Source organism: Cibotium barometz, chromosome 36 (assembly GCF_041138505.1).
Source record: "Cibotium barometz isolate CiBa-2024 chromosome 36, ASM4113850v1, whole genome shotgun sequence".
NCBI lineage: Eukaryota > Viridiplantae > Streptophyta > Polypodiopsida > Cyatheales > Cibotiaceae > Cibotium > Cibotium barometz.
The window spans coordinates 29472282-29760639 of record NC_141081.1 but is presented as its reverse complement, the minus strand read 5'-3'; the positions used below and the strand labels follow the sequence as shown (position 1 = coordinate 29760639).

General features: G+C 42.2%; 4 protein-coding genes and 1 long non-coding RNA gene across 22 annotated transcripts in view; 2 read left to right on the top strand and 3 right to left on the bottom strand.

Moving 5' to 3' along the window:
• The window catches only part of LOC147617759 (amino-acid permease BAT1 homolog), a 7073-nt gene extending 4767 nt beyond the window's left edge, over nucleotides 1–2306 (bottom strand). The window contains exons 1-2 of the mRNA XM_086775571.1: nucleotides 1995–2306; nucleotides 1712–1894 (exon numbers count right to left, since the gene is read on the bottom strand). Of these exons, the coding sequence (XP_086631697.1) occupies nucleotides 1712–1894; nucleotides 1995–2084 (273 nt within the window). The 5' untranslated portion in view covers nucleotides 2085–2306. The remainder of the gene's footprint in view (nucleotides 1–1711; nucleotides 1895–1994) is intronic.
• A 42404-nt stretch (nucleotides 2307–44710) lies between these two features.
• On the top strand, nucleotides 44711–49118 carry LOC147617758 (uncharacterized). The gene is made up of 2 exons (XR_015262249.1): nucleotides 44711–44887; nucleotides 46667–49118. It is a non-coding gene; the product is annotated as an uncharacterized LOC147617758 (long non-coding RNA).
• LOC147617757 (BTB/POZ domain-containing protein At1g30440-like) lies at nucleotides 46838–50128 on the bottom strand. Its single transcript, XM_086776009.1, has 4 exons — nucleotides 49780–50128; nucleotides 49205–49274; nucleotides 47806–49023; nucleotides 46838–47709 (listed from the first exon to the last, which is right to left on the bottom strand). Exons 1-4 carry the CDS (start codon nucleotides 49968–49970, stop codon nucleotides 47140–47142), a joined length of 2049 nt encoding a protein of 682 aa, XP_086632135.1. The 5' UTR covers nucleotides 49971–50128; the 3' UTR covers nucleotides 46838–47139.
• Nucleotides 50129–126978: 76850 nt separating this feature from the next.
• Nucleotides 126979–257683, top strand: LOC147617756 (uncharacterized). Of its 18 annotated transcripts, none has more exons than XM_086776002.1 (11): nucleotides 126979–127936; nucleotides 130757–131494; nucleotides 131815–131910; nucleotides 131996–132076; nucleotides 132161–132395; nucleotides 152683–152837; nucleotides 152960–153244; nucleotides 153336–153590; nucleotides 198285–198732; nucleotides 209152–209204; nucleotides 257246–257683. In XM_086776002.1, exons 1-8 carry the CDS (start codon nucleotides 127613–127615, stop codon nucleotides 153384–153386), a joined length of 1965 nt encoding a protein of 654 aa, XP_086632128.1. In that variant the 5' UTR covers nucleotides 126979–127612; the 3' UTR covers nucleotides 153387–153590; nucleotides 198285–198732; nucleotides 209152–209204; nucleotides 257246–257683. The 18 variants fall into 18 exon arrangements, with proteins under 18 accessions (XP_086632128.1, XP_086632125.1, XP_086632115.1 ...); XM_086775999.1 differs by having other exon boundaries at nucleotides 126985–127936; nucleotides 130760–131494; nucleotides 152677–152837; XM_086775989.1 differs by having other exon boundaries at nucleotides 126985–127936; nucleotides 152677–152837.
• A 30575-nt stretch (nucleotides 257684–288258) lies between these two features.
• Nucleotides 288259–288358, bottom strand: part of LOC147617755 (calcium-transporting ATPase 2, endoplasmic reticulum-type-like) — a 6323-nt gene continuing 6223 nt past the window's right edge. The window contains exon 8 of the mRNA XM_086775986.1: nucleotides 288259–288358. This exon is cut by the window's right edge and continues 1019 nt beyond it. The gene's annotated coding sequence lies outside the window, so the exon portion shown is untranslated.

The window sequence follows — 288358 nt, the reverse complement described above, 5'->3', positions numbered from 1 at the left end:
TCTCTCTTGGTCAAAAACTCAACTTTACTTCACACTATTAAGGTATGGTAGAGCTCTCATTGAATGTGTGATTTAGCTATGGTGTCTTCCTTTCTTGCTGATTGTCTCCCGAAGCTAGCATCAAGAATTCAAGTGCTTAAAGAGTGTGCCAAAGAAAGGATATGGTCATCTTATATCTACTTTGCAAAATTTGCCAGATCCTAAGTTAGATGGTGTGGAAGCAACCTTACTTGAAGATAATTCTACACAAGGAACAAGTGCTCCACCAATAGGAGCCTTACTTGAAGAGAATTCTACACAAGGAACAACTTCTCCACCAGTAGGAATCTCAACAAAAAGAACTACATTGACATTAAGTCAAAGAACAAAAAATCTTGTGGGTTTTGTGGCAAAGGAAGCACATAACATTCAAGGAGATATTAGAAAACCTAGGAAAAATCATTGAGGTAGCTTTATAATGAAGCATTGTATAAGGCTAACAAGGAAGTAGTCATCAAGTGGTGTAAGGCCTTGCAAGAGGTAGTACAAAAAATGAGAACTAGAGAAGAAGAGCTCCACCAATGTGTGTTGTAGCTCACCGTAGGCATGTAGCGTATAGCATCAAATGAGTCAACACATGGATGTAGGTCAAGGCTTTCCATGAGCCACTTGGTGGAAAATTAATTTGTGAATAACCTTCTACTTTTAGCCAACCAATTTTTTGTGCACCTACTACTTAGATCAGTACATAACTTTTTGAAATTTTGTTAGGGATTCGATTCATTTCTTTTTTGTCAAACTAATCTAATGTAAGCACAACCTTTAATATATTTTCTTTTCTTTAAAAAAAGTTTCAATGGTGCATATCATGATCCTCTAGAAGTTCCTTGTGAGTGTTCACCTAAGACATTGCACATTTTCTCGAGAAGATGATCCATTAGGTGAATCTACTTTACTTGGAATCACATGCGTAGCTATTAGCTTGAATGGATAATGCACACAAAAGGAGTTGAATAATGATCTTATATTGGATAATGCACACAAAAGGAGTTGAATAATGATCTTATATTGGACCCCTTGTTGACAATAACTAGCTATCTTAAACGTAAATCTTTGTTGTTTTGCAAATGGTAATTTTGTGGAATGTTTTTTTGGCCTTGCCATGGTAGCCTTTGTGTGTTGAGTATGATTCTGTCCTTGATAGTTAAAGAGGACGTTTGAACCACTAGTTCTAACTCTACATAAGAGGTTCTACTTTTGGAAGACTCTTTTCTTTCTCTTTTCTCTTGTAGGCCCATATTCTTGTTTTCCTCTTTTTCCTTGTAGGCCCATATTCATTTCTTTCTTTTTTTCCTTGTAGGCCCATATTTGTGAGAGAGAACACCTCTCTCTCACTCACTCACCCTCTCTCTCTCTGTCACACACACCCCCCCCAAAAGCTACACCAAGCACACACACACACACACCCACCCACCCCCCAAAAGCTGTTTTAGCTTGGCCATACTCTGGAATGAATCTCTCTCTCTCTCTCTCTCTTTATATATATATATATATATACCAATTTTGCTACTTTTTGCCTGCATGGCGGATTGAAGTGAACTCAGTTATCCTTAAGGCCAACTGTGTTGTGATAATTTCAAGCAAGGACGGACGGATTGCTAGCCTCCAGTCTTAATCCTTGCACTAAGTTACCTGATGAAGTGGTTTTAGCAGTAAAGATTGTAAGGCTTACCGGGAAAGAGGAGCAAATCTCAGCGAGTGCAAGGGCCACGAACCAGGTGAAGAAAGAAACGATGAGCCAGCCCCAAACGACACCCACGGGACCTCCGAAGGAGAGGCTGAAGCCGTAGAGTGGTATGATTCCCGTAAAGAGGGTGACTGTCGAGAATGCTATGCCCAAGGCCTTCGCCATGGTCTGTCCACGAAGATCCCCCCACAAAGATTCAGATTCCAATTCCCACAAAGATTCAGATTCCAATTCCCTAAAAGATTCAGATTCAGTAGGGCAAGCTCACCATTGTCCTGCGCAGCTCCTGCTTGTAGCCCAGCTCATTGAGCCTCCTCTCCCCACTGTCCATAGCTGGGTTGCCCTCAAGCTCAGCCATTTTCCTCCCTGCGGTGCACAACAGTGTGGCATGCGAGCGAGCGAGAGAGAGAGAGAGAGAGAGCGAAAGAGAGAGAGAGAGAGATACGGCAACTTACGAAGCTATCACGCCCCGTCTTGACATACGAAACACAAATTGCTTTCAGTAAATACAATAGCATATATACCTTGAGAAGTGGTGCACAAAAACCATAGAACCTCCTCCTATACCATGCCTATAACCATTATTGTAGTCCAAGGGCGTGTAGCTTGGTGCCAAGAGGGGGTCAAGCACCCGGGTTCAAATCCCAACTGCCCACACCCCTTAGACGCCAATAAGTCTATATACACCTCTCTCTTTAGGAGAATGATTGTAGTATGTCTCTTTAGGAGAATGATTGTAGTATATCTCTTTAGGAGAATGACTGTGGCATGTCAGCTTTTCCACCTCCACCTCCACCTCCACCTCTCCCTCCCTCGCCCCCTCCTCCTCCAAACCCTCATTGTCTAGGTCACATGTGCTTATGATAACCTGGAAGCAAAGCCTTTTATGTATTCCCTCTTTCTTAAAATAAACAAGAGACAAAAGCTTGTGGGCTCTAGGGTCTGAGTTGTAATACCCTCGGCATGTGGATGTGCAGATCTTGCTTTTAAATCCCGACACTAGTGTAGTATTGTAATAATGATTAAACAGTAAAAAAGAAAGAGAACATATTAAACTCGAACCCCTTCTAAAGAGCACATTTATAAAACCTTCAACTTTTTGGGAAAATGCACCTACAAATAAGCTTCATGTTTTTCAAGTGTCCTTCAACTTTTTGGGAAAATGCACCTACAAATAAGCTTCATGTTTTTCAAGCGTCCTTTCACTTTTGGAAGTTCTATGGCTAGAAAATGAGCATTTTCAAACTTTGAAAATGGCCTCATTGTTTAAGGAAAAAAATGTGTTCAAGGATGTGCTTGATATCTACACATATTTTTTTAAAAGCTTTTTCTACGCAATTTTAACTATCTTTAAGATACAATATCAAGAATCTTATTTTAGCACATATAATGCTTTAATAAAACTTGCAACATAAATTGTAATTTAAATTATCACCCTTATTATGTTAGGAACTTTAATGAATTGTAATTTAAATTATCACCCTTCTCATATTAGGAACTTTAATAAAATTATCACCCATATCATATTAGGAACTTTAATGAACATGAATTGTTTTTTTGTGGGAATGCATATCATAATTATGTTCATATGAACATCATGCATAATAACTAATATAAAGCGAGAGATCCCTTAGAGTCTAGCATAGAAGGGATGTATGTATAAGCTCAAAAGGCAACATCATCTTCTTCAAAACTCAAACCAAAGACACCTTAATAAAAAAAACCAAGCTATAAATAAGAGGGTTAAAGATGTGGAAAGGGATGTAGAACATAATAGAAATGAACTTTGTGTATCTTGGAGTGGTCAAGAAGGGCTAAAGTGATGCATCCTTTTGATAATTAGTTTTTGATGTAAAACCCTACAACTCACATATGTACAAATATCCTACATTAGCTATTAGGTAAGGGCAAGTCCCTTAGTATGTCCTTGTCATGCACCAAAGTTGAAAAGAGTATAATAAGGACTCACATATACCATTAAATGCTTTTGCACTTAATTCAAGTACATTCCCATGCTCCATAATCCTAGAGCAACAGTAAGGGGTGATGCACTTGTATAGGCTTAGAGATTAGGGAACCACTCTACCTCTACTCCAAATACTTCCATGGAGGACTTCATCCGTCAATCAAGCTTAAGCCGTCAAGCTTGAGCTATACTCCAAGAGCTCCACTCCTCCTTAAGAAGCGGGTTCTATTGCTTCTCTTCCATGAGAAATTCTCACCACCACGTTGGATGACAGGTCCTCATCCATCCTCTCACACTCCCTAGTCACCTCACACACTCATGAACACAATCCTTTTGGTGAAATGAATTTTCAATGTTCATGGTTTCTCTAGAGGGAAGGGAAAGGTTGGTTAGTAAGTGAGAAAACTAGTGATAGATGAGAAAAAGTTGTCATTCGCTAGCCAACCCCCAAATCAGTTATAGTGAAGTTTGTGGATTCTTAGGATTAACAAGATGGTGCTACATTTTGTTAAGGATTATACTAAACTAGCTACCCCGCTTACAAAAATCATTAAAAATGAATTTCCTTAAGTTGACTATAGAGCACCACTAGAGTAACCACTTTGCATGAGAATGTCTTTGACATTAAGTTTAGACCAAGGAAAATGTTAACCACTTTTTGCACACCATATCTTAGCACTGCCTATCCTCTCCTAATGATGGTGCACACACACATGTATATGCATATCACTTTGGTACACAATATCCTATATTGTTTGACATGAATATTTGGATAACATTGAACTCATTGTATATCTTTTTGTGGACTCACCTATGCTTGTCATGTGGCACTTGTGCATATGGGATGGCCCGACATTTTACTACTCATGAAGAGTATGGGTGAGGGACATCTCACCTTTACTTGTCATGTGGCACTTGTGCATATAGGATGGCCTTACATTTTACTATTTATGAAGAGTATGGGTGAGGGAGATCTCAATCCCCTTCTAGCCCAAGTTGTGGACTCCATCCTTGTATTACTTCTTAGATTAGTGAGTTTAGTGAGTTTATCTCCTCCTTGTTCTCTTAGGAGTTGAGCTTAGGATATGGTGTGTTTGGGCACGGCTTGCTCACTCTTGAGCACTCCCCATGTGTGAGAGGCTTGTGGCTGAGAGCTTTTGTGTAGTTTTTCCATCTTCTTATTGTCATGTGCTTGTCATTTTCTTGAACATAGGTGTATGAGTGAGAGGTGAGTATGGAGTGAGAGTGTGTAGTGTTGGTGTGATGTTTTGAGTTGCTTTCCTCTTCCTTTTAGTTACGAACATTCCCTTCTTGTTACCCTCTTCGTCTTGCTTCTCATTTCCCTTAGATTAGCTTATTTATTATTTATTCATCTAGACTACAAATGGAGATTAGCACATTCTTTCATTCTTTATTCTTTGATTTGAGGGCTTGGATGAAAGATAAGCTCTTTAGTGCCTCCCCCATGGGTATTTTATCCACCTATAAATGCCCAAATTAGAGAGCACTAGTGGCACAATGGTTTTGTTACCGAGACGAGTTCACAAGGAGGTGTCTTTGTCAAAGATGGAATTATCATCAGCATCCTTTCTTAGGTACGTCAACAATGTAAAAACATTTGGGAACAAGCATTCATTGTGAGTTATGATTCTTTATTGCACTTCTTAATGTCATTTTATATAAATTCTTAAGGATTGCAAAGGAGGCAAGGGAAACTCTTATTATAAGAATAAGTTGCTTAGCTTAGAAAACGCACCATATTCCAAGAAAGGGGGCATAACAAGCTAAGGGTTGCTTGTAGAGCCATTGTATTTTATTTTTTTTAACATTAAAGAGGCAAATCAAACTGCAAGCTGCACACAGCAAGCAAGGCAACACAGTCAATGGTGGTGGTTGAGAGATAGAGCTCAATGGAGAAAAGAAGTGTGAAGACATGGCCACATGTTAAAACTAAGCTAGTAAGACAGGTAACACAACATGTCATGGTTGTGCAACAAAAGAAGGGAAAGTGCAATTTGAAGAGCTAGATGATGTCGTGGAGGAGTAGCATAGCACTATAAGGGCAAAGTGAGAAGAGGCATGACACTTTAACGAAAATTGTGGTGGCCATCATGCCATGCAAAGGAGAGAGGACACAATGCAACAACATGGAGTAAATCAAGGCATAAATACACGTAAAAGTTGGAGCGGTGTGTACCTGAAAAATTTCTTTTTTAAGAGTTTTGAAAATTTTACTTTTTTGGTTTTTGGTATTTTTATGCTCTCTTTTAAAAAAAAATAAAAAAAAGGGAGGGGTTTTGAATATATACAAAAAGTTAGCAAGGATTAGTAAAAAGGGACAAGTTAGTTACAAAAGGTTAGAGTGAAAAGGAGGAAGGGAGGTTATAATAAAAATAAAAATGGTGTTTTTGTTTTTGTGGAAAATAAAAAGAAATACAAGGGGACTCCATGAACTTCCTCACATAATGGTTAGTGACAGAGACTCCAAATTCACCTCTAGATTTTGGAATGCTCTATTTGAGTCCATAGGAACTCATTTAGACATGAACTCTACCTACCACCCTGAGATAGATGGATAGATTAAAAGATTGAATCAAGTAATTAAGGATATGATGCCTATAATGCTTACTTTCATAGAAGCCTAGGTATGTCACCATTTAAGGCATTACATAGACAAGAATGTATTAAACCACTATCTTTATCCAATTCATTAATTAAAGTTGAGACTACCAAACAGATGTTTGATGAGATGGAAATTCAGATGGAGATTAGAACCTAAAAGTGGATCAACACCGTCAGAAAAGCTATGTTGATTTAAAGAGGTCTATCACAGCCTTTAAGGATGGTGTTCCTTAGAGTGCAACCCAAAAGGAGTTTTCTAGCCCTAGGTAAATTTTGAAAGCTATGCTAATTTAAAGAGAACTATCATAACCTTTCAAGATGGTGTTCTTTAGAGTCCAACCCAAAAGGAGTTCGCTAGCCTTGGTAAATTTTGAAAGCCAGCTTTTCAAGGAAAATAATCAATCTTTTTAGGATTGTACTTATGATGAGAAAGAAAAGATAGACTTCCTTCTAAACAACAACTTTAATTTCATAATCCTACTCATATCCTAGATTATTCTATGACATAATCACTTCGTTATTAAAAAATACCTATTTATCAAGAGAGAAATCATTTCTTTAGATAAGTGGAAGGAAAATAAATGGATGGTTCAAAATACTCCATGATCATTCCAAGGTTTCTAACATACTAGACTACCTAACTACATATTAGTAATTTAGTATAATAGCTTAAAAGCAATAATCTAAATTAGAATAACAATTAATTCTTAAAAAAATTAGTCCCTACAAAACAAGATTAAGAGGCATGAATTTTCTAACTCTGCTTGTAGCCACTTGTTGGTGAGGATTAAAAGAATTACCGACTTGCGAGGCTAATATAGATATCTTCACTAAGGATTGAAGATCATTGATTTGTGAAGATGGTAGTGTCATTTAGAGAGGTTTGTAATTTGCAGGAAAATTCTAGGTGATGGGTTACACCATTGACCAAGCTTTTGCCCACCATGGCCCCCCCATCCAGAGATGTACTTGAAAGTTGTTGATGGTGAGGCTTTGGTGCAAATGTTCTCCAGTGCATGAGTATGGATATGTTGACCAGGCTTTCGCCCACCATGCCCCCTCCCCCATCTAGAGATGTACCTGGAAGTTGTCGATGGTGAGGCTTTGGTGCAAATGTTCTCCAGTGCATGAGTATGGATATGTACTCATGGAGCAGCTGCTACATTAATTTAGCCAAAAGAATAGTAAGCTATAAACTTAACAAATATATAATGGCTATTGAAGATCTTTTGGAAGAAGGAGAAATGTGTGAGATGGATTAATCCGTGATATGGCTTAAATCGTTAAAGTGCAGGTTCTTAAACCGTGAGACTATTAATTCGTGAGAGACCTGAACTCGTGAGATTGTAGATTTTTTGGCCATGAAGGGTTATTCCGTGAAATGGCCTAAACCCATGAAAGGTAATCCCGTGGAATGGCCTAAACCGATGAAAGGTAATCCCGTGAAATGGCCTAAACCTGTGAAAGGTAATCCCGTGAAATGGTGTCTCCGTGAAAGTGCAGGTTTTTAGGCCGTGAAGATTAATCCCGTGAAACAGTGTAAACCCGTGAAGTTACAGGTTTGGACCCTGTGAAGTTGCAAGTTTTGACCCTGTGAAGTTGCAGGTTTTAACCTTGCAAAGTTGCAGGTTTTGACCCGTGAGATTGCAAGGTTTGACCATGTTAGTTTTTTATTCAAAATGTTTCTATGGGTTAGGTAGGGCATGACGTGCGTGCAACAGGTTCTTGTGCACTCATGCTTCACATCCAAAGGGGTGTCAAGAGCATTGTTATTTTGTCCTTGATGTGCTCATCATAAGTCTCCGTTGAGGCGTGGGTATTGATTCTTAAATTTGTTGCTCAAATGTTGTCAAGGCGGTAGATAAGACTGTTGGTTGGTTGCTTGAACACACAAGCTCTTGTGTAGGTGCTGAATGCACGAGAGTGGTTAAGTGACTTGCTTGTTGGTGTTGCTTGGGCCTCCATTCTTGTCAAACTTTAGGTGAAGTTGTTGGGGTTGAAGTCGGTGGTGAGGCTTTCTTCACGTTGTTCGATTTTGGCAACCATATAATGGGATTGCCATCATAGTATCCTTGTTGTTGAAGCACATGCATAGGCACCTATCTTTGATTAACCTTATAAATTGGTGGTTGATGCATTTGGTGCTGAGGTTTTCTTCATTGTGCAAGCTTAGGGGATTTGTGATGCGCTTGGAAATCCAAGATTTGGTATTATCTTGGTAGTACCCTTGTGCTTGTAGTAATCTTTTTAGTACCCACACTTGTTGACTTGGTGGAGTTCTTTGAGGAACTCGTATATAGGCTTTTGTGGATGGTGTTGTGGAGTACTTTTCTTTTTCCTTGGCCTCTAAGTGCTGCGTTGAGGAAGAGGCTTTGACTCTCGAAGAATCCGAATTTGATTGGCACCTTCGTAGTAGTCTTGGGCTACAAGTAGCTGCTTTTTCACCCACATTTTGATACCATTAAGGTACCTTGATTTTGGTTGTCTTGGTGGAGTTTTCTTTTGGGTTGACGTGGAAGGTTTGTGCCCGGCTTGACTTTGGTTGGTGCTGAGGCTACAGGTTTGAGACTCATGGGTATTATTGAGATGATGATGAGGCTAGATTCTCTTGTGGAGTGGCTATCGATGATGAGGCTTTCGAGCATGCGGTTGTCTCCTTTGGTGGGGTTTGCCGATGAAGAGGCATAGGCTATGTGTCTTTTCCTTTGAGTTCCTTGTTTGAGGTAGATGGTTATGCTATGGGAACTTCTTCAGGAATAGCTTTTAATTACGAGGTATTGGCATCTAACTTCATTAGTGAGGATGGGATTAAAGGAGTAGATGCTCTAACAGAGTCAGTCGTCGTTGACGCAGATGGTAGGTCATTGTGTAGAGGGGCTTTCGTGGAAGAGGTTTGTAGCTTTTTGCGTTCAGCATCATAAAAATCCATTAAAGTTGGATCCTCTTCCTTGCAATATGTTATTGTCATGTATGGTATGTTGATTTAGGTGCTTCGAACCACATGACAAGTCATGTGAGTGGTTTAAGGAAATGAAGAGTCTTGAAAGACCAGGCTTTGTTAAAACACGGAATGACATTGCTCATTCCATTGCCCATGTTGTTGGAGATGTGTCATTGTCTATGCTGGATGGTAAAGTGAAGTACCTTGAAGATATACTTCATGTTCCGAACATTACAAAGAATCTAGTTTCTGTTGGCCAGATGATTGAGTAAGACTTTAAAGATAAGTGCAGGTTGGTTGTAAAAGGCAATAGAGTGGGAAGAATGTTTACATTGAATGTAAATATGCTTGAAGTGAGTGCTGCAATGTTTACAAATTATTCAGGAGTTGTCAAATACATACATTTGGCATAAGAGAATTGGGCATGTCAATGTGCAAAGAATGAAGTCTATGCAAATTGTGATAGGGCTGCCTAAGTTTAGTCTATGCAGACTAAACAAATTGTGATAGGGTTGCCTAAGTTTAAAGTTGAAGATATGCAAAAAGTTTGTAAAGTATGTCAATTAGGAAAGCAAACAAAACATGTATTTCCACATGACAGAAATGTGAGCACGAATGTACTAGATGTTGTGCATTCAAATGTATGGGGTCCTGTGAAGACTATGTCTATGGGTGGTTGTAGGTACTACATAACATTTATTGATGTGGCCACATGAGGAAAGTGTGGGTGTACTTCATGAAGGAGAAGAGTAAAGTGTTCACTCATTTTTAAAATTTCAGAGTTATAGTGGCTAAAAAATAGACAGGAAAGCATGTGAAGTGCCTAAGGTCAGATGGAGGGGGAGAATACTTCTCCAAACAACGAGTTCTCTGAATTCTTACGAAAGAATGGCATTCAGAGACAATTTACATGTAGATACACTCCACAACAAAATGGAGTTGCTAAGCAGAAAAATAGGCACATTGTAGAGATAGCACGAGCATTGATGGCATAGCTATTGGGCTGAGACTGTGTCTACATCAGTTTATATCATGAACAGGATTCCTACTGCAGCCATACATGATGTAACGCAAAAGAGGTTTACTAGCAAGAAACCTAATTTGTCTCATTTGAAAGTTTTTGGATGTATTCCATATGTGCATATGCCAGATGAGTTATGTACCAAGCTGGATCCAAAAGAAAAAATATGTGTGTTTATTGGGTATTCCCTTGAGCAAAAGGGATATAGATGTTATAATCCTGCTACACACGTGAATTGAGGGTAAGCAGGGATGTTGTATTTGATGAGATGAGTAGCTGGTATATGCTACTGAAAAAGATGTTGTTGGGGCTGATGTAAGTGGAAATGTGGTTGCACAGAATGCAAGTCAGCAAATAACAGTCATTGAGTGGACCAAGAGAGTCCCCATCCAGCGGTTTTGTTGATCGACCATGGAGTGGTAGGCTGCATCATAATACCAGTCCTGAAAATGTAGTTGGTACATCATATAAAGGCAAAGAGAAAGTGGTTGAGCCCCTTGGTATGCCTGATATTTTTGCAGGGCATTCTCTTGTTGATGGAGATTTTAGTGGCTCGGAGATGAGTCTTGATGGAGGAGCTTGGGATTCCAACAATGAGGACACCTGGTGTGAAGAAGGCTATGGAAGCCATGAATGCAAAGTTAGGAAATATGGAAGAGTCAAAAATCCTATGTAGAGGTTGACTTATGATGGTTATGTGGCACATCACTATGCTTATATGAAAAAAGTTGTGTAGGTTGTAGAACCCACATGTTTTGATGAGGCTATTGGAAATGCGTGTTAGGAGAAAGCTATAGATGAGGAGATGGATGCATTGTATAGAAATGAGACTTGGGATTTGGTGCCATTGCCTGAAGGCAAGAAAGCTACTAGTTGTAAGTGGGTGTATAAGGTGAAACATAACAGTGATGGTAGCATAAGTTTTACAATCAAATGGAATGGTAAAAAAATGCGTTCTTGCAAGAAGAGGTGTATATGGATCAGCCACCACGTTTTGAGGATACATGTCACTTAGAGTATGTGTGTAAGCTTCGTAAGGCCTTGTCTGAAGCAAGCTCTGCGAGCATGGCATAACAAGATTGATGAGTATGTTGTCACTATTGGTTTTCATATGGCAGATGTAGATCACTCTTTATATGTGCGTAAGAGTGATAAGGGCATTGTGATCATCACCATATATGTGGATGATCTTATTGTTGAGGGTGACAACTTGCATGAGATTGAGCATGTAAAAAGTATTCTCAAAAGGAAGTTTAAGATGAAGGATTTGGGAGATCTGTGCTACATTTTGAGAATTGAGGTCATTCGCACACTTGAGAGTATTTGGCTGTCACAGAGACAATATGTATTGGACATGTTGTCCAAGTATGGGATGGCTAATTATAAGCCAATCTTGGTGACATTAGATCAAAATGGCAAGCTTAGTGTGCGGATGCAGGTTATATGTTGGAGGATCCCACTATGTACAGGAAGATTGTGGGAAGTTTGATCTATGTCATGATTAGCAAGCCAAATTTGAGCTACACTGTTGGCTTAGAGATCCAGTTTATGCAGGTTCCATGCAAACCACATCTTGATAGTGTGCGATGCACACTTCGGTATTTGAGAGCCACTGTTGATTATGCATTGTTTTATGCAGCAGGTGTACCATTGGAGCTATATAGGTACATAGATGTAGATTGGGCAGGTAGCATCTCAAACAGGAGATCTACCAATGGATTTATATTTTCATTGGGGAGTGCTGCTGTGACATGGAGCAGCAAGAAGCAGCCCACAGTTGCCTTGTTGAGCACAGAGGAAGAGTACAGAGGAGCTGCGGTGGCAACATGTGAGGTAGCTTGGTTACGCAAGCTATACTTGCTAATTTGGGGTTGCATATGGAGAGAAAGGTTATCATATATTGTGACAATCTTAGTAGTATACAATTGGCCCAGGAACCTAGTTTTTTATGTGCGAACGAAACACATTGAGGTAAATTACCACTTCATTAGGGAGAGAGTATTGGCATGCAACATTGACTTGGCCTACATTAGCACACATAATCAAGTTGCTGACATCCTCACAAAGGCCTTAGGAGCTGAGAAGCTCCACATATTTTGAGATATGCTTGGAGTTCATGAGCTGGAGTTGAGCTTGAGGGGGAGTGTTGAGATGTCAAGCTCAACATGAGTTGACACTCATGAGGCGCCTGCATGACTGTTCGACATTTATATCACTGGCGAGTTTGGTAGCTGGCACCAACATATCTTCACCAGAGATTCTACAGCTGGACAACATCGACTAGTCCACATCTACCCATCCTCTTAGCGTGTTCACAATATGGACCACTTGTATATACTCTATTATGTGTGTTAGTCATTTCATCTTCATTGTAGACCTCTTTTATTGTATGAAGAAGAAGAAGAATTTTCAGCCTCTCACCTTGTGTGCTATCTTCTAGGGTTTGTGTGATTGTGTGTGTGTGCTTGCACAAGAGCTCAAGCTCTCTTCTCCCTTGTATGTTTTCATGCTAGTGCCCTTCGATGTCTCCAACCGCTGTCACCGTCGGTGCCCTCTGACCGCTCCGACTGCCAGTGCCCTCCGACCGCTCCAACCACCAGTGCCCTCTGACGACTCTAACCGCTTCAACCGCTAGTGCCCTCTGATGGCTCCGACTCATTGTTGGTGCCCTCCAACACCTCCGACCACCCCGACTGCAGTCATCGCCTGGTGCCCTTTGCTTGCCATCACCGTCGGTGCCCTTTGACATCTCTAACCGTGTCGGTGCCCTCCGACATCTCTGACGTGCATGGCCAACTCCGACAGAACTCATGGAGGCAACACCCCTCTCCCTTTCCCAAGGCATGGAGAGATACTCTTCGAGATCCTGAGCACCATCTTCCTTTCCCCTCTCCCTTTTCCAAGGCAGGGAGAGATCCTCTTCAAGATCCTCTTGAGCACCACCCAAGAAGGAGGACACCCAAGGAGGATGCAAGAGACTAGGGTTGGCCACCCAAAGCATGGAGTGACAACATGGGTGTGGGTCACCATCCTAACAACTCATATGGGAGAAGTTTACCATGAAAACTTGGGCATGAGCACCAAGAAGACATGAATGTCTAGAGTGAATATGATAAAAAAGGGTACAATGTCCATGAGCCCTATGCCTAATATAGGCCAAGGCCCCCAAAAGTACACATGTAAATGTCCCTATAGACATGAATGTCTATAGAGTGAATATGATAAAAAAAAGGGTACAATGTCCATGAGCCCTATGCCTAATATAGACACATATTCACTCTATAGACATGAATGTCTATAGAGTGAATATGATAAAAAAGGGTACAATGTCCATGAGCCCTATGCCTAATATAGGCCAAGGCCCCCAAAAGTACACATGTAAATGTCCCTAAGCCCAAGTGCCTAGGCCCCATCCCTCATGTGCATGTGCAACCAAACCTGCTTCATTACAAACCATCCCCTCCTACAATGATTTTGTCCTCGAAATCAAAGGGTGGTCATGCCCAAAGAAAAGACATATACAAGTGGCTATGTACAAAAGCCAAAAATCACATCCATGAGACTGAATGTTGATGTAGCGGAAGACCCATACATGAATCGTAATGACCCTCTGGGTCAAATGGAAAGGATAGAAGGCTCCCATCGACGATGAGGCTATCTATGCAACCTCCTAGATCAAAAGTAAATCCGAGGCATGCAAAATCAAAGGCAATGGTCCCATGATAATCTGGTGCAAGTGGAGAGGATAAGGAACCACTATCGATGACGAAGCTGGTTAAGTATCCTTCAGGATCAAAGGGATATGTATGGTATACACCCCGAACCATTGAAGGTGAAATGGTAGTAGCTCCTAGATCAAAAGGAAAGCTCGACTCCAAAGAGATAGTAGCTCCAGGGTTGAAAGGAAAACTCATAAGTCGATCCTCACAACCACACTGTGAATCTAGCATGAAAGGTATCCGCGTTTTGAAGAAGTCAAATCTCCTGGCCAGAATGTCAAGTGGTCTTGGCATAAAAGAATCATCGTGTAGGCCAAGACTAGAATATGTCATAGATGCATCTGAATGTTGAGCCACATATCCAAAAACTATGCTCCTCAAATGGCAAAGAATGCATCCAAAGGAAAATGTCCTGGCTCCCAAGAACATAGGCTCGTGTCGACATCCGTACTAGGAGCCAAAAGAACATATCTCAAGATCGGCCTCATGTAGAGCCAGATGTGAACTCATGCCACTATTGGCTAAGCAACTCACCCCGATTGTCTTGTGACTGCCTTCTCTAGCTAGTGTACACACTGCCACCTCTAGACCACACTAAGCCACATGTTTATAGCTTCCACCTCCTGAGACCCTCTCTTGTGTTGCACCAACTGGCCATGCCTCATCGTCTTGTGTCGTGTTCCTTGGGTCGCCTCAGCACAGCACTGCTAGGTGCTCATTAGCCACCCTACATAGCACTGCCTTCCTTTGCTTGGTCAAGCTGTTAAATACTATCAAGAGTCGTAAGGTAACCAAAACAACACAAGTCGTAAGGTCAAACTGCTCTGATACTACCAAAGTACGAGCGAAGGGAGAAGTTGTTGATAGAAGCAATGGTGGAAAGCTTGACCACAGAGAGGAGGTCAGGTTGGCATTGGAAGCTCTCACATAAGTGAGGTGAAAGAATAGCATTAACAAAAGTAAAAGGTCCCCCCAATACAAAGACAAAAGGGGTCCAACAAACAAAGTGCCAAGTGTCCCTATAAATAAGGGAGTTGCCACTAAGGTTATAAACCATTCAATGAAGTGTTAATAAATGCCTAGTGTCCTAGCAAAATAACTCCTAACACTTACATACAATTCCACTACTGATGTGAATATCTCTACATGAGCTTTATACTTGCATTTGATTTTCTAGCTTTGTTGGGTTGGGTTGAGCTACATATTTGTAAGGATGGCACACAATAATGAGATCCCATTTCTAGGTGATGGACTGAACTAACTATGTGGCATAAGATGAATACTATGCTTATGCTCGAGAACCTATGCGGATAGCTGAAGGTATATATCCATTAGCTGCACAGGGATCAACAAGACAAAACTAGAATCAAAGAGCTAGCTTAGCTCAAATATTCATTAACTTGAATATATTAGATGCCATGCTTGGGCATATTAGCACTTGCAAGATTGGAATCATAGAGCTAGCGTAGCTCAAATATCCATTAACTTAAATGTATTGGATGCCATGATTGGGCATATTAGCACTTGCAATATTACCTAAAGATGCTTGGGATATTCTCAAGAGCATATTTCAAGAGCAAAGAACATGGTGAGGGGGATCCACCAAAAGACGAAGCTACCATCGGTGTGACCATATGATTACTTGTTATTGAAGTTAAAGACAATATGGTGTAGGGGATTCACCAAAAGACAAATCTTAATCTCATTGAGAAGCTATTGATGAGACCATACATGATTACTTGTTGAAGGTAAAAGCAAAACATAAGCTAGATGTGATGGGCACCACGGTTAGAGATGAAGAAACGGTCCATTGGTACTTAGAGGTCTCAAATGCGATACATACAAACAATTTGCCACATCTATTTCTATTTGGGAGAGGTTTCCAAGCTTTCATGATCTTGTGAGTCTCTTCGTACAAGAGGAGGAAAGAAATCAGCCCAATACCTCAAGCAAGCAAGAACATACTCTTGCAATGGGTACAAGTAAAGGTAGAGGTTGATATTCATGGTTCCCATGTATGCAGAGGAGATTATATAACAAGCATGGCATTCAACGGCTTACCAACATGCCATTACGAATGCCATTGGGTTAAGTACAAGAGATGATCAATGCATTCTTAGTAGTACCTACTACAGGGATGAGCAATGCATTCTTAGTACCAGTGATTACAAAGAATTTGGCATATGTGGGACAAATTGTTAAGCAAGGATATGAAGTGAAATTGAATCTTGAAGGGTGTTTTATACAAGACAGCATGGGAAACTCATTGCCAAATGAAAGAAGGATGATGGTAGAAGGGATGCAGATTCAACTAAGCACTTGGCATGTATACATGAATCAACCGTCCTCAGTCATAAGAAATATAAGACAATCACGGGAAATTGCCAAATGGAAGAAGGATGGTAGAATGGATGCAGCTCCAACTAACCACGGGAAACTTGTGGATGACTCCGTCAGCCCTTGCTCTAGGGAACTTGCGAACTACCGACATAAACACTAGGGTTGGGGGAAAGGGAGCATGGATCCTCTCAGGGAAGTATACCCCCCAAGGATGAGTCGACCTCACTGGCTAGACATGTAAGACCTATGCTCTACACTATCTACCATGCTCTCCAACCACCACCTAGCACCGCAGTATCCCTATAGGCCTCTCACTCACACCACACTCACCACCACTAACCACTCACTCACCTTACTCACACAACAAGGTAGGCCACACACCACAAGAGTGTAACACTGTATACCAAATGCCAAAAACAATGATACAAGTGAGACTATGCTCCAAGAGAAAATGTACTACAAAGAGAGAATGTGCTACACCAGAGAATGTCTACACTATGGAGAGAGAGTGCTCCCCTTAGCTCCTCCTTGGGTGCCCGCCTTCTCAAAGTCCCAACCCTCATCATGTAGTGTAGAGGGAAGATCTTTCGGGAAAAAGGAGACGGTGCTCAAAGAGGATCTCGCCCTGCCTTGGGAAAGGGGACAAGGGTGTTGCCTCCATGAGTACCATCGGAGTTGGCCATGCACGTCGTAAGTGGCACTGGTAGTCGGAGGACCCAATGGGTCGGAGATACACAAGTGGTTCTCTAGCAAGCTAGACTCTGGGAAAAACATCTAGCAGCAGGCAAGCTCCCAGGCATACCTCATACAATGATCTTTCTAGGAAAACCTTCTACAGAGGGGCACAAATAATAAAAACGATTCAACTAGGCTCTAGGCAACTTCATCCAACAAGCTAGCTGTGGAAAAAATGATCAAATTGAGAGCTCTTGGTGGGCAGTTCATCTAGCAAGCCATTATGGATAGGAAACCAAGTCCTCTACACTCCACCAAGAGCCTCCCACCATCACTCTCCGACCGTTTCGATCGTCGTCACCATCGATGCCCTTCGACCGACGTCACCGCCAGTTCCCTCTGACAACTTTGACTGCTGTCGATACCTTCTGATGGCTCTGACTGCTATCACACCGGTGCCCTTCGACATCTCCGATCGTCGTCACCTCCGGTGCCCTCTGACATCTTCAACGTGCATGGCCAACTCCGAAGGCACTCATGGAGGCAACACCCCTCTCCCTTTCCCAAGGGAGGGTGAGATCCTCTTGAGAACCATCCCCCTTTTCCCGACTGAAGATCTTCCCTCTATACTACATGATGAGAGTTGGGACTTCGAGGAGGAGGAAACCCAAGGAGGAGATAAGGGGAGCACTCTCTCGGCAATGGAGGACACTCTGTCTTGTATCACCTTCACTTTAGCACATTCGGTGGAGAGCACATTCTTTGGTGTATGACATTCTCTGTGTTGGATCACAGTCTCTCTTGTATCATTCTTGTCTACAGTTTGGTATACAGTGTTGTGCTCTTTTGGTGTTTTGTCTATCTCTCTGTGTGAGCGAGGTGTGTGAGTAGTCAGTGGTGGTGGGTGTGGTGTGAGTGCGAGGCTTGTAGGGATACTATGGTGTTAGGTGGTGGTCAGAGAGCACGGTGGATAGTGTAGAGAATAGGTCTTACATGTCTAGCCAGTGAGGTTGACTCATCCTTGGTGTGGCGGGCATACTTCCTTGAGAGGATCCACACTCCCTTTTCCCTAACCCTAGTATTTGTGCCGGTAGTCCTCGCTCGAGTTCCCTAGCGAGGACTAATAGAGTCATCTACAGCCTAGACAAAATTTGGTGATCATGGTGGGACTCTCCCCAAAAGCTCTCCTAGAGCTCAAGGATAGTCTTTAAAAAAAATTCTTTTTGGTGATTTCTATTCGTGTGAGAGGAGTGTTGTGCATGCCCCCGAAGACTAGAGCTTGTGAAGGTGATTCACCCCATCATTCTCCTCTTCGAACTAGTCGTCTCGTAGGGTTCTTCCTCGTTCCCTTACTCTTCCCTCAGCATCTTCCTCTTCTAACCCATTGGCTCTACTGTCCTTAACTGCATGCAAGTTAAACTTCTAAGCTTCAAAGGTACCATCACTAAAGATGTGGAAGACCATGTGTGGTGGTTCCTCACTAGTGTGACTCAAGAGGTCTCAACCGAGACGATGCACGCTTGGTCTTGTTCCCAACAACGTTGGAAGAAAGTGCCAACTAGTGGTACAATCAATTTCTTGTCAACCATTTCTTGGATTAGGCCACCCTCAGGCTATAGTTCTTGGCTACCTTTCAGCATGGGAACTACTTTGACCTCATTACTCAAGAGCTCAACCAACTCTCCATGAAGGTGGGGGAGTCAGTGGCCCAACTTGTCATAAGAGCTAAAGTTTTGGTCGCTCAGCTACCCCAAGATCCTAGAAACTACATGCTGCAACAGTCGAGCACTCCCTACTCAAACGCTGATGAAGATGAGAGAGACCTTTCCACCCCAAGGCACCCTGCAACACTTCCAAGATAGAGCTACATAAGTAGAGAATGCTTGTCTCATGGCGGAGCATAGTACCTCCTACTCCCCAATTATCCCTGGCATGTCTTCGGCTCCTCTAGCTATTCCTCGAGCCCCGACGGTAGCTTCTACATTGGCTTCCATGGATGAGCTATCCAAGCTCAAGAAGGAGCTTGAAGATTTCAAAAGGTCACAATGTAGAGGACGCGGTGGTCATGGCAGTGCTCAAGAAGGAGATCAAGCAGCTCGAGATCAAAGATCCCAAGACGAGTCCATGGTTCCCAATATGTAGCTCGCAAGGCCATCTTCCAAATGGTTTTCCCACCAAGAAATATTGCTCATTTTTCTCAAAGACGGGCCATGAGGATAAGGAGTGTTACTACCTTAAGGGGCTTCACCTTATGTAACAACAACTTAAGCAAGGTGCCACCCCACTTAATCCCTTCGCCCCAAAGACTACATGGTGACCCCAACCAGTAGTGCTTCAACTTTGCCCATGCCCCTAACCACCAACCAAACCCAACACCCTTCTTGAACCCTCAATCAGCTAGAGTAGCTACCCCCCAATCCCAAGCTTATATTAACCCTCTCACCACTAGCCCCTCATACTCAGCTGCCCCCACATACCCTTCCCTCCCCCATGGCTACTTTTGTACAAACCCCTCTACCACCCTAGGCTGCATCATCTTAGCAAGGAGCTCAAGTAGCCACGGTAGCATACATCAATACCCCTCATCCCGGAGCAACCCTAACATACAACCACCTACCTATGCAAATCCCATATCAAGAGCAGACACTCTCCCAACCTATTAGTTGTACCTCTCGCCTGTGTCGGTCCCCCAAACACCCCAAGTCTATCAAAACCCACACCCGGTGGTCTATGCGGCAGCTCCTCCAGTACCTCCGGCCACTCTAACAACGTGTATGGGGCCAAGCCTACCCAAAGGTTCACCAATCGTCGTCCTCCCAAAAACAACCCCACTTGACCCCTCATATGCTACCGTTGTGGGGGGAGCGACTACATGCAAGCTCAATGCACTCAATGCACTGTACCAGAGGGCTCGCCCCATGCCTCCATTTCTCAAAGAGCTGAGACCACTACACCCGGGATTGTCCCTAGAACCCCACTGGTTAACATGGTGGAAGCAGTGGTGCCATCTCCCAAGGCTGACACCCCAATAGTGGCAATGGTGCCACCTCCCCCTACTGGCACTCCAATAGTGGCGGCGATCATCCGGTCCCAAGGATCCCCAAAGACACCTACTCCTCCTCTTAATGGTGCAGTTTACCCATCTATTGTGGAACACGCTTATAAGGAGGCCATGGAGGAATTCATTCAAACGAAGCTATTGTGGATGGTGGTTCTAGTGTTAACATTATGCTTGAAGCTACTAGGCAAGTCTTGGGTCTCCGAATCACCAAGCCAGTTCCCTTTGCCATCCGAGTGGCACACAAGCGAAGAGCTCTCAGAAGACACAGTAGTTCAGGATTTTACATAATCCTTGCTCACTCTGGCCTCTTCCTTTGCACTAGTATCCCAACATGAAGCAATAGAGGTCATAAGTCTAGGGGAACCAGAGTTTTCTTGACAACCTAGAAAGGTCTCTCAATAGGAGTCATCTGAGATGCCTATAACCCCTCCTAGATGCACTCGCAACAAGGAGCGACGGGCAGAGCACCTCAAGACTAGGGAGGAAGCCTTGCCAATAGAACAGATACCCGTTGGCTGGATGGAGGAACGCATTGGTGACTTCCCTTTGGACATCACCCTAGCCCATGACCCCTTATCTCTCCATCAAGCCACACTCGGCACCACTCCTCTTCTATCCACCACCACTTACCACGAGGAGGTGAGAGAACTGAACCTGGGCACATCAGAGGAGCCACACCCTATCTTGGTGGCAGCTTAGGTCTAGGAGGACCCTTCCACTCTTTAGAGAATCACCAACTTTTTCAAAGAGCACCAAGATATGTTTGCATGGACTTACAAGGATCTCCCAGGGATAGAACCAACCATTTGCACTCACAGAATTCCACTAAAAGAAGCTAGTTGGCCCCAGGAAGGGCATCTACTGCATGAACCCAAAATATTTTGAAGTGGCGAAGAAAGAGCTACACAATATGGAAGAGGCAAGAATCATTGTTCCCATTGAGCACTTTGAGTGGTTGTCACCTATAGTGGTGATTCCAAAAAAGAAGAAGATCAGCAAGATCAAGATCTGTGGACTTCAAACCCCTCAATCAGTGCGCAATAAAGGATGGGTTTCCCTTGCCCTTCATAGAGGGGGTTTTGGAAGATGTGGCCAGCCAAGGGTGGTGGTTTGAGCGCCTCACCTCACTCTGCTATTCGTGAAGTGCTAGGTATATCGAGTCTTCGTCCCTCTAAAAAAAAACCCTCCTCTGAGTAATTTTTTCCATTAAACGTTAAAAAAATAAAAAAAACAAAAACAAAAACAAAAAACGTTTCTTCCCCTCACGGACACTTCCCCCCTCATCTCCCTCTCTCTCTCTGTCTCTCCCCCTCTTGCACAACTTGATCTTACTCCCCACCTCCTCTCACCGACCTCCCCCCTCTTACCGTTTTAACCCAAAAAAAATCCCCTCTCCTAGTTTTCTTTTTTCCATTACAAAGCAAAAAAAAAAACTCCCCCTCTACATATTTTCTTCTTTTACAAACAACCCAAAAAAAAACAAGGAAAAAAAGAAAACCCGCAAGACTTCTCTCTCATCGACCACCCCCTCACTCCCTCACCCCACTGACCCCCCCCTCACCTCACACCCCCTCTCTTCACTCCCCACCGACCACTCCCTCGTCTCTCTCCCTCTCCCTCTCCCTCTCCCCACCGACCACCCCCTATCACCTGCCCGCCCCTCACCCGTAGCCCCCCTCTCCCTCGTCTCTCTCTCTCTCTCCCTCTCCCCCACCGACCACCCCCTATCCACCCCTCACCTGTAGCCCCGGGTGCAACCCTCAAGAGGAGTCATCGGAGGTGCCTCTCAAAAAAAAAATCTCACCCACCCCCCTCACCCACCAAACCCTCACCCTCTCTCTCTCTCTTCCCCCTCACCTCACTGATATGACCACTCATCCTCCCCCTCACTCTCTCTTGCAACCCCCCCACCCCCCCACTCGTGTGCCCCCCCATAGACCAACCCCCCCTCACCCCACCCTTCTCTCCCTCACCTCACCTCGCCAACGAACCCCCTCTCACTCCTCCCTCAGTGTCCACACACCCGCACCCTCCCTCATTAACTCACCTCACCGCCCTTGCATCCCCTTGCTCACTCACCCGACCCCACCTCCCGTAGCTCTCTCTCCCTCCCTCACCTCACTAAACCTCACCCCCCTATCTATTGCTCACCATCACCCCTCTAGACATCAGCGCCTCTCTCTCTCTCTCTCTCTCTCTCTCTCTCTCTCTCTCTCTCTCTCTCTCTCTCTCTCTCTCTCTCTCTCTCTCTCTCTCTCTCTCTCTCTCTCTCTCGTGCGGTCAACTGCCTCCGTGTGCACCCCCCCGCCAACTCACCAGCCCACCCCTCTCTTGCCGACCTCATGTCCCAGCCCCCCCTCTCACCCATCGCCCCCCTCTCGCCAACCCCCCAGCCCAATCCCACCTCCCAGCCCCCCCCCTCGCGGCTCTCACCCAACTCCACCTCTCACCTGACCCCCCTGTGAAACAACCCCGCCCCCCCCCCCCCGCCCCCCCCCCCCCCCCCCCCCCGCCTCGCCCTTCTTGGCTCTCACCCACCACCCCCTCCAAAAAACCCAAAAATAATAATAATAGTATTTAAAAAAAACAAACCAAAAGGTTTCTCTACCCCCACAATTCCCCTCTCATCGACACCACCCCCCTTGCGTTACCCCCCATCGAACCCCTTGCTTCACTCCCCATTCACCTCACCGACCATACCTCTCCCCTCTCACCTCACCGACCACACCCCCCAACCTCCTCTCCATTCACCTCACCGACCATACCTCTCCCCTCTCACCTCACCGACCACACCCCCATCCTCCTCTCTCTCTCACACCTACCCACCACAATGGCCACCATCTTCGTGCCCTCCTCGAGCCCTACACCTAGTTGTGTGGGAGGTCACCCAACTCATTCCGAAAGGCCGAGTGGGCCCACTTTACTTTGCTGAGTGGCTCACATAGCATTCCCCTTCTCTCGGGCACACCACCCCACCCCCCTCACCGACCACATCCCACCCTCTCTCACTCGCGCCACCCCCCCTCCCCCCTCTCCTCTCCACCATGTAGCTTCCCATGGCCAACCTGATGTGATATCGTTGCTTTTGGAGAACGGGACTCTAGTGGAGGCCTTGAATCATCACCAATAGACACCATTCATTTTTTCTTGAAAGCATGGAAGAGTAGCTTACGTTGAGATTTCGGTGGAATGGGGAGATAATGTCTTCATATTTTATGCATCCTGTGGGAGGAGTTGCATGCACTACACTACATTGGAAGCAGCCTCTAATTTGGGAGCATGCCTTGCATTTTTCAGCCCGAGGTAGGTTAACTCAATGTCTAACAGAGCTTCTAGGATGGGGTGCAGAGAAACATGTGCAGCTCTTCTCAACCCTTTGACTGCCGAGCCCTTAGTATGGCCATCTCCGTGGCAGTTCATGAGCACTCTTACACTAAAGCAAAAGTTCTGTTGGAGGCTTCCTTGGAACATGCTAATGATGCTTGGGAGAAGCATATCTTTTTTGTTAATGAGAAGCGGATCTTTTATGTACTAGCCATGGCCAGGTTTCATTTTGTATCTTTATATGCCTGGACTTCGTGCCGGAAGTTTTGCCTAGATAAAGTGGCCAGTGATTATTGTTTAGATTGGTTTTGTGCTTTTGTTGGCATTAGTGTAACGTTCCTGCGGGATTCTTTGCCCAGGGCATGACAGTGGTAATACAGGTAGTGATGGATTGCTAGATGAAGTGCCTAGGAGCTCTAAAAAATGGCTTGCTGATGAAGTTGCCCCCACCAGGAGCTCTCAGTTCGATCATTTTTTCCACAATTAGCTTGCTGGATGAAGTTGCTTAGGAGCCTAGTTGAATCATTTTTATTGTTTGTGTGTCTCTCCAGACAGTTTGCCTTTTGTCTAAGCTGTAGATGACTCTGCCAGTCCTCGCTCTGGAACTTGAGGACTACCGACACAAACACTAGGGTTGGGAAAATAGGAGTGTGGATCCATGCTTCCTTTTCCCCAACCCTAGTGTTTGTGTGGGTAGTCCTCGAGTTCCCTATCGAGGACCGACCAAGTCATCTACAGCCATTTCTCTGTATTACCTCTCTTTATTACCATTGTAGTTGCTTGCATCTAGCAAGCTATTGCTACCTGTATTACCATTGTCATCCCCCGGGCAAAGCATCTGGCAGGAAGGTCACCCCTACACTAAAAAAAGCACAAAACCAATCTAAACAATAATCACTAGCCACTTCGTCCAAGCAAAACTTCCAGCCAGGCATACAAAGATACAAAATGAGACGTGGCCATGGCCAGTACATGCCCGTAGGCAAACAGAAAACAAAATACAGAAGATCGAATCAGCCATCTCATGAGTTATATGGGACGAGGCCTTGGTCCCAAGCCCTACAGGATCGGTGGTGGATGTGGGATGTGGGCGGCCAACAAAACGATGCCGCTCGATAAGACATTGGAACTCCGCAAGGTAGTCCTCTGCAGATGAAGCCTGCTAGCGAAGATCGGCTAATTCAAGCTCATGCTACTAAAACGGAGCTCGTAAGAGTGTGCATCTTGCAAGGTGGTGAGCTCTATCTCATGCTCCAGACAAAGTGCCTACATCTCAGACTCATGTTGCCGCTGGGTCTCTACCAAAAGGGTGTGCTCTTGCTCCCGAATGGCTGCCATGGCATCCTCATCGAGGATGGGAGATAAATACAGCTCAAACAAGCTCTTGGAGTTCAACGTCCTATTGTGCGATGGTCTCTTGCATCTGCTTGAAGGGCCTCCTTTGCCCTGGTTGTAGCCTCTTGAGCGGCGCTCTCTGCTAGATAGATCGACCGATGCAAGTTTTGGTTGGCTCATTGAAGGCACCCAAGACGCGCTATAGTGGATGAGACCCATGGTAGTGATCCATCGAGAGGCCTCCATCAACATGTCGGCCATGAGATGGCACTCTGAAGGGATCCTCGTCACTCAGGTCGGAACTATTTGAGGGAGGCTTGGAAAGAGACCAACATGGGGGGTGGGGTGGAGAACATGGTGGAGGTGACGCTCGACCAAACAGGTGGTGCTATTGAGAGAGAAGGTGGCAGAGGGGATGATGAGGGTGGTAGAGGCTGGAGTAAGTAACTCATGTGTATGGCTATAGGAGAGGGGCGAAGTCGAAGACGAGGTGGTGTGATGCAGGGAGTAGGCTCCGAAAAAATAGGTGAGGTGGGGCGACCTGAGGGGTGGACGACTAGAATCTCTGACCCAAAAGAGATTCCATGTTCACTCTGAAAGGTGAGGGAGATGGGGGCGGCAAGGATACCGATGACGATGAGGGGGTGACCAAGGAAATGTGGTGTGATGTCACTCCCTGCTGGGAAGAAGGGATCCAGGGAAGGAGAATGGGAGGCTAGAATGCCATGGAGGTAGTCGATGGTGAAGCTGTCGATGATGAGGGTGGCAGTGGTATGGACGTCGATGCGGGGGATGGCCAGGAAATGGTCGCCTCGCCGATGGGGGAGAGGTCGATGTGATGAGGGCAAAGATGGCAGCTCCCTAAGGATGCAGGCCGAGTGCGAGGTTAAGAGGGGGAACCAGGGTCCGGTGAGGGATGGCACTTAGGATGAGCCCATGGAGTGAGTGTAAAAATACCATGCAATGTATGTGAATAGTGGACCAGCAAAACATAAGGCTAGTGTGCGTGTAGAAGTGAGACGAGCAACTGTGGAGCGGAGGACAATGGAGATGAATGCAACCTCTAGTAAAAGGGATGAGTGGCGTGCAAAGAGAGGAATGCATCAAATAGGGGAAGGTGAAGTACTCCTAGCTGGGGATGAGGGGCAAGTCGGGTGAGGAGATAGAAAATGAAAGCATGTGGGGGGTGAAGCAAGTCGGTAGACACCAAGGTGCTGGCATCCCCAGGGAGATGATGGGGGATGTAGGGTTATGAGGGGATTTCACCGAGGAATCATGCCAGGGACTGACCCTTGGAGGTTAAGGAGCCAGTCATTCTCCAGAATCCCGGAATACCCCATCCTGTCTACAGGCTTGGGAATGTTGGGAAAATGAAAGATCTCAGGTATGTAGGCGGTGGTGAGGGTGGGGATGTGCTTGGTGCCTAGGTCCACTAAGAAGGAGAGACATAAGTCCTTGAACACCGTTGGTGAAGTCTAAGGAATCAAAATGAGCCAATCCTACTAGGGCAAGCTCCTCTGATGATAAAACATGAGATAACAAAGGAGCCAGAGGGTGGCAAGGAAATGATACCTCAACTAGTGGTGGCAATGGCGACTATCGAGGAGGAAGCGGTGTGCAAGACGCAATGACGATGATGATGGAGGCCACACAAGAGAGGTGGGAACAAGTGGGATCCGAGAGGTTGAGGTGACGGTCAGTGGTGGACCGGAAAGGAGCGACACTCTGAGAGAGAGGGGGTGTGCAGGGTGGGGTGATGCGAGAGGGGGTGATGGGATGTGCAGGGGAGAGAAGAGGAAGGAGGGGGTCGCGCTAGGGAGAGGGAGAGAGAGGGAGGGAGGGAGGGAGAGAGGGGGGTTTGCACCCGAGAGGGAGAGGGAGGGGGTGCGTAAGGTGGGGTAACGGTGAGAAGGAGAGGGTGGGGTTGGGAGTCAGGTGACAGGGTGACAAGATGGGGTCGGGTGAGAGGGGGAGTCGGGTGTGGGATACATACGAGGTGACAGTGAGCAAGAGAGAGAGAGATAAGGGGGGGTGTATGGTCGGTGAGGTGAGAGAGGGGTGAGGTGAGGGAGAGAGGGGGGTGAGGTGAGGTGAGGGAGAGAGGGGTGAGGTGAGGGAGAGAGGGGGGTGAGGTGAGGTGAGGGAGAGAGGGGTGAGGTGAGGGAGAGAGGGGGTTGTCGGTGAGGGGGAGAGAGAGAGAGAGAGAGAGAGTTTTTTGGCTTTTTTTGGGAAAACAATACGAGGAGGGGGCCCTTGTTTTTGTAATGGAAAAATACTAGACGAGGGTTTTTTTGTATTTGTAAAAAATAAAATAAATGAAATACTAAGAGGGATTTTTTTTCTTTTGATGTTGGAAAAAATACTAAGGGGGATTTTTTTTGTTTAATTGGTGAGAAGGGGGTTTATCGGTGAGAGGGGGGTGGGGGGGGAGAGAGAGAAAGAGAGATGAGGAGGGTTGGTGTAGTGTGAGAGAGAGAGAGGGGCTATGGGCGGTGCGCGAGAGAGCAAGAAGGGGGGGTCGGCGAGAAAGAGAAAACAAAATGGGTGGGGGTGTCGGTGAGGGGTGAGAGAGAAACGTTTTTCTAATGAAGATACAAATGGATATCACAAGACAACTTATACGAGGGATGGATAAAATATTAGCAACATGGAGTTGTCACTATTATTGGAACACATGCATCCCCTAATTCAATGTCAAAGGTAAATTTAACTCCATATTAATTTTAATTGCATGATTGTGCTTCTTAACATAATTTTACATAAATTGTTAAGTTGTCCCATTCTCTTGTAGATTTAAGAGGGTGGTATGTGCTTCTAAAATTAATGGTATAGTACAAGGTGCAGAGTCTAGTATCCTAGATTTGAAGAGACAATGCGCTTTTGAGTTCTTCCATGGTAGTTGTTTCTTGGGCAAGCTTTGGATGAGTCAAAGCGGTGTTACATGTTTAAAATGTCAACCCACAAGGCTCGCATCAAGTTTAGAGTTAGTGAGCCATATGCGGAGACGGTGATTTAAAAAGAGCTTGGGTTTGTCACATCAGGTGTGTGCCGGGATGGACAACAATGGCTGCACATATATATGATCCAAGGTACAGTATGGTCTTATAAAAGTCCTAAAAATTGTGAACTTCTTTACAACTGTTATATGATGGCACGTAGCTTGCAAGAGCTTAAAACAATTGCTTCTTGTGAAATGAAAGAAGAAGACACATTGGCACAAGTTCTATTCTGGGAGATGATGGTGCACAAAGGCTTTCCGAAACCATATTTTTATGGCTTTATGGCCAATAAGGTGAGAGCTAATTAGAGGGCAGTAATAAGGACAGTCTATAACAATGGACCAGAGAATATATTGGAAGGTCATGAGTAGTCGTGTCTTTTTCATTGGGAACAAAGCTTGAACATCCATAGAATTCAGTATGTAGTTAGGAATTTTCAAGAAGAGCACAAGCAACTTTGTCGTCGTCTCAGTAGCATTGTACATTGAGTGAAGAAGAGGTAATTTTGAAGTAAAGACACATTAGATCAGAGGAAGCACCTTGTAGGGGTAAGTATTACTTTTTGGGTTTTAAAAGCACAGAACTTGCACATTGGATTCTCAGTTATTAAGTTAATCTTTTGTTATGTGTTGTGGTTGGAGCTCACACTTTGTATTCTCATAAGTTAACTTAATCTCTTGTTATAGGATGTGGACAATGCCACCTTATCACATATGCCAACCACCAATGTAGCTGAAACAAAACATGCAAGTTGGTTGGCAGGAGAGAGTTTAAAGGGAACCATAAATTTATATAATGCTATTGTTTCAGATCTCACTAATGCCCTCTTGCAATCCACAAAGAAGCATGTGTTTATGCAAGACAAATACGATGGAGCAGGCCCTCCAATAACAAAATTAATGGAGAAGGCTAGATCATCAAAAAACTCCAACCCGTCAAACCACTGGAAGTAGATTGGTGGGGGGAAGTAATGACTGGCACACTAATGTGCAACCAAACTAGTGGTTGGCACACCAATGCATATGCAACCAAACTATATTGGTGATAACATAACAGTTACTTGGCATCGAAAACCCATAAATATAAACCTTGAGAATGACAACTCATCACATCATTTAGAGTATATCACAGAAAACCAGCCACACAAGAAACAGGGAAGGAGGTTAAACTTTCTAGCTGTTATTCCTACAGCTACACAAGGTGGTCAGCACAATGCAGAGGGATTTGCATCAATTGAAGATGAGGTGCATCAATTGAAGATGAGGTGCAGGAAATTGTAAAGAATGACATACACATTAGGAATTTTTTGAGGTCATTTTTGGGCCTTGTAAGGAAGTTTGACCGGAATATTCCCTCCAAAAAGGGGGCACCGGATAAAATTTTTGCAAACGAACTCCAAATTTGTCGGACCTCACATATTTAGATTCTACTCTTCAAAAGCTATCCATTGATATATAACACGATAGGGTTCGGAGAAGGGACAAGATAGATACCTAGAAGATTCCTTTTTGCCTGGGGAAGATTCACGTTACGTGTTTCCCAGGCAAAAAGGAATCTTCTAGGTATCTATCTTGTCCCTTCTCCGAACCCTATCGTGTTATATATCAATGGATAGCTTTTGAAGAGTAGAATCTAAATATGTGACGTCCGACAAATTTGGAGTTCGTTTGCAAAAATTTTATCCGATGCCCCTTTTGGAGGGAATATTCCGGTCAAACTTCCTTTCAAGGCCAAAAAATGACCTCAAAAAATTCCTAATGCTCTAAATAGCAAGGTCACCTACCAAGGATAGTTAGGTGGCTAAGATGAGTATAAGAAGGGTATCAAGAATTGTGGGTGAGCTGTTCCAACTCCATCTTTCTATGGGATGAGAGAGTGGTCAAGGGGCCAAAAGCATCAGTTCATATGGTTTTGCAACAATAGCATGGATCACATATGGAGAGTATGTAATACTATCTGCTCAATCACCTACTGCTAGACCCCTAACTGTATGGCCACTTCGACGAGGTATAAACCTTACTGTGGGGATGAGATCGAGCATTGGAGGCTAGAGGATTTGTGTTGCAAAAGGGATTATACTAAGAAGCAAATGATGCAGCCCATCGGTCAACAAAGTATAGAAGTGGCATATCGGATATAGAGGCTAGAGGATTTGTATTGCAAAAGGGTTTACTCCAAGAAGTAAATGATGCAGTCCATTGATCAAAGTATAGAAGTGGCATATCGGATATGGTGGCTAAGAGAATAGATTCAGCAATTTCAAATATATCTACTGTCTTCAAACATTTGGTCATTAAGGCTGAACAGATGAAAGTGTTTATAATTGAGACCAAGGAATCACTACTGTGTAGTGAAAAATACAGAGTGACTGTGGGAAAGAATCCATTGTGCACATGTTTAAATTTTTAAATCAGAGTAGCTGGTAGACCATATTGTGCTTTGCAAACCTTTATTTTGTATATTTGTGTATTTTTGGGTTAGATGCGAACCATGATATGTGTATACATTAACACACTCTAAAAAAGGAGGACCTCATGAAAATGTTCATCAATAGGCAAACAATCTGAAAAGGACCTCTAAGTTGATGACAATGTACTATTGTTTTAAAAATGTCCTTGCTTTTGCTAGTATAAAATGTCCTTGAGATCATGGTTCTATCAACTAACTATGAAAGTCTATATACTTTTCATTTTTTTAATGTCTTAGTAGGGACAATCGATATGGTTATATGTCAATGGTTGGAATATCTTCAAGTATTATTTTAAGTTTTTTTTAAATGTTAATGTTAACATCTTCAATTTATATCTTACCAATTGTTGGAATAGCTTTTCTTAAATATAGCATTTATCCATGCAATTACTTTTCCTACACAAAGCACTTATCCATGCAATTACTTTTCTAACTTTAGGAAATATTCATGCAAATCACTCTTTGCTTTTAGCATGTTCTATCTATATATTTGAGCCCCTAGCTCTTACTATCTAACCCACACTCTCATATCTCATTGCCTCCCTCTCTCCCTCACTATCATTATCTCCCTCCCTATTTATCCTTCTTTCCTTCTCTCTGTCTCACCAACATTCTCTACCTCACCTACCCTAATTCTCACCCCTCACCTTCTCCCTCATTCTCTGTCTTTCTCAAACTCATCATGTCTTCATCAAATGCCCCCCAACTCTACTCTCAAGTATACCCTTGAAACTATTTGTAAGGATTTATGCAAGAATTTAGGTGGAGATATGCAAGAGCATCTCAAAATTACAATAGAGACCACCATCGGCATTTGGCGGAGTTACAACTACATTGGTGAAGAAAAGGAGGAGACCCTCCGAGAGGAGTTGAATAATAGAGTAGCCCATAAAAGCACTTAGGTGTAGGAACCCCTATGTATTTATGTCATGTTGTCTTTAGGAAATAGTATCTAAGGATGTAGCCATTAAAAGTACTTAGTTGTAGGAACCCTTACGTAGTTACATAAGGGTGTCATGTTGTCTTTAGTAAACAATATGTAAGGCTGATATAATAACCTTTTTGGAATAAAATCTCCTTTTAACTATAATTATGATTGTTATTTGCCTTGTCAATTTTACATTGTTTGTTGTTTTTAGGAAATATTATGTGATTTGGATGTAATATCTTTCATGGAATAAAGTTATCTTTTGCCCACAATTGTCTATAATATTAACCTTTACAATTTTACATTGTTCATTTTTTATGAAACAGTATGTAAGGCTGCAATAATATCTTTCCAAGATAAAAATGACATAATGTCACATGCAAAAGAGATAAGAGAGAGAAATTAAGACAAGGAGAAAGAGAGAGGGAGGATGGGAGAGGGAGAGGGAGTGAAAGAGGAGGGTGGAAGAGTGAGAGCGAGAGGGAAAGGAAGGAGAGAAAGAGGGAAGATGGTGGTAGAGGGAGAAAATAATGTCAAGAGATAAGGAGAGAGAGAGTGAAGGAGAGCGAGGGAGTGAAAGAGGAGGATGTGAGAGTGAGAGAGAAAGGAAGGAGACAAAGAGGAAAGAGGGTGGGAGAGGGAGAAAAAAATGTCGAGAGATAAGGAAAGAGAGTGAAGGAGAGAAAGTGAGAGGGAGGGTGGGACAAGTGTTATGGCACACCCTAACCCTCCTTGAAACACATCCAAAAAGACATTACCTGGTGAACCGCAACTATTATGAGGATCTTTCCAATGGCCAAGCTTATAACCCTTGAGGTCTCCAAGCTCTACAACTCCTTGAGAAGAAATTCCACCGCCACGCCTCCCACGAGCGTTCACACCGCCGTGTTGCACTACGGGTACTCGTCCCTCCTCTCACCTCACTTCACTCACACACACTCACTAGCATGCATTAGGGAGAGAGATTAGCAGGAGAAAGACTCAATATTGCACAATGGGAGAGTATGTTGTATTATGAGAAAAATTCACTTATATACATGGCCATAAGTGTTCACACTCACTTAAACTCTGGTCAGCTGGGCACTTTAGGATCATAAGAGGCCTAATGCTATTACAATGACTACTCTCATAATATATACATGAAGCACATCACTTAGGACTTCATCCCTACCACACGCTCTTGAAGCGGGACTCGTCCCATAAATACTCCGTCACACCATTACGGGCACTCGTCCAAGTTGTAGCTTTGGACACCATTGCTTCATATCTTGAATGTATGACCCTTTGGTGTATCTATCATGACTCCTTGATGTAAGATAATGGCGGTAGATCTTGTTAACCCTAGAATTAAGTTAACATTCCCCCTTCCTGATGGTGATTGTAAGATCCTTGACCCCACCGCACAACGAATTCAGGGGTGCTAGCAGCAGAAGTAGCACTTCTTGCACAGGGCAAGGTCCCACACTCGGGGCCTCGCCCACGGATATCCGGACAAGAGACTAATCCATCGGTTCTTCCAAAACCAAACCCAAAAAAACTTCCCTTGCCCGGAAAGCATGGGCGATTCCTCCAGGATAACTTTTCTCTAACGTAGTCAAAAGCCTTAACTAATAGAACTGATCTGACCAAACCCGTAAGTCCCATAGTCAGATCAGGGAAAAGATTATACTTGGATCATAGAGACCAACGCTTTTTTCCTCATCGAGAGGCACAGCCGTTGATTCTTTTTCATAGAACAATTTTTGTCCGGGATTTACTTCATCTATCGTACTATACAGAAATTGAGTCTCGATTTAGGGATCCATCAGTCCAGCCTAACCCCATCTAGTCCCACCGCCTAGCCAACCGCCCAACCACTGTAGTGATGGAATCCAATTAGGAATTTTGGTTAGGTTTTGTCTCGGGTACTAGGGAAACGAGTTCCCAGGCCCCTAGTCGGATATTCATGCAAACATAAAACTAGTCACACCACTTACACACCCAATATGAACTTGCCTTTTTCATAGATTCAACAATCTTTAAAACAATCATTTAATGAAACCATAGTGATACTGATCATAATCCTCTAATTATCCAATTGAATCCTAAATTTCCAATTCCTTCCTTCATTGGTGTACCTATGGCATCATTGGCAACCAGAATGCTCACCCACCTGTTTACTCAGGGGCCTTTTCAATAGTTCCTACCTCATAGTACCCGGCAATATAATCACATAAAAATATCCAGATGGAATCTCCGTTGAAGATCAGCAAGATCAACCAACAGATCCATATAAAAGAGCCATGGACTCATCCGTTGTTGAGGACCAGCAAGGTCAATCAACCAGATCCATGCCCGAATTCAGAAAACAACTCTTACTCATTGTTCTAATATCTTCTTCGACGTACTCGTGGGTATCTTCAGCGACCCAGAGCCCAAGCACCATATGGTCAGCACCCTCTAGGATCCTTCGCAGGTCACCTAGCGCTTCACTCATAGGCCGCTTCCTTGGTCCCTTATCCAGTCCCTCATCCACTGTACCGGAAGCTCACCATTTAATCAAACCGAGGCTGGTCAAGACCTCGGCCGACCTTGCTACACGCGAGACGTTCTCCGATGACTCTCCGTCAAATCAGTTGAAACTTTAACAGATAGGTCTCCACAACCTCATTCGCAAGACGGTCAAAATGCTTCCCCAGCATTCTTGACATAAAACAGTCATTTAAAAATAGATTTCACAAACAATTACAGTTCCAACAATATTTCTATCTTTTCTCATTACTCCGCATCCTTTCACATTAGACCCCATCTTTTTTTCATCTTACCACAATTTTATTTTCATCATCGATCCCTATCACATCACATCATTCCTACATCAAATCGCGTCCAATCGCATCATCCACACATCAATCCATATCATCCACATGTCAATCCACATCATTCAAACATCCATGCACATCAATCCACATTATCCACATCAAATCACATCCAATCGCATCATCCACACGTCAATCCACATTATCCATACATCCATCCACATCAATCCACATCATTCAAACATCCATGCACATCAATCCACATTATCCACACATCAATCCACCTCATCCATACATTCATCCACATCAATCCACATCATTCACTTTCTTGACGGATGGGAACCCTTCATGCTTTGGGTTCATGGAATTGTTTGGGACCCGTTGTAAGATCCCTACCCTGTAGTTTAACTGAAAGACAGGTAGCGGAATAACGACTATATAGGGTAGAGCGACTTACTCGGAGCCTACTCGGGGCCTCACCCACGAATGTCCGTGCAAGGGACTAGTCCGGCGGCTCTTCCAAAACCGAACCCGTAAAAACTTTCCTTGCCAAGAAAGCATAAGCAATTCCTCCAGGAGAATCTTCTATCAAAAATTTATCTAACAGGGTCAAGAGCCTTAACTATCCTTTGTATTCTGACCAAACCCGCGGGTCACATGGCCGAATCAAAGGAGGAACTTGCACTTGGTTCATAGAGATCATCGCTTTTTTCCCCTCAAGTGAGGCACATCCGTTGATTCTTTCCCATAGAACAAGAATTATCTTGTGACTTACTTCAACTATCGTAACTTGAACATAACTGTTTATTGTAGGAATCCACCGATCCAGCCTAACCCCAACCGGCCCATGGGTTAGCCAACCACCCAACCACTGTATTGGTGGGATCCCTTTTTATAAAAATCTGGTTGTGTTTTGTCCCGGGTACCAGGGAAAAGAGTTCCCAAGCCCCCTAGCCGCCCGGCACTCATGCAAAAATATTTAATAGACACACCACTTACGCACCCAATATGAAATTGCCTCTTCTCATATTCAACTATTTTCAAGACAGAATTGCAATAAAACCACAGTGTTTTCATCATAATCCTCAGTATTCCAGTTCCATTGTTTTCTAATCAAGTGTCATCCGGACTCTCCGTTGAAGACCAGCTAGTCAACCAAACGAGATCCAATTTCATAATTTCCAGTTTACTTAAATAAATTTCTCGCAAAACCATGAAGATCTCCCTTGACATACACATGGGTATCCTCGAAAACCGCGAGACTGAGCATCTCCTGGTCATAACCCTCTAGGATCCTCCTTAGGTGTCCTAGCACTTCACTCAGGGACCACTCGTCGGCCCTCGGCCATTGTATTGGGAGCGCACCATTTTTAACTGTACCGAGGGGCTAGTCAAGACCTTGGTAGGCTTTGCGGCCCATGAGAGACGTCCGATGACTCCCCACCGTTGTTGCAACGTAAACTCTCCTTAGATTAAACAATAAACCAAATGCTTCCTCCAGCATTCTGGCGTAAGATAATCCTTTACAAAAAACAGAGTTTCTATGCAAGTACGATTTTTCCATTGAGTTTGTTTTCCATCTCACGAAAAGCCATTTCACGAGAAAACATCTCTAGTATTGGTTCTACAAGACCCTTCATTCAATACCCGGACTTCCTTAATGAAAATCACGAATCTCGTATCTCAATGATCCATCCATCAATTTCAATTTAAAACGAATTTCTAACTTATCTCTAGACGATTTCAGGGTCTTAGGGAAAACTCTAAATTAGGCGGTTATTCCTTCTTTGTACTGACGATGAAATAGGAATGGTCACAAATCTTTGACTTAATTTACGATTCAAAAGATAGGCAGGCATCTTACTATCCCACCTTTCTTACGTGGTCATGGTCTAGCACCAAAATGCTTGAATTTATTCCTAGATTTATTCCCTATAGATATTTCTCCATTTATCTCCTAAATTAACTACGATTTCTAATCGTATGGATATACATCCAATAATATGAAAATTCATTTCACTTTGGATATAAAAGAACTTTCTACTCAAGAATAATGGAATTTAAACAAGGATATCTCTTTTTTCTAAATTATCCGTCAATAAATATGCGGGCATCATTTTATTAAAATATTTACATGGAAATATTCTTAAATATTCTCTCTTCCATTTGAACCTAGGCACCAACATGCCATAATTATCTACATAGAAATATGATGAAACATTCTCTTTTTGATACTAAAATTAACTATGCATATTCCTATTTAAAGATATGATAAAAATTCTTCTTTTGATAAACAAAAATATTCATGTATATACATACCATGAATATACACATTTAAACAAATCCCATCCTTAGATACTCTAAATCCCAAGTATTTGACATGGTCAGCAGAGAAAGTACACTTGCTTTTTTTTGCAAAGAGTTGGTGTTTCCTTAGGATCTCCAGGACTTTACGCACATGACCTTCATGATCTGCTACATTCTTGGAGTATATCAGAATGTCATCGAAGAAGACAAGAACAAATTCATCCAAGTATTCTTTGAAAATATCCTGAATGAGGTGATTAAACATGGCTGGGGCATTTGTTATCCGAATGGCATGACTGTAAATTCATAATGCCCATAGCGAGTATTGAAGGCTGTCTTTGGGATATCTTGATCCTTGATTCTCATCTGGTAATATCTGGATTTGAGATCTATCTTTGTGAACATTTGGGTTCCACTTAACCGATCCAAAAGTTCATCAATCCTAGGAATATGATACTTATTTTTTATTGTCAACTAGTTTAATCCTCTGTAATCAATACAAAGTCTTTACATTCCATCTTTCCTTTTCTAAAAGAGAACAAGCGCACCCCAAGGTGAAACACTGGGTCTTACAAATCCTTGCTCTAACAACTACCTTAACTGCTCCTTAAGTTCTATGGATTCTGGGATTGGCATCTTATATGCATGCTAGGCTATCAGCAACTGAGCTTTGGGGGTCAGCTATATCACATAATCTACTTCACGAGTCGAAGGTATCTCAGTCAGCTCTTCTGGGAATACATCAGCATTCTCACTTAATCGCTCTAGCTTCTTAGCCTTGGATTTTCTGACTACTAGATTCATTTTAACGATATAGATGGCTTGCTTCTTTCTGAGTCCCTTCAGCAACTTAGAAGCTTTGACTAACTGCAAAACTGGGGATCCAAAAATTCCAATTCCTTGAACTTGATTCCCGTGAAGGTCAAGGAAAGAGATGGTTCTCTTGTGACAGTGAATGTCAGCCTAATTCTTATGGAGCCAATCCATCCCAAGGATTTCGTCATAAATTCCCAAAGGTAAGACTCTGAACTAGCAGTCTGTTACATTCCCATCTAGACTAAATTGAATATAGTCTAACGATTCTACCCTTGATGTTCAATGGTGGCATAAATCTATCCTCTTTCTTCCTCCACTACATCAGCTATTGTGGCGGCTTTGGCTACTGCTGTCTGAGGTGGAACTCTCTTTCTCTGGCTTCCCCAATTATGGGAGGGGGATCTGAGACTACTCTACATTGAGGCTGCAGAATGAGCTGGCATTCTTCTAGGGTTGCCTTGATTTTGGCGAGAGGGACCTTGATTAGATTGATACAAAGGGGTTGGTCTCGACACTCTAGGACATTGGCTTCCCTGGCCCATTGACATAGAAGGAGTTGGGCAGTCCTTGAGCTGGTGCCCAAAACCTTGATAGCAAAAACATATGTTCTCACTTCTAAGCTTTTCCTTCTGCATCCTGGAAAGAGCCAAAGTTCCAAAAAATGTGTTCCGAGGAAAAGGTCTACCTTCCATTCTGAAACTTCCCGTATTCTGGGTTTGATTAAGACCTTGCTGTCACTTAGGAGGCGAAAAGTTGAAAGTAATTCTTGGGGTTTGGAATCTTTTGAAAGACGAGGGTGCTTTGGCGGGACCTTGGCAACAAAGGCCTTGGCAAAATCCTTCGCCATCCGCACTGCTTCTTCAGCCATAGAAACTGGCTTAGCATTCTTCACTAAGGTATCCAAAGGTTTGTTCATTCCCGGAATGAACCTGCCATTAGTTCTTCTTCATCCAACGGTGGCGAGTATTTGAGGAGGAGAGCGAATGCCTGTCTGGTGATATTCCTCCGTAGTTCGGCTTCCTTGGGTTAGCTCCAAGAACTCGTTCATCTTTGTTTCCAAGAAGCCTGGAGGACAAAATCTCTTTTTGAAGTAGGCCTTGAGATCATCCCCCACGTCTGGGTGTTCCGATCCAAGCGGTTTTTGTCTCGCAGTGGTTCCTCCATGCTACTCTGGCTGTCTCTCTACGATCTTCACCTGGCAAGAGCCACCTTACTTTTTTCATTGTAACCTGTGACATTGAAGTACTCCTCCATAGCTTCGATCCACTTTTCTGCGGCCTCACCTAAGTGTTCCCCTTCGCCCTTGAAGGGACCTGGATGAGGTCTATGTAGAGCTCTATGAACGTCAGGGTCAAGCTCATCCTCATCCGTGTGAGGATCTGGTTGTCTACCATGATGCGCACGTCTCATGATTCTGCCAAAACGATACATCGTTAAATTTTCTATTTGACTTCGTTCCGAGATTCTAAGACTTAAGAAGTTCAAAAATAATTCCTTCAAATAAGGAAATCGTTCTACTATAGATCCATGATATACGTCCAAAGAAAACAGAACTTATTCCTTTAAACTCAATATCTGGTGCTCACAATCACTTAGACAACTGGAATTGTTACAAAACATTCTTTATTTACATAAGGTTTGTAATATATACATAGAGCAACATGGCTCCAAAAAGTCAAGGCCTCTAATGCATACGCATGAAGTAGTGGACATGCCGCGATACATGTGTGCCCTCACTGCCATCGGTGCTATAATCCCACTCCTCATGATAAAACGGCTGAGAAGCTTGAAAATATGCCGTGACCCTAAAATCTCCAAGTGTGGGGTGATAAAGTATAACACCATGAACCATCCCTAGCCTCAACAAAACCATAGCTAAAGAGACGTTCTGTCTCAGCGTCTGGCACTGATTGCAACATGCGTAGATATATCGCCCTGAGAACCACATATGATGTCGTCTCTCCACTGGGTCCAAAAAATACAGCTCTCATGGAAATGATTAGTGAGACTCGCCCTGCTCGATCGAGTCTTGGCAAAGGAGAGGATATGCTCAAAAGCAAAGGCAGTCATATCCTAATTTTGGGTAAGGTCGGGGATACCAGATAAGTACGGGGCATCCATCTATACAATACAATTTATCAACTATGTCTTCAACAATGAAGCTTAATTTGAATGCAAATACAAGATATGAATGCACCTTTCTAAGATTTAATTATAAATTCCTGACAAAATTCATCTTCGATTCTTAAGCTTTCAACAAAGCTCTGATACTCGCTGTAAGACCCCTACCGTGTAGTTTAACTGAAAGATAGATAGTGGAATCATGACTATACAGGATAGAGCAACTTACTCGGGGCCTCACCCACGAATGTTCGAGCAAGGGACTAGTCCGGCGGCTCTTCCAAAACCGAACCCAAAAAATCTTTCCTCGCCCAAAAAGCATAGGCGATTCCTCCAAGAAAATCTTCTATCGAAAATTTATCTAACGGGGTCAAGAGCCTTAACTATCCTTTGTATTCCGACCGAACTCGCGGGTCACATGGCCGAATCAAAGGAGGAACTTGCACTTGGTTCATAGTAGAGATCATCGCTTTTTTCCCCTCAAGTGAGGCACAGCCGTTGATTCTTTCCCATAGAACAAGAATTATCTTGTGACTTACTTCAACTATCGTAACTTGAACATAACTGAACTTTATTGTAGGAATCCATCGATCCACCCTAACCCCAACTGGCCCATGTAGTAGCCAACCACCCAGCCACTGTATTGGTGGAATCCCTTTTTATAAAAATTTGGTTGTGTTTTGTCCCGGGTACCAGGGAAAGAGTTCCCACGTCTCCTAGCTGATACTCATGCAAAAATATTAAATAGACACACCTCTTACGCACCCAATATGAAATTGCCTTTTCTCATATTCAACTATTTTCAAGATAGAATTGCAATAAAACCACAATGTTTTTATCATAATCCTAATTATTCCAGTTCCATTGTTTTCCAATCAAGTGTCATCTGGACTCTCTGTTAAAGACTGGCTAGTCAACCAACGAGATCCAATTTTATAGTTTCCAGTTTACTTAAATAAATATCTCGCCAATCCATGAAGATCTCCCTGGACATATGCATGGGTATCCTCGAAAACCGTGAGCCCGAGCATCTCCTAGTCAAAACCCTCTGGGATCCTCCTTAGGTGTCCTAGCACTTCACTCACGGACTGCCCCGTCGGCCCTCGTCCATCGTACCGAGAGCGCACCATTTTTAACTGTACCGAGGCTGGTCTCACAAGACCTTGACATGTTTTGTCGAGAGACGTCCTTTAATGACTCCCCGTCGCTATTGCAACGTAAGCTCTCCTTATATTAAACAATAAACCAAATGCTTCCTCCATCATTCTGGTGTAAGACAATCCTTTACAAAAAACAGAGTTTCTATGCAAGTAGGATTTTTCCATTGAGTTTGTTTTCCATCTCACGAAAAGCCATTTCACGAGAAAACATCTCTAGCATTGATTCTACAAGACCCTTCATTCAATACCCAGACTTCCTTAATGGAAATCACAAATCTCGTATCTCAATGATCCATCCATCAATTTCAATTTAAAACGAGTTTCTAACTTATCTCTAGACGATTTCAGGTCTTAGGGAAAACTTCTCTAAATCAGGCGGTTATCCCTTCTTCGTACCGAAGAAATGGGAAATGGTCACAAATCTTTGACTTAATTTAGGATTCAAAAGATAGGCAGGCATATTACTGTCTCACCTTTCTTACGTGGTCATGGTCTAGCACCAAAATGCTTGAATTTATTCCTATATGTATTCCCTATAGATATTTCTCCATTTATCTCCTAAATTAACTACGATTTCTAATCGTATGGATATACATCCAATAATATGAAAATTCATTCTACTTTGGATATAAAAGAACTATAAATAATTCTACTCAAGAATAATTGAATTTAAACAAGGATATCTCTTTTTTATAAATTATCCGTCAATAAATATGCAGGCATCATTTTATTAAAATATTCACATGGAAATATTCTTAAATATTCTCTCTTCCATTTGAACCTAGGCGTCAACATGCCATAATTATCTACATAGAAATATGATGAAGCATTCTCTTTTTGATACTAAAATTAATTATGCATATTCCAATTTAAAGATATGATAAAAATTCTTCTTTTGATAAACAAAAATATTCATGTATCATTTTTAGGGTGATGCATGTCATTTTCTATATAAGCCTGTCTAGTCTCTTGCTAAATGGAGCCTTAGTTGGAAATTTTCCTCTTAATAGATCAATTAGGCAGAGGCTCTCTATTGTTGCTGTGATCGCTTACTCTCTCATATTGGCTCTAGAGTTGGCTATTAAGGAGGGCTAGAGGGTTGGTTACAAAATGGAAGGGGACAAGCAACTTATCATCCATACCACCAATGTCTTAATGTCCCATCTCTATAGGCTGAGGATGAGAATGTGAGGAGGATTATGGCCATAATTCAATGTTTTGTTAATGTTTATTGATCAAGATGTAATTTGACAAAGTCCAAATGCCAAGTGGTAAACAAGGGCTATGTGCTATGAGTTATGTGTTTAGACATCTGGGATACCCAATGAGGGTTGGTACATTTAACAATTAACTGTTTTATCTGGTATAACACAATATGAGTATAAAGACTGAAAAAATGGAGCAGTCTTCCTTCCTTTCCATGCTAATTAACTACATTCTTCTCTCTTATATACACTTTTTATGTCCCATGGTTGACATCAAGATCTAGAACAACACAATGTGAGTATAGATATTAAAAAATGGAGCAATGTCTCATTTCCATGCCAAGGTCTCAACGATTAACTACATTCTTCTCTCTTATGTGCACCTTTTATGTCCCATGATTGACATCAAGAGGCACTTACTAAAGTTCTTGATACTAATTAAAGCTTTCTTATGGAGAAATAAAGCTCCTCAAAATCCACCTTAGTTGTTGCATAGAAAATAATGTGTGCTTCAAAGAGTTAGTGAGAGGAGGTAGTGTAATTTTGGACATTCGAATGCATGCTAAAGCTAGAGTGACCTCTTAATTTGAAAAATTTGCTATGCAAGAACAAACTCGGTCTTAGTGAGGTGATAGGACTCTCTCAAGTGGTCTTCCAAAAGAATCTGGAAGGGCATGTCTTTGCCCATCTCAAATGTAAAGGTCCACCATTTTAAGAGTGTTTTCTATCTAGTAGATTATTATGGCTCCCAAAGAATCACAAGGGACTCAATGATGAGTTTGCATTTGTTGGACTTTGTTGTTCGATCGTGGCTTTTTTAGACCCTAAGGGCATCTTCAAAATTTGTGGGATGGATCTCTCTTAGGCTGGAGAGAAGAACATCAAATAAAGGTTTTGTTAATGTGGCTAAAGCTAATAGGAGGCTGGTCAACTAGGTGATGGATAGAGTCTAGGAATTATTAATTAACCAACACTCAGGATTGATACCTAATTGAGAGGCTAACAATGGATAGGAGGGACCCCTCTCATCAAACATCAAAAAAGATGAGAAAAATGGGGATTATCTAAATAGGATCTAGAAGGTCATATGGTCTAATGAAGTTTGGGCAAGTAGATGAAAAGCCATGTGGGATGCCCCACTCCCTCAAAAAGTTTTTTTTTCTTGTGGAGAGATCCCTTCCTTTAAGGTTCAAGACGCTTCAACAAAATATGGTCTAATGAAGTTTGGGCAAGTAGATGAAAAGCCATGTGGGATGCTCCACTCCCTCAAAAAGTTATTTTTTCTTGTGGAGAGAGTGCTTATGGGATCCCTTCCTTTAAGCTTCAAGACGCTTCAACAAAATATGGCTTCGGGGAGATGCCCAGCATGTGGGGCTAAGGTTGAGGAACCATGGCATTCCTTTTGGAGATGTCCTGCTATTAGATGCTGCATGTGAACATAAATAAGAGATGGGTGCTAGGTATGTTGGGTTATTGGGGGTAAATTATGGTTTTATGGCTTTTGGGTAAATTACTTGGGCTTGCTGAGGAGTGCAACATCTTCTTTGGGATGATAAGATACACTTGTAGAAGCTATGAAACACGAGGAACACACTGCTATATGGGGAATCCGAAGGTTAAGAAATGGAGACCAATTAGTTGAGGTTTTATATAAAGCTAACCTACATTTTTATATACATATATATGGGTGGAGCTTAATTGGATGCTCAATTGGATATGATATCCTACTGGGTAAACCCTCAAATATTTGAAGTAGATAGAGTGTGTGCATACATATGTCTAATGTTATTGCTATATTGTATAAGGTAGAGGCATCAACTTGAATGGGATACATGTACTCATGTGGTTCAACCACCCCAAAGGACAAATGGGGGTGTTAGTAAGATATTTTGCAAGGCAACCAAGGCGATTTTTCATAGACTCCAGATGGGTGTGGCATTTCATCATCGGAGCTACCTGTGCCCATCTAGGGGTTGATGCTACATGGGAATACTAGGTTGAGTGTGTGCAACTATGACCGCTAATGAGGCTATATCTCTTTTTTACGATTGGGCTTTCTACTTAATTGTAAATGATATGTTGTGAGGGCCCTTTAACTGTGTATGTAACTCAGTTCAACAGTGCTTAGCTATTGCTTCTATCTACTAAAGGCTTGGGTTTATTTCTCAACTGATGTAATACTATGTATATGGTAGCTAAGATCAACGAGGTAAGAGTGTAATGTTAGGGTGTTGGGATCTCAAGCTATGGGGTGGGATGACTTTGAAAGAGTCTAATTTAAGGGTGCTAGATTTTATGGTGGATCTCAAGCTACGGGGTGGGATGACTTTGTAAGATTACTTGCACATTTTGCCTTCATGGGTTGACAGTATAATATACACAAAATTATTTTCCTACACTCACATATGCACATACACACACATGTATACACACACATATGTATATACATACACATTATATGTGTGCGTGTGTGTGTTATGTATACATGTGCATACATATACACACATACATACATACATACACATATACATACATGGAGACATACATATACACACATACATGTACATACATATATATACACACATACATATGTACATACACGTGTGTGTGTGTGTGTGTGTGTGTGTGTGTGAGAGAGAGAGAGAGAGAGAGAGAGAATGGTTTAAACTTTAGGGTAGAGAGGGTGTGCCAAAACTCTTTGTGCTTTAAGTTGACTTTATGTGGGGATTCTGGAAATTGAAAGACCAATCATGAAACAAATATGATGAGGTGGAGAGTGTGTGTCAATGTACTCGCACAGCTGGGATGCTTTGGGGTACACGATTTTAATAGTTCGATTTGCTATTTTGATAAGTTGATCCTAAAATTAGGGTCGCTGCATTGAGATGAAGACAACTCCACTGGTCCAAAAAAAAAAAACAAGCACTTTAGTGTGTTGTTACTGGCTAGAATTATGAAAAAAGGGGTGAGATTTTTCATTGCTCTGATGTGAAGGATTCATTTATTATATAGCTTGGATATTAGAGTGAACTAAAACCGGGCAGATTGAGGAGCTGTCCTTGGGTTAAAATAAATTTATTTATTTATTTATAAAATGTTGTGTGTGTTACCCTAGGTTGAAGCGTTGGAATATGTGGGTTATATATATATAAATAATTAGGGCAAAAGCTTCGCTCTTCTTCACACACGGCAAAAGTCACGGGTGGCTCTGCAGGCACCAGCTAGGCAGGCTACCTCTCTCGAGAAAAGGAAGAGGAGGATGTCCGGCTTCTTGTAGATTCTGCCAGATTTATCAAACTTCAAAAGTGTGCGCTGCGAATGGGGAAGCGTGTGTGATTTCCGACACTCCTTGCACAGGTAACCTTCTGGCTTCTGCCTTTTCTTTTTTTGACTGTCTCCATCTCCATGCCCTCGCTCTTGACTCTTGAGCCCCCATCCTCTTTTCTTTTTCTTTTTATCAATCCATTTCAGTTTCTCTGTCAACTGAATTGATAGCGACACAACAACACCCCCCCCTCCCCCCATATATGTATGTATGTATGTATGTATACATTATACACATATACATATATACATATATATGTATGTATGTATATACATACATACAGACATATGTGTGTGCGCGTGCACGCGTGCATGTGTACATACATGTATATACATATACATATATGTATATGTATGCATACATACATACATATATATGTATGTATGTATGTATATACATACATACAGACAGACATGTGTGTGTGTGTGTGTGTGCGCGTGCATGTGTACATACATGTATATACATATACATATATGTATATGTATGCATACATACATGTATGTACACATATATACATGTATGCATACATGCATACATACATATATATACGTATACATATAGCATTCGCATGTTCCTAAGTGCACTTGCACTTCAAATCTCCCTTTATAAAACTGAAAAGCGCAATGCACAAAAAGGAAAAAATAGAAGGCATTCAATGCTAGTGGCAGGGCTGATTTTTGCCCTGCACTCCACACATTTTTCCTGTTTTATGCATATCTTCTAGCCGGCTCTTCAAATTTGCGCTGATAAAAGATGGTCTGAATGGTCAAAACCACCAGTCAAAGCTTCCCTTCATTTCTTCACAATTAATCATCATTATATAGATCTTTCTTAAGTTTATTTTATTAAAATTTTCATTTTTCCATTTCCCTCCAAAAAATGAAGGGATCTTACCAGTAGAAATGCACTTTGACATGGCCATAATTAATTGGTTAAACAAGGAGTTTAAGATGATATGAAACTGGGATTTCCATGCTTTGTCATTTTTCCATGCCTCATCAATACTACACACATTTGTGCCTCACAAAGTATACTAGTGGACATGCCTATGCAATGCATGAGCTATACATAACCAACTTCTAAATTTTATTAACATATAAAAAGTTAATTAAAAAACAGCCACAAACCAAAACAACCTTCCAATCTCCACAAGCTTTCAAGCTGATGGTGATCAATCCATCTTCAAGAAAGACAGCAAGGATCAAATATCTAGTCACACTTTTATTATGTATACAATGACCTATACTTATCTCGGAGCTCCAAATATTTAACTTTTTTTCCTATAAAATTCAAAGATATGCCTTATTTTGGGAATTTGAAACATAATTATTGTTTTTCAACTACCTTGAGACTCTCCAAAAGCAAATGGAGTTGCTCTTACACAAATAATCACAAGACTTTGGGCTAAGTTGGGAACCTGGAGGGATACATGATGTCGCCAACTTGAGCTAGAATTATGCGCCTCCTTGGTGCTTCAAAAGTACTATTTTTCTGTCAACATAGCTGATGCTCACACAATGTTCACATCATCACAGTCATGCACACACACTTGGCAAGTCCAGTTGTAGCTATTAATGTTTTTTCATGCAAGCAGTACATAATCAATTTGGCATGAATAATTCAGGTGGCTACAATCATTCAAAACCTTAGCTTGTTTTTTTATTGTGAAACACTTGATGGTGTCACTTAATAAGTGCCATCAATTGCATATTTAAACCCATGTTGCAATAACGATGATATTGTGCCAACTTTCATTGCTTCCTTCGTAAGAGTCAAAATTCTTTTCATCGACGTTTTCATCTTGTATGCAGATACTGATCATGGTCGTGTTTACAAGGACCAAATGCACATTGCTACATTTGATCAAACGCATGACTTGGCATGAAGGTGCTTTTTGCAAAATAAAGTCTGGTTGTTAAACGTACCTGTAACATCTTGTGATACAACAAAAGTAATGGAGTTACTACAAGTGGTCTCTTGTCCTACCAATGTTTTGATCTGTCAGTACCTAAGTTGGAACAAAAAACACGGCCTAAAGCCGCTTTCGAATAAGCTATGTCATCTTACACATGAACACAAGTGACAAAAGTCCAGTGTAAGAATACATTGCCTGTCATGTCAGAAGGCTTTGAGAAGCCACAACAAACCTATTTTCTGCACTAATGGTGAAAATTATGTTGTACAATCTACATTATGTGTTCACAAAAAGCCTACTACTTCAGTTGAACCCAATCTAATGAATTTTTTTGAAATCTATTGACCTGATAAAAGATGATAAATATGGCTAGGAAAGAGAAAAGCCTCTATCATGCCTTGACCCCCTTGAATGAGCCGGGGATTGAGGTACTCCGCCTGATCGTGTGTGGTTCTGCACCACATTGCCTTTGGCCCTACATAGCTGGGATCTAAGTTTGCCTCCCACAACACTCGAGACCATTCGCCAGTGTCCCCGGACTTTACCAAGCTTCTTGATCTCATCCCGCATGCCAGAGCACTCCCTCTCAAGGTCCCTTACCCGGAGCCGCATGTTGTCCATGTCCACCTTGAGTGTCTGATTCTCGTGCACTGCATGGGTCCAGCCATCTCCTCCCCTTATGACTCCTGACGATGCCCCACCAGGCCCGTCGATTGTTGTCGATTGATTCCGTAGAGGACGGGAGCTGTCAGACATCATGAAACAGTTTGCTATGGCAGTGCGAAGCTGTAACTGCTCAAAAAACAGGACTTGCACGACAATGCGCAGAGGTAGGCGCTCATTTTGCGCAGCATGAGTACAGGCTTCAAGTGAAAGCTTCTGACAGTCCATAGTCCGGCATAGTTGCTCCCTTTCATCTTCCTTAAGCCATGGATGTGCCTTTTCAAAATAAAAAAGAAGAAAAATCAGGTTGCCAATAAAATTAATATTGACAAGATGACAAGAGTAAACAGAGTAACATTGAAGGACACAAACCTTCAAATAGATATCAATTGCTCTGTAGACGCCATCATCAGATATTCTAGAGTACTCTGGAAGGACTTCAGCTAGAGACAAGAATTTCACTGGCTTCAAATTGACATCTGGGGCAACTTCTGCAAGATAGCCATCCAACAACCTTGCTACCATCATCATGGGCGTCAAAGAGGGTGGGCTCATCAAAGGCCCATCATAAACAGAGCTCGGGGAAGAGACCACTCCACCACCAGACTGATCCAGCAAGAGGAAATGCTCGAGAATTCGCTGGATGCAATCCGTGTCATAGAGCGTCTCCAGGTTGTAAGATAAGTTTGGCAGTAGCAAGTCTTCCAAGCTGGCTTGTTCAAGCTGTGAACCCAGTCTTCTCTCCAGACTGCTCTTGCAGTCGAGGCTCGCATTTAATATCATCGCACTACGAAGTAAACCAGAAAGAAACTTGGTTGAGACCACACCTTTTTGCGTAGGCAGAAGGCTTTCGATGGTCTCCAAGATGACTTTCTGATCACTCTCTGATGAAACTAGGCCCATGTGACTGCTCTCTGACCTTGGACCTTGATGCCTGTTGTTGAGAGCCGGAAGGTGCTTCTTTGCAAAATGCATGAGCGCCCCAGCAATGCTCTCAGGTTTCATGCCCCGAGCTTCCATGGCTATGATCACTCTCCTATACAGAGGAAGGCTCAACACAGCAACATCTTCGTACCACCAATCTGAACGTGATTTCTTTGGCCTTGCACCGGTGCTGATTCCATTCCAGAGCAAGCTACCCCCTGGGCTTTGCATGGAGCTATGGAGCATGGGCCATCCTACCAAGTTGGGATCAGTGCACGCCATCATTGCTATGGCATCCAAACATAAAGCAACTATGCCAAGGTCCTCTGCTTGGGAAAGCATGGCTTCGCAGCTATGTAAGGCACGTGTGCATTCCTTCCAGTTGCGGAGTACGACCTGGTTCAGAAACCCTTCTGTCCTTGCCATCAGGTTCCCTTCTCCAAGATCCTCATTCATTTCGAGATACTCGGCCGCACACCTTAAGGGAACCACATTAGATGCTGTGAGCTCGAGTCTGAACCCATAACAAAACTTTGCAGCAAGCTCGAATGCATTGGTGCCACCGGGTATGTGAGGCAATTGCAGACGAAGCTTTTCATCATCTTTCTGGGTGGAGACCTCATCCAAAAGCTTGGCAAGCTTTCCACTTCTGGCAACCAGAGGGAACTGTAACAGTAGGCGCATGATGAGAGGCACGTCATGGGCATGCCATTGAATTTTTCAAGTTTCTGAATCTATTTATTAAAAAAACCATTATTTTGTTGAAAGTAGCTGTAGAAAACTTTTTTTTCCTTATTTTCCTAAATGTATGACAACAAAATTTTGTTGGGAAAAAAGAAAAGATGACCTTGTGGAGGTGGAAAGACATCTCCTGCACCTCAATTATGATATCACTAGGAAGGCCAGATGTGCAGAACCTGTAAGAGGAAGAAGATAAAATTATGTACAACAAGAAGTATAAATTTCTTGAGCACTGGGATACAATTAAGGAATTTTGGGATGCTGTACCTAAACCCAATTCAAAAAATGCATATGTATATTACTCTGGAAAATTCAATTATATTGGACAAGTTTTGTTAAAGCTTGGAAAAAAATACTTGCAGACTAATAGTATACAATTGGCCATAAAATGTAAATTCATGGAAATTATCTGGTATCTCTGTGGTGTGGAGCAAGCTAGGGTCAAAATGTAGATATTGGGATGGAGATTTCATCAACAGGGGTGCCAAAATACATGGCTTCAGGGGAAAAAAAAACTTATAAAATTAGGCAAAATTTTAAGCTTTGCGAGCACGGGCAGGCAATTATTAAACTGTCCAGGAATTTCTGTTGAGAGAAGGGGGTGAGATAAGGCAAAATTAGGGGAACACCAGATCTAATTTAGAACAGAAGATAGCACAGAGGGTTGGAGCAGACAGAGACCATGCTTGCCCTTGGCGAAGGAAGGCGTCGGGCTTGGAGCCCAGCTTGAGGCAGGCGGCCATGGCGGATGGGCGATCCCCCTCTTCTGTATTGTGGGCGATGGCTGAAAGCATTAAAGAAGAAGGAGGAGGAGGTGAAGATGAAGAGCGCGTGTGGGTCTGGTGAGGACGACCTCCACCATCAATAACCATCAAAGCTCCAAGTGTTCAGGGGGTTTGGGGACGAGAACATGCCCTGGCAATGCACAACATGTCCTAGCTGCTGCACCACCATCGAGGAGATAGCCTGTGCTTTTGTGTCAGACTGTATACACACAAAGCTTAAAAGATGCCAATGCTCAGCGATTGATTCATTGAACTTTTGAAGCCTTGCATAATAGTGGCCGACGGTGTGGGCCGTCTGTTGAATTTGGCTATGAAGTCAGCGGTGTCATTAAGGCATGTGTGCACTGTGAATTGTGTGTGTGTGTGTGTGAGAGAGAGAGAACAAAAAAGAGAGAAAGGGAGCGATAAGAGAGAGAGAGAGAGAGAGAGAGAGAGAGAGAAAAGGGCAGCCCGCGGGTGCGTGGCTAAGTTGGTAGGACAGTTGGGTTCCATTGTGAGGACCCACGTTCCATGCCATCAAGCTCCACAACGGGGGTGTGTGTTGTGAGCTGATGGATTATCCACCTTCCCGCTAATAGAAAGAGAGAAGGGCATGTTTTAAAGAGAGTGCATTATGACCTAGCGGTGTTTACACCTCATAGCGTATACCTGCACTTACACCTGAGACCAATGTCTACATGGGCATGTGTGCATGCGTGTACATGCTTGTGTACACATGTGCATTGTGTATGTGAGTGATTGAGAGAGAGAGAGAGAGAGAGTTTCTAGATTCGGCCTCCTTTACACACCTCTATGTGCACACATACACACCACAAATGTACGTGCATGTGTGGGTGAAACCCTCACTTGCTAGTAAAGAAGGAAAAGTTTTCTAGTCAATACCAAATTCGCATCTGAAGGGTATGTGTGTAGATGTATGTATGTGTGCATGTGTGTGCCATGAACGTATGTGCACACACAGAACAGAGCAACGTGCACGTGTGGTGTGCATGTGTAAGCCTTATAGCACAAAACCCACACAAGATTAAGCTACAAACATTGTTTGGTATGTTGGCAAAACACCACATATGTCATGATGCTAACAAAGAATTAGCCTAATCTCCCATTAGGGTTGAAATGAGGTGAACACAAGCATTGGTAGTAAGTGATCTTGTACAAAGGTTGTAGACTCTATGGACTCTATAACACGGCAGCAATGATAGTGTGCCCTTATTGTCCCATGAGAGAGAGAGAGAGAGAGAATGCATCACAACAATAGCTCATTTAAGGAGATGGGAATTCAAAAATGTTTCCTTAGACTTTTTACTAAGATGCAAGAGGGAAAACCAAAACAAATTACAATTTTTTTGCTCTTTATGTCTACTACCAAGAAGTAAAAAGCAATTATGTTAAGCGATCAATGTTTTTCTAATGAGACTAAGTGTAAATCTTGTAGTGTGAACTCAAATGATTCAACAAAAATTTAATGACACTGTGTAAATCTTGTAGTATGAACACAAATGATTCAATGAGAAAAGTTTAGACGTGCATATGAAAAGTTAGGTGACCCAAAAATACACTAAGTGTTGCAACACTTGTGTTGAAAATCCACCAATTTTCAAGAGGAAGCCCATTCATAATATATTGCCTCTAAAAAAAGTGAAACTTGAACTTTTTACATGTGGTCCACTTGGAAGGCCCCTCTTATGTCGCCAAAAGTAGGAAGCACTATGGGTGACCTCAATCAACCACCTATACTTATTTAGAAAGCTAACGTGGAAGGACCCCAAGAGCTTTTGAGGACAAGCCTCCTTACCCTTGAGTACCAAAGTCGTAGGGCAACAAAAGAAACAACTTAAACTATCAAACATTCAAATATCTCCATGTTCTGTTACCCCTAGGTCTAGTTTGCTTGTGCTAGTTAAGTGTAAGCACATTGTATTATGGTCACATCCCCTTGTACAATCCAATGTGTTATAACCTCTTTTTGTTTGTTCTCCACTCACTTCTTGTACCCACATCCCTTTAAAAAATTCATCATAATATCCCTCTCTTTATTGTAAGCTTTCAAGTATGCTTTTGTTGTACCCTTTTGACTATATGAATAAGGAGATGTATCTTTGTTTGCTATCTCTATCATCCATGTTGTTCCATTTTTCATAGCATTGTACATTAGCACAAGGATATATGGTATGATATGTGGTTTGACTATGATTCATGATGTGACATGTGTACACTCAACTGAGCAAATTTTTTGTTGAAAATTGTGCTCTTGGCTAGCTTTTATAGCAATTGATGCTGTAAGTACTTTCCTTCTTGAGGCTTGTGATTACTAGTGTATTGGGATATCGTTCTTTATTGTGGCCTATAGTAAGCACATGCATTTTTTCTTTGTTTAAGGGAATGCTTTCTAATGGCATTGTAAAACACATTACTTAGACATCTGCCTTGCCCTAGGAAAAGAAGCAAATTTATTCCAACTCCTTCAAAGTTGAAGCCAGTTATGAGGTTTCACTTCAATCAAGACATTTAAATCAGTGTCTTTATGGAGATGAAAGACTTTGAATTTCAAGTAAACAACTCAAAAATAGAAGATTGTCTCTTGTAATAGTGAGTTATGCATCTTGTACGACTTGGTGTCAAACTTGGCGTAATCATCTTACATTTTATGAAACATTTGTTTTGCCGTTGAAGTGTGTGTTTAGTCTTTATTGACCATCTTTTTCTACTTAATATTTGTATTAATTAGTTCACAAGTGCAACATCCATGGAAGTAGATCGTTATCTCGTACACTAAAAAGTTGCACCTCCTAATCACATACTTTACTAAAAACAAAATCTTCATGTAATTACATGTTTTGAGCTTCTATACAAAAGTAAAGAACATCTTTTCTTCTCCAATTTTCTATGCATTTCGTGAATCCCATGTCAAAATCTTGATTTGATAATACTACCCTCACAAATGGCACATTTTCCAAGAGCATGAATGGCATATCATAATCACACATATAACCACTTTTTTTTAGCAAGGTCATTCACTAAGCAGCTTTCATGCAAAGATCACATTTGTACACTTTTTTTTATCCAAATCACTAAGAAAATCTCAAGAATTTTGCATATTAAAGCAAATAAATCAAACATCTAATACACTTAAAAAAGGTTTTCCTATGAAATTGAAGCCACATTGTAGGGAAAGGGGATTCAAGAGGAAAAAGGTATATGTCAGTAAGCATTTGATATATTTTTTGAAAGAATATCTCAAGAATTTTGCATATTAAAGCAAATATCTCTAAATCTCTAAGAACATCTTTGTAAGGAAAGGGGATTCAAGAGGACAAAGGTATATGTCAGTAAGCATTTGATATATTTTTTAAAAGCACCCTCTAGGAAAAGCTTTTTTTGAAAGCATAATCTATCAAAAGCGTTCTTTAATATTTCCTTTTTCAAAACACTATCAAAAGTGTTTAATAGATCTCTTTGAAACAACCTTTATATATGTATGAAGAGTTGTGAAAAAGTTAAATTGGAAGAGTTGGTAAAGCTATTGCTAATTTGATGATTCATGATGACGTGAAATAAACACTACTTGGAAGTAGAGAATATCGTATCAACTAAAGGGTATCCATTAACATAGCTAAATTGAAGCGTGTAAACTAACAACAACTTTGATATAGGTGAAGGAAATAACTCAAATACATTCTAAGCTTATAACATTTACAATACCTAACTTCCAAGAGAGGTTTTTATTGCATAATTGTTAGTGCATATTTAAATGCATATTTAAATTGTGTAGCCTTTATTGAATAAAAGTTTTATTATCATGGCCTTGTAGAAGCTTTTCTTGGTTTAGTGCATGTATTGTCTTTCCCATATGTCAAACATAAATTCTTGTGAAACATTTAATTTTCTTGGTTTAGTGGGTGTGTTGTCTTTCCCATATGTCAAACATAAATTCTTGTGAAATATTTAATTTTCTTTGTAAATTTTTGTATTTTGTTATTTTTGTTTCAAGGTCCATGTACACATTAAACCTGATTTGATTTTCCTCAAAGCAAAAAAGGAGAAACCAAGTTGACATAAATCCACAGGATGAATCGTACATCTAAAGAATTTTTTACATACAAGTATAGGAGAAAATAAAGAACCAGCTAGACCAATCAAGAGATCAAGATGACAATAAAAGCTTTGAGGCTAAAAGTTCCAACTTTAGACAAGGTTAAAAAGTTTAATTTGTAAGTATGAAGAGTTGAAATGTGTTTCACCTCATTGCCAAATCCCCACAAAAGTAGATGGATTATCAACCCCTATGTAGCATTTGTTAGCGTGAGGATCATATAGCTAGTTAGTCAAGTAATTCAATACATTGGAAACTATCTCAAGGCATCACTAATTGGAAAAATTCATGTTTGAGCATTCTACATAAAATCCAAAGAAACATCCAACAATCATTTAAATTTAACAAATCCAAATGTTCACTTGAAATTTCATCAAGACCTCATACCTTATCTTTGTGTGGCCACCAACAAAAGGACTCAACATTATTATCAACTTAGACATCCACATGATGTTCATCAACATCAACTACTAAGGTCAAAAGAGCTCCTAAAATTGTTAAAAAGCTTTGATGTGACCCAAATTACATTATTATGGTACTACACTATGTAATGCTTAATGCAAGCTTTGATGTGACCCAAACTACATTATTATGGAACTCTATTTTGTCATTTAATCCATTTACACATCATTCATGGAATACCTTCTTCTCAATAAAGATTAAGAGTTACTCACATGCACTTGCACACATGTGAGCACAGGCACACACATGCATGGATGCACACACAAACTATGGTATCAAAGTTCTTAAAGACCCTTATTTGGAAGAAATATAATTAAAACAAAGTGACGTACACTACCCATGGGATAGGACAACACACACACATACACACATGCAAAAAATATATATATATATATTTCTAGCCATGTATACACACATTTGCTAAGGGTACATCTCACGTACATATAACACCCCACACAAAATCCCCTCTCTTCCCTTTCATTCTCTCTTATTTACACATAAGCACACAAATAACCCTTTATAAACTCCATAGGAAGGAATCTTTACTAACCATAAGAGTGGTTAGATTTACCTTGAACCAAGACGGTTAACCTTGATGTAAGTTAAACTAAGGTATTTTTATCCAAAGCATAAAGACACTCGTGTAACTGTATGCTAACCTCTTAAATGATGTAACTACACATGAGTTCTTGGTATAGCAATAACGATAGCACATAGGAGGTCAACTTGATACACGTATTCTCATGCTATAGAAGATGGAGAAGGCTTGTTTTCATCACATTGATATTCACTCACACAATCTCACTACCTACAACTTGACTCTCATAACACTTCTGCAGTCTATAGAGCACAATGCATTTTAATTAATCAAGCATGGTGCATGTATTCATAACATTTAAGCAAGTTTATTAAAGCTTATCATTTAAGCAAGTTGTGTTGTGATGTTAATGCTTAAACTCAATTCACAGTACTAATATACATAATCAGCCTCAAATTTTTTGCATTAGATGAAAATTGGTTTATAGTTTTACACAGTACTAATATTAATGCTTAAACACTTGATTCACGATACTAATATGCATAGTTAGCTTCAAAGTTTTCACATTAGATGGAAATAAGTTTGTAGTACCCATCTTTTAATTTCATTACATTTTGTGTATCCAATGAGGCTACCATTGGTTCCCATGTACTATGCTTAATCGCATGCTTCAGTATATTTTGTGTATGCAATGAGGCTACCATTGGTTCCCATGTACTATGCTTAATCGCATGCTTAATATAATTAAACTATAAACTCATAGTCTTCATTTTGTAAATTGTTTATACATGTTTAAACATTGAGTTATAACACACTTAATTGTATGCTATATATGCTTCAAAATTGATGTTTATTACAAATTGAGCAATATGGAAGTAATATTTAAAAAGGGCGGGGTGAGTTGCATAATCAAGTATAATAACACTTAATTGTATGCTATATATGCTTCAAAATTGATGTTTATTACTAATTGAGAAATATTTATAGAAGGATGGGGTGAGTTGAATAATCAAGAACAATAACACACACACACACACACACGCACGCACGCACACGCACATGCACACGCACGCACACATGCACGTAATACACATACATGTGCGAGCTAGCGTAATTCCATTTTTTTTAAATGCATGATTAGATCACCTTGATGCTTCACTGAGAGGTTAATGTGCACACCTATTGTAGGTACTCTACCGTGTGAGAAATCACAATTAATGTAAATCATTTTTTTAAAGAAAAAGTAAGAAACTATTGCAAATTAAATGTGTAATATTACCTATTATGTAGAAACATTTTGAAAACCTGCAACTTCACAAGGTCAAAACTTGCAACTTCACAGGGTCCAAACCTATAACTTCACGGGTTTACACTGTTTCACGGGATTAACCTTTCACGGCTTAAAAACCTGCACTTTCACGGAGACACCATTTCACGGGATTACCTTTCACGGGTTAAAAACCTGCACTTTCACGGAGACACCATTTCACGGGATTACCTTTCACGGGTTTAGGCCATTTCACGGAATAACCCTTCATGGCCAAAAAATCTACAATCTCACAAGTTCAGGTCTCTCACGAATTAATAGTCTCACGGTTTAAGAACCTGCACTTTAACAATTTAAGCCATATTACAGATTAAGCCATCTCACACATTAACACCTTCCAAAAGATCTTCAATAGCCCTTATATATTTGTTAAGCTTATAGCCTTCAAAAGATTCCCTTAAAAGGCATTATTTTTGAAGTAAAACTCTTTACTCATCCTTAAAAAGGAGCTATTTTTTAAGTAAAACTTAAAAACCCTTTACTTATGATGAGTAAAGGTTTCTTGAAGTGTTCATAAAGTTGGCGCTTTGAAAAAAATGAAAACAACAATAATAAAAAATTTGGCCCATAATTTGGGGTGCTAGTACTAGTATTTGCCCCACAATTTGGATACTTGTACCGTATTAAAAAAATGCAAAATGTAATATTTTGTAATTTTAACTAAAATTTGATGATAAGAATAATTAGTCAATTATGGCAGTGTACAAAAAATATATAATTGTTAGAGAAAATGGTCTATAAATACAAATCAAGGCAAAAAAAAAATGACATTATCACCATTAATTTGGCGTCATTAACTTATATCCCTAGATGGTCTAGCCACTAGATGAAGCATATTTCTCTAAGCTCTTTGTGATAGACTAGCAAGAAAAGAGGAGTGCATAGAAGTCTATTTAAACTATAGAAATGAATCTAGTTTAAGGAAAAATGACATTATCACCCCATTAATTTGACATCATTAGCTTATATCCCTAGATGGTATAGACTCTAGATGAAGCATCTTTCTCTAAGCTCTTTGTGATAGAGTAGCAAGAAAAGAGGAGTGCAAAGAAGTCTATTTGAACTATAGAACTTAATCTTATTTAAGGAAAAATATTTAAAGGTTTCTTCTCTTAGCTTTTAAAACTACACATGAGAAAGATAACAAGTTTTAGTTGAGTTTGTGGTATAGAAATCAAAATTTGCAAATAAATATTTTATTTTGGTGCATTTAAAGCTTAAATAAGAATGAGGTCTTGTGTTGGAAAAAGTGATAAGCCAAAACTTAGGATAAAATAACATATAATTGATGTCCCCTAATAAAGCTGATAAACCCTTTAATGTACCTTGTTATGACATGGTAGCTACACTTATGATGAAAGACCACTGATTGTCACTTACACTTGATGAAAATCATCAAGCCAAAGTTCCAACTTGGAAAGGTTTTGAAATCTCGTCACATATTTAGATGAAATTAAAGCTACCTTTGAACCTTCACTTGCTATAGTGCAACAAATTACATCTTTAAGCCTAATTTAGTCTCTTTACTTAATATTTCACATTGAGTGAGAGAGAAATCTCATCACATATTGAGATAAAATTAGCTACCTTTTAAACCTTCATTTGTCATAGTGCAAAAAAGATTAAATCTTTAAGCCTAAATTAGTCTCTTTACTTGATATTACATCTTTAAGCCTAAATTAATCTCTTTACTTGATATTTCACATTGAGTGAGAAAGAAAGCGAAGTAATAGACCAATTTGACATTTCCTAAGACACTAAATAAGAAATAATAAAAGGTAAAGTACTCTTTAATTTTGGTGTGAATATAGTTTTAAGTGTATTAACTCAATGTAAGTGGCTAACTCGATATTTTGCACATCGAGTTAGTCATTTCAAGTGTTTCCTAATCGTGCATGGAAATATAAAGAAGTTTTTAAAGCAATTTAAAGTGCTTCCTAAATGTGCATGAAAACGTAAAGAAATTTATCAATAAATCAAAGTTTAAAGAAAAGTTGTTAACCCGATGCAAAACATCAAGTTGAACATTTCCAAGTGTTCAAAATGAAAACAAGTGCTTCCATCGAGTTGAACGTTTCCAAGTGCTTCCATCAAAATGAAAACAAAATACACTATATAATTTTGGTGTGAAGGTACTTTATTTGGATCAAAGTTTAAAGTCAAGTGGCTGACTTGCATCAAGTTGGCCGTTACCCATGCATGAAAAAGAATAAAAACAAAAAACACATACAATATTGATGTGGATGTACTTATATTAAATCAAAGTTTAAAGTAAATTCGTCAACTTTCAAGATGCTTTGCATTAAAATGACAGTTTCAAGTGCTCTCTCCAAATGTGCATGAAAAAATAAAGTAATTCATAATTTTGGTGTGAATGTACTCTAATTGAATAAAAGTTTAAAGTGACTTGGTTGACTCGATGTTTTGCATAAAGTTTAAAGTGAAGTGGTCAACTCAATGTTTTACATAAAGTTGGTCAAGTGCTTCAAAAATAAGATTCAAGCTTAGGGTTGAAAACTCCAAAAAAAACTATCGCTATTTTTGGTGTTCTTAGCGTTAAACTTGATGCAAAGTCTAAAATCTTTGCTTTTTGGCTTAGGAATTTTAGTTTTTTGCCTTGGGCATTTTTTGTATACCTCTAGAGATCCATGCATATCTCTGGAGATCCATGCGTTTTGATATTGCTGCTCATGTTGTTGAATACTATTTTTTAACTTCATCACAATTTTGTTAGTGATTAATGATGTTCCATATTTTAGTGTTGAAATTCTTTTTTAAAACTTTATCACAATACAAGAAAAATAATATATTCATGTCTTAATGCTTATTCATGAAAATTTGGTGTCTTTTCTCTATAACAAAGCTTCACTATTAGTTTGACATAAGTGAAATATTTATTATATATTGGCCTAGCTTTTATTCAAAACAAATTGTTTTTCTTATTAATAAAAAAAAATGAACTATGCTTCTAAGATTCATTTCCTCTTGCCTTTGCCAATCATGTGAACATTTTAGAAGTTTAATTGGTTTCTTTAACAATTTAAATTGAAAGTTTTCCAAATTTTATTGTTTTTTCTTCAAAATTATAAAATTCATGATACCTTTAAAAACATTGAAACTAAATATCTATTCCATCCTTTTGCTCATATTACTTAGTTTTTTTTAACTAGTTCTTAATATATTAAGTCTTTTTTAGGTCCACCATAACCATGTGGAGATTGCTTACAGCAGCACATAGTTATGGGTGCACTTAAGAAAGAGACGCATAGTCTTGAAACATTGATATAGTATGTAAACTACAACTAACAACAAAAGATATAACCTATAATATAAACTTACAATCTATAACTAATATGCGTATACTCTAAATAAATTTGTCGATACATGAAGGCAAAAAATTAAGGATGAGATAATAACATCCTTAAAGTCTTGAAACATTGATAGAGTATGTAAACTACAACCAACAAAAAAAGACATAACCTATAATATAAACTTATAATCTATAACTAATATGCATATACTCTGAACACTTTGTTGATAGATGAAAGAGAAAAATTAAGATGAGATAAGAGTATCCTATATCATGAGAGATGCATGTGAATTGTGTCATTAATCTGCCTAATGATGAGCAAGAAGTTAAACGCAAAACTATTAGAAATGATTACAATTTTAACCAAAAGCAACATATCCCATGCCTCCACTTTACTTCAATACTGGAGATCTAGAGAAAGATTCTCATTTTAGTAAGCAATGTGAAGAAGAATCAGGGACTCAAAATGCAAGCAAATGAAAATAATATATAAGAATAAGTTTCGCACCCTTTCACAGTTGTTAATTAATGTTTAAGAGTGTTAAATTTTTTTGTTCAGCTTACAATTTTATTTGTTGACTCTTTAGCAACATAAGATTTATGCCTTGGTTCTTCCATGCACACAATGTGCCTATTAGAATGGCCCTAGACATTAATATGTCTATTGGAATGGCCCTATGGCCATGTCGTACCTCCTTGTGCCAACTATTGGTGCATGGTAGAATGGTCCTGTCATGCCTTTTGAAGGCCATGTTTCTCCTTCAACTTAGATGCCTCTATAGTGGATACCTTGGTTGTCCCCCTTGTGCAATCTTCACCTAGCAAGAGGGTAAGAGTTGAGGAGATATAGATGGAAGAGGGGGATGTAGACTGTGAGAAGAGGCCCTTTATGAGCACTTTTGATGACTAGTGAAACACCTTCACTACACTCACTTTTTGGACACTATGTTTATGGAACACCTTCACTACACTCACTTTTTGGACACTATGTTTATGGACATATACTATTTTTCTTGTCTATTTGTTTACTTTATGATGATTGGTAATGGTATTGGAGGCTACACATTTTATATGTCATTTTATTACTTGAAGTTTGGCTTGTAATTTAGAGTCTCTATAGAATGGTATAGCGAATGAGCACTCATTTCATTGTCACATTCATGTTTTGATGTAGCTACTTGCCAATCTATACAAAGAACATGGCTAAAGAAATGTCCACAAACAAAAGAGAGAATGCATTGAAGGGAGAGCGGCATCAAAGAGGTACCTTTTTAAATGATGAGTGTAAAGAGGAGTAGATGTGATTACTATTGCTTATTAACCATAAGTTATGAAACTTTGAAAACAAACGATTTTGTTTATATACTGTCTATCAATTTGTGGTTCAATTATTAGTAATAAATGTTAGTTTAAATTTTTTGGGGGGATCTTGAATATTTGTAATCAATACATGCATGGTAGAGCAAGCTATGAATATGACATAATGTAGTTAAAAATAAGTAATTATACTAATTCTTGAGGAGGCATGACTTTGAGGACATTAAAATAATTCAAATACCATTGAAGTGGATAAAGAAGAATATATAAAGTTGATCAATAGGTATTGTTCGATCTTTCAATTGATATTCTAATGGGTTTTGCTCGGTTTTGTTGAGATATCAAGCTCAACTAGTGCTACAGCAAGCATTGATGACCCGCCTGGGTGATAGCTTCCGCATCTACACCACTTTCATGGTTGGTGAGATTATGGATGATATGCAGCCAGTGGAATGACAGGTTGTGTGACAGCCATTTTGGATTACTAGAGACTGGCATAGTTATAGCACCAGCTCATTTAGTCAGGTTCACATTATGGACCGACCCTTGTATGTTGTAGTAGTTGAGTACTAACCCATATAGTGTGTACTCTTATCTTTATGTTATGTTGGTTGAGTAGAGGAGAAGACGATAGAAGAAAATTCAGCTATCCATCTCTCTTGTGTCTTGCTCTCTCTTGTGTGTATGTGTTTGCTTGCTAGGGTTTGAAGCTCTCCCTCTCCCCACATTCTCTTTATGGTATCAGAGCCTAGTTCATGTGAGAGCTAAGGAGACAAGCAAGAGGCAAGAACAAGTAAGGAAAGAAGCGGTACTACACGGGTAAGAGCACCATCATCTCTTTTCCCTTCTTGGTTTAGGTACAACATCCCCTCAGTAGCGCTAGGAGTGGAGCTACAGGGCAGGTATATTGACCTATTGGACGGGATTTTTTGTGACAGATTTACAGTTCAGGCATGTTGCGGGCCCCGTTTCGTCACCACAAGGTATTTTTAGCAATTTTCTGGAAGTTCTAGTAGAGAACTGTTTCTGCTAGAAATCTGGTTATTGCAATGTAACACTGCATTTTGGAAGTGCAGACAGGGTTCACACATGTATTGTTGATATTGGGTGTATGTACATGTACTCTGGTCACAATTGGTGACACACAGGCTGTGCTAAAGTACTGCTTTGCTGCAACAGTTACAGGAGATACTGATGTACTACAGGTTGCATACAGAAGTTGTCTGTTTGCAAGTTATTTGATTGCTGTAGGAAAATATGTCTGATGGAATTAATCAGATTGTTAGTGAGAAGCTGGATAAGAATAACTTCCATGCCTACAAGTTCAGAATGACCAATTTCCTAATGGTGGGTAAAGGATTTTGGGATTATGTAGAAGGAGACAATGAGGAGCCTCCAGATTTGTCTAATGAGAATGCCAATCCTACAAATATAAAGGCATTCAAGGATTGGAATCAGTGCACAAGAAAAGTCATGTACTGGCTTTCAATTAGTGTCACACAGACACTATGATAGGACACATACAAGATGCAAACACTCCAGCAGTTGCATGGTAGAATATGGTTTAGATGTTCCACACTAACACAAAGGCAAGGAAGTTATAGTTAAAGCAAGAGTTGTATACTATGGAAATGAAAAGCATTAATGAATATGCCTTAAAGATCAAGGGAATTATTGAATCCCTTGGGTCTATCAATGTATCAGTAGAGGATGATGATTTGGTGTGTCTGTCTGAATGGACTTGGCAAAGAGTACAAGCCATTCAAGACCTCCGTTCAGTTAGGGATAATATTCCCAACTTTCGAGACTTGATATCTATACTGATCATAGAAGAAAAGGCTTTAGGTGAGGATTCTTCTTCACAAACCAAGAACACATCGGAACATGCCTTCTACTCTAATTTAGGTAGAGGCAAAGATAGAGGCCATGGTCGAGGCCAAGGTGGTGGCCGACAAGGAAATCAGAATTCTTGACAACAATAGTCCAATGATTCACAGCAACAATCATACACAAGTGGAAGAGGCCAGTCTAGAGGCAGGGGGAGCCAAAGAGGCCAAGGTAGTTGGCAAAGAAATCAAAATGCAAATAGCATAGAGTGCTATTACTGTGGCAAACCAGGACACATGGCAAAGGACTACTACAAAAAGCAAAATGATTCACAGCAACAATCATACACAGGTGGAAGAGGCCAGTCTAGAGGCAGGGGGAGCCAAAGAGGCCAAGGTGGTTGGCAAAGAAATCAAAATGCAAATAGCATAGAGTGCTATTACTGTGGCAAACTAGGACACATGGCAAAGGATTACTACAAAAAGCAAAATGACATTAAAAGTGGAAAGTTGCAGCAAAGCAACTATGCATCATCTAGCAAACATGGAGGTGATGAGAAGTGAGCAGCTGTTTGTGGCGCAGCACATGCTTAGTTCCATAATAGGGGATGTGTCAGGATCTCAAGATATATGGCATATGGATTTTGGCGCCTCTAACCACATTGATAAAAAACAGGTAGAGGGAGAGGAGACACACACACAGGAGCAAACCCTAATGTATTGTGCAAACCCTAACCATAGAGCCATCTCCCTTCTCACACAATGCATAAAGCCATAATCCATAATCTACAACACATTACATGTGTTATGTCCACACACTGCTAACCCTAGCTAATGTCCACACACTGACCAGCTGGACATGATCATTTATCTCACACATGTTACTACCTAACATGCCAGCACATAGTGCAACTGGCACAAGCTGACATCAAACTTGAATCTCAACAGCCCCTCTCAAGCTCATGATGTACTGCCATAGATGAAGATGTAGATGAGCTTGGGCTATCAAAGCTCTCAACACTCCCCCTCAAGCTCATCCCATGTACTCCCAACATAGTACTGAAGTACTCAAACTTCTCCGTGCTAAGTGGCTTTGTAAAGATGTTGGCCACCTGCTCTTCAGTCTTCACATACTACGAATCCATTGTACCATCCAGCACTTTCTCTCTGACAAAATGATAGTGAACCTCTATGTGTTTGGTCCATGCATAAAAACTAGATTCTTGGCCAACTGTATGCTGCTCATGTTGTCACAAATGAATGACAACCTTGCCATCAATAGGCTCACCCAAATCAGCCAAGAGACTCTTTAACCATACTCCTTCACATGTAGCAATGGTTGCACCCCTGTATTCAGCCTCTATAGTACTAGATAAAGTAATAGTAGGTTGCTTCTTGCTGCTCTAACTCACCACTGCACTTCCAAATGTAAAGGCATAACCACTAGTAGACCTCCTGTCATATGAGCTACCTACCCAATCTGCGTCTGTGTAGCCGTGTACATCCAAGCCTTTACCATGCTCATAAAGAAGATGCGTCTCACTGCTCCAAAGGTGTACTCATTGGCTTACACCCTATCATCCCATATTTTGCCAACATATCCAATGCATATTGGCATTGCACTAACCATGTCCCTGCATAGTCTTTGATCACTTCAATCCAAAGAAAATATCTCAATTCACCCGTCTTTCATATCAAACTGCCCACTCAATGCCTTCTTGACATGCATAACATCTATAGCATGATCTCCTGTGACAATCAAGTCATCCACATAGATGATAAGTAAGACAATCCTATGATCTGTTTTCTTCACATAGAGTGAAGAATCTGCTGAAGAAACCTAAAATCCGAGGGAGATAAGATATCGACTTATTTTATCACTCCAAGCACAAGGTGCTTACTTCAAACCATATAATGCTTTCTTTCATCTGCATACATGAGTGGGGTAACTCGGGTGTACATATCCTTCTGGCTGTGCTATATAAACTTCCTCTTGTAAATCACCATATAATGCTTTCTTTCAAACCATATAATGCTTTCTTTCATCTGTATACATGAGTGGGGTAATTCGGGTGTACATATCCTTCTGGCTGTGCCATATAAACTTCCCCTTGTAAATCACCATTTAGAAATGCATTTTTCACATCCATTTGATGCATTTCCCAACCATTTGCTGCAGCCATAGCAATGACTGCTCTCACTATTCCCATCTTTGCAACTGGACTAAATGTTTCATCATAGTCCAAGCCTTGGGTTTGTGCATAACCCTTAGCTACCAACCGCGCTTTATGGCGCTCAATGGAACCATCTGATTTGCATTTCACCTTATAAACCCATTTGCAACCAATGACATTTTTGCCTTATGGTAAGGCAACCAAATCCCAAGTGTCATTTTGAACCAATGCGTCCATCTCAACATCCATTGCCTTCTCCCATACATGCTTCCCAATAGCTTTTGTATAGCATGTAGGTTCCACATGCTTCACCAAAGAGGTCATATATGCGTAATGCATAGCAAAGTCACAATATGTCAACCTGTCAACTGGATACCTGACCCTTTGGGACCTCCACAATGCATGCGAATTACTCTGAACACCTATCACTCTAGCATGTGGAGGCACATATCTATCCTGCCTTGCACCTAGTGTGCGTAAAACTGGTATGCCACCAGAGCATGGTCAAACAAGATCGGGGAGTATCTTGTTACCATTGGATTTCAGATATCTAATGTAAATTTTTCACTATATGTGAAAAAGACAGATAGAGGGATCATGCTATTAGTCATCTATGTGGATGACTTGATTATCACACTGGTGATAGTGATGCAGACATACATGATGTCAGCATGCTTTTGAAGCAGAAGTTTAAGATGAAGGATTTGGGTGAGCTACGGTATTTCTTGGGCATAGAGGTGGTGAGATCACCTCATGGCATTTTGCTATTGCAGAGGCAGTATGGCTTGGACATGTCTAAGTATGGTATGATAGGTTGTAAGCCTATTTCAATGCCATTGGAGTAGAACACAAAGCTTTCCGCAGATACAGGTGAGCTTTTGGAGGACCCCAGTACATACAGGCGCATAGTGGGTAGTTTGATCTACATGACCATTATTACGAGGCCAGACTTGAGCTATGTTGTTGGACTTGTGAGTCAGTTTATGTAGGCCCCTAGGAAGCCACACTTGGATGCGGCTAGACAAATGAGGTTGACTTTTCTATGAGGTTGGTACAGAGATATAGTTGCATGGATACACAAATGCTGATTAGGCTGGTAGTATTGCAGACATGAGATCTACCAGTGTTTTTATGTTCTCATTTGGGAGTGCCGCTGTGAGTTGGAGCAGTAAGCCAACAGTTGCCTTGTTGAGTATAGAGGCAGAGTACAAGGGTGCTATTATGGCAACTTGTGAGGTAGCTTAGTTTCAGAAGCTACTTGTGGTGACATGGGAGAGCCCATGGATAGGGTAGTTGTCATATATTATGACAACATAAGCAGCATACAGTTGGCTAGTAACCTAGTATATCATGCTAGAATGAAGCACATTGAGGTGCATTATCACTTTGTGAGGGAGAAGGTTCTAGCAAGAGATGTAGATCTGGTATATGTCACCCACAGAGGATCAGGTGGCTGACATCTTCACAAAGGCATTGGGCACAAAGAAGCTCCATAGGTTTAGGAGCTTACTTGGAGCGCAATGTGTGGAGTTGAGCTCGAGGGGGAGTGTTGAGATATCAAGCTCAACTAGTGCTACTACGGGGCGGACATTGATGACCCTGGGTGATAGCTTTCGCATCTACACCACTGGCATGGTTGGTGAGATTATGGGTGATATACGGCCAGTGGGATAACAGGCTGTGTGACAGCCATTTTGGATTACTAGAGACTGGCATAGTTATAGCGCCAGTTCTAGCTAAAAGATCCTCTGTCTGAGATTGAATATCTTTTTGCTCAGTCCAATTTACTCTATAAGGAGTTGTACAAGGGGACATCCTACTAGAATAAGATAAATTTCATGATCCTTGGGTCCAAAACCAAGTAGTCCATGAGGTAGGTCATTCAAGAAACAAATTGAAAATTGTTGTGAAAGAAAAGATTGATGAGAGAGCTCATTGGGATTAGGTTTTAAAGCTATAAGCTTATTAACCAAGACTAAATAAGGTTTTTTCCTCTTCCTCAAAGACCTCTTAGCTTGTGTATGGTTAAGAGGAGTACTCTCTCCTTTGATCATATGTTAAGACATAGGTGTTTTCCTCAAAGGCCGCTTAGCTTGTGTATGGCTAAGTAGAGTACTCTTTCCTTTGATCAATCCCTCAAGACATAGTTGTTTTCCTTCATGAACAATATACAATGAGTGAGAATCATAATCAATTTGAGGATTCAATTGGTGTATCCATGGCATGCCCAAAATCACATCAACTCCTTGTAATGGTGCTACCAAAAAGTTTCTCTTTTCTTCATAAGATGCAATACACAAGCAAAGACCTTGTACTTCCTTAATGGAGTTATACTCTATGTTAGCGAAAGTATATTTAACTTTATATTGTGATGGTGTGACATTCAAATTAAGTGCTCTTACTAACTTTTCAGAAATGAAATCATGTGTTGCCATCATTCATGAAGTACAAGCACTTCTGTTCCTTTTACTTTACCATGCATCTTCAAAAGCATATGAGATTTCAATTTACCTTCTGAGTTAGAAAAATTATCCTCAAAGTTTCCCTTTTGCTCATGAAGATAGTCATCATCCCCGAATTCTTCATTTTGGATCATGTTCACCTTGGCGATGGAAGACTTGTTCTTCTCCAAGACATTGGGAGTAATATTCCCTCTCTGATTAGACCTATAGCAACAACGAACAAGTCTAGCTTTAGCACCATCTTTGTTGGTCAAAGTTAAGGCTTGATTTTGCTTATTGCCATCTTGATTTTTGTTATTGATGTTAGGAACTTTAGCTTAATTTTGCTTATTGCCATCCTGATTTTTGTTATTTATGTTAGGAACTTTATTGAAGCAAGATTGCATCCTTGAGACCTATTAAATATTTTAAAAAAGAGCCATTCCTTTGATAGTCAAAAGTATGAGCGTCATAAGATCTAGACTCTTTAGAAGTTCCATTATTCTTCTCACAACTTAAATCTAAGGAAATAGTAGAAGTCAGAGAGTGGGGATGGAACATGTTCACTTTGGCTCGAAGGAGGGTAGTCTTGAGTCCCGCTCTATAAACTTCCTTTTTTAATTCTTTTGAGAAACCTTTTCTATGGCTTGCAACAATTGGATAAGGCTTTGCCAAAATTTATCTAAATACATATGAATTGTCTCCTTTTCAAATTGTCAAAAAGATTATCGCATTGCTGCATGGGTGGTAAGAAATTCTTTTTAATGAGATTTTGAAATGACTTCCAAGTTTTGGGTCTATGATGGCCCTTCTTAGTAGCATTCCACCATAATGTAGCATTATCAATTAAATGATTACATGCACATTTGACTTTCTCTCTTTCTCAGAAAAATTCTCTCCTAAGAAATAATCATTAGGTTTGCTCAGCTAAGACAGCATAGTGCGTGCATCCTTTTTCCCATCAAAATTTTGAAATTGGAAAGCTTTTTGGTTAATACAAGATTCCTTTCTAGAAGTTTGAGCTTTAAGGGTAGCCGCTATGGTTCTCCGAATTTGATCATCCTAAAATACTATGGAATCTTCACTTCTACTCCTCTTTCTATGGTTTAATCAATTTTCTATTTTTTTCTCTTCTCCCTTTCTATGGCTATTTGGGTTTGAAGTGTGAGGATTTGTTCTTAAATAGAAGGAGGTTGAGTATTTGTAGTAGCCATGATGAAAAATATGTAGATAGATCTTAAAGAAAAAGTGTAAATAGTATATGCAAATAGATGGAATTTAAAATTGCTCAACTGATGGTAATACTTATCCCTTTCCCCCACAATTTGTAGAAAGTCATCAGCTTGTTCAAGTGTGTGGCAAGAAGAATAATTTGCAAGCAACCAAAAGAGTTCATCGAGTTGTATCAAATTGGGTATGAACTCACCATGAGGAACTTGAGATATTATACCTTCAAAGTCTTTGAAAAGCTGAGGTTAGTTGGCTCATATTTTTTTGAAATTTGTGGCCCTAATTTTTGAAAATTTTATTTCTTGTTGACAGCCCATAAGGTGCTCTTGTTTTTCCTCCTTTTTAAAGATGTCAAAGGATTATAATATAGCTTTGAATGGTAATACAACTTTAGGGTCAAAGGTTTATAGAGCGTATAATATAGCTTTTGAATGGTAGTAAAGCTTTAGGGCAAAGCATTTATAACCTTAGAGTCTAGCCTTAGGCTAGGCTTAGCTTAGCTAAGATAATCTTTGGCAAAATCGTGGCATGGAAAAGCACAGCACAGACTTTAGCACAAGGAAGAAAATAAAGAAAGAAGCGCTCGCCATCTTAATTCAGAAGGGAGAATTTTCTTTACATAAGCTTGGTTTTTGAAAGTGGGATTAGGGGTTTCAAGACATGAGAAATACATCTATAGCTTCTGGTCTGAAGGAGATGCAACCAAATGAAAAGTGGTTTTCTAGCATAAGGGATGGAATTTCCATGATAGAGGTGGTTTTGTCCAAAAGGTGGCATTATTTCCTTGCCCTTGATCAAAGATTCAATCTTGTGGTGTAGATAATTCACTAAAACCATCCATGATTTGTCCAAAGGTCTTCATATGCTTGCCTTTCATACCCTTTAGATTTTTTTGTGAGCTTCTTTCAAGTACTTGTACCCATGCTCGGATACCACTATCAAGATCTTTGTACAACTTAAAGAATTAATATCTCACAATAAACACATTAATAGAACCAAACCTTAGACTTAAAACAAATCAACAAGATCAAGCATAGCATAAAAATAGAAATCAAAGTAGGCATCACCATCAACAAGTGTTGGGTTGAATATCCCCCTCTATGTAAGTGGCTCCTCCTTCCTTATTACGAGAGTATTTTAATAATATATTTGCAAAAATAGCCTAAGGAGCCATTAATAGTGTACCTTTGCCAAAAGTTCGCTTGTTTACAAAAATAGATGGAATAACCACAAACGTTAGTACAACTAGCAAAATAATGTGTGAACCCAAAAATAATGGCTAGATCATATGTACAATTCTAGCACATGTATAAAAGCTGGATCATATGTACAATGCTAGCACATGTATACAAAATATTGGGGAAAATGCCATAGACCAAAATAATCAAAATTGTAGTATGAACCACTCAAAATTAATGCTCAATAAATAGAACCATGCGACACATGCATATACCAAAAATGTCGGGAGACTTATTCAACTGTGCATAGATCGTCATCCACAAGGGACACACTTTGACCATGCACTAGCATCGATAGGAGGCACACTATAACCATGCAAATACTCGCCTCTTATACACCTACTCACAATAAACAATAATATTAGTTGCATCACATGTAAATAATCATGCGACAACAAGTCAGTACCAATCATGCATATACTATCCATGCAGAATATGTGGATATCACCCACATGTGAAGTCACCCACGTACCATAGGTAGTACAATGGTGTCACAAGTATCCCCAATCACCATAGAGGTGTGTAGCTAGCATGATTACCCCCATGGTGGAGCTGAGCCATCAAAAAGCCAAAGAGCTCTTGATTCTCAAGAGCTCTAAAGGACTTGAAGGCTCCAATGGCTGTGGTGCCTCGAGTGACTTAGGTCCTAGCCTCCCCTATCATCTCACTATAGGTTTGTACCATGCCTCCCACCAACCCCAAAGTGCCCCCCCCCCCCCTCTGTAAGATTCCTCCTCAGCCTAAATAATGAATAAGCCTTTACTTCATTACTTTGTAATCATTCCTTGTTTCTGAATACAAGAAAATATTATTTTTCCTTGTTTTGCTTAGTGAGAAAAATTTCTAGAGAGTGGTAAATCAATATTAAGATATTTTTGGATATAGAAATTCTAAAAATATCAAAAATATGTTTCCTTGAAATAAAAAATTAAAATAAATTTTCCAAGGTGCAATTAGAATTAATTAAAAATGATTTATGCTTTCAAAATTATTAAAAAATTATCAGTAATAGCAGCGGAGCTATGGTAAAATTTTTGAAAAATTAACACATAAATCATTTTCATACATAATATGAAAAGAGGACTTCCTACCATATTCTAGGATTAATCATCTTAGATTAATTGAATAATTCTCATCATAACCATGAAAAAATTAATTTTATGTTTATACATAAATAGTTAATTAAGAAAAAAGAAAATTTCTAGTAATTCATTTTTATGATAAAAGAGAAATTCCCATGACAAAAGAAATCCATGTATTCTAACGAGAAAAGAGAAAAATTTAGAATACCAAAATAATGGATCTTTTATTTAAAAATTAAAGAAGAAATTTAGTTAAATTTATCTTTTTGCATAGATAAATTTAAAGGATGAAAGATAATTGGAATTAAACCATTTAAATGAGAAAAATATAATTTCTAGTGTAAATAAATTAATGGAGATTTTTATTTAATTTTTAAGAGAAAATTTAGTTAAATTTATCTTTTTGCATAGATAAATTTAAATGATGAAAGAGGAATTCCCACCATAATTGGAATTCAACCATTTAAATGAGAAAAATGGAATTTCTAGTGTAAAGAAATTAATGGAGATTTTTATTTAATTTTTAAGATAAAATTTAGTTAAATTTATCTTTTTGCATAGATAAATTTAAATGATGAAAGAGGAATTCTCACCATATTTGGAATTCAATCATTTGAATGAGAAAAGTGGAATTTCTAGCTTAATTGAATTAATGGATATTTTTATGTAATTTTTAAGAAGAATTTTAGATAGATTTAATATGGTAAAGAGGAATTCCCATGATAATTGGATTGCACTCATTAAATGAGAAAAAGAGGGATTTTAAGTTTATTCAATAAAATAGGTATTGGTATTTAGTTAAAAGAAGAATTTTTATGATATTTAAGAAAAGATGGATTTAAATTAAATCTTAGTGGCAAAAGATAAATTTCCACCATAATTCTACCTAATGAATTAAGGTCAAGAAATTATGTGGCATAAGGAATATCTTTGGATATTTTAATTGAAAAAATCACTAAATTGATATTTACCCAAAACTAGATGTTTATCTGAAGGGAATCCTTGTTAGAACTAGACTGAATGAATTTGGTTAGACTACGAGAGGGATGGACAGTAAACCTACTTGTCCATCTCTCGATCTGAATCAAGCAAAAAAACTTCATGACCAATTCCAGTTCCTAAATACAAAGAATAGACTACCGAAACTAAACTAGTTTTTTCCTTTGACCGAACTCACCAAGAATCTAGTTGGACAAACAAACAAAATGATGGGTAGATTACTCTCATGAGAGATCAAGGATCCTCATTATGAAACTAGGAATTATGGAAAAAAGGATTTTTGGAACCAATCTCAAACTGAAATTTACTTGCAATAGAACCTCTGTTTTTCATTTAAAGGACTGTTTTATGCCAGAATGCTGGAGGAAGCATTTGGCATGTGTTTTACTAAGAGGAGGATCGTTAGAATAGCTAGCGGCGAGTCGTCAAGGGACGTCCCTCATCGCGGCAAAGCTTGCCGAGGTCTTGACCAGCCTCGGTACGGTCAAAATGGTGTGCTTCTAGTATGATGGGCGAGGACCGACCAAGTGGTCCCTGAGTGAAGTGCTAAGACACCTAAGGAGGATCCTAGAGGGTTCTAACCAGGCGATGCACGGGCTCGCCGTTGCTAGGACACCCATGCGTACGTCGAGGAAGATTTCAGATGGACTAAAAGGAAAGATTTTTGGGAACCAAATTTTGATATTGGATCTTGTTGTTGGTTGGCCAGCTGGTCTTCAACGGAGAGTCTAGAGGATACATTTTGTAATACAATGGACTCGAAATTTTAGAAAATGATGATCATAAATATTATGATTTCTATTGAAGGATTATTTTAAAGCTATTCGAATCGGATATAAATGGCAATTTCATATTGGTGGGTGTGTACGTGGTATGCCTACCTTAAAACTCTTTTCCTCGATGCCCAGGCAAAAACACAACCAAATCTTTATAAATGAATCCCACCAATACAGTGGTCAGGTGGTTGGCTAACCCATGGGCCGAATAGGCTGGATCAGAGGATTCTTGAAAAACAACTAGATACGATTAGTTACGTTAATTAAATTAAATCCTGAGAAGACCTTGTTCTGTGGGAGGGTAAATGGAAAAAAAAGCGGTGATTCCATGGACCAAGTGCAAGTCTCTTCTTGATCTGACCATGTGACTTCAGGTTTGGTCAGATCAGTTTAACTAGTTAAGACTTTGACTCGTTAGAGTAATTTCCGCATTAGAAGATTTTCCCATGGCAGAATCGCCCGTGCCTTCCGGACGAGGGGAGTCTTCTGGGCCCTATTTCGGAGGAACCGCCCGGGCTAGCCTCTCGTTTGGACGACCGCGGGCGAGGCCCCGAGTGTGGATCCCCACCCCACGCGGGAGGCCGATGCCGCTTCCGCCTACTGGAGCCCCGGAGGGGGGATCTCACACCCTCTTTCCCCTACTCCCACTTGACTAAAGCTCTTAGTATTTTAAAAAAAAGGGAGGGGGAGACTTCTTCTTTCTTTTTATGTATTTCCCTTCTTTTATGGAACCATTACTTAAAAATAAAAACCTCCAAAAAAATCCTTGTGAAAAAAAAATCCCCAAAAATCTTGAAAATAAGTTTTTCTTCCCCTCTTACCCAATCCAAGTCCTCCATACTCCGCCCTTGTCTCTCTTGAAATATACAAGTGAATAGGGTGTGTGCGGGAACAAGCCCTTAGCAAGAGGCTGTAAAAGAGAATCTGTAAATTTGAGAGAAGCTGTGAAAAGGTGAGAAGTATCTACTGGGAGAGAATAAAGGGTAGCATAAGGAGATTTAGGAGGTGTGGAGATATTCTGAGAAGAGGTGAAGAGAATCAAGCAAAAGAGGTAGAGAGAATCAAGCAAAAGAGGTGGAGTGAATCAAGGAGAGATCAGTGGGATTAGATGCTTGGATGTAAACTCTATAAATTGAGGCATTGGCCTAATGAGAATTTGCTGGTTTTTTATTATCCATGCCTACATTAAGCTATCAGTTAATTGCTCACTAATCACATCTTAATTATCATCTAATCTTTTTTTTTAATGATGTTGATTCTAGCATTTGATCCACCATAGCTCATCACATTGTTGCAAATTTAACATGGTATCAGAGCTAGCCTAGAATCCATCAAGCTATGAGCCCATTATCTTGCTAATCACAGCTAATTAGGATTAGTAGATAATTAAGTTTTTACTTCTTTTTCAAAGAGCTCTCTGCACCCCAGCTAGTGGAGGAGCTCTCTCTCCCTTCATACATAAAATTGGCCCAAACCACTTTGGCCACATATAGCCACAAGCCTTGTGCTTTAGCCCATTCAAACAAATCATCAAACCGCCGAGCGCTCTGCAGAGCTGATTTTTGCTAATTTGCTAACGGCTTTTTTGAGTGTTTCAGCTTGGAGGAATCTGACCACCATAGAAACAAGTAGTGAGGAATCCATGGAAGAAGGGCTAAGATTCTTTGGCCTTGGAGAGGAAGAAAAACCCTCTTCTCCTTCAAGATCTAGCAGAATCTTTGATATGGCCAAGGGATTTTTTGGTCTCCAGCACGGCATGGAAGATGAAGCGCAATCTACATACGGGCCTGTCAACAAGCGTAGGACACGGTCTAAGACCGGATTTACCAACCCAGCTTTCTGGCCCCAGGAATGCTCACACAGTGAGAGGATTAGTGGGACGACCCCCAAGGTTAGAAGGGATAAGGAAAGCACCACCAGGATAGGTCAAGTCTTCTTCCCCACATTGGAGGAAATGGAAACGGACTTGAAGAGGATTGAGGCAGAGTGACAATTGCAGCTATTGAGCTTAAGAAAACAAGAGCTCAATACACGAAGAACAAGGGTAGAACAGCTCGAGAAATGGAGGATTTGAATCCATTTCGACCACGTGGCAAACAACCAGAGACATCTAGAAATGTCATTGATAGCATAGTGTGGATGGGAATAATAGAAGGAGTGATAGCAACTCTAGAACCCATCAATGAGGAACCAAGGGCTGACAAAATCCTTCAAACACAAGAAGAGGAGGACAATCTACCTAGGGCACCTGCATGAGGTCAGGATCATCTCTATTTAAGAGAGGATATACAAGAAATGATCAATATCCCACATTCTTGTAGAGCATGGAACTCCTGATTGAACAAAGGGGGGCTGAGACGGTTGATTAATGCCCAGGCAATAAGGAATTACCCGGACCCAACCATAGACCCGAATTGAATAGAAGAACCTATCTAGGAAGAGGACGTGGTCTAGGTAGGGGGTAGCTCCTCGAAGGCTAATTGTGAATCCCAATGCAGATCTAAACACAGTCATAAGGGCGGATCTGCTAAATATGGCTACAAAAATAGGCCGAGGTATGGTTAGGGAGTTGGGCACTACCCTAGAATCCAGACCATCCTAGATGAAGCCACATATTATTTCAAAGCTTGTGCAAAAATTCTCAGGAGATGGGGATCCGATCCAACATGTAGAGGTCTTTGAGTCTACCTAACGAGACATGTGGGCCAGTGTGCAGTAGTGTAACCATGATACAAGCTTTTTCCTTGACCCTAGAAGGGAAGGATCACTAATGGTATCAAACACTAAAACCTAAGGATAAAGTCAAATTCACTCGACTTAAAAATGTGTTTATACTAAGCTTTGCTCAAAGTGGTGATAGATGGAGTCAGCTCCACAATATCAAGCACAAGGAAAATGGGTCCATGCGGGATTATGTTTCTTGGCTCAAGCACTTAAATTCAAGATACAAGTTGAGGGAAAGGCTAACTAATGATGAGTTAGCCTTGCTTCCGGAGAGGAGTTCGAGATCATAAGATGCATGATTATCTAGTGTTAGCCCAACCGGCTACTCTAGATACTTGTTGTAAGCTAGTAATTGAATATGAGGACAATATGCTTGAGTTGCTGCAACTAGAAGATGCTAAGGTAGCTTCAGTATAGTGGAAACATCGTGAGTCTCCAATCACCAGGATACAAGAACCAAGAGCAAGCAAGTTGGGAATATGACAGTGCAAGAACTCAGTAATGCCATCTTGGAGAAATTAAAAGTCAAGGATGGGAGAGAAGCATCAGGGAATGTGCATCTCTACCCCCGGAGAGAATTGATTTGGTGCTCAATTTGCAGACAAAATCACACAAGCACCAAACGCCCTCACTTAAGGACCAAGGCAATTACTCTATTGTGCTCACTGTCAGAGATTGGGAAACCATGACACTGCCGTGTGCAGATATCCAAGGGTCCAACCCTTAGCACAACTGCCAACACCTAGAGTGCTGCTAGCCTTGCCAGCACCACCAATGCAAACCAATGTGACTGCAGGGTAGCCAAATACCTACCTACTACCAACAAGAGGGATGTTCCAAATGCAAGACATGTCGTCTTTGCCGCCACACCTGTTCTATCCCCACAGCCACCACATGCCAAAATCAACTAGGTGTTGATTGAGGAGCCCTTGGATGAGGTAAAAGTCATGCATGAGGTAGAATTCAATAATGGCTACTACAAGGAGCCCACGAAGATCACACCATAGTATTATGTCTTACAGAATAGCACGTGAGTACCATTGTTTCAAACCACGATACAATGGAAAGGAAAAGACATAAACTCAACTATGAGAAGGGGACCCATACAATGTTTTCATTGTAATGGACCTCATCGAGTAGCAGTTTGTCCTCTTAAGAATGTGGCTAATGCTGGCCAAGCTCAGCCAATCGCAGCTTAGACCAATGTAATGCCTACACTTTCATGTTTGAAGTCTGGGGTCCATCATTTGATCAAAGACTACCCATATCATGCTAGCAGTTCCGTTTCTACTTCTAACCATGTCATTATCATCATGACTATAAGTGTGTAGCATGGGAATATCATGTCACTAAATTTCCTGACATCATGAATGTAAGCAAAACAAGTGAACAAAGGGAAGAACCTAGGTGGTGTTACAACCTAGGTGGTGTTACAACCTCTAAGACTAGGAGAAGGAGAAGAGTGAAAAAAAGTGGGCAAGGGAGATACCATGGTCATAATTCAAGATGATGTTGATCACATTTTGGATTAATAAATATGCTCCTCCATTTGAGGACATTAATAAGTGTCATGCAAAGGCACTATAAAAGTTGTATATTATGAGATATTGGCCACCCAAGGCCTTAGTTAAGTAATTTTTAGGCGCCCAAATGTAAATAAGGGCCAATTGTATATAAGGCATTTTCTCATAAAATGAATGGACACAATCCCCCTTTGTGCTATGAGAGTTCTTACTTTTGTCTTGAGAGAGAGATTGAGAGAGAAAATTCTATCACATGTGCATTCTCTATACTTGTATGTTGTATGCTTGTATGGAGAAGTGAGAGAGAGTGTTTGCCTTGTGTGGTGGTGTGAGTGACTCTACGGTGGACAGTGTGGAGGTGGAGCTTGGAGGATTGGAGCTTAAGTGAAAGCTGGGAGACCTCAAGGGACACAAGCTCGAAGCATTGGTAAGTTCCCTACGAGAGTTGTGTTCTATTACTCTATCCAAAGGGAAATGCATCGAGTTCCTTCTTGGAGGTGTGGTAGCCCATAACATTTTTGGAGGTGTGGTAGCCCATAACATTTTTGGTGCCGATGCTAGGAAACACCTTTGTTTCTTCCATCCTCTTTGAGTTTCACCTCCCATTACATAAGTTTCATCATTGCCTTTGCATTTTGGTAGTGCATTGTGTATTGAATGAATAGATAAGATTTAAGTGGAAGTGAAAAGTTGTGACAAATTGGTTGTTTTTTTTGTGTGGTTGTGTAGTGGAGTGGCCTTGGAAGAAGAAAGCTCCACTGTTTTTTCCTATCAATTTTGATGTTTGTATCACCAGAATCATGAACGTGAACGAGCAGGGTGATATTCTATTTTTCTTTCCTTGTAAAATCTATAAAAATTACAAAAATAAGGAGCCATTGGTTGTGTCTTGAACTCGTATTACATTCCTTATGCGTGGCATAATCATTTTGGAAGCATCTCGATAGGTATTTTTCACCCAAACTCATCTTTGTCGATGTAGGAATTCTCCATGTGAAATTGTAGGAGAGCAATTCATGACATGAACTACTCTCTACAATCTCACGGTGTGAAATACTCCCAAAATCATCATCGCAATTAGCATCGCAATTCACAAGATTACCTTGCTAAAAATAGGTAGCCTTATCCTAACACCTCTGACACCACGGGTAACATTAAATACTTCACGACGTGAATGATTTATATTTCACGGCGTGAACTGATTCAGAGCATTTCACGATGTGAACCAATTTTATTTCACGACGTGAACCGATTTTCTTTCATGACGTGAACCAATTCAGGCCAATTAGTGAGCACTCAATTGAGTGTCTTAAAGAATCTGACCACCGTTAAGACTTGTAGTGAAGAATCCATGGAAGAAGGACTGCGATACTTTCGGTTTGGGAAAGAGGACAAACCACCCTCCCCTACCAGATCCAGTGGTATCATTGATATAGCCCAGGGATTTTTTGGTCTCCAAACTAGTAACAAAGGATGAAGAGGTGCAATCCACGGGCATGGGTCCAGCTAACCAGCGCTCGCTGGACTTGGTCCAAGGCAAGAATTACCAATCCAACCTTCAAATTCTAGGTTGTCAAACACTGGCACACCCCCAAATGAGAAGAGACGTGGAAAGCGTAGCCAGGATATGTCAAGAATTCTTCCCAACCTTAGAGGAAGTAGAATTAGATCTGAAAAAGATTGAAGTAGAACACAGCTACTACGAGAATTGAGCTTAAGGAAACAAGAGCTCGATACTCGAAGGGCTAGGTCGGAACAAAAGGAGATGGGAAGTGTGAACTTATTTCAATCACGTAGCATGGGCAAGAGTGAGGGAGAAATTCCAAACTTAGAGCCCATTAATGAAGAGCCAAGAGCAGAGGAAGGGTTTGTAACCCTAGATGAAGGGGATAATCTACCAAGAGAAACAGGTGAAGTGGAAGACCACTTGTACACCAAGAAGGACATCGAGTAGATGATCAATCATCCCACGTTCTTACAAGACATGGAGATCTTAATTCTACAAAGGCGTACGAAGGTGACTAATGATGAGCCAATCTAGAATGAAGTGGCCGAACCATCTTATAGACCGAAAATGCCTAGAAGAGACAATGTTGGAAGAGGAAGAGATCTAGGTAGGGGGACAGTGGCTCCTCAAAGATCAAGGGTGGATCCAACCATAGATCATAATGCGGCCACCACAAGGATGGATTTGTTAAATATAGCTATGGAAATGGGCCAAGGAATGGTCAAGGAACTAGGCACTGCTCTAGGATCCAGACCATCCCAAATGAAGCCACACATCATTTCAAAGCTCATACAGAAATTCTCTAGGGATGGGAATCCGATTCAACATGTTGGTGATGTAACCATGATTCATACCTTCTCACTGACCCTAGAAGGAAAAGCACATCAATGGTTCCAAACCCTCAAGCCAGAAGATAAGATTAATTTGACGCGGCTCAAGAATGTGTTTGTGCCAAGCTTTGCCCCAGAAGTGGCGATAGATGGAGTCCTATGGCATAGCTGTACAACATCAAACAAAAAGAAATGGAGTCGATGATGCGAGGCTATGTGTCTCGACTAAAGCACTTGAATTCAAGGTGTAAACTACATGGGAGGCTAACTGATTGATCAGTTAGCTATTGCCTTGCTTTTGGAGAGGAGTCCGCGACCACAAGATGCATGATTATCTAGTATTAGCCCGCCGACCGGCTACTCTAGATGCATGTTGTAAGCTGGAAATTGAATATGAAGATAATATGCTAGAATCGCCACAACCAGAAGATGTAAAAACATCTTCGGTAGCAATGACTTTGCGAGTTTCAAGTTACCAAGAGATTGGAATTCGGAGCAAGCAAGTCGGGAACATGACTGTGGATGAACTTAGTAATGCAATACTTGAAAATTTGATGATAAAAGATGGAAGAGAAACATCTGGGCATAGGCACACCCATCTTTACCCTCGTAGAGAATTGGTGTGGTGGTCTATGTGCAGATTGAATCACACTACCACTGAATGACCACAGTTAAGAGCACGGCCATTACTCTATTGTGTGCATTGTGTAAAATTAGGGAATCATGACACCTCCATGTGCAGATATCCAAGGTTCCAAACCATGGCATAGTTGCCGACACCTAGAGCCCCACTAGCCTTACTATCACCACCTGTGCAAATCACTGTAGTTGCAGGACAACCAAACCCTTCCTCTTTACCTAGGGGGATGTTTCACATACAAGGGACACTTCACCTCTGCCGCTACCTATTCTACCACCATAACCACCACAAGCTAAAATCAATCAAGCATTGATCGAAGAGCCATGAGAGGATATGGATATGGTGCATGAAGTAGAAATCGGGTGAGTACTATGAGGAAGCTGCGGAGATTGCACCCAAAATTTTATGTCTTACAGAATAACATGCCAGTACCTGTGTTTTAAATCATAGTACACTGTAAGGGTAAGGACATAAATGCAAATATGAGGAGAGGACCACTACAATGTTTTGGTTGTGGTGGACCTCATCGAAACACTGAATGTCCAAACAAGAATGTGGTTCATACGCATCAACCTCAACAATTGACTGGACCACCCAATGACATGCCAGTACTTACTTGTACTAAATGTGGGATTGATTATTTAATCAAAGATTGTCCATACCGCGCAAGTGGTTCGACTTCCACCATCTGGACCATAAGTGTGCAACCTAGAAACATCACGCCACTCAATGTCCTGACGTGCGAGCCCAAGCCCAATTAGGGGAACAAAGGGAAGAACCCAGCAGATGCAACCACTTCTAGAACTGGCAAGAGAAGGAGGGTGAAAAAAGTGGGTAAGGGTGACACCAGAGTCATGATTCAAGATGGATCTGAAGAAGATACGATCAACACCGGATCCACTCAATCAAGAGAAGAGAGGGATCAAACGCTCAAACTAAATGAGCCTGACCAAGAAATTCAAGGGGAAAGACCATTAACTCCTAAAGGAGTTGGTGAATACCCAAATGATGAAGAGGAGATAAGGAAGCTTGAAGAAGCTAGGGCCCTAGTAGAAGAGTGTCAACAACTTCACGAAGCCAAAGCAAGAGAAGGAGGGTGAAAAAAGTGGGTAAGGGTGACACCAGAGTCATGATTCAAGATGGATCTGAAGAAGATACGATCAACACCGGATCCACTCAATCAAGAGAAGAGAGGGATCAAACGCTCAAACTAAATGAGCCTGACCAAGAAATTCAAGGGGAAAGACCATTAACTCCTAAAGGAGTTGGTGAATACCCAAATGATGCAGAGGAGATAAGGAAGCTTGAAGAAGCCAGGGCCCTAGTAGAAGAGTGTCAACAACTTCACGAAGCCAAAGTTACAGGCTAACCGGGTTAAGGATACAACGTATCATCCAAGAAACAAACCAACAAGGGAAAGGGAATTGGATATTACCTACTCCAATTCCAGAAGAGTCAGAAGAGGGATCTCAAGGAAACATGATGTCAAGAATGTTTGAGAAAGATGTGCAAGATGATCCCATCCATTCATTGGATACGAGACGCACACATGGAAGGAACTCTCAATTTCCAGAGAACCCAGAGACATAGGCAGTCTCACAAGTGTACTATCCACTTTTATGCAAATTCCATTGGGGCAACTCCTACTTTGTTCACCAACATTGTGGGCAGACATAAAAGAATGGGTAGAGGGCAGACTTAACAGACACTACAGAGGATGTTCAGTCACCTCTAGTAGAAAGAAGCTTAAAATACACAAGGGAAAGAACAACCAGAGTCATCAAAATACCAATTAATCAATTGGGACATTATTACAAAAGTGACAACACTAATGCTATGATCCCAATTCATTATAATGGATACCATGCACTGGCTATCCTGGATGGTGGGGTGGGTAGCATCATCACAAAATGATGTTGGAAAAATTGGGAAAAACCCGATCCGAAAAGAGCAGATCTCATTGTTAAAATGGCAAACGGAACATCTTCAAGGCCTATTAGGCTTTTAGAGAATGTGCGACTCAAACTCTTTATGTTTCACTACCATCATACATTTGTAGTAATGGACTTTCTGCACCAACAAGACTCATATGACATAATATTGGGGAGACTCTTCATGAGGGAATCCAAATTGGTGCACGATTGGACATTAGACCATGTTGTGTATGTTTGCAGGGATTCACAAATTCTAAAGATAGATCTGAGAACATGGAAAGCACACCCCATGAAAGGGAAATTGTTTGGTAATGATTCGGTCACAACCGACTGAACCACATCCATACAAATATGCCCACCCCCATGGTGGAAATTTCCAAAGAGGAAGAGGAAACGGAAATGTATGCATCACTTACTCCTCTGAATTTTAGTGAAAACTAGATGTATGTGCTAGCCACCATAAATGTGATGCAACCCCGAAGAACCCAATATGTGAAATCTGGGATTATTCCCACTACCTTTGTCTGTATGGTTTGGCAAACCATTGATGAGGAATCAGAGGAGGAAGTTTCTAGCATAGAACGGGCTGGATCATGAGGTCGTACCAATGCCCAATGCCTTAGAAGATGGCAAAAGCAGAAATGATATATCGCTCGACAAAATGCCCTGCTAACGAAGAAAACCCATGGATGCCCGGTGGGCTGAGATACCTCGAAGCTACAAAGGTACACAACAAGTTTTCTAAGGATTGTGTGATGAGGAATTGAGTAAGATATCCCTTGAAGGGAAACGTAGGGAGGAAGTCTTCCTTCGAGAACTGAAAATGCCTAAGCTTACAAAAGCTGGGCACCGAAAACGAAACAAATCTTTGGCAAAAGCTGAGCAAGAGGCTAGGAAAGTTATGGCTAAAATAAAAAGTAAGAATGAGGACCAAACCTGCTTTTAGTACCAAACCATTTCAAAACCTACACAATTGACGAACGAAACGTGGCCCGCCGAGACTGATGGCAAAAAGAGTTAAGGAAGATGGGTTGTCCACATCATACGATGGCCTAGTTGAAGTCAACCTAGCTGAAGTCAAGGAAATTGATATCACAGAACCAAGGGAGGAAACCAAACCTGTTTATATCACTAAGGACTTGACTCCAACTAAAGAAAATGAGCTTGTTTCTCTCCTTAAAGAGTTTACAAATTGTTTTGCCTCGAACTACAAAGAGATGAAGGGTGTACCACACCTGAAGTGGTAAAACATATGATCCCAATCATAGACGGATCAAGACCAACTAGGCAAAAACCATACCCGATGAATCCTAAATATGCGGCAATTGTAAAGGATGAAATTGATAAACTCATTGCTGCGGATTTCATCTACAAGATAGAACATACGGATTGGTTGTCACCAATAGTGCCAAAGAAGAATCAAAAACTTAGGGTATGTGTCGATCTCAAAAAGGTCAACGTACCTACTAGGAAGGACCATTACATATTGCCTTATACAGAACACATTTTGGGAGAGTAGCTAGTGAAGAAGCTTATAGCTTCTTAGACGGATTTTCAGGCTACAACCAAGTGTCTATAGCGCCTGAACATAGCATAAGAGAGCCTTCATTACAATGTGGGGGACGTTTGCTTACAAATTCATGCCTTTTGGTCTCACCAATGTCCCAACAACATTCCAACGAATGTGCACAGCCTTCAAAGATTACTTGCAAAAGTGGTTGGAGGTATTCTTTGATGATCTATGTGCACACTCTCAATTGGACAGACCATCTAACTTGCTTGAGAAAGGTGTTTGAGCGATGTAGATTGTATCGTATATCCTCAAACCCTTTAAAATGTCAATTTTGGGTCAAACATGGTGTGATATTGGGACACGTTATCTCTAAGAATGATATATCCACACTGATGATAGTAAGGTTAGGTTGATCTTGGAATTGCCCCCACCCACTAATTACAAAGGTGTGCAAAGATTTATGAAACACGTTGGCTATTACTGCCACTTCATAATATTTTATGCTAAAATTGCCAGACCATTATATAAGCTACTCATTGTCTTTGAATGGACTGAAGAATGCCAAAAAGCATATGATAGATTGAAGCAAGCGGCACTCGCCAGTGCGCCAATTCTAAGATCACCTAATTGAAACCTTATATTTCATTTGCACATCGATGCATCAAAATTTGCTATTGGATGTGTATTGGCACAGCCTAGTGAGTTCAAATGGGACTACCCAGTCTGCTTCGCTAGTCACCAATTGAATGATGTAGAGGTGAATTATACCACCACAGAACGAGAAGGGTTGGCCATGTTTTATGCAGTCAAGGAGTATCGACATTACCTATTGGCCAACAAATTTGTATTCTTTGTGAACTATCAGGCTTTATTATACTTGGTGAACAAGCCTCGCACCACGGGAAGAATCACACATTGGTTGTTATTACTATTGGAATTTGACTTCACGGGGGTTACTGTGAGAAAGGGAACACAGCATGTGTTGGGTGATCACATGTCGAGGATTCCAAATGGGGAACCGGTAGTAGGTGTTGATGATGACCTCCCTGATGCTTGTTTGTTCAAATAACTGGACATGGTGCCCGAATGGAGCGAAGAAATATCAAATTATCTAGCTTATGGTTTTTCGCAAGAGCAACCCTTGAACAAAGATAAAATGGTGCCCGAATGGAGCGAAGAAATATCAAATTATCTAGCTTATGGTTTTTCGCAAGAGCAACCCTTGCTTGTATATGGAGGAGTGAGAGAGAGTGATTGCCTTGTGTGGTGATGTGAGTGACTCTACGGTGACAGCGTGGGGGTGGAACTTGGAGGATTGGAGCTTAAGTGAGCTTGGAGACCTCAAGGGACACAAGCTCGAAGCATTGGTAAGCACCCTACAACAGTTGTGTTCTATTACTCTTTCCAAAGGTGAATGCATTGAGTTCCTTCTTGGAGGTGTGGTAGCCCATAACAGATGGATCCGAGATACCATTGACACTGCATCCACCCAATCAAAGGAAGAAGGTGATCAAGTGCCGAAACAAGATGGGCATGCCCAAGAAACTGCAAGAGAGAGACTAGCAACCCCTAAAGGGATTAAAGAATATCCAAATGCTGAAGAAGAAATAAGGAAGCTTGAAGAAGCTAAGGCACTGGTTGAGGAGTGTCAATACAATCATAAAGCCAAGTTAAGGAGTTTTCTAAGAATTGGGGTAAGGAGTTGAGTAAGATAACCATGAAAGGAAAACGAGAGAAAAAGGCTATGCCACGAGAGCTAGAAATGCCTAAACTCACTAAGGCAAGATGTAGAAAACAAAATAAGGCTCTAGCTGAAGCTGAGTGCGAGGTAAAGAAGGCGATGACCCAAATGAAAGATGACCAGCTCTCAGTGCCAGACCAGCTCTCAGTTTCAAACCATTTCAAAACATACACCATGGATGAACGAAAGGTGGTCCAATTGATGGCTAAAAGAGTAAAGGAAGATGGCCAATCCACATCTTACGAGATGGTCCAGTTGAAGTTAAGAAGGTTGATATTGCAGAGCCAAGGGTGCAGAGCCAAGGGGGAGGACACCAAACCTGTCTACATTGCTAAAGACTTAACTACGTTGCTGAACAAGAAGAGCTCATTGCTCTCTTAAAAGAATTCAAGGACTGTTTTGCTTGGAAATACACGGAAACAAAGGGTGTACCTCCCGAGGTGGTTCAACACACTATCCTAATCATGAAAGGATTGATACTAAGAACAAACCGTATCAAAAGAATCTGAAATATACGGCAATTGTAAAGAAGAAAATTGATAAACTCATGACTATGGATTTCATCTATAAAATTGAGCGCACATATTGTTTTTGCCAAAGAAAAATGAAAAATTAAGTGTTTGTGTTGATCTTAAAAAGGTCAATGCAGCCACGAGGAAAGACCACTATATAGAACATGTATTAGAATAATGGGTAGTAGGTGAAGAAGCCTACAGCTTCTTACATAGGTTTTCAAGCTATAATCAGGTGTCCATAGTACCAAAATACCAGCACAAGATGGCTTTCAATATGAAGTGGGGGACATATGCTTATAAGGTTATATCTTTTAGTCTCACCAATGCCCTAGCAACTTTCCAATGACTGATATGCATAGCCTTCAAGGACTACTTACAAAAGTGGCTGGAGGTATTCGTTTTAACAATTTGTGTGTACACTCACACTTGATTGAGCACTTGGCTTTCTTGAGGAAGATACTTGAAAGATGTCAATTATATCGTATATCCTTAAACCCTTTAAAGTGTCAATTTTGGGTCAAGCACGGTGTAATCTTAGGGCACATTGTGTCTAAAAATGGTATTTCCACTTATGAGAGAAAGGTAAATTTTATCTTGGATTTGCCCCCACTAACCAACTACAAAGGTGTACAATAGTTTATGGACCACACTGGGTATTATCGACGCTTCATCACATTCTATGCTAAAATTACTAGGCCATTGTATAGAGTACTCATTGTCTTTGAATGGACTAAGGAATGCCAAGAGGCTTATGATAAGATGAAGAATGCACTGGCTAGTGCACCAATCCTGAGGCCACCCAACTAGGATCTTGTATTCCACATGCACATCAAAGCATCAAACTTCGCTATAGGATGTGTATTGGCACAACCTAGGGAATTCAAATTGGATTACCTAGTTTGCTTTGCCAATCTCATCAATTGAATGATGCAGAGATAAACTACACCACCACTTGAGCATGAAGGGTTGGCCATGGTTTATGCTGTAAAGAAATACAGACATTACCTACTAGCCCACAACAAATTTATATTCTTTGTGGACCATCAAGCCCTATTATATCTGGTGAACAAGCCTTGCACCATAGGAAGAATCATACAATGGTTGCTTCTACTCCTTAAATTCAACTTTACGCGGTGAGAAAAGGAACACAACATGTTTTGGTGGACCATATGTCTAGGATTCCTAATGGAGAACCGACAAGGCATTGACGATGACCTTCCAGATGCTTCTCTATTCAAACTTGACATGGTGCCTAAGTGGAGTGAGAAAATATCTGACTATCTAGCTCATGGGTTCCCATAAGATTGACCCTTGAACAAAGAGCTGGCCACACCTTATCAATTGATTATTGGAGGATTATATAAGCTAGGCAAGGACGATATCCTCAAGAGATGTGTGTGAGAAGATGATTTTTTCACGATCTTAGAAGAAGCACATGCAAGAATAGCCACAAGACATTTTGCAGGAGAAGTTATAGCTCGCAAGGTGTTTCAAGGCGGGACTATGGTGTCCTACGTTATTCGGGGATGCCATAGAATTTGTAAAGAGATGTGAGGAATGTTAACGATTTGCTATTCCACAACAAAAGGACATGATGCCACTCACCCCTGTGATTGTGAGACAACCCTTTAAGAAATGGGTATTGATTATATTGGACCCATTAGTCCAGCAGCGCATCCATCACAATCCCATTATGTGATTGTGGCTACAGATTATTTCACTAAGTGGATAGAGGTGAGAGCCTCTAAAAGAGTTGATGCTTGGACTATGGCCAAGTTCTTATATGAACAGATCATTTCCAGATTTGGTTGCTCACTTGAATTAGTCAGTGTGACCAGGGTTCACATTATATTAATAAGGTGATAGAACAATTACTTATTACAGGATTCCTTATAGTCCATCGCAAATCATCACCTTATTATCCACAAGCAAATGGCCAAGAAGAGAGAACAAACAAGATTTTATGTGCTATCTTGACTAAAACCTTGGAAGCCAGTCACATGGATTAGGAACACAAGCTGACTGCAGCACTATGGGCCTATCGCACATCATATAAGGTAGCGACGGGAACACGAGCTGAATGTAGTACTATGGGCCTATCGCACATCATATAAGGTAGCGATGGGATACACTCCCTTTCATCTAACTTATGGAATTGATGTAGTAATACCTATGGAATTTTTAGTTCCAAGCTTTCAAATTGCCGCACAAGAAAGGCTCACTGCTGCAAATGCGTTAGCCGAGAGGTTGGTTGACTTGGAGAAACTCCATGAAACCTTGGTGATTTCCTCACATGGGCTTATGGTCAAAAAACTAGAGAGAAAGCACTAGTTTGACCATAATCTGAAATACAAAGAACTAAAAATGGGAGATCTCATCCTCATGTATGGTGTGGGAAACACCAAGAAAAAGAAACTAAAATACAGAGGGTTAGGGTGTTTTAGAGTGTCCGAAATCACCCCTTAAGGGTTAGTTCGAATTGAAACTATTGAAGGAGCAAAAATGGAAGGGTATATCAACGGTAGAAAACTCAAGAAATATTATGGACCCCTGACCTGGAAAATGCTCACACAAGAGTATCTCCCAAAACAAAACAAAAAAAGAGCTAGTCAAGGAAAAGATCAAATAAGCTCAAGTGGAATCCAAGGCAAGGGAAGCCAAAGCAAATCAAAGACTCCAAGGGAGAATGCTACACGATGTAAACATGGCTTCACTCACCTTGCTTGACAAGGATGACTTGGATATTGAACGTGCATGAATCAATGTAAAAGCCTCTATAAAGGAGAATCACATGACAAACATCGCATTAATCAATACGGGGTCAAGTCATAACTTGATTTTCTATGAGACATAGGTAGACTTAAACAAACCCCCCCTAGAGGCAACTAATACACAGTTTCGTAGAGTGTGCATCCGTCTATTACACATACAATAGGACTTTTGAATATAAACATCTCAATCAAAAATAATCCCTTGGTCAGGAAGGTGTTTGTTATGCCTATAGGAACCATGGAAGAGGAAATGCTTCTTGGTGACAATCCTGGATTTGCACTAGCAACTACCACATCCAATGGGCAAAACGAGAAGTATAACTCAATGATGGCAAGGACACAATCACCATGCCATTATGGAGTCCATTGAATAAGGGAAAATAGGCAGTGGCATAAGACATGGAGTCTTCAATGCCACAAAAAACAAAAGACTTAACAAAACAAGCATCCACATCGAAAGATCATCCCTCTTCAGAGAACCAAAGAAAAGGCAACTAAAGTACCACCACGCAAAAATAGTGGGTTCCCAAAGCCCAACTTAAAGCACAAGGATAGTATGAGACAAACAAAGCCTCATGGGTAACAAATCAAAAAAGCCATGCTACAACCAAGAGACAAGGAAATCCAGACAAGGACAGGAAGCTGTATTCCAAGCAAGCCCGCACACAACTCAGCATTCAACAATGGTGGGTCCGAAAAGACTTACTAGCGGCACATGGCTATTATCAAGGAAATAAAATAGTATGGGTACCAAAAACAAATCCAAAACCCAATTTTGCATGTACTTCCATAAGAACAGAAGAGTGCCATAAGCACAGACAGGACCAAGTCCCAGCTAAATCAAGTGCTAAGGAAGAACCAAAGTTGATTTGGAAAAAGAAATAACGTCAACCAAGTAATCAAGGGAGAGCAACACCGCCAATGTCATCCACCCAGGATGAAAAGCTAAACCAGGCTATGGAACAAGGTAAGAGAGACGTGCACTCACATACACAGGAATCAAAACAGGTTCACCTAGATTTAGTGGATGTACTCCTCCACTAGATGGAGCGAAAAATCAAAAGTTCTCACTCAAAACTTAAGCAATTACAACACCACATGCCCACAAGCTCCAAAGTACAACATTGGTTCCCGCGTGGCACTAAAAGGAAGGAGGATGATGAGGGTACCCAGCTCCAACAACTGGGTACAAGGTAAAGGGGTGTGCTTTTCATGCCGTGAAACATGTTCATTCATTTCATATGTACACTTCTACTCCTCAGAATGCATAAGATATAGCCTTGGAGTGTTTGAGCATATAGAAAACAATAGGATATCAATATTTGCATGCATAAGTTGTTTCACGTCGTGAAACGGGTTCGGACTAGTTCACATCGTGAAACGCTCAGGACTGTTTCATGCCATGAAACACTTCAAAATAGTTCACGTCATGAGCCGACTCATGCCAGTTCACACTGTGAAACAGTAAAAAAACCTCCACAAATCATGGGTGGACACATGGCATACCCGATTAAGATGGTCGTTGGGGGCTGACGGCTAGATCATAAATACATCTTTTTCCCCTTTTTGTCATTTTTCATCGACCGGCTTCCTTTATTTCTTGGCATCATCATGTGCATCATCTTCCAAAGTGTGTTCTCGTCATCAATGTTCTTCCTCACTTGATTTCTTGTGACCATCGATTCTCAAGTAGGAGCTCTTCACACACTTTCGATGGTTTCATTCATTTTCATTACATCATCTCTATGCTTATGCACACATTGCATGCATCTATGCCATTTCTTGTTTTCATCCTGTCTTCCCATCATCACTCAAGTGACATAACCACCAAATCTCATCATAAATGCATATGGGAATGGCCCGTGAAATAGCAATCTGCTATTTCACGGAGTCAACTAAAAGTCTCGGGTGTGAGAGAATACACTAATTGCTAATATTTGCTTACACCATAGGCTACCCATCAACACTTATTAAACACTGATAATTGTAACAACACAACCTTCTATTTCACGAATTAACACCTGCTATTTCATGAATTAATACCTACTACTTCACAGGTTAAGCCTTTCATAGCTTAAGCCCTTCACGAGTTAAGCCTTTCATGGCTTAAACCCTCACATTTTTACACTTCACGTGTTAACACTTCACAAACTAACCTTTCACGTGCTAACCCTTCATAGGTTGACACCTCATGGATTAACCTTTCATGTACAACTACTTCACGCTCAGCCAATTCACGCCCTGCTACTTCATGGATTAGGACTAATTCCTGACAAAAACTAATTCACAAACATCCCTTGTTGATTCATTGCTCACCACACTAACACTCTTCCCATCATACACCCATGCATACATATCACTAACACACACATACAAAAAAAGGAGGACTGCGAGCTCCTACCAGTCACACCAATCTAAGGTGTGTAATCCATATCTCCTAACCATCTCCTACCTCTTGGTATATCCACCACAAGATGGAGTATTACCTCAAGTCACACCAATCCAAGGTGTGTAATCCATATCTCCTAACCAAAGTACTTAGTCATGCAACAAATCTTCCCATTCCTCAAGGCACTCAAGAGGCAGGGGTACCTCAAACTGAAGGATCCATGGAGCCCTCTACATTCATTTTAGAAGAGTTGCAGTAGGGACAGGTGATCCTAAAGGAAATGAAGGAGCTAATTCAAGAGCTGAAAGGTGGTAATAAATCAAAGAAAGGTAAAAAGATGCGAGGCAACCTCCAACAATTAGAATCCAAAATGCAGCGTATGGAAGAAGAGGTAGCATAGGACATCGCATCTTTTCAATAGGTTATGGAGCAAAAGGAAGCAAAAGATAAATAGAATATTAGCTTGACAACAAGAGTAGTTCCAGAGTCAACACAGCAAACACCACCTTCCATCCCTACTCATATGGTATTCACAAACCTTTCACCACTCTACGACTCCATAATCTTAGATCAGCCCACCTCCGTGGAGATTGGTGCAACATAGGCTCTAGCAACACAACGAGTGCCACAAACGGATGAGGGTGAAAGGAATGAAGAGGCCACCTTTAGCACACCCAGAAGCTTAAGAAGCTCAAGAAGCCGAGAAGAGGAAGAGAACTAATGAGATCCCAAGTCCTAGTAAGCGATGGCAAATGGAAGCTCAAGGCATAATAGAAGAAGGAACCTTCTTGCATAATCTCAATGCTAATCGATTCCTCGAAGAAGAGACCATGGAAGGCCTCAATACACTTCTAGGGCACCAAACAGAAGGCTCAACCTCCATAAGTGTAGATTTTTGGATCCAAGAGCAAAGGGTATGGAGAAGTCACTTGCTTACCACTCACACATATGCTTCATGCCAAGAATGTTGCACAATGGAAACATGTCCAAGAGTCCACTGACCAATTGAAAGCGCTTAAGGAGAAAATAGTAGCAGGCAGATGCCACACATAGAGAAGTGATCCTAAAGAGTTTAAAGGGATCCGAAGAACAAGAAGCAAGGCTCCAGACCTTAGAAGGCAATAACAGACTCATCCACATAGTCCATACCACCAAAGAGAATGAGGAGCTCAAGGCAAGATTAGAACAAGCCAAGGTATAGCTCTGCAAAAGGAAGTGGCATATACCAAGGAGAAAGAAGCGCAATATACACAACATCTAGAGGAAGCACATGCCACATTCTAGGCAAAGGAAGATAGATATACAAGGCAGATCAACACACTCACTTCTACTGAAGCCATGGCTAAAGCAAAAGAGACAATGGTAAACCTTCAAAGAGAAAGAGAGCAAATGAACAAAGCACATGCTAAGAAACTGAAAGCCCTCAATGAGGTGATCACTGCAAAGTCCCTCGAAATAGATCAAATGCTGGTTAGCCATCAACAGGTGCTTGAGCATGTACGCCAGCAATTGACTCTACAAGCCAAAGCTTCAGAGGAGCAGCAAAGGAAAATTGAAGAGGCTAATGTCCAAGCCATAGCTTCCAAGATTGTAATGGAGGAAGCTGTAAGAAGATATGCAAAGCTAGCTGCTACTTGAGATGATGTGCGAGAACCAGCCATCTCCACACTACTCACCACCAAGGACTCGAGAATACAGGATCTTGAACGCCAGCTTTCCCTCTAACAAAGAACTCAAACAATCGATCAACCAAATGAATTACGCCAACTCATCGAATGCGGAGATAGGTTTGTTTTGCCAGTAACTCCTCGGGCCCCTCCTCATACTCTAACATTATTTTTATCTACACTAACCCTCTCTTTTCTTCAATATGAAATTAACTTAACTAAAGACCTCAGTTTAGGAGACCTAACCCTAATTCATCAAAACACAAAAAGGGATGCAGAACCAACCATAATAATGGGAATCCTATGGAGGGATATAGTTCTAAGTAACCTAGCTGGCTGATATTTTCTTTTTTCCCTTACATCCCATAGTGCTAAGCCTTCGTAGTTGGTGTCGGGTGCTGCAATAGTCAAACATCCTAGATGACAGTGTTGATAAACTCAACCAGTTTCTACCAGATGATATCCTAATGGCACGAAGCTACCAATGGGTTATTAGCCATGGCTGGACTAAAGTATATAATACCCATAAGCATCTCAACCTCTCAAAATCCACACTATATCATCCTTTTGGTATTATAAAACTTTATCAAAATATCCATAAGCATTTGGAGGCTATGCTCACTAACGTGATTTATAATTTTGATAAAGAGCATATAGAATATCCTAATATAACCACCAATGATATAATTGATCTCCAAGAATTTATGAAAACTAACAAGCCCAATCTCCTGCCCCCAAGTTCCAGAGAGGGTCAAGAAGAAACACCAAGAACCTCCTCATCTTTTACTTATCCACTAGTATTCTCTTCCATTGCCAGTAAGTTATTAAATCCCTTTCCTAATGTATCTCCAGCTAACAAAACTGAGGCCGATTGTATCTTCTCTCACTTCTCTTCTATCCCCATTAATTTTCCCACTAACACTCTCGCCCCCCGAGGAGATGCCGGAACCGACATTATCTCCACCAAGGCCAATCGATGAGGTACGTGACCATTCCCCTCAGGATGATATCCACGCTTTTATTGATGCAAATATTCTCGAGTCTTTGTCAGCTTCTGTAGAGTACGAGGGCTTTGTCACGCAGGCAACCTACTCTTGAAACCAAAACTCATGTTCAAGGTGTTGATGCAAATCACACCATTTGAGCCTACCAGAAGTATCCTATTGGATGCATACTCGAACATGGAGTCATGGAGGCAGCCTTATGTTCCATAACCTCTCCGAGCCCCAATGCCAGAATTAGAAGATCTTTTACCACTGGGAGGAGAGGGGACCTTGTGGGAGAATGTGGCATGTCACACCAAGCTAGCCAATCCGCACTTGGCTAATCTATTGGAGGTAAGAATTGTCACATTCATGATCAGCTATCTTTTTCGTAGATGGCGCAAATGACACCCAGTGTATACAAGGGGAGGCTATACAAAAATCCAAATAGATGATACCACCCTCGCCTAGCGGATTCTGGCATACAACCGAAATGGTGCAAGGAGTATCTAACGGTCCCATAATATAGTTATCAGTACCAGTGCTCCTTGCCAACACAATGAGTGGATCCCTTATTCATGCCACTCAAAAGGCGTGTTACTCCACTCCAATTCCATGAGGCAAAGAAAGAGATTCTCATGTCTGTTATAACTTCCCTCACTTCTCGACATCCACATTCCAAGATATAACAAGTCAACGAATAGCAATTGCTCACATGGATACGAGCATGGCGTAGAATTCCAAATCCAGATATAGTAGCTGCCATGAGATTCATGAAGTTGATCGTAGTTCTCATCAACTAAAAGAAAGTCATGACGGATTTGAGGGGGAGCAGCTTTTCTTTGACATGAACAAAGGCCCAATTGAAAGAGGCATGATGCTTTACTATCATCACCCAAAGTGTCTTCCGGGTTACATGCATGTCATGTTCAAAGACATGGTCGACACCGAATTTTGAATGTCCCACTCATCATTCCGAAGAACCCTTAAAAAGCTTCAATCTCGTCAAAACTTCTATAGACATGAGTTCGGCAACCAAGTCTTTCAACCTAGGTAAAGATTCTGAGGACAGAACCTACATCAGGTAGGGGGGATGTTAATCCCATTTTGGATTAACAAAGATGCTCCTCCAATTGAGGACATTAATAAGTGTTATGTAAAGGCACTATAAACATTTTACATTTTGAGATACTAGCCACCCAAGGCCTTAGTTATTAAGTTTTGGGCACCCAAGTGTGAATAAGGGCCAGTTGTATAAAAGGAAAATTCTCATAATGAAAAGACACAATCTCCCTTTGTGCTATGAGATATCTTGCTTTGTCTTGTGAGAGAGAGAGAGAGAGAGAGAGAGAGAGAGAGAGAGGGAGAGAGACAAAGATAGAGAGAGTACTCTAGTGCATGTTCATCTTCTATGCATGTGTGTATCGAAGAGTGAGAGGTAGATTTCCTTACATTGTGGTGAGAGCAACTCTGCGGTGGTGACAGCGTGGAGGTGGAGATTAGAGGAGTGGAGCTTCCAAAAGCGAGCTTGGGGAGCCTCAAGGGACATGAGCTCAAAGCATTGGTAAGTACCCAACGATAGTTGTTGTCTATTTCTTCTTCCGATTGTGATTGGGTAGAGTTCTTCTCTCTTGGGAGGTGCGGTAGCCCATAACAACAGTGCATCAAATCACCTAGGTTCTTCCTACCAAAGAAGTGTTGGTTCAAGTTGCTCTAACAAGCACTCAATTTAGTGTTGCAACTTGGAGATAAAAAAAAAACCAATTTAATTTTTTTGTGAAGTCCGGTTCATGATGGCGTGAACCGATAAGGGTTCATGGCGTGAGACCCTTCATTCACGCGACCCAAAAAAATCGAATTTAACTTTTCTGTGAAGTCCAGTTCACGTTTTGAATCGATAAGGATTCACGGCGTGAGATCTTTCGTTCATGCGACTAAAAAAAATCAAAATTTATAAAATCCGTGAAGTATGCTTCATGGTGTGAACTGCGCCCTGCTAGTTCACGATATGAAAGGGAGTCTGTCGGTCCCAAAAAAAAACTCTGGAAAACACCCTTGTTTGGAGGCATGTATCTCCTAAATCGTATATCTGATGAAGATGCTCTAGGACTCAGCAAAAAGCTGACATCGAGCTCTTCAACTTTGGATGGCCATCCAAAGTCAATATCAAAATCATCTTGGCCTCCAACCAGTAGCCTCAAAATTTGATCCGAAAATCGAGGTAAAAAACAACCCAAAAACCACGAAAATTTATAAAAACAGTGCGAAAACAACGACGAGCCATATTCGTGCTACTTTTTGAGAGTCTAAATGACAAAACCATGGATGACTCAAGGAAACAACATTGTAGTACTGCAAAAATACTATAACTCTCTCTCTCATACAGAGTTTTTCAAAATTCCTTTTGGAACACCCTCAAAAACGTGCTGCGAAATAAGAAAAAAATTTCCAAAATTTTTTTTAATCTTGAGACAGTGATGGAAAATAGGTTTTAGGACCTCCTCTTCCATCTAGGAAGTTACTAGCATATGCTTTTTTTGAAAAATTATATCTAAGAGATCGTTTACGTGCGTATAGCGCCTAAGCTAATTAGGACGAACGGACACCCGTTTGACCCAATGAAGAGAACGCCACGCCTCTTGAGGCTATAATGGGTTGTGAGAGAATATAAAAAGTAAAAAAATAAAAATAAAAACTGTGTTTGCTCATTAAGGAGCATTTACGCAATCAGACATGGCAACAATAGAGGGTTTGCTGTGGGGATCACATGGATTGAACCCAATGGCTGACATCTTTGAGCCATTGAGATCTATGCTGCAAATGCACCTCCCAATACCATTAGCTATACCTATAACAAGCACATCATCGGGTTTTACACCCCCTGTCACTTCGATCCCGCTGGGCTTTGGTCCCTTACCTAACATTCCCACAAATCCTATAGGTACCAATCCTTTCCTGGATGCCCACACCTTGGACATACTGACTAGTCTAGGAAGGGGGGTAGCCCAAGGACTCAGTGAGTCTCTCCCAACAAGAGCACTCACATATACGGCCTCAATGACTCATATAGAAATGGGACCGTACAAAATTACAAAATTATGGGCAAATACGATGAAATAACAGACTCTCTTCAATTCATTCAAATGTTTGAATAGAGATGTGAAGCCTTTGGAAATCCCAACTGTCCCACCAAGGTACATGCGTTGAACCTATGCTTAGAGGGAAAATCTAGTTGATGGTTCATCACATTGATGCCGGTGATCAAGACCAACTTCAAAACCTTGAAATCAACCTTTATACATGGCTTTTCCAGACAAGGTGATCGGTGGAGTGCAGCAACAAAACTATATTCAATTGATTGTCAACCAAATGAATCCATTAGAGACTTTATCCTTCGAATAAAACTCTTGGACTCACAATGTGAGTCATGGAAAAAAATTAAAAGATATTCAATTAAAGAGATGTTTCATGATGGGCTTAAATAATAACAGCTTACACAATTTGATCATTGTATCCAATTCGAAAACATTCGATCAATGTTGCAACGAAGCAATACGTTTAGATGATAACATGCTAGAAGATGATCATGCTACGAGGTGTTCCTCATCTAAACCAACTGAAGCAATGGCAAAAGAACGATCGGTCTTAGACTTAACATTCCCTGAATTCTATGCAGCCTTACTTAAAACCTTTCAAAGAGATGATGAACTCCTTCAAAACTAGACATCCTTAATGCCTCTACAAGTGAGGAATGAAATGCCTTGTGTTGAGTACAATCATTTACGACCATCCCAATCCCTGTTGTGCATATAAGGCACCTGTTTTTCTATACTGCATATATTGTAAAACCTTTGTCCATGATACTAAAAAGTGTCCCACTTAATCCACAATTGACTCAAAACCTCCATCTCCTGTGCACCAAACCGAAATAGTCCAAAGGGTAGAAACTGCTCAAGATGCAATTAATCGAACACTTCAGTGTTTCTATTGTCGTGGACCTCACAAGGTGGCAGACTGCACAATTTGGAATACTTCCATGCCCATAGTCACTGGCACCTTTCGACCCATGTGTGAACAATGTGGCATTGATCACATGTTCTAAGATTGCCTAAGACAAGTTACTTCAATGCAACTTGTCTCACAAAATACAACTCTTAACATCTAGAAAGACAAGAAGGGACAACAAACTATCGAAACCAACGTTGAATTAAAAGATAGGAAAAAGGAGCTTGTAGAGAACATAAACCCAAAAGAGCCAAAAGCTATACAATGATACAGAAGTATCCACCTCAAAGGCCACCACATAAACCACAAAACCCATATGTGTGACACATTGTACAAAAGCTCAAAAGAAAATTCGATCTCATCGCATGGGCAAACATAATGAAAAACTGACAATCCAAAAAAAGTTAGAAAATGAAACAAGTTCTAGTACATCACTAAGTGAGGATGAAACAAGTTTTGACACTTCACTCAGTGCACCACATAGACCAATCAAGAAACTAGAACCCACCCAACCATCCAAAATTGATAATAATGATCACATGACATATGCAGAATACAAAAAGTAAGCTCAAGAGAGCATGCTTAGCTTAGTTGAGTGTCTTACAAGATCACCGGTTGTGATTGAGCCTCATAATGCCAATTTTAAAAAAGCAACCAAAATATAAAGCCTAGAGGAATACCACTTCCCCTTTCAAGAGGAAGACATACTCTCTACAGAAGAGTTATTTGAGATAGATTACACGAACTATACACTTGAGAAATCACGTAAGGAATTTCATAATTCCTTACAAGATTAAAACAGTCTCTCAAAACCTCATTTGGAGGAATGCTCTTCTCTCATGATGGAGCCAACATAATATCAGCACTCGTACCTTTAAGGGCTCAACATGGGTTATACCAAGACATAAAGAACTCCATAGACAGGGCTATGAGGATTCACAAGCTTCCAAACAGACCTCATTTAGAATTGTTAGAGAGCCAAGTGTGCTAATGTATACATTCGGTACTCTTGAAAAAGGTGAGAGCCAAAATGAGGATAAAAGTGAATGGGAATATGAAACAGAAACAGGATCTGAAGCTGAAACAAAAACTGAAACATCCATGGTTCCTTTGAAAGACTCTATCATGGTATGGCTAGATTTCCCTACAGGCAATGATGTTAAGTGCAAATGCACATTAGTTAGTCCTTGAGCTAGTCATAACATCATGACAATAGACACTTGGGTGTCATTGGGACAGCACTAAACTCATCCCTATAAGCAATAGTCTTGCAAGAGGAGCCAATGGACAAAACATTGAAGTTCTAGTTTACTTTAGCTACACTACTCAAATAATCGGTGGAGATATGGAATTTACATTCCATGTTACCCTAGATTCCCTTGAGTATGATGTCGTCCTTGGTGGAACTTGGATAAATGAATCGTTGTATTCAATATATGAATCCATGCAAACAATCACCTTGAACACTCTTGCATGCATTGTACAATTGCTATTACAGGAGGAAGAGCCTTGGAGGAGCTGGAACTTCCAACATATCTTACTGAAAAGATCCCTAGGATTCTGGTTGGATTGAAAATTTCAAATAAAATCACCATAGCTCAAGCACAGCTTAATCCAACACGAGAACACAATCTCATGACCCTCGAGATATGGGATTTGTTAAGTCAACTAGCACTCAAACGGCTAATCCTAAAAGAAATCCCTTTACACAAGACTTGAACATGCCATGTTTGGGGTACTTTGAACATACAATGAACATACAATGTATATTGAAACTAACCCCCTTACTTGCAAGTTTTTTGTGGTTGAGTATGTGTTAGATGTAGATTTTATCTTGGGACATAAATGAACTATTGCTGCCCAAGCACCACTATGCTTTGCTAGTGATTATCATGATGGCAACAACAAAAAGTTGACAATACCATACTGCAAGGAAGAGGATCCAACTTTAATGGATTTCTATGATGCTGAACGTAAAAAGTTACAAGCCTCTTTCACAAAAGCCCCTCTACACAATGACCTATCATCTCTGTGCCAACCACCAACTCCGTTAGAGCATCTACTCCTTTAACCCCATCCTCACCTATGAAGTTTGATGCCAATACCTCGCACAATCAACAGCTACTCTCCTGAAGAAGTTTCGAGAGCTCAACCATCTATCTCTAACAAGGAACTCAAAGGAAATGCCCCAGAGCCTATGCATCTTCATCGACAAACCTCACCAAAGGAGACAACCGCATGCTCAAAGGCCTTGTCATCATCGCAGCCACTCCACAAGAGGCTTTAACCTCATCATCATCCATAATGCCCATGAGTCTCAAATTTGCAGCCTCAGCGCCAACAACCAATGTGAAGAAAAGCCCAAAACCTTCCACATCGACTAAAAAGAAAACTCCATCAAGACCACCAAGATCAAGGTATCTTAATAGTATCAAGATGTGGGTGGCAAAGAAGCTACTTGTAGCTCAAGGCTACTATGAAGGTGTTATATGCACATTATGTGTGCATATACTAGGAGGCTATCCCACATTAGGCTTGTGAGCATGGGAGCATGGGAACAAGCTCTAGTGGAGCATGGGTTATGACTAACCTTAAGGGTTAAGGTTAGGGTCAGGCATCCAAGGGTCACACATGGGAGATGGAGAGTCAAGAGTCACTTGAGGGCCCTCCTATATAATAGGGGCATGGGGCACACTCAAGGGAGGCTTAGGCTATGGTCTCTTGATGTTATCTTGAGGCTAAGGCTATGTTATCTTGAGGCTAGGTTATGATATGATGTTCTCTTCTTGTATAGAGCATTATATCTACTCACCTACCATTTCACACTTGCTACATGCTACTGGATTGGAGTTATATCTCTTGATGGTATGGGACATCAAGGTAAAGGTATGATGTACTTTATTATAATTCATGTGTGCATCCCTTGGGCTCGGGGGTGGTCGGGTGGATGAGTTTATGCCTGATTTATGCATGTTTATGCATAACAATTATCTAGAGAGATCTTAGGGTTTTAAGAGTGGTATCAGAGCAATCTCTAGTTAATTGTTGTTTTTTTCTTTCTTATTGTAATTTTTAGCATTTTTGAAGTAAATTTTAATATTTACTAAATAAAAATGTTATTTTGTTGATTTGTGTTGATGATTTGCACATGGATCGTCAATATGGTGATTGGAATGTGCATTTCTTCTTTTCAATGGGTGAATCGATGTTGCGAGGGAATTCTGTGAGTTTAATGCTATTTTTTTCTTTTTTTGTGGTTTAAAATAAGTATTAATGGAAATTTTACCAAAATATCACATATTTTATTATCAATATTTTTGGTAGAATGGATTCCCTGAATTTTTATAATTTTTAGGAATTTTTTTCTAATTTTTTAAAAAAATTTAGAGCATTTTTATGATTAAAAATGCATTTTTATGTATTTTTGTGGGTTTTCTGCAGATATTCTATCGATTTTCTGCCAATTTTTTGCTTAAAAGCAGTGTGGGGCAGTCAATTGACGCATGGAATGCTCTCTTGTGTGTGCGTGGGATCCTCTTCTCCTCTCAAATTTGAATTTTTATTCTATTTCTGTCTCAACACCTTTTAATAGGCATGATTTGATTAAATATTAATCATATTATGATTAATAAAAGTTTAATTAAATCTTAATCCTCCTTCTCTCTGTAATCAAAGAAGGAGGGGGTGGAGAGAGAAGGTTAGATGGAAAGAGAAGAGACTCTCTCCCTCTTTTGGAAATCGCAACATGAGGGGGAAGGGGAGGGAGGGCACTGCAGGCGCTCCCCTCCATAATTCGATTCTTTAAAGGTTTTTTAAAAAAACCTTAATTATAAAAGCTTTTTTTTTAAGCTTACAAAAAGCTTTATTTTATTTTATTTTTTGAAAAGCTTTAAAATATATTACAAACGAGTTTTTTATTTTCAAAAAAGCTTGAAAAAGGGATAAGAGATTTGGAAAAATTTTCTTCTCTGAGACATTTTATTTTCCCTCTAGAAATTTATTTTTTTCTTGGAATCTCTTGGCTTTCCGCATTCCTAGGAAACCTTTTAGCTTTCCGAATTTTTCCAGAAAATCTTTTGACCTTTCAGATTCTGAAAACTTTTGACCTTTCACATTCTGATTTTTTTTGTCTTTTCATTTTCCCAAAACTGTTGGCTTTCTGTATTTCCGGAAAACCATTGGAATTCTGAAATTTTTTTATCGTTCGTATTCTTATGTATTCGGGGTAAAATAATTTTTTTAAAAATTTCTAAAAATTAGTGAAAAATTAGACAAGTTATTTAAAATTTCTGAAAAATGTAGGATTGGTGTTTGGCATGTGGTGTGTCCATTCGGGCACCCGTGACCATTCAAATTCCTTTAAAATATATTTTTTGACCTAAAAATTTAGAAAATCCATTAAAATTATAAATTTTCATTGGATTTGAGAATTATTGGGCGGAATTGGAAATTTCGTGAACAATGGGATTCTGAGGAGAAATTAGGAATATTCTAAAAAATATTTTTAAAAATCTTAGAAATTATTTTTAGAAATCCTAGAAATTGGTATTTTTAAAATGTCAATGGTATTTTGGTAAATCTAATTGCTAAAATTTTTTTGGAAAAATATAGGTTTGGAATGCCATAAGATAGATTTGGTGGAATTCAAAATTATTGTATTTTGAGGCCCTATTAAATTAGAAAAAAAATCATGATAATTCTTTTTCTCAAGAATTGAATATTTTCGAGGGTTATTTAATATTGAAGTATGTTTTCTCGTGCACAGACATTAGATAGATGCAGGTTATTTGCATATTATTAATACAATTATATCTCGTATTAGTAGATATTTCTGTTTAGATTAATTTTGAACGATATTTTCATGATTTTTTACCTTTGTTTTAACATTTTTTTGGACATGTTCCTTACGTTTTTCAATGATGGCTATAATCTGTGTTCAAAGTGTGTCTCACCTTTGATACTTTTCTATGATAATTTATTATACACTTGTTTAAGTGTGGTCTATGCTTAATTTCCTAAGCCTAAGACAAATTCTAGTGCGTTTATTCGGTAGTTATCATTAGAAAGGCGCCAATAATTCAAAATTCTTTTCTAATGATGTACTTGGAAAGAGTTATTCCTTGATGTAGTCTCAGGTATATAGAGACAGGTTTTAGTATGTGATAGTCTGGGATAAGGCCATCTTATTTCTTTATACATGATTTTATTCATATTTCCTAGACAGCATACTAGGGAGTTTCAAATTGATAAGGTATGTATGGGTGGTATCATGGTGGTATGGGTCACTAGCGATCCCTCACATATATTATCTTATGGAATAATTTGGGCTCAGGATTGTTACTTTGCTAACATCACTTAGCATGTTGACCTCAACATTCAAAGATAATCTCATTTTTTGAATTCATTTAAAGTTATTGTGTGGGCATTCTCTAGATAAACTTCTTTTATCTATAGCCTGCATATATTGATGAGTGTAATCTCGTCGGCGTTTTCACTTGTTGAAATCTCTTTCTTTAGAGTTCAACGAGTTTATCTTATTGTGTTCGGATTAAGAAAATTTAGATTTTTCCTTTGTTGGCATTTATTTCTCTAGTTCCGTACTTTAGGTGATTTATACAGTCAATGTGATGGTTTACGGATGGACATATGTGACTCATTTATTTCTTTAGTTCCGTACTTTAGGTGATTTATACAGTCAATGTGATGGTTTACGGATGGACATATGTGACTCATCGAGACATTGATGACTCTCTATGTTGATATGGGTAACTCGGGACACCGATAATTCCATGAGCAGATGTGGGGTACATCGGGTCGCCGATGGGATACCTAGTTCCTGCTGTTATAATGCCATGTTTTTCTACTTTATTTCGAATGGTTTACAACGAGGAAACTACTTTGAGTATGAATTCCTGTGATTATCCGAGCATATGAATCAGATTGTAGAGGACATGCTTCGTGCATATGTCTCTAGAAAAGCATCAAATTGGAAAAAATATATTCCAATGATGAAATTTACCTATAACAGTTTTAAGCATATGGTTATTGGTTTTAGTCCGTTCATGCTTATGTATGGGTATCAACCCAGGTCACCTATTGATATCGGTCTTAAGGAAATCGAGCTTGATGCATCGAGGGATTTTTTGCGTGATATGCAGGAAATGCTGACCAAAGCTCAGGATTCTATCATGAGTGCTCAAGATAGGGCACGGTTTTATGCTAATAGGGGACACTCATCTCGGTCTTTTGAACCAGGAACATTGGTTTATTTTAATGTTTCTAAAGATTCTCAGACTTTGTCAATAGAAGAATGATCGAATTTATCTTCTAGATATTGTGGTCCATTTCGAGTTATACATCGGATTGGCACAGTTGCATATGAACTAAGACTACCTCCAATTGTTAGAGTTCATCCAGTCTTTCATATTGATAGGTTGAAAGGGAAAAAGGCAGGTGAGGATAACCCAGTTACTCCTCAAGAACTCGTTGAAGTCGAAGATTTGTCCTATGTTCCACATAAACCTAATAAGGTACTTGAATTCAGGGAAAGGAAACTAAGACTACCTCCAATTGTTAGAGTTCATCCAGTCTTTCATATTGATAGGTTGAAAGGGAAAAAGGGAGGTGAAATAACCCAGTTACTCCTCAAGAACTCGTTGAAGTCGAAGATTTGTCCTATGTTCCACATAAACCTAATAAGGTACTTGAATTCAGGGAAAGGAAACTTTGTAGTTGACTAATCTCTAAGGTTTAAATTAGGTGGAAAGATAGGGAAATAAAGGATTCGACTTGGAAGTCGGTTGATATAGTGCAGTTCTCCTTCCTTTCATTGCAAGAGTGCAATGTTTTGAGAGAGGGTAAGTATGTTATATGCACATTATGTGTGCATATACTAGAAGGCTAACCCAGATTAGGCTTGTGAGCATGGGAGCATGGGAACAAGCTCTAGTGGAGCATGGGTTATGACTAACCTTTATGGTTAAGGTTAGGGTCAGGCATCCAAGGGTCACACATGGGAGATGGAGAGTCAAGAGTCACTTGAGGGCCTTCCTATATAATAGGGACATGGGGCACACTCACAAGGGAGGCTTAGGCTATGCTCTCTTGATGTTATCTTGAGGCTAAGGCTATGTTATCTTGAGGCTAGGTTATGATATAATGTTCTCTTGTATAGAGGATTATATCTACTCACCTACCATTTCACACTATAGCTACATGCTACTGGATTGGAGTTATACCTCTTGATGGTATGGGACATCAAGGTAAAGGTATTATGTACTTTATTATAATTCATGTGTGTATCCCTTGGGCTCGAGTGAATGAGTTTATGCCTGATTTATGCATGTTTATGCATAACAATTATCTAGAGAGATCTTAGGGTTTTAACAGAAGGTGCCAATCAAATTTGGGTGCCTTGATGACAGTCAAAGCCTCTTCCTCAACGCAGTACTCAGAGGCCAAAGAAAAAGAAAAGTACTCCCTCCACAACACCGTCCACCAAAGCTTATGTGAGTTCCTCAAAGAACTCCACCAAGTCAACAAGTGTGGGTACCAAAAAGATTACTACAAGCACAAGGGTACTACCAAAATACCAAAGCTTGGATCCCCAAGCACATCACAAAGTCTCCTAAGCATGAACAAAGAAGGAAGCCTCAGCACCAAGCACATCAGTCCCAGTTTATAATGTTCATCAAAGATGGTTACCTATGTATGTGCTTCAACAACAAGGATACTATGATGATAGCCCCATCATATGGTTGCCAAAATCAAACAATGTGAAGAAAGCCTCACCACTGATTTCAATCCTCCCAATAGCTTCACCTAAAGTTTGACAAGAATGGAGGCCCAAGCAACAACAAGCAAATCACTCAACCACTCTCATAGATTCAACACCTACACAAGAGCTTGTGTGTTCAAGCAAACAACCAGCAGTCCTACCTACTGCCTCGACAACATTTGAGTAACAAATTCAAGAATCAATACCCATGTCTGCCAACGGAGACTTATGAGTACATCAAGGATAAAATAACAAAGCTCTTTTCACACCCCTCTGGATGTGAAAAATAAGTGCACAAGCAAGTCATACCCTAGCTGACCCATAAAATTAATCAAAATAAAAAATCATCGAGGTCAAAACTTGCAACTTCACGAAATTACCCTTCATGGAATTCTATTTCATGGCCTACACTTTCACGGAAACACCATTTCACGAGATTAACTTTCATAGGTTTAGGCCATTTCACAGAATATTCCTTCATGGCCAAAAAAACCTACAATCTCACGGGATTAGGCCATTTCATGCAATATCCCTTCACGGCAAAAAAAAAAAAACTACAATCTCACAAGTTCAGGTTTCTCACGAATTACAGTCTCACAGCTTAAGAACATTCACTTCCATAATTTAAGCCACATCACGGATTAAGGCATCTCATGCATTAACACTTTCCCAACGATCTTCAATAGCCATTATATATTTGTTAAGCGTATTGCTTACTATTCTTTTTGGCTAAATTAATGTAGCAGCTGCTCCATGAGTACATATCCATACTCATGTAGCAGCTGCTCCATGAGTACATATCCATACTCATGTATAGGAGAACATTTGCACCAAAGCCTCATCATCAACTTCCAAGTACATCTCTGGATAGGGGGGCCATGGTGGGCGAAAGCCTGGTCAATGATACAACCCATCACCTAGAATTTTCCTTCACATTCCAAAACTCTCCAAACGACACTACCATCTTCACAAATCAATGATCTTCAATCCTTAGTGAAGATATCTATATTAGCCTCGCAAGTCGACGTAATTCTTTCAATCCTCACCAACAAGTGGCTACTTCAACACAGAGCAGTTCAATTCTTGTACTCCATGTATATCTGCTTCATAAGAAAACTTAAATATATTTAAAAAAATAAGAGTAAATATGACTCAATTCTTGTACTCCATGTATATCTGCTTCATAAGAAAACTTAAATATATTTAAAAAAAATAAAAAGCACATGGACAGAAGAAAGCAGAAACAGGTCCTACTACTCGATAATATTTTACAAGAATCCTACCACACAAAGGGACATCATCGAAGGCTAATTTCATCAAATGATGAATCTCGCTTCAATGAATCAAATGAGAAATTGAGAATCACCATCTCATTCTGATGATTAAGCCTACATCCTTCCGGATCCTTCCCTCTCTTCTCTCCCATTATTAGCATCTCCACTAACACAAATCACATATAACATTACTTATGATTGCCAAAAACAAAGTGAGCAAAAAGCCCAAAAAAAACATGCTCAGACAAATATGCAATCATTCAAAAAGAAAACCCCACCCCCCAGCCCATTAGAAATTCCCAATAAACCACTAACCTCTTCATTCACTAACTAGCTTTTCTTATTTATTTCGGAGGAAGAAAGACCATGGAGCGTCAAACAACATCAAAGCCATCGACAAAGTTTGTCCATTTTTTCCACACAAAGGTCTTCAACGTAATCATGAGGACGTGATCGCCATCAGGAAGGGGAGGATGTTAACCCAATTCTAGGGTTAATAAAATCTACCACCATTATCTTACATCAAGGAGTCACGATAGATACACCAAAGGGTCATACATTCAAGATATGAAGCAATAGTGTCCAAAGCTATAACTTGGGTGGGTGCCCGTAATGGTGTGACGAAGTATTTATGGTGATTTCTACTTCAAGAGTGTGTGGTAGTAAGATAGGATGAAGTCCTAAGTGATATACTTCATAGATATATTATGAGAGTAGTCATTGTAATAGCATTAGACCTCTTATGAGCCTAAAGTGCCTAGTCGACCACAATTTAAGTGAGTGTGAACACTTATGGCCATGTATATAAGTGAATTTCTCTCATAATACAACATACTCTCCCATTGTGCAATTGAGTCTTGCTCTTGCTAATCTCTCTCCCTAATGCATGCTAGTGAGTGTGTGTGAGTGAAGTGAGGTGAGAGGAGGGACGAGTAGTCGTAGTAGTGAAACGTGGCGGTGTGACAACGCTTGCGGGTGGGAGGCACGGTGGAATTGTTTCTCAAGGAGTTGTAGAGCTTGGAGACCTCAAGGGTTACGAGCTCGGCCATTGGAAAGATCTTCACGACAGTTGCGGTTCACCAGGTAATCTCTTTTTGGATGTGCTTCAAGGAGGGTTAGGGTGAGCCTTAACAGAGAAGGAAACTAGACTCTGAAAACATCCAAGGTGCAAGATCCTTCTTTGACTATATGGAGATGCCCGCGAATGTAGGTACTTTCCTCGCGAAGAGAGCATGGAAGGATTGGATGTGCTACTTACAGCACCAATTTCATGACTCAGATGGCTCAGCCTCAACAAGTTTGAATATATGGTCACCGAAACAAAGGGTATGGTGCTATCACTTGTTGACCACTCATATGCTGCATGAAGAAACATAAAGTTGTGGAAGTAGATCCAAGACACAACTGACCAAGTACAATCTCTCAAAGATCAATTAGTTGTCAAACTCTAACTTTGTTTTTATCTACACTAACCCTCTCTCTTCTTTAGTATGAAATAAATCTAACAGAAGACCTGAGCTTAGGAGATCTCACTCTCATACATCAAAATATGGAAAGGGACGTAGACCCAACACTGGTAAAATGAGGATATAAAGAGGTGATATCATTCTTACTAACCCAGCTAACATATTCTTTTTTAAGTTACACCCCATAGTGCTCAACCTCCGTAGTTGGTGTTGGGTGTTACAACAATCTTCTAAATCTTTTTGAATCAGCATTGTATCATCCCCTAGGTATCACAAAACTCTATAAAAAGATACATAAACATCGGAGGCCATGCTTACTAATGTTAATTATCATTTTGATCATGAACATATTACATATCCCACCATAGCCCTGAAAGAAATCCCCGACCTTAATGACTTTATGAAGACTGTGAAACCCCCAGCCTCCACCCAATTCAGGGGAAGGTCAGGAAGATACCCTAGGATCCTCAACATCCGTAACATACCCCATGGTGGTTACTTCTCTTTTGAGTAAACTCATAAATCTCTTTCCTAGTGTCTCTCCTACTAACAAAACTGAGGTAGACTGTATATTCTCACGTTACTCTTTTACCCCCCACTAACCCTCTCGACCCCGAGGAGTTGCTGCAGCAACTAATCTATCTCCACCACGGCAGCTCAATCAGGTACGTTATCTACCTCCTCATGATGATTTACAAGATTTTACTAATGAAAATGTCATTGAATATTTATCAGCTGTAGAATATGAGGGCCTCATCTGAGCAGGAAATCCCCTTCTAAAGCCTAATTTGATGTTCAAAGTGCTGATGCAGATTACACTCTTTGAGCTAACAAGAAGAATCTTTCCAGAGGCCTACTCAACCATGTACTCTAGGCGACAACCATATGTGTCATATCCTCTACGAGCCCCAATGCTCGACTTGGTGGAGCTGCTACCAATGGGAGGCAAAGGCACTTTGTGGGACATGTGGCAAGGCACGCCAAACTGGCAAACCCCACACTTGGCCGACCTACTAAAAATCCACATCGTAACATTTATGATCAGTTATTATTTCTACAGGTGGTGCAAGCAGCATCTAGTACATACATGAGGCGGATACACAGCAATAGTTATAGATGATACCAACCCCTACCTAGTGGACTTTGGAATATATCCTGATTGGCAAAAGGAGTATCTCACAGTGCTAGAGTACAGCTTATAGTACCAATGCTCCCCACCAAAACAAAGAGTAGACCCTCTATATATGCCAATCAAAGACAGCTCACTCCTTTACAATTCCACGAGGCCAAGCAACTGGATTCCCACGTTTGCTATAACTTCCCTCAATTCTCACCATGAACATTTCAGGATATTACTAGTCAAAGAAATCAGATGATGACGTGGATATGCGAGCATGGCGCATAATAGCAAATCCCAACATAGTGGCTGCCGTCAAATTTTTAAAGTTGATCATAGTTCTTATCAATCAACCAAAGGAAAGGTATGATGGATATGAGGTAAAGCACTTATGCTTCGACATAAATAGAGGCCCGAATGAACGGGGAATAATGCTTTATTATCATCACCTCAAGTGTCTACTAGGATACATGCATGTCACATTCGAAGACATGGTAGACACTAGGTTCTGGACATCACACTGAGCATTCCGAAGAACCCTCAAAAATCTTCAATCATGCCGCAACTTCTACCGACACATGAATTTGGCGACCAAGTCTTTCAACCTAGGTAAAGGTTCTGAGAGGACACAACCTACATGATGTAGGGAAGGTGTTAATCCCATTTTGGATTAACAAAGATGCTCCCCCATTTGAGGACATTAATAAGTGTTATGTAAAGGCACTATAAAGGTTAAACATTATGAGATGCTGACCAGCCAAGGCTTTAGGTAGTAAGTTTTGAATAAGAGCCAATTGTATATAAGACATTTTCTCATAATGGAAACACACAATTTCCCTTTGTGCTATGAGAGCTCTTGCTTTGTCTTGTGTGTATGTGAGAGAGAGTGTGTGTACCCTAGTGCATGTTCCTCTTCTATACATGTGTGTGGGAGCGTGAGAGGAATATTGCCTTGTATTGTGGTGTGAGTGACTCCATGGTGACAGCATGGAGGTGGAGATTGGAGGAGTGGAGCTTCTAAAAGTAAAGCTTGGAGAGCCTCAAGGGACGTGAGCTCAAATCATTGGTAAGTTCTCGACGATAGTTGTTATCTATTGCTTCTTCCGACTATGGATGTGTGGAGTTCCCTCTTGGGAGATGCTATAGCCCATAACACCAAGCTCTCCAACCTCACCAGGTGCCACCATCATTGGTGCTTGTCGAGCTCTCTGACCTCACTACTAGCACCATTACCAGTGCTTAATGAGCTCTCCAAGCTCACTGGCCCACTGCCCTTGTCGGTGCTCTCCAAGCTCACTGACTTACCACCTTTGCATGCTCTCCGACTTCATCGACCACTACCATCACTCATCCTCTCTAAGCTCTTTGATCACCCATCATCATTGGTTCTCTCCGAGATCTTTGACCAGCCCCTCCCATCCTCCCCATTGACCTCACTCACCCCCACTAACCACCCCCTCTCACTCTCCCCACTAACCAACACCCATGGCAACGAGATGGTCAATAAAGTCACAGAGCAATGCGATGAAAGTGGCATGACCAATGAGCTCCGAGATCTCCAACGATGGTGGTGGGGCTGCGATTAGGTTAGAGAGCACAAAGAGCACCAATAATGGCTGGTGAGGTCGGAGAGCACCGACACTGATAGTGGTCGGTTGAGGGTGAGGATGAGGGGGTTTAGTCGGTGGGGAGGATGGGAGGGGGTGGTTGGTGTGGGGGTGAGAGCGGAAGAATAAATTCTTTTTTTTGAGATTTTTTTCCTCGATGAAGATCACGGAGGGTGTTGGTCGGTGGGGAGGATGCGAGGGGGTGGTCGAAGAGCTCGGAGAGCACTGGGGGCAATGATAACAGGGTGATTAGTGAGATCGGAGGTGATGGTGGTAGAGTCGGCAAAGGCGACGGTCGATGAGGTCAGACAACATCGATGATGGTGGCAACGGTGAGGTCAAAGAGCTCGAGAAGCACTAGCACTGGCAATGTCCTGAGCTCAAAGTGTTTGGAGGAGAACTGATGATGACGGTGTTGCCGGAGAGCACTGGTGGGGGCGATGGCGTCTAGTGAGATCGGAGAGCACCGGTGATAGCGGGCAAGCAACAGTCGATGAAGGCAGCCGGTGAGGTCAGTGATGGTGGCAGCTGGTGAGGTTAGAGAGCTCAGAGAGCATTAGCGATGGTGATGGCCTATGAGCATTAGCGATGGTGATGGCCTTGGAAAGCACCGACAATGATGGCAAACTAGTGAGGATAAGTGGTTGGTGGGGAGGATGGTAGGGGGTGGTGAGTGATGACAGTGGTGCTAGTGAGGGTGAGTGGTTAGTGGGGGGGGGTTGGTCAGTGATGATGGTGGGCCGGTGAGGTGATTGGTGGTCAGTGGGGAGGAAGGTAGTGGGTCAATGGGGGGTGACAGGCGGAGAGCATTTTTTTTTTAGTTTTTTTTTCCTAGTGTGGAGAGGCTCAGAGGGTGTTGATCAATGGGGAGCGTGAGAGGCGGTGGGAGGATGGGAGGGGGTGGTCGGTAAGAGGCTAGGAGGAGGTTGGACGGTGGGGGGGATAATACTTTGTTTTTTTGAGTTTTTTATTTTTTTAGGGTAGAGGCTCTAAGACACCCTCCGAGCTTCTCCATTGAGAAAAAAAATCTTCTCCTTCCCCACCAACCACCCTAGGACTCTACATAAACTGACTGACTAGTCCCACTATACATAACATAAATTGGATCTAGTAATAGTCAAGTAAATCAAGCTCCCTATCATGTTCTTGTACATGGTAATATCATCAAGCTCATCACTAAGATCAACCCATAGCTTTATGTTCTGTTGTAATGGTGTCGCCCCACAGGTTTGCATCCAGTCATGCCATACTTTGCCAAAATGTCCAAGGCATATCGCCTTTGCACCAACCAAATACCATGTAATGACTTAAGATAACCTCAATGCCAATAAAGAATCTCAGCTCTCCCAAATCTTTCATGTCAAATTGGCTACTTAATGCTATATTCACATTAACAGTATCATTCCCAAAATCACTTGTGATGACTATCAAGTTATCCATATAAATGGCACTCACCACCATACCATGATCTGTCTTCTTCACATATAGTGAAGAGTTTGAATTTGCCACATGAAATCCAATGCTCTATAGATACTTTCTAATCTTGTCAGTCCATGCTCGTGGTGCTTGCTTCAATTTGCATACATATGTGGGAAAGTTTGGGTGTATATAACACTTAATAAACACTTCCTCTTTGCAACTCTCGATTCAAGAATGCATTCTTAACATCCATTTGATGCAATTTCCAACCTTTAGACGCATCCAATATCTTATTGTAGCCATTTTAGCCACTGGGCTAAATGTCATGTGTCTATGCATAACCTTTAGCGACTAGCCTTGCCTTATACCTTTCCCACGGATCCATCTAACTTGCATTTGACTTTGTAAACCCATTTACATCCAATCACATTCTTTCTTTTTGGTAACTCAACCAAAGACCATGTATCATTATGTGCCAAAGCATCCATCTCCTCGTCCATAGCTCTATCTCATGCTTCTTTTCCAATAGCCTCATCAAAACAAGAAGGCTCCACATACTTAACGATAGATGTCATATATATATAATGCATAGTATGCCCAATGTATATGAACCTCTATACTGGATATCTTACTCTTTGTGACCTCCTCAATGCTGAGTCACTATGAGCTCCTTGAGCTCTAGCATGTGGGTAGTACATACCTGTCATTCCTTGCACCTGGAGCTCTTACCAGTGGGATTCCCAACTTATTATTAAGACTCTCTAAACTTGTTGAGTCATGACATGCATTCCTAATACCAATGCCTTCAACTTTCTTTTTACCCTTATCTAATGCATTCCTCTCAGTGCTCACCTCATGTCTTAATCTTCCTAACCATGGACTCACATTGTCACTACTAGATGTCACATGTGGGACATACAAGGTATACTCACTACCACCATCTTTCCTCAAACATTTGATCCAATGACCATATTGTTTTTTCACAAGTGCTTTGAATTCTTTGAACTTACCCACCAATACTTCACTCTTCTCTTTCAAGAAGTAAATCCATGTCATCCTGCTTAAATCATCAATACATATAATGTAGTACCTACTCCCATTTATTGATTGGGTTTGAGTGGGACCCCAAATGTCATTATGCACAATCTCACGTGGTCTTCTACTCATCTCACTATCCGTGGAAAATGGCAACCTTTCTTGTTTCCCAAATTGATATGCGTCACAAACATGTGTGCTCCCATCACATTTGAATCTTGGTAGACTATCAACAATGCCCTTTGTTTACATAGATTTCAGCTTTGTATGTTCACATGTCCAATCCTTTTATGCCAAATATCAATGCCTGGCACTATCCCATGATTATGACAAAAACATGGTTGACTTCAATTATGGTATACTTACATCTAGCTTGAAAACTCTCCCTTCTTTTTGACCTTTAGCAATCAATTTGCAACCATGCTTAAAGTCCTCAACAAAGCATCCATGTTCATTAAATCTTACATGTAATCCTTGTTCTACCATTTATCCAACAGACGCCAACTCTTTCATTGAATCTCACCAGTAATCCTTGTTCTACCATTTGTCTAACAGATGCCAAACTCTTCCATTGAATCTCACATGTAATCCTTGTTCTACCATTTGTCAAACTCTTTGTAAATAGATGGCACATACAATACCTTAAACATGGTTTTCACTTTGCCATCATGCATCCTCAATAGTACACTACCGACATGTGTAATAGGATGCTGTGTATCATTACCTGTAGCAACATAACCATGAGTTTGTGTAGGCATCATGTCATCAAATCACTCTCCATTGGCATGTCATGTGGTTTGATGCACCTGAATCCATATACCATGTTTCATCACTCTCTTTACATGACATCATAGTACCCATCACATGCTTCATAGCAAACAAATGATATGTATGTCCCTCATTGCTAGATGATGCATAGTTACCATTTTACACTCTACCAACCACCAATACCGATCCACCGGATAGCAGAGGCCACGAAGATCATTTTGCTTTTTGTAGCAATCTCTAGCCATATGACCAATTTTACCACAATAATGACAATGCCATGTATATTCTGCTATTGTGGTTGCCAACAACCCTTACCACGAGATCCAGATCTCCCTGAGGGTAGAAATCTCTACCACCGCGTGCACCAAATGATGGTTATGAATCCTATTATTGTTGTGGTGGCCTATCATGCCAACCACGCATGTCCTCTCGAACTAGATCTCCCCCTACCTCTAGCACCTCTATGAGTGTAAAATGCTTGGTCCCTTGCATGCCGACTGGTACTAGATGAAGTATCTAAAGTAAGTTTCCTTTCCTCCACAGTAAGCAAAGAGACCATCTCATCAAAATCTTGGGGATCACCACCTCTAACCCTGATAGAGGTTTCAAATGCCTTACAGTCTTTGCCCAAACCATTCAATGTAATGGCAACCAAATCATCATCTTCCATATGGACACCAATAGATGCAAGTGCATCTGCACATCCCTTAATCTCCTACACATTATCATTGATGTTCATGTTGTTTTGAGTCACACAATGTATCTTTTACTTTAACTATATCTTCTTTAACTATATCTTTTACTTTAACTATATCTTCTTTGGTTGAGTAGTTGTATCATACAACTTCACCAACGTATTCCACGTAACCTTGGGGTTATGTGTATCCTAAATATGGCATAATATCCCATCGATCACACAAATCAAGAAATAATGCAACACCTTTAATGCCTTCTCTGTCCAGATCCTATGTGTTGTACGTTGAGTTGGAGTTCCATTGCTAAACACTTGGCCCCGTCTCTTGACCTATCATCAAATTCTAAAGCCCTCTGCCTTTTAGAAAGTTTGTCATGCAATACTTCCAAATTCGGAAGTTGTTTTTATCAAGCTTTTCACCAACAATCTTATATGGACCATCACTTATCTTGATGTGCACAATGTGCAATGAGTATACCAACCTTTCAACTCAAACACTCATACATACATGTGCTTGATCACCAATGTTGTCCACACATTCTATAATTTTTATGGTGATGGAAACTGGGACTCAAAACCACTATTTGCATAAGCTTAAAATCACTTAGCGTTGCTCAAAAATTATGAGAAAAAAATTCCAAAAAAATCCTCCACTTTCCATAGCACTCCAATGTGCTCACACAAGCTCAATCTTGATGCTTTATAATGCTTTGTTCACATACCTTTACCACTCAATACAAATAGTCCACTCTACCTTGCAATGTTGCACTTTACCAAGCTTCTCAATGAACAAAACTCTAGGAAATCATCCAACCATGTGTATACCATGTGCATTTACATCAATACATACTCCACGTACCATACATTCAACTCCCGAGGTCACCATTTGCCAAATACATCCCAAAAATAGCTGTTTGTTTTGGTCAAAAACCTGTAAATAGTGTATTAGTGAGCTTAATCCGCTTCTAAATCTTTCGTTTGTTGTCGGAGTTGAAGTTGCAACATTCATTAGCTCTGTATGAGTTTTCTCTTACTCCATATACAATAAATTGCACCAAATTTGACAAATGGAGTTTGTAATTAAGTGATGAGGTGGCTCTGTTTTGCTAATTACTATTTATATCCTTGTTCATTAATCTAGCTCGTTTTGCATCAATGCCACCAAATGAGTGCTCATAGACTTCAATCAAGAGTGTATACTTGCTCGGGGGTCAATTGCTAAGATGTTTATGCCTTGTATGCTTCCATTTGAGCTTGTTTATGAATCTATAGCCCTCTAGGAAAGTTTTGGCTGATTTCTAGGCTGCCTGTAGCTATACTACATACTCAAGAGAGCTCACACATCAAAACCCTACTGTTCATTTACATTTGAATATGCCTCTTCCACTTGCTAATGCATTCCTAATTTACATGGATCCAAGGGGAATCATCAAATGAATCCCTCAAGAAATATATTATTTCACTAACTTCATTCAATGAATTATGCTAAATCCAAAGCACAATTATAATTGGTAATATGAATGTACCAACACACATCCATGTACTAATCATTATTGTAGGTGCATCTCACACCATCACACACTTGAAGAAAGTGATTAAATGGATGATGCATCACACACAAATATAATGAAGTTAATAACAAAAGTGTTTCTCTATTTGAGCCCAGGGACGACTCTAGCCACCCTCTCCGACCCAGCTCAAAAAACAAAAACACACAAATGTAACAAAGAAACATGTGATGCGAAAAAAGATATCCTTTAATCCCCCTCATAAGAGCAAAGGATGTATTTTACTTTTGGGTATTTTAAAGAAATTTTCAATGAGGAATGATTAAATACTTAAATCAATCTAAAGAAATAAGTTTGTAAGCTTTGAAAAATAAATTTAAAGGCCTATGAATCTCAATTGGATTATATGGAAATCTTTGGGTGGTTCATGTCCATGTAGGGACACATGTAATAAGGGGACTATTAATTAACCCAAACTTCATGTTGGAATCATAAGTGTTCAGGAAACATTTTTGAGTGAACTTGATGTGAATCCTTGTCACCATGGGTTGAAGAGGAAAATGCAATTATGAATAAGCATTTTCTTCATAATTATGGCCATCCAAATAGCACTATTTTTTTAAATATTGGAGGCGTTATTTTTCAAGTTGAGCAAGCTTGAGGATAAAGCAAGCCCTGTCTTTTCCTAAACCATATGCTAGATAGCAGATCCAGGTCAACTCAAGGTTCTAGATGTTTGGCGGCTCCATACATGTGCATACAAAGTATACATATGACATAAATCAATACTTTGAAGTTTGTATGGTTGTTACATGTGGCTAAAGTTTGTAAGCTTCAAGTAAAGCCTCAACGCAACCACCATGGAGCTCAACGCTACAACACCCAAAATGACCCTAGGTAGCGATTGTGCATAAGCCACATATAGCCGCCTAGGATCATGCAACAACATCATCTTTACATCCACAAAGCAAAATATTCAATCACGCCTTTCAATTTTATATAGAGCCAATGAACATTTTATGCAGCACTTTAATCAACTCCAAACAACCACATCAAATGGCACAAATTAACAATAAAGCAAATCGATTACATCGATTACATGCACACACTTCCTCCATTTGTGTGTGTGTGTGCGCGCGCGCGTTCATGTGTGTGTGTGTGTAATCGATGTAATCTTCAAGTAAAGCCTCAACGCAACCACCATGGAGCTCAACGCTACAACACCCAAAATGACCCTAGGTAGCGATTGTGCATAAGCCACATATAGCCGCTTAGGATCATGCAACAACATCATCTTTACATCCACAAAGCAAAATATTCAATCACGCCTTTCAATTTTATATAGAGCTAATGAACATTTTATGCAACACTTTAATCAACTCCAAACAACCACATCAAATGGCACAAATTAACAATAAGGCAAATCAATTACATCGATTACATGCACACACTTCCTCCATTTATGTGTGTGTGTGTGCGTGCATGTGTGTGTGTGTGTAATCGATGTAATGTGTATGTGTGTGTGTGTGTAATCGATGCAATGTGTATGTGTGTGTGTGTGTGTATGTAATCGATTACACACACACACACACACGCACACTTACTCCATTTGTGCTCATATGACAACTATAATGGCACAAATTGTATGATAGCCTGCTTTACTGGGGTTCTTTACTTTTGTAACTCTTTCACATTGGACCTATGGGTTGTTGCGACTCTGTCGCGTCTCTCTACACGAATGTTCATCATAACCCTACAAGGGATAGTGGTGGGCAGTTATGTTTTTGTGGCACCTACTACCGATGGGTTGTTGCGTCTCTGTATATGATTGTTCATCATAATCTTACAAGGGATGGTGGTGGGCAGTAACATTCTTGCGGCACCTACTGCTATGATGAAGATGGAAGACTCCTCCGCTCTACCTCAGTCGTGACCCATATATTAGAATGGAGGTGGGTTCTTTAACTCACTTAGCATGTCCGCCTTCTTATTGAGCATTACACGATGTCTCTCACCCTTGCCTCTATAGGGGGTCCTTTTGCCCAAGAACACAAATACTTAAGAAAAACACTATTTTTTCATACCTGAATAAGCTAGGATTTTGCAAGTAATTAAACTAATATATGGAACTATATTATCTGTTTTAGCTCTGAATAAAGCTTTGTTTTAATAGTTCTGTATGGTAAGTATTTGAGAAAAATGAAAGAGTGTTGCTTTGAACCATGAACACACGTGGTTATGAACATGGGTTCATTCTGGCCATGATGATCACTTGTTTAGACTACATCTTCTCATACTAAAGATACGCTACAGATGGTTATGAGTTGTCTAGTCCATGGCACACAACAGATTTACAACTATCCTCTGAAACTTTGCTGATACAGTACGACACCTTACCCTCCTCAACTTGAATCGGCTGATTCTCTAAAATGTCTTCTTAGGTAAGATATGACTCTAAAGAACCTTGATCTTCAACCCTATCTCCTTAGCTGACCTTCTCTAACAACCTTTGACCTAATTTGACCCCAACTGACTCTCAGCTGACCACTACTTTATTGTAATCTCATTCAGCTAATTGCTGCTGACCACTACTTTATTGTAATCTGATTCAGCTAATTGCTGCTGACCTCTGTCAGATTCTTGGTCTCCAGACCCTCTGATTTTCCTCTAGAACCAGCAATCTTCAATTCTCAAATCTCTAGCTCTAGGACCCTAGTGAATATGTCAATTGTCCTCTACTGACTCTTATTCTGACTCAACTGATTCCGTTGACTTAGTCGATTCTTCAGAACTCCTTACCTCTGTGTCCTTTGATACTCACATAGACCTTCAAAGACTTTAGCTCTTACAAAGATTGAACACTACAGTCTCTTACCTCACTTTAGCTGACCTTCGGCTATGATTATTACCTGAGTCCTATTTGGTTCAGCTGATTGATCTGACTCAGATCTTTCCACTTATGTATCCTCTAAGGCTTAAAAACCTTCCAAAACCTTAAATCTCACAAAGATTTAGCATTATAACCCCTAAACCGACATCGGCTATCTTCCAGGTGACTCTGTTAGATATCCTTCGGCCCACAAACTGTTTGATTGACTTAGACTGACTGCCGATTGTCAAACTAGACCCAAAATAGCTTCCTCTCAACCCAAAAAGACTGACTCTATTCTTCAGCATTGTTGAGAAGTGTAGTGCCATAAAGCACATGTAGAGGCAGGGAGTGAGTAGGTGAGGATGAAGCCATATGGCAAAAGTGGATTATCCCACATGCATGGATCAAGCAACTACCCATATAAAAGGGGTCATTTTCAAGCAATGGAAGTATGAAGCACTTGCATACATCTCAAGCATGTTTAAGAGTAGAAGTCTTAATCTTGTAACCTAATTATGCTTGAGTCTAATGCATACACTCATCATCATTATGAGTGCACTTAGGCACCATCCATCCTAGATTAACTTTATCATGTGTCGTTAGATTTAGTGAGTCATTAGATTAATCCTAATCATTATAACTGTGTATAGGATATACCATGAATTTTATCATGGTATCAGAGCCATCCCCTTCACTCCATGAGCCTCTCTAGCTTCTCATTGCATTAATTCGAGCTTATATTAGCCTAACCATATCATTAACCTCACTAATCCTAATTTTATCCACTCTTTCCACTTGTGGCTAAAATTTGCCAAGCTAATTTCTCCTTATTCTCTTGGCCATTCATCAAACCCTTTTAGCCATGCCTCAAGCATTGTGAGGCGACCTCACAGCTTGAAGGAATCAGTGTATTTTGCTTGCAGCAGCAGCCTTTCATTCACAATTTAGCACCGACTGGTCTTTTTCTCCTTTCTCCATGTATGCTTGGAATTGACCCAATCCCTCTTAGGTGAAGTTTGGCAATGGTATGAGCTGCCCATAGTTCAAATTTGGTGCCATTTCATCCACTGTGTGAGTCACAGCAAGCAAAACACAGTCAAGTGCTTTAGGTCAAATCTAGGAAGTTTGGGTGCATTTAAGCTAAAACCCTTGCTTGGGCCACTCAATCTACAAGGGCAAGAGGTGTATGTAAAAAGCCCCATGTAATTTGGATTACCCAAGCCCTCCAAGTCTTCAGCTCTACTAATCATTGTATTAAGTACTAATCACCATAATTAACAAGAAATTAGTAGTAATTGGGTAAAATTGGGGATACAATTGAGCAATTAGGGTTGCATTTAGTGTGTTTACACATAAAAATCACTAATTTTACATTAGGGATATCCTCATGAAGCTTTAGAAGCAAAAAATAGAATTTGGAAGCACACGCAATACTTGCATTTCATCCCGTTAAAAGCATTCACATTTGCCAAATTGTACGATAATAGACACTGCCAATTGAAGCATCATAAGCTCGTTGGTAAGACCTTCTCATTATGGCAACATAAACAAGCATCACTTTGCACGTAGGGAAGTTCAATGGGGAAGGGTTCCACACCTTGGCTACATAGATGAAGTATCTTCTAATGCATAAGAAATTGTGAAAAATCACTAAGGAAGGATGAACCAAGTTAAGCATGGGTTGAAAAAGATAAACAAGCATTGTCACTCATTGGTTTACACCTCAGCACTAGTCTTATGCATCACATTGACTCTAAGGAACACACAAAAGATGCATGGGATATATTGAATCTCATGTTTGGAGCTAAGGCAAAGAACTTGGAAATTCACTTAAAATTTGAGTTCTATGGTCTAGAAATGAACTTCAATGAATCTTTGGCTCAGTTTGTCAGTAAAATGAAAAGCATCATGACCTAGTTAGATGGCATAGATGCTAAGATTGGAGATAAAGATGCGGTTCCGCGATAATCCTAAAAAGCATGCCAAAGGAATACAATGCACTTGTCACAACATTGAAGAATCTACCAGAGCCAACATTTGATGGATGTGTCTCCTCCCTTTTGGAGAAGGAGAGAGAATTAAAAGGAAGCATTGTTTAACATAAGCAATTTGAAGTGTCACAATTGTGGCAGGAAAAGGGCACTTTCAAAATGAATGCAGGTTCAAAGACAAAGCTAAAGTGTAACTACAGCAACAAGTTCAGGCACAAAGAAGAAGATTGCAGATTCAAGAAAAGCAAAGGCAACTTTATGGAGACTACTTTGACCACCAAGTACGAAGAGACCCATAGAGATCAACTCTTCTAAAGAGCAAGGAGGCAAACATCACCACTACCCTAGCCATATGTTGTACACCATATGAGTAGACGCCCATCTTATCATTTCATCTTGTTTGTTGTGTGTATCTGCTCGACCACTTGAGAGTAGCCAATTGAGCACCCAGGGGGGTAATGATTATTGTAACTCATACCCGACCACTTGAGAGTAACTAGTTGAACACCTAGGGGGGGTAATAATTGTTGTAACTCACATCCGACCACCTTGAGTAGCCCAAAGATATGGCACCAAGGGGAGGTGTTGAGAAGTGTGGTGTCATAGAGAACATGTAAGGTAGGGAGTGAGTAGGTGAGGATGAAGCCATATGGCAAAAGTGGATTATCCCACGTGCATGGATCAAGCAAAGATGTACTCTACCCATATAAAACGGGCCATTTTCAAGCAATGGAAGTATGAAGCACTTGCACACATCTCAAGACTCTTTATGAGTACAAGTCTTAATCTTGTAACCTAATTGTGTTAGAGGCTAATTCATACACTTAGGCACCATCCACCTTAGATTAACTTTAGCATATATCGTTAGTGAGTCATTAGATTAATCATAATCCTTGTAGCTGTGTGTAGCATGACACCCTCAAGTGACGTGTTCTGGCACTCACCTAACACTCTCGAACACTGATGACTCTCAGCTGGATGATGTTATTTGACTCAAACTGACTCAACATACTTCAGATCTTCACTCACAAGTGTTATTACAAGCTTATTGATATTATTACAGTCTTACTGAGATAATTACAGTCTTATTGTGTTTCAAATAGTAACATCTTATTAAAACCTAAGAGGTTTTTTAGCTCTTGGGGTGCTGCTCCTAGATATTGTATGCAAGTTTTCTGGTTACATAGTAATGAATACTTTGCTAGCTTGGCTCACTTGGTCTACTCATACTGAGGGGAAGTACACTCCCCTTTCACCTATTCAATTTGGTTCTATTCGGGTCCTCCTTCTATGTTTGTAGAGCAGGATTTCAAGATTGATAGACACAGAGGTTGGTTTATAAAAAATTCATAAGATTTGTAAGATATTAATGAACTTGCTAAATGGAGGTTCTTTCAACATAAATTCAATGGTGATTGTTGGATAAACACACAACAACTGGATGTATCAGTACATGCGATATTAAGTTCTACTTGGACCTACATGATTTAGCTTGGTTAGGCTTTTTTGTTTTTAATTTGCGAAGATAGGGTGACATTTATAACATGGGGATGGGTTCACTAACACTTGTAAAACGCACTTAGGCTAACAAATTGTTTTGTCTGTTTGTATGGAAGCCTATACACAAGGTTTGCCTTAGGGAAAACATGGCCTATCAGTCATGATCCCTTTTGTGCCAGTAGGTAACTACTCCCTCACTGTCTTTATGCACTTGGTGCTGACAGGTGTTAAGGTTGGGAGTACTACCTTCTAGCCGGGGTTATGACTCACAATCCTTATGCTTTTAGCCGACTGGTTGAAGGAAGTCATAACTACCTCGTTACCTTTCTCATACCTAACTATTGACTATATTAATTGTAAAATTTACCCTTATTTCATGGGGTTGAGGTCCTGAACGAACACCTCCCGTTTCAAGGGCATGTCAACATGTTCTAGCCTATTTTAAAGATAGAAACTTGTAGGTAGATTCTCTCCTCGACCAACCCAAAAACCTTCCGTTAGGTTCTCTCCTACGAATCCTATCATTTAATGATTGGGTTAAGCTACTGGCTACTGTAGACAAAAACAAAGAAGATGGAAATTCACCATTGCAGCACTAATTAATTGCTTGGCTGACATTGCCAAAAGACTCTAATTGGAGTGTAATGTCCATCAAGACATAGCCCAAATTCTTCCATTTATACTTATGGAAAGAATAAAGGGCATTCCACGTAACTGGCTAGATAAGGAATCCAATTAGATGACACATGACATCCTAATAGAATTATCCAAGATTACAGATAAATTTATGATTGTTGGGCTAGACAAAGCACCCAACAATGTGTCACTTATATGCAAACAACTGGCATATAGGGTGGCTTTGGCAAGACTTAAATTTAATCATTCTTTAATTGTCACTCTGATGAGGCACTAGGCCCATACTCATGGGGCCTATTGCCTCATTTTGAGTATGGTGCCTGGGTTGGGGTGGGGGCGCACACACACACACACACTTACTCCATTTGTGCTCATATGACACATGTAATGGCACAAATTGTATGATGGCCTACTTTACTAGGGTTCTTTACTTCAGCAACTCTTTCACTTTGGACCTATGGGTTGCGACTCTTCCATGCCTCTATACACAGTGTTCATCATAACCCTACAAGGGATGGTGGTGGCGGGCAGTTACGTTTTTGTGCCACCTGTTGCCTATGGGTTGTTGCGACTCTATTGGTTGTTGTGACTCTACCGTGCCTCTATACACGATTGATCATGATAATCTTACAAGGGATGGTGGTGGGTAGTAACGTTCTTACAGCACCTGCTCTGTTAGATGAAGATGGAAGACTCCTTTGCTCTGCCTCAGTCATGACCCATATATTAGAATGGAGGTGGGTTCTTTAACCCACTTTGCTTGTTTGCCTTCTTATTGAGCATTACACTATGTTTCTCACCCTTACCTCTACAAGGGTTCTTCTGCCCAGGTACACAAGTACATAGTTTTTTCATATATGAATAAGATGGGATTTTGGAAGTAATTAAACTAATCTATGAAACTATATTATGTGTTTTAGCTTTAAATATTTCTAGATCAAAGTTTTGTTTTAATTGTTCTTCATGGTAAGTATTTGAGAAAAATGAAAGAGAGTTGCTTTGAACTATGAATACACATTGTTATGAACATGGGTTCATTCTAGCCATGATCATCACTTTGTTTAGATTACATGGTTATGAGTTGCCCAGCCTCGGGCACACAACAAATTTACAACTCTCCTCTAAATCTCTGCTAATACAGTGCGACACCTTATCCTCCTCAACTTGAATCAGCTGATCCTCTAAAATGTCTTCTTAGGTCAAATATGACTATGAACAACCCTGATCGTCAACCCTATCTCCTCATCTGACCTTCTCTGACAAATGTTGACCTAAACTAACCCTGAGCTGACTCTCAGCTGACCACTACCTGACTGTCATCTAATTCAGCTGACCACTACCTGACTGTGATCTAATTCAGCTGACCACTACCTGACTGTAATCTAATTCAGCTGAACAGTTTGCTGACCTTTATTAGATTCTTGTCCTCTAGACCCTCAAATTTTCCTCCAGAACCAGCAATCTTCAATCCTCAAATCTCTTGCTCTAGGACATACTAAATATGTCGGTTATCCTCTATTGCCTCTTATTTGACTCAGGTCTTGACTCAGGTCTGACTAAACTGATTCAGTTGACTCAGCTGATTCAAATCTCCTTACCTTTCTGTCCTTTGACACTCATAGACCTTCAAACACTTCAGATCCTACAAAGATTAAACACTACAGTCTCTTACCTCACTTTAGCTGATCTTCAGCTATGATGACTCCCTGAGTTATGTCTAGTTCAGCTGATTGATATGACTCAGATCTTTTCACTTATGTATTCTCTAAGGCTTAAAAACCTTCCAAAGCCTTAAATCTCACAAAGATTCAATGTTATAATCCCTAACTTGACATTAGCTATCTTCCAGTTGACTCTGTTAGATATCCTTTAGCCCACAAATTGTTTGACTGACTTAGACCGCCGACTTCTGACTATCAAACTAGATATCCTTTAGACCACAAATTGTTTGACTGACTTAGATCGACTTCTGACTGTCAAACTAGACCCAAAATAGCTTCCTCTCGACCCAAAAAGATTGACTCTATTCTTCCACACCCTTAGCTAACGGGTTCCTCTCAACCCAAAATAGCTTCCTCTCAACCCAAAAAGATTGACTCTATTCTTCCACACCCTTAGCTAACGGGTTCTATCTGACCTTGTCGGACACTTATAACTCTCAGCTGATGCTATCTGACTCAAACCTGACTCAACATACTTCAGATCTTCAATCAAAAGTGTTTTTATAGTCTTACTGAGATTATTACAGTCTTACTGAGTTTTGAGAGTCTGTTTCAAATAGTAACATCTTATTGAAACCTACAAGATTTAGCTATAAGGGTCCTGCTACTTAGAAATTGTAGGTTTGCTAGTCACATAGCAATGAATACTTTTCTATCTTCGGCTCACTTGGTCTACTCTTATTGAGGGGAAGTACACTCCTCTTTCACATATTTGATCTAGTTCTGTTCAGGTCCTTCTATGTTTGTAGTAGGATTTCAAGATTGATAGAGACACAGGCTGGCTCATAAAAAATTCATAAGATTTGTAAGATATTAATGAGCTTGCTAAATGGAGGTTCTTTCAACATAAATTTAATGGTGACTGTTGGATAAACACATAACAACTGGATGTATCAGTCAGTACATGCGATGTTAAATGCTACTTGGACTTACATAATTTAGCTTGGTTAGGCTTTTTTGTTTTTAACTTACAGAGATAGGGTGACATCTATAACATGTGGATAGGTCCACTAACACTTGTAATACGCATTCATAAACTACACCTCTTAAATCTACTACACTCCTAACTCTCAACAAACTACACCTCCTAAATTTACTACACTCCTAACTCTCAACAAACTGTCAAATGAATAGCTTGGTTTATAAGCTCTAATTTCCTACAACTACAATCACGGCACTAATTAATGGATATGCTAAGGTTCAAATCCAATGTTTGAACCTTAGCCTCACTCCCTCTCCATGTTATGTGGCACGAGAAGCCGAGAGAGAGAGAGAGAGAGAGAGAGAGAGAGAGAGAGAGAGAGAGAGAGAGAGAGAGAGAGAGAGAGAGAGAGAGAGAGAGAGAGAGAGAGAGAGAGAGAGAGAGAGAGCCTGCTCTCTTGAGGATATGCCGCGTGTAAGAAAAAAAAAAAGAGCCCACTAAAGGAGAGAGAGGTGGTGAAGCCATGAAACCTTAGGAAAATTCCCACCGCCTTTCGAAAGCATCGCAAGTTTTTTTTTCTTTCAAAAATTAATCAAGCATCCACTTCAAAGGTTGGAGCCCTTGTCACTAATTAATTAATAGCGAAAAGAAATTTGGGACCCATATTCACAAACTACACCCCTTAAATTTACTACACTCCTAACTCTCAACAAATTGTCAAATTAACAACTTGGTTTATAAGCTCTAATTTCCTAGTAAGGAAACAAGCTTTGATATAAATGAAACATCTTGTATGTCCGCTGCCAAGATCCTTACACGCATAAATGTACCCATGAAGCTCGTCCAAGCGTATTCAACCATAAGCTCCAAACTGAATATAATAATAAGCCACCCCCTAGCTAGAGACCATTCAAACCATGGCTTAACCCACACCCACGAGGCATGTGTGTCCCATGCCATGCACCCCTAGTCCTCATGACTAGTGTGGCTAGCCATTGGACCAAACCAGTAGCCAGATCTTTGGGATGCCCCTCTCCCAATTTCAGAGTACTTGAGATCTTTGGGATGCCCCTCTCCCAATTTCAGAGTCCAAGTACGGAAGTTTTTCATAAATGAGCCACAAAGCCAACTATATAGCTCATAATCCAGTTTACAATTCCATCAAGACTAATGTGCAATGCTTTTAATGCATGATGTGCATCCACGAAAAGCATGGTTTAAACATGGCTTAAGAAAGTGAATAATTATTCGACCTGCATCTCATCAAGGGGCGTAACTCTTGACCCTAAGGTCAAAACGAGAGCAGGCTTTGATGATAAGTCGTGACTCTCCTTCTCTTGCTCGTTTCTGTTCCTGTTTAGGCATCCTGTCATTTTCCAGAGCTTTGCCTGAATCATCAGACAAATTACAGCAGCGGAAGGAATCCAACGCCGTAGCCTGTCCACAGGCCAAGCTCGCTACATTCCAACAAGCTTCCCGTTTGTGCAGATCGCATATGCGAGCTTTCTTGGTTTTCTACTGACGCCATCACCATTTTTTTCATCTGCTGGTGTATTCCAACTGACTGCCATCGCTAGGGTTTTTCTGCTGCGTCTGCTGCCCTGATCGCCATAGCTAGGGCTTTTAACGCGTCTTCTTTCGACCAGAAGGATGCCGTGCGTTCTCTCCCGTCTGCAAACCAGCTGTGCACAGCCAGAAGAAGTGCGCCTGCATTTCGCTTCTCCAGATCGCGCTTCTCGTCTACGCAGCAGAGCGAAAAGCTCAAGATTTCTCTGCATCGATTTTTTCTTGATAAGTTTCATTTGATCTTATTTCATTACATCGAAACGTTTTTCTTTCATCTTTAGTCTCTCCACATCAAGTGGAGATGCCGGCTTCTACAGGATGGGGTAAGCCCGAGGATCTGGTGGAGAATTTGAGCTCACTGGATACCACAGCTAGGTTAAAAGCTCTTCGCGACGTGAAGAATCAGATTATTGGCAATAAAACCAAGAAGCTTTCTTACATAAAGCTAGGAGCGGTACCCCGCGTGGTGGAGATTCTGGCCAGTGACACGGAAACGCCTTTGTTGGTGCAGTCTGCTGCAGCAGTAGGTAGTTTCGCATGTGGAAACGAAGCAGGTGTCAAAGCAGTGCTCGACAGCGGAGTCCTCCCCCACCTTCTTAAAATGCTCTCCTTTGGGGATAACAAGGTAAGGTATACTAACGTAAACTTTTTAATGTTCCAGACTATCAATTTTATGAATGTTGAAGAATCACAGTAAATGTTTGAAGAATCAATTTTATGAATGTTGAAGAATCACAGTAAATGTTTGAATAAAAGAACACACACACACACACACACACACACACACTTTTTTATGCATACATGCGTACATTCATTCATTCTCAGATATATACATGTACATATGTATGATTCAGACAAAAGAATTAAGCTTTTACGTAGATTGAAAAAACACATAGCATACGAAAAGTGTTGCATTTTATGCATTAGCAATTGAATTGCCACAGAGTCAGCTCTCTTTGGCATTGAAGGCAGAGAGACATGCTTCACTGGCAAGAAGCCATTTGTTCTGTTGTTACTTTTGCCTCTAGGTTTGGGTAAAGATTCCCCTTTATTAGCCTTGGTGTGTGGAGTGTGGAGCGTGCTTGTTCTCCCTGATTTGAGGGTTGAAACTGGCTGACTCCAAACAGGAAGTTGTCGAGGGTCTTTATCTTTAAAAATCTCTGATGTTTGATCTCTTAAGATGTAAACTTTGAAGTGTATAGACCTGGATGTAGGGGCATTGGCCATGGATAGTCACTTGCTTTTGCTTCTCTTAAAATTGCCCTAGCTCAAGGATTACAGTGATTTTGATGCTTCTCAATTGTTGCAAGAATATCTCTCTCTCAAGACAGCCAGACCCTGTGTTCTTGACGAGATGACCATTTGCATCCTAGCTCAGCCTTGGTAGTGCTATTGTTTACATCTAGCTTGTTTCTCTGTTTTTTCTGGCTCTTTGGGACAAGATGACTCCTTAGGGGGTAGCCTCATAGCTCGGGGTGCTTTGGACGGAGCTATGGTTGGGTGGTGAGCTGCTGGCACCATATCTAGGCTGGTTTGTGTGTGTTTGTCTTGCAGGATCTGCTCGAGAGATAAGTGTGCTTTTGTTGTGTGAGCCGCCAGCACCATATCTAGGTTGGTTTGTGTGTTCGCTGTTTGTCTTGTAGGAGCTGCTCAGGCGATAAGGGTAGGCCTCAGTCTCCTTGTGCTTTGGGACCCCTTCTCTTGCATCAACTCTAATAACGTCTAATGGTAACAACAGAAAGACAGACATGCCAGATACCTTGTCCCCTTGGAATCAACTGTATTTTGAACACTTGCTAAAGCTTAGAGTCCCTGTGAAGTTAGGGAATAAACCAGCACAGACTTCTGTGCTGATGATATATGTAGATATCATAACTTGCAGTCTATGCTATACATGATGGTTTTGATTATCTATGATTTTGTGAGTTGAAGTTAACGAGGCATGGGGTTTTCTTCCAATGGCCCTGGACATGGGTGTGGTGAGGCAAGTCAGGCAAAAGAAAAGCTTAGTTGTGCGATTTCACAAAAATAAAATGGGTGGAGTCTGCTCCAGAATTTGCCAAGGACACTGCAGGGAGCAAAAACAAGATATTATCTCTTCACCCGCTTGGCTTGTGCTTTATGTGCCATCCAAGGTGTACACTTCAGTTTTCATCCAACGTGGATGATTGTTGGCAACAGCTGTGGGAATAAGCCAATGGAAAATGCTGCAAGTAGGCTCCAATGAGTTTGAGTGTGAGAATATGTGAAAATGAAGCGGAAGCAAATGGAGATCACACAAGAGGGAGTAGACAGCTAAGAGAAATCCAACACTTGAGCTAAGAACTGAAAAGTATTGAATCTCTCTTGGCTGTCTACTCTCTCTTGTGTGATCTCTTTTTACTTCCGCTTCATATTCATATATTCTCACATGGTATCGGAGCTTGGTCGGCTCTCGTTGTTGCTTGGCTTTGGGCATTGCATCCAGGGGGTGTTGGAATGGATTCTTGCCCTCCGCTTCTCACGCTGCCATGTGGCAGTCTTTTATCCCACATAGTGGGTTCGGGTCAACTTAACCCCTCTGTATAGGGCAAAATGCCCCCTGGTCTTCCCTAATCCACCACCTTTATTGGCGGTCTCATGGGATGTTGGGGTGGGGGGGACCATGGAAGACCAAGGGGCATTTTGCCCTATATAGAGGGGTTAAGTTGACCCCAACCCACTATGTGGGATGAGAAGTAGAGGGCAAGAATCCATTCTAACATTGAGATGGTGAGATGTCGACCTCCCACTGAAATTGCACTTTCTTTAATATAAGATCTGGTGTAAGCAGACACGTGGATCTTTTTTGTGGCACGGTAGCTTTTTGTGTGTTTCTCAACAAGCAACTTTTTTTTTTTCGTGTCAAAAGTTTTGTCAGTATGGCAATCATAGGCTTTGTGAAATCAAGGTAGCAGTTTTTCCTTAACATGTGTAATCAGTGACTAGCTGGCCTTGCCAATTTGTTGTCAGCTAGACACTGTTGTGTGCAACATCATTTTAGTAAATCTATTCGCATGAGTCTGCATCAACTCCCTTAAAAGTCCATTATGAAAATATAGGCAGAGTGATTAGTGTTGTTTGGGTTTTTTGGCATTTTGTCACCTTACAGGCTACAAACAGTCTGCTGGGTTTACCTAACTTGGAAACTAAACAGTCAGTAAGTCCTTGGAAGTGAAGGAAAAAATAAAATGAAAGCAGGACTATGGAAAATTTTGACCTCTTTAGTCTTCTGATGAAGAATGGTGGATTTTTGTGTTGTTCCAACAAATTTATGTATAACTGTTCTGTTAGTTTGTATCCATTCAGGCATAACTCTTTTTGTTTTGACACCTGCACGCATCTACGAGTTTTACGGACAGTCAGAACCCGTTTCCATTCATTAAGTTTGCCCTAAAATCTCTAATGCAAGTTCGTCTGTCTGCAGCAGGTAGTTGAGGCCTGTGCTCGCACCTTAAAGATGATCTTTCAGTCAACTCTTGCTCCAAGGAATGATATGTTGGTGGGGCAAAGGATGGAGCTACTGTTAGCTCTTCTTAATAGTGGAAATGAAAATGTAGCAGAAGTTGCAGCCCATGTCCTTGCAAGGTGTTGTGAAACCCCAGAACATCAGCAGACGATTGTTGAGGCGGGTGGTATGCAGAGTTTGGTAAGCCTTCTCTGTGGATCTATAAAGAGGAGAGAAGCTGCTCTTGATGGGCTTGCTGCTCTAGTAAAGAACAATTCCCAAATTTCACTGAGGCTTGTTGCTATGGATCAAGGAAGAGCGTTGGCCTCAATCATCAAATTTGTCAAAGATAAGGCACCAAAAACACGGTTTCTTGCATGTATGTGCCTGGCAAATGTCAGCAGATCGTGCCCTTCCTGCTATCCACAAGAGTGGGAAATTCGGGCAAGCATGCTGGCTGTTGTCGTGAAACTGCTTGAAGAGTCGGGGCAAGTAGGAGAAGATTCTCCCACCGTGCTATCTGACATCGTTGCTAACAATGAGGAACTTCAAAGGGCGGCTTACAAATTTGATGCTATTGTAAAGCTTTGTGCTTTGTTGCAAAAAGGCTCTCTTCCAACAAAGCAGCTGGAGGGTGTACTAATGGCACTTGCAGAGCTCTGCTCACGGTTGGAAGATAGCCGGAGACAACTGCTAGATCAGGAATCTGGGAAGAATGTATGCTACCTTTGGCCATCTTACGGTGCTTTCCACTTTCTAACAATGCTCTTCATGAACAATGATCAAGAAGTCTAATCCTTCATTTGAATTCAGTTTATTAAAGCAAACTTAAGATGTATTTTTCTACCTAATTCTGCAAGAAGTTCAGTCAATTAATGGGCAGATATTTGCTCTTCTTTATGGTAGTGTTAAAGAGCATGGCTTCACAATATTAGACTATCATAGTTATCGGTGACAAGTTTTCTGCTGGGAACGCATGGCAGGAAGGTAATTATACTGGGGCGGGTAACCCAATTATTGCTTTGTTCTTTCAACAGGCACAAGCTGCAATCGTATCTGCTTTGTCCCATCCATCTGAGGATGTGAGAGTTGCAGCATGTACCTGTATTAAGAGTATATCCAGATCTGTAAAGGTTAGGGCTGTCTTATTTTCAATCTTAGTGTGTGCAGTTGGCACCCTTTTTGTCGTCCTTTTACTGATTTGATTTTTGAAAACAGAACCTTCGAACAGGCTTATCTGATGAGCGGCTTGTGTTTCCTCTTTTCAAGCTGCTGGATGACCCTTATCCTGTGGTTCAGGTCAGTTTCCAAGTTCTTTCAGCACACATACCATTTCACTGTTTTGACTTTCAAAGTGACTGGTTTATATATGACGTAATTCAGGTTGCGGCTTTAAGTGCAGCCAGTAATGTTGTACTTGACTTTACCCCTCATAAATCAGTATTTTTTCAATGTGGAGGTGTAAGTCAGCTTATTCAGCTGGTCCGCTCAATGGATCCAATGCTACGGTTGAATGCAGTTTGGGCATTGAGAAATCTTCTCTATTTAGCAGACATGTCAGTAAAGGAAAAAGTAATGGCAGAGTTGACTGTGTCTACACTGACCAGTTTGATTCATGGTAAGTTATTTGTTTTGCTACCAAACTTGCACGATTCTCTGACTATGTGCACATCATACATCTGTACAGAAGATGGAATTAAACATGGAACTAAATGAAATGTGCTTGAGCAATAGAGTGAGACATAACATTATTAAGAGTCATTATGCACAAAAGTGAAAGAACACAGACGTAAACTCAAACATTTGACATGAAATGGGTAATGAAGCAAAACGTCAACCCTGATCTCGGTGATACTAAAAGACTTCACCTCCCCAATTCTACTCGAGGCATCCGACACTCTATTTAGGCTACCCTTCTGATACTTTATTTCCATATCAAAATCTTGCATAAACTCAGCCTACCATGCCTTCCTCCCTCTAAACTCAAAGCACAAGAAATTTGGTTCCATAAAGATAATGTTGCCAAGTTTTCAAAGAGTGTATAACCGCATACAGCTCTTTCTCCTAAGTGTGTCATGTGACATGGGTATCGTCAAGCTTCTTCCTTTCAAATGCTATAGGTCAGCCATCTTGGAACAATGCCGCGTCTATCATGAAATTACTAGCATCCATCACAACCACAAATGGTGTTAGGATTTGGTAAGGCCAATTAAGGTGCTTCCTTCACCTTAAGCTTGAGAGCTCGAAAAGCCTTATCAAGCTTCATCTCCGATTGTACTTTAACAATCGTTCGATCCATGACTTCAATTGCTCAATTCTGTTGCAGTTCGATCGCTTGACACTAAAAAACCCATCATGGCACTTGAGAAATTATGCCTTTGGAGTATGACTAGTCGACGAATTGTCTTCTTTTCAACAACAAATGGTTACCACTTAGATTATTGTGGACTTTGGCGAGACCATAGTGTTTCTACAACTCTCTAAGAGGACTATGTGAGACCAACAGTCATTTTGGTCGGTGTTGGCAATAGGTTCAAGCAGGGAGCTCCATAATTTAGAAAGACTCATGAGTCATGCTATCCGTGAGTGTGGTAGGTGGTTGGTTCCTTATCCGGAATGGATTGTTATTCCGGAATGAGAAGGTTTGTGTACTGGATAACATTGAGATTAGGAAAAGGATCTTGTATGAATGTAATCTAGAATGGATTGTTATTCCGGAATGAGAAGGTTTGTGTACCTGAAAACGTTGAGATTAGGAAAAGGAAATTGAATGAATGTCACGACGCTTTTACAACGGGTCATCCAATGTTACAACGAATCTATAATTTAGTAAAACAGACATGTTAGTGGCCTAAAATGAAGGTGTATGTTCATGACTATGTGGTTAAGTGTCGTCGATGTCAAGTGAATAAAAGGTTGAATGTGTCACAAAATTCCTTACAGCTTCTATTTTTCTACTGTTCATGTGTGGCATGTGGAGCCTGACATGACATACATGTATGGTTAGTGTAGCCTGACATGGTGTGTCTGTGTGGCATATGGAGCCTGACATGACAGTACATGTATGGCTGGTGTAGCCTGACATGATAGTACATGTGTGGCTTGTGGGCCTGACATGGTATACATGTATGGCTCATGGAGCGTGATAGGATGAAATTCTCTGGGACTAGTTATCTTGGAGGTCTTTTGTATTTATGTTTTGGGACGGTTCCGGAAGGATCATGAGCCCTGGATATTTTATCGGATACAATTGAGCAGATGGGTGTTTCTTCCGGTCTAGCTGCACTCATGTGTGTGCATGACTTTGATTTTATCTTTGAATGACTTGTATTGTTTGTCTGGACAATGCTTGAGATTTCTGTCTGCGTTGTCCATTTTTTCAAAGAGTGAGGCTGAACATAAAGAGCATCTTGTCATCGTTTTTAAAGAGTTAATGAAACATAAACTTTTCATCAATGGGGAGGAGTGAATTCTTCTTGTCAGAAATTCACTATTTAGGGCATATTGTCTCCTTGTTTGGGCTGATATAAATCATGGTATTGCTGTCACATCTTATTCGATTAGAGATGGGTTTTTGATGATGCAAAATCGTATTTATGTAGTGTGTGAATTACACCAAAAGGTTATGGAAGAGTGTCATGCTCCGCCATATGTTGGTCATGGTGGTATTCTGGCTACTAGACAGGCCAGCTCTACGCAGGGATATTGAAGCTTATGTGCGAGAGTGCATAGTGTGTCAGAAAGTCAAGTTTGACAGATACAAGCCTCTTGGTTTGCTTCAACCCTTACCCATTCCACAGGAACCATGGGAAAGCATTGATATGGATTTCATTATGGATTTACCAAAATCGGCACATGGAAATGATGCTATATGGACTATTATGGATCGTTTTAGTAAACAGGCACACTTTATTCCTGTGAGGAAAACAATCAAGCCAAAGCACATGGCAAAGTTGTTCTTAGCTCAGATTTTAAAACATCATGGCATGCCCAAGTCTATTGTGGGAGATAGAGATCCTCGGACTACCAGTTTATTTTGGCGGGCATTGTTTGATAATATGGACACAAAGCTGAGTTTTTCATCAGCTGATCATCCTCAAATTGATGGTCAGAGTGAAAGTGCAAATTCAGTTGTGCTTGAGTTGCTCAATTGTTATGTATCTGAGCAGAAGTCAGATTGGGAAAAGTATTTGCCATTGGTTGAGTTTGCATACAATAACATAGTGCATTCTTCATCTAATAAGGCTCCATTTGAGATAGTCTATGGCAGGGTGGTGCTTCCACCTATCTTACGAACAAAAGATGAAATCTTTTGTATCCGATGAGTATGTTCGTGATTTGGATATTGCATTTGCACAGGTTCGGACAGCCATAGAAAGATCTCAAGCTAAGTAGAAAAAGGCAACTGACAAACATAGGCGAGAGGTGGTTTTCGAGGAAGGTGATTGGGTATTACTTAAGTTTGAGAAAGCACGTTCTCGGAAGCGGCCAGGTAAAGAAGGCTGGTTTCCTAAGCTTTCAAACAGGTATTACGGGCCATTCCAAATCTTGCAGAAAATAAATGAAATGGCATATAGATTGGTATTGCATGATCACTGGAAAATACCCAATGCCTTTCATGCCAGTTTGCTGAGGCCTTATGTGGGATCACCTCCTATGGAACCAGTTTTGGAAGATCCACCAGAAGTCGATGAACTTGAGGAGGTATTGCGACCGGAGCAGATAGTTTTTCATAAAGAGCGCAAGCATGCATGTGGCAAGCTAGTGTATAGGTATCTTGTGAAGTTTAAAAACTATTCGGCTATGGATGCAAAATGGATCGAGGATTATTTTATGGATTGTCCGGAGCTTCTGAAGGCCTACTTGAAAGCTTTTCAGTTGCGGTCAACTGCTGAGAAGCCGGGGGGAATGTCACAAAATTCCTTACAGCTTCTATTTTTCTATTGTTCATGTGTGGCATGTGGAGCTTGACATGACATACATGTGTGGCTGGTGTAGCTTGACATGGTGTGTGTGTCACATATGGAGCCTGACATGATAGTACATGTATGGCTGGTGTAGCTTGACATGATAGTACATGTGTGGCTTGTGGGGCCTAACATGGTGTACATGTATGGCTCATGGAGCCTGACATGATGAAATTCTCTGGGACTAGCTATCTTGGAGATCTTTTGTATTTATGTTCTGGGAAGGTTCCGGAAGGATCACGAGCCCTGGACATTTTATCGAATACAACTGAGCAGATGGGTGTTTCTTCCAGTCTAGCTGCACTCGTGTGTGCATGACTTTGATTTTATCTTTGAATGACTTGTATTGTTTGCTTGGACAATGCTTGAGATTTTTGCCTGCGTTGTCCATGGGGCCGGGGAAGCTTGGGCACCCTGTGGACGTGTATGTGCACACCTATTTGGGATTGACACGTGCTCTACATGTGTTTTGCAGGTGGTAAGTATCCCCAAAAACTCAATTCACAGCTTTATGAGTTCACATGCTAATAATTATTGGTGCAGGTTCAGACTCACTTATAAGTGATCGGACAACTTATAAGTGAGTACACATTGAGCAGGACTTATTTAATACACCTGGTGGCCAAAAACTGGGCACTGGACATTATTTGGGCCTCTTTCAAGTAGGCAGCCCCTTTTGGACCAGAAAAGCACAGGTGTGGGCTATTTTCAACAGGAAAGCCCTATTATGGGAGAAAACTCCAGTTCTGGGGAGGCACCTGCTTTTTCTGATGCATGGGAGCTGGTCGATTGCTTCTACAGGATGTTTACAGCCTTCTATCGTGACAAAAACCTAACAGGTGCATGGGAGGTGCTGGCCGACCCCTTCTGCATGTTCTCCACTGGGGGCCGGCTGATTTACCGCTTGAAGAGAGGCTGGACAATTTTCCTTCTGACCGGGGGCTTGTAGGCTTGTGTATAGCTGCTGGTCGATTTCTTCTGAGGCTACTGAGGGTTGGTTGAGTGGTAAAAATAGCCTTTGAGGACTGGTCGACTTGCTCTATGAGCCAGGCAGGAAGAAGAAAACGATGTTGAGTTGTCCCGGGCTGATGTGGGAGTGCTATGGGCTGTCCATAGTTGTCTTGCATGTGCTTGATGCCGGGAATGCTCACTTGTGCTGAGAATTATCAGCAAATTCAGTTTAGACCAATGAACACCTTGTCCTCCCTAGTCCATCCTATCCCCCTGCTTATCACTGCGGAACCCTTTTCTTTTAAGGCCTGACCTCCTCTTCTCACTACCCTCGGCCCTGCTCGAACCACCACACGCACTACAACGCTTGATGTCATCAAATATCTGTGCATACTCAATTGCCTCTGCTAAGTCTTTAGGCTGTAAGGGCTCTACGTACTCAAGGTAATCATCTTTGAGGCCTCTTTTAAAGCCTCGCAATGTCTGGAATTCATCGATCCCCTTTAGCTTGAGTACTATCTCCCTATAGTCTGAGATGTACTGAGTCAGGGATTTGTTCTCCATCGAGCACTTGTCTCATAACTCCCAGCTTCTCTCCACCTCATTAACAGGCAAAAACTCTTTTCGAAACATCGTTTCAAACTCTGTCCAAGTGGCAGGACGAGTTGTTAAACTCCTCCACCACTTGTACGCTTTGCCAGTTAATGAGAGGCTAGCCTCTACGGGCTGCACCCAGCTAGGCTGTTGTCGCAATGCATACAAGTCTGACCACGTCACTAGAAACATGTTGACCGAGTCCTTGTTTCTCTCCTTCTCCTTGCCACCAATAACTAGGCGGCTTCAAGTCTTTCAATAACGACGAAGCTGCCTCTACGGACGGCCCCGCAGGCACATCGGCCTGTACTCCTGCAACCACTGGCGAGGCTACGCTCACCCGTGCCACAGGAGCTCGTCTATTTTTTGTCTTCTTGTTTTCATATTGTATTGGAAGAAACAGGTGCAGCTAGTGGTGAACCCTGGGCACCTGCAAAGTTGGATTGGAAGCAGACTCCTTTTTGGTAATCTAACCATAAGGGGGGGGAGTGGTCAGCCCATCTTCTGGCCCCTAGTGTGGTGTACTGTGCAGATTTGTCATCTTGTTTTATCTGGCATGCTTATGTGTATTTTCAGATTTCACGATTGATAAGATTTTTCCGTGTACAGTTGCCCTTTCGTTTACAGAATGCCTTAGGGCCAGAGGTATGTTACATTTTCTTGAGATCCTAGGAGGTAAATGGGAGCGTATTTCCACTGGACTTAATTGTAGGTTTGCCATGGACTAGCAGAGGGCATGATCTTATCTAGGTGGTGTAGATACTAGACAGATTGATGAAGATGACACGATTTTTACATACAAAAGTGACAGTGAAGGCAACTAGATTGGCACAACAATTTGTTGAGCAACTTTTGAGGTTGTATGGACTGCCTTTTGATATAGTCAGTGATAAGTTTTATGGACATTTCTACGAGCTAGTTTACCAAAGATTGGAGACTATGTTGAGTATGAGTTCCTCCAATCATCCTCAGTTTGATGGGAGCAAGCAGAGAGAGTGAATCAGGTTTTGGAGGATATGCTTTGTACATACATCTCCCAGAGACCATTAGATTGGGAGAAGGACATCCCGATGGTCGAGTTTGCCTATAATAATGCTAAGCATGCGCCTACTGGTTACAGTCTGTTTATGCTGATGTATGGATACCAACCTAGATCTCTAGTAACAGTTGGACTTGAGGGTATTTAGATTGATGCAGCTAGAGATTTCTTAGCAGATAGGGAGGAAATGCTAGTCAGCGTAACATGCCGAAGCTTTGGGGTCGAATCCGTAACTTCAATGCTCAGAATTCAGCAAGCTTTCATGACGAATATATACTCCCAAAAGCACTCAGTCGGCCAGTAGAAAAGTTCTCCATGACTTGCTGAATCAGCATTTAATGCTTATATTTTCAACGTTTCACATTGTGGGCTGCTGCCCTCCGTTCGCTTCTGTCCAGCCACCAATTTGCGGCTGTGTATACCTGCGCATGGGCTGTTTGGCTGCTAGGCAGCCTGTGTGGGCTGTCCCACACCTGGCCGACAGCTCCTGTAGGGCTTGGGGCCAGTCGGCTGGCTGTCTAGTGGCCATAGGGCTGGCCGACAGCCCCTTCCAGCCCAAGTCATGGTGCCGGGGACCTCCTGGCCCCTTGGGGGTGGTTCTACACCTCCCCCATGCCCACACTAAGAGGTTGGTCTAGTCTTGGGGTAGCCCTATGGGCTGGCCCCATCTCTACATGCAAAACCTACATGCCTACACAGAGGTCTAGCATCCGGTTGCAAACCAGATACATAGAACATTTGACATCATTCCAGAGGGAGACTCACAGCGCGGACTAGCATTGCTTGATGTGCAGGACAATGCTTAGTTGACCTTCGACGCATAGAGTGGAACCTTGGCTGACTCGTCCCGGACTAGGCTCACATGGGACTAGTTTCCACTCTAGGTCCTGCACCTTCTTGTTCAGATATGTCTACATGGCATTCAAGTGTGGGATGCATGTGACATCCCCTTTTGCTTGACCTGACGGAAGCTGCATAGCCTCCAAATAGTTCGTCAATAAAGCCGGATAGTCATCGAAGAACTCTTTGTCAAGCCATACCGCTTCGTGGGTCCCTTGGTCCTGAAACTTTGTGAGGAACTGTCTTGTAACATGCCTACTATGCGGAAGCGTGCTTAATGATGATTAACGCAAAGCAATAAAGGCTAACGCTAATCACATGCTCATGACATAGAGAAGTAGACAGAAGGAGAAGAGAGAGACTCTTTACCTAACCTTCGTCCCCCCCCCCCCCCCCCCCCCCCCCCCCAACCAACTCCTAACAAGGATAAGAGAAAATATGAAGCCTTTTATAAGTGAAGGTGATACAAATATGTAAAGGCAAGAACACACCCATGGATTATTTCGCTCAGATTTCGGGGGACCCCCGGGCAGAGAAACAATGACTCACAGATAAACACAAAAAGGGATTTTTTTTGGACATTTAATGACTTCCTTGAGGGTTTGTTGATGAAGACTGGTCTCTTTCAGTGGTGTTTCTATGCTACTGCTCCTTGGGCCCCAAGCTTGATGAAGATGAAGAAGGAAACAACTGAGACTTTGAAAGTGCCAGCAACGGTTGGGATGGCTCTGCATAATCCATCAGCAGGTCGTGTAGGTGTAGGAGCAATCAGGCCTTACACATGTAGGAGTGTGCTAAGCTCTGCAGAGGCAAAGGGGCGATGTCAAAACAGTGTAAGAGGCGCCATAGACGAGGCCAAGAAGATGTAGGCAGCATAGTCACATGGGATGAGAAACGGAGATGGGGAACGGGGACAGAAGAGACTGAGAATGGCCATTCCTGATGCTGCCATCCCCAACATTCCCGAGTCTAAAAATGCCCATTCCTTGTGACTATGGTAGGCAGAGCCTTGACAGTCGGGCAGCTGGGAAGAGCCGTTGCTGGGCAGCATTAAGAGGCACAGAGGTAGCTGGCAGGCATTGAACAAGCTCCCCCAAGAAACACTGACAAATAGCACTGGCTGTTGGCAGCGAAGTTCACAGAGCCAGTTGAATGGCTGAGAGGCGGGGGGGGGCTTCCGCTACGATGGCATACAGGGCTGAGATAACAACGGTGTTGCGATGTGCACTAGTATGACCACATGAGTTGGACGGAGCAGGCCAAATGGAGGCGACCGCTGGGCGGTAACAAACGGGTGGAACAATGGCAGTGAGGCGGGCTTAGCATGCGTACATGAACTGGTGGAGCTGTTGTGGCAGGCCAGGAGCTAGGTGACCACTGAAGGCCGAGGAGTGGTGGCGAGGTAGTGGAGCAGCGGCGGTGAAGCACTCGGCACTAGTGCTGTCAGGAAAATGGGCGGCTGTGGGTGCGCCCAGCACTAACTAGACTACAAGTGGACGGGTGACTGCTAGTCCACCGCACTCTGGTTTCTATCAGAGGCCGGTTTCAAGGTTCCGTTGCCGGGACCAATCATCAACTTTCTGAAGGGGGTGAGCTCGTGGTTGCCTCGAGAAAAGTCATCGCTGAAAAATTCAGCAAACATGTCTGATACAGAGGATGAGTACTTCTATCATGAAGAGGAAGAGCAAGAGACCTCTCCTGAGAGAGATGTATCTGAGGATATTCAAGCAGGAGAACAGGCTGCAGATGTTGAGCAATATGAGGATGTAACACAGCCAGAAGATGTACTTGGTAAAGAGGATGATGATGCTCGGTTTAAAGATCGTTTGGCTGGTGTTATGGATGTATTTATGCAGCTCACACAAAGTGAGAGGTTTGCTGAATTTATGAGATCCCGCACAGAGCCCGAAAAGAAGAAGAAGAAGGTGCGATCTAAGAACCTTCCTCAGGGTCATAGTGGTGCCATCCCACAGGATCCATGTTTTGGCCAGTTTCCGAACATGCAGCATGCTTATGGAGCAAACTCACAGAGTTCCTTCTTTTGGACAGCCATCAATTCCTCAGCAGAATATGCATCCAGGTTATTTTGGTGGTGGCTCGGTGTTCCAATCCATGACTGGGGGTTACCCTCAGGGAGGCATGGGTATGCCAGGGCCTTTTGGAGCCAATTTTCAGCCTGGTATGCAGGGGAATATGTATGGTGGTATGGAGTCCGGTATGCAAGGAAATATGTTTGGGGGCTTGCAACCTGGAATGCAAGGCAATATGTATGGTGGCATGCAGCCAGGTATGCATAATAGAATGTTTGGAAACATGGCTGGAATGTATGGTATGCCAGGTGTGGGAATGGGTAATGTTGACCCAATGATGGGACCCAATGATGGGCATGAATGTTGGGGGCAGCAAAGCCACTTCCATATGATAATCTAACGCCTATGGGAAAGGCGAAGGATTACAAGGAAGGGGGAGCTGCACTGAAGTTTGACACATTCAGTGGGGCCAAAGATAAACTAAAAGCACTCACCTTTTTACAGCAGTTTGATGCTGCTTTTTCTGGTGGGAATTACACAGAGTCCTCTAAGGTGAGGAAAGCTGCCACTTTTCTCAAGGGCAATGCGTTGCAGTGGTGGTCTACTCTTCTTTTGCAGGGCATAGCACCCACTACTTGGGTACAATTTAAACAGGTTTTCTCTTCCGTATGGCTCACATCTACATTTGAGGTGGATGTTATGACTGCATGGCATAAATTGGATGCTTCAAAGTGTGAGAATTTGGAAGACTATAACAAGAAGTTTTGGGAAGCTTTACTCCCAGTGACTTCTTACCGTGCAGTGCCCTTGTCTGAGCAGGTAGAGAAGTATTGTTGTGGGCTGCCCAAAGAGGTGCGAGATTATTGTATCAAGACAAGAGTAATGAACATGTCACAGATGATTGAAAATGCTATGACAGCTAATGCGTTACTCACTAGAGGATCATCTGGGTTTAAAGGAAGTAAGAACATGAGCAAGAAAGCTGAAAAATCTGGGCATGCTTCTCGTGATGCTAAAGGGTCTTCAGAGACGAAGTATAAGAAGTTGCCAATGCCCAAGAGGACTACTGAGGAAAGACAGGCTTTGAGAGATGCTCGGAAATGTTTTTACTGTACAGAAGAGGGACATATGTCATTTAATTGTCCCAAGAGAAAGTCCCAAAAGGACTTTGACAATAAAGGAGAGCCCAAGTCAAAGAAACCAAAGCCTTCTGCAGGGTTAGTTCCTGATCTTGTGGGGGAACAGCCAGGTGGTGAAGAGACAGAGTTGTGCAGGGCATGGGGCAAAGTAAGAGATCAGAATGCCTTGATATTCTTTGACACAGGTGCTAGAGCCAACTTCATTTCACCAGATTTGGCTGCCCGATTGGGGATTCGCGCAGAGGAGATGGGGCCGTTACATGAGGCTAACATGGCTTGTCCAGGGTATGCAGAACCCGTTACTCCTATCATTGGGAAGCTCCGGCTTCATTTGCAGGGTTATGTGGACAACGAAGAGTTTTTCATCATGCCACTGGATGGCTGTGATGTTTTGTTGGGTATGCCATGGTGCCATAGAGTACATGCGGTGGTGGACACCTACAATAGGGAAATCACTCTGACTCATAGAGGGAAAGAACATGTACTGGATGTAAAACTCAAAGGGGAATCTGTTCCTATTGTATCCGCTTCGGCGATTTCATCAGTAATGAAAAAGCATCTTTCCGCGTACTTGATTTATGTAAAGGATGCACAAGATGATGAGTCTAAGTCTAATTTGTCTATGTTAGATAAGGACAGGACTGATTTCTTATGTGGGTTTCAAGATTGTTTTTCCGAGTCACTGCTAGGAGAACTTCCTCCTGAGAGGCCAGAAGATCATGCCATTGATCTAATTCCTGGTAGTACCCCACCGAATAGACCGTCGTACCGTGTTAGTGCACCCCAATAGGAGGAGATTATGAGTCAGGTGCAAGAGCTTTTGAATAAAGGGTTGATACAGCCTAGCTCATCACCCTTTTGCTCACCTGTACTCTTAGTGCAAAAGAAGGATGGTTCTTGGCGCATGTGTATTGATTACAGGGTGCTGAACAAGAACACCATCAAGAATCGATTCCCCATACCGAGGATCGATGACATTTTGGACCGCTTACAGGGCTCCACAGTTTTTAGTCATCAGATACGTATTAGACCCGAGGATGTGCATAAGACAGCATTCCGAACCACGTTTGGGTTGTATGAGTTTTTGGTTATGCCCTTTGGTTTGACAAATGCACCTGCCACATTTAACAGAATGATGGACTGGATTTCCAGGCCTCATAGAGCATTTGTGGGCACTTTCTTTGATGATATGATTGTGCATTCACGAACGGAGGAAGAGCATAGAAGGCATTTGGCCATTGTGTTTGCAGAACTCAGAAACCATAGGTTGGTTGTTAATGGCAAGAAGAGTGAGTTCTTTTTGCCAGAGATACATTTCTTGGGGCATATTGTGTCTGAGCATGGAGCCCGTATGGATCCAGCACCGCGGGGGCCGGCCGCGGGGCGTGAGGGCACGGCTCCGGGGGGCCGGCCGGGGGGCGTGAGGGCACGGCTCCGCGGGGGCCGGCCGGGCACGGCTCCGGGGGGCGTTCGGGCGGCACGGCTCCGGGGGGCCGGCCGGGGGGCGTTCGGGCACGGCTCCGCGGGGGGCCGGTCGGGGGGGGGGGGGGGGGGGCGTGGGCACGGCTCCGCGGGGTGTTCGGGCACGGCTCCGGGGGGCCGGCCGGGGAGCGTTCGGGCACGGCTCCGCGGGCGTCGGCCGGGGGGCGTTCGGGCACAGCTCCGCTTGTCAATGTTTCACTTCCAGATTGTGCATGTGGAAGGCAAAAAGAATGTAGTGGCAGATGCTTTGTCACGCAAGCCACAGGTCTCTGCAGTTTCACACTTGCTTATCATCATGAGCTTGATGAAATGAAAGAGCAGTATGCCCGTGATGAGGACTTTGAAAAGTTGTATGATCAGATGACTGAGGGTCAGCGGCATGAGCACTATACTCTCAGAGATGGATTTTTATTGATGCATGGCAGACTGTGTGTTACCAGGCCATTGCGCCTCAAGGTTATGATTGAAAGTCATGCTCCACCGTATGCAGGTCATAGAGGTATTGACGCCACGGTAAAAGCAGTGGAGACTTTCTTTTATTGGCCAACCTTGAGAAGAGATGTTGATGCCTTTGTGAGGCAATGCATCGTATGTCAGAAGGTAAAGTTTGATCGTCAAAAGACACCAGGGTTATTTATTCCAGATAGACCTTGGGAGAGCATTGCCATGGATTTTATATTTGATCTTCCATGGACACAAACGGGCAATGATGGCATTTGGACTATCATATGCAGGTTCAGTAAGCAGGCTTATTTCATTTTCGTGCGTAAGACGATCAAAGTGGATCATATGGTGAAGTTGTTCATGGGCGAACATCTTCAAGTATCATGGCTTGCCTACGTCTATCATTAGTGACTGTGATCCACGGATGACGAGTTTGTTCTGGAGAGGGTTGTTTGACAACATGGGTACAACTCTCAAGTTTTCATCGTCATTTCATCCACAAACAGATGGTCAGTCAGAAGAGGCTAACTCTACAGTGTTGGATCTTCTTAAGTGTTATGTATCAGAGCACAAGCAACAATGGGAAAAGTATCTTCCTTTGGTGGAGTATGCATATAACAACACTGTCCATACCTCAACAGGCAAAGCGCCCTTTGAGATTGTGGAAGGGGGGAAGAAGGTACCACCCATTTTGCACACAAAGGATAAGATTTTTGAGGCTGATCAGTATGTGGAAAACATGGATGAAGCTTATCGGAGAGTTAAGTTGGCACTCCAGAAAACTCAGCAGAAGCAAAAGAAAGCCGCAAACCGTCACAGACGTGATTTAGAGTTTGCATTGGGTGATTGGGTTCTTTTACACTTTGAAAAGGCTAGACTCAAGAAGATGAAGGGTAAAGAGCGCTTATTCCCTAAGTTGAGCATGCGTTATTATGGGCCTTTTCAGGTATTGGAAAAGATTGGTGAGGTAGCCTATCGTTTGAAGCTACCAGATCACTGGAGGATTCACAATGCTTTTCACGTGAGTCTCCTTAGACCTTTCCGTGAGGATGTGCCTGAGGATGTATCAGATGAGGCTCAGCCGGAAGTTGAGGAACTTGATGAGGTTCTTATTCCAGAGCAGATATTGGCACATAAGGAAAGAAAGGTACGAGGTAAAGTTTCCCGTCGCTATGTTGTGAAGTTCAAGAACTATTCACCGATGGATGTGAAGTGGATGGAGGAAGGTGACTTAACAGATTCACCTCAGGTTTTGCAGCTTTATCTCGATGCCTTTGAGTTAGAGCCGACTCTTGTTGTGGCTCATTCAGGTTCAGCAGAGCAGGGGTCTGGAGCATTACCTGATGCTCAAGAGGGGGGTAGCACCTCCACTCCCTTGATACAGACAGGCTCAGATGACATCTAGAGGTCGCTTGGTGCAGTTTTTTATCTCACCCGAAAGTACTGATGCTGACAGTACATCTGTTTATGGGACTTCTATGATATATGTGTACTAGTCACATGGAATTTTGTGGATATGTATGGTTCACAGTGGTATACAACTTGGACTATTACTACGCCATTGGTTTGCAGTGAATGTTGATACATGTGCATGGCTTAGAGAGATTGGGACGCTGATCTTGCCATATTGTATATTTCACTTTGGATATTTTGCTGTATCACCAGAATGCAATCGAGGACGCTTGCCATTTTTCAAGAGGGGGGTATGTCATGGCCCTGTGAAAATGGAACAGCACAAGTGTGGGCATGGTGGTTGCTGAGTCAAAATATTGAATGATTCACATGAGGGGTGCCCGGACAGAGTTAATGATGTGTGGACATCCCTAGGTGTGAAGGGGGAACTAGAACATTAATATTTTAATGTTTTATTGAAGGTTGCCCCTTTTCCTTAGTGGCCCCTAGGGAACTTTAATATTTATTAAAGTTGGGGCCCTAGGGTTAATATGGGGAGAGGGCAACTCCACTTTTGGAGTGCATGCCTCTCTCTCTCTCTTCTCTCTCTCTCTCTTTCTTTTGGAAAAACGTGGAGCATACGTGCAAGAGGAAGCGTGGAAAGCAAGAGGGACTATTCAACTGCTGCAGAGAGGGCTTGCTGCTGATTACTGTGTGCTGGAAGAGGCCGTACAGCGTCCGTACACATCAGTACGTCTGCAGGTACAGGCAGCGCCGTTAGGAGTCTGTATTGTGGCTGTTACAGGCGGTTGTTGCAGGTGGCTGTTGTTCCTGGTACAAGCCGTACAATACTGTATGACTGCAGTACAGTGTACGGACAGATCTGGAGCAGTCGGCGTTGGACTGTGCAGGTACAGTCGGGTACAGCTGGGAGCAGGCGCACCAGTTCACTCAGGCGACAACAGAACTGGCCGTACAGTTCTGTACGGACAGATTCTGACACGTGTGTAGGGGTAGTACGGATTGGTTCTGTGCAGCTTTTATGGTCTGAACAGTTAGGTACAGCATTGAAGTGGATGCTGAGAGGAAGGTGCAGACGAGTACACTCACACGGGTGAAGCAGGGTTGTTGAAACAAGTGTCTGCAAGTACAGATTGGTATCGTTACTTCCTCCGGTGCAGATCCACGAGCTGATTTTGGTAAGCTCTGCATCTGTTCATCTATGTCTCTTTCTATTGCTTTATGTCTTGCAGATTTAAGCTATCTGGCCCCTTGTGAGAGGAGGGGTATGGCAGATTGAAAAGGGTGGAGACAGAGGTTGAACAGTGAATGTATGTATGAGCTGAGATGTTGAATCATGTGCTTGAGATATGCCAGATGTATGCTCATGGTTGCCCTGCTTAGTGGTCTTGGCTGATGAGAGGGAGGCACAGTGTGTTGTTTTGAGACACAGATATGTGTGTGTGAATCCTCTGTGCTAAGAGGTATTGTGGGCTGTCAGATTGGACATACAGGTGTAATCTCTTGGCTGATTTTGTTGTACTCAGCCTTTCATACTTTTGAAATTGAATAAAGAAATACCGCAAGGGGCGCCAAGCTTTGGGGCCAACAGGTGTCGCTTTGTTTTCAGATTTGGGCACTCTAGCTCCAATCTATTTTGTTTTCACATCTAGACTACAAGTGGACGGGTGACTGCTAGTCCACCGCACTCTGGTTTCTATCAGAGGCCGGTTTCAGGTATCAAAGTGAAAGACCACCACCGGGCGGTAACGAACGGGTGGAACAATGGCAGTGAGGCGGGCTGAGCATGCGTACATGAACTGGTGGAGCTGTTGTGGTGACAGGCCAGGAGCTAGGTGACCACTGAAGGCCGAGGAGTGGCGGTGAGGTAGTAGAGCAGCGGCGGTGGAGCACTCGGCACTAGTGCTGTCAGGAAAATGGGCGGCTGTGGGTGCACCCAGCACTAATGGTGGTGGGCGGCTTTGGGGCGGCGGTGCTTAGGCAGGCAGCAGGATCGAGTGTGACTAATACCAAATTTGGCTAGTTAGGGTAAGTAGTGCAGCAGCTATGGAGGCTTAAACTGATGCACGGGGATGAGTGCAGTAAAGAGAGAGTGGAGAGAGTGAGAGAGGTATCAAAGTGAAGTGAGACATGCACCACTCAAAGATACCTTGATTATTGATGGTTAAAACTCCTTATCTTTTGACACAACACACACTGGGGCAATGACACATGGCAAGGGCCAATGACATCACTGCTCATCACACACACGTAAACTGCTACAAGAGGTGGTTCACATGCACTTAACACACACAAGTGTTTCACACATATAAGGGCTGTTCACACACGGACACAAGCGGGTACACAAACAGGGGTATATGTATATGAAGGATACACACACACAGACTCCGAATACCTGACACTACCTCCCGAGCTGTTTAGATTTCCTCCATGACTCCCGAGGTTGGTGACTTTCCAAGTTACACACGGACACAAGCGGGTACACAAACAGGGGTATATGTATATGAAGGATACACACACACAGACTCCGAATACCTGACACTACCTCCCGAGCTGTTTAGATTTCCTCCATGACTCCCGAGGTTGGTGACTTTCCAAGTTGGTCTTTTTGTCTGAGGCCAATGATCCCGAGTTGGCTCCATGACTCCAAGGCCGATGTCTTTTCAAGTTGATGGTCTTTAAGCACACGAAATGCCTTAAGCTCTCGAGCCTCGGAGTTGCCTCAAGTCCCGACAATGTTGGCAGACTTCTATGATGAGAACTTTCAGCGATGAAGTTTTCTCAAACTCCAGGTCTAAAACTGCACTGTTTTGAAAATTATGTCTGTTGCAGCCATCTTTTCCTTGATTTCTTCACTCTGTTTTGGCCTTCCTCCTTTCCAAGTGAAGGGTGTGCTTGTGTTTTCAACACAGCTTTGTAGCACAATTTGCTGCTTAAAATGCTGAATTATTCCATTTTTGCTTCTGTTTGTTGTTCTCCCAAAACTAAAATGTAGCCGGCAGACTTGTCATTGCAAATGTCCCCAACTTAGCATCATCTTGCACCTCAAGATTCCCTTCTTGATCTTCTTGATTCTTTTGATTTTCTTGATCTTCTTGAGCTGTTCTATGTGTCGCGTGTGCATTCTGTACTTGGATGCCACGTGGACATATTTGTACAACAAGTGCAGGACCTGGAGTGGTAACTAGTCCCTTGTGAGCCTTAGTCCAGGAGTCGAGTTAGCCAGGGTTCCACTCTAAGCATCCAGGGTCAGGTGTACAAGTCCCGTACATGGTCTTGGTTAGGTGTGCAAGTCTCGACATGGAGCAGTGCCAATCCGTACTGCGGGGTATGTTGGGTGGTAGGTGAAGGGGCAGCCTTGTGGGCCACCCCCACCCCAAAAGGTTGCAAGAATGGGTTGGGCTTGGAGTCGGCCAGTCCTACCAAGCTTGGGCAGCAAGTCGGCCAGCCTTTAGAGCGTCTGTACAGCAATCGGCTAGCCATACCAGCACTCGGGTGGCCACACATATAAAAAGGTGCTAGGTTTGGCTGAATAAACAGGTCATGGAGCAATAATAAACAGGCCGACCCCGTTTCAGCCCACCGACCAGCATAAAAGAGAATTATAAAAGCGTAGGCTTGTCTAGGTCTTTACCATCTCATATTCACAAGGTACTGAAGGTATCCAAGGGCCAGGACAGCCATGGGAGAACCCAAGCAAGGTGAACTCGAAGGTTGAGTCATGTACTACAGAGGAAAATGGCTTGCTTTTCAGTGTAGTCAGGGAAAACTTGCTTGCCTCTAAAGTTATTCTGTTTCGACTACAGGCTACAGATTTACAGCCACGGTGGACCTACAGAAAGTTAGTCTTTTTCTCATCATTCAATAAAGCAAATACACCAGTCCTTGGTGGGGTCCCTTTAGAGGGTATTTGGGACCCAATCAGGTGTACCTTGTCTTTGTTGTTGTTGTTGTTGTTGTTCTTCTTCTTCTCTCTCTCTCTCTCTCTCTCTCTCTCTCTCTCATGCTCTCTAATCTCCACTACATTGTGCAATCGTTAGGAACCAAGGTGCTGAATATTCATTATCAAAGTATAATCATGTTTGGAAGCTTCCACATGTTATAGCGGTATCAAAACTTTGCCTTTTGGTGAAGAAATTGAGCCAAGAAAAAAAGAAGGATTTTTTTTCTCGCTTGTGTGGTTGGTTTTCAGATGTCGGTCGCTCTCCTATACTGGTGTGATTCTTGTCCCTCGAAGGATAGTTGGTTTTAGCTTGCGGAAGTGACCGGAAACGTTTCCCACACACATAGTGGATGGTATTATTGTGGTTAGGGAAAAACTTGACCACTTTCACTATGGTGAATTTTGGCGACGAGAGAGAACACCAGACCCCTGTAGAAACTGTTTCTTCGACAGCGAGACTACTTCCAGAAGCCAACTCACTAGTGGTGATACAAACGCCATGTTCTAAGAATTATGCACATCATAGCACAACAGGGAGCAACTGCGGGCGTGTATGGCTTCTATATAGGCCTTAAAGAAAAGGATACCTCTTCAAGACACCTCGACACCCATTCCTCCCCTCTTTCCTCCACTAGTGATCACTGAAGTTCCGTCCCAGACTCCTTCCCAGATTTGTGCTTTGGCTATTTCCCTTGAGGAGTTAAATACGACAGTCACATGCATTACATGATTTGCAAGTATGGGAGGTAGAGCTTCAAACACAGGTTGCAGCCATCGTTGCCGCACAGGAGGAAGAACGACGACATGTGGAGCACGAGCGATATCTTGCAGCTCTTGATGCAAGGACAATACTTGCCACTTCTTCGACTCACCTTCATGAAAGGGTGAATTTTAGTAAGTATGGTGATAAATTCGACACCACAACTTTGTATTCCTGGATTCATGGCGTTATTTGATAACTTTGGAGCTAAGTCAAATTTTTCCAGTGCATTTCACCCGCATACGGACGGCCAGACAGAGATTTACAATCAATTGGCGTTCGACGTGCTAAAGTGTTATGTTCACGATCAGCAAGGTAAGTGGGAACATTTTTTGCCTTTAGTTCAAGTTGCGTTGAATGACTCGTTTTCTTTAGCTATTGGTAGGACTCCATATGAGGTAGCGTTTGGAAGACCATTTTAGTCATTTTTGACCAGGGACCAGGATGTCGTCCTCACTGTTTGAAGCTAACAGGTTGACAGAGTCATGCCAGGAGATTTTGGAGTCTGTGAAAGACAGGTTGGCTAAAGTGTAGGAGGCCTATACTGTGCAACAAGGACAGGAGAGATGTGATCTTCCTGCGTATATCTCAAGATCATGAAGCAAAGGTTGAAACATGGGAGGAAGTAATGCCCAAAGTTATCGTTTCGGAGCTTCGGACCCTTTCCCATTCTAAAGAAGATCAACAAGGTTTCTATGAAGCTAAAGCTACCTCCCAATTGGACCATGCAGGATATGTTCTATGTTAGTTGGTTGAAGCCTTATATTGGACCTCCTCTTTCCAATGTCCACGATGAACAAGAACCAGACATAGTGGACGAAGTTGAAGTTATGGTTCTAGAACATATCCTCTTGCATCGTTTCAAGCACGGCTCTAGCCGAAAAGAAAGAAAGTTCCTCACAAAGTTTCAAGACCGAGGTACACATGAAGCGGTGTGGCTTGACAAGAATTTCTTCGAACATTATTGACGACAGACTACTTGGAGGCTTTGGAGCTTTCGTCAAGTCAAGAAGAAGGGGATGTCACATGCATCCTGCACTTGGATGCCATGTGGACATATCTGCAGAGTAGGTGCAGGACCCGGAGTGGTAACTAGTCCCTTGTGAGCCTTAGTGTGGGACGTGTTAGCTAGGGTTCCACTCTAAGCGTCTAGGGTCAGGTGTACAAGTCTCGTACATGGTCTTGGTCAGATGTGCAAGTCCCACACATGGAGCAATGCCAGTCCATACTGTGAGTCACCCTCTGGAATGATGTAGAGGTGTGCCGGGCTCTGCCTGGGACCTATTGCCAAGCCCAAACAGCCCATAAAGGGCTGGGCATGCAGTTTCCCAGCCCTACCAAGCTTGGGCAGCAAGGTGGCCAGCCAAAGGGGCTGTAGCTCAGTCGGCCAGTCCATGGGCAGCCATACCACAGGCGGCCAGCACTTGGGCGGCCACACATATGAAAAGGTGCCACGTTTGGCTGAATAAACAGGTTGTGGAGCAATAATAAATGGGCCGACCCCCTTTCAGCCCTCCGACCAGCATAAAAGGGAACTATAAAAGCATAGGCTTGTCTAGGTCTTTGAAGGTCAAAAGTCAAGTACTACAGGCTGCAGATTTATAGGCAAGGTGGACCTACGGAAAGTAAGTCTTTTTCTCATCATTCAATAGAGCAAATACACCAGTCCTTGCCCTTTAGAGGGCTCTGCACTTCTTCACCTTCTTCACAGCACCTCCAGCCTAAGATTGAAAAGATCTTGCAAGAAGCACCAGTGGTTTGGGCCTAAATAGAGCATAACTGTTTTGAAGGATCGCCAAATGAAAACGGTAGGGTGTTGCATCCCTTGCCATTCTTGTTACTGAAAAAGCCATAAAGGGAGGTGTAGGGGGGCAGATTAAGGTTTAGCCAAAATTAGGGTTTTGGACCTTCTCGGGATTAGGGTTAAGTGGCTTGGCATTAACATACCCCTAATGTTCTATGCAATGATGACACAGTAGACAAGGTAAAAGCATTCTCATCCTTTGATTATGCAAAGTAGGTTTGTACATCACATCTCTCCTAGAAGTAGAGAGAGAATATCAAGAACTAGAGAGATAAAGTCTAAAGGTCATGAACTAAGAACCCCTAAATGAGTGTGTTGCTGGTTATATGGCTATGAATAGACGTTATTCCTTTTAATTCCCATCTTGTTGGATTTAAGCAATGTTTCTCAACATGGTAGAAAATCCTTGAAAAGATCATAGATTTGAAGATTTGTAATGTTTTAATTGGAATGGTAGCTGGCAGGTCTGACATTTAGTGTGCATTGTAACTAGATTCAGAGGAGATGGTTGAGGAGCAAGCTTTGGCTTTTGTGCGGAATCTTGTGTATGGCAGTGTGGATTCTGTACAGCAAGTGTTTGCTGAAGATAGTGCTATTCTGACTGCTGTGGAAAAGCAACTTCGTCTTGCCTCAAGACCGGAAGTCTGCACTCAGGTTTTAAACTTGCCTCTGTGCTGCTGCAATTATCACTGTGTAAACTTGCAAAGCCATGGGATATTTTCTTCATTTGACTCATGGATTGTTTCTTTTTGATCTTTGGTTGGATGCTGAGACAGGGGGTTTATGTCTTGAGCAATATTGCTGCTGGTAATGAGTCCCACAAGGAAGCTGTTATGAGTTTTGTGGCACCTATTTTGCCAGGAGGCTGCAGTCCTTCCCCTATATTGAGATTTTTGCAAGACATGAGCAATCCACAGCTTCGAGTTGCTGCAGTTTGGTGTGTCATGAATCTAAGCTATCCTGATAGTTCCGGTGCTGTGACTCGTGTAGCAAGGCTCCGAGATACTGGTATAGAGCAACAGCTGCTGAAAATGGTGGATGATCCTTGCCTCGATGTGAAGGTTAGCATCCATGTGCCCTTTGACTCTCTTTTTGTATCATCTTTTTCTCTCCCAAAGATTGCTTTAAACAGAGTTGTGCTGTGGGCTGCAGGATCGTGTAAAGACAACTTTAGAGCAGTTAATGGGCATGACCAGTGTCTGAATGTTTATCTTCTGTTTAGGCTGGTGATGTCAATTCAAAATTTCATTTGGATTTCCAGAGTGCAGAAGAACCAATGTGCATGTAAAACTTTCTATCTCATGGAGAGGCAATATTTAAGCCATCTAGAAACCCACATCTGATGTCTGCTGCCACATCTTGTTCATCAGCCGTTGCTGGCCTTGGAAGTCTGGTAGTACTTAATTGGTAAGCCAAGCTTCCTTTTATCCCCTAGAAAGATTTCCACATGATAAATACTCCACGGGGGAGGAATTGTGTCATCTATGTGCTAACAAACATTTTACAGCAACATCAGGAACTTTATCGAGACACGTTTAAGAGCACACTAATTGTATGTTTAGTCAGTTGTTGTAATCTGTACCTTGCCCGAGTGCTTGAGATGAGATGTAGTCTTTAGAAGCACGTGTTTACAAGTAGTGTTCTTTGTGGGCGACTAGGTGGACAATGGGTAGTATAAGTAGAATAGATAAGGTGGAATATCAAATGGGTATGCTGAGTTTTTTTTATTTTTTTGGTGGTTGTTGAAAGCAATGGTTTTTCTAGTGGCCAACCGCATTTTATTGCACGTTTTATCTCATTGCTTCTGATTTGGCCTGAGAGGCCATGGGTGAAGAGTATCTATTCTATCAAAGTCAGCCGAGACTTGCACTAAGCCCTTTCCATGCTACTTACGGTTTGGTTTCAGCCACAAGAAGTTGGCATCCATCTTTCATCTTCTGTTCCTTGCTAGGCCACCACACTTGACAAGCCATGGTGCGATTGTGGCTAGCCAAAGATACAGGCCAGAGTATTAATCTTTTTCACTAGAAATTGTTCTTTACCGGTGGTTAGATTTAAATTCATGCCGTTGGGCTACAAACTTGAGTGGATTACTGGTAGACCAACTCACTGGGGACTTCGTTGAAGTATGTTGAGCAGCAAGTGTTATCCTTTACATATTTGGGATTCAGAAATTAAAGTGTAATCTTTTGAGCAGAATTTTGATACAAATTGTAAAACGGGTCATTTACAATTGATTACTTTTACATAATTGATAAAAAAGTATTATTGCAGCATAGCAATAATACTTTTTTTAATCAATTATGTAATATATTATTGCAGGATAGCATGTAATAGTGGATTCTCTGCAGGCAAGGATACCTCTCGCAAAATCCACCTGGTGGCAACTAATTTTGAACTCACCAAGTTATTCACAACTTGCAAAAGAAAATGTACTTTCTAGATTAGGCCCGTACAACTTTCTGCTCAGATTTAAGTAGGGGAGGCAGAATAAGAGCACGATTTCTGCCTTCAATAGTTAGCCGAACAAGGACATGAGGTCATCATTTTCAGCTTCAGTGAAACACTGAAATAGAATATGGTGGTTGCTTTGCTGATAAGCCTCAAAGGAAAAAATAGAGGGATGAGTAGCAGAAAACACAGTTGGTTTCTGAGATCTTGTCTTTAGCAAAACTCGACCTTTCTTTAGATTTTGAACAATTGTTTCTTTTGTGGGGGGTGGGGGTGGGTTGATAGTTTTAGGGTTGTCCAATAACTTCATATATCGTGTAGCAAATCTCTCGACTTCTTTCTAAGGAAGCATATGAGATGTTGGACAAGTTCTTCGGAGCGCAGGAAAAGAACTCCAAGGTTTCCCTGTAGATTGAGTTCTATGGACTCATGATGCAGTCACATGAGAGCTTCGACGCTCATGTGAATAAGATTGTTGGGTGTTGGACTCACACACTCACACACACAAACCTGCACATTAGGGTTAGGTGCAGGGTAGAGAAGCTCACACACAGAAATGAGAGAGAGAGAGAGAGAGAGAGAGAGCCAAAAGTGTGGTATCCACAAAATGCAAGTCAACCCTTGCATGTTGCCACATCCATATAATATAGAAGTACAAAATATTATATGTTAGAGTGTCCTTTCACACTTGATGTCCAAGGGGAAAAACCACATGGGAAAAAGTGCCCTTGGTTAAGCCCTGTTCACACATAGCACTACCATAAGTGAGCATATGCCTACAAATCCCCCCTGTAGTGGAAGTGTGAACCTGTACAAGGGTAGCAGAACACTCTCAGTATGAGAGTAAGCCCAAAGCTTTGCGGAAAGCTTCAAACTTTTCTCGAGGTAAAGCCTTTGTGAATAGATCTGCAACATTATCCTGTGTAGGGCAATAAGATAAACTGATCTCCCCTGCATGTAGCCTCTCTCTGACATAGTGATAATGAATCTCTATGTGCTTGGTACGCGCATGAAATACTGGATTTCGTGCCATGGCCATAGCACTCTGGCTATCAGTGAGAATGGTGGTGGGTGTCTGCTGACACTCACGAAGATCAGCCAATAGTCTCCTCAACCATACACAATCTACTGTAGCTGTAAAGACTGCCCTGTACTCAGCCTCATAAGTAGATGTAGCAACAATGGGTTGCTTTTTACTCAACCAAGATATGCATGAGCTGCCAAGAAAAAAACAATTCCCACTGGTGGATTGCCTGGTATCATAATCACTAGCCCAATCTGAATCACTGTATGCATAAAGCTGCAAGCTGCCCCCCCGGGATAAAAAAAACCAAAATCCAGGGTACCCTTAAGATATCGAAAAGTGCGTTTGACTGCTTGCCAATGCTTTGTGCCTGGGCTGTGCATGGATTTGCTCAACAAAGACACACTGCATTGGACCACATACATCACTATGTATGAGCTGTAATTTACTTTCAGCTCTAACAGCTCCATCTTTGGGGAATGGTTTTCGTTGCATCTTTCCCAAAATACACCCCTCACATACATGTCTTGGTGGAGACTCAAGAGGCGGCATATTATCAACCATATGATGCTTCTGCAAAAGCATCAAACTCTGAAAATTTACATGCCCAAAACGAGCATGCCATAGCTCTGCATCATGCATAGCAGGAGTGTGGGCAGCCACTGTATTTGCATCATAAGTGCGCTTGTCATAGCTGTCCAGCTTATACAAGCCTTTGTATCGTGTTCCAGAAGTGACTATTTCATAACCCTTTGATGGGTCTTTTACCAAACACTTCCCATCTTCAAATTAAACCTTTAAACCTTGGTCGTTTATGGCTGAGACGGAGAGCAGATTTTTCTTTATTCCTGGAACATACAATACATTTTTCATACATATATTGGCACCATTGGCTGCAATAAGTATGACATTACCAATTCCCTTTACTGGATATGTGGTATGATCTGCACATGATACAGTGCGGCCATTTGAAGCATAAACCAAGTGCTGAAATACATCTTTGCATGAAGTGATGTGGCTCGAAGCACCACTATCAAAATACCATGATGCATTCTGTCTGTCAGATGCAATGCAAGACATATCAGTGTCCGAAGCACTTGGTGTGTCACTAGTGCATGTGACCAAAAAAGTGTACTCTTCCTGGATTACATTAGCTGATTGCTGTGTTTTGTCATCCGAAGAGTCTGCTACCGCATTGCCTGCTTCTTTCTTTTTCTCTTTTGCAATCCTTTTCCTACATTCACTGATGTAGTGTCCAGGCTTATGGCAGTAGTGACATTTGCCCTTCTTTTTGGGCTTGTTTGCATCCCCTTTGTCAGACTTTTCACCACTAGAAGAGGGCTGTCCATGACCAGCCTTGCTAGACTGTTGTCCCCCATGCTTAAAGCTCTTTGCTTTACCCTTATCCTTGGCTGTAAATGCCTTTTCTCCACCACGGTTGCTCGATAAGTTTGCTCTTGTTTGCTCTTCCTGCAAGAGTAAACCCACGAGCTCTTCAAAAGTGACGGGATCACCACCTCCTCTCATTGAGAGGTTGAGAGAGGTGTGAAAGCCCAAGTAGGAAGGCGGTAAAGAATGAAGAGTGTTGGTGACCATCTGTCTGTCTGGGATAACCTCATCAATGTTGAGCAATTGTTCCTGCAAATCTTTCACTTTGGTGAGATGATCTGCCATGGAGTCACCCTCATCCATAGAAAGAAGATCCAATTGCCTCTTCAAGTAGGCAACTCTTGCCTCGTTGCGTACCTGATACATTGCTTCCAATGTGTCCCATGCAAGCTTCGATGTCTTGCATGAACGAATGTGCGGAATAATAGTCCTTTTGACTGAAAGGGCTATCAATGACATGGCCTGTGCATCTCTAGAGTCCCATCTCTTCTACTCTTGTGTGGGAGCAGGATCTATATGAGGAGCTCTTTGAGCACCTCCCCTTTGAGGCGTGGCTGGCTGAATGGTATGTGGGCGACACACGATGCCCCAAAGCCCTTTGGCTACCAGCAAATTACGGATCATAAAACTCCAAAGGGAGTAGCTAGATCCATCCAGCTTGTCCTCCTGGGTGAGCACACCAAATACATCTGTAGCATTCTGTGCCATGTCAACAAAGTATAACGGCAAGCAAACCAAGCACCAATGTGCACTGCCAGGCAACCAAATGTCCTGTGCAAATGTATGCCTGCAAACCAAAGCAAGTGTAAACCTGCACCAAATTGTCCAATTACACACAATGTGTATACATACGCGACAAATCGCAGCTGTAATGCCCAATTACATGCTCCAATCTGAAAATCCCCAATTTTTATGCACTCCAATCGCTTCAATGTGCATCTAATTGGCCAATTTTCACAAAAGCCCCAAATTTCTGCAAGTGAAAGAGGTTCAATTTGCTGATTTTGACCTCAATTTTGAAAACCCCCAAATTTCTGCAAATGAGAGAGGTTCAATTTGCTGATTTTGACCTCAATTTCGAAAACCCCCAAATTGCAGGCTGCCCAATTTTTTCAATTTGTCCTGAAATGGAGAAATCCCCAAATTGCACCTGCAATTTTCCTTTCAATCTGACTTGCACAGCATTCATTGTCTGCAAAATCGGCATATGACCTGCACTGCAATGGCTGCAGATTTTGCATTTGGGTTTGATAAAAAAATTGTACAGAGAAATACCTTCAGGCAAGGGCAGCAGGCTTGGAGCAGACAAATTGAAAAAGAACTTGGGCGATGGAGGAAGTCGTTGCAAGTGGCCAGTCGTTGCAGGTGGAGACGTTGGAGGGAGTCGTTGCAGGTGGAGAAGGCGGATGGTGTGGGCAGCCGAGGCGGACGTTGTGCAGCTGTCGGGTCCCAGCGAGCAGCAGGCGGAAGCAGCTGGAGTCGACTTGCGAGCAGGCGTGAGCCGTTACGATGGCTGTGGGTAGCCGATGGGGAGAAAAGCAGACGGGCGCTAACTAGGCGGCTGGTGCGAACAGCAGAGGCGACAGGGCAGGCGGAGTCGGGCGCTCAGAGCAAGGCGAGCACGGAGGCCGTAGGGAGCGCTGGGCGCTGCTGGGCACGGTGGTGTCAGGCGAGCGAGAGGCGATGAGGCGCTGGCGGCAGGTGTTGAGGTCGCTGGCGGTGAACAGCAGACGGACGTGCAAGGAGGGTGGCCGCGAGTGTATCCGGCTCGAACGAAGCAGGATGCGGGCACCGTGGAAACGGAACAGGAACGGCGAACAGGCCGGCGTCGGGCGACGGCCGGACACGAGCACCTGCCTCTGGTCGACCGGATGAAGCGCTGACGGTGAGGGTGCCCAGATGCGTGACGGAGCTGGGCGGCGCTGGTGGCGGGTCGCCGGCTGCAGAGGAAGTGCCGCCCGGGAGCTGGGCGGAGGTGGTGGGCTCCCCACTAGTGCCGCCTGTCTCTGGCGGCCGGACGGCTGAGCTCCGACGGACGGAAACACAGCGGCGACGGAATTCGACGGACGGAAAAATGCAGGCGACGGAATTTGGTAGCCTGTGGACGGAATTTTCCAGCAACAGAATATTAGGGCCAGCTCCCAACTCCCTGCTCTGATACCAAATGTTGGGTGTTGGACTCACACACTCACACACACAAACCTGCACATTAGGGTTAGGTGCAGGGTAGAGAAGCTCACACACAGAAATGAGAGAGAGAGAGAGAGAGAGAGCCAAAAGTGTGGTATCCACAAAATGCAAGTCAACCATTGCATGTGTGCCACATCCATATAATATAGAAGTACAAAATATTATATGTTAGAGTGTCCTTTCACACTTGATGTCCAAGGGGAAAAACCACATGGGAAAAAGTGCCCTTGGTTAAGCCCTGTTCACACATAGCACTACCATAAGTGAGCATATGCCTACAAAGATGAAGTCCCTCCAGCTTGTAGCAGTAAAAGCTAAAGTGGAGGAAGATGTGGCCGTAGTTGTGCTTATCAAGTCCATGCCGGAAGAACCCTATGGTACCCTCACCACACTAAATAATCTCCCGACACTCACCCTGAAAGTACTGAAACTCCTTCAAGGAAGAAGAAAGGAAGTTCAAAGCTAGAGCAATAGGAGGGGACAACTCCTTCTACACAAAGAAGTAGAACTTCAAGGTAAAAAGTGCACTATCTATGGTAGGACCAAGCACTTGTTTTTCAAAGAAGCCATGCAAGCACTGCGGTAAGACAAATCACCATGAAAATAACTGCAATCACAAAGCACAAGCAAATATCACCTAGGAGGAAGAAGATGGCAAAGAAGAAGCAAACTTTGCAGAGTTCGAAGTAGAGTGGGCTTTCTAAAAGCCCTCAACAACAAAGAAGTTGGTTGAGTCTGCCTTGCATCTCCGAAGGTTTGACAGAAACTCAGTATGAAGGGCTTTGTGTGAATATATGCTCTTATGTGTGTGTGTGTGTGGGGGGGGAGTGCGTGTGTGAGAGAATATCTTGATACAGAGTTCTACACCCACTATTGGGCACTGATGACGTTAGTGGGGATGTTGTCCATACTATGCATAATGGAGTTAATAGTTATATAGTCTTGTGGGTTGACTACCATGAGTTCATGAAGGATTGCATCACTCATAACATTCCAATGAAACTAAGTCATAGGCTTAGATTAATCCAAGGAAGTATGTACTAGGATAACACTTGAGGAGGGTGTGGAAAACAAGCCTTAAATCCCAATACAAATGTTGTCGGCATCTAAACAGCCTCTTAGTAAGTGTTTGTGTATTTGTGTGTGAACCATCTCTTAGAGGGGCACATAATATCTAGATATCTTATGTGGTTTGACCTAAGCAATGATGTCAACAGTAGTGCCGTGTGTCAACTCCATGTGAGTGTGACTTAATCAAAACATAACTCCACGGGCTATAAAAATGTACTCACTCCTTGTACTTTCATATGATAACATCACATCAATATAGCACTTGAGTTTTGTGCAATCATTGTCTTGTACTCTCTTTCACTCAACCATGGGTGCTGCACTGTTTTTGTCACCATAGCTGAATCCTAACCCTAACCCTAAAATACCAACAAGGCTTCCTTTATGAGGAGTAGCCGTTGTGGTGAGCACACGGGCACTTGGCAGTTCCCATCGAGAGCTCCTAGATGGTAGGCAAGTGTGGCTAGGTGGTTAGGAGATAGCGTATGTACTCTGCCAAGTGGGATGTATGCTTGTGGGGGCAATGTGACTGCAATAGTGAGTGTTGGACATCAAATCAAGGACACACTGTTCTCGGGTTGCGGGACCGGTTTGAAGGTCCAGACGGTCTCAGATGGCTATGGGAGCTACACAAAGTTCCTCATAGGACATTGTTGTAGTCTAATATCGTCCCAGTCGGATGATGTGGTTGGTTGGTCATTTTGGACCAAATTGTGGGTTGGCCAACGTGGCCAACCTACGCCCATGCCGACCTTGGGTACTATATATAGACTAGTTTGGCAGCCTTAGTTTATCATTGAGGCCATTGTGTTGAAGCACTCTTGTAAGCAAGACATTGTGTGTCCATAGTTTGTCTAGATCGCCATCAAAGCTCCTTACTTGGACCACAGTTGTGTCCATAGTTTGTCTAGATCGCCATCAAAGCTCCTTACTTGGACCACACGGTTGGGCGGACGCCATCAATTAGTAATCAAGTTTTTGCAAGCAGTAATTTTGTTAACTCTCCACTTCTTTCGACAATTGAGTGCTTTGTATTGTGTTGATCTTGCTTCCGTTATTGTGAATTCTTACATCTCCTTTCCCCTATGCTCCTTTTATTTACTTATGTATTTTCATATGAGCTTTTCATTTGTTCTTTCTTTTCATGAATCTCCTTCCCCCTATGCTCCTTTTATTTACTTTTGTATTTTTGTACATATATGTGTGTTTGTCCTATTATTCTTCTCCCCCTCCCCCCTCCCTCTTTTTTTTTTTTTTCGTCTCCCCTTGTTGATGTAGCATTTCCTAGTTTTAGCCATCTCAAAATGACATTCTGTTTCTCCATATCCCATAACTATGTAAGTTTGTGTAACCCAATTGGGGTTTTTAAGGAATTGAACTCATTTATTAAACAGGGATTAAGACGAAATGTCAAATCTGTAAACCATTCATACACACATATTACAACAAAAGAAATAGCATAATGAGATAAAGACACCACACTGGACCGGAATGGCCAACCCCCCCCTAGGTAATGTTATATTACTCTGGAGTTTTCTAGTTTTCACATGAACATAAAAGCAAATATAAAAGCAGTGAATTGTGAAGATTACTCTTCACTTGTCACAACCCTCATCTCCTCATGGAGAAGGTGATAGAGCGTTCATGCCAAGGCTCTAGGTGACTGGCACGGTGGAGCTACCACCATGTGTACCACACCCAACCTCCGAGGCCTTACAGCCGATATGCCATATGTACTATCCGAGACAAGAAAGTTCTTGGGACATGTGAAATACTTGGAACCAACAGGACTACCCCGGTCTCTAGAGTCCAATGACCTCCCAACGTGCTCCTCGCTCCCGGACGTGTTCAACAATTCTCCGGGCAAGGACCAAAGTTTTAGGCAGTCCCCAGTGAGTCTCCTCACGAGGATGGCTGTATGGATGTAAGAGTGCCATGTACGGACACCAGGGAGATGGCTGAATGTCAACCGCCAGTAGCAGGTACAGTGCACGAGAGTAACCAGCGGCAGGTACGGCAGTAAAATGGCCACTGTATGTCCTGTCACCTGTGGGTAGCAATACGGGCTGCACGGCGGTATGGCTTGGCAGTGTATGGCAGCACCTTGGCGATGTACTGACAACTTGCGCAGAAGGCACAGGTGATGATGTCAGCAATACAACAGTTGTACAGAGGTGTGGACAGCGGCAGGATGGCATCTCTTTGTTAATGATAATGGTGACGATGGGACTGAAGTGCTAGAAGTATTTGTTGATACTTTTACTAGGGACCAAGCCCACATATAATTGTACATTGTGGTTTTTGTGGGGGATAAAAAATGAGAGTGCTTTTCTGTGTTTTTATTAAATAAAGCTATACCCCCGCATTACAAGGATACAACCCTTTAAGCTCAATGAAATAAAATAAAGGGATGCCCACAATTTAATGAAGTGGCACGTGTGAGCTTTAAAATAGATGTGCCCGCCCATGTCACTTACAAAGTGAGATTTACAAGGTGCAAATTATTTACAATATTTTTAATGGAGTCTTCCTGCTCAAAGCCAACACATAAACATGTGAACAAACAAGTCACTCCACACGCCTTGGGGTTGCATAGTTCTGGGCATCCATGACTCCTCGTCTAATACTAGTCTGGGAGTCCTACAACTTGACCACTAGGTCTGAGAATCGTACCACCTGACCCAAGGATCCGGAGGCAAAAACTGAGCATGGAACTTTGGCGTGAAGTCTTTTCAAGTGATTGGAGTGTTTCCGGAAAGCCTTTCTGCCAACCACCAATTACTTGCGTTTCCCTTTATGTGCATAGCCTCAAATCAGAGCTTTGACTTCTCTGAATACTCCTCATGGCAAAAAGGCTATCTCAAACTGAGAAAGGAAAGCCAAAGCTTTATTGGTGTCAATTTCGTCCATGAGGTTCTCAAACTTGACTGTCAATTCTGTAGATTTGAAGTCCTTGGTCTTCTTCTTGGAAGAAGAGACCTCCTTTTCTGCTTTCCTCTTTTCCTTGTGGGAATAATGAGTATCTTTATATGCATGATGAGCCTAATCATGATCATCATCACATGGAGGAGTGTCTTCACTAGGCTGGTATCTCTGGTATGAGATTTCAGGATCAAAGACTCATATCAAGAAACTGCAGAAGCCTCCCCTGGGTAAGCTGTAGGTCTAACCTTGTCCCTTGGAGCTCCCGAAGGATTCGGTCGCATTGGCTTCTTGAAAAGATACTCTAAATCATGGTCCTTGAAGATCTCAACCGTCTTGGCCAAATAGGAAAAAGCCAAAGAACGAGCCTTATATTCCATCTGCCTGGCATGGTCCATGAAATTCTCTTCCTCTGCATGACTCCACAAGCTTCTTAATATCTTGGTCCGCTTGTAGATTCTGCAACCGACAATCCTTGTCTGGTAGCTCTATCCGCAAGGCCTCTACGGCTGGAACTGCCTTTTCACGATGAACTACTTGTACTCGTACATGTGAGTCTGAATGGCTTGCCGTAAAGCTTAACCCTTATAAACTAGTGAAGAAAAATTCCTTTTGAACCGTCTTACAAATTTGTAAACCATTCATACATACGCATTACAGCAAAAGAAATAACATAAGACACCACACTGGACCGGAAACACCCCCCTCCCCCCTTTTTTTCCTTTTAGGGAATGTTATATTACTTAGGAGTTTTTTAGTACAAGCATTGGGGTGTCCCCTAAGACCACCATATTCTACATGAACATAAGAGCAGTGGTCCGAGAAGATTACTCTTCTCCTGTCACAACCCTCATCAAGTAGGCGAGATGTCGTTCATGCCAAGGCTTTGGGTGACCGGCATGTCGGAACTACCACCATGTGTGCTGCACCCAACCTCTGAGGCCTTATAGATATGCTACATGTACTTACCCAAACTATCAAGATGTGAAAGTTCTTGGAGCATGTGAAATACGTGGAACCAATGGGTCGACATTGGTCTCCACAGTCCAATAATCTCCAATGTGCTCCTTGCTCTTGTGAGTCCTCCAATGCGTCGAGCAAGTTTCGTGGCAAGGGCCAAAGTTTCAGGCAGCCCTCAACGTGTCCCCTCTCGAGCATGGCTGTACGACAGCAATGTATGGATGTAAGAGTGCTGTGTATGTCAACCACCAACAGCAGGTACGGCACACGAGAGTCACTAGAGGCAGGTACGGAAGCAAAACAGCCACTATACAGTCTGTGGGCAGCAGGATGGGCTGTAGTATGGCAGAGGGAAGGCACAGATGCAACAGTGTACGGCAGCCCCAACACAGAGGGTGTAGCACCCTGGCAATGTATGGAGTCTGGACAGCTGGCACAGCAAGTACATGCACTGATGCCAGCAGTATGGCAGTCATACAGAGGTGTGGACAGCAACAGGATGGCATATTCTGGTTGATGATGAAGGTGATGATGGGGCTGAAGCGCTAGAAGTATTCATTGATACTTTTACAAGGGGCCAAGCCCACATAAATATACAAAGTGCTTGTTGTGGATAAAAGCTAAGCGTACTTTTCTCTTTAAAAAGTAAAATTAAAAAATTAATAAAAGATTTACCCCCACATTGTAAGGATATAAAACTTTAAGCTCAATGAAATAAAATAAAGGGATGCCCACACTTCAGTAAAGTGGCTGGGCCACCTTCAAAATAAGAGTGCTTGCCCATGTGAGTTCAAGAGCAGGATTTGCAAGGTTTAAATGATTTACTCCATTTTTAATGGAGTTTCTATGCTCAAAGCCAACACATAAACATGTCACTTCACATGCCTTGGGGTCGCATTGTTTTGGGTGTCCTTGGCTCCTGAGGATGACACATCAAACATGTAGCAACATGGCCAAGCAGGTAGCAACATATCATAAATCTAGTGTCACACACACTTATGCTAGTGCAACACACTTATGCAAGGAATTTCCATTCACAATACTTGTAGCATCACGAGCTCGTCTAATATTGGTTTAGGAGTTTTGACCACAAGGTTCACAAATCGTACCAATGTAACTATTTAGTCCTCCTAGCTCTTTTCACATGATGGAACTCATGCCCGGACACACGGACAGATGGATGAAAGCATGGGAACAGGGATCTTGAAGTTGGCTCAAGAAAAAGCACCAGTTTTGGTCAAAAAGCAAGAAAAAGCAAAAAGTCAAATTGAGTTGACCGCGAGCCAAGGGCACCATTGGAAGGAGGAGACTGAGCCAGATCAAAAAGCTAAAAGCCACCTTTCCAAAAAGCAACTCCAGGGCCAAAAAGAAAGGCCCTGAAGCTAGAAAAGCATAAATCAAGAAGTTTGGCAAAGATGAGCAATTTTTTTTTAATTTATTAAAATATCAAAAGCAAAACGACCAAAAGCAAAGTAAGAGGGGAAAGCAAAACAAAAGCATCGCTTTTTGGCAAAAAGCAAAACTTTCCCAAGTATAAAAGAATCATGAGTATCTTGAAAGATCAAGAAGGTGGGTGAGAATATCATCGTTGAAGTATTGGTGAACATCATCATCAACAGTATCATCTTGAGCGTGAAGGCAAAGAGATTCATCAACCTCGACAACTTTCAGCTCTGTAGCCACCTTCGCTATACATCTGTTGTGTGCCGCTTGAATTAGCCGCCATTAGTTAAACTGTGTGCCGCCTCCCAGCCACCTGTTTGGCTGTGTCGATTGAGGAACTGCCTGCACAGCTGCTGACGATTGCTTCTAGCGCCTGAAGGCTGTCGCCACCTTTCTTCTGTTTAGAGGTGTTGCGGTCGCCTGTTGCCTGTTGAAGTGCAGCCAGCACCGCCTGCTTCTACCGCTACTTACTGTGTGCCAGCCGCCTAGAGCCACTTGTGCAGCCACCATCTGTACCAAAGTGTTGTTGCCGCCGGCCAACGTTGTTGCCGCTAGCCACTGTCGTCGCAACCAGTAGTCATTTGGTTGCTCCCTATACTGGCTGCTGCTCAATGCTGTTGCCTGAACCTTTTGAATTGCCGCCTGCTATCTGACCATACCACTACTCGAGGCACTATCTTCATCATCTTTTGGCAAGCACCGACTTTTTGTGGAGCCTTTTTGTGGATTGACTCCTTCCTCTCTTTGGGCAACAAGCTCTCCAGTTGAACACAAGAAACTTTTGTTATTCACTCCTATTATCAGTGTTCCTTGTACACGACCTTTGGATTTGGAGCCTGGATCTAAACTTGGATTGGAACTTGGACTTGGATTCGGATTAGATTTGACTTGGATTTAGATATTGGATCTGGTACTAGCCCAGTGAAGACATTCTTGTGGGTCATCCTTGTGGTGTGCTCGGCATCAGAGATCTTGTGCCTCGACGCCAACTTCGTTCCAAACTTCTACTCCAATATATTTGTTTGATATTTTATTCATTTATTGTATTGGTCTTGGCTTGGAAAAGCTTGTGGACTGTTCTTGCATAAATTCCTGAAAGGGGGTGGGGCTTGTTCCCTGCTCAATGTGGTGTACTGTGCAAAGTTACCTAACTCTCTCTCTCTCTCTCTCTCTCCCTCTCTCTCTCTCCTCTCTCTCTATATCTTTATCTCTTGGACACACGGTTGAGTTTGTCACTGCACATCCCGCTGGGCTTACTTACACACCCAAGGATCAGGAAATTGCACCACTTGATCGTGAAGACCTGGGAATCCAACCACTCGGTCTGCCACTTGGCGCAGAGCCGGGGATGGCACCACTTGATTCATCTTGCCAAACTTGGCTTTGGGAATGGTACCGCTTGAGCCACTAGCTCACCACTGGAGCTAACACACTTAGACCTTGAGGTCACTCCTCGTTAGTCACGTGTATTTGGTAGGTCCTAAGTTTAGCCTCCCAATTCTACCTCGTGAACTTCCCACAAGTATTGGGTTTCAGCTAAATGTTCTGAAAAAATTCACCAAGAAAATGGACCAAGACTAAATACCTCTTTGTAGAAGAGTGCGGCAATGGTGTTGCTCTTGGAACTCTCTCCAGCTTTCTCTTTGAGAACTCCTTTCCAGTAAAAGACGCAAAGGGACGGGAGGTGGTCACTGGTGTTGCAGAGCAAAAGAGCATATGCGCTAGTTATGAGAGCTCGTTTTCTTCTACGCAGGAGTGGAAGAGAGGGGGATTTCAAACAGTCATATCGTTGCATATCAGCTGGCTAAGAGCACATAAGAGAGAGACCAAGTTGGATGGAGAAAGAAAGAAAGAAAGCTGTATTAACGTCCACTAGAGGCCGAACTCAACCTATGAGACAAATCAATGTACAACTGTCAATGTCTTCTGGATTTTCAAAAAAAAAAAGGACAAAATGAACATGAAATAAACTATGGAAGTATTGAGCTAGTGGGGGGGGGTGATGGATGGAGCACTACTGCTAGAGGCTCAGTATGCAACCTATATGCGTAGGGTATACAAGAATGCAATGCAGATCTTTCGAGCTCCAACCAGTACCATAATGGGGGTGTAATATGTGATACATAGGCGATGGCGAGGCAAAAATACCTCGGAGCATGATCTCCGAGTGTGAGTGTAAGTGAGCTAGCCGCTCTTGGATATGGTGCTGATGTCGAGCCCGTATTTGTGTGAACTCCCTTTGATGTAGTTTGGGAGTCTGGTAGCCTGGTGCTCTCGGTCTCTGTCTGGCTCGGAGGTCTGTAGCACGCTAAAGTGTAACCCCCTCCTGTGCCAGGGTAGGTGTAACGGGAGGCGGACGCGTTTATTGAAATCGTATAAATGTGAACAAGATTCTGAGCACTTAACACTTGAGCATTACAACCACAAAGCTGAAAATGACAGTACACTACATAAAGGGGCCGATGATAGGCTGACCCCCCCCCCCCCTTTAGGTTATATTACCAAAAGAGTCTGCAAGTACAGGTTTACGGGTGCTTGGGGATTCACCACCAGCCTGCACCTGATTCTTCCAAATACATCATGAATGAATACATTTCAAACAAGAGAATCTGTAGGTACATCCGCCCTACACACAGGTACATCCGCCCTGCACAAGCCTCTTCACAGGTACATCCGCCCTGCACAAGAGTATCACAATCCTCACAGGTACTCCGCCCTGCACAAGATGTAAATGGATCTTTAGGCCCTGTTTCCACGCGAGAAACTGATCCAGAAACCTGTGTTCTCCGCAAGCAAGTGTTCCCAATGCTTGCCCTAAACACCTGTTACACCAGGAATCCTTGAGACACATCCATGCTCACATATTCCATTGCTGTCCGGCCTGTTTTATGCAATAACCAGTCCAAAACAGCAACTTTCCATCGCGAGAAATCCACCTATAAAGGATCCTACAGCCCTGTGGAGGTCCCTAGAGCTGTCCTGTATTGTCCAAGTTGACTTTGGACACCTGTAACCAGCCCAAAACTCGCAATAACCAGAAAATATAGGTCTGAAATTTACCAACCAGCCCTTTAGAAGAGTGTGGGGATCGATATCCAAGCTTGTGTGAGTCCGGGAAGCAAGCAACCAGCCCTGTAGCAACTCCCAAAGCTTCAACCAGCTCTCCAATGTGTTGAGTAATGAATAAAACAGCCCAAAAGGCCTCTTGAAGGAGGCGCCTTTCTCCAGTGCCAGCTAAGGGGCTTGGTGGGTACACATACAGGCTGACAAGTGTCCCCATAAGGTGTCCAGGTAGGTGTCCAGCCCATAGTGCTCCATTTGTCCTGTTTGTATAAGTTTAGGTCCAACCAAATGGGAAATCGCCATAAGCTGTCTGGGCTTCATTAATTTTGGTCCAACCAAATGCGAACACATTATAAGTTGTCCGGCCACTTATTAATGAGTGTGGACCTGCAAACCAATAAACCTTAGTAGTAAATGAAATAAGCTGTAAATTGAGTGTGGACGCACTTACCACCTGCAGAACCCATAAGCCCTCAGTTTTAGGCCCAAGCAGGAGTGCACACACGTGTCCACAAGGTGCCCGGGCGTCCCCGGTCCCTCGGGCTTCACAAGCCAAAATAACAAGCATTGTCCAGGCAGCAAGACAATGTCACACAAAGTAAAATAAAGTTATGGCATGCATCATTTATGCATTGTGCATATGTAAACTTGGAGAACCACCTATTATCATTCTTGTACTTGAAAATATTCCGCCTGCCATCATAACACACCATGTGTGCATGGCCGGAATCCACGGGCATCGCCCGAAAGTCCACAAATGTCCTGCTATATCCTTGGACTCATATGCATCCACTCATATGATCCATACACATGCCCAGGTATAATACATACATGCATCCGCATGTTTCTAGTCCTGACACGCATCCGCATGTCCCTAGAATATAGGGATTTGTGACATCCCCCCGGCTTCTAATCAGTTGACCGCAACTGAAAAGCCTCCAGATAGGCCTTCAAAAGATCTGGGTAATCCTCGAAGTAGGCCTCATCCATCCATTTCGCATCCAAAGCTGAATAATTCTTGAACTTCACAAGGTACCTACGAACAAGTTTGGGATACTTTCCCTCTTTTCCTGGCCTCTTCCGAAGGCGTGCCTTTTTAAATTTCAGCAAGACCCAATCACCTTGTTTGAATTGTACATCCCTTCTATGCTTATCAGCTGCCTTTTTATTCTTGGTTTGAGACCTCTCTATGGCTGTCCGTACCTGTGCAAATGCAGTATCCAAGTCTCTGACATACTCATCTGCTGCAAAAATCTCATCCTTTGTACGAAGGATGGGTGGTAGTACCACCTTGCCATAGATAATCTCAAAGGGCGCCTTGCCCGTAGAAGTATGTACCGTATTGTTGTAGGCAAACTCCACAAATGGTAAATACTTCTCCCAATCCGATTTGCGGTCGGATACATAAGATTTCAGCAAGTCGAGGACGGCTGAATTTGCTATTTCACTTTGCCCATCTGTCTGTGGATGGTAAGCTGATGAGAAGTTCAGCTTTGTTTGCACCCATATTGTCAAACAATGCGCGCCAAAATAAGCTTGTGGTTCTAGGATCTCTATCCCCCACAATAGATTTAGGCATGCCATGGTGTTTGAATATCTGTGCCAAAAATATTCTAGCCATATGATCTGGCATTATTGTCTTGCGCACGGGAATGAAATGTGCCTGCTTGCTAAACCTGTCAATAATGGTCCAAATAGCATCATTTCCCTGTGGCGTCCTTGGCAAATCCATAATGAAATCCATAGCAATGCTTTCCCATGGTTCATTTGGTATAGGCAAAGGTTGAAGCAATCCAGGTGCTTTATGTCTGTCAAATTTGACCTTTTGACATACCATACATTCACGTACATATGCTTCAATATCCTTGCGAATATGTGGCCAAAAGAAATACCTCTCCAAAGCTTGTGCTGTGGCCAAAATGCCTCTATGACCTGCATATGGAGGAGCATGGCACTCATCCATAACCTTATGGCGAAGGTTCTTTACCACACACATACGATTTTGCATCATGAGATATCCATCTCTTATGACATAAGATGGGACAGCAATATCCTCTTGCAAATCAGCCCATACATGTGCAAAATCCTCATCCAGATGATAAGTATTACGCATATCCGATAAGTCCTCATGGTATGCAACTGTAATAGCATGAACCTGTGGTCGTCTAGATAAGGCATCCGCCACCACATTCTTTTTCCCTGGAGTGTGCAAAATCTGAAAATGAAACATTGAGAGGAAATTTGCCCATCTCATATGCTTCTATGAGAGCTTACTTTGAGTCAAAAAGTATCTCAAACTTTGATGATCAGTTTTGACCATAAAATCAGCCCCTAAAAGATAGTGTTTCCAAATAGTAAGGGCATGAATTACAGCCAACAACTCCTTCTCATAAACCTGTAAGTGAAGCTCTGCATGTTGCAAGCGTCTGCTCTCATAGGCAATGGCATGTCCTTCTTGGTTCAAAACAGCCCCTATGCAGTCCCCACTTGCATCACATTCCACAACAAAAGGTTTGTGCAAATCCGGAATAATAAGTACCGGTCCCGAGATGATTGCACTCTTCAACTTTTGAAAGGCATCTCTCTCTTCTTGTGTCCATTTAAAGATTGCTTTCTTCTTCGTTAAGTCATGTAACGGAGCGGCAATAAAAGCAAAATGCTTGACGAACCTCCTGTAGTAAGCACATAAACCAAGGAAGCTCCTCACTTCATGGACTGATTTCAGCTCTGGCCATTCTTGCATGGTTTGTATCTTGCGGGATCCATGCGCACACCATCCTTTGATACAATGTGACCAAGATAGTGAATTTCTGGGAGGAAGAATTCACTCTTTTTTGCATTTATGTAGAGCTGATTTTCCTTAAGCTCTTTAAACACAATAGTCAGGTGCTCAGGATGTTGGGCTTCATTCTTTGAGAATACAATGATGTCATCAAAGAATATACCTGTGAACTTTCTATGCTTTCTGAACACCCTGTCCATCATCCTGTTGAAGGTAGCGGGTGCATTTGTAAGGCCAAAAGGCACCACCAAAAACTCATAAAGACCAAAGGTTGTCCTGAATGCAGTCTTGTGTACATCTTGAGGTGCCACTCTCACTTGATGATACCCACTCTTGAGGTCTATTCGGCTGAAACATGCCGAACCTTCAAGCTTGTCCAAGATGTCATCAATGCGCGGAATCGGAAACCGATTCTTGATGGTTATCTTATTGAGGGCACGGTAATCAACACACATCCTGTAAGTACCATCCTTGTTTTGAACAAGAAGTACCGGCGAGCAATATGGCGAGGAACTAGGCTGAATCAAACCCTTTTCCAAAAGTTCATTCACCTGTGCCATAATCTCTTCTTGTTGACTAGCACTCACCCTGTATGGTGGCCTATTAGGTGGAGAGCTACCGGGAATTAGATCTATGCAATGATCTTCCGGCCTCTCTGGTGGCAACCTTGCTGGCAAAGCATTCGCAAAACAATCTCTGAACTCATTCAAAAAGTCAAGCTTGTCTTGATCTAATGTACTAACATCAACACTAGAATGTTCAATGGTATCACGTACAAAAACCAAGTAAGAACAAGCTGATTTCTTTATTGCCTTATTAATTTGTACATGGCTTACAAGAGGTGTGGTACTTCCAGTAGTACCAGCATCTATAGAGTGCTCACGGCCTCTATGTACAAAGCTGATTTTCTTCTCTTTGTAAGCCTTAATAGGCTCTAAACGGTGATGCCAGGGCATCCCCAACAAAACATCACAACCTGTAAGAGGAGCCACTAAAAAGCTCTCATGGTCGAGGTAGTCCTGTATATGTACACGGAGCTTACGAATGACCGGAGTTACATCAACCTGTTTGCCCTCAAAGGCGGCATCTGCATTCATTTGCATTTCCATGTCTTCCACATTAAGACCTATGGCGGCAGCCATCTGTAGGGATATAAAGTTATCTGTGGAAGCATCATCAAAAAGAAACAAAGCGGGCTGATCCTTCAATTTGCCCCAAGCCTTGCATATGACTCTACTCTTGGGCTCATGCCCTGTATTACCCTGCACATCGGGTACAACATTCACAAGAGGCTTTTGCACATTAGGCTCAGCATTCTTAGGATTCTGTGGGCATTTAGGATATATATGATCTTTACTGCCACACTTAAAGCATTTTCCAGCCTTCCTGTACTCTTCCAATTGCTGTTTTGAGAGCCCAAAATTGTGGCGTTTACTCCCCGGCTTCTTTTCGGAGTCATCCTTTGCATCTCGGCCATCTTTGGGAGCATTCTTAGGTGGCTGTCCACCCTTTTTCTGGTCATAACTAGCCCTGAATTTGCTCTTGTTTTGACCTGCAAATGGCTTTTATGTGCAAGTTCTCCGCAATCATGGCTGAGTGTATAAGCTCTTGTATGGTCTTATTTGGGTACACTCCCAAGCTTTGTTGGATGATGTGATGGAGCCCCGATTCAAACTTTCTCTTCTTCTCGTCCTCTCCAATCTTCATGAAGGGAGTAACCTTGAGAAGGACTTTCCAAAACTTTGCTATGTATGAAGCAACGGAGTCTCCCTCATCTTGGGACAGCCAATCCCACTCCTTGCGTACATCCTTTGCAAAGTTTGGTGGTAAGAATTGATCATAAAACTGAATTTTGAAAGAAGACCAAGTTGGGGCAGCACTTCCATCAAGTATTTTTGCAAGCCACCAATCACTTGCCGTATCCTTGAGATGCATTCCCACATGCCTGAGCATAGACTTTTCCGAAAAGTCTTCATTGCAAAAAGCTATCTCAAACTGTCTAATGAAAGCAAGTGCTTTGGTAGAGTCCATCCGTCCCTGAAAGTTTTCAAACTTTACATCCTTGTCACCGGACTTGAACTCTCGAGGCTTCTTCCTTCTATATGCATCCCTATGTACATCCTGTTCATCTGCATGATGATGATGCCGCGATGAAGATTCACGATCCCTCTTCGTTCTCTCTTGAGCCACACTCTCCAAATGAGTGGAAAGCTCAACACGAGAATGGACATGTCTTCTTGGAGCAAAGCGGGAATGAGTAGAGGATCCCTCATCCTTACTCTTCTCTTGACCTGCATCAAGCCTAGCACCAGGGACTCTTGTCCTTTCAGCATTTGGCACTTGCTGTGCTGTTTCTGCTTGTTGTGCATCATGTGCATCACCACGGGCAGCCATGAGGGGTGGCTTCTTGAATGCCAAACTACCATCTGCTTCAGTGTATACATCACCCTTAACCATTAGGTATGCAAGTGCAAGCTCTCGGGGTTTCTCAACAAATTGCTTCAAAAGTGACTTCATGGACCGAAGCCTTTGCCTTCGCAGCCAACACCCTTTGTACATCCGGGTCATTTTTCAATGACCTAAGCTCTTCGGTTTCAGCCCTATAGCGTCGCACTTGACGCCTCAAAGATTCCAAATCAGAATGCATAGTGTCATGAGTACCTGCATCTCCATAGACATCATTGCCTGCAGCATCTCTTGCATCCTTTGTACCATGAAATTCACGGTCCTGTGTGTTCTCCACACTAACAGAAATGTGGCTGTCCATGACACTGAAATCAGGTCACCACTTATGATTCCAAGCCCCTGACCGTTTTCCAATGAGGAGAAAAACTGAGCTCTGATACCAATGTAACGGGAGGCGGACGCGTTTATTGGAATCGTATAAATGTGAACAAGATTCTGAGCACTTAACACTTGAGCATTACAACCACAAAGCTGAAAATGACAGTACACCACATAAAGGGGCCGATGATAGGCTGACCCCCCCCCCCCCCCCCCTTTAGGTTATATTACCAAAAGAGTTTGCAAGTACAAGTTTACGGGTGCCTGGGGATTCACCACCAGCCTGCACCTGATTCTTCCAAATACATCATGAATGAGTACATTTCAAACAAGAGAATCTGTAGGTACATCCGCCCTACACACAGGTACATCCGCCCTGCACAAGCCTCTTCACAGGTACATCCGCCCTGCACAAGAGTATCACAATCCTCACAGGTACTCCGCCCTGCACAAGATGTAAATGGATCTTTAGGCCCTGTTTCCACGCGAGAAACTGATCCAGAAACCTGTGTTCTCTGCGAGCAAGTGTTCCCAATGCTTGCCCTAAACACCTGTTACACCAGGAATCCTTGAGACACATCCATGCTCACATATTCCATTGCTGTCCGGCCTGTTTTATGCAATAACCAGTCCAAAACAGCAACTTTCCATCGCGAGAAATCCACCTGTAAAGGGTCCTACAGCCCTGTGGAGGTCCCTAGAGCTGTCCTGTATTGTCCAAGTTGACTTTGGACACCTGTAACCAGCCCAAAACTCGCAATAACCAGAAAATATAGGTCTGAAATTTACCAACCAGCCCTTTAGAAGAGTGTGGGGATCGATATCCAAGCTTGTGTGAGTCCGGGAAGCAAGCAACCAGCCCTGTAGCAACTCCCAAAGCTTCAACCAGCTCTCCAATGTGTTGAGTAATGAATAAAACAGCCCAAAAGGCCTCTTGAAGGAGGCGCCTTTCTCCAGTGCCACCTAAGGGGCTTGGTGGGTACACATACAGGCTGACAAGTGTCCCCATAAGGTGTCCAGGTAGGTGTCCAGCCCATAGTGCTCCATTTGTCCTGTTTGTATAAGTTTAGGTCCAACCAAATGGGAAATGGCCATAAGCTGTCTGGGCTTCATTAATTTTGGTCCAACCAAATGCGAACACATTATAAGTTGTCCGGCCACTTATTAATGAGTGTGGACCTGCAAACCAATAAACCTTAGTAGTAAATGAAATAAGCTGTAAATTGAGTGTGGACGCACTTACCACCTGCAAAACCCATAAGCCCACAGTTTTAGGCCCAAGCAGGAGTGCACACACGTGTCCACAAGGTGCCCGGGCGTCCCCGGTCCCTCGGGCTTCACAAGCCAAAATAACAAGCATTGTCCAGGCAGCAAGACAATGTCACACAAAGTAAAATAAAGTTATGGCATGCATCATTTATGCATTGTGCATATGTAAACTTGGAGAACCACCTATCATCATTCTTGTACTTGAAAATATTCCGCCTGCCATCATAACACACCATGTGTGCATGGCCGGAATCCACATGGGCACCGCCCGAAAGTCCACAAATGTCCTGCCATGTCCTTGGACTCATTTGCATCCACTCATATGATCCATACACATGCCCAGGTATAATACATACATGCATCCGCATGTTTCTAGGCCTGACACGCATCCGCATGTCCCTAGAATATAGGGATTTGTGATAGTAGGCACTGGGATAGATCTCTGGAAGAAATCAATGAGCTGGAGTTGTCGCCACCTCTCCCTATGGTATGATTTGGTAGCAGTGTCTCTCTGTGGCGCGCTCTCTAGCAAGAATTGGCCAAATCTGCGCTAGTCTGCGGACTCCATGATCTGGAGGAGAGAGGGATGGCCGCATGTGCCCATAGTCGGGAGAGCAAGAGCGAACTCACGATGGCGCAAATGTTAGTGAAGGTAAGGTGTGGTAGCCTATGTGGTAGTTGGCCACGAAAATGTGAAGTTAAAAGAACCCGACTCATTTTCATGGTAGTTGGCCACAAAAATGCGAAGTAAAGAACCTACGTCATATACAGGCAACCTTGCTAGGAATTAGAAGAAGGTGCCCACTAAAAAGGGTAGAGGGAGGCACCAAAAAGAACATGCCTTTGCCAGCATGCTACACGATGATTCTTGTGTAATTCTTTGCTGCCTATCTCCCTTGTGGGCTGCCCATGCTGCTGTCCACCCCTTCTTGTGAATGATATCTGCCGCCTAACTGATCTACCTTAAAGTTCGGTGCCCGGCACCAGGCCTAATAAGCGTCCTAAACATTTGTGCAACACTTCAACAATAAGTGGGTTACATTCCTCTGCAGGCGAAAAATATATGAGATGGATTGTGACTTGAAGAAGGGAAATGGGAATGTGGAGGAAGAGAAGGTGCATACTCAGTACTTCTGGGTATCATGGTCTGGTAATTTTTTAGATTGTAAGGCTTGCACACAATGAACACTGTATCAACTAGTAGATGAGCAAAGCAGTTTGTGATTTGTGCTGGTTATGGGAGGCATTAATTCCATAAACCTTCATTTATTTATTGCTGGAAGCGTGAATACTGAAGTACTCTAACGCACAAAACTGAAAATATATAGAGAAAAGAAAGAGAAGTAAGAGATTGACTACGGAAGACTTGTTTCTCTCAAGCTGAAATATTTACAAAGAATTTGCCAGATCTTCTGAAACTGAACTGCTTACCAACTTCTTTCCAACAGTTTGTTAGGGATGAATAGATTGGTGAGTGTGATGGGTCCTATTTATATAAAAATCTTTGTCCAACTAACACAAGTTGGCTAGTCCTTTGCAAGCTTGTAGTGTCGTAAAAGTCTTTTAACATGTTCATACTAGGCTAAAAAGGTGCCCTACCCTTGGCAACTTGGCCAGGTTGATCTACACATGCATAAGCCCTCTCAACCGAAATCCGGCGGTGGGTCAATCACGCCGAACGCCAACAAAGGCACGGTGAACGGCCAGGACCCTCGACGGTGAGGAACATGGATGATGAAGGGGACTTCCGGGATAGTTCCGAAGTGCAAGCCCGAATGACAGAGCAAGGCGAGTGCTTAGGCCGTCTGGAGGACATGCTAACCACCTTGATGGAGCGGCTGCCGCTGGCACCCGAGAGGAGAGACCGCGGGTCCTCCCCCGACTCCGAAAGGGAGTTTGCCCAACCTGGCTGCCGGCGTCATGAAAGGCGTAGGGGGCAAGAAGACGACGGGTTTGGGAGGTACAAACCTCAACCCCGCGAAAAATACTCGGGGCAACGGGACTCTCTAGTTCTGCAGAAGTGGGTCCGTGAAGTGGAAGAGTACTTGGAAATGAATCAGGTGGGTCGGCATTGGGTAAAGATTGCGGCCCGCTTTCTCACGGGGGATGCGTTCAACTGGCTCCTAGCCGCGGAGAAACGCGGTGGGAGGAGTGGTTGGAGGTCTTGGGACGAGTAAAAGACATCACAGAGTACTTTGCCCCCCGCAATGAAGTCTTCAAGATAAGGGATGAATGGAGGAATCTTGCTGAAGGGGATAGCAAGCTGTATGTGTACATAAGCAAGTATCGGCAGATCATGCTGCAAATCGCTAAGATGACTTCGGTGGATAGGCTGCATGGATTCTTGTTTGGGCTAACTGCTGCCGTGCCCCAATAGAAAGGCACTTTGCCATCAGAGTCCTATACATGACAAAACAAAATTATTGCAAATGAATGGTTATGGCCGAAAGACTGGCAGATGCAGACAATCGTCGCAGGGTGAATGCTCGAGCAAACACAACGGCAGTTAACAATGCCATTGCACCTAAGGTGAAGGGGAAGCAAGAGAATGCAACCCGTGACACGAAGAATGAGTCATCAGGAACACAGTCAGTGGGAAATCGAGGTGGAGGCTATGCAAACCCTCGCAGAGGTGGTTATGGCTATCAAGCAAGTAACAATTGGAGGAGCAACAACCAATCCACGACTCAAAACACGAATAACGGTGGCTATTAGAGACCCCTCACCTGGAGGAGTTGTCGTTGGTGCAGTGGGGATCACTATGACAATGAATGCCCAAAACGGCCAGCCCAATCTAGGGTGAACACAGTGGATGCCCAGGATGCAGGAGATGACAGAGATCACCACGATGGGTATCATCACCATGGGGGAGTATGGATCAGAGAGATTGATGAACCGGAGTGCTCCCACTCAAGAGACAGTACGCCAAACATGCCCTGTGTGGGGGCTGTGCAGGCAATTCCGAGATGTATGGCAGCACAACTGCAAACCATTCCACATTTGTATTTTCAAGCAGAGATGAACGAGGTAAAGCAGAACATAATGGTGGACACGGGAGCAACGCACAATTTCATGACCCCCGAATCTGCTAAGAGGTTGGGGGTGCGGCTAACTCGTACGGCCACAACCATGGAGGTGTCTTTTGCTCAAGGCACTGACTCCAATGTGCTCATGGCGTACTCCGTGCCGGTTCAAGCGGGCGCATGGAGGGCCAAGATGGACTTTCTTGTGGTTCCGATGGACGCCTTTGAAGCCATTGTGGTGATTGGGGATCCGGAGATTAAAGGGGTCCTTGATGAGTTCAGAGACGTCCATCGGAACCCCAATCACCAATCACCACAATTGCTTCAAAGGCGTCCATTGGAACCCCAAGGAAGTCCATCTTGGCCCTCCATGCGCCCGCTTGAACCGGCACGGAGTACGCCATGAGCACATTGGAGTCAGTGCCTTGAGCAAAAGACACCTCGATGGCTGTGGCCTACGAGTTAGCTGCACCCCTAACCTCTTAGCACATTCGGGGGTCATGAAATTGTGCGTTGCTCCCGTGTCCACCATTATGTTTTGCTTTACCCCGTTCATCTCTGCTTGAAAATACAAATGTGGAATGGTTTGCAGTTGTGCTGCCATACATCTCGGAATTGCCTGCACGGCCCCCACACAGGGCATGTTTGGCATACTATCTCTTGAGTGGGAGCACTCCGGTTCATCAATCTTTGTGATCCGTACTCCCCCATCGTGATGATACCCATCGTGGTGATCTCTATCATCTCCTGCATCCTGGGCATCCACTGTGTTCACCCTAGATTGGGCTGGCCGTTTTGGGCATTCATTGTCATAGTGATCCCCATTGCACCAACGACAACTCCTCCAGGTGAGGGGTCTCTAATAGCCACCGTTATTTGTGTTTTGAGCCGTGGATTGGTTGTTGCTCCTCCAACTGTTACTTGCTTGACTGCCATAACCACCTCTGCGAGGGTTTGCATAGCCTCCACCTCGATTTCCCACTGACTGTGTTCCTGATGACTCATTCTTCGTGTCACGGGTTGCATTCTCTTGCTTCCCCTGCACCTTAGGTGCAATGGCATTGTTAACTGCCGTCGTGTTTGCTTGGGCATTCACCTTGCGACGACTGTCTGCATCTGCCAGTCTTTCGGCCATGACCATGGCCTCCTCATAGTCCCTTGGATTCTGCTTTTCCACTTCTCTTCGAGCCCAATCCTTAGCCCAAACAAGAATCCATGCAGCCTATCCACCGAAGTCATCTTGGCGATTTGCAGCATGATCTGCCGATACTTGCTTATGTACTCAGACAGCTTGCTATCCCCTTCAGCAAGATTCCTCCATTCATCCCTTATCTTGGAGACTTCATTGCGGGGGACAAAGTACTCTGTGATGTCTTTTTTGAACTCGTCCCAAGACCTCCAACCACTCCCCCCACCGCATTTCTCTACGGCAGCTAGGAGCCAATATAATATATATATATATATATATAAAATTATAAAAAATATATAATAATAATAATTATATATATATATATATATATAATATGTCGGCTCCAATTTTAAGGTGCCAAGTCATTGAGAACTTTGTCAAAGAAACGGCATCGCACTTCCTAATGTCGAATTTCAAAAACCTTCGGTTCCTGCACTATGCTGTTTTGTGTTTCATTTGGCCCTAATGCAAACCCTAATTGGTAGCCACAACACATGCGTATGCTGATTACCTGGGCAAGTGTCCTCAATTGTAATCACACACGCTTTTAAGGCTGGATGCATGTGACACTAGCACAAATTCGAATAGTTTTAAGGATTATACGTTCTTTCAAGTCCATACTAGTAACTACTCACTATATAAATAAGTCTTTAAAAGTTTTTAATGTCTTAGAATTGCACACCTTTCTTTGAAACTTCCTCTTAGTCCTATTCATAGGGTTCGAGTGATCTTTGCTGTATGTTAGACTAGTTGTATGTCTCTCATCGTGAGCATCATTAGCTTGAACATGGTGAGCATGTGAGTACATGCAAAAATACATGTGGAGGATAGATCTCCAAGTTGACACAAGAAAGGAGGGGTCATGTGGGGTTTTTGTTATTTATTTGTCCAAGAGACCTAGCCGACAGGAGTCGGGTGGCTTTAGGGGCAATTCCATGAGCCTATAAATAGCAAGGCTTATTACAATCATTAGTCATCTGATCCCAGGTTTGTGGTAGGCTTAGGTGTTTCCTTTTGGAGGCCATGTTGGCTAGGATCTATGTACATCTCTTCTGTGTATTCATCTTTGTGTTTTGCACAGTTCTTAATATGGGCAATTCTTCTATTATATTAGTATCAGAATTTGGCACGAGTCCTAGAAGTATTGAATTCGTGCAGATTTGGAAAATGCACAATACCAAAGTGTTTTGAGTGGTTCTTCAACATCAAGTATCCCAGTGGATCGAGAATGAGGGAAGCCATGGGGTAGAGTTCCCAGGTGGGTATCATGGGGTATGAAGCCCCTAGATGCTTAACTTGGCCACCATGGTACAAGGATGAGTGGAGGAACAAGGAGTTGCAGGTTTTCAAGAATGGATCAAGTTCTCATCCCAAAAAAAAAACAGGTCTTCAGCTCAATGAGGCCACAAGAAGAACAGGTGTATGTTTCTCAACGCAGAACATAGCATTAAAGATTGGAGCAATTTAAGGTTGCGGGAGAAGGTCTTCAAGACAAAGATCCAAGTGGTCAAGAATGCTTCAAGTTTTGGAAGCAGGATGACAATCATCTAGAAGAAAGGTGGATTCCCGTCATCAATCTTAGCACGAGGGGATGTCACATGCATGGCATGTGGACATGCTTAATCCCCAATTTTGGGAGCCTTTTCAGGCATTGACCAGCATATTATGGGGTCTTTGGTATTTATTACTCCAAGAGACCTGGTTGATAGCAGTTGGTTGGTTGTAGGGGCAATTCCATGAGCCTATATATAGCAAGGCATAGTACAATCGTTAATCATCTAATCCTAGGTTTGTGGGACAGGTCATAGGCTTAGGTGTTTCCTTTTGAAGGCCGTGTTGTCTAGGATCTACACACATGTACATATTGATACATATATACAGAAAAGACTGTTACATCATCTCTCTCTTCTCTTCGTTCATCTTTGCATTTTGCCCAGTTCTTAATACAAGCAGCTCTTTCATCTACGATTGTCGAAAGACTCATCAAGTCCATCCTAAGTGGTGGAGTATCTTAGTATCACTAGAGAATTTCTAATCTTGAGATATTGTGTGGAGAGATTTCGAGGAGGATGTGGGGCCCATGGACATTGTGTGCGTTGTAATTGGTGGGCGCAGTCCATGGTGACTCCAACGGGTGGAGGTGGGACACGAGAGTGGCTAGACCTCTGGATCGGATTTGTGGGTAGGGTACCACTCTTGATCACCGATTTGTGCTGCCATCTTTCTGGCGGCGTTTGGAAGAAGCTAGTGATGGTCCGCTGTGAGGTGTTTCGAGGTTGGGCTCTACTCACTCTAAAGAGTAACTCTCGGTGTCTGTTGAGCTTCATGAGGTAAAGCCCTAGGCAATGTTGATTCGGAAAGTCAATGATCCTTGACAATGGACATAAACCCTGTCAGAAGAGGCGATCAAAGCTCCCTCGGATCTCATAAAATATTGGGCACGTGCATCAGTGATCTTGGACAATGGACATAACCCCTTTTGGAAGAGGCAATGAAAGCTCCCTTGGATCTCATAAAATACTGGGCATCTGCATGTGTAGTGCTCCTCCATCTTGACCTTTGTGGATCAGAGCTTCTTCTCCTCAATATATACACACACTCTTGGATATTCGAAGCTTCAGTGTGTGAACACTCCCTAGGAGTATGTGTGTGAACACCTCTTAAAGGTGAATGTGTGCAAGTCTGTGTGAACAAGGACTTTTAGCCACTTAAGTGTTTGTGTGTGTAAGCAATGATGTCACTAGGTATAGCCAATTTCACTGCCCCAATGAGTAGAGTGTTGAGAAAGATACGACAGTTTGCCCATAAAAGCATTGTACCTTGTAAACTTCACATCAATCAATACAAGCATTACACACACTATTGGATATTCGGAGCTTCAGTGTGTGCACACTCCCTAGGAGTATGTGTGTGAACACCTCTTAAAGGTGAATGTGTGCAAGTGTGTGTGAACAAGGACTTTTAGCCACTTAAGTGTTTTTGTGTGTAAGCAGTGATGTCACTAGGTATAGCCAATTTCACTGCCCCAATGAGTAGAGTGTTGAGAAAGATACGACAGTTTGCCTATAAAAGCATTGTACCTTGTAAACTTCACATCAATCAATACAAGCATTACATTGTACGTGCAAATACAGTCTCTTTTAATTTGGAAGGGTAGAGTTTAGAGAACTTGTTTCAAACCAAAATTTCATTAAAAACAAGTTTGAAGTGACAAACAAAAGTACATAAAGCATAGGGGTGCGATGCGATCATGCGTGGTAGGCGCGAGTAAAAAAAAGTGAGTACAAAAAGAGGGCCAAAGTCCAAGGAGAGACTAGATCAAGGCATCACTATCAGAGCTCTCGTTGAAATCATCCTCATGGGAAGAGGACACATTAGTGGCCTCGCCGAAGTTAAGGAGGTTGTCCTCATCATCGAACTCGGGCTCTCTAAGCTCATGTGAGAAGCCAAAGGGAGGATCCTCATTTGCAAGAGCGAGTGTGGAGTTACCCAAACCACGCCGTGTTGGTCATGACCAATCCCGGCTAGTTCAAGTGTGAACACAGCTTACTCACGGGCACTTTTTCCTTGTGACTGGGCACAGGTTTTTTTCCCCGTGTGAACACACTTATGTGTGTTGGGCACTTTGCCCTAGGCTTTTTTATGTACTCACATTGTACTTTCCATATCATTATTGAGTACATCTTTTCCAGCACTCTTGAGCTTCAAGTTCTCCTCTCTTGCATTTTGTGTGTGTGTGTGTGTGTGTGTGTACAGGCTTCTTCCCCCATACCCACTATTGGTATCAGAGCCTGGGTTAGGGTTTTGTTGTTTAGGGTTAGGGTTTCGCCCTTAACCGCCTCTGCAGGTTGTCGCCCTCAGTTGCCCGCTGCTGCTCTCAGCCGCCTTTGTAGGTCGCCGCCCTCAGCAGCACGTTGCTGCTGCCGCTCTCAGCCGTCGTCGCCTTCAGATCTGCTGCCGCCCCTGTGCGCCGCCGCCGCTCAGATCTGCGCCGCCCTCTGCGTGCGTTGCTGTCGCTGTCGCTCAGATCTGAGTCGCCCATCTACAGATCTGCCTTGCGCCGCCGTCATCATCTGCCTTGCGTCGCCGCCGCTTGTCAGCACTGTGCGCAACGCCGCCGCCGCTGCTTCCATCGCTGACGCTAGATCTACGCTCGCCGCTCTGTCGTGCGTCGCCTGTACGGCTCTGCGCCGACTGTGCCTGTGCCGTACGCCGCTTGACACCCTGCATCGTCCGATGCCCAGACCTGACGCCGGCCTGACCTGTGCTATGCGCTGCCCCTCTCCTCAAACTTAGTGCCAATAGAAAACAGTAACCAATTTGCTATATTTTTTTTTAAATTTCTTTTAAATTTCAGAAACTGCTAAAAACTATTAGCAAATCGGGTGTGTTAATTTTGGGGCTTTTCGTCCTTGAGCTCAAAATTGCAAAATTGACATACATTGGCACCGATTCTGCTTGATTCGGTGTGTAATTGCACTGAAATTTGGGGATTTTGCAAAAATTGACACAATTTGTAGGTTCTTTATAGACATTTGCAGGCATTCTGGGTGTTACATGTAGATTCAGTTGACATTGGGGCATTTCTCCCAAATTTTTGGGTGTTACAGCATTATTGCGGCATTACCTCTTGGTTGTACACACTTGTGACCACCATGTCTGGGAACACTGGTGATTTATTTGGAATGCTTTCCGTTGAGGATAAGTTGGATGGCACCAACTATCCTATGTGGGCATACATGATGAAACATGTACTTGTTGCAAAGAATTTGTGGGTTTATGTATCAGGGGTTGATGTTACGCCCATTGCTCCTGCACGAGCAACAAGTATTGCAAGAACCATTGATGCAGGGGATGATGTATCTTCAGGTGGTGCTACATCTTCTGCACCTTTGCCACCCACTCCATAACAGCTCAGATGGGATGCCAAGGATGCTCAGGCACATGCTTTGATTGCCCTTTCATGCAGAAGGCAGGTTATATATTGATGAGGTCATTCCAGGTGGTTCACTTGTATCTACAGTGCTTCAGGGTTTGCCAGAATCCTATCAGGGTTTTGCTACTACTCTTCGTCTACTCATGAAGGGTAATCCAAACTTGTATACACTTGATGAGTTGGTGACTCTCTTATTGAAGGAGGAGCAGTCTCGTTCTAATAGGACCTCTATGCTTTCTGCTCATCAGGCATTTGGTGCCTTTGATCGAAACAAACGTAAATCTGGGGCTTCATCTAGTGGTAAACCTAAGGGCAAACCACATTCCCATTCAGATTCTACCTCGTCTAGATAGGGTGAGTGAAAAGAAAAAGAAGCAGTAAGGTTTGGTTGCTACTGTGGACACTAAAGAAGAGGCTAACTTTGCTCATGAGGGATATGCATTAGTGGTTACATGCAGTTTGCCTGCTTCTTGTATGTCTATCTCAGCTGGACATTGGTACTTTGACAGTGGTGCTTCTAAGCACATCACTTCTTGCAGAGATCTATTTGCCAATTTGCAGGATTCACCTCCAGGTGGCATAATTATGTCTGCCAATGATGCCTCTTACTCCATTAAAAGCATTGGCAATGTGGAGCTAACAGCATGTAATGGGGATAGCTTTACTCTTTGTGGCACTTTATATGTACCAGGCATTAAGAAGAATCTCATTTTGGTTTGAGCCCTTGCATTATGTGGGTTTAAGGTTCAGTTTTTTGACCATTGTTGCTGAGTCTAAAACAGTAGAGATTCAGCTGCAGTGGCTTGTATAAGCTTGATATGTATGACAGGAGTACTTATTCTCATGATGCTATGATTGCATCCACCTCCCGTGTGTTGAGTGACACTGAGTTATGGCATGCTCGGTTTGGTCACTTGAACTTCCCATCTCTTGTACGCTTGCAGAAGCAAGGTATGGTGCATGAGCTTCCTTTCGTGTAGGTTCCCTTCAAGCATGTATGTGAGGGATGCATCCTTGGAAAGATGCACAGGAATTCTTTTCCTAAAGATGGGGCTATGAGGGCTGTTCGACCATTACAGCTTGTTCATAGTGATCTTTGTGGCCCCATGAGGGCTCCATCTTTTGGAGGACACTTGTACTTCATCACGTTCATTGATGACTACACACGGTTTTGTTGGGTGTATGGTTTAAAAATGAAGTCAGGTGCCTTTGCAGCTTTCAGAGACTTATGACCATTGGGTGGCAGCCATGTGTTCGGAGTTGGACTCCATTGACAAAAACGGTACTTGGGAGTTATGTGACTTGCCCCCGGGCAAGTGTGCTATTGGCACAAAATGGGTTTTCAAACTTAACTGTAAGCCTGATGGTTCAGTTGATCGCCATAAGGCTCGCTTGGTCGCCAAGGGTATGCCCAACGTGAGGGCATTGACTATGAGGAAACCTTTGCTCCCACTTCACGTATGACTACCATACGTACTGTTATTGCATTGGCTACCCACAAGCAGTGGCATGTTCATCAGTTGGATGTCAAAACTACTTTTTTGAATGGCTATTTGCAGGAGGAAGTTTTTTTGTCTCAGCCTCCTGGCTTTGTTCAAAAAGGTGCAGAAAGTAAAGTATGCTGTTTACATAAAGCACTGTATGGTCTTAAACAGGCCCCTCGTGCTTGGTACCACAAAATTCATGCATACTTGATTGCCAAAGGGTTTAGAATAGTTCAGCTGAGAGTACACTTTATGTACGCCACATTGGGAACAATGTTCTCATCTTTATTCTTTATGTGGATGACATGCTCATCACTCGCCTTGAAGAGGGTGATATTTCAGCTTTTGAAGCTGATTTGCACCATGCATTTGATGTCACAGACATGGGGCATTTACATTATTATTTGGGCATACGGTTTATACCTTTTGAGGAGGGTATCATGTTATTTCAGTGCAGATATGTTGAGTAGCTCCTTGAGCGTTTTCACATGACAGATTGTAAACATGTTTCTATTCCTATGGAACTAGGTCTAAAACTGTCACTTGAGCATGCTGGTGAGCCTTTTGATGTTGCCACCTATCAGCAAGCTGTGGGATGCCTTATCTATTTATGCTCTACTTGTTTGGACATACAATATGCTGTTTCTCAGTTGAGCAGATTCATGCATTGTCCGAGCACTATGCATTGGCAAGCATGTAAGCGTGTCTTTCGCTATCTTAAAGGCACTGCAATCTTTGCTTTGTTTTATGGCAGTTCTTCTACACTATGCTTGCTTGCATTTACAGACAATGATTGGGCAGGTTGCTATGACACGCGAGTGTCAACCAGTGGTAACTATTTTCTTCTTGGTGACTCATGCATCTCATGGCTCAGTAAGAAGTAGCCTACAGTGGCCACTTTTAGTTGTGAAGCTGAATACAGGGCAGCCTTTACAGCTACTGTGGAATGTGTTTGGCTACGACGCCTTCTAGCCGATCTTGGTGTTGGACAGCAGTTCCCTACCACCATTTACATTGACAGTCAGAGTGCTTTGGCAGTTGCACGAAACCCAGTATTTCATGCCCGCACAAAGCATATTGAGGTTCACTATCATTTTGTCAAGGAAAGGCTCCATGCAGGAGAGATTGAATTGGCTTATGTGTCTACACATGCCAATATAGTAGATGGGTTTACAAAGCCTCTTTCAAGGGAAAGGTTTGAAGCTTTTCGCAAAGCTTTGAGCTTACAACCTCTTCCAAGGTAGTCTGCTACACCCTGTCCCCGTTCACACCATTCACTTGAGGGGGGTTTGCTGGTCATGACCACTCCTGGCTAGTTAGGTGTGAATACAGCTTACTTACGGGCACTTTTTCCCTGGGATTGGACACAGTTTTTTTCCCGTGTGAACACACTTACGTGTTGGGCACTTTGTTCTAGGCTTCTTTATGTACTCACATTGTACTTTCCATATCATTATTGAGTACATCTTTTCTAGCACTCTTGAGCTTCACAAGTTCTCTTCTCTCTTGCATTGTGTGTGTGTGTGTGTGTGTACAGGCTTCTTCCCCCGTACCCAACACGCCGCATATAGGTATGCACTATGTCCCTGGAAGCACCATGAATCGTGCATCCACGACTTCCTACTTGCACTCCTCTGCCACTACCTCCATGCCCACAATGAGTGCGAGTAGGTCGTCGATCAAACGACTCGAGCTCTCGATAGATCTCTGCATAGATCCTCTCCTCCTCCTCATCTTGCTCTTTGTTAACACTCTCAAGAGTGCCCCGTGTGAGCTTGAATGCATCCACATTCACCTACATTGTACAATGATTAAGTGATAAGAAATGTATTAGAATTTAGTTTCAACAAACATTGCAGTTTGAAATTTGAATGCTTATAACTTATACGTGTCTCGCCGATTCCATCTTTTGCATTGCGCACACCATGCACAAGTTAGTGCGGCAGTACACTAGCCGCTCTAACTGGTGCGTGTTCAAGCGATTGCGTAACTTCGTGTGTATAAGTGAGTAGGAACTCCAGTTCCTCTCACATGCACCCGAAGAGCAATCTTGAGCTAGGATTCTCAAAGTCACCTTTTGGAGGCTTGAGAGCGCATACCCAAATGTCTCCCACCAAAAGAGGGGCTTCACAAGGGATTCTCTCTTCCAACAGGTAGTAGATGCAAACGCGGTTCCTCCCCTTTGGTCATTGTAGCTAATGAGCTTCTCAAGGAACTTCCCATGGCGATCCTCCGGCAATGCTTTGGGCAAGAAAGCATCTCGGGCTTCAAGTAGCTCCACGTTGGTGAGATTGTACCCACTCTTGTGTTCTTGATCTTTCATGCTTTTGATTCATGCTCTTGATTTATGCTATGATGTTATGGTTTAATTTCTTGTTATATTCAATATTCCTCTTTTGAATAAAAGGATTTATGGAATTTACAGAAATCAATTCTACCCAATAGAGATAGCTTCGGTCATTACTTCCTTCATCCACACTAACTTGCCCATATCCTCCATGAGCAAGTCAATGCAATGGGAGGCACAAGGCGTCCATACTATGGAGGGATAGTCTTCCTCGAGCAATTTCTCCATCCGACGACAATTTGAAGCGTTGTCAGCAATGACTTGCACCACGTTCTCCGATCCGACCTACATGTCACAATGCACATGAATGGATGCAATGAGCATATACGGTATGAGACTTCAGTCATGACATAGCCACGTATCACATATACTAAAGCCTAAACTTCAAACTTTAAAGACTTGTGTGCAATTTGAAACTTACCTCCATGATTGCTTGCTTAACATGGCGATATATGAATGCGCTTGATGTTTTCCTCCCTGCCTTTCCGGAATCCACGCCCCGCACAAAGTATGTGCCAAGAGGGCAAGAGACAAGTATGTTGATGATGCCTCTCTTCTTCCGGTCACTCCATGCGTCAGAGAGGATGCTACACCCTTACTTGGACCATGTCGCCCTCAAGTGCTAGCTGTCTGGAGGACTCCAGGGCAAGCCTCAGGTACCTGTGGGGATCCATGTGACTCATGCGATGGAGGTATATGACTGTCTGGAAGAGTGCATCCACTACCATCGGGGTTGTAGCAAACTCTGCTTGGATAATCTGGTGTGGTACTGATGGTTTGCAGCGGATCATACGGGAGAACATCATGACCTGGGGCCTCTCAACTCGCTGCCAATCCTCATCGGATAAATCTGGCCCCCAGAAGGTTGCTCCATACATCAAGGCTAGTGTGACAAGGGTGTCAAAAAGCCAGCCCTTTGTCCTGGGCTCCTGGAAATGTGCTTGGAAGCACTGTCGCTTAAGTAAAAGCTCAAGGCTGCATATCCCCGCGTTACTCTGGCATGTGCTGCGGGAACCATTGTAAAGCGTGGGCCACTGAAAGTGACAGCAAGGTAGACATAGGATGAGACAATCTCCACAGGATCCCCTCTATATGTGAAGCTCAATCTGGATGTGAAGGGGTGAGAGGTATTGAGGACCATTACCTTGGTTTTACCAAGGTTAACAGAGAGGTTCCGCTGAGTGCAAAAGTCATGTAAGGCATCCAACTGTCTTTGAAGCCCTTCGGCTGAGTCTGAGAGGAGGACGATGTCATCTGCATAAAGTAGTATGGGGATCAATATGCCTGCCAGTGTGGGACCAGCCCCGCCTAATTCTCGATGAAGCTCGAGATCTCATCAATGTAGAGGCTGAAAAGAGTGGGTGAGAGAGAGAGAGAGAGAGAGAAATAAAATGAAATGTTATATTAACGTCTTCAAAAGGCCATAATGACCTATGAGACCAAAAGTTACATCATGGTGGATCTGATACAATGTCTGGATTAAAAAAAAACCCAGAAAATGAAAAATAAAGATGATACCACTGGCACCTAGAAAATGAAACTGGAACTGGAATATAGTGAGGGGGGGTACGCTATGGAGGTGAGTGGAATATAGTGAGGGGATACAATATATGTGGGACAGAGGGGTACACTATGGAGGTGCCTCCATCTCATAATGTGTGCCGCATCGGACACTGGCGGATCTCCTCAATATCCTCTGTGGTCAGCACCCTAACTGGGTGTCCCGCATGCCTCGCAAGAATAATCCAAATCTGCCGCTGCAACCTCCGTCTATGCTGGGATGCCCTCCTCCGTAGTCGTGGGCGTCTGGACCACCCAAGCTCAATCGCACGATCAATCAGTGTACCCTTGGTGTGGGCGGTATCCATGTCCTGCTGTGCTGCTGTGGTCCATCTGGCGCAGTGATGGTTGGACTAAAGAAATCTGTAATGTGCCTCTGAGTCTGGCTCTCTGTGCGCCTAAGCAGGCTATCTCTATGTCTCCGCAGCTCAAGCAAGAACAATCCCAAACACCTCTGGTCCTAGTACCCCATGACTCTGGAAAGTGGTCCAAAACCCTCTCTGAATAAACAGTGGAAACGACCACGTATCTCATAGTATGCAGTACAATGGCATATATAATGCAGCTCTGGCTCTGGCTCCCCATGGCATACTCGGCATATCCTGGCCTCAGCTGGTATACCTCTATATCGGCCAATCTCAATCTCAAGCTGGTGTGAGGATGTGCGAATCTGACCAATAGCACATCGTACTGCATGAGACAAGTGTACATCCATGTAACTGGGTCTGATCACAAAACCATCTGCTGTGAGCTGAAGAAAATGCTCTCTGTAGAAAGCCATCTTCGTGCCCAGCTCCTCAGTCGGCTGTATCCATGTCCTCCTAATGTCCAGCTGAACTAAATCCTGACGGATGAGTCTGGTAATCTCTGTCCGTGTGAGAGTGAGAGAGGGTGCCTCCAGAGAATACTGGAAGGGAGGCAATCTGTCCATGCTAAAACCATGTGCCTGGAACCAAGATGTCATCTGTCCATACCAACAAGCCGTGTCTCCATGTAAAGCTGACTGTCGGGAGGACTCCAGGGCGAGGCGTGCATATCTGTCTCGGGGGAGATCCCACAAGCCATGTATGTAGGAGACTGATCTCGTAAGAGCCTCAATCACCAGAGGGGTAGCCGCCATGTATGATGTGCATTGTGAACCTTGAGGGAAGCTTGGGGGTGGGCATCAACTACTTATTTGCTGTACTAATTCTTTCTATTTGCTACTTTCCCTTAGTGCTAGGCTTCATTATGGCTGAGTCTGCCTTGCATCTCCGGAGGTTTGACAGAAACTCAGTACGAAGGGCTTTGTGTGAATATATGCTCTTATGTGTGTGTGTGTGTGTGTGTGTGTGTGTGTGTGGAGTGCGTGTGTGAGAGCATATCTTGATACAGAGTTCTACACCCACTATTGGGCATTGATGATGGTGGTGGGGGTGTCATGACCCTGTGAAAGTGGAACAGCACAAGTGTGGGCATGGTGGTCTGTGAGCAAGATAAATATTTCATGATTCATACTTGGGTGCCCGGACAAATAGTAATATGTGTGGACATCCCCAAGTGTGAAGGGGGACCAAGGGATTTAATATTTATAATGTTTTAACCCTGGGTGACCCCTAGGCATAAGTGGCCCTTAGACACTTTAATGAACTTTAAAAAGGGGCCTAAGATATTTATGGAGGGAGGGCTACTCCACTTTTGGAGTACACGCCTCCTCTCTCTCTCTCTCTCTCTCTCTCTTACGGGCACTTGCTTTTTGGGAGAAGAGGAGTCGGCTGGTTGCCTGTGTGGAGAGAGATTGGTACAAGTCGGTTGGCTGCGTAGAGTGAAGCCATACAGTACAGCAGCAGCAAGACGTTTAGTACAGGCTGCAGGTACTCACCCGTACGACAGGTACGGGTGTTGCAGGTACAGGCTATTACAGATGGCTGCAGGGTGATTGCTGTGCAGGCAACGCATCTAACAGGCGGCGGTTGCATGTGTTGACCTGTACGGACAGGTGCAGGCGGATAAGGAGAGCTCTGTCCAGCAGGTACAGATGGGTACAGTGCAGTCCCGTACAGCTGGTATAGGCGGCGGTGCATCACCAGGGTACAGGCGGCGGCTGCAGGTGTTGACTTGTACGGACAGGTGCAGGCGGATAAGGACAGCTCTGTCCAGCAGGTACAGACGGGTACAGTGCAGTCCCGTACAGCTGGTATAGGCGGCGGCGCATCACCAAGGTACAGGCAGCACATCAAAAAGACAGCTGCAAGTATAGTGCTGAGGCGGCTGCAGGGAGAAAAGTACAGACAGGTAAGGTACACATGTGTGCTGCAAGTACAAACCTGTACGGACAGGTGCACACGTGTGCTGCAGAATTGCTGACACAGGCGGCTGCAAGTACAGACTGGTACGGTCAATCCCTCCGGTGCAGAACTGCGCATAACAGTTGGTAAACTCTGAACATATCTCTTTTTCTTTCCACTGGCTTATGTCTGCTACAGAGTTGTTTCTTCTGGCCCTTTGTGAGAGGAGTAGTTTGAAGGGTGGAAACAGTGTTGGACAGTGGATTTGTATTTGGGCTGAGTTTGAAGCCATGAACATGGAACAACCAGATGTGTGCTCAAGACAGCCCTGTTGTATTGTCTTGGTTGATTAGAGGAAACCACAGTGTGTTGCTTTTGTGGGACACAGATCTGTATGTGAATCCTCTATGCTAAGAGGTCTTGAGGGCTACCAGATTGAACATGAAGGTTTACTTTCCTTGACTAGCTTTGTTGTACTCAGTTAAACTTTCCATTGAATTCGAATAAAGAAATACCGAAAGGGGCGCCAAGCTTTGGGGCCAACAGGTGTCGTTTTCCTTTTTGTTCTGGAGCATTCTAGCTCCTGTTCATTTGTTTTTTTTGTCTAGACTACATTTGGAAAGGTGATTGCTAGTCTACCGCACTTTGGTTTCTACCAGAGGCCGGTTTCAAGGGGGATGTTGTAGTATCTCATACTATGCAGTATGGAGTTGATAGCTATATAGTCTTGTGGGTTGACTACCATGAGTATATAACATGCATGTTCCTAAAAGGTGAATCTGGGCATGTTTATCGATTCATCTAGGTATATATTTTATAGGTATGGGCCATGGCATAGGCAAATGCCAAAGACTTGGCCCAAGACAAGGCAAACAAAACAGTTGCAAAGCGGCGCATCAAACAGTCGGAAACGAGCAATTCAAATGGTCAGAAACAGCCAGAAAACGGTAACTGGGCATTATCGTACCGTACGGTATCGTACCATATGAACCGTACAGTACGAACCGGTTTGTACCGGTATGAGAAACAACTATGGTGGTAGCAATAAAGTCCCAATGAAGTGTATCAAATGCTTTGGCAATGTCTACCTGCAAATAGCAATACCTCTTGACGAGTATATTTGGCATATGCCATTCCCACATAAGCATTTCATATGTTGCCTATTATTTGTTGTTTGGGAATGAACCCGTATTGGGTAGGGTGCAATTCTTTGTCAAGCACATTGGCTATTATCTTTGTCACCAATTTGTATAACATTGGCATTAAAGTTATAGGCCTCCAATCAGCCAAATTTGCGCATAGATTCTTTTTTGGAACCAATTTCTCGAGGCCTTCTTGCCAGGAAGCAGGCATCACTCTTTGTAACCATGCAACATTTATCATTGCCAATAGAATATTGTCCAATTCCTCTCTAAAATGTTGAAAAAATTCCACAATCAATCCATCCCATCTTGGGGATTTCCATTTACACAGTTTGGCAGGAGCACTTTGCAATTCCATATTCGTGAAAGGGGATTCCATCACTGTAGCTTCTTGTTATTAAGAATTGGTGTCACATTTATAAGCATCCTACCTTTCGCTTTCAACTCTTCTTTTCACGAGAAGTGACATGGTGTAGCAAAGATTGATTGGAAATGTGCCACACATTCTCTTTCAAGATCATTTACATCATTGGTCCACTGACCATCAAGCTTCTGCACACGATGTATGCTTTGCATTTGTCTCTTAGCATGGAAGCTTTTGAAAAACTGTTTTGACGAGCAACCTTTATCTAGTAAAGGCTTTTGCCTTGCTTGTATTTGCCATTTTTTTAAATTTCCTCTGATTGTTGCAATCTATCATATATTGTACACACACACACACACACACACACACACACACACACACACACATGTATATGTATAGCGCGTGTATATTTTAGTGATTTCTTGTGTCAGCTAGCACTTGGAATTCCTATGAAAACCAAGGTGTTCCCTCCCCTTTCCCTTTTCTCAATGCACAATTTTGTTTTTTTGGAATGGTAGAATGGTTGGGTCACTGTTCTTCACAAACATCGTCAAGTGCATAGTTGCAAGGAGTTTCATGAAATCCTCCAAACGACGTTCAAAGATTATGTTTTAAAACTACATTTCATATAACACGTTTCAAATTGGTGTTTTCAAATAGGTTTCTTAAGTTTAATACCTTAATGATGCAGAAGTTTGAATATTAGTTTCGAATAAAAAGTATATTTTTAAAGGTTTTTTGAGGTACACGTGGAAAAAATGTCTCATAAAATGAATTTCAAAAACATTTCGTCCACTTTCTTATCATATGAGTGTGCTTTAGTGTATCTATGGTCAATTGCAGCAATCTATGAGTTTTGTCTCTCACTGTGCAATGGGAGAACCCGTAGAGGACAACAATGTTGGTAATTGGTTACATCAAAGCTAGGTATGACTTATTATTGAAACCTCAAGCAGGTCTTTGAGGACTCAAGGGAAAGTTGAGTGCTTATTGAAATCAAGAAGGCAATCAATAGAGGTCTAGTATAAGGTTGTGTGCTCGCTTGTAGAGGTGGCATTTGTGCATGAGGTTGAGCTTAGGAGACATGGAGGTGCAAGGAGGAGCGAGAAAAGTAAAAATAAGGTATAAAAGGCGAATTTGAGAAGAGGGAACTGACAAAGTTGTCCTAACATTGGACTATTTTTGTCAATATACCCTATCCTTCAAATGTTAATTACAACTCAATATTATACTGAATCCATCATTGCCAAGAAAATTCAACCTACACTTAAAAAATAAAAAATAAAGTAGAATTGACATTCTTTGAGTCTGCCTACATTTACTATCTGAATCTCAAGGTGATACCTATTCACTTGATCCATTTATGTAGATATCCATTGAAGCATCTATCATCCGACAATTGAATCTGTTTGCACACAAGTTGATGATAATGTCCCTCAATGTGTTTATGAATCGTGCAAGCCAACAACAAGGCATTTAATGGCTTGGAGATTTCTTGGTAGATTGAGCTTAACTGTCATCCACACAATCACCGGGCTTGGACCCTAATGTCCAAGATGGCCATGCCCTTGGGAAGCACTTGCATTAATTGGAGTGTACATGGAGATAGTGTTTTTATATATGATTCAAATAACCAAAGCCAATGGCAACGCATTTACTGGCTTGGAGATTTCTTGGTAGATTGAGCTTAACCGTCATCCACACAGTCACTGGGCTTGGACCCTAATGTCCAAGCTGGCCATGCCCTTGGGAAGCACTTGCATTAATTGGATATGAGCCAAGAAATTGTCCAAATGTGGAAAACTTCACAGTACTCTCTTTGGAAATGGCGTTGCGCCTGATGGAGGTGATGGAGAGGTAATTCTCCCTCTCCCCTCTCTCCCCTCCTCCTCCATCCAATACTCCTTCCTCCTTCTCCATCCAATACTCCTTCCTCCTCTCCCTTCTCTCCTCTGTTAACTGTTAACAGCTGATTAACTTTAATCTTTTGATTAAAGTTTTTAATTAAACTTCACCTAGTCATAATTAACATTAATTATGATTAATGTTTCTTCACCATCTTTGTTAATTTCAACCTTGCATTGGGTTGATTTCTAGGGATTTCGAAGCAATCTGATCACATGTAAACCCGTTTTGTCTATACGAAACACGAAATGGCCGAAATGTTTTGAAATGAAATGAGACACTCCCAACCGAAACACAATTTCACCTAACATTGATTTAAAAAGAGACCTTATTCTTCTCTTCTTCCATCTCAATAGAAGAAATTTTTCTTGTGACTGTGTAACTGTCCTCAAATTTGACTTCTTAGTTGATTTCACCTAACTTTATACTCAATTGTTAGAATTTCTTACAAGTATTCCACTAGTTCTTCTATTTCTCACTTTCCTCCAATTTACAAATCCCAATTTCATACTTTCAACCTCAATGTTCAAAACATCGTTTTGTCAACTTCACCTAATCGATTTGTTGAAATTTCCTACAAGTGTTCCACTAGCTCTTCAATTTATCACTTTTCCCTAGAAGTACTCTGCATGTGGCCTTAATTGTCATGACACATGCATTTGAGGATTGATGCATGTGACATATTTGGCTTGTGTATTGTCTCATGCTAATATTTTTCACAAGGAGACCTAAGGAAGGTTATTGACTTTTCTATGGTTGCTAGTGCATTGGCATCACTAAGGCCATTACAAAAAACTCATGGCATATAGTACATTTGTGGATGATCACACATCTGCTTTTTAAAAGGCTTCTAGAGTCATGGTCATCTACTCAATAAGGGAAGACCGATCACAAGAGGCTCTTATATATTGCATAATGTGTGCACCAATGCTCTTTAGTTTGATAGAGTTAATGAAATAAGGTTTTTGGCTTCATATAAGTTACTGCATTTCTTAATGAGTGCCTTGCTAGCATTTGGTTTTATTCTCTTCTTGAGATTTAGGGAGCAATACAATGCCCTCACCATAGTAGCATGAGTGGCAGGGCCATATTAATATTTACACGCTTACCGTGTTAGAACTTTCTTTGCTTCTTTGAAGAAATTAATGTAGATGATAAAGCCTTTGGAGGGCAATTCAAGCATAAGGTTGGTTTTAGTGTGTTAAAGTGGACTGTACATGGAGGTACTGTTTTTATATATGATTCAAATAACCAAAGCCTTAGCTTAAAGCAAATTAGTCTTTTTGAACTGATTAAAAACTACTGCTTAAGAGAATTTTTGGGGTGGAGTTGGTTGCTTCAAGTTTTAAGAAGAATTTGGTTTACAGTTGCTTCAAGTTTTAAGAAGAATGTGGTTTATAGTTGCTTTTCTTTAGAGGATTTTGATGTTTATGTAAGATGCTTACCATTCATTGTGCTAAAAGCATTTCATTCATACTAAACAAGAGTACTCATTAAATTTCAAAGCTAGAGAATGATTTCCTCATTACGATTTAGTACGTTTATTTATCATTTTTTAACCCTTCAGAGTAAACTAGACTGTCATAATGATAAAGCTAGTCAGTCGAATGGTTTAGTAGGCTGTGGTGGAGAACCAAGTTTTTCTAGCTGGTGGCTTACACATGTTTATTAAGGGAGAATCTATTGGGAGATACAAGGTAGTGACATTTCATGTCAAGAAATTATTCCCCATTTGTGCACACAAGCGTTCTTTATGACATTGGATAATAATTCTGGTTCAGAGTACAGTCAGTTTCAAGGTAGTGCAACTGGTAGAGATTGAAATGCAGTCTCTTTAATTGATGGTTAAAATTCATGACACATTTTAATCCAACAGCTGTGTTAAAAGGGAGCAATGGTATGCAGCTGAAGAATTAAGAGCTTATGACATCTTTGCAAAGAGAGACAAATAACTTTGGCTATAAGGTGGTTTGTTGGAGTAATACAATGTTGTTGGAGAATAGCGACCTTTTTTGGCGCTGGTCTAGTTTCAAGATTGATGTAACCATGAAGAAAACAAACACTTCTGTATTTTACAAATGAGAAACATTGGATGGTTGATGAGATGGATATTGGTGGTTGGAAGTCTTGAGTTAATGGAATTAGAGCATTCTGAGGGCAAGAGAAGAAATTCTGGTGGTTAATTGAAATCTCTGTAGCCTGAACATGGTGACCTGAGAAGAGCTCCAGCAAACGCTGTTAGTGGGTGAGAATTGCTCCCTAGTGATTTCAAAGCGGGCTGTAGAGCTTGTTAATTGAGATTGGCATGCACTTTGCAGAATGGTGCATGTGAAGCCCTTAAAACATCTTGCTAAGTCACTTGCTATTGTTATTTTCCCAAGGGACAGCAATGAAGACCTAGGTCCAACTTTAAAATGCTTGTTACACCATTTTAAAAATATTATGATGCATCTATAAGTTGGCATTAGACTTTCTGCAGAAATTTGAAATATATTTAATACGGAATCACATAACAAACTGTAAAAAATGTGATCTGCAGGGATCCTTTTGATTTGGTATTCTTATGGAGACGAGTACCGAAGCATTCAAAAGTGCTTTGATGTTAATCAATCTAGCAAATACACTACTAGCCATGCAGTTGACTCCACATGGGAAAAAGCTCTTACCTGTTTTCTAAAGCATTTCAATGTACATGAAAGGCTCCAGCAACAATGAAGCCATCTTTCAGAAGTCAAGAACGGCTAAGGAGATATTGTAGTTGCTGTTCACATGCAGTATGTCGAGGATGACTTCTAAATTTTGTAGAGGCTGATCACAAGAGTATATTTTTGGCTCTACGATTGTGTCATGGAGCGATGAACCATATTTAAGCTTCTCAACCATCAAATGGAGATGAATCTAGGGATGGCAGTGCCAACACGTGGCAGTTTTAACTCTAAGACACCAACCATTCTTTAAGCCTGGTAGCAAATGTCCAGAATTCACGGGTATTTATGCTCATACAAAACATCTGAATGCATTTTTGGAAAACGTAAGAGGAGAAGTTTAAGTTTGGTAGTAATGAACATAACAAGATCTTGCAACATCTCTTGGAATTTTTCAATATAGAAAATTTTGAATGGTTCTTCAAGCTTTTGGAGTCTTTTTTTCAACTTTTGAATGAAAAGTTAAATTTCTAGCGAACCAATGTTTTTTTTTTAATTTTTTTTGGGGCAAAAAGGAGACTTCTATTAAGTATGAATAAACCTTACAAAATCAACTTCTATTTTGAATGGTCCTTGAAGCTTTTGGAGTTGTCTTTTTTTTCAACTTTTGAATGAAAAGTTAATTTTCTAGTGAAGCAATCTTAAAAAAAAAAGACTTCTATTAAGGTTTGTTCATGGCTGGAAGCTGGAACAAAACAAAACCTCATCCCAAAATATAGGTTGATCTCAACCAATGTGGAGCACAAAGGTGCCATAGAGTCCCGTGGGGTTCGTTGAGAAAAAGGTCCCTTGATCCCACTCCCTCATGAAAACAATGCTCGTTGCATGTGCAGAACTAGAAGGTCCCTGTATATGAGCGCAAGTGGCCAAAGAGAGTGAATAATGTCTCCCCATATGGTACAAATGCAGCGAGTGTCATATATCTGAGTGACCTCAATAGCCTCTATGCATTTGGCCTTTCAAATCTTCCAAGCTGTGATACTGGCAATGAGCTCCCAAGTAGTATCAATCCTCTGTAGAGGTGGTCTATACCGGGTATGAGGAATATCTTGTAGCATGCAACGTTGGGCCACACCTTTGCATGTCATGACCTCAAAAAATATTTGTGGACTAGAGTGAGTGAGCAATAGAGCCCCAAGTAACATAAATGGTCTCTCTCCTTAATCTACACATAAACTAAGTGCCATGTGCATCCGTTAATCCCGATGCTCATAGACATGGATATTCTCATTAGCAAATATATGGGCAGATTTAGAGCGGATTTTGCAGTTCTACAGGCTCCCGGAAGTTCCCGAGACATAGCCCAATGGTTGGGACACCTTTTGGGCATAGTTTGCACACAGAATAAGACTTTTTGGGCGATGTTTTGTGGGAAAAATAGGAAAATCGACTTGATTACGAATTCATACCTTTTCCCTATAAATAGGATCATTAAGCATTCATTAGAATCATCATTCAAAGATCAAGAGGATCCATTTGTCAGAGTAAGGTAGTCTGCAAGGCAACAAGGACACAATGGTGGATCATTAGGAGCTTCTCTTGTCCGATTGCAAGTAGAGGGCTGTAGGGATCTTTGGTATGCATCATGAAGCTATGAATGAGCAAGATCATTTGCACGAAGTTGTGAATCAACAAGATCTTTGAATATATAGCATGTTTTGGCTGTATACAGTAGATTAGGTCTATCTCTCCTTCTCTTTTTTGTCTTTGCTAAACATAGGATTAGCGCTTATCTTCTTTGCTCAGCATTAATCATGAACATGCCTTTGCTACGCATGTTACACTAAGCTCTAGAGCCCCAAATCCTCTGAACAACTCTACACTCCCAACTAAAATGTTGCATTGTCTCAGAATCTACTTGGCATTTGGGGTAGGCGGGGTCTACTCCAAAAGTAGCCCTCCACTGATTAGCGGGAAGGTCACCATGTAAGAATAACCAAAAGAAGTGAGAGATCTGGCTCCTCCTGTATGAATGCCAAAGTCTATGCCAAAATCTCTTTTGAATCAATGGGTGATGTTATAGCTTTCCTAGTGCAGCGTGAGAGTAGAAGGAACGTAGCGTTACGGACAATGTAGCTGAAAAAAAGCTTACTCTTCATAAAATTGACTACATCAGTCCGCTCCCCCTCACCAAGAGTAGTGCGGCGTGAGAGTAGAAGGAACGTAGCATTACGGACAATGTAGCTGAAAAAAAGCTTACTCTTCATAAAATTGACTACATCAGTCCGCTCCCACTCACCAAGATCCCAATGAAGATATCTGATAGAACATCCACCATATAACCATAAGCACCAAGATCGGTGGGTCACAATAGCAAGCGGAGGGTCAACATGCCATTGCTTTCTTGAGCGGCTAACTACTCTCACGAGATGATGGGCAGTGCCAGGAATAATCTCCAGCGTGTCACATTTCAACAGTCTCCATCCTGGCTAGATAGAATAAAAAACACTCTCCCTCATCATGATCTAGCAAGGCTAACACCTGAAATGAGACTGCTGCATCAATTTAATTGATTTGTCTAAGACTCCCTCTGAGGTGCTAGGTAGATACAAGTCTCTGATCCATAGGGAGACTTTTAAAAGTTTTCCAGGCAATAATTGTCGATGCACATCTCCTCTAGCTAGGCCACTGCATATATCCAGATGCATCCAAAAGTCGTCCAACCTCATCTTTAATGAGGTCATTCCACATAATGGGCTGTCTATTTGCCTCATCCATTGATGTAGGAAGCCTCTGTCTTTAAAAAGGTCTCATGCTACTCTAGCCCTGATAATGGCAACTATAAGGGGAGAAGAAAGTGACTATACTTTGCCTCCGTGAAAATGAAATGTGAACTGAACATCCAATCTCCACCACCATGAGATGTACAACTAGAATGCTCACTGCCTAGGAGGACTTCTTTGACTGCTAGCTTGCAATGCCCTGCATTGTATATCCGGATCTACAATATTCAGCCCCCTTTCGTGTCTAGTGTATAACAGTCTCTCAAGCCACTCTGGCCCAGGTGTCTAGTGAACCATCCAAATCTGACCAAAGAAAGTTATTAACCAATCTCTGTAGCCAGCCAATGCATCCATGAGAGAAGCACCAACAAGAGGCAATGAACCGGACCGAGGCAAGCAGTACTTGGTTAACCACCAAAGCTCTGGAGGCTAGATCCAATCTCCTAGAACTCCAATGAAGAAGTTTCTTCCTAATGCTCATAAGTATTGGTGCAAACTATTGTGCAAGAGAAATATCAACCCCAGAATCCAAGCAAACGTGAGCTCTGCTCCAAAAGCCAATTGACTTCTGTCAATTAGTGAGAACTCCTGCTGCCAAGCAAAACTCCTCCAAAGCAATCCGAAAGGGACATAAACATGTGTGAGGCCTCAAAAAACACAACAGTATCATCAGCAAGCTCACAGTCCAAAAGCTCATCCTCACTGCTCTAATTTTGAGAAAATCCTGTACATCTAAGAGTTCCTTCAATCAACTCTATTGTATGCCTTCTCAAAATCTAGGAATAAGATGGCTAAGGGCTGGTTTCTTTTCTCAGCCCATTCAACCGCCTCCCAAAAAGAGAAGATATTATCAAAGATGCCTCTTCCTTGAAGGAACCCATTCTGTGTATCATGAATAACATGATGCAAAACTGGTTGCAACCTCATGCTTATTGCCTTGGCAAGTATTTTATAGGCAATCCTAAGTAATGTGATAGGTCTCCGTTGACCAATATTCGTCTTATCACCACCTTTTGGGAGAAGGTCAATAAGACCCATAGTAAGAGAAGAAGGCATAATCCTTGTGTTCCACATTTCTTGAAGGGCCATAGTGATGGCCTCTCCAAAGTCATCCCAAAATGTCGTGTAAAAGGTGGGTGAGAAACCATCATTCTATGGACACTTTTTCTGAGGTAATGCATGGAGTGGCTGCTGTGTGAACTCCTCAGAGCAGAAGGGTGTTAGCACATTCATCCCTAGTTTTTGCTCATGTTTGGAGTTCCCTTTTGGTCCCTTTTTATAGCCCTTGGTTGTGGGTTGGCCACCCCTTTTTTCCATATTTTCTTGGCATTTTTCCCCAGGTAGCTTGTGGTCATCCATCACCGGTTTTGACCCCTGAAACCCCATGTACACTTGTCGGTTGCTCTGTTTCAGGGCAGCAGCACTTCTTGTGCTGCGTTTTTTCCTCTACAGGTGTTTCTTGCAGTTGTTGGTGTTCTGATTTGAGGATTGGTGCCATTTGGTACCTATGGTGGACACTTCTTCCGAGATCGTACGTTTTTCTTCTGAGATCGAGCCCGAGCTTTTGTGATGGCTGCCCTACCTACCCTTCATATGTTCTTTGAGTTTGCAAAGCTGGATGGCTCCAACTACACTTTGTGGAAGGTGAAGGTGAAATCAGCCTTGTCTGGCGTGGATCTCTGGAATTGGCTTGTTACAACTGCTAATGCCACCCCTCCCACCCTTGCTACCGTTGGTGTGACTTAGACACAGATTGATATTTTGCAGGCAAATGATCGTCATGTTTTCTCTCTTTTGATGTTGAATTGTCAAGATTCTATTCTCCCTCATGTGCGTACAGTAGATGCCGCACATGAAGTTTGGAAGGCATTTGCAGATCTTTACGAGATTAAGTCTCTGGGTCGGATTTTGGCTTTGGAAAAGCAGCTTATGGATTTGTCAGTTTCTGCCTTTCCATCTTTATTTGCCTTCATGTCAAAGATGAAAGATCACTGGGACGAGCTTGTTGTTTGTGGCAAGGATATCTCTACAGAGGATATGGCTATTCGGCCTCTCTCCAAGCTTCCATATAGAGGTTTGATGCTTACTTTCAGTCTCTTGTTTCTTCTCCTCTCGTCCTGTTCTAGTTACTTGGAAGGAAGTTCTCCCCTCCATTATGCAGATTGAGTCTCGCTTTGAGGAGCGTACTGGCACCTCTGGTGGTTCTGATGGAGCTTTGGCTGCATGAGATAAAGGGAAGAATCGACAGAAGAAAGGGAAAGGGGGTTTTGACAAGAACTCCAAGGATAAAGATAGACAAAAACAAATCGTCTTAAAACAAGGACATCGAGTGTCACTACTGTGGCAAGAAGGGTCATAAATCACCACACGAAGAACTGGGATGAAGAAGCAAAGGACTCTACCTCTATACTATGGCAAGAAGGGTCATCGAGTGTCACTACTGTGGCAAGAAGGGTCATAAATCACCACAAGAAGAATTGGGATGAAGAAGCAAAGGACTCTACCTCTAGAGCGGTGTCTCAGACCAACAAGGATGATGGTATTCTTCTATTAGCAAGTACTCGTCGTGTACTTGCTCTTGTGACTTCTCAGTCCTGGTCTTGGATTGTGGATAGCGGTGCTACTGCTCACATGACACCTCATCGGGATTGGTCCGAGGACTTTACTGCTAGAACAGGTGATATCACTTTGGCTAATTCTTCTTTCATGCAAGTTCATGGACATGGCACCATCCCCATCTTCCACTCCTCGAGGACAAGAGGTACTTCTTTTACGTTATGTACATTCCAGATTTGGCATTTAATCGTTTGTTAGTGAGTGCTCTTACAACTCAGGGTGCGGAGGTGATCTTCTCTCGTTCAACTCAGGGTGCGGAGGTGATCTTCTCTCGTGATAAGGAGACTGGGAGCATCTTGGCTTAGGGAGTCCAGGATAGTGGCTTGTACAAGTTGATTGCTTTGCTTTCTACGGGTTCTTCTTCAGCTCTTTGGCATGCGTGGTTTGGCCATTTGAGCTATCACCTTCTACAACGAGATTCAGAGGATGGGTTGGTTGAGGGTTTACTAGGCTCCATCTTCTGTTTGTTCCTGTTGTTTACAAGGGAAGCAACACTGAGCCGCCTTTCCAAAGGAGGCGACACACATATCTTCGATATCACTTGCTCTTGTTCATGCAGAATTATGTGGTCCTATGAGTACTGCGTCTTTGAGTAAGGCATTGTACATGCTCGTGATGGTGGATGACTTCTCCAGATATACTTGGGTCTTCTTTTTGAAGTCCAAGGATGAGGCTTTTCAACACTTTTATGAATGGAGGGTTGAGGTGGAAAAAGAGACCGGTTCTTCGGTCAAGGTTCTCAGGTCCGACAGAAGGGGTGAGTTTACATCCCAGGAGTTTCAGCAATCAAGGATCATGGCATTCACAGACAGCTTACAACAACATATACTCCATCAAAGAATGAAGTTGCAGAGAGGAAGAATAGGACCATCATGGAGATGGCCCGTGCTATGCTTGAGCATTCTTCATTACCTCGACATTTCTGGGCTGAGGCGGCTTCTACTGTCGTCTATATTCAGAACAGGTTTCCTACTGTTGCTCTTCCAGATAGAACTCCATATGAGGCTTTCCATGGTGAGAAGCCCTCTGTTGTTCATTTGCGGCATAGTCACATGAAAACGCGTTTCTGGAGTGAGAAACTCCGAAGCCTCGAAACGCACGAAACGTTTTAGAAACTCTTGATTTTTTTGGTTTCTTAAAAAAAAAAAAGTTTCGCAAAGTTAAAAGTTTCTATTTTTTGGAACTTTAGCAATGTAAAATTATATAGAAAAAAATCCAAAACCTTGGTGTTTCTTAGCCGAAGGCCGAAACGTTTTGCCCCGAAACCTCAAAAACCCCGAAACGTCAAAAACCCCAAAACGTTTCTGGTGACTATGATTGGCGGTTATTTGGTTGTTCGGCATATGTACATGTATCTAAGGAGCATCGCTCCAAGTTGGACTCAAAGTCTCAACGCATGACTTTTCTCGGATACAGTTCTATGTCTAAGGCATATCGTCTATATGATTAGCAAGCCTGCAAAGTTGTGAGCCATGATGTGGTGTTCGACAAGACTCTTGCATCTTCAGAGGGGGGTGGTGAGCTTGAGCTTCTTCTTCCTCTGCCTCCTCCTCCTCCTCCCTCTGTTTCTGTTACACCTCTATTTGTGGATTCTTTGTGAGATGATGATGATGACTTTGCTCCTCCTCCAGTGAATTTGAGTAGATCTATGCCTGGATGGTATTTTCAGACAGTTCATGATTTCGGGTTACAAGAGCTTCCTTCTGCTCCTCCGTCTGGTTCTCTCAAGCGATCTTTCAGAGTTTTAGGGAAACAAATTCATGAGGGCAACATGTTTGTTAACTATGCTCTTATGTTCTCTATTGTTCATGGTCCTTCTGATCCCACTTCTGTGGACGAGGCTCTTTCACAAGAGCCTTGGCGTCGTGCTATGCAGGCAGAGTTGGATGCCATTGAATAGAATGGCACTTGGATTTCGGTGCCTAGGCCATAGCAACGTAAGGTGATTGGTGTCCAGTGGATCTTCAAAACGAAGTACCGAGCTGATGGGCGCTCAGACAAGCACAAGGCGAGGTTGGTTGCCAAGTGCTATGCTCAACGCCTTGGAGTCGACTTATGAGACCTTCGCTCCGATGGCCCGGATGACTACCATTCGCACCGTTCTTGCTCTTGCAAGATATCATAGATGGCTCGTATTCCAGATGGACGTTAAGTCGGCTTTCCTGAATGGAGAGCTTACACACGAAGTGTGTGTTGATCAACCGCTCGGATTTGAGGCTCTAGGCAGACATGATCAGGTGTATCGGCTGAAAAAAGCTTTGTATGGTTTGAAGCAGGCCCTGTGGGCTTGGCACCACCGGATTGATGAGTTTCTTTTAGAAGCGTGGCCTGTGCCGTTCTCATGCAGATTTGAACCTTTATATCCTCCTTGAGAGGGGGTTGGCTGTTACATTGTGGTCTATGTTGATGACCTCATCTTTACGTTTTCTTATTCTGTGACGATCCGTTCAGTCATGGATGCTTTGGAGATAGAGCTTGAGATGACGGATCTTGGCCTTTTGCATTATTTTCTTAGCTTTGAGATTTGGCAGACCCCTAAGGATATTTTCTTCTTCTCAACAGAAGTACACATTGGAGATACTTGACAGGTTTCAGATGACTGGATGCAGATCAATATCTTCTCCTATGGATACTAGTGAGAAGCGTTCTCTTCTTGATGCTTCTCTAGGGATTGATCAGGGACAACATCAGGTTCTCATCGGTTGTTTGGTTTGGTTGACCTACTCCCGATTGGACGCTTGTTTTGCAATCATCCTATTGAGTTCTTTCACATCCAAACCCCATCAGTAGCATTGGCGGTGTGCTCTTAGGGTTCTTTGGTACTTGCGTGGTACTTTGGACTTTGGCATCTTCTATGGCCAAGGGTGCACTCTTCTTGGATGGTCTGATTCAGATTGGGCTAGAGATTTAGATACTCGGCGTTCGACCAGTGGTTGTGTTTTTTCGCTTGTGTTAGGAGCCATTTCATGGAGCAGTAAAAAGCAACCTATTGTGGCGCTTTCCTCTACAGAGGCGGAGTATCATGCAGTTTGTTATGCTACATGTGAGGCAATTTGGTTGTGGAGATTATTGCAGTATATTCAGCATAGTTGGTTCATCTCTCTCTCTCTCTCTCTCTCTCTCTCTCTCTCTCTCTCTCAGCACACTCTAGTGCTTGTATGCTGCCGCATTGTGCACTCTTTCGAAGGGGGCATCAAGTGAAATACACATGTCCTCCGTGATGATTTGATGCAAAGTAGCCCAAACCTTTTGTTGTGCTCTATCCCTCTGGGGTGTATGGGGCTCTGCAGTAAGAAGGTGACAATAAAAGTCAAAGGCAATCCGCCTCACCATGGCAAGATCCGAGCGAAGTGTGCCCTTAGTATCCTGCAAACTATCTAACACCTTCTCTGCAATGAGATGGACCATGAGTAGCAAAGAAGTGTTTATTGCATTTGCCTCCCTTTTGAGTCCAAAATGACTCCTGGGCATGGTAACGATACTTCGCTCTTTGCTGTATGGAGTGCTGAAGCTCAGCCATAACAATACATAAGGTATTTGCCATCCATTGGGCATCCGGGTGCTTTTCATGTTCCCTTTGTAATGTTGATAACTTACGTCTGATAGCCCTCTCATGGCATTATGATTATTCTTGTATACTTTATAGCACGCTCCCCCGTTTGTTCTGTGCATTTATCTAGGAGGTTTTCAGTTTCAGTTTTCTATGACAATGCCCATCGGGCCTTTGTAAGAGGTAAATATAACTTTCTTTCTTTTCTTTTCTCTCTTTCTCCTAAGTAAGGCCATCCTGTGGTAAAAATCACTGGCACGTTGCAATGTGGAAGCCACACTCCCTAGGCCATCAGGAAAGTCATGAGATCTCCATACATCTATCACATGTTGTGAAAGCTCTGCATTTGAGTTGAGATGCTCAAGAATGCACTCACGAGGAGTAGACCCATGGTATACTGGATCTCTAATACATTAAACCAATGGGCAATGATCAGATTTGGAGGTGCCAGATGCTATGAGTGTATGTTCTCCCCTATCAAGAAGCCAATTGTCAACATAGAAGTGATCTAAGCATGCATAGATGCAACATCCATCCCTCCTCCTATTAGACCAGGAAACGAGGAGAGAGGATGACCTCCTTTGAATATTATCCTCAAGCCAACAATCTCTGCCATGTATAGAAAGAATAAATTACTCCCAGGAGGCTCTCTCAAGTGGGTGCACCATACCCACTTGTCCTCTTGTTTGTGGGTTGCCAACAATCTCTGCCATGTATAGAAAGAATAAATTACTCCCAGGAGGCTCTCTCAAGTGGGTGCACCATACCCACTTGTCCTCTTGTTTGTGGGTTGGTCAACCATATTAAAATCACCCCCAGTGATCCAATGATCAGCGTGAGGGAGCGAATTAGTGAGGGCTTTCCAAAAGGAAATCCTCTCCCCTCTATCATTAGGTGCATACATGTTCAGAATACCAATGTGTTTTCCATCGTGCATAATGATAATCCACTGCACTCTAGCAAAACCTCGTCTAAGTAAACGTGCATAGCTAGCTCCAAAGGGAGGGCTGCTAGAAGCCAATCTCTAACGTGAGAGCGGGCAAGGTGAGAGCCGTAGACCCTCCCAATGAGAGTGGTCTTCATTTTATTGTCGATGTCGCTTTGGAGAATGAGAAGCTCGTCTTGTGAAAAATTGATAGTTCTCACGGCCTGTGGGAGTGGAGAAGGATTGGCTTGGGTAGAAGCCATAATGCCAATCAAGGGATGGGCGGCCGACTTGAACACAATAGGAGTTTTCCGTAAGCTAGTGTAGGCAACAGAGTGGGAGGGGCAGGAAGACAGGCTGGTTGGAATAGGAAGGAAGGCGGGATGATTGCAGAGGAGGCGGAAGTTGGGTGAGAAGGCGGGCAGGAGAGAGGACGTGCAGGAGTGAGGACGGGCAGGAAAGGGCAGACAGCAGGTGGAAAAAGCTTAGGTGCAGGGGCAACAGTACGGGAAGTTTCCTTGATCCAAGCGCAAAGGTATTCCTAGTGAACCAAGCTTCGGCTACAATGCCTCAAACATGAGAGGGGACCTTAAAATTGTTTGTAGCACCTTTTTGGCATAATTGGAAGAATTCTTAAAACCTCCACTTACATGTTGCCTACTTATTTTCGAAATTGGTCTCATAGCATCATCTCAAATGATAACATATGGTACTCACCATGATCCATCTCTGTTTAAATATGACATTTGATTATACATCTGCTTCGATTTCAGAGGTGGCTTCAACGTAGAAATGATTTTTTAAAAATCTGCAAACTTTTTGACTTTGCCCCTTTAAAATTTTATTGGGTTGTTCTATGTATCCCAAATAATGCTCAAACGGTGCAGGTCCGGCTGGTTTCAGGCATAGGGACACAGGCAACGATGGGATGCCCCACTTGGTCAGTTCTTCTTTCAAGTCTCTTGTATTGTGATAAAGGCCAAGCAAATTCTGTAGCCAGAGCTTTAGACAAATCTTATTAGTGTAATCCCTTTCATGTTGTTCAATGTTGGCAGAAGGCTTTCTGTGTATTTCTTGTTTGTGCCATCATATTTCTACCTTTTTTTGACGATCCATTTACAGCTTACAGATTTCTTTCTTCTTCACCTTTGTATAAATGATTCTTTGCTTCGGATTGTACTTGGATATTTATGACATGTACTTGTTGGACATTTTGGACACTTTAGTTGTGAACACCCTCTTATTATGAGAACATAACATAGGGCCTTGTGCCTATATTAAGCATTGTACATGATGGACGTATTATCATAATACAATCATTGTTGTGCTGCTCCATCTCTCTATTGTTGGCTATCACATCTCTCTCTCTTTCTCTCTTTCCACTCCTGTTGATGATGGATCTCCTCCATGAACCCCCCTCCATAGTGTTGGGATAGAGTGCATTATGATTATCCCCTGTTTGTTCCGCAGTGACTAGGTTTCCAGTTCCAGTTTCAGTTTCAGTTTCAGTTTCAGGTTTCTTTTTAGTTTTCAATGAAGATGCTATTCCATGGATACTCGTAATCATCTTTTGTCTCATAGGCCCATTGGGCCTTTTGTAAGACATAAATATAACTTTCTTTCTCTCTCCGAGCATCATCTCCATGGCTTGAACCTCCATCTTCATCTCTTCTTGCACAAGATCTGCTCCTACGCTCTCATCACAGACATCTTCCACCCACCGTAGTATGAGCTCTGATCCTATGGATACCAGCATGGTATTAGAGCCAACCATATAACTAAAAGATAAGAGTACATACATAAAGGGAAAGTACTCTCCTATAATAACATACAATGGTTGGTCCATATGTCCGCTCTCGTTTTTGTTGCCGCCTTCACTGCAGGGTTTTTTCCCAACTCTACCTTTTCTCATCAGATCAGCCCCCTTTGCGTTTTCTCATCAGTGCAACCATCTCTCATCCTACCAGCATTCTTGTGGGCAAGTAGCTCTCAACCATTATGGAAGGGAGTTGTGTTTCCATATTCACCAGGCAAGGAGGAGGAAGAGGGCATCACCATCAGCTCCACGGCATCTAGCACAGCCTAAAGGTAGCCCATATCAGGGCAGCAGTAAGTAACGCACATCAGATGTGCAGCAAAATGCACCTGAAGCGGCAGATCAAGGCAACACATAGAGGCAGCAAAAAACACAGCACAACTGGCTCAAAAACACAATGCAAAAATCGGGGGCTAGAGATAAAATTGTTCAAATTCCTTTTAGGGTCTTCTAATTGGCGGTACAAGCTTTTCACAAGCAATTTTGAAGTCAAACGATCAAGTGGTTGATGAGAGCTGAGCAGATCGTCAATTTCGGGCCTCCTTCACTAATTGGATTCCAAATTGAGCATTAATGGGTACTCTGCCTTGGTCAATGGCCCAAGTGTCAACCGCTTGGCAACAGGGTTGAAAGAAGATCGTCATTGACATTGCACACCAGCATGGGGAGTTTTTCAAACTTCCAAAATCATTTTCTAGTTATGTATGAGTCAAGGGTTCTCTCCCCGGATGTCCCCTAAAATCTGAATATTTTGTAGTCATGGGTTCTCTGCCCAGGAAGTCTCCCAAAATCTGAATGTTTTGGATGTCTTTTTCGTGCCCCCCCTCTCCCTCTCTCTCCCTCTCTCTCTCTCTCTCTCTCTCTCAGCACCATCTCCATGGCTTGAACCTCCATCTCCATCTCACTTTGCACAAGATTTTCTCCTACACTCACGTCATGGACATCTTCCACCCACCATAGGATGAGCTTTAATCTTGTGGATACCAACAATACCTTAGCAATAACTCTTTGATTTATATAAATGGACCACATGATTTAGTTGCAAACTTTGCAACTCTGAGGTTTTGATATTCCCAAGCTTTCTATTATAAATCATATGGGAGAATTTATACTTATATCCTGTCTCCAGATCAGCCAAATATTAGGCTTCAGCTAAACCAAATCTTTTCTACTACAGTCCACCTTCATGGGACTGTATGCGTGACTATATTCAGTCAATCTTAGGCTGCAGAAGGGTGCGTCTGATATAATAGAATGGCTGAAAACTGAAACCCATTGAAACTAAAAACAGAGTCAACTATTGCTAGTAAGCTATCAGTATGTATGATTTACTTGAAAAGCTAGGAGAACCTACAAATTTTTATTTTTATTTTTTCTGCAATGCATGCAACACACTAGGTTGCTTTGCAAATCTACTTTCACTTCTAGAAATGACACCCCTACAAGATAAACTGATCCAAAACAGCTAGTACATATTGTATGAACAATGGTAGAGTTGCATGTTACAACAGCTTGCCATGACACATCATTGATACAGCTTTGGCCAAAGCCCTCTTGAGATCGTTACGCTAGTCAAATCAAAAGATAGCCTAGTGCTGGTCAAAGATCATATGGTGTAATCCTGTGGCACCCAAGGATTTGGTGCTACTTGAGTTTGCTAGGTTATGATGCTGCAGAGCTGTGTAACAAGCATCTCAATTGGGGTGCCTTAAGGTTTGAGAATGGGTTAGGCTTGCCAGTCTTGTCAATTCTTGCACCACTTTCCCTGTTTTTATCCTTGTAATCATTATCCGAGTACATTGAATAATGATATTATAGTCTCTATTGGCTGTTTTAAGTCTTTTGTCTCCAAGGCATTGGCTAATCCATGAATTGAAGCAATGCATGAAACCCCTCTCAAACGAGGTAGTACGAAAATACTCAGAGCTCACATGGGTATTTCACTTTCTTGAGGGATAGAATTTGGTTGACATTAGGATGGGTTACATGTGATAGATATAGATGGATAGGTCAGAACAACAGACATATGAGTTTAAAATTGATCAATGCCTATGGCAGATGAGGTTCAATATGGCAAGGATGTAGGGAATGAAGGCTAAGGAGGCCACATGTGACCAACGGTTGATCAGTGCCTATGGCAGGTCAAATTTTAGTAGGCAAGGATATAGGGAATAAAGGCTAAGAAGGCCACATTTGTGATCAGTTCATATTTACTTTCTACACAATAGGTGGTTCTACATTGAGTGTCATGGGCTCTACCTCAGTTACAAGTTGCAGTCAGCTGTGCAATCGCCTGACCAGCTACTGGTGCAGGCCTGACTCACCTCCCAACCATGACAGCCGTGGGCAAGCCCACAGTCTTGGCTGCACCGAGCCACGAGCTGAGCTAACTAGGTTGACATACCGACCAATCTCCTCCTCGCGACGTCCCATACCGTCACGAAGCTACCCTCGTGGGCCTCGAGATAGTTGCCGGCCTCGGCTGCGTAAAGCAGGTGCACGTCTGCACTAGATCCAGGCTCCAAACCATAGAGCTCTCACAAATCTCGCGAGACTCTATATGACTAATGACTAACCTTGGCCACCCTTTTATAGGCTCTTGGCCGGTCATCGAGCGTCCACACTTGGGCGCCCGCCCGTCCATACTTGGGTGCCCGCTTGTTAGTCTTTCCCTAATTCAGCTCGCCAATCAGCCTGCCTAGCTTCAAGCTTCCCCAAACCTCGAAGCTAGTCTTGTGTGCGTATGGCACACGATAGATACACACCGTGCACATGACATACTTCCCTTCCTCTAAGAGATCACTCCGGAGCTCACTAAAAAGCCAGGGTAATCTCTCTCAAGAGTAGTCAACGTCTCCCATGTAGCGTCCTCCTCAACACGATCCTTCCACTTGATCTTGTATTCCGTGATAAGCGTATTACGCAATCTTCTTTCACGAAATCCAAGAATCTTTTGAAGTTCGTGCGGAACAAATGTCATGTCCTCGACATCTATGATTTCTTGAGGAGTAACTAACTGGTATGTTCCACCCAGTACTTCCTTAAGTCTACTGACATGAAAAACAGGATGAACTTTCACTTGAGAAGGCAAATCCAATTCATATGCAACTGAACCAATCCTTCGTGTAATACGAAATGGTCCACAGTATCTAGGGGATAATTTCGGAGATCGACCTGTCCGTAAAGTCTCAGAATCTTTCGGAACTCGCAAATACACCATCATTCCTTCAGAGAACTCTCTGGGTGAACGATGTCTATTAGAATAAAATCTGTCTCGGTCTTGAGCACTTCTAATAGATTCCTTCGCAACTTGTAACATTTCTTGCATATCTTGCAAAAAATTACGTGCTGCATCATGCTGAAGTCCTGATAATCCTACTGTAACAGGTGATCTAGGTTGAAAACCATACATAAGCATAAAAGGACGAAAACCTGTACTCGTATGCTTAGTACTGTTATATGCAAATTCTAACATAGGAAGATAATTCTCTCATGAACTCTGTCTTTTGGATACATATGCTCGAAGCATATCCTCCAAAATCTAATTCACTCTTTCAGTCTGGCCATCAGATTGAGGATGATCTGAGGAACTCAAATTCAAAGTTGTTTCCAAAAATCACTCGTAAACTTAGAGTCCCTATCACTAACTATGTCATTCGGTAACCCGTACAATCTAAACAATTGCTCGATAAATTGCCGTGCTAATGACATAGTAATAGTCTTCCGGGTCGGTAAAAATCTAGCCATTTTTGTCAAGCGATCTACCACAATCCAAACAGAATCGTGGCCTTGATGTGTTCTTGGCAATCCGGTAATAAAATCCATGGAAATACTTTCCCATTTATTACCTGGGATTTGCAAAGGATGCAACAACCCAGCCTGTCTAAAGCGTTTAGCTTCATTTGCCTGACAAATTTGACACTTGAGAACATAATCTTCTACATACCCTTTCATCTTTGGCCAATAAAAAGTGTGTTTCACTAATGATAGCGTCCTGTGTACCCCAGGGTGTCTAGCAGAAGGGGCGTCGTGACACTCCTTAAGAATCTTGGACCTAATGTCCGGGATCTGTAGTACACAAATTTTGTCATTACGGAATAGTAAACCATTCCGAATCATCCACTGGCCTCCTGGAGCTTGAATGGTAGACTGCTCAATCATTGAGTCTAGGTCAATCAATGAGCTCCCGTCCTGGATCTTCTGCCAAAATGGACCAAAATAACTATGAGTCTTGCAAAACCCTCTCAATGACTGAAATAAGTAAGTAGAAATCTTGATGAACGACAAAGTATTCACCTCTCTAATTCGACTAAGCGCATTTGCAACACTATTCATGGACCCTTTCCGATAACGGATCTCAAAATCAAAATCTTGTATTAACTCAGTCCAACGAGCTTTCCTTCCTCTCAAATCATCCGCATCACACACATACTTGATTGACTGATGATCAGTCAATACCACAAACTTGGAGCCATATAAATAATGTCTCCAAACCTTGAGAGCATGAATCACAGCATAAAGCTCCTTCTCAAGGATTGGCCAACGAGATTTGAGTGTCATCTAGCTTTTTGCTTTCAAAAGCAACGGGTCTACCATCTTGAAATAGAGCAGCCCCAATGGCATAGTCACTGGCATCAGTTTCAAGAACATAAGGCCGACTAGGATCGGGTAATGCTAAGATAGGTGCTTCCTTGACTTTATCTTTCAAAAGTCTGAAGGCCATATCCAAATCATTATTCCAAGTGATAGGCTGATTTGACTTACATCCACGACCTTTCAATAAGTTGGTTATGTGTGAGGTGAGAGTACTCCTGCACAGATTTCCAAAGAAAAACAACAAAACCGAGAAAAGAACGAAGTTGTTTCACTGTTCGTGGTATAGGCCAGTCCAGAACCTTCTGAACTCGGTCATAGTCAATGCTCAATCCATCTCTAGTGATCTTGTGTCCCAAGTAAATGATGTCTGTCATAAAAAAGTCATATTTACTTAACTTAGCATATAGTCGATTCTGTCTTAAAATAGATAAGACAATCGTGAGGTGTCTAACACGATCCTCAAGAGTACGACTATATATCAAAATATCATCCAGGAACACCACCACAAATTTTCCGAAATGTTCACGAAAAAGATCGTTCATCATTTGCTGGAAAGTGGTTGGAGCATTGGTTAACCCAAAAGATAATACGAGAAATCGTAATGGCCTTACCTAGTCCGAAAGGCAGTTCTTTCGACATGCCTTTCATGAATACGTATCCGGTGATAGCAAGTACGCAAATCTATCTTCGTGAAATATTTCGCTCCTGCTAACCGGTCAATCAGGTCATCTGATCTAGGAAGAGGATAATGGTTCTTAATTGTCAGCTTGTTCAATCTCTTCCTCAGCTTGGCTCATCCTGTAAGGTGGAATACTGACAGGATGGGCACCAGGGATCAAATCAATACGATGATCTACTGCCCTTTTAGGTGGTAAACCCGATGGCAAATACATCTTGAAACGAATCAAGTATCTTCTGTAATTCTTTGCTTTCAAACACACTTAATTCATTCACATCCATAGAAGGTATGAGAAATAAAGAAAGTGGAATCAATACACAATGGAAAGCGGTATACAAAGAAGAATCCATTATATTTCCAAAATCAACTGTATTTTCAAGAGGTTCCTGAGAGGGATGTATACAATCACGTAAAATATTATACCGAGTGTTCCTATGCTGAAAAGAAAAAATATGACTAGACCAATCTATCTGGACTTGAAGAGTCTTAAACCACTTAACCCCTATTAACAAGTCTACATTTTCTAGGTGCATAACATAGCATTCCATAGTATCTTTGTAGTCCTGAATCCGGATTGGTAGCATCTCCACCTTTCGATCCCATACTTGCCTTCCCGCAGGTAAGCGTACCTCATAGGTATGATCGTTGGGTGTCGTATCAATTTCTGCACAAGTTTGTAGTTAACAAAATTGTGTGAGCTGCCAGGGTCTAGAAGAATGTGAATTCTATGGCCATTCACTTCTCCATAAACTCGGAGAAGATCATGCAAGCCAAATACTTTAGAGTTGAACAGACAATCAGAACATGTACTAGGGCGAGAAAGTACAGTAACTGACGTACCTGTCAAAGACAACTGGTTAGCTGCCTTTGGCTTGGGTCCTGCGTTGGTCTTTGCACCCTTTTGCTTCGGGCACTCGTTACGCATGTGTCTTTTTTCTTCGCAGATGAAACAACGTCCCTCCTTCTTGAACTTTAAAGCCTTAAGGAGTCGTTGCTTCTTCACTGGTGTCAAACTTGGATTCTTCGAAGGTTGGTCCGAAGACTTTCCTTAAGTCGTGTTAGCCATAGGTGCGGAGAACTTTCTTTTATGCTTGTTCCCCTGTTTGGTAACGGGTTTAGACTTGGAAGAGACCATTGTATCATCATAGATACGAGCTGAATGAATGGCCTCGTCCAATGTTTTGCATTTGTTATTTTTAACCTGTAAACGGTATGAGTCTGGTAAACCAGCTACGAAAAACCCTAAAAGAGTAGTGGGATCTATCTTTGTAGCTTTCATCTGCAAGTCCCTAAACTTCTGGAGGTAGACCTCATAAGTGAGGTGCTGCGAGGTCATGGTCAAAGCTGTAAACCGGGCAACAACATCATAATCATCCTCTTTCTTGAGAAATTTCTTCTTGAAAACGTCTTCAAATTGTGCCTAAGTTGTTGGCTTAGGATTGAGGTCCTTCCACCAAAGCAAAGCTTTGCCTAAGAGGAAACCTGCTGCTAACTGGATCTTTTTTCCATTATCATATGGATGAAACTGAAAATGGACGTGCCACTTATGTAGCCATGTGTCCACGATCTCCTTGGTACGCTGCTTTTGCTCGCCTCCGAACGGTTCCGGAGTAATGTTGGGGCCTAAAGCAGAGGCCAAGGTATCCATACCCGAAAGAGTAGAGAGGGTAGTGGTCAAGAGAGAGGAAGTTTTGCAAGGCTTGCATCTGGGCGGCAATTTGTGCCTGACGTTCCGAAGAAGTAGTTTCGAGAGCAACTTTGAACTCTTGGAAATCTGATTTTGACACATAATCGTCAAAAAGATCGGCATCGGTATCTTCCGTAGTCGGCAAGCCTTTGCGTTCGACAAGGGGCTCCAACTCCGATTCTTGGGTCGACATCGTGAAGAGGGCAAGTGGAGAGAAAATTCGATCTTTGCACAATAAAAGTGCAAGTGAACTTGAGAGCTCGAGAGCTTGAAAACTTGAGAGATTTGTGGCAAGAAGCCCACTTAAGGGGTTTATATAACTGTCCCCAAAAGCTACTTGAGCTTGTGCTTTTGTGTTTATATATATATATATATATATATATATATATATATATATATATTTATATGGATATACATATTCTGCTTTCTTAAAAAAAAAACACCTTTAAACCTTAGAGGGGCCTTTAAACTCTTTTAAAAAAAGTTTAATCTAAAAAAAAGCACCCAAAGCGTCGAATGCTTTCTCTGGTTTTTTCCCCCCCTTGGAATCAGCGCCGCTGGCTTGCTGCTTTCGTCACCTGCGCTATTGCCGTCACCGACCAAGCTATAGGCGCGTGCTTTGCGGTCGTCGGCCACCTCGCTGCCATCCACGCGTTCCAGCCAACGCTTATGCTCAGGCGGCCTGCGTCGGCTTGCGCCTAAGCTTGGCCGCCTAGGCCCAGGCGCCCGCCACCTGGCCGCCTGGCTACGTTGGCCTAGGCGCCCGCGTTTCTAACTGCCTGTGATTTCGGTGGCCCACGTCCAGTACGCCAATGCTTGCCAGCTTTCACACCTCTCACACGCTCTCTCTCTCACGTTTATTGCAAAGCAAAACAACCCTACCATCTACCTACACCCTCATCAGGGGTTTCTTTGATGAAAAAGCACATACTAACTGAAAAAAAACAGCAGCATGCATAACAAAACAGCAAGCTTCTTGAACACATACCTTTCTTTGACCTCATCTTCTCTACCTACCGACTTGCTCGTTCACACGAGGCACGCTCTGCTACCACTGTCAAATCCCCACCAGATCTCCTCGTGGAAGCTCTTGATACGAGACTCGAAACCTGCAAACAAGCAAACAACAAGAAGGGCGTGCAGGCCTGACTCACCTCCCAACCATGACAGCCGTGGGCAAGCCCACAGTCTTGGCTGTCCCCACCGGGCCACGAGCTGAGCTAACTAGATTGACGTACTGACCAATCTCCTCCTCGCGACGTCCCATACTGTCACGAAGCTACCCTTCGGGCCTCGAGATTGCTGCCGGCCTCGGCTGCGTAAAGCATGTGCACGTCTGCACACTAGATCTAGGCTCCAGACCATAGAGCTCTCACAAATCTCGCGAGACTCTATATGACTAATGACTAACCTTGGCCACCCTTTTATAGGCTCTTGGCCGGTCATCGGGCGTCCACAATTGGGCGCCCGCCGTCCATACTTGGGTGCCCGTTGTTAGTCTTTCCCTAATTCAGCTCGCCAATTAGCTTGCCTAGCTCCAAGCTTCCCCAAACCTCGAAGCTAGTCTTGTGTGCGTATAGCACACGAGAGATACACACTGTGCACATGACAGGACCATGGTAACACACTCCTTACAAAGGTTGGGCAATACCAAGCGAAAGAATAATAATGAGGAGGAGGTACAAAGACACCCAACTAGAGCGTGCCCGTGGAGACCTCTGCCTGAGGGAGTCCTCATCATGACCTTGACACAGCTACATGCATTTAGATGCATATGGACTTGTTTGAGTACATCTCAGAGAATTGTAACATCACACAGATTGGGGATTCTTTGAACTGCAACCACCACCCAAAGAAGACCCCAAAGAGTATTTGGGGGGATTGTGTACATGTTTCTTGAAAACATGGAGGGCTTACTATCTCCTCTTGAAAGGTGAAGCTCTCAGAGCTGCCTTTGTAACTACATTGAGGGCTCATTGTCTCCTCTTGAAACATGGAGGGCTCACAGTCTCCTCTTGAAACATGGAGGGCTCACTATCTGCTCTTGAAAGATTAGTTGCCTTTGTAACTACATTGCCTTGATAGATAGTGAGCTTGCAGCCCTAGCAAAGGCACACTTGGCTGTAGCCAATTAGTTTTTCCTTGAACCAGATATGCATATACTGTATTACAGTACCCAGACAACCCCCGAGGTGACCAGACGCCGTAAGCAGGAGGAGCCCTAGCTCAGGCAGACCCGCCAGCGCCTTACCCAAAGCACCCATCAGCGAGGGGGCACCATTGGGAGAACATGCCAAATCCGATGAAACCGGCCTTCAGAAATCTGACGGGCGGTGAAACAAACACTCACACACAAAACACTTCATCACCCATGGGAACCTGGAAAAGGAAAACAAACAGGGGAGCTAGAGTGCTCCTGCAAATAGTACAAGGACACTGATTGGCCCCAAAACGCAGTGGCGTCCCTTGCGGTATTTCTTTACTTGATCAAAAATGACTACATAGTACAACTTGTGAATCCTTTACCAATAGGATCCCTCTTAGTTTTTCACCGAGGACTTTCCAAATAAGAACTCTCGTTACTACAGCAAAGCAGTCCATAGGGAAGGCACACCTGGACAATATCTCCGTGCTTGAAAAGGTCTTCTCCATCTCAACCATGGATCTCACAATGCTTTCCCAAACAATAGTAAACCATATGTCCTTATAATCACAGCCTGCATGTAACCTCGAGAAAACTATTTCCTGTTCACATGAATCCAAAGACATGCTTTCCTCACGAAACCAAAGAACTGTATCTGATAAACCATAGGCTTGTATCCCCGATACCAAAGTCCTGTTTCTTTACGAAAGACTAATGTCCTATTTCCATGACAGATAAATCCTCATATGCACCATCAATCACGATGCCAAAAACTCAGAGAGAGAAAGATAGAGGATGTGTCAAGCCATCCCTGAATACACATAAGTCCAAGATGAAGAGCAACACACATCTCTTCCAAGAACATCATCCTGCGCATATGTAGCTTGATCCTCTGTATCCCAATCTCGTAAACAAAACCTCCTTGCGAAGAAAGAGAGAGAGACTCCTTGGCTGTTAGCCCCTTGGTGCCTCCTTCAGCTCACCTTCTCTCAAGAGAGATAGAGAGAGAGATCCACGCTGACTGCTTCCACACATGCAGCCATCTGGCGTAGAGAGTCTCCCATTTGACCCTCGTTTGTTTGCCATATTGTCTGCAAAGAGACTCTTGCCTGACACCTGCCTAGCTGCCCATTGCTCGTTGCCCATAGATGTAGTCTCTTGGTTGCTTTTTACTTGTTTGTAATCCATGCTCAACCACCTAATCACGGGCGTGGTTGCCCATGTGCAACAGCACCCTGGTGTAGGTCATGTGCATCAGCACTTATCAGCACCCAACAACAGCAACTCTTACATGCAAGTATAACAACGCCCAGCGGCCAACAATAGCATCAGTATCAGCCAGCAGCAGGGGCAGCGGTACCTGGCGGCGGCACGGCGCGGCACAGAGGCGGCGGCTTTGACGGCGGCGCCCGACTGTACCGGCGGCGGCGGCGCGGCTCTGTACTCGGTGGCGGTGCCCGACTGCACCCGGTGGCGGCGCCTGTACCAGCGGCGACAGTTTTGACTCTGTACCTGGCGGCAGCGCGACGGCTCTAGCAGCGGCGGCACCTGTACCAGTGGCGGCGCCCGACTGTACCCGGCGGCGTAGCAGCAGTAGCTAGTGGTAGCTGCTGTACCCGGTGGCAGTGGTACCCAACTACAGCGACATCGTACCCATGCAACCACGCCATGCCCCTACCCTCCAATCCACCACCTTCCCTTAAATAAAGAAGATGCATTTTTCATAAAAACACCAAAAGCAAGGTTTTCAAAAACGCATGCTTATTAAATAATAATATTTTTATCTTCACAGGTTTTAAAAACCTTAAGATTTTTGAAGATCCTTTTTGTCCCCTTTCACACTTGGGCTAGCCTCCAACATGGGTTTCCTTTTCACATCTAACTGATGCATGTCCACACTGTGTGTCCTGTGCCCGTGCCCGTGTCCACTTGCTCGTTGTCCAGAGGGAAAAACACAGGCTCGTAACATACCCCCCTCTTGAGAAATAGCAAGCGTCCTTGATTGCACTCAATAACACAGTAAGGCATCCAATGAAGAAAGAGTCCCCATGTGACCAAAGCAATGCCCGTCTTGTGCATCGAGGTGCTGAAACAATCATCTTGAACGATAAGGTCACACTGTCACATCGAAGTGACCAACAACTCTTGCTTGTTCCTTCAGAACCTGCAGAGCAAAAGTCTAAAATCAAGTGGAAACACGTAATGTGTGTTAGCCAAAAAATAAATCCATGCATCATTCTACATATGACAAACATATGCATGACACATATATGCATTCGCAAACAATATGCTCCTCAAGATGCTCTACCCACTCCACAATAACAGTCTCAGGGTTGCTTGCAAGCCTAACACCCATGGGTATCCTTGTAGGACCCACGACTGAAGGTACAACATGAGCATATGAAAGCACTCAATGCATCTAAACTATACATCCACTAAGTACTTTCCACATATGTCCCTCTTGATGCTTTACACACTCTACTTATGGCCATCCCTCAGGAGCCACACTCAGTGATACACCATGAACATGGTAAAGTACCTGATGTATCATACCAACATACATGCATCTCATCCTGACACATCCAGAGTATTGCCCGATGTATTCTCAAGGGTACCAAGATCCAATGGCACCAGAATACCATAATATCTCGGAAAGTGTATGCATACATGCACAAATAGAGTTCAATCCATATATCAATGAACCAAACCAACTCTAGGACTGTTCGCAAGACTTATGCCCTTCTTAGAGTCTCGAAGTGTTAGCTCAAGTTGCCGCAGCCTTTGAGCCAAGGTGGTACCAAACGTTATGTACTGTACGGATCCGTACGTACTGTACGTTGTTTGGTACGGAAAAAAAATTTAAGGTACATAAAAATACGTACCATTGGTAAAAATACATAAAATCTCAGAAATTTCAGCCACCTACATAGAATTTCAGTCCATGTCCACATTGACATATAAAACTTCCGAAATAGAGACACAACAAGGTCACAAACCTACTAATTCAAAAGTGAGAAATTAGAATCACAAGTCGTAAATCATACTTAATAAGTTAATCATACTTAATACTTAATACTTATTACTTAAGACAAGTCACATTGTCACAAGTGAGTCGTCCACAGATGGTGGGCTAAGGCTTTGAGAGAGAGAGAGAGAGAGAGAGAGAGAGAGAGAGAGAGAGATGAAATGTTATATTAACGTCTTCAAAAGGCCATAGTGACTTATGAGACCAAAAAGTTACATCATGGTGGATCTGATACAATGTCTGGATAAAAAACCAGAAAATGAAAAATAAAGATGATACTACTGGCACCTAGAGAGAGAGAGAGAGTTATGTTGCTGCCTTGGGGGCCTGAGCAAGGGTGGGTGAGTTATATTGCCAGCCGTACTAGGCGCCGTGGCGAACAGAGAGGGCGGCTACGCACAGAGGCGCGAAGCGAACAGGGGCGGTTAGGGCAGAGGCGAACTGAGGCGGCGGTGAGCAGGGGGCGGCCCAGGGAGAAGGCGGCGGCGACAGTAGCGAAGAGAGAGAGAGTGCAACTGTAGAGAGGAGAGAGCATGGTGGCTAGCTCTTACCGGAAGGTTGAGGTCGTACGGCCTCCAGAGTCCAGACGCAAGACGCAGACACTGGACGCAGGCACGCCACAACCAAAAAAAAAAAACGTACGGATCGATCCGTATGGTACGGATTGGATCCGTACGTACGTTTTGATCCTACCTTGCTTTGAGCTTAACCAAACCATGCCATTCCAAAGGAGACCAACTCCACAAATAGCATTATCTCAAAATCCAATTGACCGATCCTGTGGTCAAGAACAGCAAGAACCATATGACAAAGATCAATGTTCCAATCTTCCTTAGTCATACCTTAGTTCCAAGGCAAAAACCATCTCTGTTAACCATATGCGCAAAAAGGATGCCCGACACTATCATCCTTGCACAAAGTGTGGATGATGCCTGACCAAATGAAGTGGATCATCTCGACGGGCAGTGTGATGGAGCCCTCAATGGTCGCTCTACATCTGGTCTGCCAGATTTGCCAAGCAGCAATGCTGCTGATAAGCTCCCATCTCTCACTCACTCCATTCTTCACAGTCCACTGGGTGTGGCCCCAGGACAGAGGAAGCAAGAATCGCCGAGATGTGAACATGTATGAGCTGCACAGCCAGACCTAAGCCATCCACCTTATAAAGAAGATGGCGGGTCCACCTCCATGGCCCGATTAATCACGCCATCTATAACGAAGTGGAGAGTGCTGGAATCAAAAGTGAATAGCTTGAAAATCCTCCACCAAACCTATAGGCAATCTCAAAGAAATTGCCGTTGGGTCTCCACTAGAGCACCACAAAGAAACAAGCAAGGAGTGGAGGCAAAAGGCTAGGGGTGGGCTGTGAAAGAGCATCACAGGTTGTAGGCCCAAAGCACAAACTGTAGAAGGCTGGACACAGTTAGATTATTGCTGAAAATGAGCACGAGGGAAGCCCATAGATGCTTACAAGCATAAGAGACTGTTGCTACAGCCAATGACCTCCAGTTGATATGCAAGAATGAGATGAAAAGTGAGGGGAAGGGTGAGCACCTTTATATATATCCCCCCCAAAGAACTAGTTGGCCAGCTGCAGCAGGTCGACAGCTGTCCAGTAGCATAAAATGCTATAAAATGCCTTTAAAAATGGTAGAAAAATGCCTAAATAATATCTGCTAAATATGCCAATGCAGGGTCTCATAAAATGACTAGTGCAAGCATGAAAAGGTGTATGTAGACCCTCTGGAGATGATATATTCCAACAAGATGTGTAAAGGCGCAAGAAGGACACAAGGAGAGAGGGGACCTCATCACAATCAGTCGATGACAATTTATGGCCTACCTCCTTGTGTCAATCATAAAATTGGGCTGATGCCGAAAGTGTCATTAGAAAACTTTGTCAGCCTATTAGGGAAGGATGAAGTTGCTCAACAATTTCAAGAATATCTCCAAATGGGTCATGTACAACCAAATAGTCTCGTGGGGTGCACCAAATAATTCTAGTAATGTGGAACTGTGTGTTTTTGCGCAAATTAAAAGGTCTTAGCAAGTTGACTATTAAGAATTTAGTATCCAGTTCCGCGCATGGATGATTTAATTGATCCATTATATGGAGCAAAATATTTTACTAAGATCATAGTAGTCTCTAATCTCTCCTCTAGGCATGTTTTCTAAGCCATCAGACTTAAATTCAAGACACTGTTGTCACCATAATTTTAATCAAGAACCTATAGAAGCATGTAAGGTCACTACTGATTCATATTCTGGTTTGGTTTGCACAACAGACTAATGATTTTCTGGTCCATATACAATGTTGTGCGGTGTCATGTATCTTAAAAGCCTAGTTAAGTAAAAAATGTTTCAGTTTATGTGTGAGAGCATCTATGTGGTATGCATTAACTACATTGCATTTGGTTGTGTGCGTGCGTGCCCGCGCGCGGCGCGAGAGAAAGAAAGAAAGAAAGATTTTATTAACGTCTTCCAAAAGACCGAACTCGGCCTATGAGACAAATCGGAGTACCTGTATGGGGTATCCTCTGTCATCCCAACAAAATGACAAAGTACTGAATAAAAAAGCTGAATCTGATGGAGCTCTATTACTAGGAGAATGCAAAGCTATATGCATGGAGTATACAATCATGATATGCAACCTAGCTAGCTCCATCCTGTACCATACTGGGGGTATAAAATGGTATACATCAGTGAAGGGGGTTATATTGAACGTCTTCAAAAGACCATAAGGTCTATGAGACATAAGGGATTACAAAGATTATGTGTTATAAAAAACTGGTAAACTGATGAAAAAGACAAAATTGCCTAGTTAAAGCCACTGAAGTATGTCCCGGATCTGAAGCTGTTGTGTCTAGGGTCTGCACCTGGGTTGGTGTGGACGTCGGGCCTGTCGGATGTTATGAGCCTGTGTTTTTCCCTCTGGACAACCAGCAGGTGGACATGGGCACGGGCACAGGACACACAGTGTGGACATGCATCAGTTAGATGTGAAAAGGAAACGGGGCTGCTTCCTCACATGTGCACGTGGGTGGGAGGTTTTTTTTGGAGGGGGGGGGGGTTTGCTAATCTGGCATTACAGGCCCCTTGTGTTGCTTTTCCCAATCTCTCCATCTCTGTAGCCTCCCTCTCAGAGTGTCCAGCTGGATTTACAGGATTCATGGTCTCTGTTCAATTCTACGGCCTCCCTTAGGATACCACACGCTGCTCCCAGTGACTGGGCATTCCCTTGGCCAGATTCTTAGGTTGCCTCCTCCCTTCCGGCACTATGCCAGCTTCCATTGGGAGGGCAGCAAGGTTTCTAACCCTCCCTTCGTGTGCTCATCGGCTCTTTGGAGAACCTCCCTCAGCATGTCGCAATCCCTAGCTAGATGGTTACATTTCTTCCAATGGGTGTTGTTCTCTGGATTGCCCGAGGAGCAGTGTTTTGTATGCTGCCAGATGTCACCTAGGGGCTAGCGCGGCCTTGGTGCTTGAGTGTGGGAAATTCATCACAAGGCTTGGCCTACCGTGTGGCTTTTGGTTTTCTGGCTGGCTGCGGCGCTTCATGGCAGAATCCTCGCCAGAAGCCTCCTTTCCTAGCATCTCTTTCAAACCTGCCTCCAGTGGGCTGAGACCCTCAACAGGTCCCGCCGCTCCAAGCACATGATGGGAAGCAGTGGTGGCCCCAAGGACAGTGAGCCCATTATGAGCATTTGTCCCTAGATATCCCAGTGGAACCAGTAGAGGATATTGTGGGACAAAACCAGGTTACGAATCTGGGGCCGCCACTTTCTAGGTCCCATCTTGGTCTTACTCCCACCCTCCAGCCCTTCTCCCATCTTCATGAGCTTCCCTTGATTGCTGCGCTTTGATTGCCCTTGCACCCTTGGCCTCTTCGTCAATCGCAAAACCACCCCCCCCCCCCCCCCCCCCCCGGCGGGCCCCCGGCGTGCGCGCTGATAAAAGTGCCTTGGATGCCTTCCAGAGGAGTGGGTCCACTTGCCGCCCCCCACCTTCCTTGGCCTGGGTACATATCTTGGCAATATTCCTTGAATCTGATTGGGATAGTCATTTGCTCCTCCCTAGTCTCTACTGGAGTCATCTAGAGTGGCACATGGGTTATGGGACACCGAGTGGATTATGTTTTCTTTAGATGCTTCCTATTCGATTTCTGTCCCCTGGTGGACGTGCTGGTGCCTTTCGTCTTGTGTATCATTTTGCACCACTTTTGCCTTTCCTCATAGATGTTAAAGTGACGGTCTTCTACTTCCCTCAGAAGTGTTGGCCTTGAGTAGGAGTGGGACAGCACCTATGTGGACCACACCCTCAGGGACTAGGCTATTAGGATTTCGCACTTGTTGGGTGACCTTAGGATCCTAGGACCTAGAGGCAATCGGCTAGACTTGGTGGATTTCTCAGACTTCTGCTCTGGCTGCACCTCCTTGACTGTATGCGTGGCACCCCTATATAGGAGCTTTCTGGATAACATCTTATCAAACATGAACAAAGCATGCTGTTCCAAATCTGATTGATACACGGGTTGAAGCCCTGCTTTGGACTTCCTCTATTTCTCCTCATCATCAATGTGCATAAAAGGTGATACTTCCAAGAGTACCTTCCAAAATTTGCTGACATATGCATGTACAAGTTCTCCTTCATTCTGCTTAACCCAATCCCCCTTCTTACGGATATCCTTTCTTGCATTAAGAGGCAAGAACTGTGTATAAAACTTTGATTTGAACTCGGAGGAGTACCTGGTAGCTTTTTTGAAAGCTAGCAATGTGCAGCTGTACCCTCTAAGTACATACTTGCATGATGTACTTGGAAAAGTCCTTATCACTTAAAGTTATGTCAAAATGTGAGATGAAAGACATGACTTCTGAGGCATATGCTTGCACATGTTCTTGTTCATTCTGCTTCACCCAATCCCACTTCTTAAGAGTATTCTTCAATGCATTAAGAGGCAAGAACCTATAAATCTTTGATTGAAGTCATCCCATGTACTCATAGGAGTACCTGATAGCTTTTCCAAAAGCTAGCAATAAGCAGCTGCACCCTCTAAGTGCATACTTGCATGATGTACTTGGAGAAGTCCTTGTCACTGAAAGCTATGTCAAACTGTTAGCCTCTCTCTCTCTCTCTAGATTGACTAGAGGGTATGCAGCACTAGGAGGTCTAGAGAGGATGTGCTCACATGACTTTTAAGGCATCAAAGTCACCATGATAAGTCTGAAACTGGCCTTGAACTCCTTGCTATGGTGCTCAATGTCATCATGCTTTCTCTTGCCCCTATCAACCAATGGGGAAGAAGCCCCTGCAACATGAGGCATCACTGCATGTGGCCGGCCAGGATACATGAGGCCTAGATACATGTGGTTGAGGTACAGGTGGCCGTGATACATATGGCATGCATAGGTACAACATCCTCAGGTTCTTGTGTCTCATTTGCATATTTAGTTGCATGAGTAGGCTCTACATAAAGAGAGTAGCTTTAAGTATGGGATGCTCATAACCATCCCTGGAGAGGTCAATAGGCATAATGGTTGTACTAATTCTTTCTATTTGCTACTTCCCTTAGTGCTAGGCTTCATTATGGCTGAGTCTGCCTTGCATCTCCGGAGGTTTGACAAAAACTCAGTACGAAGGGCTTTGTGTGAATATATGCTCTTATGTGTGTGTGTGTGTGTGTGTGTGTGTGGAGTGCGTGTGTGAGAGCATATCTTGATACAGAGTTCTACATCCACTATTGGGCATTGATGACGTTAGTGGGGATGTCGTAGTATCTAGTCCATACTATGCATAATGGAGTTGATAGTTATATAGTCTTGTGGGTTGACTACCATGAGTATATAACATGCACGTTCCTAAAAGGTGAATTTAGGCATGTTCTTCGATTCATCTAGGTATATAGAATACCTTGGCTGGCATGCTGACCTCGCTCACCTTGAGAGCTCAGCAAAGTAGTGGCATTGGTGACATGATGGTCAGTTTTGATATCAAGAGAGGCAACTGCACGGCCCACATATCGGTCACCTCGTGAATCATGTGGAGTAGAAGCATGGTGAGAAGTAATTGAAGCCGCCTGTCTGTGAGAGAGATTTCAGCCTTTGAGAAGCTCCTCCATGAGGATCTAAGTAAGGTGGTTTCTTGAAAACAAGTTCTCCTTGTATTGCCTTCCAATACAACCCCATTATGAATGAGAAATGAAATTTCTACCTCTCGAGGCTTTTGCCCCATTTTTAGATCCAAAGTCTCAAAAGTTTTATCAAGCCATGCATCTTTCTTCTTATCTTCCAATACCTGCTTGACTTGCGGGTCATCATGTAAACACTTCAACTCTTCTTGCTTTGCTTGGAGAAGCCTTTCTTCAATCTTGGTCCATTGGGCTCCTCATCTTGCACCTTCTCCTTGCAAAGTACATCATGAGCATGACTTCCATGAGGCAATTCGGAGGCATGTGCTCCACTAGAATTCCCCTTGGAATTGGGAATTTCTCCACTACTTTCTTGGTTTGGCATAGTTATTATAAGCCCCGCTAGCTAGTGTTGTTCAAGATGAGGGATCGTCTGAGAAGATGAAGGCAATTGTGCTTTGATACCAATGTAATATCCTTGTCCAGGGAAGACAACTTTGTTGACACACTTAAGTTTTAATACTCTTGACACTTAAAGACAAGGCACTACACAAGACAAGATAGCAAAACTGAATATGAAAGTACACCAGCAAGGCCAAGAGCACACCCCCACTCCTCCCCACACACACACACCCCCAACAACACCCTCCCCTCCCTGCCATGCCAACCCAAAAAGTTTATATATATATATATATATATATATATATATATAATTTGGGAGTAATTTGTATACAAGCCTTTAAGGCACGAAGTGCCAAATTTGCATGAACAATGCAATGAATACATGTACTAAAAACAAGGTTTGTCGACGTTGAAACCTCAAACCTCCAAGGAATTGCCATGTGTATTCTTGACCCTTTAGTGTATTCCATCCTTCCCTAGTCTCCACACCAAACATGTGGACCCAGTCCCAGTGGTGGAAGACCGAACTATGTGCACATGGTGATAGAATATTGGAGAGTCCAAACAAGTGTACAAGGGAAATTCTCTCCCTATGGGAACAATAGGATATTACCCAAGCATGGTAGAGTTGAGAGCAACGAAATCTTCATGAATGAAGTGTATTTGAGCTGTTCTACAAGGTTTTGGGTGACAAACACTCAAAAATTGGAATTTAGTGTTTTTGACAGCATTTTAGGGTTTTTGAGAGTAGACTCTGTACCGTATGAATATGTACAGTGTGGGTTAGGTTTTCTATAGTGGTTGTATAGGTCCGCTAGCAGATGGGGTGCTTGGGTATAGGAGAGAATATGCCTAGCTCACATGATGGGAGAAAAAGGGTGGTGGTTGCAAACCACGTAATGCCAAGTAGTGAGCACTCACCCCACACTTGGCAAGCTTGCCATAAGTAGGGTGGGGTGTCCATAAGTGTGCCCACACACACCTCAAGCCCAAAAAGGGATGCCGTGTTTAAAAGAGTTTGGCCACTTAATAATAATGTCCACCCACTTATTAATGGGTGTAAACTTGCGAAGGTTATAACATTACATTATTATAAAATGAACTACTTGCAAAGATTATAACATTACATTGTAAAATGAACTACGTGTAGATGATACTTACCACCTGTTCACATGCCACAAATCTCATCAGAAAATAGGGCATTCATATGGTTTATGGGCGGGCATCTCTACCCATGAATTAAACATACAAACTAGGCATCCTGAAACAATTCACAATAGTTTCCAGGCATGCAAACATGAGTGCAATGCAACATTGCTATGGACAATCTCCCATGAAGCTTGTATTCACATAGGCATTTTCGGGCACAAACAAGGCCACCGGAATGCCAAGTCCAGAACTCAGGATCTAGGTGTCAACCACACCTCTCATATCCGGTCCACTGGTACCAAAGAGAGGGGCAAAATGTAATGGGAGGCGGACGTGTGTATTGGAATCGTATAAATGTGAACAAGATTCTGAGCACTTAACACTTGAGCATTACAACCACAAAGCTGAAAATGACAGTACACCACATAAAGGGGCCGATGATAGGCTGACCCCCCCTCTTTAGGTTATATTACCAAAAGAGTCTGCAAAGTACAAGATTACGGGTGCCTGGGGATTCACCACCAGCCTGCACCTGATTCTTCCAAATACATTATGAATGAATACATTTCAAACAAGAGAATCTGTAGGTACATCCGCCCTACACACAGGTACATCCGCCCTACACAAGCCTCTTCACAGGTACATCCGCCCTGCACAAGAGTATCACGATCCTCACAGGTACTCCATCTTGCACAAGATGTAAATGGATCTTTAGGCCCTGTTTCCACGCGAGAAACTGATACAGAAACCTGTGTTCTCCGCGAGCAAGTGTCCCCAATGCTTGCCCTAAGCACCTGCTATACCAGGAATCCTTGAGACACATCCATGCTCACATATTCCATTGCTGTCCGGCCTGTTTTGTGCAATAACCAGTCCAAAACAGCAACTTTCTGTCGCGAGAAATCCACCTATAAAGGGTCCTACAGCCCTATGGAGGTCCCTAGAGCTGTCCTGTACTGTCCAAGTTGACTTTGGACACCTGTAACCAGCCCAAAACTCGCAATAACCAGAAATTGCAGGTCTGAAATTTACCAACCAGCCCTTTAGAAGAGTGTGGGGATCGTTGTCCAAGCTTGTGTGAATCCGGGAAGCAAGCAACCAGCCCTGTAGCAGCTCCCAAAGCTTCAACCAGCTCTCCAATATGTTGAATAATGAGTAAAACAGCCCAAAAGGGCCGCTTGAGGGAGGCGCCTTTTTCAGGTGCCACCTCAGGGGCCTGGTGGGCACACATGCTGGCTGACATGTGTCTCAATAAGGTGTCCAGGTAGGTGTCCAGCCCATAGTGCTCCATTTGTCCTGTTTCTATAAGTTTAGGTCCAACCAAATGGGAAATGGCCATAAGCTATCCGGACTTCATTAATTTTGGTCCAACCAAATGCGAACGCATTATAAGTTGTCCGGCCACTTATTAATGAGTGTGGACCTGCAAACCAATAAACCTTAGTAGTAAATGAAGTAAGCTGTAAATTGAGTGTGGACGCACTTACCACCTGCAAAACCCATAAGCCCACAGTTTTAGGACCAAACAGGAGTGCACACCCGTGTCCACAAGGTGCCCGGGCATCCCCGGTCCCTCGAACTTCACAAGCCCAAATAACAAGCATTGTCCAGGCAGCAAGACAATGTCACACAAAGTAAAATAAAGTTATGGCATGCATCATTTATGCATTGTGCACATGTAAACTTGGAGAACCACCTATCATCATTCTTGTACTTGAAAATATTCCGCCTGCCATCATAACACACCATGTGTGCATGGCTGTAATCCACACGGGCACCGCCCGAAAGTCCACAAATGTCCAGCCATGTCCTTGGACTCATATGCATCCACTCATATGATCCATACACATGCCCAGGTATAATACATACATGCACCCGCATGTTTCTAGGCCTGACACACATCCGCATGTCCCTAGAATATAGGGGTTTGTGACATTCCCCCCGGCTTCTAATCAGTTGACCGCAACTGAAAAGCCTCCAGATAGGCCTTCAAAAGATCTGGGTAATCCTCGAAGTAGGTCTCATCCATCCATTTCGCATCCAAAGCTGAATAATTCTTAAACTTCACAAGGTACCTACGAACAAGTTTGCCTCTCGCAAGCTTTCGTTCCTTGTGAAAAACAATCTGTTCAGGTTGAAGAATCTCTTCGAGCTCATCCACCTCGGGTGGGTCTTCCAAAACCGGCTCAAACGGTGTCGGTCCCACATAAGGCCTCAATAGGCTCACATGAAAAGCATTATGCATGTTCCAATAATCTGGGAGTACAAGCCGAAATGCAACATCATTGATCTTCTCCAAGATCTGAAAAGGTCCATGGTACCCGTTGGAAAGCTTAGGGTACTTTCCCTCTTTCCCTGGCCTCTTCCGAAGGTGTGTCTTTTCAAATTTCAGCAAGACCCAATCACCTTGTTTGAATTGTTTATCCCTTCTATGCTTGTCAGTTGCCTTTTTACTCTTGGTTTGAGACCTCTCTATGGCTGTCCGTACACCTGTGCAAATGCAGTATCCAAGTCTCTGACATACTCATCTGCTGCAAAAATCTCATCCTTTGTACGAAGGATGGGTGGTAGTACCCACTTGCCATAGATAATCTCAAAGGGCGCCTTGCCCGTAGAAGTATGTACCGTATTGTTGTAGGCAAACTCCACAAATGGTAAATACTTCTCCCAATCCGATTTGCGGTCGGATACATAAGATTTCAGCAAGTCGAGGACGGCTGAATTTGCTATTTCACTTTGCCCATCTGTCTGTGGATGGTAAGCTGATGAGAAGTTCAGCTTTGTTTGTACCCATATTGTCAAACAATGCGCGCCAAAATAAGCTTGTGGTTCTAGGATCTCTATCCCCCACAATAGATTTAGGCATGCCATGGTGTTTGAATATCTGTGCCAAAAATATTCTAGCCATATGATCTGGCATTATTGTCTTGCGCACGGGAATGAAATGTGCCTGCTTGCTAAACCTGTCAATGATGGTCCAAATAGCATCATTTCCTTGTGGCGTCCTTGGCAAATCCATAATGAAATCCATAGCAATGCTTTCCCATGGTTCATTTGGTATAGGCAAAGGCTGAAGTAATCCAGGTGCTTTATGTCGGTCAAACTTGACCTTTTGACGTATCATACATTCACGTACATATTCTTCAATATCCTTGCGAATATCTGGCCAAAAGAAATACCTCTCCAAAGCTTGTGCTGTGGCCAAAATGCCTCTATGTCCTGCATATGGAGGAGCATGGCACTCATCCATAACCTTATGGCGAAGGTTCTTTACCACACACATATGATTTTGCATCATGAGATATCCATCTCTTATGACATAAGATGGGACAGCAATACCCTCTTGCAAATCAGCCCATACATGTGCAAAATCCTCATCCAAATGATAAGTATTACGCATATCCGATAAGTCCTCATGGTATGCAACTGTAATAGCATGAACTTGTGGTCGTCTAGATAAGGCATCTGCCACCACATTCTTTTTCCCTGGAGTGTGTAAAATCTGAAAATGAAACATTGAGAGGAAATTTGCCCATCTCATATGCTTCTCTGAGAGCTTACTTTGAGTCAAAAAGTATCTCAAACTTTGATGATCAGTTTTGACCATAAAATCAGCCCCTAAAAGATAGTGTTTCCAAATAGTAAGGGCATGAATTACAGCCAACAACTCCTTCTCATAAACCTGTAAGTGAAGCTCTGCATGTTGCAAGCGTCTGTTCTCATAGGCAATGGCATGTCCTTCTTGGTTCAAAACAGCCCCTATGCAGTCGCCACATGCATCACATTCCACCACAAAAGGTTTGTGCGAATCCGGAATAATGAGTACTAGTCCCGAGATGATTGCACTCTTCAACTTTTGAAAGGCATCTCTCTCTTCTTGTGTCCATTTAAAGATTGCTTTCTTCTTCGTTAACTCATGTAACAGGGCGGCAATGAAAGCAAAATGCTTGACGAACCTCCTGTAGTAAGCACATAAACCAAGGAAGCTCCTCACTTCATGGACTGATTTCAGCTCTGGCCATTCTTGCATGGCTTGTATCTTTGCGGGATCCATGCGCACACCATCCTTTGATACAATGTGACCAAGATAGTGAATCTCTGGGAAGAAGAATTCTCTCTTTTTTGCATTTAGTAGAGCTGATTTTCCTTAAGCTCTTTAAACACAATAGCCAGGTGCTCACGATGTTGGGCTTCATTCTTTGAGAATACAATAATGTCATCAAAGAATATACCCGTGAACTTTCTATGCTTTCTGAACACCCTGTCCATCATCCTGTTGAAGGTAGCGGGTGCATTTGTAAGGCCAAAAGGCACCACCAAAAACTCATAAAGACCAAAGGCTGTCCTAAATGCAGTCTTGTGTACATCTTGAGGTGCCACTCTCACTTGATGATACCCACTCTTGAGGTCTATTCGGCTGAAACATGCCGAACCTTCAAGCTTGTCCAAGATGTCATCAATGCGCGGAATCGGAAACCGATTCTTGATGGTTATCTTATTGAGGGCACGGTAATCAACACACATCCTATAAGTACCATCCTTCTTTTGAACAAGAAGTACCGGTGAGCAATATGGCGAGGAACTAGGCCGAATCAAACCCTTTTCCAAAAGTTCATTCACCTGTGCCATAATCTCTTTTTGTTGACTAGCACTCACCCTGTATGGTGGCCTATTAGGTGGAGAGCTACCGGGAATTAGATCTATGCAATGATCTTCCGGCCTCTCGGTGGCAACCTTGTTGGCAAAGCATTCGCAAAACAATCTTTGAACTCATTCAAAAAATTAAGCTTGTCTTGATCTAATGTACTAACATCAACACTAGAATGTTCAATGGTATCACATACAAAAACCAAGTAAGAACAAGCTGATTTCTTTATTGCCTAATTAATTTGTACATGGCTTACAAGAGGTATGGTACTTCCAGTAGTACCAGCATCTATAGAGTGCTCACGGCCTCTATGTACAAAGCTGATTTTCTTCTCTTTGTAAGCCTTAATAGGCTCTAAACGGTGATGCCAGGGCATCCCTAACAAAACATCACAACCTGTAAGAGGAGCCACTAAAAAGCTCTCATGGTCGAGGTAGTCCTGTATATGTACACGGAGCTTACGAATGACCGGAGTTACATCAACCTGTTTGCCCTCAAAGGCGGCATCTGCATTCATTTGCATTTCCATGTCTTCCACATTAAGACCTATGGCGGCAGCCATATGTACGGATATAAAGTTATCTGTGGAAGCATTATCAAAAAGAAACAAAGCGGGCTGATCCATCAATTTGCCCCAAGCCTTGCATATGACTCTACTCTTGGGCTCATGCCTTGTATTACCCTGCACATCGGGTACAACATTCACAAGAGGCTTTTGCACATTAGGCTCAGCATTCTTAGGATTCTGTGGGCATTTAGGATATATATGATCTTTACTGCCACACTTAAAGCATTTTCCAGCCTTCCTGTACTCTTCCAATTGCTGTTTTGAGAGCCCGAAATTGTGGCGTTTAGCCCCCGGCTTCTTTTCGGAGTCATCCTTTGCATCTCGGCCATCTTTGGGAGCATTCTTAGGTGGCTGTCCACCCTTTTTTTGGTCATAACCAGCCCTGAATTTGCTCTTGTTTTGACCTGCAAATGGCTTATTTGTGGGCGCTTTCATGTGCAAGTTCTCCGCAATCATGGCTGAGTGTATAAGCTCTTGTATGGTCTTATTTGGGTACACTCCCAAGCTTTGTTGGATGATGTGATGGAGCCCCGATTCAAACTTTCTCTTCTTCTCGTCCTCTCCAATCTTCATGAAGGGAGTGTTGGGGTAAAGGCATTATGCCCACCCTTATAGTGTGTACGAGCCCATAAGTTATAGTACATAGTACACTTAGTACTTTTAATGTACTAAGTGCACTATGTGTACTAGTGCAATATACATGTGTGATAGGGGAGTCACACACTCATTCCCATGAGTTGACCCACAACTCTCTCTCTCTCTCTCCCCCTTCTTCTCTCTGTGTGTATGTCTCCCACATGAAAACCTAATTAACTCTCCCATTCAACTGGTATCAGAGCTCGGAAGACTTTCTCCTCATAGAAAGAAGCTTCTCTCTCTTCGACGATTTACAGCATAGAACAGTGGAGCCTGACGGGCGGCAGGGACAAGTGCTTGGGTCGTTTCACACACCTCCAGTGCAGGGCAAGAGTGTTCGCAACAAGTCGTAGGCAGCGTGAGCAGCTTGCAACAGGTGCCTGGCCACAAGGCGTAAAGCCACTAGGCAGGCGAGCGAAGAAGAAGAACGGCGGCAACATTGAGTCAGCATTTTTTTTTCTCTTCGCACGTAGACGACAAGCAGTGCGAGCTTCTAGTGGCGGCAGCTTCCATGTCGCACGCGTCTATTCTTCGCGGTGACATATTCTTCGCGGTGACACGCTCAGCTGCACATGGTGGGTGGCATAGCGGGCTTCTAAGCAACGCTCGTAGAAGGCCCCAGGATAGGCCGTTTTGTCGTGAATGGGCGGCCAAGCAAGAGCATTCGCTCCCACAACGCCTCGCTGGTTCTCGTGTGCTGGGCGCAAACTGTGCGCCTAGTGACCATCGCTGCCTGGTAGGGTGAGAGAGGCCGCCTACACGCTGCCCTGCAATACTGGATGCAGCCGTGGGGCAGCGTCAACAGCAAACGTGAGTAGGCATCAACACACGCTTCAGCAGCAACTCCCGATTCAGCAACATCAGCAAGAAGCGCCCCCCCCCCTTTCTGCGCATCAACACACAGAAATTCAGCCTGCAAATCAGAGAAAAATCAAAAAATTACCTGAGGTATTTGCTTCAATTTTTTGGAATTTGCATGTCCAATTTGCAATTGAGCAGGTACAATCATCAATTGAGCAAGTCAGGTGCCGAATTGCTCAATTTTTGAGCAAAATTGGCAAAATTGGGTGACATTGGTCACAATCTGGATCAATTTGCAGGAAATTGGATGTCAAAATTTGGGGCTTTTGATGTATTTGTGCAATTGGGCATTCATACATGCTGTATGATGTGAGAAATCGCACATTCGGGCAAAATTGCAGCAAATTGCAGTGCAAATCAAGGGGCCGATTGGATTGATTTGCATGCAGGCACTCGCATTTGATTGTTTGGGTAACGTGTTGATGCCCGACAAGCACTCAATGTGCCTGTAAATCAAGGGGCTTTCATGTATTGGATGTATATGTGGCCAGGGGGAAGCATCGCGAAGACTCTGGATGCCTTCATGTGCGTTAATGTACCATGTATGATCAGAAATTGATCTTAAATCAAGGGGCTTTTCAAGATTTTATGCTTGTTGAGCTTGGCAAAGCAGCAGGCAAGACATTTATGCCTTGAATCCTCAGAAATCAGCTTGCCACGATTTTATGCTTGTTGAGCTTGGCAAAGGAGCAGGCAAGACTTTTATGCCTTGAATCCTCAGAAATCAGCTTGCAGTCAAGGGGCTTTTGCCCAATTTCTGTTCGGGACTGTTGTATGCAGTGTTCGGGATTGTAAAAGTCTGATTTTCACTCATTTGGACAGCCAGGAGAGCATTTATTGCTACTGTACCTGCTGGTACAGATTTGGTACAGCTTTGTACAAGTTTTGGCATGGCTGCACATTGATTTGAGTTACCAAAAGGGTCAATTTCAGCTGCTGTACTTGCCGGGACAGGTTTGGTACATCATTGGTGAGCACTTAGTACTGCTGTACAGTACTTTGGAAGGGGAACAGAGCACATTTAAGGTGCTGTCCTAAATCTGCAGCAACCAGATTTTGGTGATTTTATCACATACAGTGGGAGAAAAGTTGCATTCTTGCTTCCGCAGTGGGAGATAAAGCTTGGGAGAACAACTGTGAGCACTTTGTGTGCTTTTGGTGCAGTGTTTGCACATTTTGCAGGGAGTCAGGCATTGACAGGTTGTATATTGCTATGGCAACCACAGGTGAGAGCTCTTCATTGCTTCACATCAAGAAGCTTGAAGGCTCACATAACTATGATATTTGGCAAACCCAGTGCTATAATGTGTTGCTCCAGAAGAAGCAGCACAAGCCTATCAAAGAAAGGGGTGTAACGCCCGCTTCTCTTACTGCTGAAGAGTGGGAAGATATGGATGAGCTGGCAAGATCTACTATCATGTTGTCTGTGTCAGACTCTTTACTTTTCAGCATTCGTGAAGAGAAGACAGCTTGGGGAATGTGGCAAAGATTGCAGGACTTGTATGCCCAGCAAAGTGCCTCAAGCAAAGTGCATTGGTTGAAGAAACTCATAGGACTTCAGATGAAGGAAGGGGCGTCTATGACAGCCCATCTAAATGAGTTTAATGGTATTGTCAGCCAGGTTATAAATCAAAAGTTGGCAATGGACGATGAGTTCAAAGCCACTTTTCTCTTATGCACTTTGCCAGAGAGTTGGGACACATTCAGGACAGCCACTAGCAATTCGAATGCTATGCTGTCATATGCAGATGTTGAGGGTGCTCTTCTTCAAGAAGAGATGAACAGGAAAAACAACTCTGTTGGAAAGTCCAATGCAATGAATGCACGTGGGAGATCCCAGCAAAGGGGTAAAAGCCAAGAACGGGGAAGGAGCAAGTCCCGCTCTAAAAAGGACTTGGAATGCCATTATTGTGGCAAGAAGGGACACATGAAAAAGCAATGCTACAAATGGAAAAATGATCAAAAGGAAAAGGGAAAAGGCAAAGACAGACAAAGATGAAGCCAAAGATGTAAAGCCAAAGAGCAAAAGTGGAGTCAAGATTGAAGAAATCAATGTGTCACATGCAGGTGACAGTGAGGATGAGGTCCTATTCACGTCTTCACTTGATGCCTATTCACTTCTTACAGGAGATGGTCATGGTATGCACTCATGGATCATTGATTCAGGTGCCTCTTTTCATGTCACAGGTTGCAGAGACTTGTTTGTCAGGTATACTGCTGGCAATGAAGGAGTGGTTTATTTGGGTGACAACCATGCATGCAAGATTCTTGGCAGAGGTGATGTGAGGCTTGTGTTTTCAGATGGCTCACAGCTTATGCTCCATGATGTCAGGCATGTGCGTGAGATCAAGAAGAACCTGCTTTCTACTGGACAGCTTGATGATGCTGATTATGTTACCACATTTGGTCGTGGAAAGTGGAAGATGAGTAAGGGCTCACTGGTTGTTGCCAGAGGCTCTAAGGTGGACACTCTTTACTTCATGCATGCAGGTGTTTGTCACCATGCAATGTAAATGCAACCGAGCTGCCGGAAATCTCTATGTGGCATAGCCGGTTGGGACATATGAATGTCAAAGGAATGGAGCAATTGTCTCGTTTTGGTTACTTGCCTTCTCTAAAGTTCTCAAGTTTTCAATTTTGTGAGCATTGTATATATGGCAGGCAACTCCAGTGCCCCCACAATGAAGCTCTTGGACAGAAAGATGCTCAGTTAGAGCTTGTGCATACAGATGTATGTGAGATGCCTCAGCTTTCTTTGGGAGGGGCAAAATATTTTGTGTCATTTATTGATGATGCCACACACAATGTGTGGGTATATCCTCTTCGTTTAAAGAGTGATACATTCTCAGTGTTTCAGAAGTTTGTTGCTCATGTTGAGAATCAAATTGGCAAAACACTGAAGGCTTTGCGTTCCGACAATGGTGGAGAGTATATGTCCAAACAGTTTCAGGACTTTTGTGATGCTAAAGGCATCAAGAGGGAGCTCTCTACTCCTTATGATCCTCCACAAAACGGGACAGCAGAGAGGATGAACAGGACCATTCAGGAGAAGGTCCGTTCTATGGTGTCACATGCTGCGTTATCTCATGGTTTTTGGGCTGAAGCTGTTATGACAGCCGTTCATCTTATAAACAGGTCACCTAACACGAGGCTTGGTGAGAAAGTGCCAGAGGAAGTATGGACAGGGAAGCCTCCGTCATACAAGCACTTGAGAGTGTTTGGTTGCGTTGCGTACGTGCACATACGCAGGGAAATGCGCACCAAACTTGATCCTAAGTCTCACAAATGCATATTCCTAGGATATGGTGACAGAGGTGAAATGGGGTATAGACTTTGGGATCCCGTGAATAGAAAGATTATACGCAGCAATGATGTCATTTTTGATGAAACATGCATGTATAAGGAGCCTGCAAGGCAACATGAGCCTGGCAGAGTCATCTTTGATGATGATGGACATCATGGACAACAACCAAGGGCTGTAAATCAGCCATTACAGCAGCAAAACCAGCCTTTAAATGGTGCTGAAAATGGTCCAAATGGACAGCCAGAGATGGCAGAAGATATCCCTATGGATATACCACAGTTAGAGGAGATACCGGGCATGATTTTTTAGCCTTATGGCATGGAACAGGAGCCACCAATGGGTGATATGCAGGCTAGACAGCAACCTGCAAATGATGGTCATTGGGTACGGAGGTCCACAAGACCCTCCAGAGCCCATGACAGGTTTGTTCCAGGGGTTGACTACTTGATGCTTACTGACTGTGGGGAGCCCTCATGTTATAAGGAGGCTTTACAGAGGGCAGACAAGGCTCTTTGGGAGCGTGCTATGAAGTCAGAGATAGATTCTCTGCACAAAAATAGAACATGGAAGTTGGTGCATTTGCCTACAAGCAAGAAGGTTTTGCCATGCAAGTGGGTTTACAGGCTCAAAGTTGCACCAGATGCAAAGCCAAGATACAAAGCCAGGTTAGTGGCTAAGGGCTTCAAGCAGGAATATGGTGTGGACTTTGAGGAGATCTTCTCTCCAGTAATCAAAATGACCACCCTTAGAGCTGTGTTAGCTTTGGTTGCACATGATGATCTAGACTTGATTCAGATGGATGTGAAGACTGCTTTTCTTCACGGTGATCTCCATGAGGAGATATATATGCAACAGCCAGAGGGTTATGCAGTGAGTGGAAAGGAGAAGCTTGTATGCAAGCTGAAAAAGAGTCTTTATGGGCTCAAACAGGCACCAAGGGAATGGTATCATAAATTTGATACATTCATGAAATCACAGGATTTCAGGAGAAGTGACATAGATCACTGCTTATACACCAAGAAAGCTTTGGATGGCAGTCTATTAATCCTCATCTTATATGTTGATGATATGTTGATTGCCGGGAAATCTCGTAAAGAGATGGATACCTTGAAGAAGAGGCTGCATCAAACCTTTGATATGAAGGATTTGGGTGATGCAAATCACATTTTGGGTATGCGGATACTTCGGGATAGAAATCAGCATGTGTTGTATTTGTCTCAGAAGGAATACATTGGCAAAGTTTTGCAGAGGTTCAATATGGACGCGGGGAAGAAGACTAGTACTCCTTTGCCTCCATATGTGAAACTCAGTGCTATGGACAGCCCATAGTCAGATAGTGGCAGGGCTGATATGGCCAAGATTCCGTATGCTTCAGCTTGTGGCAGTCTCATGTATGCCATGGTTGCTACTAGGCCGGACATTGCATTTGCAGTGGGAGTGGTTTCTAGATACATGGCCAACCCTGGCAAGAAGCATTGGGAAGCAGTGAAAGGTGTCATGAGATACCTGAAGGGCACACAGGATATGTGCATTTGCTTTGGCAAACAGGATGCATTAGTGCATGGTGACAGATTCGGATTATGCGGGTCATCCAGTTAACCGGAAGTCTACTACCGGTTATGTGTTTACATTCACAGGAGGTGCTGTGTCATGGATATCCAGGATGCAGAAGTGCACTGCCTTATCTACTACAGAGGCCGAGTATATTGCAGCCACAGAGGCTTGCAAGGAGGCATTATGGCTATCTCGGTTAGTGGTTGATTTGGGTTATACAGGGGATATTCCATTGTTGCATTGTGACAGTCAGAGTGCCATCCAGTTGGCAAAGAACCCTGTCTTTCATTCAAAGACGAAACATGTGGATGTGAAGTATCACTTCATCAGAGAGGTGATAGAGAACAAGCAAATTCAGCTTGTAAAGATTCATACGGATGACAACCCGGCTGATTTGTTGACAAAGAGTTTGCCTCCGGAGCGGTTCATTGCAGACACTTGATGGGCATTGGATGAGGCCAGTTTCAGCCTTGATATGGCCTTGTATATTATCATGTACATGCTGATTTTTTCTTTTCCTTCATTTAAGGGCACTTTGCCTTTAAGTGGGAGGTTGTTGGGGTAAAGGCATTATGCCCACCCTTATAGTGTGTACAAGCCCATAGTACACTTAGTACTTTTAATGTACTAAGTGCACTATGTGTACTAGTGCAATATACATGTGTGATAGGGGAGTCACACACTCATTCCCATGAGTTGACTTATCCCCACAACTCTCTCTCTCTCTCTCTCCCTTCTTCTCTCTGTGTGTATGTCTCCCACATGAAAACCTAATTAACTCTCCCATTCAGGGAGTAACCTTGAGAAGGACTTTCCAAAACTTTGCTATGTATGAAGCAACGGACTCTCCCTCATCTTGGGACAACCAATCCCACTCCTTGCGTACATCCTTTGCAAAGTTTGGTGGTAAGAATTGATCATAAAACTGAATTTTGAAAGAAGACCAAGTTGGGGCAGCACTTCCATCAAGTATTTTTGCAAGCCACCAATCACTTGCCGTATCCTTGAGATGCATTCTCACATGCCTGAGCATAGACTTTTCCGAAAAGTCTTCATTGCAAAAAGCTATCTCAAACTGTCTAATGAAAGCAAGTGCTTTGGTAGAGTCCATCCGTCCCTGAAAGTTTTCAAACTTTACATCCTTGTCACCGGACTTGAACTCTCGAGGCTTCTTCCTTCTACGTGCATCCCTATGTACATCCTGTTCATCTCCATGGTGATGATGCCGCGATGAAGATTCACGATTCCTCTTCGTTCTCTCTTGAGCCACACTCTGCGAATGAATGGAAAGCTCAACACGAGAACGGATATGTCTTCTTGGAGCAAAGCAGGAATGAGTAGAGGATCCCTCATCCTTACTCTTCTCTTGACCTGCATCAAGCCTAGCACCAGGGACTCTTGTCCTTTCAGCATTTGGCACTTGTTGTGCTCTTCCTGCTTGTTGTGCATCATGTGCACCACCACGGGCAGCCATGAGGGGTGGCTTCTTGAAAGCCAATCTACCATCTGCTTCGGTGTATACATCACCCTTAAACATTAGGTATGCAAGTCCATCTCTCGGGGTTTCTCAACATCCATTTCCTTTGCAATTGCTTCAAAAGTGACTTCATGGACCGAAGCCTTTGCCTTCGCAGCCAACACCCTTTGTACATCCGGGTCATTTTTCAATGACCTGAGCTCTTCGGTTTCAACCCTATAGCGTCGCACTTGATGCCTCAAAGATTCCAAATCAGAATGCATAGTGTCATGAGTACCTGCATCTCCATAGACATCATTGCCTGCAGCATCTTTTGCATCCCTTGTACCATGAAATTCACGGTCCTGTGTGTTCTCCACACTGTCAGAAATGTGGCTGTCCATGACACTCAAATCAGGTCACCAGTTATGATTCCAAGCCTCAGACCGTTTTCCAATGAGGGGAAAAACTGAGCTCTGATACCAATGTAACAGGAGGCGGACGCGTGTATTGGAATCGTATAAATGTGAACAAGATTCTGAGCACTGAACAAGATTCTGAGCACTAACACTTGAGCATTACAACCACAAAGCTGAAAATGACAGTACACCACATAAAGGGGCCGATGATAGGCTGACCCCCCCCCCCCCCTTTAGGTTATATTACCAAAAGAGTCTGCAAAGTACAAGATTACGGGTGCCTGGGGATTCACCACCAGCCTGCACCTGATTCTTCCAAATACATTATGAATGAATACATTTCAAACAAGAGAATCTGTAGGTACATCCGCCCTACACACAGGTACATCCGCCTTGCACAAGCCTCTTTACAGGTACATCCGCCCTGCACAAGAGTATCACGATCCTCACAGGTACTCCGTCCTGCACAAGATGTAAATGGATCTTTAGGCCCTGTTTCCAGGCGAGAAACTGATCCAGAAACCTGTGTTCTCCGCGAGCAAGTGTCCCCAATGCTTGCCCTAAGCACCTGCTATACCAGGAATCCTTGAGACACATCCATGCTCACATATTCCATTGCTGTCCGGCCTGTTTTGTGCAATAACCAGTCCAAAACAGCAACTTTCTGTCGCGAGAAATCCACCTGTAAAGGGTCCTACAGCCCTGTGGTGGTCCCTAGAGCTGTCCTGTACTGTCCAAGTTGACTTTGGACACCTGTAACCAGCCCAAAACTCGCAATAACCAGAAATTGCAGGTCTGAAATTTACCAACCAGCCCTTTAGAAGAGTGTGGGGATCGTTGTCCAAGCTTGTGTGAATCCGGGAAGCAAGCAACCAGCCCTGTAGCAACTCCCAAAGCTTCAACCAACTCTCCAATATGTTGAATAATAAGTAAAACAGCCCAAAAGGGCCGCTTGAGGGAGGCGCCTTTTTCAGGTGCCACCTCAGGGGCCTGGTGGGTACACATGCCGGCTGACATGTGTCCCCATAAGGTGTCCAGGTAGGTGTCCAGCCCATAGTGCTCCATTTGTCCTGTTTCTATAAGTTTAGGTCCAACCAAATGGGAAATGGCCATAAGCTGTCCGGACTTCATTAATTTTGGTCCAACCAAATGCGAACGCATTATAAGTTGTCCGGCCACTTATTAATGAGTGTGGACCTGCAAACCAATAAACCTTAGTAGTAAATGAAGTAAGCTGTAAATTGAGTGTGGACGCACTTACCACCTGCAAAACCCATAAGCCCATAGTTTTAGGCCCAAACAGGAGTGCACACACGTGTCCACAAGGTGCCCGGGCGTCCTCAGTCCCTCGGACTTCACAAGCCAAAATAACAAGCATTGTCCAGGCAGCAAGACAATGTCACACAAAGTAAAATAAAGTTATGGCATGCATCATTTATGCATTGTGCACATGTAAACTTGGAGAACCACCTATCATCATTCTTGTACTTGAAAATATTCCGCTTGCCATCATAACACACCATGTGTGCATGGCCGGAATCCACACGGGCACCGCCCGATAGTCCACAAATGTCCAGCCATGTCCTTGGACTCATATGCATCCACTCATATGATCCATACACATGCCTAGGTATAATACATACATGCATCCGCATGTTTCTAGGCCTGACACGCATCCGCATGTCCCTAGAATATAGGGGTTTGTGACACAAAAGCCCAAGGCTCAAAGCATGGAAAGGACCATTTGGGTGGCCAAATGGTGACAAAGATGGGAGAATTGACTTGCATGTGAAAATTAGTTTTTAGCATGCTTGCTTGTACTTGACTTGCATGTGAAGATAGTGCATTAGTTTTTAGCATGCTTGCTTCGAATTGACTTGCATGTGAAAATTCTTTGTCCGGTGTCGACATTGCCTTGTATTGAATGCTTGGGAATACCCACCAGTCCAAAGACGTCTGGGAACAACATGGGCACATGTGCTTGAATGTGTTTTGAGGCCCAACATGAATCTGATGGGTTTTGCATGTGATAACTGTAAACCCAAGGCCTTTTTAATCCTATTGAGTTATGTTTAATATATGATTTAGTGTAAGGCACTCAAACATAGGGCATACATCTGATAAAAGGGTGCCCTTCTCATAAAATAACTGTGGAGTTTTTTTTCCCCCTTGAGACGGGGTCAAGTAAGCACAAATTCGAAAGGCCAAACACTTCTGTCACAACCTATTGGAGACTCTCTTGAAGATTTGTTGAAGACTCCGAAGACCCTTGAAAGATCTTGAAGACCGACAAATTAGTGATACGGGCTGCATATGGATTGTACTCTCTGTTGTTAGTTAAAGGCATGGGCCGAGTAAGTACTTTTTTATAGCCATATAATTAGATCTTTGTGTTGTCATAGTACTCTTTTCATCATTGAAGTTGCCCTGGGCATTATTGGCAATTGTCTATGAATAGGAAAGGGGTACCATGTTGTCGATGTTGATTGGGAGGACACTTTTTAGGACTATAGGAGAACTGAGTTGCGCGTTTGACAAGCCCATGAATGGTTTGGAGGACCGGATTGCCCGTTTGGCAAGCCAACGAGAGCTTTAGAGAAGCAAGAAATCTTGTGGAGGGTGATTAGGTTGCCTCGCACTGAGTAATTGCATGGGACACAAAGGCTATCTTGCTTGGTGGCTCATTGGTACATGGCACCTAGAGTAATTCGGCATTGACATCTTTCTTGAGTATTGTAATCGATGCAAAGTTGCATTTGGAAATGTAGTGGTTTGGGTGATCATTCACAAGTTTTATTGCAAATATTCCTTTTGCTAATAATTTTTTACTATAACTCTGCCTCCTCTCTAGAAAGCTGATTTTGGATTTAAGTTTTGATCCATATATCTTTGCTATTTGTGATGGTGTGGTAGTTAAGTAACAATGAGTCTATGGCTTTGTGGATTGGGACAAGGGTGCTACTATACTAAGAGGGGGGAAATATTGGGAAGGAGTCATGTCAAACGTATTGGCAACCAGGGGGACATAATATTCACACGTGAGCAAAATGTTCAGCTTGCAAGTCCTCGTGGTCTTTAGACCTGCCATTTGTAAGTTTATGTATGGCCTTAGGTGAAGAGGGTTGTAGAGGTCAGTCTAGGGGTATGTGACAAGGCAAGATGGGCTTGATTGGGTCATTCGCAAAGATAGTGCTCCTCCGTCTCGACCTCTAGCGAACATGATCTGCAAATCTTGTTCTCTATGGTAGTGCCTTCTGTTTGCCCGGTCTCCTCCCTCATGGGATGTTGATTTGGCCAATCGCAATCCACGTGGCATGTGAAATGTGTCTATAAAGATAGCCAGGCTTCTGAATGAAGCCATCCTCTGTAAGCTTCACAAAGTGATCCCAGTAAAACTGCATCGTCATAGGAAGTTGCAATGGATCCAACCATGTGACATGGGTCTTCATGCTAGGGTTAGGGTTCCACAACAGGCCGGCACACATAAGGAATCAGTAGCAGCAAGTACACTTGAGATGGTGATTGATGCTCACACAAAATGGATTGTTTGGAGTTGTGTGGAGCTAGGGAGTTGACTCCATAATATCAAAATACAATAATAATGATGGTGTCCTTTCACACTAGATATCCAAGGGGAAAAACCCAAAGGGAGAAAAGTGCCCTTGGTTAGCCCATGTTCACATGTGGCACTACTCATAGCATATATGCCAATAAATCTCCCCTGTGGTGGCAATATGAACCTGGACAAGGTCGGCTGTAGATCACTCTCTGTAGGAAAGTAAGCCTAAAGCTTTGTGGAAAGCTTCAAACTTCTTTCGAGGCAATGCCATTGTGAAGAGATTTGCAACATTGTCTTGTGTAGAGCAGTAAGATAATGAGATCTCCCTTGCATGAATCTTCTCTCTGACATAATGATAATGAATCTCTATGTGCTTAGTACGTGCATGAAACACTGGGTTTCGTGCCACAGCTATGGCACTTTGAGTGTCAGTGAGTATGGTGGTGGGTGTCTGCTGACACTCAAGAAGATCAGTCATCAATCTCCTTAGCCATACACAGTCTATTGTGGTTGTAAAGGCTGCCCTGTACTCAGCCTCACAAGTAGATGTGGCAAAAGTGGGTTGCTTTTTGCTCAACCATGATATGCATGAATGTCCCAAAAAGAAACAATTCCCACTGGTGGATTGCCGTGTATCATAGTCACCAGCCCAGTCGGAATCATTGTAAGCATGTAACTGCAAGCTGCCTCCCCATCCAAGATCCAGGGAGCCCTGAAGATAGTGGAAGATCCGCTTCATTGCTTGCCAATGCTTTGTACTTGGGTTGTGCATAAATTTGCTACATTGTGAAACCTCAAATTGAAAATCGAGGCATGTGTTGCATAAGTATATAAGGCAGCCCACTGCTTGGCTGTAAATACTCATATCAAAAGGCTCTCCAACATCATACATGCTCAATTTCAGCCTTGGCTCTATCGGAGTAGAGATGAGCTTACAATCTTGAAACCCAAATTTGTGCAACAGCTTTTGAATGTACTTTGATTGGTGTACATAAATCCCAACATCTGTCTGCTGAAATTGTATGCCCAAATAATAATGCACAAATTTGTCATCTCAAATGACGTTTGTAATTTAGCTTTGAATGCTGAAATTTTCTCCATATCATTCCCAGTTAGCAACATGTCATTCACATAAAGAATGAGCATAATCAAAGTGCCATGATTCTCTTTCACATCGAGGGTGCTCTCTGTTGGACTATTGCAAAAATCTGCGTGGTCAAATAAGGATGTATCTTCTCATACCAAGCTCGGGGAGCTTGTTTGAGACCATAAAGTGCTTTTCGAAGCTTGCATACTTTGTTTTCATGACCATGCATCACAAAACCAATGGGCTGATTTACATACACTTCTTCCTGCAAATCCCTATTGAGAAAAGCTGATTTTATGTCCATGTCTCTTGCATTACGTGAACCAGTCCATGTCTTGCTACCAAGTGGAGCTAAAAGTTTGCTCTCTTGTAAAGTACGAAGCAATCAACGAGGCACAACTCTAGCCTCTTCCGTTGCTGTCAACTCTTGCTCCACTGCTTCCACTACATTTTGAGGTGTAATGAGCTCATTCATGGGCTGATTTTGAGCACCGAAAGTCCATTAGGCAAAGTTGATGGCTGATCTGTTGAGCCATTAATTTCTAATGGGAGAAGTCCTTCAAACATGTTAAGTGGGACCTGAAGGTTGTTGGTCTGAATTTTCAGCAAACACATCTTTGCTGTCCAAAATCTTGTGTGTGGAAGGATTAAAGAGACGTAGTCTTTACTGTTGTTGTTGTAACCCACAAATATGCACTTAGTTGCTTTGTCATCAAGCTTACCTTGCAATTGTTGAGGTACATGTGCGCAGCCATATTAGCAGACATGCAGATTTCATATTGTAAAGTTTTCGTCCGAATTGCGGTCAGTTGTTATTGTGCTAATTCTTTCTATCTTTTTCTGAGCGTTTGCCCTTTCAACTACTTATTTGTTGTACTAATTCTTTCTATTTGCTACTTTCCTTAGTGCTAGGCTTCATTATGGCTGAGTCTGCTCTGCATCTTTGGAGGTTTGACAGAAACTCAGTACGAAGGGCTTTATGAGAATATATGCTCTTATGTGTGTGTGTGTGGAGTGCGTGTGTGAGAGCATATCTTGATACGGAGTTCTACACCCACTATTGGACATTGACGACGTTAGTGGGGATGTCGTAGTATCTAGTCCATACTATGCATAATGGAGTTGATAGATAAATAGTCTTGTGGATTGACTACCTCGAGTATATAACATGCACGTTCCTAAGAGGTGAATTTGGGCATGTTTATGGATTCTTCTAGATATATATATACATGTGCATAAGCTATACATCTAAAAACTCTAAAGTGATCAACTTTAGGTTTCCTTTTGTGCCAGGCCTCATATGGCGTTATGATTTTCAATGCTTTGGTAGGGCATCTATTCAACACATGTGTAGCACACATTATTGTCTCCATCCAGAATTTGTGAGGCAAGCCTTTGCCTTTAACCATGCATCTAACCATTTCCATCAAAGACCTGTTCTTTCTCTCAGCAACAACATTTTGCTGAGGAGAATATGACATTATGCATTTAGGCTTTATGCATTTTTCTGCCATAAAAGCTTTCAAAGCAATAGACATGTTTTCCAGTTGCCCCCCCTCAATCTGTACAGAGGGTTTGTGAAGGCAATGAAGTGTTAGGGTTAGGGTTTACAGAAGCTACAAGCATGCGTGGAAACCAACAGAGAGAGAACACGACTTCAGTCTATTGCTTGATAATCAAAGTGAAGTACAATAGCCACATAATAGTGACCCTAAAGATAAGTGTTCGCATGTCCGGCCATAAAATGTGCCGGGTGGACCAAAACACTTATAAACTGCATATAAGTGAAACTGAACTACATTGGGGAAAAAACCTCCACTAACTGAAGTAAAAAGTGCCCCAGTAATCTACTGATGATCACTAGCACTCCTCTGGGTGCAGGCTCCTCCACTGAAATATCCATATCAGTCATGAGACGACGCAGCCAAACACACTCAACAGTAGTAGTGTAGGCTGCTCTGTACTTTGCCTCACAAGACGAAGTGGCCACTGTGGTCTGTTTCTTGCTTAGCCAAGAAATGCATGAAGAGCCAAGAAAGAAACAATTTCCACTAGTGGAATGTCTGGTATCAAAATCACCAGCCCAATCTGAATCACTGTAAGCGTGTAACTGCATGTCACCCCCCTCAGGATAAAGCAATCCAAGAGACAAGGTACCCTGCAAATAACGGAATACACGCTTCACAGCTTGCCAATGTGACAACCGTGGGCTGTGCATGAATCTGCTCAACTGAGAAACTGCATACTGAATATCTGGCCTTGTATTACACAAGTAAATGAGGCACCCAACAGCCTGAGCATATGTAGTGGCATCAAAGGAAACACTGTCATCTTGTAGTGACAGTTTCATCCCAGGCTCCATAGGAGTACTAATAGGCTTGCAATCCTGAAATTTAAACTTCTCCAGAAGTTTAGCAACATAACGTGATTGCAACAACCCAATGCCTCTGTTATCCTGCACAAACTGTATGCCCAAATAGTAATGTACAAGCCCCAAGTCAGACATGTCAAATGTCTGTTGCAGTATCTCTTTAAAAGCTGCAATTTTGTCATCATTTGATCCCATGAGCAAGAGATCATCCACATAAAGACTGATGACCAGCAGATCTGTCTCTTCTTTCTTTACATACAGAGTGGCCTCTAATGGACTGTTCACAAATCCCTGAGTGAGTAGAAAAGCATCTATTTTTGCATACCAAGCTCGTGGAGCTTGTTTCAAACCATACAAGGCCTTTTTCAGCCTGCAAACTTTCCCCTCATGACCATGTTCTGCAAAACCCATGGGTTGAAATACATAAACTTCCTCCTCGAGGTCCCCATGTAGAAATGCAGTCTTTATGTCCAACTGGTGAACAACCCAACCACGATGTGCAGCCAATGCAATGACACACCTAAGTGTCGACATACGGGATGTAGGAGCAAATGTCTCCTCATAATCAATGCCCTTCTTCTGTGCATAGCCCTTTGCAACTAGACGGGCTTTGTACCTGTCAATGGATCCATCTGCATGTCTTTTCAATTTATAGACCCATTTAGTACCAATTGCTTTCTTGCCTTTGGGCAGATCAACCAAATCCCATGTTTGATTCCTTTTAATAGAATCAAGCTCATCCTGCATGGCTTTGTTCCAATGCACATTATCTCGTGCATCCACAAATGAATCAGGCTCATCATCATCCTGTAAACTGGCTGCCATAACCAGATTCAAATCCATGATGTGTGCATGCTCATTGGTCCTTGTCTCCCTACGAGTACGACCAGTCAGAGGACCCTCTAAATGGCTGTCCTGTAATGTCCTCAAATACCATCTAGGTATATGTCTGACCTGTGGTGCCTGCTGCCCTATATTTGGTTCAGCTTCTGGCTCATTTGGCTGCTGAATTTCTGCACCACCTACATCATTTGCTGGCTGTCCTGTACCCTCATGAGTTGGATCACCAACTGTGGAATGAAACTCCATGGGTAGTAGACCTTCAAACACATCATTTTCAGCCTGATTTGCCTCATAACCAGCCAAGGATATTTCTGATTTTTCATCAAAAATCACATCCCGACTAGTGAATATCTTCCTGGATAGTGGGTCATATAACCTGTAGCCCTTGCTCTCACGGCTATACCCAACAAAAATGCATTTTGTGGCTTTATCATCCAGCTTCCTCCTCAACTCTTTGGGTATGTGTGCATATGCAAGACACCCAAAGATACGAAAATGCGATACAGAAGGCTTGCGGCCATGCCAAGCCTCAAAAGGAGTAATAGAAACCAATGCCTTTGTGGGACATCGATTCAAAATATGACAAGCACACATGACTGCTTCCACCCACAAGATATGTGGTAGCCTTTTTGCCTTTAGCATACATCTGGCCATCTCCATGAGTGACCGATTCTTCCTTTCTGCAACCCCATTCTGTTGTGGAGTGTAAGAAGTGGTATACTGATGTTTTATACCTCTACTCCCAAGAAAGGAATTCAGCATATGTGACATATATTCCCCCCCTCGGTCAGAACGGAGAGTCTTCACCTTCCATCCTGACTCTGTCTCAGCAAGTGCTACAAAGGCCAAAAGTGCATCATATACCTGTGATTTCTGTGTCAAAGGATAGACCCAGCATATACGAGAGAAGTCATCAATAAATGTTGCAAAATAGAAGCAACCACCTAATGACTTCGTCTGCATGGGACCACAAAGATCGCTGTGTATAAGTTGCAACTTTGCAGTTGCTCTTAGAGCCTGATCACGTGGGAAGAAAAACCTATGCATTTTTCCCAAAATACATCCTTCACAAATGTGATCTGGAGGCTTCTCCATGAGAGGTAGATCTGTAAACATGTTATGTCACTGCATAAGAATAAGACTACCAAAATTTACATGCCCCATGCGAGCATGCCATAACTCCGCATCAACCATAGCTGGAGTAAGAGTGAATGCATGATAAGCAGACTGATCCACTGGCTGAAATGCATCCAACTGATAAAGTCCATGACATAATGTACCAGTAAGCATCAAGGTCAAGGCATTAGCTTTGTCTCTGACCATGCGTTTATCATCATCAAAGTGGACCTGCATACCACAATGTGCTAAAGAAGAAATGGACAACAAATTCTTCTTTATCCCTGGTACATATAAGGCATCTGTAAGGCGGAGAATGGAGCCATCAATGGCTGTGAGCTGAATCTCCCCAATGCCATGAACTGGATATGAAGCATTGTTGGCACACTGAACAGTTTTGCCAACAGGGGCAGGGCCAACATGACTAAACAAATCCCTGCGAGATGTGATATGCTTTGAGGCACCACTATCAAAATACCAAGTACATGCATGCTCTGTCAAACTGAGTGCCTGTGAAGACCAAGAGGCATCATAGCTGCATGTATAAAAACAGTAATCCCTGTCCTCAACAAAAGAAGCAGTCTCTGGAGGAGCTTTAGAAGCATCATTAACAGACATCCCAGCTTCCTTTGCCTTCTCTTTGGCAATCCTCTTCCTACATTCCGTGATGTAGTGACTTGGCTTCTTACAGTAATGACATTTGCCCTTCTTCTTGGGCTGTCCATCACTTTTCTTGGTATCCTGTGAAGAACCACCATCACCTGAATTTTGATTTGCACTCTTTGGCTGAGTTTTTCCTTTCCCCTTTTGACCTGTAGTAAATGCTTGTTCAGCATTTGTGTTCATATTCATATTCTTCCTCATTTGCTCCTCTTGTAGTAAGAGAGCAACAAGTTCCTGATACTTGAGGGGTTCAACAGCATTCCTCATGCCGAGGTTCAAAGAGGTATGAAAAGCCAAGTAAGATCTTGGCAAAGAGTGCAAGATGGTGGACACAAGCTGTGTCTCAAGAATAATCTCATCGACATTGATGAGTTGCTCTCTCAAATCCTGCAGCTTGTTTAAGTGGCTAGACATATCATCTCCTTCATTCATTTTCTGATTTTCCAGCTCTCTTTTCAAAAATGAGATCCTAGCCTCATTACGAGCAGCATACATCTGCTCCAAAGTCACCCATGCATTCTGTGAAGAGCCAGCTGAACGAATATGAGGTATAATGGACCTCTGTACTGACAATGCAATGAGTGACAAAGCTTGTGCATCCCTGGCATCCCATGTCTTTTGAGCATTTGTTCTTTGAACAGGCAATGGCTGTCCTGGAGCCTGTACCTGTTGTCCTCGTCCACGAGCACCCCCTTGGGGAGGAGTCTCTGGAGCCAATGGACCTGGACGTGGTTCATCACCACTAACAAAATCCCAAAGACCTTTTGCCACAAGCACATTTTTCAGCATAAAACTCCCCAAGGAGTAGTTCGTGCCATCCAATTTGTCTTCCTTAGACAAATATGTGAATACATCACTTTGCTGTTGATTTGCCATTATGCTTACGCACAATGTTGTACCTGTTTATCAAAAAACCCAATAGCAGAAACCCTGAAAATAACTGTACTCCACTGAATACAGTTCACCCAAATATGCCTGCACTCTCAATCCTCTGAATGTGCAGCTCAATGCACCAATGACTGAGTAGAGCAGCAAATGGCGTACACAATGCCAAAATGCCCCAAAAATGCCCAAATTTGCTGCACCCAAACTGTGCAAAAAACCTGTATAGTTCTTTGCTAGAAAATTTGCCTGTTGTGCCTGTATATTTTCACAGAGAATAAAAATGCCCGATATTCAAAACTTGCAATGCTTACCACAGTGTGATGTTAGCAGGTACAAGTTGACTTCAATGCGAATAGACTGCAGGTACAGTTGAAGTACAATGAATGTACTCTTACGAAGCACTGTATTGAACAATGCGAACAGGTACTCTGCAGGTCTGGTCAAAGCAGGTACAGTGTTGAAACTTCAGTCGAATGTACAGAAAGTACAGTCGACTGGTACAGCAGAAGGTACGCAGCACTGAATGCTGCACGATTCTCTGCGTAGGTGACAGTTGGCGTTTACAGGCACGGACGTGCGTAGCAGGTACAGCAGCGCTGACAGGCGTAGTCTATCGAAGCTGATACACGTGCGCTGACAGGAACAGAAGCTGAGGACGGCGCTGACTGTATGGAAGCAAGTCGACGCCTGTTGCAGCAGTCGACTGAGTACACTAAGGCGACCAGCATTGACAAGAGCTGGTACGGGTGCTGACAGCAACGAACAGGTACGGCAGGTTGCAGGCGACGATTTGCAGGCGGCGCTTACTCTACGGGCAGGTACAGAACTTGAGTGCTGCGCTTACTGTACGGAATCAGTAGTACGGCGCACAGATGTACGGGCTTTGATGTACGAGTGCTGTACGGGCAGCAGCAACAAAAACTTTGTTGTGTACGGGCAGGGCAAGGCTTCAATGCTCTGATACCAAGTGAAGGCAATGAAGTGTTAGGGTTAGGGTTTACAGAAGCTACAAGCATGCGTGGAAACCAACAGAGAGAGAACACGACTTCAGTCTATTGCTTGATAATCAAAGTGAAGTACAATAGCCACATAATAGTGACCCTAAAGATAAGTGTTCACATGTCCGGCCATAAAATGTGCCGGGTGGACCAAAACACTTATAAACTGCATATAAGTGAAACTGAACTAAACTGGGGAAAAAACCTCCACTAACTGAAGTAAAAAGTGCCCCAGTAATCTACTGATGATCACTAGCACTCCTCTGGGTGCATACAGAGCATAAAACCCAACAGTTTGCACTTTGTAACCTGTTTGATTTTTAGATTGTGCCACAAAATGCTGAAAACATGCAAATACATCAGATTTTGCTTTCAACGAAAACACCCAAGCAAATCGGTTACAAAGTATAGATGCTTTCCAATAGATGGTGTCCGCATAGGACCACACATATCACTGTGCACAAGCTATAATTTCTGGACAGCCCTTGTTGATTTATCTTTTGGGAATGCATTTCTGTGCATCTTACTCGATATGCACCCTCACATGCATGTTTTGGTGGCAGTTCTACATGAGGCATAGCCCTTTGCAATAGCATCAAACTGCCATAATTTACATGCCCAAACCCGGCATGCCACAATTTTGCCTCGTGCATGGTAGGTGTAAGAGTGGTAACCACTTGAGCATTATGCTTTCTCCTGTCAAACCTGTCAAGCTGATATAACCCATGGTACAATGTGCTGGAAGTGACCAATGCATAGCCACATTCACGGTCTTTCACTGTGCATCTGTCGTGCTCAAAGTTCATTGCATATCCTCTTTTAGCAAAAGAGGAGATAGATAACAAGTTCCTAATCCCTGTCACGTACAATACATCTAGAAGACATAAGTTTGCACCATCCACTGTTGTGAGTATCACCTCACCACCAACACCTTGAACCGGATAAGAAGAATTGTTACCCATTTGCCTTCAAGGGCAGCCATAAGTTCTTAAATGAATTCCTCTGTGAGGTAATGTGTTTAGCAACACCACTATCAAAATACCATGGGTCGTGTCTTTCATTGACACTAAGAGACATATGCTCTACTGATGCATCATAACTGCAAGTAAGAAAAGTCCACTCATCTTGCACAAATTTATTGATGCATCATCTTTCCCTGCAGGTGACGAAGAAGAATCTATAGCCATGCCATTTTTCTTTCTCCAAGCCTTGCACCAAAATGTTGTCCTGCACTACTGCTTGCACCTGATTTTTTGCAATGAAGCAAGCAATTTACAAAAGCTCTATGAACTGAACCAAAAATCGGTTACCTGTATGGCTGGAACCCTGATTTTGCAGAGATTGCAGACTGTAGATGTGCAGGCATGGCGATGGCGGGCTGTTGAAGAAGTGGCGATGTGCAGATGGCGATGGCGCAGTATAGCAACCGTGCGCTGCAGACGGCGACGGTGCAATGGGTCTATGGTGCTGGTGGAAACTCGGTGACAGCTAGAACTGCAGGGGTCGGCGGCGATGGCGGGCTGCAGTGAATGAAGGTGACTTTTTAGGCAGAAACGGCGGCGACTTCTGGGAACTGGTCTGAAGCGGGGACGTTGCCGGACAGCTGACAGCGACGGACAGCACAGGCTGTTGGATGGAATAAGGCCACAAGTGTGGCTGAGCTCCACCTACAAGCGCCTCCCGTGAGTTGGGCAGCGGTGGTTCTTTGGCAGTAGCACTGCCTGAAACAGGGCGGCAAGGGGCGGCGATAAAATGAGGCGGGTGGCTGAGTGCAGGCGCCGGAATGCGGGCGACTGTGGCGGAGGCAACGGAGCCAGACGGAAGTGCACAGTCATCGACGGAACTGCAGGCACAGATGGAAACTCCGCAAGCAGGGGCAACCTGGCTCTGATACCACTGTTAGGGCTGGGGTTCCGTAGCAGGTAGACACACAGAATTAGCAGCAGCAAGTAAACTTGAGATGGTGATTGATGGTCACACAACATGGATTGCTTGGAATTGTGTGGAGCTAGGGAGTTGACTCCATAATATCAAAATGCAATAATAATGATGGTGTCCTTTCACACCAAATATCCAAGGGAAAAACCCAAAGGGAGAAAAGTGCCCTTGGTTAGCCCATGTTCACATGTGGCACTACTCATAGCATATATGCCAGTACTTCAGTCTGAAGAGGTAATAGTGGTGCATCCAAACTGTAGTGGAATGGGGGCATGTGATCCATATGAAGCCCGCACGCGCGCGCGTGTGTGTGTTGGAGAGAGAGAGAGAGAGTGGCCTGTGAGCCTTAGAAGTAGGGTGCCCTCGCTGTCCTAAATTTGGCAGTTTCAGATTGCTTGATTGATTTGTTCCTTGCTTTTTGCAGTCACTGATAGAAACTATTTATTACTTGCAGCGTTGGAAGCTGGCAGATAATATACGGCTGTGAAAACATATATGTTGATGTGGCAGACTTCTATTGGTGTAAAACTGTTATTTTGTCTACTTACTTTAAGACAAATATGAAGATAGTCATTTCAAGTTTAGGTTGTAGGAAGGAGCCAAAGGGTATGGCAGACATGCTTTGTGCTGGAAAAGAGGTGTTTGTGTGTAGTTGAATGGTAGGACAGTTTTCAGGTATGTGTCAAGTATTTTGGATCTGGTAGGAGTGCTGAAGAAAATAGTGTAGAAGCAGATTGCATAGGTTTGAAAGTATGGTCTGGGGCACAGGCTTTGTGCTAGTAGCACCCTTTCACCCTTTGTACTATATTCTTATGTGTGAGCTGTATATCATCCCACGAGTTTTTGTTCCAAATGGTGCTCCCTTGTTTCATGTAAGCATGGAAATTTTGTCAAGGTCCCTTTCCATTTCTATTATAAGGGCTGTATGGTTAGTTCTCGGAGTAGTTCTCCTGTGCATTCTTCATGCTTATCAAAGCTCATCAAAATGTACCCTTTTATTTAAAGTTACACAAGTCGTTTGTTTACTTACGAAACTCCATGTGAGTCTTCGAAGAGTGATGCAACTATTTACCTTTTTGGATCTGCGTATTATCTGGACAGTTGAAATGGCTTGCAGCTAGTCACCAGATGTCTTTTCTCTAATGTGCATAAGAGAGCAACACAGGAGTGTAGACCTTTTTATTGGTTGGATTCGGTTCTTGTAACACCTCGTTTACTTGCAGCAGGGGTGTAAATCTAGCTTTATGCATGCCCCGTGACAGTTACAGATCTCCTTTTCTCAGCAAGTTGTAAGTTACACATCTTCGAGTTTGTAATTTGCAAGCCTTAGAGCCTTGTTATCAATATGCTAGCTTTCTAAGGCAGAAATGATTGGCAATCTCCAAATGATGCTACTTGCCCGTCTTGATCTCACTACGCAAATCCAGCTAGCAGTTGAGGGACTATTTGGACAGGAACCGGCTTAGTGAGGCCAGTTAATGGCTCTTCGCCATTACTTGGGATGGTGAATTGAGATAACAGCTGGCTTGTGAGGCCAGCACGCAACAACCCAACATAGGGAACTATGTTTTTTGTGAGTAAGGGTAAGAATATTCACAGCAATCAGTACAATAAATTATACCATCTAGTTAAAGACATGCTAGTTTCGTGCCGGCTTAGATATCCTGCTTAAGACTAGCCAATAACCATGCTTATCCTTTTGTAGCAGTTCAATGAAAATTCCAAGGCCTTGGTGCACCTGTAATAATGGACCAACCCTCCTGGTGGCTATAAATTTATCCATAGTGGGTTGTCACTGGCGCCGCATCGCAACGATTTTCAAGCACTGGCCTACTGCAGTTTAGCCTTATTTTATTCAATTTGGAATATTCGTTTGTATGAATGTAGAGCTCAAAACGCATAGAGTGGAAAACTAAAATAAAGGAAAAGTGAACCCCTCCATTGTGGAGGATGCCAACAGAAAGGCGGAATACAGACAGAAACGCGTTTCAATGCTCCGGTCACAGACAGAGCTATCGGAACAGTAACGATTGTGATACATTGACATCTTCTGTCATCTGCGCTTTTTTATTGGAAGATGATTGTCACAACTGTAATGAGGGATGCCTACCTCAATTTCTTTAGCTAGTCTCCAAGGGTGATCGATTACCTCCAGTTCTTTAGCTAGTCTCATGGGGTGATTTATTCTTGTCAGCATAGGATACCAATTATTCATTGATGCAATTCTCTAAAAGAATGGACATCCATTGCGCCTACACTCTATCACGATGTGTGATGCATGTAGAAGGCTAAGAAAAGTGGCGATGAGGCTCATAACATATGGATGTTCAAGCTATAACAATGGTGACGATGAAGCCAACGAATCACTTCACGATACTGTATATATTGTTTGTTTGTTTTTTTCGAAACGAATCCTAGAGCTTTTGGGGTCCAAATTAGAATAGCTAACTATGTTTCCATCGGCGGATTAGTTGGGTTTCCTTTCAAACTCATGTTTTGTTACTTCTTAAATTAATTCAAGTGAGAGCTTTAGATGACGAATTTGTCTTGGACATCTATGATTCGATTAGTTGGTAAGTAAAGATCTATTTTTACTTCATGTTGAATTTCACTCTCTTAAATCGTGTTCTTATGTTGCTGTTTCAATCTCGAGATTGTTGTCCCCTGACGTTAAATTATCTCAATGTGATAATGTATAAATTCATTTTTCTTAGATGTGTTAGATATCAATGCTCCACCCTCATATTATACCCACTAGGTAGCACTTGCTAGCTCATGTTTGTTCCCCCGTAAGAGGTTGTGAGAAGAAGTCGGGTCCCCCACGTTCACGTCCTATGAGGAGAGATGATTTAGAGACTTGTTTATAAAATTTTGCACACTTCCTAACAAGTTGCATTCTTGGTGGATTGTTATAGAGTAGGCTAACTTTAATCGTGTACACATTGTTCTCGAGTTGAGGTTGAAATGGATACCTTGATAAGTCTTCTAGTGATCGTGAAGTAGCTCCTTGATTATAGATGCTATTTAGTCACACAAAAGTTCTTGATCCCACTATCTAAGACATTCCATCCCATTATACAAAAGTTATCAATCTCACTACCTAATGCTGTTGAACATTTAAGTAGTTCTAGATGAGCCATTGAAGCACCACAGTTTTGGAGTGTAGAGCCATGCATTTTGTCACATTAGTGACACAATATTGTTTCTCTATGTTTGTTATTTCATGTAATATTTTTTGCTTTATGTATAGCTGCAACGAGTCTTATCATAGTGTTAGACGAGTTGGATTCATTATTCACATTACAATGAAAGACAATAGTACCTCTTTCTTTACAAACAGTAATATATACTGCAATACAGGGGTGCTTTACTAGGGATCTATTCCTGCATAAGTGAGGCGAGTGCTCGTAGTTGAGGGTGTCTAGTTGGGAGGATTATTAGGAGATACGACTTTACTAGGGACCGACACCTGTATAACTGCTGCAAGTGCTCATATTTGAGGGTGTTTAGTTGGGAGGATTATTACACGAGATAGGGCGTTGTGAGAGGATTATAGGACTCTTTGTGAGCATGTGGCATCATAGAAACTACAATGCCAATTTATGAGGAAAGACTTTTCTTTTGTGATTCGCTATGATCACATGGGGAACGCCATGTTTTTTTTCTTCTTGTGCATCTTCCTCGTTCTAGCGTGCAATATTTTTCTTAAAGAAAAGCATAAAGATTTTTAAACGCCCTCTCTATATATCTTGGCCATGAAAGTATACACATGGGGCATGATGAAAGCATCATGGACAACGGCTATGCGATAAGGCAAGGGTAGCAAAGCAGGAAATCATGTGCTAAGGTGGTGGCAACAACCAGAGCTCTTGTGAGGGAGAGGAAGCTGATGGCTTTACACAGTCCCCTCTACTTCCATGGGTATAATATAGTAGTGAAGGTATCTCATGATCTCGTACATGGGCCACATCAATAGACTTTTGCGGGCAAGAAAATCATAGCAAGATCATCAGCAAAAGGTGGCAGCAGAAATCGGGGCAACACTAATAGAATTCAACGGGCAAGAACATTATATAGCAAGAACAGGTATAGAGATGGTTGTTTTTGTTTGAGACTTTTGATTGTGAGCACTTTGGTTTACTAAATCAGCCCACTTCAAGAAGGGTTGTTTTAAAAAAAGCTATTTACCTGGCTATTTCTTAGAAACAAATAAACATGTCTAAGAAGTGTGCAAACTAGAGAAAATGGAACGTTTCGTAAATAGTTTTACTAGGAAATTTTTTTATTTATTTATAGAAAGCATTTCTACATTGGAAATAACTTTCTTATATAGAGAATCCAAACTTACCTAGTTAGGGCCACAATTTTTCTTGGTTTGCTTAATCCCTTACCCATGGAATGTGCAAACTAGAAAAAATGGAACATTTCCTAGATTGCATAATTTCTATATAGCTTATTTATACCTAGGATAATTCCTAGTAAATAACTTTTGTTATACATATAATTATTTTCTCACAAAATGCGATTATAAATTTTTTTTTTCAACAATAGATTATATAATGATAAACATTAAATTTCATAAAGAAGATTAAACATTTGGATGCTCTTACAAAAGCAAATATAATGCTCTTTATAAACAACTCGTAAAGATTTACATATAACAAGCTTGATTGTTATCTCTATTTAAATTTGAAGAATGTATGAGACTTGGTTTAAGTATTGATATTCTTTCATAAGACTACATTTAAATAAAAAACCCATATCTCTAATCCCTTATGGTAATATATCCACATCGTTTACACTCAAATCATGTGAATCCTTCCTATTCGCCCTGTATTTTCACTCTCTCAAATCAAGACACTAGGTTATCCCTCATGTTCTCAAGAGTTTTATTCCTTTCCTCTTTTGAACTATTCTTAAAACTACTACCTTCACTTGTAATTTTACTGTATGTGGCTTCCCAAACCAAGTATATATCATCAATTGTATGTATATTAAAATATTTGAGAAGAATTGCCTCCATCTCTTCACTTGTTAAGATCCTCACTTACACCATAAATATTCTCAATAAGTTTTGATAATAAAGGACCTTCAATGTTCCATGAGGCAATCTGCATATCAATCTCTATGAGATGCGGAAATATTGGAACTTCCCTCCACTATGCTCTTTACCTTGATTCTTTTTTCTTTTACTAAAGGTCGTCTTTTTGTACTCTTTCCATGAAATGCTTTTGTATCTTCTCTTAAGAGAAATAAAAATGGATTGCTTATAAGCTTTTAGAAATTAAACTAATGATTTAGAATACATGCTTTCCTTTCTCTATGACTCTTTCTGACTAGTTAGTTTGTATATTCCAATACATCATGCATAGAACAATAATTGCATAGTTTCTCTCTTGAATATTCAAATAATCTCGCAAAGAATCGAATCCCATCCATCACATCAACTAAAAACTTTTTGGATGAGAGTCCTTGCAAAACATGATAAATGCATGATACTAAACATTTTGTAACAAAAGTTAAAACATTACAAACACATGCAAGATAAAAAAGACATTATATATATATAATTATCATCAAATAGAGATAAAATGAGCATACTTACATTAAAATAAGGGAAAGATTGTGTACGAGCTAAAAGACTCTCGATCATAAAATTAGAAAGACGTAGTATAATCAAACTCATTTAAAATACAAACCTAGGATTATAAGAAGTTATCTTTCATACCTCATTTGGAGAAAAGTTTTCATCATAATTATCTCATCTAAAATAGAAAAGGAATGGATAAGAGAATAAAAGCCACATTTATTCCGTGCCGTATGGAGCAATGGCATGTAGTACTACAGGGGGTGTGAAATTGATGTGCTCGCAAAGGTAAGAGGAAAAGAGCGGGCATAAGAGCTATTGGGTGCTAGGTTTATGAGTGAGCTGCATTTGAAAAGAACAAGGACCTACCAAGGTGCATATTGGATGAGCTAGAATGGAGGCTGGCTTGCCTCAACACCATCTCCCATGGGGTCTTGTTAGGTGTGGGATCAATGGATGGCATTGATCAAAATCGTGATACCTTATTTGGACTGTCTGATAAAGTAAACTACGTCGATCCATTGCAAAGTAAACTAGGGGTGGGAAATATAGAATATAATGGTTTGAAACCACATGGTTCCATTGCGTGAAGGTATAGTGAAGTGGTAAGATATTTCCAATGGTGACCCAATGTCTCTACTTCGAATTCTCTTTTGCACATAACACCTTGCTCCAAATTTTTCTAAGTCCCAAACCCAAATTCACCCTCATCCCATGATGTAAACTACGAAGTAAACTAGGAAGTGAACTATGCCTGTTTAGTAAACTACAAAGTAAAGTAGGAAGTAAACTATGATCGCTTAGTAAACTAAGAAGAAATATTTCTAGTTTACTCGACGTAGTTTCCTTGTTCAATGTAGTTTACTTCATTCGATGACCCAAAAAGGCGTCGTCATTTAGATCAATGCCATCTGTTGATCCCACCTGACAAGGGTCTTTAAGACCTCAGGGTAGATAGTGTTGAGGGGGGACGGCTTGGTACGACTTGCCATTCATATTTTATAAGGTGTCTAGCCACCCTTCCACCCAGAAACCAGTCTCTCAAACACCTTGTTGAAATATTGACCTTGGAAAACTATGAGGAAAATAGGTTTCAAATGGCGTTCACTTAGGTGCTTTTCCATAAGGGTCTCCATTGAGAACTATGAGCCATGATAACCCAAACATTGTATGATGGTGACCAAACTTTACGAGCACATGGAGGGGTGTCCCCCCACGTGCCCGTAAAGTTTGGTCACCATCGGACGATGTTTGGGTACAATGGCATGGGGAAGAGCGGGATTTTCCATGGCCTCTCGAGCACTAAGAAACTTGAAAAATTCGCATTGGGCATTAATTGATAACCCAAACAGCAACGGTCGATGGTGAAAAAACTTTACGAGCACGTGGGTGGTCTCCCTCCACATGCTCGCAATTTTTGGTCGCTATTCGTCTCGCGGCAGACAATGTTTGGGTTTGATGACATGGAGAAGAGCAAGATTTTCCATGGCCTCTTAAGTACTAAGAGACTTGAAAATCCACACTGGGTGCTAATTAATAACCCAAACATCGTCCGATGGTAACCAAACTTTGCGAGCATGTGTGGGGGGGATGGACGATGTTTGGGTACAATGGCATGTGGAAGAGCGGGATTTTCCATGGCCTCTCAAGCATTAAGAGACTTGAAAAATTTACACTGGGCGCTAATTTATAACCCAACCCGTTCGATGGTGACCAAACTTTGTGTCTCCGCCACATGCTCGCAAAGTTTGGTCACCATCGGACGATGTTTGGATACGATGACATGGGGACCGGGATTTTAAACAAAAAATATGATAGGCAAAGTGTCAAAAAATCCATAAACCATGAACATCAACTAAAATTCAATGATCCTAATAAAGACAAAACTCATAACATATAAACATTAACTAAGTACATCAGAATGTGAGCTAACCTAGCTACTCTGGGTTTTGCCACTAACTCAATAGATCAAAGCATAATGTAAATGAGATACCCCAACTAGTCTAAGGTTAGTCACTACCAATAAATCTAAGTACAATGTAAGTGAGCTAACCCAGCTAGTCTGAGTTTAGTCATTATTAATGGGCACCCAATCAATATCGTCATCTTTGACCAGTGGGGTCGACGTGTATGTCGAGGCTTCTTTGCACGACGAGGAGGTTGTGCCAGCTATTACGGGGTCATCGAATATCTGCGGGGAGGCTTGCCTCTCAAAGGCAAGATCATAACCTGGTGCTGGTGTTCTTGGGAGTTCATCTCACGAGTCCCATAAGCTGCACAGCCCTCTTCCTCTCTCTATGTCATGTGGGGGTCGTCGAATATTTGCAGGGAGGTTTGCCTCAAAGGTAGGATCATAAGCTAGTACTAGTGTACTCGGGAGCTTAGGAGTCCCATAAGCTACAACCCTCTTCTTCTCTCTATGTCGTGCTACTACAAGACATCTCTGTCTACTGTAAAGCCAAAATCTGTAATCAGCAATGATCTGTGCGTGTGTAAGCTCCTCTGTTTTGTAAGGACACGTTGCTCATGTGAAGCAGCACTGTTGTGCCTGTTACTCTGCGTGTGTAAGCTCCTCTGTTTGTAAGGACACGCTGCTCATGTGAAGCAGCACTGCTGTGCCAGCAACATCACCCGAGGTGCCTGCTACTCTACGTGTGTAAGCTCCTCTGTTGTAAGGACACGCTGCTCATGTGAAGCAGCACTGCTGTGCCAGCAACATCACCCGAGGTGCCACTGGGACCAGCGCCACCCACATGCTCGTGTGCTGTGAGCCGACTCTCCTGAAGGACTCTCTGGTATCCATCGAACTCGTGTGCACTCCACTCAATCTCTGGAGGCACCTCAGGCTCCTGAACTCTGTCATCAATGACATTGAGTTCTAAGTCACTGGCTAATGTAAAATCAAGAGGCCTACCTGTCCTAGCATCAACTCGAACAAAGCCTAGGTGATGTTGTGTGAGTGTGGATGTTGTTAAAGTAGTATAGTGTGTGGCATGTGTATACTCTATGTATAGTAGTGTGATGTGGCACCAAATAATCTATTTAAAGGGAGGCACACCTTTTATTCTTCTTTTTATCACTCTCTACAAAAATGAGTATGATGAATCAAGAAGGAGAAAAGGTATTAACGTAAGCTTAAAAATCTGAAATTGCAATAGAATGTAGAGAAAATAGATCTTATATGTATAAAGTGATAAGATAAGTTACTCAAGGAATCTCATAATCCACTTAGAATATTCAAGCATTCTATTATTTTTCATAACATTACTGAGCAAAAATTATTGGCATGTGCACTTTAGCACACATGCCGTTATGCCATTTGAGGTCCTATGTTATAATTAGTGCCAAAATGATAATGATTTTGTAAGACTGCATTTTCCATCTTGCAAACCATATGAGACTTATAGACCTCTTGATTAACTCATGGACATCCATGAAGATGTTAGCATTGACTTGATATCACTGCAGTTGATTGGGTTAACAAAATCAAAAGTGACGTGCTCTTTCTAGGCTATCTTTAATGTAAAGAACTCGAAAAAAAAATGTATATTAGGCCCATGTTATGTGGGGCTGGCCACTATTTTTATATTAAGAATGATAATCTTTACTTGTCCACTATGAAGAATGACAATCTCTACTTGTCCATGTAGGCCTAAAAATTATACATTTAACTAAAGTCTTACACCCTATTCTTTTAGTGAAAAAAGGGAATTGTTTTCTAAGAAATTTTTAGAAACTCTAATCATTAAAATTAATGGAATGGACTCAATATAGCTGTAAAGAATCTCCTTAATAATGAGGAGTTGTAATGCAAGTATTACTACCTGATGTATTCAACTAAGCCTCTAGGGCCGATGGATTGTAGTATCGCCACTTGATTTTCTGTTGGCTTTGCATAATCAAGATGAGTGTAACTTGGTGTAGGTATTAGTTCGTGTGCATAGTTTGATGGATTGCGAAATAGCTTCTCCATATCTGGAAAAGTGGTTGCACTTGTTTTTCATTAAAATCCACAAAAGTGAATTCTCAAAGGGTTTATATACATTCGGATAAAACATGGTTCATGTGCATCACTTGATGGGTTGTCAAGCTTCATTATGTGAATATACCTTAGGGGGTTAAGAGACGAGTCATGTGCACAACTTAATGAGTTGTAAAATAGCTTCACGATATCCAAGATAAACCATTGAGGTGCACAAAAGTGGACCTAATTTTATAAAGTTTTTGTAAGTTAAGAAAAATCAATTTCTTACATTCAATTCATATTCTATAGTCATGGTATTGTTGCTCGCCTGCATGAAAATGGGGTATATTCCTAATTTCTAGGTGATGTAGACTAATTAATCCCATGACATCAATCCAATATGGTGCTTTAAAACCAAATTTGAGCCTATAATGATCCACTCTTGCAATGGACAATACTAAACCCATTGAGTCACTGAATAAAAGGGTTATTTATTGGTAGAATATTTTTTTAAGTCAGCTTATTTTTTAGTAGAGCACAAAGGTGTTTATTTTCGTGCATCTCCCAATGCCCTTAAAGTAAACAAAAACCCCAACATCTTATTGCCCTTAACTTAGCCCACTAATAATTATATAGTTTTGGGTTTCAAAAAACTTAAAAACTACATAAGAAGTGACTCATCTTTGGTTTGTTCATTATATTTACCTTTTTGTGGGCTTTTTTACTCTTATGATGCTTTTGCATTTGCATTGGATCTTATATTCTATTTATTTGAATGAGAATATAAGATAGATTTCACACTTATAAAAAAACTTATAGCAGATTAATCTGTTTGGCATTATCATCGTCATGGATTCTAACCTTTCTTAATAGTAAAAACTAGAAATTTTAATAGACCTTGGAGCCAAATTATAATTAAAATATCTTGAATTATACAAATTTTTAGAGGCTGCTTTCCACGTCAAATATGGTTATGTGCCAAGGAAAATTGAAAGATCACTTTGCAACCAAGTTTGTTGCCGCAAAAGAATAGTAAAGTGAAACTTTGTGTTGGGGCCCTATCATTAAATTTTTCAACACTTAACCTTAAAAAAATTTGATCGCAATGCCCAAGCACGCATACGAAGGTGCCTCGAAACTCATCCCTTGGGAATGCTCTCAATGCAAGTGAGCTTTGATAGATCATAAATGTAATGAGAATGTAATATCCACCAGCTTGGAGAGTGGACACACCCAGAGACCCCCTCATGGTTGGTTTTGGATGGGCAAGGTCTCCCTTCAATATGATCGGGCACACTGAACGAGATCCCAATATAATATCCACTAGCTTGGAGGGTGGACACACCGAGAGACCCCCTCATGGTCGATTTTGGGTATGCAAGGTTTCTCCTTTCAATATGATGGGACATGCACAAATGATAGGCGTTGTTTCCCACCATGAAGTGTATTTTTCGGCGGGCGTGAATCATTTTTAGGGGTGTGTGACAATCAAAATGCCCGTTTTCCCACAAAGTATAGACTTTGTTTCCCACCATGAAGTGTATTTTCGGAGGGCCCTAAATGATTCTTGGGTGTGTGTGTGTGAGAGAGAGAGAGAGACAATCAAAATGATTCTTGGGTGTGTGTGTGTGAGAGAGAGAGTGTGAGAGGGAGAGAGAGAGAGAATCAAAATGCCCAAAAATACACTTCATGTAATGGAGGTGCTCTAGAGTGGCAAAGTGCTCTATAGGGTAGCTAGCTAGCCTCTAGGGAAGGTCCCACATGGCATTCTGAAAAAAAGCCCTATGAACATCACCACATGCGTCCTGGTTGAGTGAGCGTCTACGACACGCATGTTTTTTCTGCACACGCGTGTATTCGAAGGCATCTCACCAAACTCTTTGTCTTCTTGTCCGTCTTTATCCTACCTTCCCCTTTGTTCTCGTCCCCTTGGCTATCCCATTCCCCTTTGCTGTACGTGAAGTCTGCTCTCTCCACTTCGAGGAGCTTTTCTCTACAGTCCCACCAGCTTTTTCATAGCTAGCATGTGTGTGTATGATGCCCTCGTACCCTCCCCTGCCTTGGCTCTATAGAGCCTCTCAATAGCCAGTTTGTAAGAGCCCACCCCTCACATTATCATGAGCAGAAGAAGAAGACGCGCAGTTGTCTTTTTGCCCAGCTTACGCGCTCGCATGAGCGAGCTTGGCTATGGCGCAAGCTTCCCTCCTTACAGGAGGCTTTCTGAGAGCGAGCAGCCTTCTGGGAAGAAGCCTTCTGTGAAGCCTGGAAAACACAAGACAAGACGACTGCGCCTTCGGTTGAGGTGGCTGTCGCCCCTTTGGTTGCTCAAGAGATTGGTGGCCATCTATGCCAGCTTGTTAATCAATGAGAGTGGCAATGCCCCTTCCTTAATCATGGGTTTGCACTGGACTTACCCTAGCACCCGGCCCACTTTGCCCTTGTAATTGTCCCCCCCCCCTCTCTCTCTCTCTCTAATGAATAAGAGGAGTTGAATTTTTGGTTGCCTTCAAAATATTGTTATCTATTCTAAATTTCTTAGCTGTGACACAAATTCATACTTCAATTTTTTTTTTGAAGAAAATTGGCCAAGGTTAAAGATATCTTTTTATGATGATTGGTTGGGAATCACATTTTTTTTCCTTCACATTGGAGCCTTTAATACTAGTTCCTTACCTTAGTAGGTAGATGTAGATGTCCCATAATAATGTCTTACTGTTGAGGAGATTCTTTATGTATGCTCATGCAAGTGCAATGTAAAACAATAACTTACAAATCATCGTTGGCTCCCCGACTTGCAATGGTTAGAACTATTAGATATAGCCCTCTAATCCATCTTGGCCCACCTTTACACCTTCCACAACCCTCATCCAAAAACCCCTCACCATGTCAAATGTGTAGGAATTTTTTGTGCATTGAACGATGTTAGATGCAAACTTTTTTTTTAATTTCCACGATAAAATAGGGATTGTTATTACCAGAAAGAAAAAGAGTGTATAAGAATATACATTCACAATAGACGTAGGGTTTGTGTCTTTCTAGAGGAATGCCTTTTTATAGCAATAAAATCCTAAAATGCTAATTAATTGGATCTGTGACCTCTTGAGAATTTGACTATATTCTTTCAATTTAAGTGCATTGTCTGTTTGTTCTCTACATTGTCTACTACTACTAAAAATACCTAATTGTTTCGTGCTTTCCATAAGCTAGAAATAACAACTACATGAATCAATGCCCTTTCTAAAACTATATTCATCCCTCTTTAAGCATGCAATATGGCGCAAAAATACCAATATTAAGTTCATCCCCAAATAGAACCTATTTCCAATGAAAGTTATGTGAGTTTATTGTCACCACATAATCCACAAAATCAATCCCATACACTTTCTAAAGCCAAATTCATCCCTCTTACAAGGCTAAGATGATTTAGGAGTAAAAGGTGATGTCATTAAAAACTCAGCCAAACTTGGGTTCCATTGGTTAGAACTTTGTTACTAGCCTTATGAATTATGACTATTTTCAAATGAGAGATGAGAATTTAATGGCCATGTGCTTTTTCCTAAGTCATCTAAGTTGCAATGCAAGGCACCTCTCTTACGCAAGCAACACAGCAATAGAAAAACCAATGCTGAGTTCGTCATCCCCAAATAGCCCTTATTTGCAATGAAAGTTATCGTCACGATAATCTAGTGATTCCTTTCCACACTGATTATGAAAGCAAGCAGTCCCGAAATAGATGTTTAGTGTTCTCCTTTGTGGAGATCTTGCATAGTGGACATTTGTCATGGACATCAGCCCACTTGTCGGATCCTACCTGATGTCGAAAGCTTCTAATGTATTATTCACCATAGCGGCAGGAAGGTGAATGTGGCAACCACGTGACTTGCATTCCCACCTCGCTAGGGGTATCACAGATTGGTTTCCCTCTTGTGTTCTGAGTGGAACATCTTCACTCCTGTTTACAGGTATATATTTTATTATATTTTTGATGCCTAATGATCTTGATTTAATGTGTGTAGAAATCAGCTCAATGGAATGTGCGAATGTGTACAAGATTATTATATGTGCAAATGTGCACAAGGTTATTTTATGTGTAAAGACCCATTAGCATTTATATTTGGGCAAAGGTTTTTATATGTACAAATCTTAGGGATTTTGATATGGTTAATAATATGTAAAGCAAAACCCAAAAGTGGGAAAAGAAAGTCCAATTTGTACGCACAACTATTAATAGCTCCTTGGGCTATTTATTGAATACAATTCTCAAAATACTCATGTCATGGAGGTGGAGCTACATGCATGAGGAGGGAGATTGCACCCAATCTTGTGTTCCTTGATTTTATGCTCTTTGATGTTATGCTTTTGAGTTATGCTATGGTATCTTTGATTTATTTTTGTGATTTATTAATTTGTGGATTAATAAATTCCTCATGTACCTTGGTCCTTGTAATATTGGTATCAGAGCACCACGAATTCAAGTATTGAATTTGGGTCATGGAGACTTAAAGAAAAATTAAGAAATGGATCTTTTCTCAAAGGTTATTAGCTTGGAGCAAAATTGAAGGCTTTTCAACAAATTCAAAATACTTGCAGGGGAAGGAAGAATCTAAAGAAAGAGGAAGTGTGGAAGACCTTTGGGCAAAAGAAGACATGGTTATGTGAATTTTGTAGGCCCTTGGATGGGATTGAAGATCAAGGGCATGGAAAGAAACCCTTGGATGGGATTGAAGATCAAGGGCATGGAAAGAAGGTGGAAAACCACAAGTGGATTTGCAAGAAACCACCTTCTTGAAGTAAAAGTGGTTTTCATGGATTCTAGCCTCTTCTTGATCCGTCCATATGGATGAAGTTTGCAATTGAAGGAGGATTGGGCTTAGCTTTTGGATTGCTAAAACACTGTAACTAGAGAAAATCTATAATGGACAGTATTCAATCTCCTACAAATGGATTTATGGTGAAACCACTTGCAAGTTTCTATTTCTTTTGAAAATTAAAAAGAGAGAAAAAAAAGCTTCCAAAATTTATTTCTCTCTTTCTTCTACACAGCTATATATATATATATATATATATATATATATATATATATATATATATATATATATATATATATATATATATCCTTGTTCTTCAATTAGCGGCAACCACACGAATAACCCAATTGCCTCTTCTTCTCTCTTGTGTGACCCGTCCATCTGCTGTGAAGGATAGAAGAAACACCGCTTTATTTTTTTTAAAGGCTTTATAAGATTTATTCAAGGCTTAATAATAAAGCCTTAGGAGAGCTTTACTCAAGGCTTTTCTAATTACGGGCAACGGGTGAAAATCATCTCAATTTTTTCTTCCTTTCACTGCCCTGCTCTGCGCGGATTTGAGAGAGAGAGAGAGAAAGTGTCGTTTCATTTTTCAAAAGGTGTTTTAAGGGGTCTCAAAGAAGAAAAAGGGGGGGGCTCTACACAAACGAGAAATTGAGATTTTCTAGATTGTAGAAAATTCACATAAAAAATTAAGAAAAAGATTTCACCCCTTTTTCCAAAAAATTGAGAGATCCTCTTGTAATAAAGTTTTCAGACATCCAAGAGCATCAAAGGAATATCGGCATTCGCAATTTTTGGAGGACGTTAACTAGACCAACCAATTGACGAGGAATTCAACAATTTTAAAGCTAAGTTTTTCATTTTCATCTATTTATTTGCATTATTAAATTGCATTGTCTTTATCTATATTATAATCTTAAATCTTTTACAATCTAAAAGCTATTAAATTCCAAGAGGTCACAAGTCTTAAAAATTTCAGTGGGCTCAAATCACATTCAACAAAGTTGAAGGTTTCTTACATTATCAATCCCATAAGAAGAGTTCATCCATACGCATAGCCGCGAATTTATTCAAGAGTGATTTTATTTTCTCAACTCCATTGCAATTGGCTTCAAATTTAGCATTATTTCGGCATCAAGAAATTATTATCTTGGTTATCTTTTTCGACATTCTTCACTCTTTCAAATACTTCCTCAAACAGTTATTATTTGGATTTATTGTTGACATCAAGGAGTTATTGGATTATTATTCCTATTGTTAGTTGAACGCCATCGACAAGGCTTTCTTGGAATATACGGGATTCATATAAGCTTGTTACCTTCTTTATTTTATTTCCGCACTTTCATATTATTTTGCTTCATTCTTCTACAATGGCAACCTATCCTCTACCCCCAACCATTCAAGAACAACTTCAGTCACTTCAAAATCAGATTCTTGTTGAGACGTTGAGGATGGATTTAGAAAATGGGTTATCTTTCAAAAGAGGCATAGACATGTTAGTGCTACTCCGATAGTGATCAAATTCAGAGAAGCGTACAACAAACTCTCAAAGCTCAAGAGACTACAACAGAAAAAAATATTAGCCGCAAAGCTTTTACTTTCCAAAATTTTGATGGCAAGAAGGATGCTCACACCATACTTGCTTGGCTCAGTCAACTAGATGATTATTTTTCGGGGAAGAAATTCTCTGAGAAGGATAAAATAAAATGTGCTACCAACCACTTGGTGGACAATGCAACATTATGGTGGAATGTCATTAGAACCAGCAAGCGCAAACCAAAATCTTGGAAAAGATTTCAGAAACTCATCAAGAAAAATTTCCTACCTTCACAATACAAAGCTAAGGCTCGACAATGATGATCTACATTTAGACAGCTTAACGGAGAGAATATATCAACTTATGTGGATAGGTTTTTGCAAACCTTATTACAAATGCAGATAATCGAGAAGGTTCGTACACTAAGGATCAAAAAAGAAAGTTCATAGCAGGTTTGAAAACTACAATTCGATCAGAGGTAAATATGTTTCAACCACATTCTCTTAGCTCAGCTATTTCTCTAGCCTTGAATTGTGAAAAGAACAATGGTTTTCCTAAGAAAACAATGATACCCCAAACCTCGGCATCAACATTTTTGAAGACTAAACTCTCTCCGAAATCAATACTTCTCTTAACGACCATAACACATGTATTGACACTAAGATAGACGATTCACAAAAAGATAATAAACATGGTTCAAATAAGTGTTTTACAGGTGTAATGGGATTGGACATATCGCATCAAATTGTCCACGAAAGTCAAAGTTTATTTTATTAGGACTCAATATGATCGATATGATGATGATGAAGAATACCATGAAGACTACTCCGACTCTTGAGGTAACATATTTATTTCATTTGATTATTTAACAGTTTTTAGTAAATTTCAAGGAGAGTTTTATGCATCAAAAGTAGAACTTCTTGAAGGAATTGGTCCTTCCATCTTGAATTATACTTTATGACTTTTTTCACTATGAATTAGTCTTGTGGTATGGGACACAAGATTAATCCTGTGCGAAGGATTCCGATGCATACTTATCTCTAGATCTGTGTGGGATAATTTATGGTGGTATGGGACACTAGAATTTATTACACATAGAAGTCTTTGATACAATGTCTTTTGTTATAATTAGAGAAGATACTCAAATTTATATAGTATACAACAATTGATCTCCTTTGCTCGTAATTAGCAAACACATATTTGAGGCCAGTTGCTTATCCAAGTAGGAGGGATCTCCTTTAGTTGTACGGGGACGCCTGAGCACTAGTGTGCCATCCTAGTGAATTGGTATCGTGGGTGACTCTACATTAAATAATGATTACCTACTGATATTGTCATAGCTTAAGACCATGCTTGACAGGTGTATGTTGTTAAGGTGTAACAAGTAGTGCCATGCTTGGACAACTGTACTGTGGTCAAAGTGAAACAAGTAGACTATTCTAGACAACTGCACAAGACAACTGCACACGGTCAAAGTGAAACAAGTGGTTTATGCAACTAATGCACCATGCTCTTGGAGTGTAACAAATGGTAACTCACACCATGCTAGATGATATGTACATAATAATACTCTCATCATAGTGAAACAAGTGGTGAATATATGTTGTGTTTGTGCCTATCAATGTTTCATATTGGGATTAATTGTACAGAAGGCAATTAATTGGGATATGTTTACAGAAATAGGTGATGAGAAATGCGTGTGTGTCGCACATAAGGGATCTTTTCTATATCATATTATTTTGTATTATTATTTTTAATTTGATGATGAGTGCGAGTGTCACTAATTTAGGTGTCGCACGAGTTTTTTTTATTGTAGCATTTTCTTCTACACAACTGAGGACATTTGCTTCCTCAAACGGGAGGACTGTTACAAGTATATATTTTATCATATTTTTGATGCATAATGATCTTGATTTAATGTGTGCAGAAATCAGCTTAATGGAATGTGCGAATGTGCACAAGATTATTATATGTGCAAATGTGCACAAGGTTATTTCATGTGTAAAGGCCCATTAGCATTTATATTTAGACAAAGGTTTTTATATGTAAAAACCTTAGGGATTTTGATATGGTTAATAATATGTAAAGCAAAACCCAAAAGTGGAAAAAGCAAGCCCAATTTGTACACACAACTATTAATAGCTCCTTGGGCTATTTATTGAATATAATTCTCAAAATACTCATGTCGTGGAAGTGGAGCTACATGCATGAGGGGAGAGATTGCACCCAATCTTGTGTTCCTTGATTTTATGCTCTTTGATGTAATGCTTTTGAGTTATGCTATGGTATCTTTGATTTACTTTTGTGATTTATTAATTTGTGGATTAATCAATTCTCCATACCTTGGTTCTTGTAACAATTCCTAGACTATTGAAGGCTCTAGCTAGGTTCGTAATTGAGTTTGTATTTAGGTTCATAATTTGAGGGCTTTTACATCACATGTACCTTGGCTGAGCATTTTTTGATGAACCACCATCACCATCAGTTTAGGCAGGGATTTAAGCTTCACCGCACCACAATGGCACTAGACCGTATTGCTACATGCATCAGGATAGTGGAGAGGAGGTAAAACATGTAGCTTTGACATAAAATGTTATCCAAGAGTTCACGCTACCCTTTGAGGCTATAACATAGTATTGTATCTTGGTGTCCTTTGAGGTCCCTTTGAGACTGTAACATAGTATTGTATCTTGGTGTCCTTTGAGGCCCCTTTGAGACTGTAACATAGTCTTATATCTTGGTTTTTTAAAGCCCCTTTGAGGCTGTAACATAGTCTTGTATCTTGATTTCTTTGAATTATTTGTTATGTAGGTTTAAGAGGACATTTTTCTCTAGCATCTTTTACCACAAGCATTTTGTCCACTACCGCTCTAGTAGACAGAGTAAGTGCTTAACCATAAAAATAGTTAATTGTTTTAAGTAAATTATGAAACTCGATAGCATGTTTTATGGTTATCATGCTTGTAGGTGTTTGCTGGTGGATACATTTACAAAGCATTGTAGATATGTTTTTATGTTGTGGAGGACGTGGTACCATGTGTTGGTTTATGCTTTGACATTGTTTATGAATGGAGAAAGACCCCTTGTTAATCCCATTTGGATTAACAACATGATCCTCAATTGAGGACATTAATAAGTGTCATGCAGAGGCACTATAAAGGTTATACATTATGAGATATTGGCCACCCACGGCCTAATTAGTAAGTTTTGGACGTCCAAGTGTGAATAAGGGCCAATTGTATATAAGGCATTTCCTTATAATGAAAAGAACACAATCCCCTTTGTGCTATTGAGAGTTCTCCCCTTGTGCTTTGTGAGAGAGTGAGGAGTGAGAGCATTCTAGCATTGTGCCTCTTTCATACTTGTGTGTTTATGCTTGTATGAGAGAGTGTGAGAGAGTGTGATCGTTTTATGTGATGGTGTGAACGACTCCACGGTGATAGTGTGGAGGTGGAGCTTGGAGTTTGGAGCTTTACAAGTGAGCTTGGAAGCCTCAAGGGACTCGAGATCGAAGCATTGGTAAGTACCCCACGACAGTTGTGTTCTATTGCTCATCCATTAGGTGAATGTGTAGAGTTTCCTCTTGGAGGTGAGGTAGCCCATAACATTTTTGGCGCCGCTCTACCGGGGAAACACCTTTGTTTCTTCCATACTCTTTGATTTTCAGCTCCCATTGCATAGTATTCATTATTGCCTTTGCATTCTGGTAGTGCATTGTGTGGAAATGAAAGGATAAGGTGTGTGTGGTTGAGAAAAAAGTTATAGTTTTAATACTGTGAATGTTGTGGAGAGTAGTTTAGGAAAGGATTCATTGGTTACTCTTGTTAATTTTAAAGTTAGCATCACAAAAAACACCAACGTGAAGAAGCAGGTTGGGTGTTGTTTTCTTCTTTTTTCACAAAAGAATTCTTAAAAAATCAAAAACATAAAGGACCATTGATTGAGCCAAGAACTTGCATTTCATTCTTTAGCATTGGCACAATCTAATTTTCATCATTTGGATAAGTATTATGTACCCAAAACCACAAATTGTCGACACGAAAAAATCCATGTGAAAGTGCAGGAAAGTTGTTCACGACGTTAACCATTTCCCTGCAGTTTCACGCCACGAATCGCTCATGAAATTAGTACCGAGATTTTCATCGAAAATCACGGGATCACATTCCAAAAATAGAAACCCTTATCCTGAAACCTTTGACACGGTGCGACCCGCCAAAAATTGGATCACGTGTGAAAGTGCAGTGAACCTTCACGGCGTGAAACACTTACTGTTTTTCATGACGTGAAAGAAATCCTGTTGTTTCATGTAAAAGCCAAACTGGCGGATTGATAATACTAAGGCTGTGAAGGGTCAGCTAAGGAAAGGGAATTTGACTTCAAGAAGGAATTTAACCCTAAGGAGGAAAATTATTGAGCACGTGAAAGTGCAAGAAAACCATTCCACGAAGTGAACCATTTTCCTGCAGTTTCACGACGTGAACCGAGTCCTGTTGTTTCACGACGTGAAACATTCTCTGCTAATTCATGCCTCCTGAATAGAGCGATAGAATCAAAAATTGAATCAATTTGGGTTGATTAATAGCTTATCAAATCATACATACATGCACTTAAGATCTGGAAAACTCATCAGAGACGATCTTACGCCTGACGCGATAGTGCATCAAAATCATCCAAGAACTTCCTACCAAAGAAGTGTGGGATCAGGACATTTCGCAAGCACACACTTGAGTGTTTTGAGAAACTGGACCACCGCGAAAACCAGTAGTGAAGAATCCATGGAAGAAGGGCTGAGATATGCTAGGTTTGGGGAAGGAGATTAACCACACTCCCCAACCAAGTCCAATGTGATCATTGATATCGCCCGGGGATTTTTCGGTCTCCAAACTAGTCATGATGAAGAAGCGCAATCTGCGGGCATGGGTCCATCAACCTAGCGCTGAACTCGGTCCGAGACAAGAAGTGCCATTCCAAGCGTTGAATTCTAGCTTGTCAAATACTAGCACCCCTCGAATTAGACGAGATATGGAAAGTGTAGCTAGGACGGGTCAAATATTCTTTCCCATCACTGAGGAAGTGGAATTGGACCTCCAACGAAGTGAGGTAGAACGACAACTCCAAGAATTGAACTTAAGGAAACAAGAGCTTGATACTCGTAGGACAAGAGCTGAGAGAAAGGAGACAGGAAGTGTTAACCCACTCCAATCAAGAGGAAAAGAACCTAAAATTGCTACAGGTAGAAGTGATGGAGAAATTTCAAACTTGGAACCCATCAATGAGGAATCCAAAATGGAGGAAGGGTATACAACCTGAGAAGAAGAGGGTAACATAGCTAACTTGGTTGTAGAAGTAGAGGACCGACTCTATACCAAGAAGGATATTGAGTTAATGATCAATCACCCTACATTCTTACAAGACATGGAACTCTTAATTACACAAAGACACACAGAGGCTACTATTGGGGAATCCCATCAAGGTACCACAACTGGACCAGTCCATGAATCCGAGATACCTAGAAGAGCCAATACAGGTAGGGGATGAGGTCTAAGAAGGGGGGGAGCAATTCCCCAAAGACCTAGAAACGATCCAACCATGGACCTTAATGTGGCCACAAGGGCATACTTGTTAAATATGGCAGCAGAGATGGGTAGGGGAACGGTCATGGAACTAGGCTCTACTCTAGAACCCCGACCTTCCCAAATGAAACCCCATATCATTTCAAAACTTGTCCCAAAAGTTCTCTGGGGATGAGGATCCTATCCAACATGTAGAGATTTTTTAATCCGCATGTCACAAACTTACAGACCACCGATCACTGACGTGACCATGATACATGCTTTCTCACACTGACCTTAGAAGGAAAATCTCATCAGTGGTTCAGAACCCTTAAGCCTGCTGAGGACAAGGTTAATTTTACAAGATTAAAGAATGTTTTTATGCTTAGCTTTGCACGCAGTGTGACAGATGGAGCCCTATGGCACAACTACATAACATCAAACAAAAGGAAGATGAGTCGATGAGAGACATTGTCTCTCGCCTGAAGCACTTAAATTCAAGATGCAAACTTCGAGATAGGTTGACATATGATCAATTGTTACCTTGTTTCAGGAAGGGGGTTAGAGACCATAAAATACATGATTACCTGGTACTAGTCCGGCCAGCTACTCTTGATGCATGCTGCAAATTGGCAATCAAATATGAAGATAACATGTTAGAATTGCCACAACCCGAAGATGTTAAAACATATGCAGACACCATGACTTCGCGTGAGTGTCTTGAATCACCAAGAAATTGGAACTCGAAGTAAGCTAGTCGGACATATGGCTGTGGATGAGCTCAGCAATGCCATATTAGAAAAATTAAAGGTCAGGGAAGGAAGAGAGACGTCGGGGCATGGGCATAGTCACCTTTACCCCCGCAGGGAATTGGTGTGGTGCTCCATGTGCCGACTAAATCATACCACCACCAAATGTCCACAGTTAAGGGCAAGACCATTACTTTATTGTGTGCACTGTGTAAAAGATTGTCCCTACCGAGCAAGTGGTTTTGCTTCTACTGCTAATCAGGCCACCATCCGTACCATTAGTGTATAATCTGGGAAGATCACACCGCTCAATGTCCTAACATGACCTCAAGCTCAGTTAGGAGACAAGGGAAGGAACTGGGTGGATTCGACTATTTCCAGATCTAGCTGCTCTGCAGAAGAGTGAAGAAATTAGGAAAGGGGGACACACGGGTTACAATCCAAGATGGATCTAAAGAAGATACAATTGATACCGGATCCACACAATCAAAGGAAAAAGGGAGTCAAGGTACCAATCTTGGAGGATTAGACCTGGGAAAGCAAGGAGAACAACCAGCAACTCCAAAGGGGGTTGGTGAATATCCCAATGCCGACGAAGAAGTAAGGAAGCTAGAAGATGCCAAGGCCTAAGTCAAAGAGTACCAGCAACTTCATGAAACTAAGCCAAGGGCCAATTAAGGGATACCATCTATCCACGAGATGAACTACCTCGGAATAGAGTCTTGAACATGCCAACCCCGATTTCGGAGGGGACAGAAGAGGATTCCCAAACAAACACAATGAGTTGGGGGGATCCATCCATTCCTTCCCCATGGAAGAACCCTCTATATCCAAGGAACCCAGGGATATAGGAAGCCTTGCGGTCGTACTATCCACACTTGTCCACATGCCCTTGGGACGACTGTTACACAATTCACCCACCTTATGGATAGATGTAAAAGAATGGGTCGAGGGAGGTCTAAGGCTAGCCAATAATATTGATGAGACTTTGCCATCCTTGGCAGAAAGACCCTTGATGAATACTAAGGAAACGCGAGTCGTTAAGTTACCAGTTAACCAACTGGGATGCTACTACGAAAGTGACGACACGAACGCTACCATCCTGATTCATCATAATGGTGGATTCCAGGCATTGGCTATCCTGGATGGTGGAGCAGTTTTGTCAGCATCATTACCAAACGTTGCTGGGAAAATTGGGGGAAACCTGATCTAAAAAGAGCAGATCTAATCGTTAAGATGGCTGATGGAACATCTTCAAGACCCATTGGGCTCTTGGAAAATGTTAAATTCATACTTTTTACGTTTTGCTATCCTCATACATTTGTGGTCATGGACTTCCTATGCCAACCTGATACCTGTGACATAATATTGGGATGATCCTTCATGAGGGAATCCAAATTGGTGCATGATTGGGCTTGGGATCATGTATATGTATGCAAGGACTCACAAATCTTGAAGATTGATCTAAGAGCATGGAAAGCACAACCCATGGAAGGGCAGTTTTTTGGTAATGACTTGGTCTCACAACGGAGTAAACCACTTCCCTACAAATATACCAACCTACAGAGGGGGAGACCAAGGATGAGGAGGAAACGAGAATGTATGCATCACTACCTCCTCGGACTTTAGTGAAAATTGGATGCATGTGTTGGCTACCATTGATGTAATGCAACCCAAGGGAACCCAGTATTTGGAATCTGGAACCGTTCCCACAATTTCTATCTACATGGTTATACCTACTCTGAATATAGAATGGAACAAGATAGGTGAAGGTAGAGGCAAAGGTGTTCCAAATGGAAGCCATACACACACAACCAGAGACAGCAACAAAAATATTTAGTTGGGTGGAAGGAACAATAATGAGCTCCCAAATACAATTAAAAAGATTGCATCAACATATGCCAAAAAGTGCCAAGGTGAACCCTTAGTTTTCATGGAATTTAAGGGGCAAGGTAAGCTATGCATCATCATGTGCATGTGTGAGTGTTTGAGCACGAAAGATAAAAATTCGATCTTATAAACTCCACGTGAAACTACAGGAAAATGGTTCACGCCGTGAACCACCCTACAGTCGTTCACGCCGTGAACCATTCTTTGATGTTTCACATCGTAAAAGAGTGTGAAGAAGTCCATGCCGTGAAATGGTAAGAACTGCGGGCAACCAATTATAACATGACGTGGCTCCTTCATTAACCGTAGCCACCCTGTCCGACGGCTACGCTATAAAATCGAATTTCCATCTTCTTTTAGTCACTTTGCTTTGTGTGAATTCGTGTGCTTTTCTTCGAATCAACTTTCCTACAATTGCGTGTTTGCTTCCGACTTCCTTCAACCGCCTACCCAAGCTCATCGAGGTAGGAGCTCGACTTTTGCTTTTTCTTTTTTGCTTTCTTTGTTTCTATCTTTTGTTCATAGATTGTGAAAGTCTCAAATACCTTTTCTGCATTCGAATCAGTTCATTGAAATATTAATGCCTGCCATTGCATATAAATCCATTGAATGCATTTCCATAAATGACATGTTCCAAATAAAATGAAAAGACTCCACCCTTAAAGGTGCATGCTTTGAATAAAATCCAATTCTGCAGATTCATGTCTTAGACTTTCATGTCTGGGACATTCACGTCTAGTCCTTCACGTGTTGGATCTTCACGTCATGACTTTCACGTCTGCTAATTCACGTCTGGGACTTTCACGTCTTAGACTTTCACATCTTGGATCTTCACATCATGACTTTCACGTCTGGGACATTCACGTCTTAGACTTTCACATCTTGTATCTTCACATCATGACTTTCACGTCTACTAATTCACGTCTGGGACATTCACGTCTTAGACTTTCACGTCTTCATCGTTCACGCCCTGCACGTTCACGTTATATGTTTCATGACTTGATCACTCACATCTTGTAAATTCACGTCATTTTCATGACTTGATCACTCACATCTTGTAAATTCAAGTCATTTTCAAGCCTAGTAACTCATCACTAACATACTCACATATTAACATACTAACACTAAAATACTAACAAAAAGAAAAAAGAAAAAAATAAGAAAAAAGAAAAAGTAACTTCCCACCAGTCATTCGACTGACTGTATATGATGATACAAATGTTGGTTTCTGAATTTGAGGCATGCGAGCAACCATCAACAACAATGCAAACAAGCAGTGCTACAGGGTCACCAACCAGTCAATGACTACAAAGCGCGAGCAAATTAAAAACCAACTTCTTGGGCCCTTACACCCAGTCATTCCAGGGATCTCTCATTAGGAAGAACGTCACCACACCACATGGAAAGGTAACTCTCCAATGCCACAGCAAAGAGTGCCTCCATCTATTAGAGGATGCTGAAGTCAAAGAGCTAATCTCGACAAAGTCGGCCTTGGCCCAGAATGGTAGAGGTACCACAAAGAGTTGACATCGATCTCTACGTCGAGTACCTAAGGACATACGACAAGCAGACAAAAAGAGGCAGGATTACAAAGGCAGATGGCACCACAGAAGAGCTACTCATCACAGAAGATTTAATTAGAGAATCTTTACAACTCCCAGATGCTATGCAGTGAAGACACACAGGCACACCCTTGATACAATGCCAATCAAGGAAATGCTAAAGAGAGATTCCTACAACTCAAATGGAGCAGAATACAAAAACATCAGAGATGAAGCCACCAAAAAGCACTCAGAGCAATGTCATTAATAATGCAAATAAATCCGGTTTGACAAGTACAACAGGGTGGGCTTGAACAGGATAGCTAAAGCTTATGAGGAGAAGGAGGAGGACTGGGCTTTTTATATGCACAAGGAGATGGAGAATTACCTAAAAGCCCATCAATCAAAGATCAAAAATCCTTACCTCCTAACTTAGGTACTTAACCATGTGGCAAAGAAGCCTTTAAAAGAGCCTGAACCAGAGGAGAATATGCAGTTAGCTATCATCCCCAACCAACCTAAAGAAGCTACTGGAAGGATAGAAGAGGGGCAAGCAGTGTTAATGGAAACACAGGAGCTCATCAAGACAATAAAAAAGGACCGACGAAAGAAGACAGAGAAAAAGATGAGAGGGATACTTGTAGATGTCACAACAGAATCACGACAACTGGAAGAGGCAGTGGCAAGTGAAATCCGAACATACCAAGAGGCCCTGCAAGAAAAGCTACTTAGCCCCACTGTGCAGGAACAACAACAATAGTTCACCCCTCCAGCAAGCCCCGCACAACTCATCTTCAAAGACCTCTCTCCTCTCAAGGATTCACACCTAACAAATACACCAATAGAGGAAGCTGAGGAACAAGCACAAAAGGACCAAGCTATGGAGGGACAAGTAGTTGAAGAAGTATCAATCACAACACAAGGACTGGAGGCTCCCCCAAAGTCTAGTAAGAGACAATGCTCGCAAGATCCTTCAAGTCCAAGCAGAAGGCAAAGGTTGGATGATAAGGAGCAACTGCCGTAGCTCAAATCCTTCAAAGACATGGATTCTCAAAGCTTCATCCAAGAAACCATTGAAGGCTTAGAGGCACTCCTTCATGATCCACTTACAAAAATGGATGCTGAGACTAGTACAAACTAGGAACATGAGCAAAAGGTGTGGTGTTGCCACCTATTAACAACGCACATGTTGTATGATAGGAATGCCAGCCTCTGGAAGGAGCTGAAAGATGCCAATGAAAAAGTACAAAGCGTAAGAACAACTCCGGCAGCAGAGTCAACTCACAAAGAATAGATCATGAAGAGCTTAAAGGCTACAGAACAACAAGAAAACAGATACAATGCCTTGGAAAGTAATAACCGCATCTTAAGTCAGACAATTGTACAGAAGATCAACGAAAACGTTGACTTAAACGCAAGGCTGGAGCAGGCAAAAGAGCAACTTCAAAAAGAGATCGACCACACACTGAGCCTCACAACTATGCATGCCAGGCAAATTAAGGAGTACCAAGATAGCGCAAAGAATAATGAAGATATGCTTCAACAAATACAGCTATGTTCTATTGCTCATCCATTAGGTGAATGTGTAGAGTTCCCTCTTCGAGGTGAGGTAGCCCATAACACCCCCTAGTTTTCCATGCATGTCTTAAGAAGAGATCACATGTAACCCTATGGAGTAGGGATGTGGGAGATTAAGGCTCTGTAGAGATTTTGATACACCTTTGTTCTTGTCTCATAAGATACATTTTTTACCCTCCAACTATGAGATATCGTGATGTTGGCATACATGCTTGGTTGATATTTTATGCTATTTCTTTCCATATGGTAGTTAGACTCTGTATGTTCATGGATGATGATGTGTATGATGGTTATGATGATATATTTTTGGTATTTTCATACATGTGATTTATTTCTTGATACCTTTACATATATACTTGGTTAATATGTTTGGTTATTTCTCTACCTTTACATATATGCTTGGTTAATATGTTTTGTTATTTCTCTACATATATATGGTATCAAACTCCATGTATTTTGTACTTTAAGATTAAACTTGGTGTGTTATTTTGATTTTCAAATCTCTTATTTTATATGTTGAATTGAGTTCTACTTTAATCAATGTTCAATATGGTTATGTTATGGTTTTGTTGTTGATTCTACTTTTGTGAGCTTTATGGTTACTAGCTTGTGGCCTCATTTGTACTTTCTCCTTTTTACTTTCAGAGAGCTTGTCTCTCGCTTTGAGCTAGCCATTCTCTCTCACCCTTTACACTCTCATGTTCTTGTCACTAAGCATTATATGTGTGTGCTTTCAGCTCTATTATAAGCTAAAAGTGGTATCAAAGCACAAATGTTGATCTCTCAGCTTCTTCACCATTGAAGCTTCTCTTATAGAGTTGGAGCTTTAAGCTTCACTCAAATTTAGTGACCTTTAAGCTCCAATCGGCATAGCTATAGTCATTTAAAGTCACCCCTCCAAATAGTCAACTTCACTCAAGTGAGCTACAAGGTTCTAAACGGGACCTTCTGTCTCATCATTGCCAACAGTGAGTCCTCTAGCATGGTACCTTGAGGAGGATAGGTTGTCAACTCACCTTTTCACCCCCACAGCTTGACATGTGGTAGATAATCTTTACAATTGTTGATTCAAGTCCAGTTCGATTAAGCGATTTGACTTCTTCAACCACACCCGATTCTTGCATACATCGTGGGATTCTGCGCACGATTTAATCGTGTAATTCAAGACTAATTCAATCAAAGATTTTAATCATCCGATTCAACAACATATTTTCAACAGACAGTCATTATGCAATAGCAATTCTATATTTAAAATTTACACCTTTTATCTATCTACATCTCTCTTTTCATCACACGAATCCTCTACCCCCAACCATTCAAGAGCAAATTAAGGCACTCCAAAACTAGATTGTAGTTGAGACCGAGTTGAGAAGGAATCTAGAGGATAGGTTATCTCACAAGAAGAGGCATAGAGGTGCTAGTAATGATGAATCTTCTGACTCTGATGGTGACCGAATTCAGTGAACCGTGCAAGCTACTCTTAGAACTTAGGAGTCTAGGAAGGAAAAGAAAATTAGCCACAAAGCTTTTACCTTTCAAAATTTTGATAGCAAGAAAGATGCTTGCACAATACTTGCATGGCTTAGTCAACTTAATGATTACTTTTCAAGGGGGAGAAATTCTCTGAGAAAGATAAAATCAAGTATGCTACCAATCATTTGGTGGACAATGCAGCTTTATGGTGGAATGTGACTAGAACTAGTAAGCACAAACCTAAATCTTGGAAGAAATTTCAGAAGCTCATCAAGAAGGATTTCTTACCTTCACAGTACAAAGCTAGAGCTAAACAACGATGGGCCATTTTCAGAAAGCTTGAGAAAGAGAATATATCTTCTTATGTGGATAGATTTTGGCAGACCTTATTACAAATACAAGTAATTGAGAAAGTTCGCACCAAGGATAAAAGAAGGAAGTTTATAGTAGGTTTAAAACCCATAATTCGATCAGAAATGAACATGTTTCGACTACACTTAGCAATAAATTCTGAAAGGAAAAATGGCATCCTAAAGGAGACAATGACACCTTAAACATCGACATCAATATTTCTAAAGCATAAAACCTTTCAAAAAACATTTGATGAACCCCTCAATGGCAATAACATAGGTATTGATACCAAGCTTGATGATTCGCAACAACAAGCTAATAAATATGATTTAAAGAAGTGTTTTAGGTGAGCCGAGATTGGACATATTGCATCGAATTATCCACGAAAATCGAAGAATGAGATTATATGATTGATGAGATGAAGAAGAAGACTCCTACTATGATGAATATTTTGACTCCTAAGGTAATATACACATTTCATTTAACCATTTTTATAATAAATTTTATTCAGTATATTTCAAGGAGAGTTTTTATGCATCCAACTAGAACCTCACTAGAACTTCTTGGAAGAACTAGCCCTTCCATCTTAAACTTTACTTTATGAATTTTCACTACATATTAGTCTTGGTGGTATGGGACAGAAAGATTAATCATGTGTGAAAGATCTTGATGCATACTTATCTCTAGATTTATGTGGAATAATTTCGGGTGGTATGGGACACTAGAGTTTATTACATATAGAATTCCTTAATAGAAAGTCTATTTGGCATAATTAAAGAAGATACTAGAATTGGTATTTTGTAAGATCTTGATCTCCTTGGCTCAAAATAAGAAAATAAGCAACTGAGGGTAGTTGCTAGTGAATTGGTATCATGGGTAACAGCGCATTAAAAACTAGTTACCTAGTGTTATTGGTATAACTTGAGACCATGCTTGATGGGGGTATGTTATCGAAGTGTAACAAGTAATGCCATGCTTGATGACTGTGTATTATCGAAATAAAACAAGTGGACTATGCTAGACGATTACATGATCTAAGTGTAACAAGTGGTTTATGCAAATGACACGCTATGCTAGATGATGTGTATTGTGATATGCTCATCAAAGTGTAAGTGGTGAGACATGCCATGCTAGATGATGTGTATAATGATACTCTTATCAAAGTGTAATAAGTGGTGGGTGTATGTTGTGTTTGTGTCTATTCAACATGTCATATTGGGATTAATTATTATGATAGTAATTAATTAGAAAAACTAATATGTTTACATTTGTGAGATAGGTGATGAAAAGTGCATGTGTCACACATGGAGGATCTTGTCTATATTATCTCAAGTTATTATTTCATATGGGTTATTTCATATGGGTTATTTTATTAGCCATATGCTAAATAATTGCACATATTATTTATGCACGCTTGTGCATGGCATTGCTATTTTACTAGCACATACGTTAGCAAAATTTTGGCTATTTTACACTTAGTGTGTGAACAAGCTTTAGTGCTTGAGCTATTTTTATGAAAGTGGAAAAGCAAAGCCCTATTTTGTACACACACCTATTATTAGCTCCTTGGGTTATTTTGAATACACTTCTCAAAATACTCATGTGGTGAGAGTGGAGGTACATGCATGAGAAGAAAAATTGTACCTAATAGAGTGTCAATGGTGATGTTTTCTCTATTTTATACTTCTATGTTATGCTTTAATCTTGTCGATTTGATTCAAGTCTATGCTTTGTTCCTTGATGTGTGTATGAGCTTGATTAATTTTTCAAGAAGTACACGAGGTCCCGTGCATATATCTCAACACTTGCAATACAAACTAATAAGCCTCTTACTTTCAAAGGCCCTTGGTCAACCTTCTTGGCTCAACTCGGCTCCTATGATAATGGTGCTTTGCATTTGTCTCAACCACAAATCGTAATGTAGGATCCATGATCTCCAACGTAAGAGTAGTAACAACCTTCTACTTCAACTCATAAATTTTTTTTTAATGCATATCAATCTAAACATTTACAACCACAACTTGCACAAGTCAATCAATGGCACTTGGAGTAGAAGACAATAGAATTTTGAGAAAAACAAACAAAAAGATCTCATCAAATTTACCGTTCTTTGGGACACGATAAGAAAGGAAATTCTTATCTTTATTGGCATACAACACATTTTCCCTAAGCACACCAAATACCATAAACAAGTGTGGCTCGTAGCCCAATAAAGACTTAATATAAAGCAAATCATTATCAATAAAACCCTAAATAGGATTGAATGGTGAGACCAAGGTCTGTAACCTCTTGATCCACCCACCTACATTCCTTTATACCTACAAAAAAAAAAAAGATCATTGCAAGGGTACATAAAAGCAGACCAGAATATCTCTCATGCATATCCTCTTAAACCATTAAGGGTGTAAGTATTGGTGATGCCTGTTTCAAAGCATTGGATGCAAATATGAACCTGTAATATATAATAGGCACATTACATGCATTGCTCTACTTATTATTCACCTCCTTGAAACCCTTTACAATTCTCTATGGAA

Bases quoted from the DNA above. Each gene is read 5' to 3' on its own strand.
- LOC147617757 (XM_086776009.1), bottom strand. From the start codon at position 49,970: ATGGTTATTGATGGTGGAGGTCGTCCTCACCAGACCCACACGCGCTCT. The intron at 49,275-49,779 runs GTCTCTGTCTGC...TTCCTCTTACAG, and splicing joins CTTCGCCAAGGGCAAGCATG to GTTCTGCACATCTGGCCTTC. The intron at 47,710-47,805 runs GTTTGTGTCCTT...TATTTTGAAAAG, and splicing joins CAATTGATATCTATTTGAAG to GCACATCCATGGCTTAAGGA.
- LOC147617756 (XM_086775995.1), top strand. From the start codon at position 127,613: ATGCCGGCTTCTACAGGATGGGGTAAGCCCGAGGATCTGGTGGAGAAT. The intron at 127,937-130,756 runs GTAAGGTATACT...GTCTGTCTGCAG, and splicing joins TCTCCTTTGGGGATAACAAG to CAGGTAGTTGAGGCCTGTGC. The intron at 131,495-131,814 runs GTATGCTACCTT...TTCTTTCAACAG, and splicing joins ATCAGGAATCTGGGAAGAAT to GCACAAGCTGCAATCGTATC.